Here is a 279,618-nt window from a genome sequence, read left to right as displayed (position 1 = left end):
TGGGGGTTTAACGTTGATCTTTCTGGTTTTTAAGAGAATCGCTGTCCTGGATTTATGATGCTGAATAAACTGTGATACTGTTTCATGAGCTTTCTTGAAGTACAACATCTTAAAAATGGCCTTAAAGAAATAGCAGACACATTTAGTATAAATAACTGTCACTAAGCCTTGAATTGCTGGAGTCATGAAGCTCCACAATGGAGTTCTTTCATATTTATAATTTTGTAAATCAAAACAGAATCTGGCTCTGTGTGAAAAGTTTAGACAGATGTCTAAATCCACCAAGATCGGTCATGTTTGAGTCTGAAGAATTAAATCAAAATAAATTGAGGGATTCAGCAGATCAGGCTTTTTTTTTTTTGTGAAGAGGTAAGTACATAGTCTTTCAAGTTGTATTTTATTGCTAAGTAGTAACTTCTTCATTTCTCTCTATAAATAATTAAATAATACGGAGTGGTAGAAGAGATATGTAAACAGTGCAGACTGGAAGAAAAATAGAATTCAAATGACATCATTTTGAATTCCATTTGTTATGTTTGACAAATATTTGATGGCATTCTGAAATTATTATTTTTAATTGGTCGATAGGTGTTGAAGGAAGTATATGTCCAATGCAGTTCAGGGAGGTGAAAAGCTCCTTCTGCTGCAACCCCTTTATGCTAGCTAAGTGCTGGAGCATCATAAAGGGGTCCTCATAGCTGTGGTTCCAGACAGGAGAGGAGTCCCTTGGCACTTCACTGCAACCTCCTTGCAAGCTGTGGTATAAGGGGCATGCTGAAGGTGGAGCTAGGGACAAGAGCAGGCAGGTGTGGGGTGGAGATTCCAGGCAGCACTGCAGCCCACAAGGCAGGCTAGAGAGGCTGCCATAACTTACACCGACCCTCAAGACTATGTTAATCATGCTGAGGACCACTTGAGCTGTCAGACCCACCCAAGGGCCGTGTTCTCCATTCTTCACCTCTAAGAATCTTGCACAGTAAGTTCATGTAATTCCAACCTTTTTTCTTAAAGAACCAGATTGTTCTGTAGCGTAGTCAATCATCTACTCTTTACAAGACAGTTCTTATGTGGTCAGCACAGTGGGCAGCACAAAGCTGTCTTGCTCAGTCTGTGAACTACAGAACCTGAGAGCGTACAGATCTGTAAATGTGTTGCATCCTAAATATAAAAAAAAAAATCTACTTTGTGTTTGTGATGTTAAATCCTTGGAAAGTCCTTGTCTTCAGAGAGAAATCAGCATGGAACACAGAGAGATGCAAACTCATGAAATGTCTTTATTGAACTACACTAAAACCAGCCAGAACTGGCTGAGCTATCCCCTAATAATCTAACCCTATTGCTATGGCAACAAGCTAACCTCTGTTGCTACAGCAACCTAGGCAATAAGACAAGACACAAGATCCACAACATATTCCTCCCCCGTAATGAAAACGTCCATTTAATCGAACAATTACTAAACTGGGGAATGAGGGTAGACTGCCTCATTTCCCGGCTAAATCCTGGCGATTATTCTGACCAATAACATGGGTTTGCCCTAGATAAAGATTCAGCTGTTGAGGAGGCCTTTTTTTTTTAGGTGGGTTACGGAGGACTTCTGGTGTTCTTGCACTGGAAGGTGTTATTGGTGCGTGTTTAACAATGGGCTCAGGACTTAGAGTTTGAACAGGTGAGAATGTTGTATCTGGTTGAACAGAGGAGGGGGCTATAACAGCTGCAGAGCTGGATGGAGAAAGGGAGTCAGGAATGGGTGACTCTTGACTCGATATCTCACCTGTAATGGTGAGGTCAGGCAGTTCACCTGGAGATGTGTCCTTGGGATATGTATGACCTGGCAACAACTGATCTCCATGCCACCGCCGGGTGAGATCATCTGCAGTCTGGACAGTGTAGGAAACAGGTCCTGTTTGTGTGATGGCTGTAGCAGAGACCCTTTTAGCTCCAGAAGCATAGTTCCGAACTAGGACAGGCTGTCTAGGACTAAAAATTTGGTCTATTGCTCTGTGTGCATGTCTGATTACTTGGTTTTGCTGTTGACGTTGCATAACTTGTCGTGCTTTGGTGGGTTTCCGTTGATTAATGCAAGTGCACAGCTGTTGTCCCATTATTAGAAAGGCCGGGGATGCTTTGGTTGTAGCATGAGGTGTGTTTCTGTAGGATAGTAAGGTGTTTAGATGCTTTTGAATGGATGAATGTCCCCTTGAAGATCTTAAAGCTTGTTTCATGGTCTGCACAAACCTTTCAGCTAATTCATTGGTGAATGGATGATATGGTGCTGAAGTGATGTGATGTATCCCATTTGCTTTCATAAAATTTTTAAACACCTAAGAGATGAACTGCGGTCTGTTGTCGCTTACAAGTTGTTCTGGCAGATCTAAACAACTAAAGATTTCACGCAATTTCTGGATAGACCCTGAAATACCCTGGCTTACATTCAGCAGTAACTGACTCCCTAGTTCCCTTGATTTTTCACAAAGTAAGATACAGCTCAACCTAAGACTGACAGAGTCCGACAAATGAGGTTTTGCCAGCATATCAGCATGAAGCATCCTATAAAGAATTCAATTAGAGGATTTCATGATACCAAATAAAATATACATTTTTGAAACTGGAAGTGACTAAAGACTTTAAAAACAATAGGAAGAAAGGGCCAAATGCTGCTATTAACTATATGGACATAAATCTGTAGTAGTTATAATGGATGAGGTGCAGGCCATTTATGAAGTTGTAGTTAAGAGAAGAATTTGGTCCAAAATCTTGGTGTAGGCATGTTGCAAGGTGCAGTCCCAGAGCATGACCCTTTTCGGCATGGCACTGCAGTCATCCTGCCTTATTTTCCCCTCGATTCTTTCAGGCGGTTTCAGTTGCTGAGGTGACTTAGCAGTTAAGACAAAGGTCCACTTCTTCCAGAGTAATCAAAGTCCAAAGGAAAAACATGAGTCTTCCTCCCCAGATGTGTGCCAGGTGCAGTCCTTCCTCTGAGGGTCTTTCCTGTTGCACAAAGTTTCAAGTCTTTCTTCCTGGGCTCGGATTCCAATTTTTCTTACCTCAAGTCAGTCTCTTCTTCCTTCCCCTTAACAATAGGGGTGGCTGCACTTTCTATCACGGTTGTAGTATAGAGAAAACCTACACCCACCTTCTGCTATGTGTTTTCCTAATCTTGGGAACCCAAACAATTGGGCTATCTGCCCAATAACTCAAATCAAACTCACCCCCTTTCTTTTCCAGAGCATCTTTCTATGTACTAGCCTGTCCTTTCTGGAGAGTCCTTTTCCTTAGGTCTTTCCTAGTCACAGACCTGGGCTCAAATGCCTTTTCCCTTAAGACAAGATAACCATAGACCTACTTCCTGGGGCTGGTCTTCATTTCTGACAGTCTTCTCCAGCCCTCTAGGGTTCTGTTCAACTCCAGAGACATCCCTGCCTACAGGTCTTTCCTGACTTTCTTATAGAGAACCAACTCCCAGAACTGCTCTTCTAGAATTTCCTCTCCACCCAGCTCTCTCCTTACTAAACCACAGGCTGCCCCCCTCCCATTCTACCCAGCTCCAAGTCACCTGCCCTAATTAATTTCCAGCTAGGGCAGTGGATTAGGTCTGGCACAGGGGAAACTGAAGCTCCAGCCATTTGAAAGTGCCAGCTCATTTAAAATTAAGGCACAAAATTAAGTTTAAAATATTGAGAAATGTCAAAGGAAACTAGCAAGTTGTCATTAGTATTAAAATATATTGAAATCAATGAAAAACTGTAACAAATTTATAAGCAATGAGGTGTTAGATATGGTGTAGAAGCTTGATCCTCCAAACCCTTGTTCCTGTGTGTAGTACTAACCCCACACAAGCTGTCCATTGACATCAGTCAGATGAGCTGTGTAAAGACAAGTCACAACCTAGAAATGCTGTAGTATGAGCTTCCTAAAAGCTAAAGATATTTTGGAACAAATATAGCATACTGCTGCTGCTATTAATGCTGAAAAAACACTGATGCCAAGGAAAAGCAAGAATTGCTTACCTCAGTGTCCTGTTTGTAACTCAGTAAATCTTGTTTTTCTCTCATCTCAGCCTCTAGCATAGAAATAGATCTGTGTTTCCCTTTATAAAAACTTTATAAAGAAGATGAACAGAAGCAATAATTTCCTGAAGAATGAAGTACCAAAATAGACTAGAAATAAAGGCTAACAACAATCAGAATGCAACACTAGAGAATGAAAATCTCTAGTGCTTTAACAGCACAGTATTTGAAGATCATTCCTTTCCTCAGGTTGCTCAAGAAACAATTTTATACAGCGGTTACCCTTAAAAACATGCCCATTTTGCCTTTACGTTATTTCTTATCTATTTAAATGTTATGTTGCAGTAGCACCCAGACACCCCATCAGGAATCAGGCTCAAGGCCCCCTTATGCTAGATGCTGTGCAAACAGGCAGGCCATGGCTCGAACAGCTGCAGATTAATAGATATGGACCAGTCAGTATCTGCAGTGCTACTTAAACTTTCCTTTATTTCCCATAGTTTGTAAAGTGTGCTCCACACTTGGCCTCTGAAGAGGCAGGCAGGGCAGTAATATGAACTATTGGCCTAACCCCAGTCATGTCAGCCTAAGCCAGGATGTCTGAAACCACATTGTAGTAGAGCTGCCACTAGGGGCTGTTGCGTCGTATATTACTTATAGTAATACTTAAGTAATAATTGCCTTCTCCACCCACATGCTGCTACTGTTACTGCCACTGTCATCATACGTAGCTGCTACCTCAAAGGACAATCTAACACCAAAGGAGTAATGGTGTCCAGCTGTTGAAGGTAAGCTCTATCAAGGGAGCTATGTGGCTAAATATTTGGGAGAAAACCATGGAGAGCACCACTATCAGTGAGCAAAGAGATACTTGAGAAAAAGCCAAGAAGAGGCGGCAGGAGCTGGAAAGCTGAAAGAAAGCCAGAATGGAGTCCCAGGATCCCAGACCCTAGGCTCCAGTAGCTCAAGCCTGAGTCTGAACATCTACACCACAATTTTAGAGCCCCTTACCCCGGGTCCCATGAGCCTGAGTTAGTTGACACATGCTAGCTGCAGGCTTTTAATTCCAGTGTAGATGTGCCTTCTAGGTGCTGTGATAAGTCTGCTCTGCAGACTTTTCAGCTCCTTGTGTACTGGATTACATAGTGCCATTGGAATGTGTCTCTGTAGTAAGAACAGAGGTTCCACAGTGGGTCTACTTCCAGTTCCAGCTTCCCTTCAAGGCACCTGTCATCTTTGAGAACATGCCATGTACTTTTAAAGTTGTCTTCATTGTCCACAGGTCTCCCTCTTTTGCTTCTTGCACTGTAACTATAACATCCTGAATGTCACTTTGATCAGATCTATGGCTTGCATAGCTGTTTTCCCCAGAAGGGGTCTGCGGTGCTTACTATCCATCACCATAAACTGCAACAGGTACCTATTTTTCAGGTCAGTTATTAAGGTCACATTTTCCTATGGACTGCATTATGCTCTCATTGTCCTTATTTTCTGTAAGGAATGTGTTTGATTCCGGTTCACCCCTAGGAATCACATTGCAGCTGAAAGTGTGACGGGGGGCACCCAGGTCAAACCTTAGCCGGCGGCCAGGTCACAGCACCCAGAGAGGGGAGCTGAGCTCAGCCAGCCCCATGCAACATGTGCCACCATTGCGGTGTGAGTGTGGGGTGGGCTCACTCTGCAACTCCCCTTCCCAGACCTCCCACCCCCCTGAGGGCAAGATCCCCCACTCCCAGTTATCCATCCCAAGGGGCAGAACCTGTCCCACCTTAGCTATTTGAAAATTGGAAGGTATGGAAATGTAAAAATAAAACACTATATTTACTTTCCCTCTTGGTAAACAAAGCCCAGTTATTGTTCTGCAGAGAAGGAGTTAAAATAGTGCTAACCACAGGTTAAGTGTGTGGCGCGAGGAGAATTCAACTTGTGTGCGTGTGTATGGGGGGGGGGGGGGGGAGAATTAATTTTGACTGCAGAGAGAAAATTTGTTTTGTTTTGTAAATTGATTTGTGAAAAACTGATTGTGGGGGGAATTAGTTGTGATTGTGGGAACGTAAGTAGAACTAAATTTTAGAGGCAGGGAATTACCTATGATGATATGTGCATAGCTCTGTGTTTTTATATCTATTAAAATAGGTTGTTTTTTTTTTACTGTGCGATGGGGGATAAAGTGAATTGATTTTGCCTGGGGAGGAAACTGATTGATTGTGTGTATGGCTGACAATTGATTTTGGGGGAGACGGTTCTGAGTGGATGGAGAAAGAGAAAGGAATAGCACGTAGTGAGAGTGGCGAGGGGAGGAGAATAGATGGGAGGGGGCAGAGTGCTGAAATGAGGAGCAAAAGGGACAGTGGTTTTTTTTTCCCCCCCCAAAAAGGACAAACAATATGATTAATAAATTAATTGTGCTACAATCAAGTGTAGCACTTGTCACAGGGCTCATGTGTGGGCACAAGTCTGGGCATTACTGGAAAGCCAAGCGGAGAGGTCGTCCATGGGATGGCTTCACTACTAAGAGGTGGTTCGAACTATGAAAAAGTCCCTACTGCATGGAATATCTAGAATATGACACATTTTTATCTAATTGCCTGAAGGTGACCAATATAAAATCAAGATATAAACAGCAGACCCAGCCACGTTTCATTATATCTCTGACATGATGATTAGTCCAATTGTTCTGTTGGAACCAATTCTTCTGTCCAGCAACATACATAAGGTTCTATCTTGAAGAAGCTACTCCAGCCTAATGGCTTCTCCAGCCCCCTATATACTGAACCTGATCCCATGGGTACAGGCATTTAACAGTGACTTTCCCTGCCCTACTCCCAACCCCATCCATACCTCACCACTCTCTTGTCCCTTCACTTTGCCATTCAGTAAACCCTTGCAAGGCTTATCTCTGTACTACAGAGGGGGATTGTGCCCCTTGTAAGGCTCCCAAAAATCCAGTCTCCCCTTTGTGCAGCCGGTGCCGCTGTCAAGGCGGTTCCCATACCCACAGAGGTCAGGGCAGGATCTGTCCCTTGTTGTGTTTTGCAAAAGAGCTTCTTTAGAGTAATGAAGAAAGCGTTTCCATTTCTTGCAATATTTCAGACTTTACTCAGTTTTAAATGTGTTCTTGTTTGCTCTTGAAAGTTGAGGGCACTGGAAGAAATGGGAAGTGAAGTCCCATTTTTATTCAAAGACGCAGTGGGCACACAAGTGCTATATAAACGTCTTTCCATTAACCTCAGCTCTGACCCACACGCTATTCTCTGTAGTCAGCAAAACTTAATTATGGCCTTCCCTAAGAAACCACAGAAAATTGTGCCAAAGTCTGCATGCTACTTTTACAAAATAGGCTCCTTAGGGGATTGCTGAAACTACATCATTTAAGTTTGGATGTGTGCTTGAATTTGAAGTGTAGTCATGTCAAGGTACAGGATATTGCTGGTAAATATGAAACCACTCATTTCTTTAACGTTTCCCAAGATTTCACAGTTAAATGAAACCTTTACTTCTCATCTAAGAGGAATACCAGAAGATAATTTTTACAAGCACAGGTATACTAATTGAACACTTTCTAGATAGCTAATTATTGTTTACAGCTCATTTGGGAGGAATATCACTTGGGGGAGCTGCTTGAGTGAAACTATTTATGCTAATTAGCTTCTATTCTCACTTTCACCTGGGATTTGACTGAATAATCTAGAACAATACTTTTTCACGGTAACTCAAGTAGTGTCTAACATGTTCAAGAACAAAAGAACGACAGCAATTCCCTGCCCTCAGCAAACACTAAGCACCAGATTCTGCCCTTATTGAAAACAAAAGATCATGTTTATTTCAGTGGAGTTGCACAAGTGTCATTGACTATGCAAACCTTGTAAAATTGTTCCTGCTAAGGAATAAAATCTATTTTCGCAGTTTTTATGCTATAGAAAAAAACCCTACATTTATTTTACTTGCCCAAAGTAGAATTTTGCCAGTCATGCTGTAAGCATATGCGTGAATAGAGTAGGTTCAAAAGATGATTGATAGGCTCAAAGTGTGAACACACAACTGAATTTTTCTAATGTTGAACAGTGTTTGAATCCATGGCTTGGGAATGACCTATTCAGAATGTCATTTCTGGAGGCTCCCAAAAGCTGTAGAGTTCAATTTGATATGTGTTCTCTCAAAAACATGTCCTTTATGCTTTCCTGATCAGCTCCAAATTAATTATACGCATAAATTGATCTGAAAATCTTGCTCAAATAGATTTTATTGAAGCAAGCTAACACTTTTGGTTTCAGTTCTGGACAATTACAAATTCAGCTACCATTATTTGTTTCCATTTCATTATTACTTCATTAATTTTATGGACGTTTCCAAAACTTTTTCAACTATATTTAATTCAGAAATTAGAATAAATTTAATTCCTTACTAAAATCACTGATCATGAAACCAACTAAGCACCTTAGGTCCCAATGTCCAAGAGGAAAGGCCTACATCTGTACAACTATGTACAGTATCATTAGAGCTGATCAAGAAAATTTTTGTCCTAAAGAAATTTTGATTTTTGAGTGAAAATTTGAAAACCCCAAACTTTCAGTTTAAAACACAATGTTTCAGTTTAGAAATACAACTGTGATGTCTCTTTGGAGTTGTAGGTTGTGTGCCTCATTCCCCCATTCTCCTCTATGAGATTCTCTAGCCAGACTAGCTCTCACATCTTCTCCACATGCTGGTGTCTCATGGGGCGCCCTGGCTGTAATGCAGCATTGGAAATGGAGTTAGGCTGGGGAAACTGAGCTATAACTCCCATGAGGCACCATGGTGGGCATTTCTGAATATATATTTTTTTCATTTTGCAGCCAAAAAAGTTTGATTTTTAACTGAAAACGGAAAGCTTTTCAGTTTTCAGGTATTGTCGGGGAGAGGAGGGTTGCCAAAAATCAAAATTTTCCACAGACAGTAGAGATCTTTCATAAAAAGCAACTTTGTGTAGTCAAAACCCAGTTTTTCTGTAGAAAACAGTTTGCTGACTAGCCTAATACTTCATATCCATTTAGCTACACAACTGTAGGAACACCCGTCTAGGGGCATTTTTGAAGGAGGACTCCAGCCTATTTTTTTTTTTTAAACACTGAGAACATGTAAACTTATCCAGTGCTGGCTAACATCAAAATAAAGATCCTTACTGGGCATTGAAGTAGGTCCTTAAAAGTTTTTTATTTAAAAAAAAAAAAAAAATAGCACATCCATCAGAAATAACCATTTAAGCCACTCTCACGCATTGGGCCTGCTCTTAGAAAATGTAGTCATAACTTGGGCAGGTTAACAGATGCTGCTATTTCCATTAGCATTTATAAATTATAGAAATACAAGTACAAAAAATCATATTAATATGACAAAGGAAGATATGGGGTGAAAATGATTTGGGAATAGAGCCTCTTCAGATATGAAGGGCCTTACAGTGATGTAAACCAATTATAACACCAATGAAGTCAAAATTGTTAAGTAGATGGAAAAATTATTTGATGTGGGGCTCTATCTCCACTCCTACATTTTGGTTTGATAATTAGTAATGCAATGCATTTCTTCTATGCCTTAGAGCCAGCCAATTAAACATTAGTGAAATAAAGGAAAGCTGACTATGTGCAGATTTTTTTTTTTTAATTACAGAACCTCAGACATACGTATCATATTCCTAAATTCCAAAGTAGAAGGAAAAAATAATGTTCTGGAAGCATGAGACTAGTGGGAAATGAATTAGATCAAGGGGAAATGCTGTTATAGGTCAGTATAGGAAAACTAAATGAAGTTTATAGAAAGTTAAATGAATTTCACTAATCTCATTTGGAAATAGCCACATGAGGAAAGATTCTGCACTAATTTGCATTGCTTTACATTTCCCATCATTCTTTCAATCTCCATTTATTTGTTCTGCTTGTGTTATCTGGGGACATTGCATGCTGGTGGTTACTTTAAGATAACTCCTCCAGAAAAGACTTTCATGATTATTCTGAACAGGCTTTATATGGGAGCATGTGTCCCTAACTTCTCAAACTTTTATAGCAAGCACACTGCTATTCAAGGCTTTGCTCCTTTGGTTTCAGAAACTACAAGAGAATTCTACCTTCTGCTGTTTTAGTTTGGAAATATTGGACCAGATCCTCAGATGGGGAAAATTCCATGGACTTCAATGGAGTTGAACAGACTCACACCATCTGATATGTGGGACCTTTGTTACTTTCTGCTGAAGTTTCAAACACAGGCAAGCCAAGATGCTGATGTCATGGGTATATTAGATAGCTGGGTGCACTAGCAAACCTTAATTGGAAATACATAGTAAGTTATTGTGTATACAAACTTTTATACAACATGGAAGGATGTTGGTCAATATTTTCAAAAGTGCCTAAAATAACTTAGGTGTCTTTTTCCATTTTCAAAAGTTACTTAGGGCTAGATTCAGAAGGGGGACATAGGCATCGCAATGTCTAACTTTTAGGCACCCTGTCACCTTATGGAAATCACAACCCCCAGGATACAGGGAGAATGCCTCAGCTCTCTGTACAATGCATGGGGAGACTCAGTCACCTAAGAAAGGGATTCCAAGTGATTTAAGTGATTCCAACAAGCTAAGTGGACAACGGCCTAAATTAGTCAATAGAAAATATTGAGGACGGGTGAGTGGTCTAAATCTCACCCCTCAGAGGAAGTTAGACACATTCCTCCATGTATGATACACAATTGTGAACCCTTTCCTGGAGTTAGGGCTGACAAAGCTCTAAGCACCTTCCTCGTGATAGCACCGACACAGACTCCAATAGCCCAGTCATTTGAATAGTCATCTGGGATATGGGAGACCCACGTTCAAATCCACATTGACCTCTTTTGGAACATCCTTCCAGGGCTTAGGCATGAGTTAGAGTACTGAGCACCTTAGGTCTTAAATGGTTTTGTGCCTCTAAAATGGCAGTTAGGCATCCAAGTCATCCCTTGTGAACCTAGCCCTAAAACCAGGATTTACAAATGTATTTATAAATCCCAGTAGGCATCCATCTGCATCTTTTAGGTGCCTAAGTACCTTAGGAATTCTGGATCTTGGTCCCAGTTTAGGTTCATAAATCACCTGGATGTCTTACCTAATACCTGTTTTTGTGCTCTCACACAGGTTTATTTTCTGATCTGCCTGCACATGCACTTTCCTGTACTATTACTATGGCTAAAAAAACCTTTGGCTAGGGAGCAAAAAGAAAGGTCCTTTATGCTTTAAATGTGTAAAAAATAAAATAATAATAATAATAATAATAAAACTATTTAAAAACAGAATAGTGTCTGATTATATGTAACATCTTTGAAAAATCAACATATATGAAAGTTTTGAGTTAAATTCTGATGATGCAGAGACTGAGGGACAATGACAGCCAGTGGAGACCAAATTATGCACTCAACAATGAGGTACACAAAGCCCAGGCATTAAAATCTGTTTCAGTGAGTGAAGGAATATTGATTAGAACAGTGTTTCTCAATCTTTTTGATACTAGGGACCGGCTTCCTATACTGTGTCAGGGAGATCTCATGGACTGGTGCCACTGAATTAGAATACTAGGATTTTCCCAAATTCTGAAAATCTGATGCTGCTTCTTTTCTTCTGTACTTTTGATTCCTCTGAAACAGTTTATTCTGAATATGAGCTATTTCAAAAAGCATATTTTATCCACTTTGCTCATGTGCTCAGACTTTTAAAATATATTGAGCCTGAGTTGTTACTGCATTGCACCTTTTTAAGTCATCGACTCCCACACCCCTCAGATGACAAGATGCAAGGCAATGGAGAATCAGGTCCATTACATATATGCAGTTCCATTTTCTCAATATTATTTCACACTGATAGCTGGCAGCTCACATAGAGTTGCGGATGCTATTGAAACTGAGGGGTCACCGCCGGTGATTTCTAGAAATCACAACTTTGCTAAATTTTCAAAAGTGATATTTAAAAACTAATACTGGTATTCTGAATTACCAGCATTTTTTTTCACTCTCTGGAATAGGTGGCAGAATAAAACAGAAAATGTAATCAAAAGCCAGGTTATTTAGAAGTTTTTGATGTTGATGATACTATAAAATAGAAAGTCTAATTCCTGCCAAGAATAGAGCTAATATCCAAATGGACTGTCTAACAAGGTTCTTTCCTACTGATTCTTTTTATGGGACATATAAACAAAGCAGACTGAAGTCACTCCCAATTATTCCAGGGCAGGATTTTTTGTTAAATCAATGAAAACTTTCAATTATTGTTATTTATAAATTGCTGGGGTTTGTTGGTTGGGTTTTAATAATGCAGTAACATCTACTGGCCCCATTCAGGAATCAGGGCCTCATTGAGTTAGACACCCTTCGCACACATCACAAAGATTGGGCTCTGCATGCAATCTAAGTAATACAAAATATGTTACATAGGCACATAGCCACAGACAGAAAGGAAACTTAAATATGAATCTGATGAAAAATTCATAAAGTACTTCAAGGTAATGTACCCAATCAGTGGAAATAAGTTAAGAGCCATTGTCTCCCTTTGAATTGCAGCTTTTGGATCTGACTTTGCGAGCTGTCTGTGCACAGAGGGCATGCAAGGTTGGGTGATTTTTTTGAGGTCGTCATATAAATCAATGCTACTTTTTGTTATTATGTGGTCTAATGTGTACTGTAAATACATATATAAAACTATATAAATAATGGTTTAAGTACCACAAAATCTTTGTACTATCTTCAGCTTCATCAGCTACTGCAAATTTCCATTCTGTTCTAGTAAACACTTCCCTCTCTCTATCAGTGTCTCTCGCTGTCTCTGTCTTTATCTCTCTCATACATACTCACTTATGTTTGGGTGAATTTTAGATTGTTTTCCAAGTGCCACTGGCATCAGTGAATTTGTCCGAGTGCAAATTGAGAGTAAAACTTTACCCACTGTGTCTACCAAGGGGAAAGAAGACTCATTCTCATTCCTTCCCAAGTTTCACCTATTCCTTAATTGAGGAAATTGTCTCATTTTTCATTCTTGTTCTCTTCCTTTAGGCATTTGTTACATATTAAGGTAGGTTTATATGAAATAATTAACAATCACTCTTATCTAGTATCCTGTTCAAAATTTGATGCAACGGTCATACTGAAGGACACATTGATCTGTTTTAGGTCCAAAAGGTATTAATTACATAAATGAGTTTGCAGCTCCTAGAAACTAGTTTTTCTTCCATCATTGAAAAAGAAGATCATCTAAGATCTGAGTATCTATTCAGTCAAAACTCCCATTGACGTCAGTAGAATCTTTATTTTCATAAAGACAGCAATACTATGTCTCGGGGAAAAATGAAATCTTCAAGATTTTTTTAGTAATATTCAAAATAAGCTCCTTAACAGCTCATATTTCAGTATTCCACTGATAAGCTGTGTGTCTTAAAACACAAATATGTAAATTGTAGTGTTTGTTAAATAATTCAATTTTGTTTTTGTTTAGTTTTTTAAAGAAAGTGGGCTAAAAGAATGCTATGTAATGTTTTGTTATGATGATTAGCCAAGTATTAATACATAAAATAGTAACAGAATATGAATTTTCTCCAGTTTAATATAAATAAGGATTCAATGGATTATTATTGTAATTATTATAAGATTATAGGGTTTTTTTACCCAGTCATTGCAAGTGAAGCTAACACACCCACCCATCCATTCCAGAGCTTTCCCTCAAATCCACATACAATCAAAGCAAGGCAGCTTACGTGTGTTGTGGGCTACGCCTATGCCAATCAAAAACATGCTGTTTATTTTCTATTTTAGGTACAAATAATTCACACACACACACAAAAATAGTTCTCTCTTAGTGGGAGTGGCTTGTTGTTATGCACTTTGTGTGGTCTTTTATACCATGCAAAGTGGTCTGGGCATTTTGGACCATCAGCAACTGGGCTCATAAATGTTTTGGTTTCAGTCATCAGGTGCACGAGATCAGTGCTCGGCACACACAAAGAGGATGGGAAAGGACATTGCGGTCCTCCACCTTTCTGCCCCACTAATTCCAGGGGTGGATTGGCTTGCTCTGAGTTACGTTGGCTCATTTTAACAGTCTGTTAGGAGCTGTTACACTGGCTAGGAATTTCCAGAGCTTAGTGTGCTCCCCCTATACCCCAGTATAGATGTCACTAGGAATTCTGTTGAGACATTGAAAGAATACCATGATGTTGGGAAAGTAAGGCTTGGTCTACACTTACCCCGGCAATTCGGCAGCAGTCGACTGGAGTTAAGCAAACTATGCAGAAAACTTGCATAACTCCTGTTGACTGTTGTGCTTCTCTTCTGTGCACCGTCTTCATTGCACTGTGCCAACAGGAACCGCATTCTTGTCAACGCAGCACTATGCTACTTGCTGGGGTGGATTAACAGCGTCAACTTCTGGATTGACTGAACAGGTCTTCACTGACCACTCAGTCGATCCAGATAAGTCAATTTGACAGTGGCGACTTTGCAGCCATCAATGTAGAGAGCCTATGGTGGAACTGAGAGATTTTTGCTGTATAGAAGAGCTGTTTCTCAATAATAGCTGAGGCTGAGCTTTAAGGTAAAATAAGAAATTCACGGTGAAAAGTATAAATACAGAATTGTTTCTCATGTGGCTTCTTTTACATTAATTTTGTCAAGGAACTGAGCCTTTTAAAGTTTTACAAACTGAGTTTCACTTGTATGTAACTTCCAGACAAAGTCTAACCTGTATAATGTCTACTTTCCCAACCATTTTAATTTTAAAACTTTATTTCTTGCTGCTTTATTCCTGAAGGACTGAAATATCTGCAACTCAGAGTTTTAGTTTTTAAAGGTCATAAAAAGACTTGACGAATAAGAGAGAAGAGGATGGGGAGAAGCAGAAAAAAAAATGTAAAGGGGGACACGTTCAGCTATGCCAGAAGGAGGACAGGAGACACTGGGTGTGATTTAATTAGGCCACAACATAACTGTCTGGGAATGCTTAGCAGATAAAAGTGTACAGTGCAGGTAATTTCATGATCGGTTCCATATATACCTGGGGGACTTCCACTAGCCCTGTACCTTACCCCAGCCAACCTGCTTCTGGGACCTCATCATTGAATGAGGGTTGGGGAGCTATAAAGAAAGGCGGGTTGGCTCCCTGTCATGCCAGCCATAGGATCCCGATCCCCGTTTTCACTCCTTATCAACTTTAAATCCTTTACTTATCCATTTTATCTGACCACTGTATTCCTTCCCTACAGAGTACCTGCACTGGACACATGCCCCACCTTTACATACTGAGTTGCAACATTATACCCTAACTCCTGTTCCACATTTGCCTCCATTAAGCCCCCCAAACATGCTGTGGGGAAGGCAAAAAAAAACCCTCCAGAACAAAACACTTCACCTTGGCCAATCTGGTGGTGAGGAAAACAATTCCTTCCCAGCCTGCCGAGAAAGGAGTAACTAATGCAATGCCCACAATGGGTCCTGATCAAACCTGGTATTTCACCTAGTCCATGGATGGGAGGGTGTGTGCTGCTATGCCTGATCCAGGAAAAGGAGGGTTTTTCCTGCCTGGCAGGGATCTATATAATCTCCCCTCTCTTCTGGTCACCTGGGAGGAGGGATGAGTTAGCATCCCCACCCTGTCCTACTCTGCAGCTCCTGTAACAGTCACTCCATGCCTCTAAAGAGGTACACATCTTCCTCTGACAACAGCCTTCCTCTGGCCTCCATTTAATGTGTAATGCAGTCAAACTAACAAGAGCAACTCTGTCCAGAGCACTGGGAATAAGTCTCTATTACAGCCAAATCATATTTTTCCACCACTGAGTCTGGATTAAAAGAAGGGAAATGAATCAGGATTTAGTGTAGGAATAAATTTTAGCAGGAATCACCTTTCCAGAAAGAAATTGGAAACCATTAATAACTATTAGAGGACTTGCCTAGTATGAAAAAATGGGGACAGAGGGATAACAGGCTTATCAAGATAAATATGAAATTAAATCCCTAGCAGAAAATTAAATTGGAGCAAGCAAAAAAACGCATCAGGAGAGCTCTAGCTAGACTTCAAAGGGCAGGATCTAAAGTAGGATAATAATGAGACAAAAGAATGGTGTCATTATTTCATTTAACAGATTATACAATGGCAAATATATATAAACTTTGCCTGACCCTTGGAAACTTAAATTAAGGAAGCCACGTCACTTAAGTGTTAAAAATTTAGGAACTAAAATAATTGATAATAAAGAATCTTTTTGCAATACAAATGCATTCAACTTTAACAGAATTTATCATGTAAAGCTACTTGATCATTTTTTTAAAAGCTTATTTTAGTATAAGCCAGCAGCTACTCATCAAGTTGATTTTTTCCCCCCACTGTTACTGGTTAGAATCAAAGTTATACCCATGCTAATTTTTTGTAAGGTGAGAAGTAATGCTCCCTATCATATTCCAAGCGCTTACATAGTTCATATACCGTACCATTTTTTTCTTTCTTCGTAGTGTTTTTTTCTTTTAAATGTTAAATATAGAAGTGAGTACAATAACAATACTGCATATTAAATGCATCTTAAGTCTAACAACAATGATATTTGCTACTATTACACATAGTAAGGCCCCAATCATTCAAGTAAACCTGCGTAGACAACCCCTGTTTTTGCATAGTGCTGCTTGTAGGACTGAGACCTAAGAGCTACCATTTTGGCAGTGGTCTTTATTATACTAAAAGAGCTTAATTAATTTCAGTTTTAGATCTAGTGAAGCTCACCTAGCATTTCTAAACATACAGATCTGTGATTTTTCCAGAGATACTACCAAAACTAGTTTTGTTCATGGGCAAGAACCTTTTTATGAAGTTAGGCTCAGAGCAAAATCTCCGTTGTAAATATGCTCATGTTTTGAGAAAATTCTGAAATTTGCAGCTAGATGCTATTTCTATAATAGGGTAATCAAATCCCCAATGCTAAATACCTGTGAAATCTGGGAAAGTTTAAATGTGGATTGAGTTCTGAACTTTGCAGCTTGGCCCCTTGATTAAATTTAGTGAACAAAACACTAAAACTTTTCTTTTACACAAAAGAACTTCTTTATGCTTTTTATAGTTTATATTCCAATTAATTGATTTTATAATTATATGGTAAACATGAGAAAGAAAGCAATTTTTCAGTAATAGTGGGTTGTGACACTTTTGTATTTTTTATGTCTGATTGTGTAAACTGGCACTTCCATGTTCAGTTAAAAATAATATTAATTAATATGTGGGGATATACATGGACTTGAGAGGAGATAACACTCAGATTTTGAGTTGTTTGCAGCCTATACAATCCATAGCCAAATAATGTGGCCAAATTTTGCTCTCAGATGTACGTGGAGTTGCTGATAGAGCCATTGGCCATTACCTTTGGAAACTCATGGAGATTTGGGGAGGTCCTAGATGATTGGAAAAAAGCAAATATAGTGCCCATCTTCAAAAAAGGGAAGGAGGAGGATCTGGGGAATTACAGACTGGTCAGCCTCAACTCAGTCCCCAGAAAAATCACGGAGTAGGACCTCAAGGACCTCATTTTGTGGCACTTGGAAGAGAGAAGGGTGATGAGGAACAATCAGTATGGATTCACCAAGGGCAAGTCATGTATGACCAACTTGCTTGCCTTCTATGATGAGATGACTGGCTCTGTGGATGTGGGGAGAGCGGTGCACGTGATTTACCTTGACTTTAGCAAAGCTTTTGATATGGTCTCCCACAGTATTCTTATCAGCAAGTTAAAGAAGTATGGGTTGGATGAATGGACTATAAAATGATCGAAAGCTGACTAGATCATCAGGGTCAATGGATAGTGATCAATGGCTCAATGTCTAGTTGGCAGCTGGTAAGATACAGAGTGCCCCAGGGTTTGATGCTAGGACAGGTTTTGTTTAACATCTTCATTAATGATCTGGAGGATGGGGTAGATTGCACCCTCAGCAAGTTTGCAGATGACACTAAGCTGGGGGGAGTGGTAGATATGGTGGAGGGCAGGGATGGGATACAAAGTGACAGACAAATTAGAGGATTGAATCAAAAGAAATCTGATGAAGTTTCAAGAAGGACAAGTGCAGAGTGCTGCACTTAGTATGGAAGAATCCCAAGCATTGCTACAGACTGGAAACCGACTGGCTAGGCAGCAGTTCAGCAGAAAAAGACCTGGGGGGTTACAGTGGACAAGAAGCTGGATATGAGTCAATAGTGTGCTCTTGAAGGCTAACGGCATATTGGGCTGCATTAGGCTGTGGCGGCAGTTCCTCAACTCAAGGATGACATCTGTCAGGTTTGGTGGGTCTTTAGATGACTGAGAAACCCAATTCTGGATGCATACATTCTTCATAGCCCTGGGTTGGTCTCCTTCTCCTTCCTCCGCCACCGCCATCCCTCCTCAGTGTCGAGTTATTGGGTCTCAAAGTGGCGCACACCTTGATGGACCAGGTGGTACCACACCGAGCGGTCAGCACCTTCCTTCTCCCAGACGTTGATGTTGATACCTCCGTGCTTGAGGGCGACCTTGAGCGTGTCCTTGTACCGTTTCCTTTGGCCGCCCTTTGAACATTGGCTAATGGAGAGCTAGGAGAAGAGAACTTGGGAAGGGAGGCAGTTCTTGATGCAGTGCCCATCCATGGGAATTTTTTTCTAAAGAGCAAGGCTTTGATGCTGGTGGACGCAGCTTCCTGGAGGACTCTCCTGCTGGTCTGGTGGTCGTTTCATTGGATCCCCGGGATTCGACACTTGTGGAAGCTCTCAAGGGTCTTAATGTGGCGTCGGTAAATGGTCCAGGTTTCGCTGCAGTAGAGGAGGGTGGTCAGCATGACAGCCTTATAAACCAGGACCTTAGTCGACTTCTGAAGATCTCTGTTTTCGAAGACACATCGCAGCTTGAAGGCAGCGGCATTGGCACAGTTATTCCAATGCTGGACTTCATCGATAGTAGTCCATTGGAAGAGGTGGCTGCTGAGATACGGGAAGTGCTCCACGTACTCCAGAGCCTCCCTGTTTACGGGCTGTATTAATAGGGGCATTGCCAGCAGATAGAGGGAAGTGATTATTCCCCTCTATTCAGCACTGGTGAGGCCTCATTTGGAGTATTGAGTCCAGTTTGAGCCCCCCACAACAGAAAGGTTGTGGACAAATTGGAAAGAGACCAACGTAGGGCAACAAAAATGATTAGGGGGATAGAGCACAGGACTTATGAGGACAGGCTTCAGGAACTAGGCTTGTTTAATGTGCAGAAGAGAAGAATTAAGGAGGGATTTGATAGCAGCCTTTATCTGAAAGGAGGTTCCAGGAAGGATGGAACTAGGCTGTTCTCAGTGGTAGTAGATGACAGAACTAGGAGCAATGGTTTCAAATTGCAGTAGGGCAAGGTCTAGGTTGGATATTAGGAAAAGCTTTTTCACTACGAGGGTGGTGAAGCACTGGAATGGGTTACCTATGGAGATGGTGGAATCTCCATTCTTAGAGGTTTTTAAGGTGCAGCTTGACAAAGTCCCGGCTGGTATGGTTAAGTTGGGGTTGGTCCTGCTTTGAGTATGGGGTTAGACTAGAAGACCTCCTTAGATCCCTTCCAACCCTAATCTTCTATGATTCTATGTGCAGAAGTCCCATTTAAGTTAGTGGTAATTGAGAGATGTATGAAGAAACTGAGTATGGCTCAACTTCTGGTTTGGGAGAAACCCCCTGAGGCCGGCCCTGAGCTGGAGGAGCTGCCTGGCATGGAGGACCCACTATCGTGGGCTGAACCTGGTGGACCAGAGGAACCCCTGGGGTCCAGTGACCTGGAGGAGCTACCTTCAACAGATGAGTTTCCAGACCTCTCCGGACGCCCGCTCATTGCCTCCCCCAGCGACCCAGAGGGAGCTACATGGCTGCAGGTACCCGGGGATTGGGTGGGAGGAAGTGTCCCAGGGACAGCCAATTAGCAGGTGGCTGAATCAGGGGCGAAACCCCTGGTCAGCATGTTGTGCCTGGAACCCCGCTTTGCCACTGATAGGGCCCTGGGTTGGGACGCAGTGGAGTTCGGTGGGCCTGCGTCCCCCTCTCCCCTTCCCTAACCACCCTGGGAGTGCTCGGCATCCTCTACACTGCTGGCCCGAGGACCCCAAGCTCTGCCTGCCCTGCCCCGCATGAGGGCCGGGGCTATGGACTCATAAACAAGGAGCTTATTCCCCTCAGCAAAGTCACCGTGGCCTTCCTCGGAGCCTGGGCCCAAGGAAGGGTTGCAACACCGTGGGCTGGACCATGCCACCAGCCTACAGGTACTTTAATGACTCCATATGCAGATTTCTCAAATAGCCCTAACTGTAGTCACTTAGAGATTTCTGTAGGTGACTGCATTGCATAATTGCTTTAGATTGCTACTAAAATAAAAGCTATAACTATAATAAATGTATTTCAAACCTTATAAAATATGCATTCTAGTTTTCATCCAAGATCAGAACATTTATGTAACTAATATTCACTTGATCCAAGTAGATTGATGCTGAATTAATTTATATATTGGATTATTTTGATATTTTATAAAACATGAAGAATTTGACTATACAAACTACAAAACATTGAAATGTATTAATATTAGACGATCATAGCACAGCATAATTGATATTAAACAATCACAGAAAGACCTCCCCAAGATTCTCACGTCTGTTTTGCTTTGTTTAGGAGTTGGTGTTGTAATTTTTTGTTCTGGTGATCAGCAAGCCCCCACTGGATCTTTTTATACTGGTTTCCTCTTTCTCTATGACATCTTCAGCGTGTGTTGGCGTATTCTCAAAACTCAAAAACTGCAGTATTGCCACTACCCAGACTAGAATGACTGAATCCCTTTTAAGTGCCATTGTAATCAGTGAGAGTTGGACCATGATCAAAGATCAATGTGAGTTTGTCAAAGATCAATGTGAGAAACTGAAGTTCATTTCTACTTTGACTGGGTGGAGAATATTATTTTTCCAGAGAATACTTTGGCTTCAGATAATGAATTAATAAACCTAAATTTTATACATCCTAAATTTAGGTTTTGAGTTAGTATAGGCTAAATCCTTTACCTAGGATTGTTGAAAATATGCGTACTATGAATAAGTAAATTAAAAAATTGAGTTTCCAGTTTTTCAAAGAAAGTTTGAAATTTTTCAACATATAGATAGACATGCAGTGATGTGGAGGAGCTGATAGCTGTGATTCATGTAAGTACCAGTGACATAGGGAAATGTCAGATAGAGGTCCTGGAGGTCAAATTTAGAGATTAAAGTCCAGCACTTCCATGGCAGTATTCTCTGCATGCTTCCAGTTCCAAGCTCATGGCCAGTTAAACAGGCAGAACTGCATGGCCTCAGTGTGTGGATGAGACAATGGAAATTGGACAACAGATTTAGGTTTATTAGGAGCAGAGGAATCTTTTGTGAAAGTAGGAGCATATAGAGGAAGGATGGGCTCCAACTAAACTAAACAGAACCAGATTGCTGGCATGTAAAATTAAAAAGATCATAGTCTAAAATCTCCTCTAAGGGCTAAAAAAAAAAAAACAAAGAAAAAACAAAAAAGCGAACAGTTGGAGAAGCAGAGTTCAGACAGACACGTTTCAGGGGGAGGATTTATTAAAAGGGATACTCTATATCTTAGTAAAGATAGGAAAGAAGAGGATAGAAATGTATAAAGCTCAGATAGGAACTGAAAAGAAACAATCAAATGATATACAATTAACATCACATGAAGGCAGACAAATAAGTATTGACCAATGTTATAAGTGCTTCTATACAAATTTTAGAAGTTTAAATACTAAGATGGGTAAACTTGCATGTGTTATTAAATGAAGGTATTGATTAATAGGCATAAAAATCTTGGTGGAATGATGATATGGATACAAATTCCATCTTTGAACACTAAGAGTATAGCAGTACGAATATATTACCGATCACCTGACCAGGATGGGGAAAATGATTGAAATGCTCAGGCAGATTAGAAAGGCTACAAAAACAGAATACCTAATAAAATAAGGGTGATTAAAACTATCCTTATATTGACTGGATATATTTCACCTCAGGACGGGATGCAGAGATAAAATTTCTAGACAGCATTATAGACTCCTTCTTGAGCAAGTTTTTCTGCAACCCACAAGAGGGGAGTCAATTCCTGATTGAGTTTTAAGTGGCACACATGATCTAGTCCATGAGGTGAGTATAGCTGAATCACTCATCTGAACCATTAGATACTCTAATGCAATTAAATTTAACATCTTGGGGGTGAGGGGAATATCTAAGAACCCACCACAGCAGCATTTATCTTTAAAAAGGGCAATTACCCCAAAATGTGGAAGCTAGTTAAATGGAAATAAAAAGGAACAGTCACGAGGGTGAAATGCCTGACAGCTGTATGGAAACTTTTTAAAAACACCAAAATAGATGCTCAAACTAAATATATAGTCCAAATTAAAAAAAAGCAAAATGACCAAAAATATTACACCATGGCTACACATGGGAGTAAAAGAGGTGGTCAGAGACAAAAAATACGTTTCTTAAAAAAAATTGGAAGTCAAATCCTACTGAGAAAAACAGAAAGGTGCACACACTCTGGCAGTTCAAGTGTAAAAGTATAAATTTTTAAATTATTATAAATTTTTAAAGACACACAAACTAACAGCAAATACATTTTTAATGACATCAGAATCAGGAAGCCTGCCAAACAGTCATTGGGGCTGCTGGACAATCAAGGTACTAAAGGAGCACCCAAGGAAGACGAGGCCATGGAGGAAAAGCTAAATGAATTCTTTGCATTAGTCTTCACTGCAGAGGATGTGAGGGAGATTCCCCCATTGGAGCCATTCTTTCAATGTGACAAATGTGAGGAACTGCCCACCTTGAAGTGTCAATAGCAGAGGTTTTGTAACAAATTGATAAACAATAGAGTCATCAAGACCAGATTATGTTAACCCAACAGTTCTGAAGGACATTAGCTATCCATACCACAGTTGGTAGTTTGGCAATTTCATCTCACTTAAATCAGCCTTTGTACCAGATGACTGGAGGATAGCTAATGTGGACAACAAATTTTTAAAAAGGCTCCAGAGGCAATCCTTGTAATTACAGGCTGGTAAGTCTAAATTCAGTACTAGGCACATTGATTGAACCTATAGTAAAGAAAAGAATTATCAGAAACCTAGATGAACACAATAGGTTGCGGAAGAGTTAACATATCTTTTGTAAAGGGAAACCATGTCTCTCCAAATCTATTTGAGGGCAGCAACAAACATATGGTTAAGAGTGATCCAATGGATATAGTGTACTGTGACTTTCAAAAAGCCTTTGAGAAGGTCCCTCGCCAAAGGTTCTTCAGTAGTAATGGGATAAGGAAGGACCTCTCATGGATCAGTGAATCAGTAACTGGTTAAAAGATAGGAAACAAAGGATAGGAATAAATGGTCTGTTTTCGCAGTGGAGAGATGTAAATGGCGGGTATCCCCAAATATCTGTGGTGGGACCACTGCTGTATAACATTCATAAATATCCTGGAAAAAGGGGTAAGCAGTGAGGTGGCAAAGTTTGCCAGTGTTAGAAAATAATTCAAGGTAGTTAAGTCTAAAGCTGATGGAGTTACAAAGGGATCTCACAAAACTGGGTGACTGGGTAACAAAATGGCAGATGATATTCAATATGATAAATGCAAAGTAATGCACATTGGAACACATAATTCCAGCTATACATACCTAATGATGGGGTCTAAATTAGCTGTTACTAATCAAGAAAGAGACCTTGGAGTCATCATGGCTCGTTCTCTAAAAACATCTGTTCAATGTGCAGCAGAAGTCAAAAAAATTAACTGGATATTAGGAACCATTAGGGAAGGGATGGAAAACAAAACAGAAAATATCATAATCCCACTATACAAATTCCTGGTACTCCCACACCTTGAATACTGCATGCAGTTCTGGTCACCTCCCCCTTTCAAAAATATATTAGAATTGGAAAAAGTACAGAGGACCACAACAAAAATGCTTAAGGGTATGGAACAGCTTCTATAGTAGAAGAGATTTAAAAGACTCAGACTGTTCAGATAAGGAAAAAAAGATGCCTCAGGATATGATAGAAGTCTATAAAATTATGTATGTTGTGGAGAAGAGAAAAAGGAAGTTTTATTTTCCCTTTCAGTAACATGTGAACCAGCGGGTCACACAATTAAATTTTTAACAAACATAAGGAAGTACTTCACACAAAACATAAACCCATGGAACTCATTGCCATGGATGTTGTGAAGGCCAAAAGTATAATTGGGTTAAAAAAAAGAATTAGGTAAGTTCATGGAGGATAGGTTCATCAATGACTATTATCCAAGATGGTCAGGGACGCTACCCTCTGCCTTTGGTGTCCCTAAACATCAGGCTACCAGAAGCTGGGACTGGATGATGGGATGGATCACTCAATACATTGCCCCATTCTGCTCATTCCTTCAGAAGACAGGATACCGGGCTAGATAGATGGTTGGTCTGCCCCAGTATGGCTATTCTTATGTTCAAGAACAAATGTAAACCAAAATGAAATGTTTTGTGTTCATCAAAATTTTTCACTTAAAACATTTTTAACCAGCCTGCTCTATTACCATTCTTTATTGTTCCTGCCAACAGGTGTTCTTTAGTTCAATCAGTCCAATTTTTATAAGTTTTTCATGTCCACCTAGTTAATCTGAAGTTTGGTAGTTCATGAAATCTCCCACAGGACTGCATTATATGGTAGCCACCAAAATGAGAACATATATTTTATTGTAGTAAGAAATCTCCATGACAAAGCCCTGGCTGGGCTATTTTAGTTGGGGTTGGTCTTGCTTTGAGCAGAGGATTGGACTAGATGACCTCCTGTGGTCCCTTCCATCCCTAATCTTTATGACTTTTTTGCATGAATAGAGAATTTTAAAATCCTATCCTGACAATAAATTTTTATTGCGGAAATTATTCTCTGTAATGTAAAATAGGAAAGATGGACAGCAATGAAGAACAGAGGCCCAGATCCTCAAAAATATTTAGGCTCCTAACTCCCACTCTGACCTTGTTTTAAGCATAGAATCAGAGAAATGTAGGACTGGACAGGACCTTGATAGGTCATTTAGTTCAGTTCCCTGCACTGAGACAGAATTGAGTATGATCTAGACCATCCCTGACAGGTGTTCGTCTGACCTGTTCTTAAGTACCTTCAGTGACAGAGATTCTACAACCTCCCTAGGTAATTTGTTCCAGTGCATAACTACCCTCACAATTAGGATGTTTTTCCCAATGTCTAACCTAAAATCTCCCTTGCTTCTTGTCCTCACTGAGTAAGGAGAACAATTTATCGCTATTCTCCTTATAACAATTTTTGCATACTTGAGTACTGTTATGTCCCCGCTCAGCCTTCGCCTGACTAAACAAACCTAATTTTTTCAATCTAAGTAATGTTTTCTTGACCTTTAATCATTTTTGTTGGTCTCCTCTGTACTTTCTCCAATTTGTCTACATTTTCCCCCAAGTGTGGTACCCAAAGCTAGAGACAGTACTCCAGCTGAGGTCTTATCAGTGCTGAGAAGAGTGGAAGAATTACTTCTTGTGTCTTGCTTACAAAACGCCAGCTAATACATGACAGAATAATATTTTCTTTTTTTTTTGGTAGCATTATTAATTGTTGATTTATATTTCGTTTGAGCCTCTAACCCCCAGATCCATTGCTGCAGTACTCCTGCCTAGGCAGTCATTGTGCATGTTATCGGGCTGCCCTCTCTGGCCCAGTTGCTGAGGTCCTCCCTTGGGCTCGGTCTCCGGGGGAGGCCACAGCGGTTTCCTACACAGGGGGAAATAGCTTGCTCTCTGCGAGCAAGCAGTCTATTGCTCAACCCTTAGGCAAGGTGAGCAGACGGTTTCGCGCTCTGGCCCTCAGGCAGGACGAGTGAGCAAGTAGTCAATTGCTCCAACCCTCAGGCAGGGTGAGCAAACAGTGGCACTCTGGGGAGTGGAAGGGATCAGGAGGCTCTCTTCAGGGTGGCTAAGAATACGGGGGAGGGGAGGGAAGAGGGACGCAGGCCCACCCATCTCCACTGCATCCCAGCCCAGGGTCCTAGCAGTGGCAAAGGCGTTTGCCACTGTCGGTGGGGCTCCGGCAACACGCCGACTAGGCCTTCGACTCGGCCACAGGCTCTGGCTGCCCCTGGGCTACTTCCTCCCAGTATCCCCTGGTACCTGCCTCCTCAGTGTCGCTGGCATACTCCATCCAGGGTAGGCCCGTCAGTCCCTCCTTATCCACGGGTGGCAATGCAGGCAGCTCCTCTTCGAGGGGCAGCTCCTCTAAGTCGTTTGGCACAGGGAGGGGTCCGACTTCCAGCAGGTCCTCTCCTAGCTCAGGGGGCCCGGCAGCCAGCAGCTCCTCCAGATCCTGTCCGACCTCAGGGGGTATCCTCCACCCAGGCTGCTCCGGAGCCTCTGTCCAATCCTGGGGCTCTGGTGACTTGGTCTAGTCCCAGGGTCCGGGTACCTTGGCCCAGTCTCTCTGCCCGGGTTGCCTGGTCCAGCTCTGGGAAGGGCCTACCCAGTCTCCAGGCCCGGTTGGTGCCGGGGTTGGTCAGCAGCTGTGCTCCAGCCTAGGCCTCTGCCAGCAGGGCAGCACATCCATCTCTGGCAGCAGTCTCTCCCAAACTGAGCTCTGGGGCCGGACTTTTATACCGCCCCTTCCTGTGGAGGCCACTGATTGGGCTGGCCAGGCGGTCCTATCGCGGCCTGGTTCCCTTGTTGCCGGGCAGATCTAGCTGCTGGGCCTGATTGAGTACATTCTGGCTGCTCGTGCCCTCCCTCGGGCTCTGGCTCCTGAGGAGGCCACAGTGCAATTGATTATTTCTTCCCAAGAGCAGTATTTTGCATTTGTCCTTACTGAATTGCATTCTACTTAATACAGACCATTTCTACAGTTTGCTAATATCATTTTGAATGCTAATCCTGTCCTCCAAAGTGCATACAATCCCTCCCATCTTGGTTTTATCCATAAATTTTATAGGTGTACTCTTTATGCCATTATCTAAATCATTTATGAAGATATTCAATAGAACTGGACCCAAGACACATCCCCTGCAGGACCTGACTTGCTAAGCTCTTCCAGCTTGACTGTGAACCACTGATAACTCCTCTCCAAGTATGGTTTTCCAACAAGTTGTTTACCTGTCTTATAGAAGGTTCATCTCTAAACTACATTTCCCAAGTTTGCTTAGGAGAAGTTTATGTGAGACAGTATCAAAAGACAGGGCTTGTCATCATGTACAGCTGCACAACTGTAGAGCATTAGTGAAGATGCTACTATGCCAACACAACCACTTCTCTCATTAGCATAGTTAATCCACTTCCCCTTGATGTGGTAGTTATGTCAACATAGTGCTGTCTACATGGAGGATACTGATATAGATCTGTAGTGTAGACCTGGCCTTGCCAAAGTTGAGCTATATCATACCTCATGCTGCCCACCCTCTGCAAGGCTTGTTACCCTGTCAAATAAGGCTATTAGCTTGGTTTGACATGATTTGTTCCTGAAAAATCCATACTAAATATTACTTATTACACTTGCTTATTATCTTCTTGGTGCCCATAAATTGATTGATTATTTGCTCCATTGTCTTTCCAGGTACCAAAGTTAAGCTGACTAGGTTGTCATCATTGCTCTTTTTATAAAGAGGCAATATACTATATTTGCCCATTTTCAGTCCTCTGGGATCTTTCCTGCCCTCCATGAGTTCTCAAAATAATTGCTAATGGCTCAGAGGTCTCTTCAGGCAGTTCCTTAAGTATTCTAGGATGTATTTTGTCTGGTCTTGCTGACTTAAAGATATCTAACTTGTCTAAGTAATTCTTAACTTGTTCTTTCCCTATTTTAGGCTCAGCTCCTACCCTTTTTACAGTGTTTTTCACCATGTTAGTCGTCCAATGACTGCTAAACTTTTTGGTGAAAATTGAAACAAAAAAGGCATTTAACATTTAATGTTGCACGCACTGCATAATCGATCCATGTATAGCCCAACACCTCCATGCCCTGTGTTGCAAGCAGGATGCATTGTGTAATCACTGTATCTGTAGTCCCTGTCTACTCCTCCAGCCTCTATGTCTCAGGCAGACTTTTATCCAGAAAAAAGGTCCTTTGTTAGTTCTGGGGTACTAGAACCCGATCAATTCAGTTCATGCATCTTCACAGGTGGTAGACTTCCAGCAGTGGATTCATTGTATTGTTTGAGAAGCTCCAGCAATTGAATTATGGTCATTGCCTGGTTCCTGGTTATGTGTGGAGAGCTCCAGCTGGAATTAATCCATAGATTTCCATAAGGCCAGTCACACTACAGTGCACCAACAAATAAAGATACACATAAGATTCATAAAAATAATACAAATGCCCGTCACAGAAATCCAATGGCTATTCACCACTTAACTCTCATTTAAGACTTGAGACTTTATAAGAATCTTCATAGGGCATAGACCCTCTGCTGACCTCGTGCTGTTGAACTCATTCCTGCTTGAGGGCCTGACCCAATGGAAGTCTTTCGATTAATTTTAAGAAGAGTAGATCAGGCCTAGAGCAAGAATGATGGGAATAGGCTATGAGTTGTGGAAAAATACAAATCAAGGATAGAAGAGCAAAAGATTCTGAAATTTAAATATTTTGAACTAACTCTTCTTCTTAAAACAAACAGAGTAAATTCACTGTTCTAGTTCATTGTCACTATAAATGGAGTTTCATTATAGTTACAATGGGCCTGAATCTGTAGGTGAATGAATGTCTTCACCTAAGGAACAAGTTCCCTGAAATGCCACTGATTTAAATGGCAGGCAAACAAAACTAATCCCCCAGCAGGAGGCACTCAAGGCCAGATTTTTAAAGGTCTTTAGGTACCTAAAGATGTAGATAGGCACCTAGAGGGCTTTTCAAAAGCCTAGGCACTTTCAGCATCTTTAGGTTGCATAAAGACCTTTAAAAATCTTGCTTTCAGCTCTCTGAAGGACCAGACCCTATAAGGAGGTTTGCACTGTAATATAAACAAAGAGGATGGTGGGGAGCCAGGGAAGGTAGCAGATTATTGTTTCTAAAGAAAGGGCTGCATGCACAGAAGGCTGAGAAAGGGGGAAAAAAAAGTTTAAAAAATGTAATACTGTGCAAAATGTATGTGTATGATATATAACTTGGTAAGTCAATTTGAAACACACCGACACTGCTGTCTTTGTAATTAATGCACTCCACTGGCTGGCTGCCACATTCTTTTTTTTCATGCTCCTTGAGTTAAAGCTTTGAAGAACATATAGTGCCATGATATTGCAATTCATTATCGTTTTATAAGTCCCCCGCTGGGGATCCTGGGTAGGACTAAATTCAATTATATATGTAAAGGGTTTCATGAGAAAAGGGTCATGTTTAGGGCCCTGCCTATTTCATTTCACGGAATAGATTCAAGTCATGCAGTTTTTTCCTTAGCACCTCCCTTGTCCTGACTCACATGACACCCTTTACCACGGCTGGTATCATACTGACGGGGTAGGGTTGTAACTCTTGGATCTAGCAGTCTCTCTGATTTCTGACAAATTGTTATATTCAAATATTGCATTGTCTACAGCTTTCCAATGTTAGAGGTGCCCTCAAATTCTTTGTGCCACCCTGATTCTGGAAGGCAACAGTAAATTCAATTTGGCCTAGCAGAGATGAATGGACCTATATCAATGAGTCTTACTGGAAATTCATCAAAGGAAGGGAGCTTTGAAAGGAATTGTGGTGTGGTATTAAGAATCTTGTTTTCAGTTTTTACTGAAAAATTCCTGGATTTTGCAAAAGCTATTATTTGGTTTTTAAAGACTTTCATCCAAATTATGGACCACACAAATACATGAAAATGCTGTGTAGACTGGTGGCATGGTCCAGCCAGGGCGTTGTCACCCTTCCTTTGGCCCAGGCTCCAAGGAAGGCCACAGCGCCTTTGTCTAAGGGAAAAAAGCTCTCGGCTTGTGAGTCTTTTAGCCCTAGCCCCAAGCGGGGTGGGCTTTTCATGCAGTTGGTAGCCCCCTGGCCCTCAGGTAGGGCAGGGCTCATATGGTGCCCCCGAACCCCGGCCTTCCAACAGGCAGGATGGGTGAGTAGTCTATTGCCCCCGGCCCTCAGGCAGGGCGGGGCAGGCAAAGTAGTCTTTAGCGCACAGCTCTCAAGCGGGGCTGGCAAGTACACGCAGTCTATGGTCCCTGGCCCTCAAACAGGGTGGGGCTGGAAAGCAGTCTGTTGACCTTGACCCTCAAGCGGGCAGGTGAGGTACACAGTTGACAGACCCTGGCCCTCAAGCCGGGCGGGTCTGATACACAGTCAGTTGCTCCCAGCCCTCAGACAGGGTGGGGCCAGCGAAGCAGTTTATAGCTCCCGGCCTTCCACTAGGTGGGGCAAGCAAAGTAGTCTCGAACCCCTGGCCCTCAAGCCAGGCAGGGCTGGTGAAGTAGTCAATTGCCCCCAGCCCTCAAGCAGGCGGGGCAGGCTAAATAACCTATTGCCCTCGGCCTTACCAGTAGGCAGGGCTGGTAAAGCTCAGGAACCTCTGGTGGCACTCAGAGGAAGCCAAGTGCTCCCGGGGTGGTTAGGGAAGGAGAGAGGGGGGATGCAGGCCCACCCGACTCCACTGCGTCCCAGCCCAGGGCCCTACCAGTGGCAAAGTGTTTGCCACTGCGTCAGCAGGGATCCAGCTGCAACACACTGACTGATCCAGTCCCACTCAGCCAGTCAGCTATTCCTGGGCTACTTCCTCCCACCCAATCCCCGGGTACCTGCATCCAAGTGTCTCCCTCCGGGTCACTGGGGTAAACGGCAAGTGGGCATCCTGGGAGTCCCTCACCATCGACTGGTGGCAGATCCAGAAACTCCTCCAGGTTGTCCACGGAGGCAGCTCCTCCAGGTCACAGAGTCCCAGGGCTTCCTCCGGTACCCAAGGTTCAGTCCACTCCAGGTCAGGGCCGGCCTTAGGGGGTTTCTCCCACGAAGCAGGTTCGGGTAGCTGCTCTCAGCTACTAGGGTCCGGTGGCCTTCTCCAGTCCCTCGGACTCAGTGGCTTTGGAGGCTCCGGTCGGTGTGGCAGTTGCTCTGCACAGCCACAGGTCCTGGGTCAGGCCTAGACCATAGCCTCGAGGAAGACACCTCTGCCTCTGGCAGCAGCTTCCCCCTGACTGAGCTGCTGGGCTAGCCTTTTATACCACCCTTCCCTCTCCTGGCTTTGCTCTTCGGCTTCTGGGTGGTTGGGCCTGCAGGGCCTCGTTCTGTCCAATAGGGGCGTCATGACCCTTCCTCGGACCCAGGCTCCTCAGACGGCCACGGTGCCTTGTTACATGCTGATTACGTTACGAAAAATCCAATACATTAGATAGATGCGTTTATGTCAATAAAAATTAGTCTGTATGTAAATGCAAGGCTATCTGTTAAAGTAAGTGAACATGGTGGAAGATTTTTACACACACACACACACACACACACACACACACACACACACACACACACACACCTGTGCATAGAAGTACATACTATTAATTTACAGTTTGTGAAATAACCAGAGCATTAAACATTTTTACTTTCAATACTCTTAACTATCAATACTATTTGTTATTTTTTCCAGACCTCTCGTCCCCCAATATTTACCCAGAACACTGTGAAGTTAATTTTTTTGCACTGATTTTTAATTTTTGCAATAAACACTGATAATTCATATGGAATTTTAAACAAAATAAAAACTAAAAATGAAAGTCAGTGTTCAGCACTTATCCAAACTTCTAAATTAAAAAGCAAGATTTGGAATCTATTGGAGGTTTAAAAACCTTTAAAAATCACACAGTAATTAACTGAAGCAAAGTTTGAAAAAACAGACAAATTAATATTAAATTTGGCATATAAAATAAACAAAAAAGCTGATTGGCTAAGTGAACATACTCGTTAGTGACAACGGTTTAGACATATGAGGCCTCAGGCAACAAAGCAGTCAGTAAGACACAAATATCCATACGGTAAATGTTGCCTACTGTTCAGTGATATTTTTTAGCGTCTATTATAAAATGATGGCAAGATTTTTAAGCTATAAATTTAAACTAGACTCAATTCCAAATTGTAGCCTGTTGAAATTGAAAATGGCATGATCTGAATATGAGACTAAATTAATTGATTTATTAATTCATCTAAAAAGTATAACTCTTGGAGCGGAAGTGCAGAAGTTGTCTAATAGATTTTAAAGCGGCGCCAGTATCATTTTAATAGGCTATAAAACACTTTCTTTGCTTTTCTAATATTTTCTGCAAAAAGGACCTTATAATTGTCATCCACAGTATTTTAATGGGTCCCTCTGACTAAATAAGCCCATATTTCAGCTAAATTATTAATAAGAAATAGTGAGCTGCTTAGCTGGTTATACAAAAGAATTCTTTATTACTTTAAACAATAGCTGCCTTGAGGCGCCACATTTTGTGTAGTGTTTAGCAATTTATGAAGTACACTGCTAGAAAAAAACAAAACAAAGCAGAATTTTTTTAAAGTAATCCTTAAATCTGATTTGCCATTAATGCTCATGCCATAACCAAAACTTGTACAATTTTAAATATTGTTTTTAATCGACCCAGCTCAAGTAGTTTTAAATGTAGCGTTTCACTTTCATAGTTTGCATTTTTCCCTTTGAAATTAGCTATTGCTTTCCTTTCTGTTTACCACATGGAAGTGAACAAACCATTTCTTGCGTCTTTAAGCTCAAAGAAACCCACTATGGCTGGCTTCTTCTGTTCATAATGTTCTTGTTTTCAAAAATATTATCAGTGTCAGAACACTTCCAGGAAAATGCCCACACCACTTCTTAATGGCGGGGAGGCAAGGGAGGGCGTTTGACGTGCTGGGGGAACAGGTATGCCACTTTAAGGGGCAGTGATGAGGGAGGCATGGACACTGTTGCAAAATCTGAGCAGGGCAATGTGTTGACACCGCCTCACCCCCTAGCGACTGGACAGGCAGGGCATTGATTAAAGACAAGCCTGTCAGGAGAAGTCCCAATTTCCTTTGACCAGGTGGAGCAGCAGGATCAAGGTGGCAACAGCTGGGTATTGGGGCTGGTGCAATTCAGGGTTGGCATTCAGCAACATACAGCATGAACGGGCACTCCCAGGTGGGGAGTCGGCATTAATTTGTTGCATTTTTGCGGTCCATGTGCAGGAAGACAGGCCACGCAGACGGTGGTATGGAGCTGCGGGACCAGTATTGTTTATTGGGCACATGGTGGGCATCCAGGTTGCCTTAGAGTTTACAGCTTGAACTCAGTGATGATGAAATCCTGAACTGGCACAAAAAAAGGGGTACATTATGAGACCAGCTGATGCCACTTCTGTACACTGTGAGGGGGGCACCAGCTACACGTGTGATGCACCTTGGGAGACATGATTTGGGAATGTGTAAAGGGGTGGACTTAATGCTCAGCACTAGGTAGGACTTGAGGCAGATACTGGAACTTTTTCCAGGAGTAAAAAGTGTGTGGTCAGACATGCTTCAACACAGAGTGATGGGGCGCTGTGACGCCCTCTCCCCATGCCAGGTTGACAAGAGTAGGAGATATGAGAATAGGGAGATGGCCAAATACATGGAGGGCATAGGCAGGTTGCCATAACATATGGCACCAGATTCATTCAGGGTGAATGGGATTCACCTGTCAGACATGGGCACAGACATGCTTTTGACAGACATTAAAGGGAGCATTGGGAGATGTCTGGGAACCTGACTGGATAGCGGGGCAGGGAGGCAGCCCAGATAATTGCTTGTGGTGGATATCCTGTGCAGGTTCTCTGTAGGGAGGAGATACAGTAAATGGCTTGGTAAAGGATTTAAATGCAGTGTTTGTGAAAGGAGCAGAATGGAGGGGCCAGGGCACCTATGACTCGCATTTTTATAGCCCGTCTTACCCCTCATTTGTGGGGGCTGGCATGGTAAGGGCCCAGCAAGAGGTTTGGTGTGGCCCAGGATGAAAAAGGGAGGGGGGTTTGATGTTGAAATGATCATGGAGTTACCTGCACGGTACACTTTTATCTGCCTGGTAGTTCCAGACATCTAATAATAAAGTTGGGCCTAATTAAACCAGATCCAGTGTCTCCTAGTCTTTCAATCTAGTCAGATAATAGTTTATGCATTAGCTGGAGCTCCATCTGTTGATTGGAATATCTGTGTCTGCAACAAATCACAAACATTGGAAAGTTAATGCCTATTCCCTGTGAATAATTCAACCAGTTTTAGTTGAGACTTCCCTTATAACCTCTCTTTCATATGTTTATATCACGCTGAAGAAATGCTTATTTACAGCTGAAATTTTCTATGCTTGTTTTCATCACAAAAGTGTGTTGATTTTTCTTTTTTTAAAAAAAACTCAATTGCCCCATGGAGTGAATTACCTGAGGCTTTTTCTTAATTTTTATGTGTGCGAATCTATGTATGTGTTCCAGCCATGTTAATATATTGTTCCATTGTGACTTGATGTGAGGGAAAGCAAGGTCAGAGGAGTGAAAATTGCATTTGGAAGAAGGTAGTGATGTTTATGGCTACTCTTAATCCTTTAAAAGTGAATTCCCAACTTGTACCCATTTCTAAGAATGCCCTGTGCATATACATTTCAAACTTGTGGTTTCAAACACAGTTCAAGTGTTCTTGAGGTTTAAATTCTGGAGGAAGAGCTATCCTTTTGGTATCCTGGTCCATAATGAATGAAGATATAAGGCTGAAGAGACCTTATTTTTCACTCCCTGTTCAGTAGGGAGCTGGTAAAATAAACAATGAACAAGAGAATGTCCTTCAGTACTTTGTATTGCTGTGAAGAGATCTGCTGCTGCATTCTGAACTGCTGCAGCTTTTTCAAGGCTTTAGTGCTTTCAAGCAATCATATATTGAATTGCAATAATCCAGTCTGGTTCAACCAGCAGAAGCTATAAAAAACACAATTTGACTGAGAGTGCAGAGTGAGTTTTCAGGGCTGACTGTTAGTGAGAGAAACAACTTTTAATTTGTAAATGTAGAAGAATTTGATCTGGAATCAATGCAACACAATGAACGTGGAACCTCACAATGTTATTTGTACCAAGTCACTTTTCAGAGTAGATGTGCACTTCAAAGAGGAATGCGCTGGTGAGGCAACTAGTCAAAAAAAGAAGAGAACTATGAGATGCATGTGAGGCACATCAGTTCCTAATGGAAAAGTCTTTACATTCACAAGTCTGACATAACATTCACCAATTAATCTCAGTTTGCAGATATAACCAGCCTTTTTGGGGGGGTCATTTTTCTGGATGTTTCACACAATTTTCAACAATGATGCCATACTGAATATGCTACATGTGGGCCCATGCTACATATATGTCTATTAGGAATGATTATTTCAGGTTGGGAACAAATCCTATGGGTTTATTGTTTTGGTTTGTTTTTTGAATTTTCCAGTTGTTTGGATTTTTCAAATCCTTCAGTTAACATCTGGGGAACAGCCCATCAGGTTCTGCAGTGCATGCTTAGCATTTACAATATCTGCTAGGAGAAGCCACATGAGATCCTTTTAAGAGTCAAGAGGAATTGTGATTCCAGACTTGATCTGTCTAATAAATTACAAACCATAATTTTAGACTCTCAAAACTCAGTTTTAATATAAGAAATAGCCTAAATTTTGTTTTTATAGTGAAATCTTATTTTTTATTGACTGAGTTGATCTCATTTCTTAGTAATGTATGTAATTGAATACAGAGGAGCTGTCACTATAGGCTAATGTACTAAAGAATGTAAATAATGTAAGTGGATGGGGGATTAACACAAAGCCACGTAAATCTGCAGAAAACAAGTATATTTAAATCTATGAAATAATTCATTTTGAAAAATATCAACAGTTATGATCAATCTTTAGCAGGGTGTGAAGCAATTTTAGCCTTTTCTTATCCAGCAAATACATACACATGTACTTAACTGTAATACCTTGATTAGTTCCATAGAAACCAAAGGAACCACCCATGGTACTAAAGTTAAGCACAGGCATTAGTGTTTGTAGTATCAGGGCCTCAGTTCCTGTAAAAATGAATGGAGATAATGGAATTAACTCTCCAGCTAACTCTAAAGAACTAAGAGATCTGTGTAGGCAGATTAAGATCTTGATGTAAATACTGAGTTCAATGGTCCCAATTCAAGACAGTATTTAAGCACATGCTTAAATATATTCCCACTCAGAAGAACATGCAAGCACATACTTACGTGCTTTCCTGAATTGGGGCCTGTGTGCTCAAGACAAGATTTTTTTCTCCATAATATACTGTTGCCTGGAGAGACATGGAATGGAGTTGGGTTTCCTTAGAAAGGATGATAAAATACAGGTAAAATAAATTGCAATATCAACCTGTAAACGGTTTGGTGCAATTGCTGCTTGTATCATGCTACTTTCCAAGTAGGTTCCCCTACTCAGACACCTCTTACCTCTGACATTCACAGGGGAGAATTTCACCCTTTGAGAGTTTATGACATGGCATAATGAATTTTGCTGAATTAAAATCTTTTCTCCACAAATTAATTTGCTAGCAGCAATACTTTGGTTTTACTCAAGCAGTTTCTTTTAAAAATTTTGATTCCAGATTACAACTAGGTTTAGCAGCTGGTGGTGCCTTTAGGAAGAGAGATGAGAGACTGTTTTTGGCTGGCTGAGACTAACTGTTCACAAGGAAAGAAACACCAATCACAAAATATGCTTATAATTTGTGAGGTAATTGTGGTAACCTACATACTCCAGACCACTGGGGGAAAAAAGAAAGAAATCATTCTCTCTTAGGCAACATAGGACTTTTAAAATCATGATTATTTAACACTTGTAAAATGGCTCCAGGCTGTCATTCAGTTGCCTAGGAGTGATCCTCAGCAAGTTTAATAGTATATTAAACAAAAGGTTCACTCAACTATTGAGGTCTTGTCTACATTACAGTGTTTTATTGACGCAAGTTATGCTGACGATCAAAAAGCACTATAATTACATCGCTTGTGTATGTCCACAAAACACTCCTCCTGTCTGCGGAACGCATCCATGGTTGGTGCTGTAGCATCAACAGTGAGAGCAGTGTACTATGTGAAGCTATCCCATTGTCCGCCTTCTGTAGCTAGGAGTTGTGGGAAGGCAAAGTGGATTGCAGTGCATCATGGGTGCGGGCTTAGTGTCTCTTGATGCAGTTTTTCCCGTCCCATCATTCCAAAGGTTTCTTACTGTATTTTGCAGCATTTTTAATGATCTCTCTTTACTGTGTGCCTGTCATCTCTGTCTGAAAAAGATGGATCCGGCACTGCTCTCCACTGTTGGGGTCCTTGTTATGAGCACATCACGGATGGTCATGCAGTATATCATATTCTGAACAGAAATCAGAGGTGCCTGACCTGCTATGTGCCAGGGAAAGCAACAACACCAGATTAGTTTTGGCATTCACAGAGCAGCTACGTATGGTGGACCATTGCTTTTGGGCTCTGGAAACAAGCTCTGAATGGTGGGATCACATCCTTACGCAGATGAAGAGCAGTGGCTGCAGAATTTTCGGATGCAGAAAGCCACCTTCCTGGAATTGTGTGCAGAGCTCACCTTGGCACAAGGACACCAAAATGAGAGCTGACCTCTTGGTGGAGAAGAGCATGGTGCTCGCCCTGTGGAAGCTGTCAATGCCAGACTGCTACCAGTCAGCTGCAAATCAATTTGGAGTCAGGAAGTCTACCATTCAGGCTGCATCAAAGTGTGCAGAACCATTAATCGCATTTTCCTACGAAGGACTGTGACTCTTAAAAATGTGCATGAAATAGCAGATGACTTTGTGGAAATGGGATTCCTTAACTGCAGGGGTGATGGACGGCAGACATATCCCAATTTTGGCCCCAGACTATCTTGAGACAGAGTACATCAATAGAAAGGGGTACCTCTCTATGGTATTGCAGACTCTTGTGGATCACTGTGGGCATTTCACTGACATCAACATGGAGTAGTCAGGGAAGGTTCATGACACATGCCTCTTCAGGAACATCTGTACAGAAAGCTGCAATCAGGGATTTTGATTTTGAGCAGCCAGATACAAGAGTTATTAAAGGGGCATAATGGAGGGGCTATTCAAATCAGCGAGGTCTTGAGGCACCATTTTGACAATAAGCACCAGTAATGTGTCTTTTTATACAGAAGTCTGCCATGTTTTGTTAACTGGCTGCCTTGCATAAAAATTTTGATGATTCCTGACTATGATTTATAGTCTGCAAATGATCCAGTTGCCACTGTGTATTAATTTCAGCAACAATCTCCCTGTGTAGAAGACAAATAAAGATTTATTATGTTTTAGAGAGTAGGTTTTTGTTAAATACCAATTAATAATGCACAAAAACGTTTGGTGGAAAGGGAGATAACAGTGAAGGGCAGCGTAGACTGTCATTGCTGTGTGTAAATCCAGTTATTTTGGAAGCTGACCGAAGGAGTGGAGTGAATGGGATACTGAGACAGCATTGGAGATTGGAATGAATGTGTCGGAAGTGTTTGGGGAATGCATGGCAAGCAGTTCTCTATTGGCTTCGGGGAGAAGGTAGAGCATAGGGAGGAGGGGGGTTTGGATACATGAATTCTGCCTGCAGCATGACTGGGGACTTCAGTGTCTCCGTTTGGTCCTCCATCACTTTTATCATCTGCTCCTGGCTCCCCTTTCTGTTGTGCCTGTCTAGTTTGTAATTTTCATCTGAAGTCTCTCTCAATACCTTGTGTTCTTGTTTTTCAGCCTCTGAGGATTGAAGCACCTCTTGAAACATGTCCTCCTTGGTCACTTCCTTATCTGGCAGAGGCGCTCACAAGTGTGTAGGGGATTTCCCTGGAGGCCACATCTGCAGAAGCATAAGAAACAATAAACACAAGCATGTCTGTTAGTGCAGTCACACCATCGATTCATTATAGTAAAATATCTCTTTTAAAATACAAATCAGTATCACTCTTCCTTGGCAAGCACACAGTTCAGCAAACTCCCTAAACCTGGTGAGCTCAATCAAGGAGGATGCTTGAGATAGGCAAAAAGCTTTAGATGTTTTTTGAAGGGGGTCACTGCAGGTGACTAGGGACAAAATTGTAAATTCTGCCACCATTTTCCACAGTTGGGGGTCATTGTAGCCAATGTCTCACTCCTGAAGGTAAGCAAAGATGCAAGGGTGCATCACCTGCATGCATGCAGCTTCAGACCAGGTTCCTAAGCTGCTTGTGTGCCGATTTGGTCCCTGCACAAGTGATTGCCGATTGGTGTGGGAAAGTTTCCTACTATGAAGGAAGGAACAAAGCAGCTCTGCCAATAAACTTTAAGCAGAGGATTGGCGAGTACCTCCAGGAAAGTTTCCTAGAGATATCTCTAGAGGATTCCCATGAAATCTTGGTGTGCATTAACACAGTTTTATGCTGCACTGCTTAGCTGCTCAGGGAAATGTGAAGCATACTCAAACATAACTAGTCTTTTACATTTCTATCCCTTCACCCACTTCTAGAATGTAATAAAGCAAAGGACGGCTCCTACCTCATATAACCGAGCAGCATCAGAAAGATCACTTACCAGAACTCCCATCTCCTGCATCATGTGCACCAGAGATGGAGCCCTGGGACTGGCTTGAATGCTTCAGGGTTGAGAAGAGATCCTGGCTCCCCATGGACAACCCTGGTGCCTGTCCCATCTCATCCTCCAACTTGATCTCCTCATCCACAACTTTGTTCTCAGGGTTGAGACTGCTGCTTCCAGCTCTGCCAAAGTTCCATGGGGCAATTGATGGTGGAGGTTGGGTTGCTGCCGAGGATGGTGTCCAGCTCCTTATAGAAGTGGCAGGTCTTTGGCGCAGCATCAGAGCAATGGTTTGACTCCCTTGCCTTCTGGTGCTCCTCCCTCATCAACTTTATCTGCGCACAGCATTGATGTGTGTCCCATTTGTAGCCCTTCTCCAACATTCCACAAGAAATCTGACCATAGATATTGAAGTTCTTACAGTTGGAGCAGAGCTGGGACTGTACAGCCTTCGTTCCCCATGTACTCAGCAGACCCAGCAGCTCCAGTGTGCTCCAAGTGGGAGAGCATTTGCTGCATGGAGCAGCCATAGTCAGCTGGGAAGTTGCAATGTAAGCTCTCCACGCCAAGCAAACAGGAAGTGAAATTTCAAAAATTCTCAGGCCTTTAAAGGGGAAGGGATGGATACCTGTGTACCTGGGTGCAGGGTAGTGGAGTTTGAACTGCTGACCAGAGAGGTCAGGATAGGCATTGTGGGACACCTCCTGGAGGCTATTTACAGTGACATAACTAAACACAGTGTCTACACTGACACTTTGTTGATATAACTTTGCCACAAAAACTCTACGCTCTCATTGAGGTGGTTTTACTTTGTCAGCAAAGCAGGAGGGTTTTGTCAGTGTGTAAACCTCCACTGTTAAGTCTGTATTGTAGAGAAGGCCTTAGTTTACTTTATCTGTCTGTGACCACACTCTTAACCCACCCCCACACACAAATAAAAGTATTTGTTTGTTAAATAAATTATATAAAGGGATAATGGTCTCTATTGCAAAGATGAAGCAGGGGACATTGATCCTGGGACAATGTTTTACAATGACTCTGTTTACTATACGAAATGACTGGTGCAGATTTAATCAACAAAGGTAAAGAAAGTTTTGGTGCAGGAGAGTGAAATTTCTCACTGAACCATTTCTATCCTAACTGGCTGTCATTATAAGGCTTAGTAGTTTACGCTAGGCAATTAAGGCATTATAACTACATCACTCAGGGATGTGAAAAATCCACACCCCTGAGCAACGCAGTTAAACCAACCTAACCCCCAGTGAAGACAGCACTAGGTTGACCGAAGAATTCTATGGTCAACCTAGCTGCTGCCTCTTGGGGCAGTTGATTACCTAGGTCAATGAGAGAACCCCTCCTGTTGTCACAGGTAGTGTCTTCACTGAAACACTACAGTCATGCAGCTGTAGCATTTCAAGTGGAGACAAGTCCTTAAAAACTTATATTCCCTGAGACCAACTTTTCTTTAAAAATAGTTTTGAAAAGTATAAGTAAATTAGAGCTGGTTGGGGGGCGAGGGGGGAAAGTAAGTATGTCTTGTGAAAAATGCAGGGAACATTTTATCATTTTGTTTTAATTTTTTTCACAATTTTAATTTTTGTTGGATATTTATTGGAAATATATTATTTCATTTCAGTGGGGGGGGAAATGAATTCTCAAACATGTTTACTTTTTCTCTTTCTCCAGTAAGGAACAAGATTTTTACTTAAAAAAAAAATGTGAGTTTGACTTTTTGTACTAAGAAAAAATTATTTTAATATCAAATTTTTCCTTTATTTTTTCTTTAATCAAAACATCGCAATGGATATTTTGTTGTGAAAATTTCTTCTATCAAAAGTCCATTTTTCATTGAAAATACCTTGAAAAATCAGTTTTAGCAATTTTACCTCTCTGGTCCGGTCTGCAAGAAATTCTCACGTAGAATATGACATGCAGCTTTTCCTCAACACATTTTGTGACCAAATGGTCTAACTAAAACAAAACCTTATGAAGAGAGAAAAATGAAATTAAAAGTAAAAGGATGAAATTCTGGTTACATTGAAGTCAATTGACTTTCCATTGACTTCAGTGAGGCAGGATTTTATGCAAGGCCTTCATAACGTGTCTATCCTAGCAACAGGGTCCATCTTTTTGTTGCATATGTGAACAGTGCTAAGGACAAGGAGGACCTAGTTCTTGACTGGTGCCTGTATATGATATATCACATTACAAATACTGTTACTAATGTTAATGGATAGATAAAATCTGTGGTGTTAGAGGAAATAAGATGTATCTTACATTACTCAAGAATGCATCCTCAGTTTTTCCATCTGAGTTTCTAGCTGACCAGACAGTTAGAGGAAAAAAAACCCTCTTGTCTCAAGACAGGTGTCATTTCTTTCTCCTCTTAAGTATCTCATGTCCTCCCAGTTGTTGTCCATAATCTATTTAATGCCAAAGGTTTTTTTCTTGTTCATTATAGTCTCTTAAGCCCTCATAAAGGTGTATATAGAGATGCCTTTCTGATGAAATATGACCATCTCATCTAGAATATATTGTATGTTACTCATGAATTCCAGTTTCTACTTGTGAAGCAGTTGGTGGTTTTTCTTTTTCCTGTACTCTTTATACGATTTTAACAATCTTTTTCACTGTATCCATATAATCCAACTTTGGCATCTTCTTTCCACATAAGCGTTCCCCATTTAAGGGCTATTTGGTTTTGTATAGTAATTATTCTGAATTGAGAGGTCAAATTTGCATCCATTTTAATCTGCTGTTAAAAAGAGCACATATTCTCTTTAAAATTAGTCGCTTTTACTTCTATTCCCAGTCCATTATAAAGTAACAGATTGGACTTGTTCTATCACAGGGACATTCATATCTTCAAAATTGAGGGGGGGGGAGGGGAAGGATCATTAAATTTGGGGGAATACAAAGCTGCAGGATCAGGCTTCTAGTCGTGTGACCCATAGCAGCGGAACAAATTACCCAGTTCATGGTGGCCTGATTAAGACAGTAATAACCTAACCACCTAACCACCATTACATCTCGGCATCTGTATAACTTTTAATTGTATATTCAAAATTCATCAGACAAGACATGGAGAAATATTTGCCGAGTTCTTTCTTTTTTTTTTAATTTTATTTTAGGATTAACAGTCTCATGCATCACAGATGACATAAGAGGGCACATTCCAATGCACTACAGGGTGTTAAAGGGTAGTTTGAATACTGGATGGTGATAAATGGTCAGATTATAATCTGAAATTCCTGTGGTAAACGTCCGTGAGGTAGGATGATGAGTGTCTTGGCCTAAAGTCCAAAAAATTCAGGGTAAGCAGAGTGAGCCCTAGATCAAATGGCATCCCAGCCAAGGCGCTTCTTCAGCACCCTCCTCCATTTATCAAACTTTGGAATACCTTATTTTTAATTGCATTTGTAGCCCATTTCATTACTTTGATGCACAATTTGCATGTATGATTTCGTCTCTGCCATATAAAACAATAAAATTGCATGCTTGGATCTGTAAAATTAAAAAAAAAAAAATCATTTCCTCTAAGCTTATAGAAACTTTATACTTTTAAGAGTAACTGAAATATACCAACATCAAGAAATTGAACTGTGCACCAACACTGGGTGGACTAGTGTTAAATAGGGTTACAGTAGATGACTACCTTAGAATGTTAACCCTATCCTTTAGTTCAAAAGGTCTCTCTCACTTCATTTCATTCTAATATCTCACTGACTGACTGGCGATACTCTCCACCTTATATACCTGTGAAGGCATGACTTGGATGTTCAAGGAAAGTCTGGAAGGTTCTACATGATTCTACAAAGGTCCAGAATTTGCTAGGAGTTTAGTGCAAAATGAATCTGCATACAAAATACCTTAAACATTTTACTTCAAACATTCTATTTTCTCTTTTGTCACTAACAACAAAAACCTGAGCCCAGCGCCCCCCAAACCCAGCACCCTGGGCAGTCACCTGCCCCTAAATCCGGCCCTGAATGTAGGAATTGGGAAGGGAGTAGGCTACTTGCAAGTAAAAATTTGCAGATGTACACAGGCAGTAGATACCCTCAAAGCTACATGTGAGGAGGATACATGAACAGTGCAGTTAAATAGGTATCCAGGTGGTTGTGCACTGGGAGTGCCTGTATGCCTTCAGTACTTAAAAGGATCGGGAACCACAATATTTAAGGGCCGTCAGATAACTGTGCTGGTTTATTTGAGTTAAGATTATTTCTACAGTTAAGTAGCTCAATAAAATTGTGACCAAATGACTTGAAATGAAAACTTAGCGCTGAAACTTTTCTCAGTGCATCAGTAATGTCGGCATGTAGTACACATGATTTCTTTCATGCACAAATGAGCCTTTACTGTAGAAACGTTTAGTGTGAAAGCCCATTATTTGTAGTGCATGCAAAAAAACGTGCCTAAAACATTAGTTTGTTAATACAAATGTAAATGAATAATGAGAAAAAATTGGTCTCAGTAGCATAAAGAGACACTTTTGGATGAAAAGACTACAGGCTGAAGCTAGAAAGCTCATTATAGCTCAGGAAAGTATAATTTTATTTCACTAGTAGTGTACACAGGTAAACTAGGTCCTGGGGGAACTTTATTATGAGCTCTCCTCCCACTCAGGAGTTCTCTATATTAGGTACCCATGGAACCATTGGAAAATGATTGTTGTATGGCCAAACTCAGGTGTTCAAACTAGACAACTTTTAACCTTCAGCAGATTTGGTGGAAGCATCTGAATTTGAGAACAGGCAGGCACTTTACTGTGTTAATGTCGGCCAAAATGAAATTAGATTTAGATTTTCTAAAGGACACCTCAACCAGCATGTAGAGCAAGACTAAAAGATCGTCCAGAATCATGAGAAAGATAAACAGTAATGAAAAAAATACAAATCTAATGAGAATACCAGTAACTCCCAGTTCAAGCATTATGTTGGAAGGCAAAGGTATAAAAGAGGAGAGTCAATTCACATATCTCGGCAATAACATAAGTTAATGAGGATGTCCAGAAAGAAATCATGTCATAAATTGGCAAGGTGGCATCTGCATTCATCAGCTAAAACAAGATTTGGTCATAGAAAATTTATAGTTTAAAGACCCAATTATGAATCTTCAACTCAAATCTTATTTCCACTTTAAGATACAGATGTTAAATCTGGAAATCCACCAAAGGTGCACACAGACCTCTAAATGCCTTTGAAAGCAAATGTCTTTCTTAGGAAAATACTACGTATCGAATTAAATTAATTTATAACCAATGCCTACATTTGTTAGAAAGTTCAACTCCTTAACTCCAAAGCTATGCAGAAAAGAAGATGGAAATAGTTGGGTTTTATGTTCAGAATAAAGCAAGAGCATCTGCCATGACAGGTGTGGCAATGGTGTGCAGCTGGAGGAACACGTATAAGTGGCCAACTGAAAGAATCCCTCTGAATGATATTTGGAGAGGGAAAACTGATAAGACTTAACATACAGGAGGTGGAAAAAAGCATAGGCAGGGATGGTGGAGCCTTGTTCATGCCTCAAGAGCACGGGAAGGCTTCACGTTCGGAAGATGAAATTAATCTTTAAATAATAATTAATTAATCTCATCTATGTTAAAATACGTGACACACATTAAGCTCCAAGGCCAAGATTAAAAAAAATAGGCATCTAAAATCAGGATCCCAATAAACACTTGATTTTCAAAAATGCCAAGCTTCTTATTTAGGTGTTTGAATATGGATTTAGGAACCTACAAATTTGGCCCTCATTTTTCTACTAACATATTACTTTTCAGTGAATGGAATTTCTTATGTAAGGAAATATTGCAGGACAATCAAAATTTGTCATCCAAGTTCTTTAATAGCAGGATCCAAATGATGCAGAACCTCTTGATTAGAGGTATAGTATGCTCATATCAAATCTACCCTTAAGAACAAATTGTGCATAAAACAGAAAAATGACTTTCATATAATCCAAAGATATGTCAACTGCATTAATTTATTCTGAATATATGGCTAGAAAATTTAAATACAAGTTCCTGAAACTTCTACCTGCTTAGGTATTTGACTACTTGAGCCTCTCGACCCAGAGTGCTCCATGAAAAAGTGTATTACAAAATGTAAGTGCTTCCTTGATATTCAATACTCTCAGCTATTAATTATGGTACTACACATGAAATCTCTAATATAAAGCAGCAACCATACCATTCTAAGAGTGGCAGAATACTGTTGTCAATTAAGCCTAACAGGTTAGCTCTCACTTGATGCCTTTTCTTAGCCTGTATTATAAATATTATAATTGAAGGCTGATTGCAATTATTATTTTTTACTTTCAGAAGGAATAAAAGTTATTTAATTTGATACATTAAGACTAATTATTCATAGCTGTTTGTATTTAAATCACCGTCTGCATAATTATCTCTGAGAAGAAAAAAATTGCAGAATGTTTTATAATAAATAAAGGTGCACAGTTTCAAGCTGCGGGTTAAAAGCAATCTATAGTAAATTATCATTTGCTGCTTTCCTATAACATTAAATAAAGTTACGGTATACTCCCATATGTATAAGAACCGCATTTAAATGATTAATGCACATAGAAAACACAGCAGGTCTCCTATGAACAATTTCACCACCACTAAAATAAAATCCCTGTTAAATGGTACATTTTTGTCTCAGAGTTTATAGAACAGTTCCTGATCTGTGTTTTGCTGGTGTAAATCCAGAGTTATTCCACTTTAAATAGTGAGTAACTTGATTTACACTGATGACAACTGGAATTAGACTCTGCCCATAAATTTACTGTTTATGACAAATCTTCAGTTTCAAAACCTGTAATAGCCAGGCTTTAGGACATGATGATAATTTAGACTCAAAGGCTATGTCTACACTGCAGTGCCAATTTGAATTAGCTTAATTCGACTTTCAGCAGCCGATTTATAGAAATCGCAGCAGACTGTCCACACTACGCTGTTAGAAAGCAGTGCAATTTGGGTAGCTATCCCACAGTGCAACTAGTTGGGATGAGTGTCTTCGCCCCAGGATGCAACGCTGCTTCCCCTTTCCTTTTTTCACACCATTTTTTTACTCCCCATGATCGCCATTGCTGCAGAGACATGGAGCCAGCTGAACTCTGCACTATAATTCTGATCGTGACAAATACAACGCAGCTTATCATGGAGTACTTTAGAAATAGAGCAAGAAGGTGAAGCAAGTACTACACTTATTCCACCGCGGCTGCCCTGCTACAGGCCATCGAGCAGAACAATTCCCGATTGCTGCAGGCTGCAACATTTCATCTGCAGTCCATGGACTGCAGGTTTTGGTGCAGGGAAACAAGCACAGACTGGTGGGACCACATCGTTATGCAGCTGTGGGATGCTGATCAGTGACTGCAAAACTTTGGTATGCGAAAGGAAACTTTCCTCGGACTGTGCTCGGAGCTGTCACCATCCCTGAAGTGCGTGAACACTCTCTTGAGACAAGCCATGACGGTGAAGAAGAGAGTTGCCATTGCTCTGTGGAAGTTGGCAACCCCCGACTGTTACCGCTTGGTTGGGAATCAATTTGGAGTCAGTAAATACACAGTGGAAGCTGCCGTGAGTCAAGTGTGCAGGGCCATCAATAGACTTCTGCTACGAAGGACAGTGAAATGTGCAGGACATAGTGGAGGGGTTTGCCACGATGGGGTTCCCAAATTACGAGGGGGGCATTGGTGGGACGCACATCCCCATCTTAGCGCCTGCACACCTGGCGACCGAGTACATAAACCACAAGGGGTACTTTTCCATGGTCCTGCAGGGGCTTGTGGATCACAGGGTCATTTCACAGACATCAGTGTGGGGTGGTCTGGGAACGTGCATGACACCCATATATTTCGTAACTTGGGGGTGTTCAGTAAGATGCAGGTGGGCACTTTCTTCCCTGACCACAAAATTGACATCAGGGATGTGGAAATGCCCATAGTGATCCTGGGGAATCCTGCTTACCCTTTGCTTCCTTGGCTCATGAAGTTGTACACTGGCCACCTTGACAGTGACAAGGAGTGTTTTAAGAAGAGGTTAAACAGTTGCAGAATGGTTGTAGAATGTGCCTTTGGGCATTTAAAGGGTAGATGGAGGAGTCTCCTCACTAGGCTGGACATGAGTGAGAAGTACCTCCCTTCTGTGATATCTGCTTGCTGTGTTCTTCATAATGTGTGTGAAATGAAGGGTGAGAGGTTCCCCCAGGGTTGGGCTGTGGAGGCAGAGAGACTGGCCGCCAGTTATGAGCAGCTAGATGCCAGCATTACGCTGAGTGTTAACTGCGGAGCCCTTTGCATTAGAGAAGCTTTGAAAACCAGGTTCTGCAATGGGATGCAGGAGTTATTTCTGTTCAAGTATGTTGTTTGCCTTTGATGATTCCTCCCCCTCCACAATATCCTCTTTGATATCTGTGCCTGACAAATCCCTCCTGAACAAGAGAGTATTTAATAAAGAAACCTTTTGGAATGATGCAAAACTTTTAACATTCAAGTCATGGGGGAAGCGGGGGTTGAGGGTTCATTCACTGTCTCCAGGGGTAGGGTGGTAGCTTGCTGGGGTGCAGGAGACCACGTACTGCATCCTGGCCAATCTCCTACAAGACCTCGTGGTGGCGGGGGAGGTGGAGGGCGGGATAGCCCTCGGTTCAGGATCATTATGGAGGGGCTGCAGTGGGACTCTGTCCTGCCTCCGCTCCTGAATGTCCACAAGATGCCAGAACATGTCTGACTGGTCCCGCAGGAGTCTCAGCATCTCCTGCGTGGTGCTGCGATCAGTCTCCTGCATTTGTCTGTGAGTGTCCGTTACCCTGTCCATGCTTTGGGACAAGGTCAGCCTCCACGCTCTTTGCTCTGTCTCTGTGGCTGATGAGACCGTCATGAACTTGGAAAACATGTCATCTCTGTTTTTTCTTTTTTCCTTTTTCTAATCTGAGACAGTCTGTCTGCAGTATTTCTTAAGGGTTGGTACACTGCCGAGGTGTCTACAGAATGAAAGAAAAATAACAAGGGAGCCACAGTTAGCATAGTGAAGAAAGTGATACAAATGTAACTATTTCAATAATTAGACCATGAAACAATGTAGCAAATGATTTCCTCTCTCTGCTTGTACTTGAAACCTTTACAGAGAGCAGCTGCAGATGGCGTGGTGGGGTGTGGAGGGAGACAATGCTTAAATGATGCGGGCTACCTTGATTGCAGAGAAGAATCCAGCTGTGGAGGGATGAAAAGGGCTGCCCTCCCCTGAAAAGTTTTTCCAGGTGAGGGAGGGATAGCAGATTACATACATTAAATGTCCCATAAGATATCAACTGATGATAAAACGTAGCGTTTCTCAACACATAAAACGACTGAGCCCTGGGTTACCACCCAGTACAGCCAATGAAATGCCTGAGATCCCCCTCGTGCTGGCCAGACCCAATGTACAAGGACAGAAATGCTAAGAAAGAAAGAAAACTCACCAGATGTGCCTTCCACGGGATCATTTTGTGCTGTCCTGTGTGCTGGTGGACTGCTCGGGGCGGGGTTAGGAATAACTCCTGACTTTGTGGGAAAACGGACACCCCGCTTTCCTGCACCCTGGTCTTCACAGCTTCCTCCTTGTCCACGGAGTCCTCTTCATTGATCATGGACTGTGACCTAGCGGAGGTATCGATGCTGTGGGGAGGCAACGTGGTGGGATCGCCATCTAGAATTGCATGCACCCCATCATAGAACCTGCATATTTTGGAGAGGAGCCAGAACGGCTGTTAGCTTTCCTGGGTGCAGCTCCTTGATCTTCACTCTGCACTGCTGAGCATCCCTCTGGTGTCCCTTCTCCAGCATGCCCTGGGATATCTTCCCATAAATGTCCAGATTCCTTTTGCTGGCTCAGAGCTGAGCCAGAACAGACTCCTCACCCCACAGCCCGATGAGGTCTAAGATCTCTGGTCGACTCCATGCTGGAGCGCGTTTGGGTTTTGCAGTAGCCATGCGGAGAACAGTGACAAAGCTCTCTCCACGCTGGCAGCAAGCACAGGAAATGAAGAATCAAATCTTCCCGGGGCTGCTTGAGGGGAGGGGAATTTACCTGCTAGTGTGACCACAGAGCAGCACAGTGCGAGTGTCCAGAGTGGTCGGAATGGGGCATTACAGGATAGATTCTGGAGGTCAATTAATTCGATTTAAGTCCCATTGCGTCTACACTGACACTAATTCAAATTAACAAATTCGAATTAGGTGATACACCACTTGCAGAGGTGGTCTTATTAATTTGATTTTACAGGCACCTTAATTCGAATTAACAGTGGTGCCAGTGAAGCTATGGGAGTAATTAATTCAAATTAAGGGACTTTAAATCAACCTAAGTCACCAGTGTAGACCAGGCCAAAGATTCATACATAGCCTTAACTTTACTCATTGGGGATCCAACTGAAATCAGTGCAGGAATGAAGCCATGCCAATGCAGAAGCATTTCCTATATTTTCTAATATATTGTCCAGTCTAGTCTTAAATATATTAAGTGATGGAGATATGCACTAATCACTTAGGAAACTGTCCCACGGCCTAATATAGGTCTCATAACATACAAGCTTTACCTGATAGTCCACCCATTTTCTTATTTTCATCCCATTTATTCCTAGTTAACATATACGTACTACCCTAAATAATTCATCTCCCTCCTTGGCATTTATAATTTACAAATATTTCAAACTATTCATCATTAGGTAGCCAGGCTATACATAGAATCATAGAATATTAGAGTTGGAAGGGACCTCAGGAGGTCATCTAGTCCAACCCCCTGCTCAAAGCAGGACTAACCTCAACTATATCATCCCAACCAGGGCTTTGTCAAGCCTCAGCTTAAAAACCTCTAAGGATGGAGATTCTACCACCTCCCTAGGTAACCCATTCCAGTGCTTCACCACCCTCCTAGTAAAAAACTTTTTCCTAATGTCCAACCTAGACCTCCCGCCCTGCAACTTGAGACCATTGCTCCTTGTTCTGTCATCTGCCACCACCGAGAACAGCCTAGCCCTATCCTCTGTGGAACCTCCTTTCAGGTAGTTAAAGGCTGCTATCAAATCCCCCCTCACTCTTCTCTTTTGCAGACTAAACAAGCCCAGTTCCCTCAGCTTCTCCTCATAAGTCTTGTGCTCCAGCCCCCTAATCATTTTGGTTGCCCTCCGCTGGACTCTCTCCAACTTGTCCACATCCTTTTTGTAGTGAGGGGCCCAAAACTGGACACAATATTCTAAATGCGGCCTCACCAACGCCGAATAGAGGGGAATAATCACTTCCCGTGACCTGCTGGCAATGCCCCTCCTAATGCAGCCCAATATGCTATTAGCCTTCTTGACAACCAGGGCACACTGCTGACTCATATCCAGCTTTTTATCCACTGTTACCTCCAGGTCCTTTTCTGCAGATTACATATCTAATCATAAATTAACCCTGAGCAGTTTTGGAGCAGTTCTCTGAGTTCCTGACTGTTTGTCCATATCCAATAACAATAAGGTCCCCAGAAGTGAGTGCAGTATTCCAGGTGCAGTTGCAATAGATCTGTAGAGAGAGGAAAAGTTACTGCTCTGGTCCATGACTGTGCAGTCTGAAATAGCATTAACTTTTTTGCTGACATATTGCGAACTCATGATAGAGTTGCCAAATGTTCAATGTTATCACAAATCTCAGTTTTAAAGGTTGGAGGTTTTTTATTTGATTTTTGTTGTTGTTTTCTCTTTAATTACTCAGAATATCAGGAGCGTCCTCATTATTTTGACCAAAATAAAGATCTTCCCAATGCAATAAACACAGGCTGCCCTCAGCAAACATTCCTGGGGAAGAGAGATGGAGCGGGTAGGGCAAGGAGATTATGAGAAGAGCAGGATGGGGGAATATACAGGAACAGAAAGAGAGAGAATGAGAAGAGTAAGGTGATGAAGGGGGTGGGAGAATGTACTAGGACACAGAGAGAGACAGGGCACACTAGTTGGTAAGATGGTGGCAGACTGAGGAGATATGCTTGCCTGATTATGGGGTAGAGGTTCAGATGATGTGGAGGGAGGCAGGAGGGTGACAGGGAAGAGAGATGAAATGGGATAGAATCTTTTGCTTCCTCGCCACAGAAGACAGGCAGAGGGTAAGTGGGGTAGGCCTGTAAGCTGCCTCAGAGAGAAGGGCTGCTTTGTGTGTGATTTTTAAACCTGAATTTTCAATCTGAAATGATTACACACAAATTAGGCACGCAGACTCTCTCTAAAGTTTAAAAGACAATCAGGGAAGAGGCTGAAAAATAGCACAGTTGTTTGCTTGGCATAAAATTCATGAAACTTAAGAATCTCGTGATTATTGGGTCAGATTGATGATTTTTGATCTCTTAAGGTTGGTAATAAGAGTGATTCACCATCACCCCTCTTGTATGGCAACACACATATATGTATGAGGAAATAGCAATCTCAAATACGTGCAGGACTGTAACTCTCTTTCATCATGGAAGTAATGCAGCTGTTAAAATAGATAGTAAGTTGGACTCGGGAAACTCATTTGGATAACTAAGAGGCTATCTGCATCTTTTACCAAATCCCTTTTAAATTTCCCTTCCAACTTTTTTTCCAGGAGCCGGGAGGAATAAGTAGGTGCTCCCAAAATGTTATTTTAATTTACTGATTTGAAAAACTACTTTTTTGGTTGTTTGTACCTTGCGCTTGCTGGGTCTGTCTGAAATATAGGATTTGAAGTATTGTAAGAAACCAGTATCATGTTCTATCCTCCCTTATCAGCAATAGGAAGCATAATAAACCTCATGAAAGTCCTGTAATTATGCTCATGAGACTTTCAGCATAATTTTGATGAATTGGGAAGGTCAGATTGCTCTGAGAAGTCTGGATGGATATGTGGATTTTGTGGTTAGCTATACTCAACCTCTGAATCTCTGGAGTTTGTCATCACTACGTTAAGCTGCTTATAAATATCTAGCCAGTTTGGTTATACACAACAAGGATTTTCGCCTCCATTTAAATAATAATACAGCAAAAAGCTCCACACACTTCAATTTTGAAGTCAAATGCCTCTAATCATCTTGTTCACTTTCTTCTGTTCGTATTTTTTCATCAAGAATGATAGTTTTGTATTTGTCTTTGTTGGTAATAAAGACAAAGCAATTGTCCCCTCTGATTTTTCTGGTTAGCATCATCAGTGGAGGAAAAACATAACTGAATAATTTAAGGAAATAGTATTGCAATTTCATAACATCCAATGAACCTCAAAATGAAACTTGTAAAACACTTTTTCATGTGAATTATAAATTAAAGAGAAGTGGATTCCCACCACACAGCTGGAAATGTAACAGTTCATTGCTTGACATTAAACATTTGATTTGCATAGGGAGAAGAAAGACGGTTAAAAAATACTCCCATTCTTTTTCATTGGAAATGCTCTTCTAGTGGCAATGAACTAGAACTCTGTCACTTCAGATAAAATAAGAACTGACCCAAAGCTTGACCCAGAATTAAAACCAAACACAAAACTACTTCAAAGCCAGGAAGTTTGGTTAAATTTGGTAATCTTTTCACACCTCTTCTTGTAATCTCTGTTAAACAGGAACTGCCAAAAGAAAATGAGGGAGTAATATTTTAATGTGGTTGAAACCAAGACATGCTAGAACTGTCATAAAACACTGTCTTCTGACATTTTCAGTGCAATTTCTCAACAAAGAGGTTCAGGGATAAGATCAGTCCTTTGCCACTGTAGCCCGTATGCACTAAGAGCCTTCAACATGTGAAGGGTGTTAGTGACTAGTTCACTCCACTCCTCTCTTTGGCTTATTCCCAGAATCCCTCCCCCATGGACTCCTCTTCTCAATTCTTGCTGAGTCAAATGGACTCTTCTATTAGCTGTACTCTTGTGCTATGTAAATAGGTATCAGATTGCTGACTTAAATGTGGACACAAGAGATTCCCATTTCAGATGAGAATTTTTATGTACACTATGCTCCCACTTAAATCAATAGGAGATTTAATATTCAACTTGATTTTTAAAATATTGGGACGATCAAGTTAGTTCTAACTAAATATAGAGTAATACTCTCCTACTCTGAGTGAAAGTTTGACAAGAACATGTTTCTCGATAAAACAATAAGCAGATTTTAGATTATGCATCCAAAATAGTAACAGTCAATAACATTAGTTGAAGAAATGACAACAATAAATGAGAACATTCACATGGAATCCTTGTATAGCTTTAACACTGAACCAACCAATAAATGCAAACTTTCTGGAATTCCAGCATAAATCCTCCACTTTGTTAACCATCCTTAGCTGTAAACATATCTTTAAAAAAAATAAAGGTCAATAAAAATATGTAATGCATGACTATGATCTGACTAGTAACCCATCTAAGAGCCACTATGATGTGTTGGTGCCTAGTGTATAAGATGTCTCCATGCCTAAAATATTTCTTAGGCATTCAAACTAGCATCTAAAGCACGATACAGTGGGAGTTACAGAAATTCCTCAAAAAACAGTTTACTGTACCTGTAGGAAGGCGCAGTGGCCTTCCTCTGAGCCTGGGCCCGCGGAAGGGCCGCAGGCGCCCAATCAGACTCTAGACTTGCCGGCAGCCCAGTCTGCCCGGCAACCAGACTACTAGGCCCCGATAGGTCCTGCCGGGCGGCCAACCCGACAGCAGGGGGGCGGAGCCTTAGGGAGGGCGGCAGCTATAAAAAGTAGGCCCTGCAGCTCAGAGTGGAGAAGGCTGCCGGCGGAGACAGATGCGCTGCCTCGCCGGCTGCGGAAAGGGGCTGAACCTCGCCAGACTACTGCCGCAGGTAACCCCCTCCCGGCCTTGCGGCCCCGGCGACCCGCCTCTAAGGCCTGGGTTGGGCCTCCGGGCCCTCTGGACTGGCCGAGATCTCCAGGCCCGAGGCGCCGGGCCCAGCCTCAGGCCCACAGCGGCTGGGACGAGCCACCTGAACCAGAGGGCTGGGAGTACCGCCCAGAAGCTGGTCCGGACCTGGAGGAGCTGCCTGACGCCCAACCCCAAGAGGCGGGATCCGACCTGGAGGAGTTGCCGGAGGCGGAACCGTACCCACAACCCTGCGATCTGGAGGAGCTGCCCCTTGCTGAGGAGCTTCCCAGTCTGCCCCCCGTGGATGCGGAAGGACTGACTGGACTACCCCGGGCAGTGTACCCCGACGACCCCGAGGAACAAACAGACATAGGTACCGGGGAACCAGGGGAGGAAGGAGCCCAGGGACAGCCAGAGGCGTGGCTGTATGAGGGGTAACACCCCGTCGGCGTGTTGCGGCGGGAGCCCCGCCGAGTGAGTGGCAACACCCGTGCCACTGCTAGGGCCCTGGGCTGGGACGCAGTGGAGTTGGGTGGGCCTGCGTCCCCCTCCCCTCCCCCTGATCCTTGCCATTCCCCAAAAGGGAAATAGCCTCTGCCGCCTGCTAAACTCGAGCCACTGCTCCTTGCTCGCCCGCCCTGCCTGAGGGCCGGGGCGAAAAGACTCGAGGGCCGGGGCGAAAAGACTCCTTGCTCGCCCGCCCTGCCTGAGGGCCGGGGCGAAAAGACGAGGGCCGGGGCGAAAAGACTCCTTGCTCGCCCGCCCTGCCTGAGGGCCGGGGCGAAAAGACTCCTTGCTCGCCCGCCCTGCCTGAGGGCCGGGGCGAAAGACTAAGGGCCGGGGCGAAAGACCCTAACGATCCCCTGTTGTGTAGGAAGGCGCAGTGGCCTTCCTCTGAGCCTGGGCCCGCGGAAGGGCCGCCAGGACTGGACCGGGCAAGAGCCCGTCCTACAGTACCATTAGATTTCTCTTTCTATGAACTCTTGTTGCAATGACAGCTTCCAGGCTTTTAAGTTGCTTCAATTTTATGTTGATTATTCTAGTTGGTTGCAAATCCTTGGGAACATATTTTTTGCAACATTAATTGTCCCTATTGCACTCCCTATTGGAGTTGCCGAAGAAGACCCCTAGTGCATTTCTTCATACAGAAGCGAAAAAACAAAAAGCACTGACGACAATGAAGTATGACACCTGCATGTGATATTCATATTTAGTGAATGGCAAAGAGGCTAATCTTTGATAACCTTCATAGGTTAAAAGCACTGAATAGTCTTGAGTCAAGTGCCCTAACACCATTAAAAATATTGCACACATGCACATTCATCCAATGTGGCAAATGCAATTTTCATCTTTTATCTTCCCTACAGTGTTGATCATATAATCAGAACTGGTTCAGGTCAGATAGTGTTCTTCATGTGAGATTAAAACACACTGGCAGAGGGGTTCTGCAGAAAGACTCCAGACTCCTATCTGAGTCTGCTGTTGCCTAGCCCTATGGGAGTGGGAAACACTGTGGGATTATACTGTTGGATGAGGGTGTAGATCCATCCCCAAAGACTGTTCTTTCCATGGTGGAGAGAAATCCTAAAGCCTTCAAGTGAATATGTTTGCTGACTGTCTTTAAGGGGAGGTACCATAGATTTCCCTCCACCCCCTCTCAAATATGGTGGTATTCAAAAATAGGGAAGTGCATCTTTTTAGAGACATAGATTGCACTGTTACACCAGTTGTCCTGGAACTAGTGCAACACATTCCCACAGCAACCCAGCTTTTGAAACAATCAATCAATCTGGCACATCCAACCATAACATCCCTCTCTGCTGTTTTTGCATTAGTGGATTCTGGGATCCCCTGAAGGTTCTACCAGTATCCCATTGTTTCCATCAGAGATCTTCAAAACAGTAACTTTGGGGAAATTTGCAAAGCATCTGGGGACTCAAATGGCATTCAGAAGAGTCTTGAGTACTTATCTCGGAATTTTCCAACTATTCCTCTCGCTGCCAGTGTGGAATCCCCCAAGGAGGAAATGTAGCAGCTTGACACTGGAGACAATTTTCTTCATAAGAAGTAATCTTGGGAGAGGGATTGTGGGTGCTGATTAGCAGATATATTGGCAGAGACAATCCTATCTGTATGAGGTAGAGAATGAAAAGCACAGGTCCATTAAAGACTATGTTGAAACCAATAACACATTTCATTTCTAACTTTAAAGACTGCTTCACAGAAGGAAAATGGTTTTTGTGTTTAAACATTCTGTGATACCAAGCCTACCGAATTCATACTTTTAACAAGGGACTAAAGCATATTCTTATCTTCCTTTTTGATATGGGCAGAGTATGACAAAATCTCCTAATGGCCTATATTGGGATAGCCATGTTTGAACGATACATTTCAGAAAGGACAAAGGTTGAAAGAAATATTTTTTTACTTCTGCCCATTATGATGTTTCTAATGTTGTCTTTCACCAACACTGTAATCCAAGTGGTAATCTTATGCTTCCTTCTGGTCTGGTAAATGCTGTCTTAATAGAAAGTCGAGTTAATCCTGTTAATAGATCTTGATTCTGCTGATAGTGGGTTTTTTCCCTTCTGAAGCTCAGCTAAAAGAGCATGGACATCAGCAAAGTAGCTTAACAGCTTGTTTAATTTAGTAGAATACTTTTTTTTTCAGTGAAACACTTTTGCATGGTAATACAACTGTTTTTAACCAAAGTTACTTGGCAAAGGGCTACAATGACTAGGTATTTAGGGATAACTTACCTGCCTTTTTAAGTTTCAGTTCAGTAATTGCATCCATGCAACCATAATATGAGAACAAGAGGGAAATACTGCATAATATTTAAGTTTTTTAAGTCTAGCGTCAATAATTGCTTGCCTGAAGTTAGAAATCTGAATGTCAGTTTTGACACATGAATAATTAGCCTGATTCTGAGAGGTACTGAGCATCTGCAGCTCCCAATGCATCAACAGCAGCTCAGAAAGTCAGGCATTTTACATAGATGATTAACTTTCGACAAATTTGGAATTGTAGACACAAGCCACTTTCTTAGATGAGCTTCATGAAGAACTGCAAACAATTCTTTAAACTTCCCAAAGTCAGAACTGCAGAGCAAGACCGATGTGTGTTTACTTTGATTACTGTAATCTAATAAAATTTTAGCAGCCCTCCTGGGTTAAAGAGACCTGCTGAAATATTTCCCATTATTTATTTTTTTTAAGATTGGACATAATAGAATTCTAGGTATTTAAGTAGCCTGTCCTCATGATATTCAGTGGCATGGGGGGAAAGAAGTGAGAAAATAAACTCCTATTGAATCCCTGAATAGCTGTTTGGGAAATTATCATGTGTATCTCTCTGGAAGGGAAACAGTTAATGGCATACTTTTTGTTTAGGGGTTTTTTTGTTTTGTTTTGTTTTTGGGCCACACTGGAATTAATATATGGAAAAGTTAAAAAGAAGTGAAAGTACAAATTATGTACATGGTTGCATGTTCAAATTCCTGGACAGAAACTGTAAGAAAGCAGAAGAATTAGTTGAGCTTTAGGAGTCATTCTAAGGGAGGACTTTATGAACTTCATATAAGTATATGAAAAGGTTAAGTGGTCATCATTACAAAGTTTTGATAATAGATATTCAGTGCATCGTTTTCAGGCTCAATGACCTTTCACAAGTTCCATTTTAAACCATTTACGTAGTTTTTGGTATGATCTCCAGAGATTTATTGCTTCTTTTAAAATGTCTTCTGCAGCCTAAAGCTGAGAGATTCTACAAGGCTAGTTGCATTCTCTTGCCTAATGTAATGGGCCTTGAAATTAAAACATACATATTTTACGGCATAATAAACAATCGTATCCAGATATTAATACTTGCAGTTTAAAATTTTCATGCAGAAAAAGCTTGTTGGAAAATATTTCGCTGTATTTAAAAGATTGTTCAGAAGCTCAATGTTTATAAAATTTTATGACCCTATTAAATATTTGGGGTTACATTTTAAGGAGCATTGTTTAAATTCTTTTTTTAACTAATAGGTATACATTTGTGATTGTACCACTACTTGAAAACTCATTCTTATAAGTCCTACCCCCAGCTTTATTCAATAATCCATATAATACCTGACGATACAAAATGCCATGCACTGTGGCAGTTTGCACAGGTGGAGTCATTCATTCCAGAAGTATTCTCTCTGTGAAGAAAATAGCAGTGCAGTTCTACCCCACAGGTAATCATTCAATATGACAAGGGACTTGGAAACACCCAAATATGTAAATAGTCGGGTGGGTCACAAAATACCTCCCCCGCTTGAGGGACGGATGAATTTCAAGTGACAGCTGCCACAGATTTTTAAAGGGATTTAGGTGTTGCTGTGGTTAGTGTTGTAGTGCCTAGGAGGGCTCACTTGCAAAAGGGATTTATGCTCTTAAATGCCTAAAACCCTTTTGAAAATGAGATTTTAGATAGTCAACAGCTACATCCCTTTAAAAATCTGGACCTTATGAGGGTTTTTTTTTGTTTGTTTTTGTTTTTTTTAATTTCTTCCATAGGCTATTTTATCATGGCATTTTGTATGAAGTCATAGGGAAGATTATGATGAAAAGTGCAAAAATCATGGAGGTGTACATTAGAAGCAGCTTATATCATGGGCACCATTTTGTGCCCAAATAATGCTACAAAAATAAAGCTGATTGTGTTCTGATAACAGTTAACAGAACACAGCACAGTAGTTGCCATGGCAGAGCCAACCTTTGTAAACTCATTCTAACAGTCTTCAAAATAAACGAATATGGGAGAAGACGCTGCTTCTCCTAGTGAGAGTGCTATGGCCTAGTTCTTTGAGTTTCCACAGTTATTTTTCTTTACTTATTTTCAGTTAATCTTTCACGGCTTCCATCTGGTACTCCAGCTTCTCAGTTAAAATGGTTCAAATGAGTATTAAATAATTATGATTTAAGGGTTTTTTTTGCCATTTTTAGACCAACTCATGCCATTTATCATATAATCCTTCCAGCCACTTCACCTGCATTCTGCCCCTTATCTCTCTGCTTCAACCCTTCCAAACTTTTGAAAGGAGAATGACTCACAATAGTTTATTCAACAAATTTTACTTTATGTGCAAGGAACTATAATCCTGCATGTAACAGGGCGAGAGTGAGCCTGCCCTGTTCCTTTCTCTCACAAAGACATTCAGAGACCCTCGATTCTATAACCACTGGTTACCATTTTTAAGTTGTGCTCCCATCACCTGGTCTCATATGAAGTTTGCCCTGTTAGCACCTAGACCCAGGAGGGAAACACTCTGCTTCCACTCCCCAGCTCCCGCTTTCCTGCGTCCTTTCTTTCAGCTCTTTATATAGCCCCAGCTAAGTGGGCTGGCAGCTGCCTCTAAGTGTCTAATTAGGTGCTGGATTTCTCCAGACAGCTCCAATTTACCTCCCTAAATGGGAGCTGGCATGACAGGGGGCTGACTCAGCAGTCCTTGCTCAGCACTCTCTCACACTGCAGTAAATTATATTAATAACTCTCTTAAAACATTTGGATGATGTTTCTGTGGAATTAACCAAATATATATGGGTGGACAAAAACATTTGGTCTACAAAATAGATGTATTTCCATACTGGACATGCTTAAAATATAACATGTAAAAAGCCTTGTGTCTGCAAAAGTAGCGTTTAGTTCCCAAATCTTGTCTGATGAGCAGTTCACTTAGATTAGCAGTCCAACCACTTTCTGCAGGGAATAATGCATAAGGGATAAAGGGATAATGCATCAGTTGTTGGCACAAATATAGTTTTTGTGAGGAAAGAGAAAGTGCTTTCTTTGTAGCAAGTTACTCTGTTTTGAATTTACCAGAACAAACATCTTGAGTAGATGAGAGTATTTGGCAGATTTTAAATTAAAAACAAGAACTGAAGAGACATCTGTGAATGTATCATATCCAGATTAAACTGCAGCACTATAAAAAGGTCTGCCTAGTTTAAAGGACTGGGCCAAATCCTAAAATCTTTATTTAGATTTTAGTAAATTTAGAATCCTTTGGAATATACATTTTGCTTCATAAGCCATATTTCTCCCTTCCCTTTCATATTCATACTTCATATGACTTCTGCCTCTTCCCCTGCACCTTCTTAATTATTGTGAAAAAATTCACTAAGGACAGGTTTACAATCTGAGTTATGCTGGTACAATTTCCATCAAAATCAATAGAATTATGAGGAGTAAATCTAGAGACCTGAGAGCAGAATCTGTCTCATTTTAAAAATTAAAATCAAAGTTTACATAGCTGGATGATGGAAGCACCCAAAAGCACAAGCGTAAATTGACTGATATAGTTTGGGGGGGGAAGGCAGCATGCATGCAGATGCCGAAGCCAGTTCCCCTTGCTCACTGGCTCTCTCCCCCCACCTATAGTGATACCTGGACTGGGTGTGGGGGGATGGGTATGCTTAACAGGGGAGCCCCTGCTGCTGCCTAGGGGACACTGCATGCTGGGCTCCAGCTTCCCCCCCATTCTTCTATTCTCTTCTCTTCCCCTCCCCACTACCACCTGCCCCATTCCCCTGCCCTCGCCCATCCCCCATCCTTCCCAACTGCCTCTTCCCCCCACCCCACCCCTTCCCCTATTTCCCCTGCCCCCCACCCCATTTCCCATGCCTGCCCCTCCCTGGGCATTCACCACTGTACAGAAAACAAGATGTGGCCATGCAGGGTGCCCAGCACAAACAGGGGGGAAAGTCGATCTGCACTAGTACCCACGAGGCAGCACCCATCTGCAGAATCAGTGAGCCAGAGTGGCCACCATCCCTCACCCGGGCAGCTCAGCATGTGCAGAAATGGGGGCAGGGGCAGTGGCAGATCACCTCTGTTTGGCGGGGGGGAGGCAATGCTTCCCCTGCCCTCTACAAACTACACTCATGCCCAAAAGAGAAGAGAGTGGACCATCTCCTCAGCCCTGACTATAGGTCAGATTTTTCCATTGTCCTCGTTGGACTTTGGATGAAGCCCCAAGGACTTGATCATGTACCATTGAAGTTAAACAGAGTTTTTCCATAGGGCTTGATCCTGCTCCCATTCAAGTACAAGTCCTCTGCAGCATTCCAATGGAGCAAAGGGCACTTGAAATTTCCTTACACAGGCAGCTCAGGCACTTCCCAATACAAGGGAAATTTCTGATGTAGTAAGGATGCCCTCATTTATATAAAGAGTAATGTTATTGTGACTAATACTTATATGACATGGGTAAAGGTATGTTTATATACAATACTTACTTCCCAGTTGTGCTGCCTGCTGGGGAAATATGGTCAATCCATGAGCTGCATGGGATAGGAGACACAGAGAAGAGCAGGACCTCAAAGTAACTGCTTGCTATGATTGTCCATAAGCCCATTCCTGCATATGGAATCTCTTGGCCTAGCCTCTCCCCCTTGAAATGCTAACGAACTGTTAACTTAGAACATTCACCTTGCTTTAGAATTGATTTTTTCCCCTTGCTCTTTAATTTGCTTTTGTTTGCACATAGCAATTACTGCAAAATGTTGATGCTAGAAGCTTTTCCCAGGTGACAGATAACTTCCCCTCTATTTGTGTCCCTCAATGTTTCCTGCTGTTTGTGGCATCCCAGCGTTCTGTAGATCTTGTTCAGTAGTACAAGCACCACGCTACTGCTTTCCTTATGACAGATGCTATGCAGAGTGTGTACACTGCTGCCAATGGCCTCTTGAGACTAACTATTGCCCACATTCTTAACTTCAAAATATGAATAAGACTGAAACATTGCATTTTCAGCTTTAGAAAAGTATTTTATAATGGATTAAATAAGTGTAAATTATTGTTTTATTCGAAAGCATTCTGAGCTAATTTATTAAGAAAGGTGCAAAACGGCTGTGGTTCTATGGAGATACAGCAGTGTTCAATACTTGATTAATGCCCCTCATCATTTATAAAGATGATCTCCTGATGGCTCTGTAAATGTCATAATAGGTTATATATAAGGTAATGTTACAAGTAAACATTAAGGAAAGAGTATTCATATAGATCTACAAACTCACCTGTAGACACAAATGAGACTTACGTAGGAAGTTAATCAGATGTTACTACTGGATGTTTAGATGATTAAATGAAAGGGCTGTGTTAAACTTTCCAAAGCATTTAATTTTTTTCCAAGAAAACATTTGCTTTAAAAAATAAATCCTTCAGACACAAGATTAATCACCGTTTCTGAAACAGATAAAACCTTAAATGGCTATATGGACTTATCAGCTAATCAAAGGTTTTCCATTTTCTAAATTAAATTCAGAGTCTATGTTGCTAGACAATCTGAGCACTACTATTCAGAAGGCAAGACAGCCTTTTGTGTCTCATCCGGCAAACCTGAACAGTTGTGAACAGTCCTTATGTAGGTGGGTTAGGTCCTCTGATACCAATGGAAGAACGTGTGTCCAGAAAGAGTTCCTAGGTGCACCCTCTGTAATTCAAAGTTTTGTTTTGTTTTTTAAAAAGACTGTTGTACTACAATTATCTTTTCTTCTGAAAGATAAAATCATTACCTATCTAAAAATACTTGACCATTACTAATTGATTGATTGCCATAACTAATTTTCACATACAGTCATGACACACCCTGTTTACACCAATCATTCTGGAGATCTCAGCAATCCTTTCATTATTCTGGATATGAATTACTGAAGCTTATAATATATACTACTAAGTATAGAAGCTTATTTTCATGGAATCCAACATTAACTTGTTTTATTGTTTTTTTCTGTATACATCATTGCAGGTCTTTTATTCAATCGATATATGCTTATGTGTGCAAGCTGATCCCATTGCATTTACAGATATAAGTGTATGTGATTCAGGTTCTATGGTCAATTGCTTGGCACCAGTGTCAAGTGAGTGGTCAGTGTAAGAAAACCAGTGGAACAAGTATAATTGGAGCTGCTCCTGCCCATACCCGTAATCATTCCAGTACACCATTGTGCTTCTGAAATAAAACAGGCACTTCATTAAAAATCGTGCAGTGGCTTTGACAAGAAAATATTTGCATAAAACCCTCTGAAGAGAAAACACCTTTCACACAGCTAGATTCATATTGGCAGTTTTATATTTGCCAACTAGCATTTACTTCTTTGTTAAAATGCATGATCCCCTGGATATGAGCAACCTTGCAATGTTTGCTTGGGTGACTTCTTTTGTTTGAACACCTTAACTGCCATAATTATTTTGTTCAAAGCTGAACCTAGAAGATTTGAATGTTGATACAATTCCTGCATTAAAAGGACAAAATCAGGAGCATGCAATGTAGTTGTACCCATGTTGGTCCCATCATATTAAAGACACAAGGTGGGTGAGCATGACATTCCCCTGGCAACAACCTGGACTGTGGGATCACTGTGTCCTCTGTTACTTTCTGCCTCATGGTACCCCTCACACTACTCTGGTAGTGACATGCAGCCCCTTCTGGCTTTGTTCTCACAGAGCCATTAGCATGTAAAGGCACATTCAGAGTTACTGCAAGCTCTCACAACCTCTCATAGACTTTAAGGTCAGAAGGGACCAATATGATCATCTAGTCTGACCTCCTGCACAATGCAGGCCACAGAACCTCACCCACCCACTCCTGTAATAACTCAATCATAGGTTAGAAGTGTATTAAAGTCCTCAACTCATGGTTTAAAGACTTCAAGGTACAGAGAATCCACCAGCAAGTGAGACATGCCCCATGCTACAGAGGAAGGCGAAAAACCGAAAGTGCCTTTGCCAATCTACCCTGGAGGAAAATTCCTTCCCGACCCAAATATGGCAATCAGTTAAACCCTGAGCATGTGGGCAAGACTCACCAGCTGGACACCTGAGAAAGAATTCTCTGTAATAACTCAGAACCTATCCCATATAACATCCCTTCACAGGCCATTGGCTTATCTACCACCAGGAGTCAAAGCTCAATAAATTGCCAAACTAGGCTGCCCCATCATACCAGTCCCTCCATAAATTTATCAAGCTCAGTTTTGAAGCCTGCTAGGTTTTTTGCCCCCACTGCTCCCCTTGGAAGGCTATTCCAGAACTTCACTCTTCTGATGGTTAGAAACCTGCTTCTAAACTTCTCTATGGCCAATTTATATCTATTAGTTCTTGTGTCCACCCTGGCGCTGAACTTAAATAATTCTTCTCCCTCCCTGGTATTTATCCCTCTGATATATTTATAGAGGGCAATCATATCTCCCCTCATCCTTCTTTTGGTTAGGCTAAATATGACCAGCTCTTTAAGGCTCATCTCATAAGGAATCTTTTCCATTCCGTGGATCATCCTAGTAGCCCTTCTCTGCACCTGTTCCAGTTTGAATTCATCTTTCTTAAACATGAGGGACCAGAACTGCACACAGTATTCCAGAAGCTGTCTCACCAGTGTCTTGTATAACAGTACTAATATCTCCCTTTCTCTACTGGAAATACCACATCTGACGCATCCAAGGACTGCATTAGCTTTTTCACGGCCACATCACATTGGCAGCTCATAGTCATCCTGTGATCAACCAATATGCCCAGGTCCTTCTCCTCCTCTGTCACTTCCAACTGATGCATCCCCAGCTTATAGCAGAAATTCTTGTTATTAGTCCCTAAAAGCATGCCTGGGCATTTTCCACTATTAAATTTCATCCTATTTCTAGTACTCCAGTTTACAAGGTCATCCACATCTTCCTATATGATATCCCTGTCCTTCTCTGTAGCGGCAATTCTTCTGACCTGTGTGTCATCCACAAACTTTATTAGCACATTCCCACTTTTTGTGCCAGGGTCAGTAATAAAAAGGTTAAATAAGATTGGTCTCAAGACCGATCTCCCAGGAACTCCATTAGTAACCTCCCTCTAGCTTGACAGTTCACCTTTCAGTATTTCCCATTGTAGTCTGCCCTTTAACCAATTCCTTATCCACCTTTCAATTTTCATATTAATCCCCATCTTTTCCAATTTAACTAATAACTCCCCATGTGGAATTGTAGCAAATGCCTTACTGAAATCTAGGTAAATTATATCCACTGCATTCCCTTTCTCTAAAAAAATCTGTTCACTTTCCAAAAAAGGAGATCGGGTTGGAGGGGCACGATCTACCTTTTATAAAGCTATGTTGTATCTTGCCCCAATTACTGTTAACCTCGATGTGCTTAACTACTTTTTCTTTTACATTTTTTTCCAAGACCTTGCATACTACTGAGGTCAAATAACAGGATGTAGTTACCCAGATCACTTTTTTCCCCCTTTCTTAAAAATAGGAACTATGTTAGCAATTCTCCAGTCATATGGTACAGCCCCTGAGTATACAGATTCATTACAAATCCTTGCTAATGGGCTTGCAATTTCATGTGCTAGTTCCATTAATATTCTTGGATGGAGATTATCCCCTCAATTTAGTCCCATTAAGCTGTTCAAGTTTGGCTTCTACCTCAGATGTGGTAATTTCTAGCTCCATATCCTCATTCCTATTAGCCACCCTACCACTATCCCCAAGCTCATCATTAGCCTCGTTGAAAACGGAGGCAAAGTATTTGTTTAGATATTCAGCCATGCCTACATCATCCTTAATCTCCATCCCATCCTCAGTGCTTCATGGTCCCACTTCTGTCTTTGTTTTCTTCCTATTTATATGGCTATAGAATCTTTTACTATTGATTTGAATTCCCTTTGCAAGGTCCAATTCTGCTAGACTTTTGGCCTTTCTCACTTTCTCTCTACATGTTCTGACCTCCAAGAGGTAGCTTTCCTTACTGTCAATAGTTGTAGGCTCTCTCAGTCCCCCGTCTGAGATGCTTATGCATCCAGCTTAGTCTACAACTCTTACCTATGAATATTTTCCCCTTCCTTGGGATGCAGGTTTCAAATAGTTCCTGCAACTTTGACTTGAGGTAATTCCAAGCCCTCTCTGCCTTCAAAGGCTAGTGGACATGCCACAGACTTTGTAATCTGAGCAGATTCCCCAACCACTTTAGATAAACTCACTGTAAAGATAAAACATTAAAAATCCTAAACTTTATCAGACTAAGCAAGAGTAGAATCAAACACGTTTCTCTCGCCCTACCGGGCCTTGTAAGCAGTTCACAGTTCTTAATACACAGGTTGAATTCCCTGCTCAGCATGGGACCAATCTCCCCACTTCAAAACCTCTTCCAAACATTCTTGTTGCTTTCAGAGAAGGTGGGGGAGGAGAGAGGAGTCAAGTAATGATGTCATTGCCCCTCATTTTATACTCTCTTCCATGTGCTGAAAAGATACTTGCTGAATTACAGGGGTCAGACAGACCCCATTGTGTACGTGGTCTCTCAGGAGTCTTTAGGAGGGGCCCACTGGAAGAGTAGATTCTCCTTAATGGGTCATCAATACATGGCTTGCTAGTCCTGATGTAAATCTGTCTTGGGTGTGTTAGTTGCTCCTTTGTTGACACTGAAAGGCTAGCTATGAGCATCTCCCAGATGCACAACATATTTCAGTATCAAACAGCCAAACTTCATATACAGTAGTAATACATATAATTCAACAGGATAGTAATGTTCAACAGATCATGATTTGTCAAATGATACCTCACAAGGCATGCTTAATACAAAACATATAATCATATAAATGTGGTGAATATTTGGGTACAGGGTGTTATTTTGAGGTACAGTGTGTCACGGTGAGGTTATATCTTTTATTGGACCAACTTCTGTTGGTGAGAAAGACAAGCTTTCAAGATGCACACATGTCTTCTTCAGGACAGAAGAGCTCTGTGTGGCTTGAAAGCTTGTGTTTCTCACCAACAAAAGCTGGTCCAATAAAAGATATTACCTCACCCATCTTGTCTCTCTAAAACCAGGAGTAGTATTTTAAAGAACATGAACTGAGGGATATGGCTTTGCCTTTGTTGAACTGCATTTTATTACCATGGCGATTGGAGAATTTTAACAGAGAAATTGTTGACTAAGGCCGAAGTTGTGAAACTTGACTAATAAGATAAAGTAGAACAGCAAGTCAATCTCAATTTTAAAACCCCTGAAAGGCAAACTGAACAAGGTGTTAACTCCGAGGAACCTAAAAATCAATTTATTTCTCACCATAGTAGGCAGAATCCTACAATACTTGTGACATCTTTATTGATAGTGAACAGTCACTTCCCTCTAGCTTTCAGAGCACTATGCAAAACCAGCAGGAAGAGAGACTTCCTTAAACTGTAGGCTAGTATTCAGGTTACTCATAAACTAAAATGTTTTAGGTCCCAAATCTATTATGTACAAGGACATGTATAAAAGGATGACAACTAAAAAATCCCATCCTATCATATAGAAATTAAAGCATTTTAATACCCTCCTATTTGATAGTACAAAAAGTAGATATATTTTTAAATCAACAAAATCTTTGGCAGTATAACTTGATCATTGAGATTTTGCCTTCAGTAGTTTGAGATCTATAATCCGTTTTATGAAAAACTCTGAGGAGTGAGAGGTTAGAAATTTTTGGCATAATTTAGTGATATGTGACAGTAATAAATAACTGATAATTAAATTTTAGCAATACTCAGGACACAAAAATTGTAAGCATTTTGTACCCAAAGAATTATAAAATACAGACTCAGATTACATGATGCACTGAGAATTCCTTAGAAGGGATGGCCTTGGAATTACATTTTATATTTTATCATTCCAATTCAATAAGGATATTTTGGAAGGTGGGAATGGAAGGATATTTTGTACAGAAGGGGTGGCATAAGAAAGATACAGAGTAAGGAATGGAAGGAGATCAATGGCATTGTTAGTGGAGCAGGTAGGTAGATGGGGAAATAAAGTCAGACACGGGATGCAGGTGAAGTTTTTCACTGTTTTGAAAGTGATTTGTAGCCAAGATTATTTTGGCAGCATGATATTTGCAGGAGTGATGGGTCTCAGGAAATCCAGAGAAGTTACAATAAGCCATAATGGAATGATTATTGGATTAAATCTTGGGGTAGACAAAGTGTCAGAATCTAAGACATCTATGACCTTATTACGTAAGCAGCATATCTAAGATTTGGATGCACAGGAATAAGATGCAAGCGACCAGGCAAAGCTGACCCTGAGGCTGCAAGCCTGGGTGGGAGAGAGTTTGAAGTGCAGTCAACAGCAATGGATTAAAATAAATGGCAGTGAAGCGAGTCTGGTATTTAAAATGAGATTAGATTTAGCTTTACTAAACCTGAATTGATAGCAGACAATCCCCAAGATATGAGGAGATTGGCAAGAGTCCCAAAATGCAAGAGTAGAGAAAGAAAAGTTAGATATGGAGAAGTAGATTTGCCAATTGTCAGCATAGAGATAAGTGAATCAATGTGCCAAGGAGGTGATAAGGCATAGAGAGAATAGGAGGGGCAAGGACAAAACCTTGTGGAATGCCCACAGAGGGAGAAAGTAGGGGGAAAATTATCAAAGGTATCAGTGAAAGAAGGCGGAAAGATAGAAGAAGCAAGAAAGAAAAGTGCCATTAAAGCCAGTGGGGTAACATGATATCAAGATATTCCTTGATAGCTGACACTGGAAAGTTTGAGGAGGATGAGGCTTCAAGTCTTAGCCAGAAAGAGATCACTAGAGGTTTTGCTGAGTGGAGAGGACATAGCCATGTTATACTGAAAGCAGGATAGATTTGGAGAGGAAGGCAAAATAGCAATTATAGATAGACTGATCAATGTATTTAAAGTTACAGCAGGGAGGGAGATAGGTAGAATCAAGAGGGAAAGTAGCTATAGGAAAGAAGCGGGTGTAACAGGCAAAGAGTGAAATCAAGACAGAGGAAAAAAGGTGGCAGGGAGATAATACTGATTCTTTTTCATTTTTACCAGAAGGTTTCTATCTACTTTTGCTTGCATCCTCTATAATAAGTGCTGCAATACATTACCTATAATTCTTTATTCTTTAAAGGAAACTAAGGTAATTTTTTTCTTTATATTCTTCAATATCCACAATGGTCAGAAGTTAAGGGAGACAGAAATTGAAGATAAGCTACCTATATTGAGGCTTTTTCTGTAAATTAGAGTTGTACCCAGGATCTTTCCAAGCTTTGGCTACATTCCAGTGTCAAGGAAGTAGAAGAGATTAACTCTTGACACGCTAAATTAAATTAAAAAATGCAAAAGACAAGGTACAGAATAAGTGCAGTAACACTGCCAATGGGTAAGCATCCGAGTTCAAACCATCTATATAATATATCTCTAGACCAACAAACCACTCTATTATGTATGCACAATAACTTCCACTTTAGGAATAAACAACCCATGAAAGATCAGTGCAAAAGAAGTGTGCAATGGATCTGAACATATTCAGTAGTGTATGGGAGGAAAAGCATGTATTGTGACTACACACTTAAAAAAAAGCATTATTGTGCATATGAATCTCACAACTACATACTCAAATTTCTGAACATCAATTTTAATTGAAAGTAGGAGAATGGGAATACAGAATCTCTTGACATAGCTAGGCCATAACCAAAAGACAACTAAATGGCACCAACACTTCTCCCACCAGCCCCAATGATTCTTGCTTTCACCATCCAGCCAGACGTGTGAATAAACTGATACAGCCAACGCCAGCAACAGTATTGTTTCATGAATCAGCTAATAGGATTTTGGGAGACTGACTCTCAACTTTATGTAAAAGACACAGTCTATCACTTCCCCATTATACCTAATTCCGATCAGTACAAGCAATAAGAACTTGCCCCCAAACCTGGATCTGTTTGTGTAATTACCAAGTCACAGGGGCAGACGTGCCGTTCGGGTCATTTTTGTATAGTATCACCTCTGTTCTTACCCTCAATTCTCTCTTTTCCCTTTTTTCTTCTTGTTTCCTTTATTTTCCACCTGTGAGCAGGGCCACATGCTGGAGAACAAGCTGCTATCTTTTTTTTCCCTTCCACTTCTCCTTCCTGTTCTGTTGGCCAAACTTTCCAAACTGGCCTTTCCATATTTGTTTCTCTCTTGACTTTATCCTCCTCTTTTATACTATCTCTTCCCCTACTTTCCACGAATACTCCTGAATTTCTTTAATTTTTGCTCTTTTGCCTCTTATTTTTTCAATTGTGTATATAAGTACTAGTTTTGCAAAACAAATCTCTATTGTCCTACCATTGCTTCCATAGAGCAAGTATACAGAGCTACTCAAAAATTTTTTCTGGAAGAAAATATAGTAAAAGATCTCTTTATTCCCAATGAACATCTTCTCTAAACACTAATGGTTAGGATAATGTGGATAGGAATTGTAGGGAAGACTAGTAATAGGGAGAAATGATGTAAGAAACATAAATAACAGTCCCTTAAACTTCATCAAACACACGAGGATCTTTCTGAAAGGCAAGACATTCCAAATCATGGACCTTTTGAGACTGGCAACCCTGAAATACTTTGATTTTTCTCTGTCCCACCTCTATCTGCAAAACTATCACTTAAGCCGCACCACCTGATCTATCCTTGGGTATGTAATCAATTCTATCAAGCTCCTAAAGTGGGCGGGGAAGGCTTGCCATAAAGAATAGATTTTTTTCCCCAAAGCTAGACACTTTGTGGAAACAACAGAGCATAAGCGACTGTACAGAGATCTAAGATAGTCGGAGGTAACTCAAAGTAAGACGACATCCTGAGTGGTATGTCAAAACAATAAGGTATAGGGTTACATGGGGAATAAACATAGTACCTTTTATTACCTCCTACTACTGTCTGTTACCCCACGCATAGCCAGCCACAAATGCTTCATGCTATGAATTTAAGTTCCCATGCTCACATTTTGAGGGTAGTGTGCAGATTTACTTTGAGAAAGAGTACTAAAAAAGTCAAACATGGAATGATAGCTTTGTGAAAAAGTATTTGTCCATGGGAGATAGTGTTTTTGTGTCTTATCAGAGAAGAATGGTTTTGGTTCAGAAACTAGCTGTGTCCATCAGTGTAACTCCATTGAGTTCAATGCCAATTTACACAAGACAAGGATCTATCAGACCCTCTAAGGGAAAATAATGTAGCGCTGAATTAAAAGGAGAAAATTCACTCAGATCCAGGTATTTATTAAAAAACAAATTGAGATGAATTTGAGTAAATATGCTTTTCCTCAAGAAAGTAGCTTTGTTTTCCAAGAGTAAGTATAGGCCCCTACACTATATTTAAATAGGAGAGACCCAGAATTCACTAACTTTTTTGGTTGGATACAAAAGCGACCTTTCCATTTTGTATCAAGTTTCCTCTTTCACTTTGTGTGTGTGTCATCATTAAAGCAGAATAAAACAAACGTTTTATCTACATCGCCGCTAAGGTACACTGAAGTGAGGTTCCCTCTGGTGCACCTAACGAAGTTCTCAGGTTGAACCTTTCCCTTGTGCATCTTAGGAGGCCTGCAGATGGAGAATACACAAAGTCCCAGATCCTCAAAGATATTCAGATGCCTAATGCCCATTGAAATCAACAAGAGCTAGACACCTATAGGCTTTTAAAAATCTGGCCCAGACTGCCTTTTCAGCAGCAATGTTTCTAAAATGCATCCACACCTGGAGAAGTCCACAAGTGACAGCACACCTCTCTTGCCCCTGCCTCGACTGCAGAACTCCTAAGTTGCATCTGTGCAAAACTAGTTCCTGCACATCTTACAGTGTCCATAGGGGGCCTGTACCTCAACTCCTTCTCAGTGCACACTTATTAATCTTAGTGGAAAAAAGTCTCATTTGTGGTCAAGTCGTAGTCTCAATCTTATGCCCTGTCACTGTAAGACTGTTTTCAAATCAGTGTCAGGATTTTTTTTATTTTTTTTTTTTGTAATGGAAAATATTTTCACTCTTCTTGAGCTCAGAAATGACTGAACTGTTTCTGATCAAACTTTTCACAGTCATCTTTGGGCAGAGACCAGGCATTGAAAACTTCCTCAAGTGAAACAGGGAGGTTAAGAATGGAAGCCATTATGGAACATTAATTAAAGTGCGTCATGATCTGTGCTCTATTATAATGCTTGCCTACCTCACAGGGGTTCCTGTGCTTATCATATTTTTATTAATTGTATTTTAAGAAATCATGGGGAAGCTGTTGTAATTTTGTAACAAACCTTACATGAAATAGAAACATTTAATCTAAAGAAAACAGTGTACTGATTTTAGATCATAGCTCCAAAAACCAACGACATACAGAGATGGTAAGTTCTGTCTCCTTATATGAAAGAAAAAAAGCAAGACAGTAAATTACAATCATAGTAAGCATTTTACAACTTTAAGACTTGTTTTTAAATGTAGAGAGAACCATAAAATCAGAAGCAGGACAGCATAGGAGCCACAGAATAGGAAATAGCCAACTCTCCTGAAAATTGTCCCTCCCCATCCCCGCCCCCAAATTTCAGTTTGCAATAATGTTATTACTGTAGTGTGTTCTGAATTATTGGAACAGGAAGCAGAACAGCTTGTGGCTGATGTTAAAAAAAAATTGAGCCCTCTTGCAGCCTTTGAACACTGGCCATTCTCCCAGTGCTACTGAACACATCTGGTGCAACTGAGTTATATTTAAATACGGAGAGCACTTTTTCATGAACTTTTGGTGAATGAGGGCTAGAGGATGAATCTTAAAATTAAAAATGTTGAAATTGTAATGATTTTCAAGGAACAAAAATTGGTTTTTAAAACAATATCTAACTTACAATTTTAACTAAGTCTGCAATAATGTTTTCATTCTCTTTCACAAGCTTAAATAATTTCTAAACTTTTTTGTATTTTTCATTTGTCTTGCATTTTTTAAAACTCTTTGTCGGGCTGAGGGATACTTGAAGCTCTGTAATAGTTAAATTAGTGTAATTGTAATGGTAGCCAGCCTTTTGCTTTATCATACCTGAATTCCAAATGCAGCAGCCTACCATCAAAAATATCTGTCACCACTCTCTTGGAAACAGGTGGCAAAAGTATTTTAACTGATCATGAGTGTCACAAGTCGCAGAAAAAGCGAGGCAGATTAGAAAACAGAACAAAACCAGATATTTTAAAGTAATTTTTCATGAAGTGATTTAATTAATGTTGGAGGAGGAGCTGGTAGCAATTCTTATATCTAGGTCACTTAACAATTGCCATTATAAAAGATATTTCTGTCTTAAACAACCTCTCAGACCTCAATTGTTTGCAGTAGATCATTGATGTATGGGAAACACCCTCAGGCTTGAGAAGTGTCTTTTTTTGTCCTGTACAATTGTATTCAGCTTTAGCCAAGATACAAGTTGTTAAAAATTTGCCATTTTCCCTTGTCTGGCTTGTGTTTTGGTACATTACAATAACTAAACCCACAGACATTCTAAAAACTGGGCCCACACCACCATCACACCAGCAACAGATATACTGGGAATGTATAGGAGCTGCTAGTCTGGGGTGAGGGAGAAGAGGGGGATGCACCTACAACTTTCAGATCAAACCTTCAATAACCTGTTCTTTGCCACTGTGAAATAACTAGTTTCTAAAAATTAGCTGATGACAGCTTATTATCTACAGTTAAACTAAAGGAATGAGTCAGATTTTCAACATTCCAGATATAACAAACTTGAGATGTATGAAAGCAGCCAAGTCAGAAGCCACTCGTTTCATAAAATTGTGAACAATATATGTGTAAAAGTTTGGTCAGCAGCTATGGTAAAGATACATTTTTTTCATGTTTGTAGAATACAAAAAACGGCAATGGATTTACTGTAACAAAAAACAAGTGTGCGGAATGTCAGCCCCACTTTGGGAAAGTTAGAAGAATCTGAAAGGTAAGGGTTAGAATGGAAGTTGAAATTAATCCTTATCAAGAGCGGATACTATCTGTATGTTCAATAATGTAATAATTACTTATCATTTCTTCATGGCAAAGCCCAAATTTCAAAAATTAAGCAGACTTAGACAATTTAACATTCTGTTTTCCAGCTTGAATGTATGATTGTACCAGTTTCAAACCACTAGTTTGAAACATGTGCACTGGCACAGGGGCTGCTCCAAAGGGGAAAGGCTTTAAAACATATAAAAAAATCTCAATAATAAGCATTATTTTATCATGAAAGAATGAGACTTATATAATTAAATATGAATAGAAAATGCATGCAAATGGCAGCAAAAGATTTGCCACCAGAATAGATTAAAAAAATAAAAAAAAAAAAAAATCCACAAGATAGAAATAAATTGCAAAAGAGGATAGACCAATTTAACTATTCATAACTTTCATTTTAGTGGCATATGCTATAAATGTACTATTATCTGTCCAATGTGTATTAATAATTATTTATATATTATATTATAAGTGAAATACTTTTTCTCTTTTCTTAGCTTCATGTTCTTCACAGTGCATTCACCAATGTGAAAGTAATTAATTTTTGCAGTAGTTCAACAACTAATTTAATAAAAATTAAAATAAAACAATCAATCATTTCCAAAATTAAAACAAAAATCACCAATGACTACATAGATAATAGGGAGGCAGAGGAGGAGTCTCTCCATTGAAGTTGCTGTGTGACACACTTTTGAAAATGAAAGTCAATTTCAAGTTCCATTTTTGTTAGGTCACTGGATAACTTAGTGAACTAGTAAAAGTTTGTACTAACAGTTGATCTGATATGGATTGTCAGCAAGATTTGGCTCTGGGATCTTACTGCTACACCACAGACTTCTGGTTTTTGAGCTAAAGGCATTAATTCCCTTATGTGATAACAGCAGTAGGATTCTGAGAGTAGAATTCTCTCATGGAACAGTCAACTAGAGGCACATGAAACACACACTTTGCCCGTATGTTGTATTTAAATTGCCTTAGTGAAAAAAGGCTTGGATTCTAATGCAGCCTAGTTTGACTGAGTGTGACCAAAAATTGTCATTGTTTCTGATTGTTCAGTGACCTCTATAAAGTGAGCTGATATCAGTGCATTTGTAGTGTTCATGTGTATGTATCAAAGAAGACACTACTGCAACTGTATTGACATTAATTGTCACTCTTGATGCTGCCTCAGCAGAGAGGCCAAGGACTGAATAGACAGGGAGAATGACTTACCATATCACCCAGAACGGCTTTGCATCCTTAGGACAATAGAAACACATTAATAGGGTTATGATTTACCTGTTCTGTGCATATGATTTACCTGTTCTGTAGATTAATAGACAAATTCAGTCTCCATAAAGGTAAAAAAGGCCAGTACTTTCACTATCATTTTAAAAACCTGATGCTGATAGGACAATAAAACATTTTCTAGCATAACTTTCATAATCAGTTTCTCATATATGAAAAATGGAAACAAACTATTCTCATTCCTTGCTTCAGTAATACACCCAACAAGTAATCAGTTAGTATGACAATAAAGAAGGAATGGAGTGGAATGTGATGACAGGGGATATGCATCTATTAAACTTCTTTAAGTTTTGAAGAGCTCCTATAAAAATTAAAATATATGTAACAGGCAAAGGAGTGGAAGATGAGACATGTAAGGTACAATGGCTCAAAGCCAGTTAAAGAATACCTCCTTGTGGACAAAAAGAAAACTCTCATTCACCACAGCCCAAGTATAACTTTCCTCTCAGTCATAAGCTAAGGCTGGAAATGCAGCAGCAAGTATGAAAGAAGCAGACAGAGGAGAAATGAGGATAGAAACAAACAACCTAAAATGTCGATTACCTCTACTTTTGGGGTCAGATTCAATGCATGGATTCTGGTCCTTGATGTTTCAAGCTGATGGCAACCATAGCTCATTCAGGAACTAGCTTGCACTGCCCACAAAGTGGGTGCAATCAGTCAAGAAAGAGGTGGGGCAATAGCAATGTACAATGTGGTCGTTGTCAGTAAGAATGTTATGGAAGCCTGGCCAGAGTTTAAATCTGGCTTTGCTAGTGGATGGCAGTGGCAATACTGCCAACAATCTCCAAACTGGCATACAGCACATCGTGCTCTCTACTTGTAGGGGGGAAAATCAAACATATGGTAACTTAAAAACCTTATTTTGATGTGTCTGCTTTCAATCCTGGAGTTTTATTCTTTAAAATCTGTTAATACAATACTTGAAGAAAGAGGAGGATAATTCAGGAAAAGCTACTAGGAACCCTTGAAGTTAAGGTAGCCCAACGTTTTCCATTATAAACCTATTTTCAGCTGTTTAATTCTTCCCAACTTTAACAATTCAGGGATGAAAAATTACAGTCAGATGTCTGCCTCAGGCTGAATGTGTGTGTGTATGTGTGGAAAGCGTCAGATAAAAGACTTCAGCTATTTCAAAAAATGAGGTTAAGGGAAAGTAGGTAGTTTTGTCAATGTTAAAAATGTCTAACTGGTTTACCAAAACCCAAAATTTTTATAATAAACCAAAAGCTGCCTGCGGGGAAAAAAATTAATTTCTGCTTTTGGTGGAGAAATAGAAAATGTATTATAAGCCTAAAAAAAGTGCCTTTTAAATAGTTTGTTAACAATAAAGTTTGTTAGAGGCTTGCTGGTAAAGTCTCCAAGCATCCATCTGCACTGATAACATGCCAGTCTCCCAGAGTTTTTTATATGCCAGCTGTATTGAGCGTATTTCCAAATGCTGCTAGGTATCCAGACTGAATGCAGCTGCCATCCCCCTTTGATCTAAAGAAAGACACACAAAACTGAAAGCCAGCATAAGACCATGAGTTTTAGTCTTAGTTATTTCATGACTCGTGTTAAGTCTCCGATGTTCAGAGCCCTCATTATTGATGAAGACGTCATAGAAGGAAGGAAAACATAATTTTACAAATAAGGTAACTGAGAAGTTGCAAAAGGTCACTTCTGACATATTTGTGGGATAGAACTCATATTTAATGTGGCATATCTTAGCCCAATGCCTTTCAGAATGAATGTAAAATGCATGTGTTGGCAAGGCTTTCTAAAACCACTAGCCCACACTCTCATCCAGACACTAGTGTCTCTTTCTGAGATGATTTCTTCAGTGAAATGCTATTGCCACTACAAGTTAAAGTTGCATTTACCTTAAATTAACAGTATTAATATATTAATATATTAAATTAATGTAATTAGAATATATGTGTGTATATGTATATAGGATGAACAGAAATAGCATTCTTTGTCCCCCACATTTAATAAGCACAGAATAGTTTTGAAAAAATCCATTAAGTCATCCAAGAATGAAAATAAAATCAATAAAATCCAGTACATGAAAAAAGGAATAGAATGACCTGAATCCAAAAAAGAATGTCTGTAATTACAAAGTACGGAATGATATATTGCTTTATTTCATTATGAAAATATTTGAAACACAAAACTATAAAACCACAGTTTGATGAGATATAAAACTTCTAAATCGCAAGGTGCTATTTTCAGTTTAAAGATACATCCCCTAGTCTTTTGCCAAAGTTCCCTCTTCGACTAAGTTGGTCTGCTGTACAGGTAATTTAAATGAAATAAAGAACTAGGCTCTCGCTTTCACCAGAGTTAACAATTGACATCAATGTACTTTCTGCTGTCTTATACCAGTGTGAAAGGCGATACCGATACTAGGTGTCATACGGTAATAAATAAACGTATGAGACTTTCACCATTGGAGACCTCACCTGGAATCAATGCAAAGTAAGACACTGAGACAAAAACAATCTGAAACACACATTATCGCTGGGAGGGAGAAGCAGTAGCACTGAAAGACAACTAAGAATGATAGTGAAAAGAAAATTAAATATGAGTAACAGCAAAAAAGGCCACGACAATTTTGAGTTGCCAAGGCAGAGGAGAGTCTAGGGACTAAAATTGTATTTGGCTTTAAGGTACATGGCAGGCTCCTTTGTAACTTTCTACTTTGCACACCTACAAAAGAGATGCTAACAAAGTGGCCCTATAAAGCTCTGGTGTGACAGCATCTAGAATGCATTAATTAAAAAGACTCGGGGGGGGGGGGGGGCAGATGTATAACGTGCTTGCAAAAAACCCATCAGATTTAAAGAGTGATCATTTTAAAAATTCTGAACCAATATTTTTCAATCGAAGTGTGCATTGTAAGTCTCATGTAGATCCAGAAAGCATGACATTTCTAAGCAATATGAATGCAAGAGTTTTGATCAGAACATATAGGAAAAGTATACTCCTCAAGCTTGGATAACTCAAAATGACAATGGATTTTGCAAAAACTTAAAAACAAACAAAAACCCCATTGAGCATCTCAGTATGAAAAAAATGTTGACAAACTGAGCAAATATAAATAATTATTTAAAATTATGAAATGGATAGTTAGACTGACTGTCAGTGGAAACTTCCTGACAATGAGCTTTACTGTGCAATTTGTTCCCCTGGCAACTGGTGGGACACAAACTAGATTGGACAAAGCACTAGAAAATGGACAGTTACAGGCCAGATGATAGGTCAACTAGTCTAACAGATTGTCTCCATCTCTTAGTGCTGAGTTTTAGGCACTTAACTTTTGATCAATTGAAATATTTTCCAAAACCAACTCTGTCACTGAAACATAACTCTGTTCCTTATTTTTACTTTCAACATGACAGTATTGCCTTTTTTAGATAATTTGAGTTATTCAATTTAAATTGTCTTTTTTCTGTTTCCATACTTTAATATCTTACTGTTTCACTGAGTGCTGAGTTCCCATTTCACTAACTCTGCAGTTTCCTACTAACCAAACTCTTTTGTCAGCAGACTTATTATATCTCCAATCCCGATTGAATATTATTAACAATGTTGTACTGTACATGTTTTAAGGAAATTACATTTTCTTTTCCTTTTAGTGCTTATGAAAGAAAGAGGCAAGACAGACAGCTCTGCTGAAGTACTCTATCCAGGGTACAGATGCAGAACAGTCAGTCTATGCATGTTCTTAATATCATCCCATTGAGGGAGCTAGCAAACAGGAGCAGCAAACAGGTGAGTTTTGTGAGGGAGTTCTCCCAGTGAGAAGCACCTATGTGACCCTTGGGGTGAGTAAGCCATCTCTGTCTGTCTGTGTGCCTGCTTGATTGAAGCTTATAGTGTGATCTGTTTGGGGGGCTGCATGCTGAGCCTAGTGAATTGCCAGTCAAGGCTGAGAGCTTCCTAACAAGACTCTAGCCCTGCCATCCTTTGATCCCGAATCCCTTCAAGATCTTTGGTGAGAGGGGGCAGGGCTAACTCAGGGAGAACTGGGATTCTAAAAGCCAGATCCTAAGCAACCAGAGGAGCTAGTGAATAGGAGTAGCAAACAGGGGAATTTTGTAAGGGATCTTAGAGAGGGAGCATGAGAGCCAGATCCACTTAAATGACATTCTCTAAACTTAAGCCAATAAGCTTCCCTCACACCCACAGGAAAAGAAACACACAAAGAACATACAAAAAACCCCAGCTGGAGTAAAAACAATGCAGGCAGAAGTCCAGCAGCAGAGTGCGACTATCCAGTTTATTGAACTGAATGTAGCATGTATGACAACCTCCCCTTGGGCAGGCGGCATGTGTGCGTGTTTGGTACAAGCCACTCATGGTCCTCAGAGACCGAGTAGGGCCTCTTGAGACCAGAATGGCTTAAATGGTGGAGCGAAGAGAGAAAAAGAGATGCATAGATGAGATTTTCTGGGACTCAGTAGAGTAGTCCCATTCCAAGTCTGACAGTCTCTATGCTGTTGATGATCATCTTCCCTGAGACTTTCATCTTCTCAGCAGGAGTGGAGGGAAACATTCCCATAGCTGGGACCCTCCTTCCAGATATTATGGTATCCTCTCACAAGGATGATACCCCTCTGGGGGAGGAAACCCCAGTTATTAGAAGAGACAGGTACTAGTTATTGGGGATTCGATTTATTAGAAATATAGATAGCTGGATTTGTGGTGACTGTGAGAATCACATGGTGAATTGCCTTCTGGGTTACAGACCTCTCAAGATACGTAGACAGCTTTATGTGCATGCTGGGGAAAAGTCAGTGGTCAGTGACATAGGGAAAGGTGAGAGGAGTCAAATTTAGGCTGCCAGGAAAGAAATTTTAGTTCAGGACCTTGATGGCAGCATTCTCTGAAATGCTTCCAGTTCCACGCGCAAGGCCAGTCAGACATGCAGAACTGCAGGTCTCAATGAGTTATGAGACAATGGTGTTAAGAGAAGGGTGTTAGGTTCCTAAGAAAGCGGGGAACCTTTTGGGGAAAAGAGGAGCCTATAAAAGGAAGGATGAAACCAAATTGCTGGCATGTAAAGTTAAAAAGGTCACAGAGGAGTTTTTAAACTAAGGGTTGGGGCAAAAGCCTACAGGTGTGGAGAAGCACATGATTTGAACAGGCACATTCCTTAGGGGAGGATTCATTAAAAGGGATACTCTATAGTATAGAGGAGAAAATAGAAATTGATCAAATACAGGCAGGAATGGAAGATTAACAGTCAAACAAAAGAGTCCCATTCAATTATATCACATGAAGGCAGACAACTAAATATTGACAAATTTTAAAAGTGCTTTTATATAAATGCTAGAAGTAAAAATACTAAGATGGGTGAACTTGAATGCCTGGTATTAAATGAATATACTGATATAACAGGCATCACAGAAACCTGGTGGAATGATGATAATCAATGGAACATGGCAATGCCAGGATACAAAACATACAGAAGTGACAGTGTGTCATGCTGGTGGGAGATTAGAACTAAATGTGAAAGAAAGCATAGAGTTAAATATAGTAAAAATCTTAAATGAATCAAACAGATAGGATCTCTATGGTAGAAATTCCATGCTTGACTAGTAAGCGTATAGCAGTAGGAATATACTACCAACCATCTGAAGAGAATGGTGACCAAATGAAATGTTCAGGGCAATTAGAGGGGCAACAAAAAACAGAAAATCCAATAATAATGGGGGATTTCAACTATCCTTATATTGATTGGGAACATGTAACCTCAGGACAGGATTCAGAGACAACTTTTCTAGATAGCGTTAATGCTGGCTTCTTGAAGCAGCCAGCCTTGGGACCCACTAGGGAAAAGGATATTTTTGATTTAGTCCTAAGTGGCACACAGGATTTGGTTCAAAACATGGACACTGCTCAAGAGTTCATTAAGAGGGACCATAATGTAATTACATTTAACATCCTTGTGAGGAGGAAAATACCAAAGAAACCCAGCACATCAGCATTTATCTTCAAAAAGGGGAACTATGCAAAAATGAAGCTAGCTGAACACAAATAAAATGGAACAGTCACAAGAGCAAAATGCCTGTAAATTGCATGGATACTTTTAAAACACACAATATAGGCTCACACTATATGTATTTCTCCCTCCCCTCCCCCCCCTCCAAAAAAAAACAAACAAAAAACCAACAGTAATAGGACCAAACAATGTCACCATAGCTAAACTACAGAGTGAATGAGGCAAGTAGAGACAAAATGGCATCTCTTAAAAACTGGAAATCAAATCCTACTGAGGAAAATAGAAAGGAACAAACTCTGGAAAGTCAAGTGTAAAAGTATAATTAGGTAGACCATCAAACAATTTGAAGGGCAACTAGCAAATGACACAAAAACTAACAGCGAAAAAATGAAGTACATCAATCGCAGGAAGAAAGCCAAACAGTTAGTGGGGCCACCGAATGATCGAGGTCCTAAAGGAGCATTCAAGGAAGAAAAAGCTATTGCAGATAAGCTAAATGAGTTCACTGCATTGGTCTTGACTGCAAAGGATGTGATGGAGACACACCCAGAAGAGCCATTCATTCTAGGTAACAAATCTAACACAACATATAAACTTACAAATTGGTTGAAACTATAGTAAAAAATAGAACTATCAGATACTTAGATGAATGTGAGATGTTGGGGAAGAGTCAACATGGCTTTTGTAAAGGGAAACCCTGCCTCACCAATTTATTAGAGTTCTTTGAAAGAGTCAACAAGTATCTGGACCAGGGTGATCCAGTGGACTTTCAGAAAACCTTACCTGGACTTTCAGAAAACCTTTGATGAGGTTCAGCATTCATTAATGATCTGGAAAATGGAGTAAATAGTGAGGAAGCAGAGATTGCAGCTGTTACAAAATGACTCAAGACAGTTAAGACCAAAGCTGCATATGAAGAGTCACAAAGTGATCTCACAAAACTGGATGACTGGGCAAAGTAAAGCACATTAGAAAACAAAATCCCAACTACACATACAAAATGATGGGGTCTAAGTTAGCTGTTACAACTCAAGAGAGAGATCCTGGAGTCACTGTGGATAGTTCTCTGAAAACATCCACTCAATGTGCAGCAGCAGTCAAAAAAGTTGACAAAAGTTAGGAACAATTAGGAAAGGGATGGAACAACAAGAGAGAAAATATCATAATGAGACTATATAAATCCAATATCTCAAATACTGTGTGCAGTTCTGCTTGCACCATCTCAAAAAAGATATATTAGCATTGGAAAAAGTACAAAGAATGGCAACTAAAATGATTATGGGTGTGAAACAGCTTCCATACGAGGAGAAATTAGAAAGACCGGGATTGTTCAACTTGGAAAAGAGATGACTGGGTATTTGTGAGGGGGATAGGATAGAAGTATATCAAATCATGGAATGGTGGAGAAAGTGAATTTTTAAAGTGTAATTTAACCCTTCACATAACACATGAACCAGAGTTGTGCAATGAAATTAATAGGCAGAAGATTTAAAACAAACATAACGGAGTACTTCACACAATCCACAATCAACCTGTGGAACATGTCGCTGGGGGCCAAAAGTATAACTGGGTTAAAAAAGAATTAGATAAATTCATGGAGAATAAATCCATGAATGGATATTAGCCAACATGGTCAGGGCTTCAGTCCCATGCTGGGGTTTCTCTAAACTTGACTGCTAGAAACTGGGACTGGATGAGAGGGGATGAAGCACTTGATAAATTGTTGTGCTCTGTTCACTCCCTCTGAAGCAACTGGCACCAGCCACTGTTGGATGACAGGATACTTTGCTAAATGGACCATTGGTCTTACCCAGTACGGCCATTCTTATGAGGTGCTTAACACTGAAGCTGAACAATTGACTATCTTTAGGAATTGAGGAAGTAGTTCCATCTCCAGACTGATTCAGATTTTGGCCTCTGTGCTGCAGAAAATGCAAAAAGAATCCCTACTGCAGTGATAGTTTTGTGACATGGACATCTGTCTGTGTGGAACTGGATCATCAAGACCATCAATTCATGGATGCCCTCATTTTAACTGGCTATAAAATAATTTTTATTTGAAGTCATCACTATAATTGTTACTCCATTCCACTGGTGTGTAACCTACTCTTGTATACAAGTGAAATACTTATTATCACCAAAAGACTGAAACTTTTCTTGTTATTGGATAAATTATATTGAAACTGTCCTTCCATTTGAGTGTTCATTATTTGTTTAATTTATTCCTGTCTCAAAGTAAGAACTTTCAATTCCAGTTGTTATGATGCATGTCAAGACAAATAGAAGGATGACACACTCAACACTTTCTTCTTCATCAGCTTATAATTATCTAGTTTTACTACACTGTCAGTGGGCAAGAAATACTAAATATAGTAAGATATGATAAGATTAATTTGAAATCATGAATAAAGTCTCAGAAATTAACAATAATATTTCTATAATTTTAAACATAATTTCTTTAAAATATATAGATATTTCATCTGGATTTTACCTGTCAAATTAATTAGAAGAATAAAATAATGACAAAGGACGATACTACAAGCATCATTTGGTGATATAGTCAGTGAGAGATCATTTATAACATTCAAACTTTTAGAGTCTTAAGAGTCTTAATTCAATCCTTTGTGGCATCATACATCAATGAAGTTCCAACAGGAGCCAGGAAATGTTCCCATATTTCTTAGTGAACGCTCTTTTGGGAGAAACAAGTAATATTTGCACTACAACTATGAGGATGCAGGTGGATTCCCAGATTTGGCCAGTGATAAGTGTATTCTGAGCCAGACAAACACATTTATCATTTTTATGTAATAAAGGTGAGTGCTGGAAGACTACTAGATGTTATTTCCTGAAAAAAGGTTAAACCACTCAGACACAACACCAGTTTTAAAAAATATCTTGCAAACACTTTTGCTCAGTCTTTAAAAAAAAGTAATTAGACAGCTATATGTACATATTTGCTTGTTCATTCATCCATGTGTTTGCACTAAACAGTCAACAACAGAAGAAGTGTACATGGGTAAAACATCACATACAGCCTGCTGCATATTTCTTTCTCCGTAGTTATATGGCCTTAATCACCATAGCATCTAAGATTTCAGAGTTTGAATTCTGCCCATGCTTGTGAGCTAGGAGAATACTACCATCACCAATAATAGCACAAAGATATTAGGTGACTTGACCCAGTTGTCCCAGGAATAATGTGGCAGCATCAGGAAAGGAACCCATAACTCCTAAATCCCAGTCAAGTCTCAATCAAAAAAGCATTTTTTCTACTGTTTGTACTTGCATCATTAACTGCAGCCCCAAATAGCACTTTAGATAACTCCCCCTATAAAGCAGTGATTCAGGTCCTTTAGTACAAAAAACCCCAAACCTCAAAAACCACATTTTAATGCATCATTTGGTGTTCTGCTTTCCAGGATCACCAAGAGATGGGTGTAGGACTCTTCCTTCAAACACTGTCTGACTTGAAATAGCTGGTCCTCTGTAAGAAGTGGAATCTACACTAACAGATAAAATAAATCCCAATGCAAAAAAATATCTTCAAAATGGAACATTTGATGGAAAAGAATATGATCAGCATCAAAGACTATGCTGATCCCTAAAAAGCTGGTGGTGGGAAAGTGCAGTAATTCCTTATCTGTGCAGTTCAGTATATCTCCTATATAACTCTCACTAAAGTGAGTGCTTTTATATACATTTCACTTCATATCTCAGGGACAATGGGGAGTTAAATGAAGCAACTGCATGTTCTGAGACCTGGAACGGACTACAAATGTTTAACAGGCTAATCATTCTGTATAGTGGCAGAATAATAGCTTTAAAAAAATAAATCATTAAAGTAAGGACTGCTATTCCTAAGCATCAAAAAGGCAAATTTGACATAGAATGATTCATGATAAGGTAATGACACTAAAGATTTGTTCAATAATAAAATTTGTGGAGCATGTTAATTTAATGGTTAGTACAAAGTTTAGTTATCAAGATTTATAGCGTCCTTCAGTGAAACCGGCAAACAAATACCACATGAGAAAACTTCATTAAATCATATTTTTGAATGATTCGTGACCTACTGTTTGAAATATATAAATTCCAAATCAAAAAGACATTAAAAGTAAATAAACTGATGATTTAAAACTGTAGTTTTCCCTAGATACAATGCATCTAGTTTGAAATGCTAATTCAGATGCTGTAATATTTTTTTTTATTCCTGAATTTTTCACTACATTCAAAATTGTCATTCTGAAGGTTAGCTAGCATCACTTTCAGACAGTCATGTTTCCCTGACAATACAAATCAACTACTGTGTTCCACTTCTAATAAAAAGAAGAAAAAGTGCTGGTTGAGAAACTAATAATCAATTTCTATCTTCAAAATGGGTTCTTAAGTTTTAATAAAATAAGATACACTAAGATGTTCAATTTAGTTTTTACATGCACAAATAACAAGATGAGAAAAACAGATCAGCGAACAGGGAGCTATCAGATAGCTGTTCACCTGGGAATAGCTAAGGATCTGTTCCCATATATGGGTCTGACCCTGAAATGTTTTTGTACTCAGATCTCTCCTTGAAGCCAACAAGAGTTTCTATGCAGAGTGATTGCAAGTTTAGGCCTATACTGTAGTCTCAAGAAATGAAATTATATTGTCAATGGAGATAAAGCCTTATATATAAATCATGATACAATTTGTACTGTGAAAAAAATCTTATTGTAGCATATCAATAAGGGAAAAACAAAATTCTAATAAAATTTAAACAATATCTTAAATACCTAAAGTATAATATTAATTGAATATATAAATATAAAATAATATATCATATGATAACTGTTTATGTTGTAATTTGACATGCAATGTAGCCAATTGATTCATTCTGCTAGTTAATGATATAATTGAATGGGGTATTATACACTTTCAGAGTTGGAAGGAATTGTTGAGCCACTGACCATTTTACTCCCTTTATAAAGGCTTCCAAAACAAAAACATAGCATGTGATTCTCTACTGCCTTGCACTTTGTGGAGTCATTTCCACCTTTGCAAAGTGGGTGGATAAGGCCTGCATGTAGTACTTAAATTCCACTCCAGCCTTTTCTGGGTTATACAATGGTGACAAAAATACACTTGTCTTGTTTTCAATAAATTACAAGACTCTTAAAATACACTGAATTTATCACCTGACATTTTCAAGTGGTTGTTTTTGCTTGTTCTGGATAGGTCCTTTCATTAGCTGAAAAAGAAAAATTATAAACATTTAAATGCTCAGTTTCATTCATGAGCAGTAAGTAATACCTTTGGTTGTTTTGGGAGCCTATGATGCTAGCTGCAGTTCTCATGGTAAAATTAACTCCTGTACATACGGCAAACTCAAAAGTTGTGCACTTCTTTTAGCCTACATAAACCAATAATTCCACCATGGAAAACTTCAGGTCAAAAAAGAATTTTTCAGAAAGTTTCAAGCATATAAAAACAGTAGATTATGGTGAAAGTGTTGATGTAACATTGACTATAGTTTTTGCTATTGGGAAAAGACTATAAATAAGGCATAATCCTGTATTCTTTGCATACTTAAAACTCCTAATGATTTCATTCCTATTGTTCATGCCCAGCATTTTTCAGTTCCACCGTTCCTCTGGATCACTTTAGCGACAGGTAATGGCGGTTTATGACTCATACATAATATCGTTTATTGGACATTTCACATTTGTTTGCTTTAGTGTGGTCAGAGTTTCTTTGCTTCACTTGAGAGAAAGAAGATATAGATCCAAGAGATGTCTAATTTAAGTCTTCATGGGGGAAGACAGGCCAAAGTGCTTTCTAGGTTTCACAGCACTGCCTTGTATTAATTTTTTGTGTTGTATGCATTTGGGATTTGTGTGCGGTTTCTGCATGTTGAATTGTATTGTTTGTACCATTGTCTTTAGTAGTCAATTTAATCTAGGTATGCTGCGCAGAGGAGAGGTGAAGGACTGGAGAATCTATTTTTCACCCCACTTGGATATAAGTACTTTTTTCATAACCATAACCAGACACTGAACCTGTAGAATATTCCAGAAGAATATCCTTACCTTCATTTTACAGAGAGGGAATCTGAGATACAGAGACTTATCCAAATTCACATGGTGAGCAAATTGCAGGGTTGATAGTAGAACCCAGGGTTTCTGCCTCTTAATCTGCCCTATTCTAATGACATACTTCTGTAACATACCACTTTTGAAATGTGTTACAGGACAGGCACAAAACAGGACAGTAGCAGAAGCCTAGGGCAAGAAGGGAATAAAAAAGGAAGGGGTGGAGGACACAGATACAGTCTTACTCCTAGGTTTTATAGTTGCTTAATGAAACTTTGAGATTCTGAGTACAAAAGGAACTACCCCTACTCCTTACTGCTCAGTGCCTCCCCAGGAAAGGGAGGATGTCAGTCTGGTCAGCACAGAATGAGAAATTTTCCTAGGATAGGAAAAGAGGCAGCAAGGACTAGAAGAGAATTCCCGGTGGAATTGTGTCCAGTCTGATCCTGAGATCCCTGGACAGACCAGTTGCTGCAGTGTCAGAAGAATAGAAGGCAGGATTCAGATAGGGATTAGTTTGTGATGTTGGTTAAACTCCAGAGGGAAGTTTTTCTATTGGATGTATTGTGTATTCAGGGCCTGATTTTTAAACTTTGCATACTGAACACCAAGGTCCTTTACAACTTCACTACAACACAGATTCTCTTACTCCAGAATCACAGTCTCCAGCCATTGGTGCTAAAGCAGAATTTCTGTGAGTAGTAAAGGTTCTTTCTACGTGACCATGTAGTGAATGACTATACCATAATACGTATGCATAAGGGGGCTGATTTAAGATTGCACAACTGGCATTTCCTAAATTTTGAGTGCTTGACTTTGGAACATGAATAATGTTCTTTTTTTAAATGTAAATATATCCCAAAGGAGGAAGGATCACACTGGTGTTCAGATACAAGCCTGGATTCTGTTCCCATCTCTTCTGGAGAGTTCCCATGTGACTTGGCACAAGACAATCATTCTGTGCTTCAGTCTCAACCTATAAAATGGGGATAACAGGATTTCACTACTTTACAGGACTCTGATGAGGATAAATCCATTAATGTTTGCAAGGTATTTTTCTATTATGTAAAACCATACTAGGGAAAAATGATAAAATCATTAAATTAAATTATAAACTTGGACAGATAACTTGATTTCTTTCTCTGTTACCCTATCTGTAGTGAGCGGGTCTCTGTCTGAATCCCCCTCTCCACTATCCCAACATTGACAGAAAAATATCAGAATGCCACTATATAAATCCATGGTATACCCACACTTTGAATACTGCATGCAGTTCTGTTTGCCCCACCTCAAAAAATATATTAAAATTGGAAAAGATACAGAAAAGGACAACAAAAATGACTGTGGTATGGAACAGCTTTCATATGAGGAGAGATTAAAAAGACTGGGAATTTTCAGCTTGGAAAAGAGATGACTAAGGGGGATAATATGATAGAGATCTATGAAATCATGAATGGTATGAAGAAAGTGAAAAAAGAAATGTTATGTACTCCTTCACAGATCACGGGAACCAAAGGCACCCAACGAAATTAATAGGCAACAGGTTTAAAACAAACAAGAGAGAATACTTGTTCACACAAAATACAGTCATCTTGTGAAACTCATTGCCAGTGGATGTTGTGAAGGCCAGAAGTATAACGGGGTTTAAAAAAGAATTGGACCTACCCTCCATGAATTTATTTATCAGTTGTGTGACAGGGTCAGACCGGACGGCTATGGAAGGGTGCTGGAAGACATGTATATTAGCCCCAGGCTCCATAAAGCCCTATTCCCTGGGTAATCCATTTGTGGCTATTTCAAGGCAATTTAGCCAATTAGGCCACCTGGGGCCTATCAAGGACACTGCCCCAGCAGTTAAAAGCCTCCATTTCAGGAAGGCCAGGGTAGCTGAAAGGGAGTTGCCAGCCGGAGTGGAGTGGCCCTACTGCAACTGCAGTGTTTGGGACAATCATCCGGTGCTGCCACCATACCAGAGACAGAGAGGTTCCAGCCGGGGAAGGCAGAACAACCCTTTGCACCGGTACCAGGGAGTGGGCCGCAAGCAGTGGGGCCACGGACAGGCAACCCAGGGAAGGTAGTCGGTCTCAGGGACTAAGCGGTAGGCACGATCTCACAGCAGGGTCCCTGGGTCAGGGCCCGGGGTAGAGGGCAAGGTCCGGGGTACAGGGTGGGACCGGGCCCTCCCTCTGCTCCCCTGCCAGCCGCACCACCGGCGTGGCTGGAAAAGCGCAGGACTCACAGGGCGAAACAGGCCCACCTCGCCACAATAGCTATTAACCAAAATGGTCACGGAGGCAACCTCATGCTCTGAGTGACCCTAACCTCTCTGACTGCCAGAAAGGGGATGGATTACTTGATTGCATGTTGTTCACGCCCTTGGAAGCACCTGGACTGGCCATTGTTGGAAGAGAGAATACTTGGCTAGATGGAACATTGGTCTGACCCAGTATAGCCGTTCTTATGTTCTAAATGAAAATAACAATCACTTACCAAATAAGTACCAGGACCAGCTAAACCTAGACCATCCCTGACAGGTATTTGTCCAACCTGTTCTTAAAAATCTCATGATGGAGATTCCACATCCTCCCTTTGAAGCCTATTCCAGAAATTAACTACTCATAGATGGAAAGTTTTTCCTAATATCTAACCTAATTTTCCCTGGCTGCAGATTAAGTCCATTACTTCTTTTCCTACCTTCAAGGGACATGGCAAACAATTGATCAGTCTTCTTTATAATTGCACAAAACATATTTGAAAACTGCTATCATGTCTCCATTCAGTCTTCTTTGATCAAGACTAAACATGCCCAGTTTTTTTAACCTTTCCTCATAGGTCAGGTTTTCTAATCCTTTTTTCATTTTTGCTGTTCTCCTCTGGACATTCTCCAATTTATCCAAATATTTCCTAAAGTGTGGTGCCCAGTATTGGACACAGTACTTCAGCTAAGACCTCTCCAGTCTGGAGGAGAGTACGACGATTACCTTTACATACGGCACCCCTGTTAATTCACTCCAGAATGATATTAGCCTTTTTTGTAACTGTATCACATTGTTCACTCATTCAATCTGTGATCTGTCACTATAACCCCCAGATCCTTTACTGCAGTACTACCAGTTAGCCAGCTATTCCCCATTTTGTAGCCGTGCATTTGGTTTTTCCTTCCTAAATGAAGTACATTGCACTTGTCTTTGAATTTTCTCTTGTTGATTTCTAAATCAATTCTCTAATTTTTCAAGGTCATTTTGAATTTTAATTCTGTCCTCCAAAGAGTTTGCAACCCTTCCGAGCTTGGTGTAATTTACAGATTTTATCACACTCTCCTCTCCACTATCCAAGTTGTTAAAAAAGTATTGAATAATACCAGACCCAAGTCTGACCCCTGTAGGACCCAACTAGATATGCCTACCCACTTTGACAGTGAACCATTGCTAACTACTGTTTAACTATGGTCTTCCAGCCAGTTTACCCACCTTATGGAAATTTCATCTAGACCACATTTCCCTAGTTTACTTATGAGAATGTTATATGATACTGTGTCAAAAGCTTTACTAAAATGAAGATACATCAGATCTACTGCTCTCCCCCGATCTATTAGGCCAGTACCCCTGTCAAAGAAGGAAATTAGGTTGGTTTGGCATGCTTTGTTCTTGACAAATCCATGGTAGCTAATCTTTATAACCCTATTATCCTCCAGGTCCTTACAAACTGATTGTTTAATAATTTGCTCCAATATCTTTCCAGGTATTGAAGTTACATGGATTGATCTATAGTTCTCCAGGTCCTTTTTGTTCCAGTTATCACAGAAGATGGATCATGATCTGAACTTCATTACTCAGCCAATGTCTGTTAACTTACAAACTGAAAGACAAGCATATGTGTATTTTCAGAAGTCTTTATTAAATAATAAGAAAGGGAAGTGACCCTTTGGTGTTTGTCATGGCAACATATTGCATTGCTAAAGAGATAAGCTGCAGTATCCTCTCACAGGTTCTTGTTATTTTTATAGTCAGAGGTTTTCATGGTCTGAACAATGTTCAGAACATTTGGATGTTTGTCCCCAATAAAACTTGAACTCGAAAGGTCTATTCTTGCTTGTGCTTTCTTACTGCTTTAATGTAAAGAGGCCTTAGAATTGGGATAGTGGATGTGAATGCAGTGTAAATGAGAATCTGGCCTTAAGATTTGAAGAGCTGTCTATTACTATTTAAAACCATTTATTATCCCCCATTTATAAGGTTAAAATTTCTGGGGCAGATCCTCAGCTGGTGTCAACTAGTTGAAGCTCTGCTGAAGTCAATAGAGATTCAGTGGAAAATGGAATTCAATCTTAATGAGATTCATATTCAAAGAATTTGACCAGTGCTGGTCTTTCATATTGAGAGGACATTCAAGAACTGCCAATAGGATGCTGCTTTCCTCAATCTTCTGATCCCTAATGGGAGGCCCTTAAGTTCCTTAGATAGAGTTATGAACTGTATGTGATCCCCGCCACTTTACCATCTGAGCATCACAGTCTTTAATGTATTTATTCCTTATAACACCCATTAGGTAGAGAAGTATTGTTATTCTTGTGTTACAGACGGGACATAGAGGGTCTATGTGACTAGCCTAAGATCACACAAGAAGCCAGTTCCAGGAGAGAAACTTGAACTGAGGTCTTCCAAATCCTCCTTCCTAATGACTGGACCATCCTTCCTCACTGTGAACATACTTTATGGCTATCACTACTGAGAAGAGATGGGCAAATAGCTAGAAAAAATATTCACAAGCTTTTCAGTATATTAGAAACCAAATTTTGACATGCCCTGTTGTCATCCATATCAAATGCATGCAGCTGAAGTCTGGTCACACACATTCATTGAATAATGAGAAGATTTGTTTTAAAAAAAAAAAAAAAAAAAAAAAGTCCCTTTGTGAAACAATCACAAAGGGCAAACTTCACCGAACAACTGTTCTCTACAGCTTTACCTAATTCTATTCTTTGCCATGGAACTTTGGTCACCACAATAGCACTGCAGACAAAATGGTGCCACAAGCTGCTCTTGTTGCACAGGCCTACCACCACCTCTTTTTCTGATCATTGCAGCAACAATAAATTAAAGAAAAGCAGTAACAGGAAAGGGGAAATAATGCAGTCTCCTTGATAGTTATTTCTCTTTTTTCCTGGCTGCCAGTGCATAATTCTACCTTTATGACAAACTACATTGTATCTCAGACTGACTAATTAGCGCATTCTGTAAATAAAGGTATTTAAAAATGACTAATATACATTACACTTAACTCATATTGAGAGAGACAAATTATGCAGTTCCCAGAATGAAAGAGACATACTAAATTGTCATAAGAAATTAATTTGATGACTATCAGATGCTTTTCTTCCATTTCCTCCACCGTGCAGAAAACCAAATAATCAAGTTTCCATATAGATTTTCAGCAGAATGGCATGATCTGAGCAATTTGTCAGCTCTCTGGTTTTTGTTTTTAAAGAATGAGGGAAATCAAAAATTGAACCTTGGCAAGTCATTATAGAAGGCTTTTATACTTGTGTAATTGGTGATTGTTTTTGTTAAAGAGGTGAATTGGGGATGCATACTTAATTTTGAACATGCTTTTATTATGAATTTCATAACATTTTAAGGCAACGATCAGAGAATAACAGTTCCTTATTACTACTAAAAAATTCACCCTGATTAAAATAAAAATAAATAGTATTGCCAACCTACTGGGTTCCAAATGCTTGAATTAAATCCTTCCTCCCCTACCCAAATCATGATATTGGTTGGGTAAAAAAAAAAAAAAAAAAAAAGATAACACATTGGCTTTTAATTTCTCTTCTTCAATTTTAAGGCTAGGATGTGCCTTTAGACACAGACTAGAGCAAAGTGTGGTGCGTAAGCTGCACCACCCAAGAGTAACCCTGGGAGGCATTGAGCCACAGAGAGATCTCTTTGACTCGCAACTTCTTCCCCAGCTTCCTCCTAGGAATAATGATTTACTGCTGATGTACAAATAGTAAATCATCATCCATCCCATTCATTGGCTCATCTGTAGAGCATGCGAGGGGGAGGAGGGGAACCAATACTCCACCCATTCCCCATCCCTTTCCACTCACCTGCTCCAGAGAAGGAATCTGTAGGTACATAGCCACATTTACTCTGCATTCTCAGAACTAAGGTCCTTTTGGAATTCTCACTCCCCCTTACATCCTGGATTGTCAGAAACCCAGGTCATAATCTAACTCTTAACCTTTAAGGGGCTAGTCGGAAACCCTGCCCTTCCCTTCCCATTTGGGCTTGTTCATTTCAGTGTGAAAATTCAACCTTAAAGAGACACCCAGATGTGTATCCCTCTTCCCTGGTGGCTTGTAAAGGATCCTATTTAGCATCAAAAGTTCTGGGATAGTTCAAGTCTCTCACTCCCTTTCTCTCTCTCCACCCATCCTTCACTCCTCAGTGTCCTGGTCCTGTACTGCACTCCCTCCCCATGCTGTATCATGCTCTGTTCCCTAGCTCCACAATTACACCTGCCCTCTTTATTTCCATACAGTCTTCCTTATTCCCCCCTCCAGACTTCTGCCCTCCACATTCCCCTCCATCCTACTTTACCACCCCTTACCGTATCTCCTACTATCACATGATCTCTTCCTGTCCACCCATACTCACTTCCACCTTCAAAGGCTATAAAGAATTGGCAGACATTTTAACAGAATGTAGCCTGGCTTCAGTTCCATTGAGAAGAATAGGACAGGGAGGCCATTTTGAGTAAAGATTAAAAAAAAATATCACTAAGATCAGCTGCTCCTTAGATCAAGCCTGCTGTAAATTACAGTGTCTGTCAAATTTAAGCTGAACTATTGTGGCAGATATGGCAATTCCCTGCCATATCCTTGAAATTATTGAATGAAGTTTAAGTATCTTTGGAGTCCATTGTAGTAAATGCAAAGGTTACGTATGACTGTGGGCCAGGGATTGTATGTAATAGCATTGGAAGGGTGACCACAGCTCCTCCAGGAACTAAGAGTTGGGGGAGGGAAAATAGGGAATAGGGGGATTAGGCTAATTCACCAAGATTGTAATACCACCAGAGAAGACCCACAACCTGGAGAGGCTCACATATCCTAGTTCAAACTGAATTCTCCAAAGACTTACAGACAAAAAGTTTAAATGTAGGCAATTTATCTAAAAATCCTGACTCAGGGCTTTCTTTCTGATCCAGCAAAGGAACAGGACCTTCTATCAAAAGAGGACCCTAATGCTTCCTGGGAAGGGTTGAAGGACTTTGGCCTACTAAGGCCCCATAAGACTGATGGATAACTTCTAGTAAGCGTTTAGCATGCATCTAGGAACTCCTATTGTTTTAAATATGTTTTCTATGTAATATTTTCAGCTGAAGAATAAATGTGCTTGCTTATAAATAGATTCTGTGGTAACTTGTGACTCTTGAAAATTACAGCTGTTCATACTCTTCAGGAGAGAAAGCAAAACATATACATTGGCCTGTTGGACATATCACAGCATAGGCCAGGAACTGTGCAGCCTGAGGGATGTAGGAAACAATCAGGAGGGAGAAATATGTAGGTCTCTGCCTGATAGAAGTGACAGCAGAGGAGATGGGTGCCCTCAAAGGCCCCATACAATGCAACTGCCCTGAACTGTGATAATTACCATGACATAATGAATCCTTGGCCTCATGATTCTCCTGCAGCCACAGCCCCTGACTCGGGCAGACAGAGGCAGAACATAGGAAATGCTATGCCAGATCAGTGCCACCAGAGGACTCCCAAACAGAGGTGAACATTCTGTGACCCCAATATGATTGCTTGGAGACTACCATGTGTCAATCATGCAGTACAGAGCAGCTGAATAGCAGGACCAATGAGAAGGCAAGCACTGCTTACAGAGAATAATTATCACTGAGACAGCTAGATATTCAGTATGTCAATTTTATGAAATCCTTTAAGCACAAAAGCACACTTGGTTTATAGGAGTGGAGAGCAGAAAGTTAGGGCAAAGCCAGTAATTTTCCCAAGCACATTAAGAGTCATCTCCAAGAATGCTCATATATCACTTAAATTATGCAAATCGTAAGTAGTTTATCTAATGGCATCAAATATGTATAACATCCTGACTAAGTGCTAGCACTACCTAGAGAATTATCTACAACTTAGAAATTAGTTAGAGATATGGCATAGTAGCTAATTTTACAGTATTTTTCCTTTTGAGGATCCAATTTACATGGTTTCTATAGACAAATACATGTGTTTGAGCCCAAATGAGCTATCAGGTTCCAGTTTGTTCATGTTCTGATACATTCAGTAAAGATACAGCAATCAAGTGAGACTAAAAAATTCCTCATGCAAGATAGGTCTTACTGCTAAATACAGTATATTTGCAGCCCCCTCACTGTCTAAATATATTGGAACTGATAAACCTACTGAACCTACTAAGAAGCACCACTTTTATTTACATCCTATTTATTTAAAGCTACAACTTATAATATGACGACAAAAGGAAACAACATAGTCTTCCAGGCATGGAGGATGTTCATACACACACATTCTCTGCAGATATGTGTTTTACTGAGAATATATTTTGATGCTTTAGCAGTTGTTTAGAAAGAAGACTTTTCTATCAAAACAATGGGGATGCCATCCTCATTGACTGTTATAAATAGCTGTATAATATTTTATGTTGAAAGGCTCTGCAGGCTGGAGCATTAGTGACACTACAGATCACCTCATCTTGCTCATGTCGTGGATCAAAACCGCAGAAAAAGAAAAAGGTTCTGACCTAGAAAACTAACATCTTTGATCAACCAGTGAGGAATTGGTTGTCCCAAAGGCATAGGATGAGAGAGCAGGGGAGGATGGGAGAGTGAGAGTAGTCACCCAGGCTCAAAGTCAACTATTATTTTCCTGTTTTTCAAATCACTGAATTAAATTTTGATTATTTCATAAAATTAATTCTGACGCATAAATGCTTTATTTCTAAGCTGAAGTGACACTTTTTTATTGTTGTTTTTCCTCCCTCAAGAGAAAGGCTATGCTATTGGTCAGATCAGTTATATAATCATGTGAAATTAGTCAAACTTGTCTAGATCAAGGCTTGCACATTTTCCTAAATTCACATCATTCCCCCGGATATTAATAGATATGCAAAGATTGAAAAGGACTGATTTAAGACGCACTGATTTCATTCTCTCTCCTCACACTACCACCCGAGTCACAAGAGACAAAAAAAAGAGGGTCGACATTATCAGAAGCTACATTTACTGGCATGCTTTAGAAGCTTGGGCTGTTCTGGTGACATGAACTTTGCTCAACCAGACTGTTAGAGTTTTCAGTTATTTTGTGTCACTGAAGCATGTGACACAATGGCTAGAATGTGCTGGTTAAATTTGGCCCATAGATGGGCATGTTACCACATTCAAAGAACAAATACGTACTTCCAGAGTACAATAATTGTAGTTTAAGAAAACAACAAGAAATAACAAAAGCAAAGTTTCCGAGAGAGGCACAGTGTCTCTCTTTACTTTGTAGCAGGTTGCAGCAAAGCAGAGCAAAATGACTTCTGAGTCTTCAAACAGATAGCGTCAACTGGCAGTTGGAATGGAGGTCATTTTGCAAATAGTAGTATTACTGCATTGATTATAATTAATTTAATTTCACCTCTAAAATAAAAGTGCATCATTTTCCCAAAAGCCATAAGGAAAAAATAGCCAAGGCCTAAAGAACTATGAGCTGCCAGCCTCACAGTCTTTTTTTTCTTGTTGCTGTAAGAAGTATAGAAACCTAGACTTTTCCTGTGATTATTGATTTACAGTGTATTAGGTTTTAAAGAACTGCTGGAACATTTCAATAAAACAAGCAAGCATAGGTTAAAATGTCTCTATCCATGCAGAAAGAAGATACAAAACCTCAGAGTTACCAATGCCAATCTTCTGTTCCATGGCAGGCAGTAAATTGAAGGCAGTACCAGAAGGTACACAGTACAAATTTCCATAAAACTTTGTCAACAAATTTTATTTGCGTAACTATTTTTTCATCTGACTCTTAAAGCAGCAGTTGTAAAAACTTTCCCTAGTATAGCTGTCAGTTGCTGCCAGGAATATGGAACATGTTTCCTTTTGGGAAATAGTTTTCATAGAATTTACCAACTGCATACATAGGCTGAGCAAGGAATGACTATTAATTTTGTTGTGCCTTAAAGTGATTTGCTCATCGCCACCTCCAAAACGTATGGAAATGAATAGCAGAATGAAATTGGGTATAGGGAAAACACAAAGGGAGAGTGCTATCACCATGACACACACTCTAGGTGCTCTAGGTCCCAGGTAGGGACAGTCGCATTGGGGAAGTAAATGCGTGGTTACGCAGGTGGTGTCGAAGGGAGGGCTTTGGATTCTTCGATCATGGAATGCTGTTCCAGGAAGAAGGATTACTAGGAAGGGACGGGATTCATCTAACGAAGACAGGGAAGAGTATCTTCGCAGACAGGCTGGCTAACCTAGTGAGGAGGGCTTTAAACTAGCTTCGACGGGGACGGGGACCTAAGCCCGAAGGTTAGTGGGGAAGAGGGACACCACAAGGAAGCAGAAGGAGGAGGGTGCAGGAGGGGAGGCCTCCCGATTCATACTGTGAAAGTAGGCCAATCGGCTACTTATCTCAAGTGCCTGTACACAAATGCAAGAAGTCTGGGAAACAAGCAGGAAGAACTGGAAGTCCTGGCACAGTCAAGAAACTACGACATGATCGGAATAACTGAGACTTGGTGGAATAACTCTCATGATTGGAGCGCGGTCATGGATGGGTATAAACTGTTCAGGAAGGACAGGCAGGGGCAAAAGGGGGGAGGAGTTGCACTGTATGTAAGAGAGCACTATGACTGCTCTGAGCTCCAGTATGAAGCTGGAGATAAGTCAGTTGAGTGTCTCTGGGTTAAGCTTAGAAGCAAGAACAATAAGAGTGATGTCCTGGTGGGTGTCTGTTACAGACCACCAGACCAGGAGGACGAGGTGGATGAGGCTTTCTTTACTCAACTAGGGAAAGTTTCCAGTTCACAAGGCCTGATTCTCATGGGAGACTTCAATCACCCTGACATCTGCTGGAAGAGCAATACAGCAGAGCACAAACAATCCAGGAAGTTTTTGGAGAGTGTTGCAGACAATTTCCTGGTGCAAGTGCTGGAGCAACCAACTAGGGGCCGTGCTTTTCTTGACCTGCTGCTCACAAACAGGGAAGATTTGGTAGGGGAAGTACAAGTGGGTGGCAACATAGGCAGCAGTGACCATGAGATGGTCGAGTTCAGGATCCTGACAAAAGGAAGAAAGGAGAACAGCAGGATACGGACCATGGACTTCAGAAAAGCGGACTTTGACTCCCTCAGGGAACTGATGGGCAGGATTCCCTGGGAGGATAATATGAGGGGGAAAGGAACCCAAGAGAGCTGGCTGTATTTTAAAGAGACCTTATTGAGGGCACAAGAGCAAACCATCCCGATGTGCAGAAAGAATAGCAAATATGGTAGGCGTCCAGGTTGGCTTAACAAAGATGTCCTTGGCGAACTTAAACGCAAAAAAGAAGCTTACAAGAAGTGGAAGCTTGGTCAGATGACCAGGGAGGATTATATAAACACTGCTCGAACGTGCAGGAATGAAATCAGGAAGGCCAAAGCACAATTGGAGTTGCAGCTAGCAAGGGACGTGAAGGGGAACAAGAAGGGTTTCTACAGGCATGTTGCCAACAAGAGGAAGATTAGAGAAAGTGTGGGCCCTTTAGAGAATGAGGGAGGCGACCTAGTGACGGAGGATGTGGAGAAAGCTGAGGTACTCAATGTCTTTTTTGCCTCTGTCTTCACAGACAAGATCAGCTCTCAGACTGCTGCACTGGGTGGCACAGAATGGGAAGGAGGCGAACATCCCACAGTGCTGAAGGAACGGGTCCAAGACTATTTAGAAGGATTGGACATTCACAAGTCCATGGGGCCGGATGCAATGCACCCGAGGGTGCTGAGGGAGTTGGCTGAGGTGATTTCAGAGCCGTTGGCTATTATCTTTGAAAGCTTGTGGGAACAAGGGGAGATCCCTGAGGACTGGAAAAAAGCAAATATAGTGCCCATCTTCAAAAAAGGGAGGAAAGAGGATCCAGGGAACTACAGACCGGTCAGCCTCACCTCAATCCCTGGAAAAATCATGGAGCAGGTCCTTAAGGAATCCATTTTAAGGCACTTGGAGGAGAGGAAGGTGATCAGGAACAGTCAACACGGATTCACTAAGGGAAAGTCATGCCTGACCAACCTGATTGCTTTCTATGATGAGGTGACTGGCTCTGTGGATGTAGGGAAGGCGGTGGATGTGATATACCTTGACTTTAGCAAAGCTTTTGATACTGTCTCACACAGTATTCTTATCAGCAAGTTAAAGAAGTATGGGTAGGATGAATGGACTATAAAATGGATAGAGAACTGGCTAGAGCATAGGGCTCAACGAGTAGTGATCAATGGCTCCATGTCTAGCTGGCAACCGGTCACAAGCGGAGTGCCCCAGGGGTCAGTCCTGGGGCCGATTTTGTTCAACATCTTTATTAATGATCTGGAGGATGGGGTAGATTGCACCCTCAGCAAGTTTGCGGACGACACTAAGCTGGGGGGAGTGGTAGATACCCTGGAGGGTAGGGATAGGATACAGAGTGACCTAAACAAACTGGAGGATTGGGCCAAAAGAAATCTAATGAGGTTCAACAAGGACAAGTGCAGAGTCCTCCACTTAGGAAGGAAGAATCCCATGCACAGCTATAGACTGGGGACCGACGAGCTGGGCAGCAGCTCTGCAGAAAAGGACCTGGGGGTAACAGTGGATAAAAAGCTGGATATGAGTCAGCAGTGTGCCCTGGTTGTCAAGAAGGCTAATGGCATATTGGGCTGCATTAGGAGGGGCATTGCCAGCAGGTCACGGGAAGTGATTATTCTCCTCTATTCGGCATTGGTGAGGCCGCATTTAGAATATTGTGTCCAGTTTTGGGCCCCCCACTACAAAAAGGATGTGGACAAGTTGGAGAGAGTCCAGCGGAGGGCAACCAAAATGATTAGGGGGCTGGAGCACAGGACTTAAGAGGAGAGGCTGAGGGAACTGGGCTTGTTTAGTCTGCAAAAGAGAAGAGTGAGGGGGGATTTGATAGCGGCCTTTAACTACCTGAAAGGGGGTTCCAGGGAGGATGGGGCTAGGCTGTTCTCGGTGGTGGCAGATGACCGAACAAGGAGCAACGTTCTCAAGTTGCAGGGCGGGAGGTCTAAGTTGGACATTAGGAAAAAGTTTTTTACTAGGAGGGTGGTGAAGCACTGGAATGGGTTACCTAGGGAGGTGGTGGAATCTCCATCCTTAGAGGTTTTTAAGCTGAGGCTTGACAAAGCCCTGGTTGGGATGATATAGCTGAGGTTAGTCCTGCTTTGAGCAGGGGGTTGGACTAGATGACCTCCTGAGGTCCCTTCCAACTCTAATATTCTATGATTCTATGATTCTTTATAGGGAATCGTGAGAGACTGGGATGCAAAGACATAAGGCCCCTTGCTGCCAACAGTGTCACTGGGATCTTGGCAAATTTAATAGTGACCTCTCAGCATAAATTTATTTTGGGTCCCTCCTCATGTACCAATATCATACATTGTTGAGAAGGTAGAAGTTTGGAGGGAAGCTCCTAATAGGCAGGCACTGACAACACAGCTCCTAGGTCCCCAAACCCTGCTACACTCCTGAAGTTAAGACCATCTCTCTCCGTCCAGACTGAGCTCTTGGCACTACAGCACTTGCAGGAGACAGAGTTGGCTTCTAGTATTCTCTGTTAATGTTACTTCCTAATTCCCAACCCTTCCCACGGACTTATTTTAATACTTACAGAAAAAGCAGCCTGACTGTAGCCATCTCATCAGCCTTACAGAACAGTTGTAATGAATACTCATATCACACTGCACTTGGATTGTGCTTGAAATTTTTGGTGGTTTTAGAGACAAATTTGAGGTGGAGCATTGTAACACTCATCTTTAGATGAACATATTCTTTTGAATATTCCCATCTCACTTCTACTTTCTCTGCATGGTCTTCTCGTAAAATTTGGGTGATTTTCCTGAAGTTCTGCTACTGTTGCTTTGCAGTATCCTGTTGGAACATGCTCTACAGGGTGTGGGATATTGGATCTCAAGCATCTGCCTCTGTAAAATGTATAGTTTGATATATTAGCAGCCATAGAATACATAGAATTGGCATGAAAGAAAAATATTTTACTATGATTTGTTTTTCCCTTGTTCCTGATTAGACCAATGTTTCAGGCATCCCAAAGGGGAAAATCACCACTATACTGATCTATTATTTGCATTGTGATCTAGTGGCTGTATCTATAGTTTCTGGCATTTCTGTGCCTAGACAGATCAGTTCTCTTAAAACAAAAAGAAAAGAAGTTTTGAAATAAGAAACATATTCTGATTATATGATTCTGTTATTGACACTGACCCTAACGCCTCAGAACATATTGGAGCAAAACCAAGAACGGTAAGACTCCAGTAACAAGAATATTTCTTTATTCAAACTTTAAGAAATGTATTAATAGTAACCAGTCATGGCTATTATGTGCTGATATACAGTGTCCATTATTTTGCATTGTTAGGTCTCAAAAGCTTGTTATTCATGCCTCATTTTTCTAGTTCTAATAACAGCCTATAAATGCCACTGTATTTTCATTAAAAATCTCATTGTTGGGACTCCATTTTATTGACATTTCCTATGCACTATACATCATAATGAACTGTATGTTTGTGGGTATAAACAGTACTGATAGCAGTTCAATTACAATGAGATGTTTAATAATTGTCTGCTAATTTCACTTTGAGCAAGAGTTCTTTGTTTTTCAAATCTGATCTGTTTCTAGATCATTAAAGCACCACTAGGCTGCTATTGAACTTTTTTGATGTGTCTAATTAAAGATACAGCTTGAATTATTCATACACTATGGTATCCCATGAATAATTTATGCAGAAGTTTCATTGACAAACTTAATTTTCAACTTCAGTAAAACCTTACACCGTCTTATGTTTCAAGGTCTTTTGCAATAATCTCCTTATGACTTTTTATAACTAGCCGTTACCAATTAATGCCACAAAAATGTAAGTAGAAAAAATATTAAAATAGGTTCAAGAAATTGGTTTGGTTTACTTGAAATACACAGCTCTTGAACAGCTTAGTTATAGTGTCTGTATATTTTTGAAAGCAGATCTAATAAAAAGGACATGCCATAGTCTGATTAGAACAATATGCTCTCACAATCCAACCAATCATGGGAGAATGAGCAGACAGAAGGGCTAGTAACAGCTAGCAGTGGAGCATAGTTAGACATATAGTATATTAATAGAACAGTAAAAAGTTGACTGACAGATTTCACAATGAAGGCTGAAATTTCATCCTCAATCCCCCTTTTTAAGGCCTTTGTATTGCATCAGGCTTCAGAGCTCTGTAAACCATAAGTTTACTGTACCTTTATCAAAGTTGAGAGGAAAATTATGTGGCAGTGATGAGCTGTGTGCAAGGGGAGAAGATGCCATGCTCCAGCAGCAAACCTGGAGACACTAAGACATTGGCAAGCATAATGTCTCCTGGCCATGAGAAGAAGAAAACTGTTATTCTACTGAAAATACATAGCAGTGTGCTTAATACCACTCTGCTAGAATGCAGGGACAGGACCATTACTCATTACTACCCAGAACTCATCTTATTGAGTCACTAGCATTGCCATCTGTACTACCCGAAGGTGCACTTCCACAGCAAATCTACGTACATGCAGATTTCCCTGCACTCCTTAGCTCCTATAGACAAATTATGGTTACCCTTCTGTACATATGTGGTAGAAGGAGCCCGGGTACCTTTTCCCTCTCCAACTTCAGTGCTCACAGAAAGATGGAATAATTGGTTCTAATGGTCAAGATGCTTTTCTGGCTGATTCTTAGAGGAAAAGTATACTCATTTTGCTCCGATGATCAATCTGGAGGTATAAATAGCTAAAATGCACTTTTCACCATGAATAATTTCTGAAGTATATTTAAAAAATTGAACTTCAGATTTCTGTGTCTAGAATTTATTTTGATCACAAAGCCTGTATAAAATGACTGACAAAGGATTCTGCATTTCATTCTGATTTCATGGTGATCTAATGGGTCTACAGAGGTTAGGTCAGATAAAAGAGAAATCAACATTTTCTCAGTAAAAGATTTAAAAACTAAGTTTCCTACTAAAACTATGAGGACAAATAAGGGAGTGTGATTTTGCACATACATTTGTATGAAGCTAACTGATACATGCACACACCAAATATGTGCATAGCATCAGATAGATATGCATGCACAAGGTCAGAAATGCATCTAAATGGCCATGTACACCCAAGTAATAATTCATTCAAGTACCGATATCCTGTGTTTGTGCAGATATTCTAGGCTCATGCAGATGTGTACAATTAAGAACATCTACAGTAATGCTAAAAAGCCTGGTCCCTGATTATTTACTAATATTGATCCCCAAATTCCAGTTACTTCTGCTTATCTTTCTGAGATTAATCAGCCTCTATCTAAGAGAAATACAAATAAAACATTAGAATTATTGATTTGTGAGCCTCTCCACAGAATCCAGGAAAAATAATTCAGAAAAACCATGAGATACAGCATTAAAATTCCTCCATGAGTATGACAGGGAGAAACCAGCATGTTGTGCAAGGGTAAACTATGTCTTTAACATGTTAAAAGTCTTTGAAATAGTTAACAATAGAGTGAATAAAGGAGGTGAACCAGTAGATGTAATTTACGTAGACTTCCCAACAGCGTGTGATAAAAGCCTCTCAGAAGAGGTCATTAATGGAACTTGGCAACAACCACAGTGTCAGAGGTGAAGTCCTGATATGAATTAAAAATGTTTAAGAGATAGGAAGCAAAGGGTGAAGAAATAGGCAATTCTCTCTGTGAAAAGAGGTTAATAGCAGGTTGCCCCAGAATCAGTCTGTGGTCTGGTGGGGTTCAATGAATAAAACAGAAAATATTATAATGGCATTAAGCTTGTACAATAACTTGGTACATCACCACCTTGAATATTGTTTTCAGTTTAGTCACATCAGAAAAAGTAGAGAAGAAACAGAGAAGTTCAGAGAAGGTCAATGCCCATGATTAGGAGTAGGTGAAAGGGATATAATCTAAAAAGAAATTTCAACAGCAGGGATTATTAAGTATGGAAAGGTGAAAGGTAAGATGAAATAGAACAGAGATGTCGAATAATAAAAGATCTATGAAAGGCTAATCAGATTTTCCAGAAAATATAAAAAAAATGTGATATTCAATTTATTAAACTAAATGGCTAACCAGTTTAAAACAATAAAAGAAAATTCTTTCTAATATAGTCTATATTTAGCTTGTTGAACTTCATCACAGAAGATATTACTTACCTAAATGGGTTGGTAAAATTAGAGAGAGATTCCACACAAATAAAAATAGGATATGCAGAAAAAAATCTGAACATTACAGGATCCACAGTACTCCCATTTCATAAGCAGATATGCAGCCTGGACCTTGAAGACATCTTCCCCCATAGTATGGTTTCTCAATTTACCAAAGTGCATTATCAAGTTTTTGAGGTTTTTTATTTGTCTTCCACTGAAGTACTGGCCATAGACAACCATCAGAAGCAGAATATTAGACTAGATAGACCATGGATTTATTCCAGAATAGTAATTTCTGTGTTACTATCACATCCTTCCTCCTAATCACTTTTTTCCCCACTTGTAATAAGCACCCATGACTTACTATAAATATTCTTGTCTGCAATGTAGAAGACTATCAGGTCAATGACAGCTTTTGCAAGCCTATTTTTCTCTCTTTTGTAAATGTACTAAAGAAAAATCTTTAAAAAACAGCCCACATCTTACAAAAAAAATGATGTACCACAAGACAAAACAAAACACCATGTATACTGTAGCAGATTTTCAATTAGCCCAGTATCATCAAAGCACCTTGGACCAAATTTATGAAGATGCAGCTGACTGCCTACTGGGATGTTCAAAAGCACTAGGCTCTTTAATTGAATCATAGGTGTTAGATGTGTAAACTAGCCCTTTTGCCCCAGTCTCTTAACCCTCAGATGAGGGAAGTGTGGTGGGGTCCCAGAAATGGACTGTGACCACTTATGGAGGTGTGGGGAAGAAGGGGGCTCATGACACCCCTCTGGCAGGTGGAAATGATTAAGGAAGGAATCATGACCTCACTATATGAATTACGTTAGTTCCCAGATGAGTTAAATAATAAAAAGTTTGTGGACTAAATAAACCACCTCCAACGCATCTTGTCTTTCTTTCCAAGTGCCTGGGACAATATCACTGGGCACCTAGCTGCACCGTTAGGAGCCTAAATACTTAGAGACTTAGAGAATTAGAGCCAACTGTTGGGATCTGTTAAACCTGTAGCCAGAGAGATCCAAATTCCTGAGTATCCACAATTTGACGATGGTCTGAAATTTAACAGGAGACTTGAGTCTACTGCTACCTGAATGAACTGACTGTCTAATTAAGGAAACAGCAGAGTGTCCTCCACTGCCATGCTATGGATCCAGATCTAGCCTTCTCCTTTCCCAGCCACACAGGTGGAGAAAGACATGAAGGACTATAATCCAGCTGTCTGGGACTCACTGACCACTGAATTTTGTCTGTTATAGGTCTGGTAAGAACAGAGCCTTCAGAATTATGTCACTGTATTTGTATTACTTCACCGATAGTTGTACAAGTACAAATAAAATAGGAAATGACCCTGTCAGTCATTCAAAGCTTAGCCAAATGTGACCTGAATATATTATGAGATTCAGAAATGTTTAGTTTACTTTATTTTTTTAAAAAAATCTCCAATATTCTTCAATTCATAAACTTGGTCAGTCTCAGAAGCAAAAGTTCAAAAATATCAGTTCTCAGTTTTATCTACAAACCAGATAGAAATAGGAAGTCCCCAGGTCCACTATGAAGTTACATTTCTGCTGCCAGATTTACCTTCCAATTTTGAGTAAACAAACATCAAAGCTGTTTTATACAAACCAAAGCTCCAAATCCTGAGAGGCCCACCCTTCTCTAGCTGTATCCTGATGTAAACCTTTTATACTTTAAGGACAGAAGCTGTATTAGTTTCTAATTTGTTTCACTGTATCACACTTATAAATGTGCCAAAAAAAAAAAAAAAAAAAAAGTAGAGAGAAGTAGTTGTAGTATTCAAGAGTCTTTCAAATTTATCTTGGATTTTGTTGAGATTACTTGGTGATTGCATATTGAGTGACACTTCAAAGCATATAAAAATTGATACATCAGTTCAAGAGCACTTGTTACATTTCATTTTATACTGCCTGCTGAATGCAACTGTGACTTTTTAGAAAAGTATATTGTTTTGTTTCTGTAATCTCTGAATAGCCCAGTTCAGAGAAGAAACATGTATTCACTATGTTACTGATAACATTATTGGTAATTATTAGATAATTGGTAAATATTGGTAAATATTAGATAATTATCTAATTTTTTTTTTGAGTTAGCTCGATTGACAGGCTGCAATGGATGTATGCAGGGCAACAGGTACCCTGTGTGAACCTCTGCACGCCTATACATAGGGAGCAGGAAGGAGGGGGGAAGCAAAAACAGAATACAGGGGGAGTTGGGGCAGGACCAGAGCAGCTGCTTTGGCTCAGCACTGTGCAGAGGTCATGTCCCATATTCTACACATTAGACACACAAAAGCTGCCACGTTCCCATCGGGCTTTGGCAGAATGTGAAAGAGCAGAGGTTACTTTTAAACTTGGACTTTGAAATAAACTTCTTGCAGAGGATATGACGAACCGTTTTCTTTATCTGGTGCCTGGGAAGTTCTTGCTGATATACAGTCTCTTTTCAGATGTATCTTACTGACTATGCAATCATTAATATTGAACTGTTGTATGTACTTTTTTCTACTTGAAGCAGAAATTTAGATTATTTGCTGAATTAGTCAACAATTTTTAAAGGCAATTTGGAACCATCAAGCTGTGCAGTGGCTACCTATGTAATATTATATTATTTATCTTTGTCTTCCGTCCCCCACATTCCTTCTTCCCTTTGTTTTTCCACATTCATTAGTCTGTCATTAAAAGTTTACAGTCTCTCTGTGTTTGCATGGCATGTAACACAATGGTCTTCTTTCTCTCCTTTCCCAACATATATTGATAGCGGCCGCTAGGCACTACAATAATACACAATGCTACCCCTACATAGGCAGAAGAGTACTTCTCTCCATGAGTAGCTCCATTTCTTTCAGTAGGGCTGCTTGCACACTAAGGTACTATTGTGAGTGGGGATGCTAGAAGCAAGCTCCATGTTGTTAGTGATAAGCCTGTACAGTTTCCGTTTATAGAAACAATCTAAGGAATATTAGCTATATAGAGTAAATTGGAGCAGCTTTAATAAAAATTCCTTTTGAGTTCATACCATGAAAGGCTGAGTTACAGGCACTGGGAAGGTCAATTCATCAAAATTAACCCGTTATTAATTTAAGCTTTTTTTCTTTGTTAAGTATGATTGCTTTTGTTAGATTTTAAAACTAATTTTTGTCTCTTTCACTGCATCATATTTTCAGTGGAAGTTCTGTCGGCATTGATAATTCAATCACTGGGCTTTTTTTTTTTTTTTTCCTTCCCCCAATTTTCATTACTTTTGGCAATTTATATTTTTCAAATGGCTGCATGGCATTCAGAAGCCACTTTGCCATAAAGAGTAAAATAATTTTTCATTTCCACACCCCCCTTTATCTATGGAAATTGCAACTGATATTTATGGTAGGACTTGTAGCCATTTTATTTGTTACTTGGAGAGTGGTTTCATGCCTATTGCTACTGAATGTTGGACTGTTCTAATGGACAGTCTGTATCCTCCTTTACATTTGAAATGGACATAATTTCATGGCATAATACAAGCTAGATAAAACTGTAGCTATTATATACACTTCCTATATATATTTTTTTCTTGCAGGAAAGTTTAATAGGATCTTTTTCTAATAAGCTCAGATATATATTCATGAGTTAAATGATATATTGGGCAACTAAAATTATGCTTTGTGTTCAGGGTGAAAAAGTTATGAATATATCTGACTAACTCCTCTAATGATTAAAGTATTTTTAATGTATTAGGTTTATTTAATGTAAAGGTTATTTACAAATGTAATGTATCTAATGTAAAGGTTATTTTATTATATGATTAATGATCTGGTAGTTTGGGATGGATTTTCCAAACATGGTGTGGATCAGGATGTATTTTGAAAAACAAAGTCAACATCTGTAGACTCATTATAAAAGTGTGTGTGCACGCATTCAGGGAGACACAGAGGAGATTGGTGGAGTGATTGTCTTCCCCTTCTTCCAGAGAAACAGGTTTGAACCCTAAAAACAGTTACCTACTAAACACTCCTGTAGTTATAGGAAATAATTCTCCAATAATATGGAAGAGGATAGTGGTTATTTTACATTTATATAATGTTTTTGCAAAACACCCCAAACTACAAAAAAAGATTTAAATCTTTATAAATAATGGGATTTATTGTTATATACAATAAACTTGTACTATATTTTAATGAAAAGCTTCCTTTCACTAAAGACATTTTGTGTTGATTTCCTTTTTTCTTTTTAAAGAAGATTATCTAAAGCATATCTAGCATACCAATCACCATATTATCTGTATGCTAAAACTATGTAAGCAGCTAATTACAAAAAAATTATAATCCATCAAATCCAGGCAACACCAACATTTTTTCCCCTGTACATTTTTAAATGTCTTTACCTTAAAGAAAACCAGCCAATGTTTTGGTAGGGCTTGTCTTATGGGACAATGATTAGAGGCATGAAAAGATTTTCATATGAAGAGCAATTAAAAAGACTAGAACTACATAGTTTGGAGAAGAGACGAAGGAGAGGTGGCCCGATAAGAGAGAGATTAAATAATGATCAATTCAGAGGGGCCCATTTGTCCTTTCTATCTCATACCAGAACAAGGAGATGCCCAATGAAATTAACAGGAAAGAAATGAAAAACTCATAAAAAATAGTTCCTTTATTCACACACAACACAACTAATCTGTGGAACCAACTGCCACAAGATATTATTAAAATCAAGAGTCCATCCAGATTAGACACAAATGAATTTCAAAGCCTTTAGTTATTTTAAATGTATAAAGGTGATACAAATCATCATGGGCAGAGCACAAGCCAACCAATAATTGCCTGTCTTTAGCAAGAAACCATTCCCATTAACTGGGTTTCCCATACTTGTCCATTACAGAGTTTTTTTGCATTTTCTTGTGCAGTATCTGGTATTGGCCCCTGTTGGTTGCAGGATACTGGATTAGATCAATCACTGACATGATCCAGCATGGAAATTCTTCTATTCCTAGGTCTTGAGCATTCAGTAAAATTCCAGATTTTATATACAGTTGCTACAATGCATTGTCTGTGGGTAAAATGGTCAAATCCACTAATTCAGTCATTATCACCTCTATCAATCATCCTCACCCCCCAATACTAAGTTAGTCTGTCCTGCAATTAAACTTATTAGATATTATTGTCAATGTCAAGAGATATTTGAAGGTAAAATGCATTAATATTTTGGTATTCAGAAATCGTGAATTCAGATGGAACAATACCTTGGCACAACATCACAGGTTAGAATTTGTAAAATAGGTTTTTATCATACTGGAACAAAACCGTTTTTGGGCTGAATGCTGCACACAACCCTTGGAGTCCTGTTTAATAATGTACTCAAGTTATGGCTATATTTCAGCATAGCCACATAGTGAATTGTGTCTTATTGCTAAACTATCACATTTTGTCATGTATTATTGCTTAATTTAATAATAATCACACTCATCCTTATTCCCCTTGTAATGGTTTCAGCTGTTTGGTGTTATGCAAGATGATTATACAGGAAGTGCATATTGTTCCATTTTAAGACTAAAATAAAAGGGTGTTTATAGTGAAAAAAGAATTGTTCAGTACTTTGTTACTGCATATACAAAATTGCTTTGGCTAACAAAAGTTCTTTCATGAACTAAGTTAGTTATACAACACACATTTGCTTGCACAAAATGCGTACACTCAAAAATCCTTGTTACAGAAAGCTATCCTTATGTGCAATTTTAATCCATAAAATTTGAGCAAAAGCTCTTATGTTGCATTTCTGCTGGAGTAAATTTTGTGTACTAGCCATACAGAAAAAAAATTAGGCTTGAGCCAAACACACTATTAAGACTTCATTAACTATGAAACTCCTCATAGCACAGTGAAGAATACATTTCTGAAAAACAAAGAGGCTTAAAAGGTTCTCTCAGCAACATTTTGGCTCCATTTATTCTACCTGTACTTAATGTTCCACATACATGTATTTTTGTCAGTTTGAATAAAACACCGGTGTTCCTATCTGTAGTAATTTTTTATTTTAAAGTTACACTGACAGTGAGCCTAATTTTTAAACATTGGTGCCTGGAAAGAATGTGAAATTCTGACATTTGGATCCTCAAATCTAGCTTTTGGTTCATAGATGCCTTTTCTGAAAACAAGTTTGAACATCCAAATGTGTTATCTAGATGCCCTAAGGATCTCATGTTTGGAAAACGGGCCAGATTCTGTAACTGCTGTTTGAGAGTTTGACACAAGTGATAGGAAACAAGCAAGTTAAGGATTATTGTTCAGGAATGAATTGTTCACTTTTAACTCCTCAGTCAGTCTCTGTTAGGGTGACCAGATAGCAAGTGTGAAAAATCAGGATGAGGATGAGGGGATTCTAGACATCTATATAAGACAAAGCCCCAAATATTGGGACTGTCCCTATAAAATCAGGACACCTGGTCATCCTGTCTCTGTGGCCACTGTTTCAAAGTTACAGGCCCATGTCTCTCTCTCTTTCAGGGTGGAATCCTACAATTCACCCCCAACCTAAGGCTGAGTTACCATCTTATAGAACTCCTGGGTCCCCACTGTATTACTTCGGCAGACCCCACAGGATTTGTCTCCAGAAATTTGTCGTTAAAACAAATATTTGTATATCAAACAAAGAGAAAGGGGTTAGAATAAAAGTTTAAATGCATATTTTTCCTACTTCAACTTAGCAGTTTATTTTTAGTTTAAGAAGGTTCCACTTGAATCAGACCCCTTGCAGTATTGGTGCTGGATGAGACAGGCTGCATCCATGCAACTTCTGCCTCTTGGACAGTTTGATCTTCAATCATAGAACATTAGGCTTGGAAGGTCAGGAGGTCATTTAGTCCAACCCGTGCTCAAAGCAGGACCAACCTCAACTAAATCATCCCAGCCAGGGCTTAAAAACCTCTAAGGATGGAGATTACACCATCTCCTTAGGTAACCCATTCCAATGCTTCACCACCCTCCTAGTGAAAAAGTTTTTCCTAATATCAAACCTAGACCTCCCCCACTGCGACTTGAGACCATTGTTCCTAATTCTGTCATCTACTATCACTAAGAACAGGGGAAATGGGATTGGATAAAATGTAATTTTCATATTCAGAATGAGATGATCTGACCAATATGAACAAACTTCTCCTCTTGATTCAAAATATTTGAGAAGCTCCCCTAAAAGTTCTATTTTTCAGGGCAACCTTAAAAGTTAACATTTCTTGAAATCTTTAAAAAAATGCTTAATTAAAGTGTAGGCTGCAAATTGACCCAAGGATTAACTTGTGCTAAAAAAAGAGGAAAACAAAATGTGCTATGACATCTTGACAATGAGGCTGTCTTCAGAAAGTTCACAATAAAAACTTATTTTCTCCTTTGCAAATTACTCCTGAAGCAGACTTCATAGTCAAACATGGTTATTAATTCTGGGTTTTCTTTTTTTCAGCACAAATTCTTGTGTCAGATCACCTCTGATATTTATAGGAGTCATAACAGATAAACTGTCCTTGATCAAATCCTCCAGTGTAAAAGCACAAACAGTCCTTCAAGGAATGTACATTTTCTTATGCTAGCCTTCCCTCTCTCCATCATAAAGCATTCTCTTTTGTTATTCAAATAATTTTAACTCCTCCATCCACCCATAACAACCCATGTCTTCTTTATAGTACAGCGATCACTGTTTTTTTTTTTTTTTTAATAATATAGCCAGGGTTTTCATTACATTCCTTCAGAATTCCCTATAGTAACTCTAAGGAATAATGTTAATAGTGTAATAACATTATCGAATGATCAAATGAAAAATATGAAAGATTTTAAAGGAAGATGATGTGGCTGTCATCTTTCTCACATAGAGTACAACTGGATCTGTGCGAACAACAAATTTTTTGTGTTTGTTTCAGTGGCTGAATGGAATCAGAATCCTTTCAGGTCAACCCCCAATGAAAATTTGTTGTGTTTTTCATCAAATGGAAAAGGTAAAAATAAATAAATAAAAGTTAAAATATGGGGGGGGGGTTAAGAAGGGGTCAAACGAAACATTTTGTTCTACTTGAAATGTTTCATTTTATCTGAGGGTCTTAGGAGCTATCTTTTTTAAAAAAAATAAAATTGAAGTAAAATTTGAAATGAACAACCACTTTGAACCGAGAAGTTTAAACGTTTCATGTTGAAAGTGTTGAAAAGAAACATTTCTAGTTTTTAATTCCTCCCCCCCCCACCTATAATTTGGTGAACTAAATGAAAATGAAATGCATGATTTGTTCGCCCCAAATTTGCACTTTTCAGCAAAAAGAAGTTGCATCTGAAAAATGTCACCCTGCTCTAGACATCATTATTATGTAAATCACAAATGCACACTTGGAGACATGACTAGATCCCTGGTCCTTCAGTTCTTCAAAGATAAGTCTCTAGTATTAGCACTAAAGGAAAACTTGTATAACGACTAGAAGCAGTAGTAGCACCTTATCTTCTGTGGATCCACCACCAGAATGCACTATTTTGTCACACACAAAGGTTCAGGTTGTGATTGGCCTGTCACAAGCATATTATGAGGTCAGTCAAATAGTATTAGCACCCACATAGGCTAGTCACAACAGTGGAAACTACAGGGCCTGATAAATCTTTGTTCCTATTTGGGAGCAAATCATGCAGAAAAGGACAGAGAGGAAGTAGGGCCATGGCCTTACCCCACCTGTGCCAGACTTTGCTGTTTGGTCACTGTACCACAGAAATATTCTGAAACATCTTTATGGATAAATTCTTGGTGTTGGGGAAAGTTGGGGTGCGGTCAGAATGTGCTGTGATCCAGCAAACTTGGGACAATGGAACGTCCCCTGGGTGCTGATATTGCCAGCCCAAGTTAGAATAGCCCAAAGCTGCTCTAAGGTAAACTACAAGTCTCTTTCCCTCCTCAGCTTGGGTCCTGTGCTGAACATAGCTCAGCTGGACCTGAGGGTGGAAAAGGCAAGGAAGTGGAAAAATCAAGCTATATAGGACAGAATAAACATAAACCTTAAGACATGTAAACCAATCCAGTGTTTTGTCAAAATATAACCTTAGGGTGTAATTGCGCCCTGGGGAGAGCTGACAGACAAAGCTAATGCTCCCTGACAGATTTTCCACCTAAGGAGCGCAGGTGTACATTTTGACTGGGGATCCATAGGAATCTTTACCAGTGAAGGCTACCTAGGAGATGTGCCCAGTCATCTCATCTCCTGGCTGACCTTGTGCTGCCCCCTCCTAGCAGTACAATCTGGCAATTGGCACCCTGATGGAGTTGAAAGTGGCTTGTGCTGCTGTGCTCTGACAGCTGGCAGACATTCGTTCACCAGGGTCCTTTCTTCCAGACTCTGCTCATGGAATCCTGATGGGGAATTTGTCCCACTTATAAAATTCAAATATATGTCAGTAATCATTAAGCACAAAACATTAAAAACAGCAATGTAGATTATATCCAAGCATGGGAAAGATGCCTTTGCCCCATCAGAAGCTGAATAGATTTTTCCACTCAAACACACAGCAGTCGATAGGAGGTTGATGTACTGAGTGCAAAAATAAAATGGATCTAGTCAATGATATTTGAAAGTACTTTAGTCATTGTTCCTTTTCTTGTCCATGTAGTTAATACATGTATTCTGCACCACGTTAATGAAGGAGAAATAATAAGTAATGAACTAATCTTATTTATCACTAAATATTGCACACGGTACAACCAAGTCTTTAAATACACAAAAGAAATATTTTTTCCCTTTTCTTTACTTAGATATATTTTTCTTGGGGTTTTTTTTATCTGTAGTTACATTGCTTTTGTAATAAAAACTCTGCTGTAATAATGCTGTAAATTACTATGATGATTTCTCTGTATTGACTCTGGAATTTGGGGTCGCCATAACTACTATGAGACTATCAACTTGAAGATGGCAGATTCCATGAACAGTCATAGGACTATCAATGGGCTAGTCTAAACGGAAAAGATTTTACAGATACAGCTCTACTGCAATAGTTAGACCAGCCCACTAGAGGACATGCATCTGATAGTTAAATCAGCTCCCCCCCCAAAAAAAATAAGCTATACCCATGACTATTTTACCAGTATAGCTGTATCTACATGGAGCAAGGGAGGTGGAGGGAGAAGGAGGTCCTTGAAGACATACCTATGTCAGCCAAGGGTGTGGATTTTTTCCCCACACCCCTGACTGCCATAGCTATGGCCAAAAAAACTCTAGTGTAAGCCTGGCCTGAATTCTTTTTGCTACAGAAGTAAATTTGAGTAGCAACTGTGACCCGTCCGTGCCTAGGGTAGCCACCTGAAAATGCCAAGGTCAGGGCAGGCTGCAAAAGGAGAGCAGATTCTCCCAGCACTGGTGGGTGACACTGAAGCCAGACTTCCCAACCAATCACAAACAGTGCTTCCGTTCCCCCCCCACTGATCATCAAGAAGCTAAAACAAAACATACACAACCCGCCGCTGCTTAAGTACCTGCTTAATGGTCCATTAACGGAATTCACAGGTACAATTGGTTCAGGGGATGAAAATGGAGCTACATTATAAATAGTTCCCCTAATCCAGCCAGCAACACAGCAACCTTGAAGGATATGACCTGCTGGGAGGACAGATCCTATAAGCATTAAGGCTGCAACCTTTGTAACTTTGAAATATATTGGTAAAAAATGATGTCAATCTATGGTTCAAGAACTAGACTCTTAACATCAGCAGTAAGTACATCCATACGTTAGCAGAGACCAAAGAACAGAACTAAATCTGGGTACAACTCATCATAACATGGCCAAGGCTATAATATAGGGAGCAATAAAATGTACCACCTTTATATGGCAGAATATGTAGAAGGACTTAAAAGCCTTCCAAGGGGAGCAGTGGAGGAAAAAACTGCCTTCAAGACTGAGCTTGATAAATTTATGGAGGGACTGGTCTAATGAGACTGCCTACACCGGCATGTAGCTGATCTGCATCAGCTAGTAACAAATATCTCCAACAACCGGTGCTGGGACACTAGATGGGGAGGGCTCTGAATTACTAGAAAGAATTCTTTCCCAGATGTCTGGATGCTGGGTCTTGCACACATGCTCAGGGTCTAACTGATTGCCCTATCTGGGGTCAGAAAGGCATTTTCCCCCAGGTCAGTTTGCCAGAGATTGAAGGTTGTTCACCTTCCTCTGCAGCATGGGACATGGGTCACTTGCAGGTTTCAACGAGTGTAAATGGTGGATTTGCTGTCATCTGAAATCTTTAAATCATTATTTGAGGACTTCAGTAACTCAGAGATTATGACCTATTGCAGGAGTGTGTGGATGAGGTTCTGTGGCCTGCAATGTGCAGGTCAGACTAGAGGATCATGGTGGTCCTTTCTGACCTACGAGTCTATGAGAATCATTTGGGTTTGGGATTCTAAAAAAACTGGAGGAACTTCAGAGGCTTGCTGTGGAACTGTGGAAAATTATCACTGTCTTAATTAGTCATCTGGAAGATTGTGGGTTTCTTTCCTCATTTAAGGAAAGGTTTGATGGATACTGCATTATATAAACAATAAGACTGGCATTTTTGAGACTTTTATCCTTCAGGTGAAACATATCCTTTTTCAGATCACAGTAGTACTGTATTTCAAGAGTGCATAGTTACATTAGGAAAGCCAGAGAAGCACAGCAGCAACCACAGCTTGAATACAATTACAGAGTGATATAGTATGGTATTGTACTTGGAGTCCCTATTTTTATGGACCTGCTTGAGTGATAGAATGAAAATCTTTTTTCCTCCCGTCCCCTCCCCTTCAGCAAAGCAAACAAAATTTCAAAATGCTCTTTCAGTGAAGCATTTCCTCCAATTCACAAAATAATTAAAAGAATGAGATCATGCAAAATTGGAGAAAAGGGTCTCGTGGATTTTTCATGAAAAAGCATTTAACTAATTTTGCCCACCTCTTCATACAACTCTGAGAAATTAGCTCACAAATCTGCCTGAGCAAATCTTTCATATCACTAATGGAGATGTTTACACAGGAATTTAAATGGGAGTTTTGCTTAAATAAGAATAGTAGGATTTGGTCCTAAAAGCCAAATATAAATGAATCAAAATCATTACGAATTGAATATGTACTGCTGTGGGCAGAATTTGGCCTCTATAGTTAAGATGCCTTTCTATCAGCATCTAGATATACAACTTACACCAAAATTAAGAAATGTGGAACAGAATGGGTCCTATACTACTTCCACTGCAGCAAGTGGCAAAACTCCCCTTATTTCAATGGGAATAAGTCCAATACTGACAACTGTATTTGATGGTCAGACTTTCATCTATTTACTCAGCACACCATCTAACATTCTTTAAATTAACCACCTGAGTACATAGTTGGCCACTTTTGCATCTAAGATTTGCATACACACAGAATCTGCATGTGGTTTTGTGAAGTATGGATGAAAATTTGCTCCCATGTCAGTGCAGTACATTTTTATGCTTTTACAGTGATGCATATTCGCATCTAACCTGTATATGTATGTATAGAAGTTATACCAATTATTGCCTCAGCCTAAAAAGGGAAAATCATCTTCCCAAAGATTTCTATTTCCAGCCTTCATCATTAATATTTTTCAGCATTCGTCTTGCAATAACTTGTAGAAGATAGTCAAATCTAGGGATTGGATTGATTCAAGCCAGAAATTTCAGACCTGGATGCAAACTTCTCTCAGGTTTGAGGGTATTTAGATTTGTTTTTCCAGTTTGGTGTATTATATAAGTCATGTTGCATGGATCCAAAGCTTCAGGGCTTCAAAGCCAATGTTTCTTTTAAGGCCCATCCAGATCTGGCTATATCATTATTTAATACGAGAATGTGAAATAAGAGACACTGTTCCAAAGCCTGTAAGCATTATGCTTCCTCTATAGAACCTATAGAGGTCAAGAAATTGTATTTTTTGAAAGTCTACAGGTTTCTATCTCTATGTAGTTACCGCTATAGAAACGTATTACTAGGAAAGGAAGTGGCCAGTCACTGCTCACACAGGGCAGCATCCTACTCAGTGATTAGTCTAACAGTAAAGTGAAATTTAAAATCAGTTGTAAATTGAAGTCAATGGATCTACTCACTGAGTAAGGTGTTGCAGAATGAGAGAAGAGGTTGCTCAGGCACTCAGGGTTTTTTTTGTAACATGTAGAATGTTTTTAATGTAGACTACCCGATACACAAAGATACTGTATTTTCACCTTGAATACCTTCTATTTTAGAGAAAGGGAACAAGAAACAACTAAAATAAAGTCTCTAGGAGACAGCTTATAATAGGTGTAGCTCATATAGTCTGAGCTGAACTGAATACAAAAATGTCGCCTATCTCTGTAGATGGCGGAATCCTTGGAGGGGGAGGAAGGAAAACAGTTATCAGTATACATAGGTAAATACACCTCCTCCTGTCATTGTTTTCCCCCTTTACTTACATTCAAGCTGTGTAGGAGCCAGAATTTCCATTCCATGGATAATTTTTTGAAAAATTCTGGCAAGCCAGTTGGGGAGCTGGACAGCCCCAAAAACTTCCTGCCTGCCAGAGTATATTCCCATGGAACTAGCCAGCTGGGGAACAGACTGGCCAGGAAGCTCAGTAGACCAGCCAGCTTTGGAGCCAGATAGCTAGGGAATACTGGAACCCAGGAGCCCTCCTGCACACCAGGAGAACAGCCTAGGCAGCCTGGGAGCCTAAGGAGCTGGATCTGCCAGGGGAACATGGGAGACCAGAGAACTGGGCTGCCTGCCTGTCAGCTAGCTGGTGGGCAGGTACACTGGCAGGAAACAAGGCAGGACGGCATTTCAGTGCTGTCAAATCAGCATTTTCTGATAGAAGACTATTCCAGCCAAATTGTTTTTTAGCTCTAGTAAAGACGTATAATATAATTTGTTTTTATTTTATTTTTTCCCATCTTCTGACCACAGCTCAACCCTGCTCATTTGCATTTTCTGAAAGCAGTTACTTTCAGAAGTTAGTGGAAAGCAAATTTTACCTGTATTTGTATATACAGTCAGGTGAACAGTAAACTAGCCTACCCTCATTTTACACAGGGATTGGCAAGTACCCCCCAAGCAGCTAAAAAAAGTCAGTTAACAATCCATTCTACTTAGTGACAAATGGCTATTTTTAAGTTAATATGGTACAAGGACTTCTTAGAAAGGATATATTTCAATCAAACGCTAATGTTTCCAACCCAATCACACTCCACTGTGTTTTGTCAGACTCATTAAACCCTACATTTATCAAGACTGCTGCACCACTACTATTTGTGCTTACCTGGCAACATCCTCAGAATGCCTGCAGTTATGAAGAGAGGAAAAAAAACGAACAAACAAACCAAAAAAAAACCCCCCAACATGCAATTTAAGCAAGAAGCTATAAAAATTATATGAATGTAATACTAATCAGTCTGAACATTAAAAATGGAACCAAGGCACACTATCCTAAAGGAAAAAGTCAGCTGGCTCCTTTTCTTGTTTGCATAAAACACGAGGAAGGCCACAGAGATGAGAGAACATGCTGACTTTCATTATACTAAGGACCCAATTGTGTGAGGTGTGAACACTGTCAACATATACTGATTTCAATGAGAATTGAGGGTTCTCATTACCTCCCATAAGACACTCAGCATCTTGCAGGAATGGGTCACAATTGAATCATTTCCCATGATTAGCAATGACATCAATAGAGTAAATAATTTGTAACAAATAATTGATGTAACCCATTTCCCTTTATCTTTGTTTGCAAGCAGATTGCGATTTTCTCAACTTTGTTATTTGACATTTTTTGCCCAATAATTCTGGTGAATAATTCTGTGTCTGAAGATCATTCACAGAGTTCATTGTGTACATTCAATATTTCCAATTTAAACTATACTTGGCTGGTCAAATAGATCACAAGGCAATGTTTCTTTATTTTCCCCAATTGGAGAAATTCATGTCTTCTATAAAGTTTCTGGTGCAAATGTGTGCATTTACAAATCCCAATTTATCTGTCCACATGGATTCATCAATATTTACTTACAATATTCTATTTCCACCAATATTCCCATTAGTAAACTCATTCTTTAGAATATTTCTAAAAATTGAACACAAAAAGGCATGTGGAAGTTTTAAATGCTGTTTGAACTGTTCCAGAGCTGAAAGCATGATCCTTTATAATGTGAGCTAAAGGATTAAGTTGTGTAGGTGCATGCTGTAACAGACTCAGCCTCGGAGAATCAGAGGAAGACAGACACACTGAATAGTGGATTACATAAACATAGCTGAAGCAGATCCATTTAAAAATATGAACAAATATTTGTGGCTAGCATATTGGAGTGTTCACTCCTCCCTCAAGATCAAGAATGGTCATGAAATGTTGAGTGATTAATGTATCAGAAGATGTCTACAAACTAGAGAGTTTGACCCATCCTTCTTGCAAAGTTTGGGGGATGATCTTGGGTTTGGGGGCTGGGAGCGTCATATCAACTGTGAGCTCTTGCAGGATGGGGAATTCTCAGCCTATTATATCTGACTGCTTCCTGGACTGGGGCAAAGGGTCTGGAATGTAACAAACTTTGACCTTTTGATTTTTACAATAGTGGAATGTAGTATTTTTCTTGACCAAAATCCCCAAAATCCCTTACATCCCTTAACTTAATCCACTATTTCCGTGGCAAGATGAATGCTGCTGATCTGTCAAATTTGACTTTTACACAATCTGCAATTCAGCATTAATCTTCACTATTGTGATGTAGAACTTTGAATTTCACAAATGCCAAACTTCACTGGGTGAAAAATGACTTTTGACCGAAAAATTGAACTACTCTCACACACTGTTTTCAACTAGGGTAACCGGAAGCCTGATTTTATAGGGACAGTCCCAATATTCGGGGTTTTGTCTTATGTTTTCTCTGTAATGCTTCTAGCTTAAGAATAAATGTGCCTCCCTATAGAGAGCTGTGATAGAACTAGTTACTGATGACAATGCACTGATCATAGTCCTAGGAAACAACAACAATACAGATGCTGACTATTAGGCAGACTGGAATGCTTGGGATGTCAGTGTAAGGCAGCCTTAAAATCCCCTGGGCAGGAGGGTGTGGGACAAAGTTCCCTGCCCAGAGACAGGTGATCACTGGATGCTGGAGACTTAACTGGACACTCCTGGAGTGGACCGTGGGTGGTGCTGGGGAAGATACAGATGCAGTTACCCTGAAACTATGACACCCTCTATCATCAAATTTCTGTTTCCCATAGAGGTACTTACAGACTATGATCATTCCTTAACAACAACAACAAAAAGGTCAAAAACAAACAGATTAAACTCCTTGAATCTTTCATTTTCAGACATATTTCCTAATCCTTTAATCATTCTCGTAGCTTTCCTTTGAACCATTCTTCAACATCCTCCTTGAACTGTGGACACTGGAACTGAACACAATATGCCAATAGTAGTTGCATCAGTGCCAAATACAGAGGTACTATAACCTCTTTACTTCTACTCTATATTTTTCTATTTATATATCCAAGGATTGCATTAGCCCATTTGGCCACAATGTCACATTGAGAGCTCATCTTCATCCAATTATTCAACATGATGTTCACAGCTTTTTCCGTGTCACTGCTTCCCAGGATAGAATTCCCCATCCCGTAAGTATGGCCTGTATTCTTTGTTCATCAATACAGCAAAATGTAGGTCATATATTGTAACGTTATTAGTTTATGTCCAGTTTACCAAGTGATCCCACTCTCTCTGTAAGAATAATCTGTCCTTTTCATTATTTACAACTTCCCCAAACTTTGTAGTCATCTGCAAACTTTAGGTAGTGATTGTGTTTTCTTCCAATTAAAAATGTTAAGTAGTGAAGGGCAAAGAACAACTCCCTGTTGGACCTCACTAGAAACACTTGCTCAGTAATGATTCCCCATTCAGGCCATTAGGTTCCACCCAGCCCATTGGGATATTAGATCAAAAGTCAATTTCTACCTGTAAAAAGGATTAGAGCTACCACAGTCTCCACCTTCACCTATCACCATTCCATGGCAATGACTGTCCCCATGTCCCAATAAACAAGTTTGGAAGTTGGAGATCCCCTCCATATAAACTCAGCCAAAACAGGATTGAATTTTCCCTCTTGTAAAACATGACATGGTGCCACTAGATACTACTGACAATTGCTGCACTGGCATCTCACCAGCCACTTGCAGCCTCAAGCCAGAATTGAATATCTGAACCTATATATAAGAGCGGTTCACTGAACCCCTAGGCACCCATAAGAATTTTGCCACATGCTCCTAGATGTCCTCCCTTTGGTTGATTTTGTTTGGTCACAAAAGTCACATGGTTTCCGTATTAGCCCAGACTATATATATATATATATATATATATATATATATATATATATATATATATATATATATATATATATATATATATATTTTTTTTAATAAAAAAAAAAAAGTGTTATACTTTGTGTTCTTCCCAAGCCAGATGGGAAAAAAGGCCTATCTGTCTATGATGGTACTGTCACGAACCAAGAGTACAGGAAGGGCATGATTTTAAGACAAATATTCAGTATGAAAGAATCTGAGCCAACAGCAGCAATGGTCTTTTATGTTACTATCATTAACCTTCAGTAGAAATGTTAATTGAGATAGAATAGTCCCACGTTGTTTTGATTGCATTGGGAAACAATTTTGAACTGAAAAATGTTTGTATGATCTTCATTTCATGACATATTTTAAGCTAAAACAGTTTTTAAACCACCATTTACAGCAAATGTCCGTAAGGTGATGTTCACAGAACAGTTTACTCTGCAATTGCACCTTTAATTGAAGAATGTATCCTGGTGTTCTGTGGAAATAAATAGACTCAGCAAAAAGCTCATTGTATGATGAAGTGTGAAATGAAGTTTTGACAGTCTGCATACCCCATGCTTAAGCAGCAATCAACTGCTGCAGAATTATATAATCTTCAGAATGCTGCTGCACAGGGTGAAATTAACTAGTCAAATACATAATGAAGTACAATATTAAGTACAAACTAGGCAGCAGAAAGCTTCTTGAATACATTATGGCTAGACCAAATTATGAGATATCAGTTCAGTCTCAGAAAGGAACAAAAGATTTGCATTTCTAAAAGGAAAACACTCATATTTACCACTAAACTAAACCAGACAAAGTTTTGAGTGTAACTCTTCTGTTTCATCTTTGTTGCCAGAAAAATGCAGATTTTGATCAACTGAAACAATTCACATATGTGGGTCAATTTCAGTGAATTGTTTCCACAGAGAAGAAAAATGTTAGAAATATCAAAACAGTTCATCCTGGTATTTCTGAAATGAGACAACTTTTTGTTTCAGAATTCACCTAAGTTTTAAAAAGTTTTTAAAAAATCTTTGAAATTAAAAAATGAAAGGTTTAGTTTTGGGTTGACAAACTGTTTCACACATACATAAAGGTAAGTGTTTTTGGAACTGCACTTGAAATTAATATTTGGTTTTTTTTCCAACAGCCGTACTTTTGACCCATACATGGTGGAAGCATTCAGGAATTAAGAAGGTATCCTATAACATTTCTGCACCACAAACTACTTCAACAGAATATTAAGTTGCTTGGTAAGTATTTCTGAGATATAGCCAAGTTGCATTCTTCGGCACATTCATGAAAACACGTAGTAGGGTTAGGCAAACTGATTTTGAAAATTAAATACCAATTTTTTTTTTTACTCAAACTTGAACTGAACCAAAATATTAGGGTTTTTTGTTTTGGAGGTTCAAAATATTTTAGGTAATGGATACATTTTTCAAGAGTACCCATTAGTTCCTTTAGTAGCTTAAGTCCCATTTTCATTGAGCTACTAAATCAAGTAGGAACTTTTGAAAAATTTAACCAATATCTTTTTTTTATTTTTTTTTTGGTATGCCTCTGCACCTTCTGATCTCAGCAGGGCAAAAATCAAATACTACAAGCCAGAAGAAGCTATTTTTGCCTTATTTTAGACTTGAGCAAATCAGAATACTGCAAATCATGAGAGCGCTTGGTTGGTGTGAAATTTCATAACCAGTTTCTGTACCCAAGAAATCCAAATAAATTTAAATGAGCAACTGAACTTTAGTATACTTATCCCAAATTAAAGAGCATTTAAAACAAGTTTCTTCTTGAACGTGACAGTCACATTTGTTACAGTAGTTAACTGAGCACATTATATCCTTCAGCACAAAAATGCCTAGCTTACTTTATAAGTAACATTCTGGCCTCCCATGCAATAGGAGACATTCTCTAGGTGACGTCTGAATCCTTGTTCCAGGACAGTGATCCTGAGCGTATCACTGATCCCACTTTCAGCCTTAGGAGCAGTGGGAGATCCTTGTGTTTTTTTTATTTTACATCCTCTTCCCATTTTGGGATATCTTTGTTGCTTTTGAGAGAATTCTTTGCAGTTCCACTACTGAATAAATGCAGAGTCATACAAAGCAGCTACAAGAGAAGAGTAATAGGGGTCTTAGGGTACGTCTACACTGCTGAGTGAGGTTGACTTACTTAACTCGACTTTCAGCAGCCGATTTTTAGAAGTCGCAGCAGTGTGTACACACCATGCTATTTGCACAGGTCTTGTGTGTCCACACTCACCATGCCTATTTCAACTTTCAAAGCAGTGCACTGTAGGTTGCTATCCCACAGTGCAACTAGCCACGGTGGCTGTTGGGACGAGTGTCATCGTCCCATGATGCAACACTACTTTCCCCCCCCACCCCCAAACAAACAGGAAAACTATTTTCACGCCTTTTTTTACTCTGCGCGCTCGCCATTGCTGCGGAGACAGAGCCAGCTCAACTCTGCACTATTATTAATACATCGCAGCTTATCATTGAATATTTTTGAAGCAGAGCAACAAGCCGAAGCACAGGCAACAGTGATGCCACGGAGGCTGCCCTGCTACAAGCCATCAAGCAGAACAATTCCCGATTGCTGCAGGCTGTAATGCATCATCTGCAGTCCGTGGAGCACAGGTTCTGGTCTAGGCAAACAAGCACAGACTGGTGGGACTGCATCATTATGCAGCTGTGGGATGATGACCAATGGCTGCAAAACTTTCGTATGTGAAAGGCAACTTTCCTTGAACTGTTCTCTGAGCTGGCCCATCCCTGAAGCGCATGAACACTTACTTCAGACAAGCTGCGACAGTGGAGAAGAGAGTCACCATTGCTCTGTGGAAACTGGCAACCCCAGAGTGTTACTGCTCGGTTCGGAATCAATTTGGAGTCCGTAAATCTACAGTGGGCACCGCTGTGATTCAAGTGTGCAGGGTCATCAATACACTTCTCCTATGAAGGATAGTGACTTTGGGAAGTGTACAGGACAGTGGATGGATTTGCCACGATGGGGTTCCCAAACTGTGGGAGGGCATTGATAGGACACACATCCCTATTTTAGCACCTGCCCACCTAGCAACCAAGAACATAAACCGCAAGGGGTACTTTTCCATGGTCCTACAGGACCTTGTGGATCACCGGGGTCGTTTCACTGACATCTATGTGGAGTGGTCTGAGAAGGTGCATGACAGGTGCAGATTTCATAATTCGGGGCTGTTCTCTAATATGCAGGCAGGCACTTTTTTCCCCCAACCAAAAAATTCACATCGGGGTGTGGAAATGCCCATAGTGATCCTGGGGGATCCTGCTTACCCCTTGCTCCCTTGGCTAATGTAGCTGTACACCAGTCACCTTGACAGCGACAAGGAGTGTTTTAAACAACAGATTAAGCAGTTGCAGAATGGTTGTAGAATGTGCCTTTGGGCGTTTAAAGGGCAGATGGAGGAATCTCCTCACTAGGCTGGACATGAGTGAAAAGAACCTCCCTTTGGTGATATCTGTGTGCTGTGTTCTTCATAATGTGTGTGAAGTGAAGGGTGAGAGGTTCCCCCGGGGTTGGGCTGTGGAGGCAGAAAGACTGGCCGCCAATTATGAGCAGCCAGATGCCAGCAGTACACTGAGAACTAATCGCGGAGCGCTTTGCATTAGGGAAGCTTTGAAAACCAGGTTCTGCAATGAGATGCAGGACTGATTTCTGTTCCTGTACATTGTTTGCCTTTGCTAAAAATCCCACCCCAAAATCAATATCTGTACCCTCCAAATCAAGATATGATGTAATAAAGAGACATGTTGAAATGATGCAAACTTTTATTTATGAACATTCAAGTCCTGGGGGAAGGGCGGGAGTGTTCATTCACAGTCTCAAGGGGTAGTATGGTTACTTGCTGGCCAGCTGTCAGTGGGGCTGCTGCTGCTTCAGTGGAGGCGAGCACATACTGCAGCCTGGCCATTCTCCTCCAAGGCCTCTTGGAGGCAGGAGAGGGCCAGTGCAGCGCAGCCCTAGGTGGAGGAGCATTATGGAGGGGCTGCAATGGGACTCTGTCCTGCCTCTGTTCCTCCTGAAGCTGCACAAGCCGCCATAGCAGGTCTGCCTGGTTGCACATGTTTCCCAGCATCTCCTGTGTGGTACTGAGACCTTGCTCCTGCATTTCTCTGCAAGTCTCCCTGTCCATGTCCATATTCTGGGACAAGGTCAGATGCCACGCTCTGAACTCTGTCTCTGCTGCCGCAGAAGCATTCATGAGCTCGCCAAAACATGTCATCTCTTGGGTTCCCCCCCGCCCCTCCTTCTAACCTGCGATAATCTTTCAGCAGCATTTCTTGAGGGTGGGGCCAAATCAGAGGTGTCTACAGAATGAAAAGAAACAAGATAGCCATTGTTAGCAGACTGAAGAATATGATAGAACTGCAACAATGTTGACAATACTCCCCATGCAATGCAAAGGGCAAACACACACCCTCATTCTATTCCTAACATCCCAGAAGGGTCTGCTCGCTGTTCCCTTACAGAGATGGGAAGCAAGGGGAATTGCGGACAGTGCACAGGGTTGGGGGGGGAGGGGTGAAGGGGAGTAATATAGTCTCTGCTTAAACCAAATAAAAAGTTTTTTGGTAGGACACTGCAACGGGGAATACAAAGGTACAGGGCATCTGCTGTATAGCTTGGGTATTTAAAAACATGCACCATCTTCCCTAGGTGACCATGCGTGATATCAGTCTCCTGAGTGTAACGCATGAGGAAAAAAAAAGGAAGATTTGCTGCACGCAGAGAGGTACCAGCCTGGACCGTATGACACTATGATGTGTTCCGCCATGATGCCTGCTCCCTTGATTGCAGCGTGGCGTGGCAAAGTATCCTAATGTGGAGGGAGGAACAATGCTGCCCACCACAGAAACCTTTTGTGAAGGATAACAGATTACCTACATGAAAGTTTCCATGAGATATCAACTGATGATTATCGGAGCATATCTCATCACAAATAATCTGCTCCATGGGTAACACCCCAGTAAAGTCTGATAAACACCTGAAATCCCCTTTCTGCCCGCCCCCCCCCCAGTGTAAAGGGACAGAACTGCTAAGAAGGGGGAAAAAACCACTCACCAGATGTGCCTTCCCCAGGCTCATTATTACTGTCCTGTGTGCTGCTGGACTGGTCTGGGGTCAGGAATAGGTCCTGACTTTCAGGGAGAATGGACACCCTGCTCTCCTCAGCCTCCTCCTTGTCATCAGAGTCCTCATCATTGTCCATTGACTGTGACCCAGTGGAGATATCGATGCTGCTGGGCGGTACCATGGTGGGGTCGCCACCGAGAATTGCATGCACCTCATCGTAGAAGCAGCATGTTTTGGGCGAAGAGCCAGAATGGCTGTTATCAGAAAGCAAGGGAAGCTATGACTGATGCAGCTTCTTGGTCTTCATGCAGCACTGCTAGCATCTCTCGTGTCCCTGCTCCAGCATGCCCTGGGATATCGTCCCATAAATGTCCAGAATCCTTTTGCTGGCTCTGACCTGAGCCAGAACGGACTCCTCACCCCACAGCCCGATGAGATTTAAGACCTCTGGTCGACTCCATGCTGGAGCGGGTTTGGGCTTTGCAGTAGTCATGAGGAGTCCAGCAACAAAGCTCTCTCCACGCTAGCAGCACAGGAAATGAAAATTCAAACGTTTCCGGGGCTTGATGGGAGGGGACATTTCCAGGTAGCGTGACCACAGTACAGCACAGCACAAATGTCCAGAGCGGTCACAAGGGGGAATTGTGAGATACCTCCCAGAGGCCAATAAAGTCGATTTAAGTGAAGTTGTGTCTACATTGACACTAAATCGAACCAATAAATTTGAATTAGGCACTAAGCCACTTGCAGAGGTGGTCTTATTAAGTCGATTTTTGCCGCAACTTAAGTCGACTGTAGCGTCAGTGTAGACGCAGTTGTTCAGAGATCGACGTAAGTGACTTTACGTCGAACTCCGTCGCCAGTGTAGATCAGGCCTTACAGTGTACAAAAGGGAGTGATAGAAGTGGCATGGTGAACAAGTGAAAAAACCACCGACTATCGAAATTGGCCATGAATCCAAAACTATTGTCTCAGGTAAGGAGCAGGCAAGAATCTCTTATCCCATGCACTGAAAAAAAGCTAACGAAGTGAGAGCAATCACATCTGGACCCCACTTATGGGTGGGGAGATGGGGGAAGAGATCAATGATTTGCCATAGCCATCTATTCTGATGAGATATAGCAGGAAGAACAATGAATGTATCAAGGGATTTCCTGGAGAACATGTCACTCCACACCTCCAAGCAGACACTTTCAGTTGATAAAGCTTTCATTTTATTCTAACTAACAAATATAATCACCATAATTATTTTTGCTGATGGCCTGGTACTATGATCTTAACTACTTGCTTTATCCATCTATTTATCACATATGCAAATACAGCTTATTTTGCATCTGACCAGCCATCAATTTCTATCATATCCTCATAATTGTATGCTATGTAATAGCTTTGACCTGATAATGAATGTTTTTATTTCAGAGTTTTGACTCATTCCTGCTGTAGAAGAAAGAGCTAGGCAATCATAATATGGAAACTATCTTTTCAGAGCTCCCTGGGTTCTTTTAAGTGATACATCAAGGCTAAAAGAGTATGGGGCTCCTAGAAAGTATAAAAAATTCTTTTCAATTTGAAGCTTATGACAACAAGAAAAACTGGTAGTTGTGTAGTTAGGCTGTTTCAAAACTAAAAGTCAAAATGCTAGTTGTGGCAATGGGAATGTAATTTAGATCTTTGACTACCCAAAGTACATAGCAAAATCTCCAAACAAACCAGACCTGATGGACACCTGTTCCATGGGTTAGTTTAGCACAGAGAAAATTCATTTTTAAACAGTCTCTACTGAGAAGAATTCTGTCCATTGAGCTATGTAGTTATATGGAGGATCTAGGTCCACATGTATTCTTGTGCCTCCTTTGAAGTTCACATTGAATGCAACTGTGTGCCCATTTAAACATGTCAATAGTTGAAGTGTACACACAACATAGGCACAAAAGTATATATGCATTTTAAGCCTCACTTAATAAAAATCTAGTACATGAAATAGACCCATCAAAGTAGAATGTGTGCCTCCTTCACTGTCACAGGGGGTTCATTATAACCAGAACCACACCAGAAACCATTCTAGGGAATGCTGAAGTGTGGCTGGGTTGTCGCTATATGCCGTTCACCAAGAGCCAGGGGAAGGTGACGAGGTAGGAGTTGCTACTATGGCTTTACTCCACCTCAGGATTCCTTTACCCGAGGATGTTAAGATCCATCCAGTTAAGATGGATTTAGGGTTTTGCAATGGCTGTAGACCACCACCACTTTTTGGCTTTGCTTATGAAACATATTTACAGTATATATTTAGGCTGTCATGGTCTCCAGCGTCAGTAACAAATCTGAGAATTGATGAGAGCTAAGACTTTTCTGGATAACTTTCACATAAGACCTTAACATAAGGAAAACTGCTAATTTGGGAGTAGATTCTAGTCAGCCTTTATGCAAGCATGCAACGGTGGTAAGCAGGAGTAAGGAGCCTTTCAGCCTGTTGCCACGCCTGCATAAAGAACAGCAAGAGTCACAGCCCCTGAACTCATGCTACATGTCAGACATAAGAAATGTATTAAAATCCTTTTCTCCTCCTACTATCTGCTATACTCCATTAAGTATCCAGTGCCTGAAATAATCGGAGATGCAATGATGGCATCAGTATTGTTTGTTTTTGGTGTCCTGGGTATAGGTCTTTTTGTTACAGCTTTACTTCGTATTTACTGAATGGCTAGATCTTTTTAATTTCTGAACCTAGAACTATTCAAGTACACGAGTCAGTAAGAATCCTATTTTGTTTCCCTTTATGCTCACTAATCACCTAGAAGAGTTCCAGAGGGGTAGCTGTGTTAGTCTTTATACAGCAAACACAACCAGAGTCCTGTGGCACTTTAAAGACTAACACATTTAATTTTAGCAGGCATAAGCTTTCGTGAGGCTCAGCTCACTTCCTGAGATGCAGAGGTAGAAATGAGAAATGAGAAACATAGGATCATCATATACATATACAAGTGCATAGAGAACAATGGGGGAGGTGGATGAAAGGCAGGTACTTGAGGTCTAATGACAGTCATTGAGTAGGAGGTGAGAATGGGTGAGCAAAGCAATTTACCTCTTGTAATGAGAGCGCCATTCCAAATCTCTGTTTAAACCCAGTTTGAATGTGTCAAGTTTGCAGATCATTTCTAACTCAGCAGTCTCTCTTTGAAGTCTGTTTTTGGAGGTTTTTTTGGAGAAGTACAGCAACTTTCAGGTCAGTGACAGTGTGCCCTGAGAGATTAAAGTGTTCTCCCACTGGTTTATTATTATTCTAATCACTTAGAACGTTCTCTTATATACAGTACATATGACAAGAAACTTAGGTAGAATTCGAGTAAACAAGGAGAGAGAAGTAAGTCAAACACCCAACAGAATAGCTCTTTTTTTAAAACTGTTTTGCATACTGTCTTCCATTACACAGAAGTTCTAGGCTTATTTTGCCCCCCATTCCAATTTTTCAGGAAATGAAAGCCTTATCTCATTTTGAGTAATTAATTAGCAGATACTTTTTAACAACATTGGGTATAAATGATTAGTGGGTACTAATTAGTGGTGTTTTTAAAAAAAAAAAAAAAACCACACACACACACCCCCACCCACCCTGAAGTTATTACCAAATCACTGCTGCAAAGCTACCCAACAAGGGTGCTTCTTAAGTGGCAGTAAGTAAACATTAAAAGCTTCATAGTCAAACATGGGTGCAACCAGTGCATGTAGGGAGTAGAAAAATATTCCAAACTGGCTGAAGTCAACTGAAATGAAATCTGAATATTGTGGGTTCCAGTTTGATGGACTCAGTATTGCAATGTGATATGGGCATGATGACTAGTAAGATTTTGTCCAAAACATTTTTTTCCACTGAAAAAAAATACAGATTTTGGTTAGCCAAACCATTTCACAAATTTGTGATGAATTTGCCAAATCATTTCAGCTGGGAAAAAAAAATCCAAGAAATCTAAACATTTTATTTTGGCACATTCAAAATGAAATGTTTTGCCTTTTGCATTTTGGTATTTACTTCATTTATTTTTCTAAATACCGTATTTGAAAAGGGTTACACTTTCAGTTTGGTACAGGTAGTGAACTGAACAATTAATTTGTGTAGCTCTAATTGTATCATCTCACCATTGAAACTTGGTTTCACGATGGCATTATGCTAGGATACCAGCTCTGAGGACATTCTGCTCTGAGAGCCCATACACAGAGTTTATGGAAAAACACAACACCCACTTCTCCCAATGTTTTTTCTTCTCCCACCAGAGGGGGTGATGCCTGGAAATATCCTCACATGGAGCCTCATGGAATTTCCTCCTCCCAGATTCCAATTCCAAAGGTGTTCTTTATTTTTTCCACAGAAGGAGGTGATCAGTCCTCCCATTTTCAGGATATTCTGTATTATGGTATTTCTGTCTGCAGGGATTTTATACTCCTCAGCTTCCCTTTCATAGGGAAATTCCAAGCAAATACAAAAGTTTCCATTCCGGTCCATTTGTGCTGATGCCAGATAATTTTTACTTCTAGTCTACCTGAGAATTCATTCACTATGCTGATAAGCCTATTTGGTGCTGAATTGAAACTGATAGAAGCTGAAAGATCTAGAGCCTTCAACACCGACACTCATGTAGGCTGCAGAACTCGGATCGGTGGAAACAAAAGCTCCCTGGCTTCCTCTATAAATAAAAAGGGAAAATTGAAGGGATTCCTATATGCTGCATGCTGCCAGATTTCATTTGCATATATTTTCTACAGCCAGAAGCAGCCAGTTAGATCATTTAGTCTGTCCTCCTATATTTCAATGTACTTAAGATTGTATTATTTTGAGTTCCATTATAGTATGAGGTGTTTAGCCTGCCTAGTCTCCCAGTCATTTCTAAGACCTGTATGAGTCACTTTCCTTTACAGCTTCTGTATCGTAGGTTCCAGCTCAGTCCCTTCTGTTTATTGTCAACGTCAATTTTTGGAGGTCCTGTGTCAAATCATATGGCCAGAACCATTTCAAGACATAACGGCTTAACTACTCGTTTCTCTTTTGCAAAATCTTAAAAATTTATATTGCAAAATAAATTCAAGCAGGGAGGTGGGAAGTTAAAATTATTAAATGTAACAGTAGAACTGAAATGGTCTATTAGACAGCCTACTGTACAAGTCATCATTCTTTTTTGGTAAAGGCAAACCTGACTTAGAAAATTGAGCTGGCTGATCATTCTTACTTTATAATCATTGACTTCATCTTCACAACAGGAATTGGATCGGTACCTGACTGAAACCAATATGAATGACTGCTCATTTATGTGCTTTATTAGAACAGAAAAACTACTGGGCCATACCAGATGGTAATTTTAAATGGTAAAATACAAAGATTCAAGGCCTTATTTTGCGATTATCATAGGATTCTTCTCCACAGAAGCATATAATCTCAAAATCTGTGATCATATAACAAATCACTAAGCAAATAGACACTAAGTAGGTAGTAGATGTCTTTTTTTAATCCAATTTTCATTGGTAATCTACTGCATCACTTTGTGTTTCCATCCAGCTAATGACAGGTGAGACCAAAAAACTTTAGAATATGTCACTTGTGCACGTACAACTTCAAAACCTCAAGATGGTCTCTCTTCTTGGAGAACTTTGAAACATATGCTATGAGGGCAGGGGCAGCAACTGGACAGACAGGAGGTCATAAGCCCTCAATGCAGAAGCAAGACTTAACTAATCAGGAACCAGGGTTTCGGGCATATCATATATGCTACACTTACTTATGTTAAAGCTCATTTCTCTAAGAGTTGCAGTATGAGGTCCCATCTCACAAAGCATAAGGGCCCATTGAAGATAAAATAAACCTACTTCAATCTGTGGGACTCTACAGAAATCTGCCTGTATTTTGTAATGGTCAGGATCAAAGCCCTTGATGTTATACACAGGTACTTTTTTGTATTTAATATAAGCATTTAAAATATATGTAAGTGTGAACCAGTGGTTGAAATACAGCAGATATGCAAAACAGAAGACTATATGACTGGGATGTAGCTATGTGTGGGCCCTGGCCCACCCACTCTGAAAGAGACCCACCCAAGCTCTGCTTAAACTACCTGCACAGCTGGAGTTTTTTCAGCCAGAGGTTCCCTGAATTTCCTACTTCTGGCCGCGTGACCAAAAGCAGGAAGTTCGGGAAGCAACCGGTCAAGAATCACTAAGCTGCCCGACGCTCCTTTCCTGAGCTTCCTACTTAGTTCGGGTTTTTCAGCCAGCATATCCCTGTCAGCCAGAGGTCATGCCAGAAGATCATGTCTGGCTACGCCCCTGCTACATGATCTTCGTCAATTATAAATTAACAAAAATAACTTAGTTTTGAGTATACAAACACTAAAAAACATTAGTTTCCTCACATAAATATTATGCTTAATTCTTCCCTATCTATTTGAAGCACTGAGTAACAGACAGACAGACATTTGACCAGATCTTCAGATGGCATAAATTGGCATTTGACATCCTCTGATGGATGTCATTTGAGTATCATGTTGTACAGGAAAATATAAATTGTGGACTATTCACTTTTATAAATTAATTGGGATGGTCATTTTAGAACTCAAATTACTCCGATGACTAAATCCACGTGCTCTTTCATGAGAAGTTTATTTAATAATGCTCACTGCAATGAACTAGAACAGTATATACAGTGGGTTCTTTCTGCTTCACTGCTATCATTGATAGACAGATTATTGCTACTTCTCAACCACACAGAGTTTCCTCTTTTTATTTTGTTTCTCATATATCCTTCATTAGTATTCTATCTTTAACATTATGAACCAGGATTAATTTTCTCCAGGTTGGTATTCATTTAGGCTTCTAATATTTTTCCCAAAACATATTCTCAGCTAATTTATTGTACTAATGTCAATATTTTGTAGCTTCCTTCTATCGCAAATGCAATGTATAATACAAGAAGTTTCACTGGCATTTTATCGGTCTTTCTGTCACACATACACTCTCCCTCCAAAATGGTTACATAAATTGGTATGAGACAGCATTTGAATCTTTTGCAGCAGAAGAGGATGAGACACACTTTTCATGCCATGTGGACTAAGCAATTGTGCAGATGGAGATTAAAATGAGTTACAAGCTTGGACCAACACTTCTGAGGTTTTAATTTCAAAATTGACTTCCCATTCACAGCTAAGTTTACTTAAGGGCCAAATTCAGTAACCATTTCACCACTTTAGAAATGGTGGCAAAGAGAACCATAACAGATATTCTTCACAGTTAGAACTTCTCTCTTGAGATTTCTTGCATAGGCAAGCATATTTCTGAAAAATGATCTGATACTGTAGATATAGATTGGCAACTTTTATACATTATGGGCAAAACTTTGTGTCAGAAAATGCCAATTCATCAAAATAAATAGGTTTCATAAACCTTGTCTATTTCAATGAAATTTTATCTAGATAAAAAAATCTGAATCATTCTAATAAGTGTGAAGCATTCAATTTTGACTTTTTCAGAATGGAACATTTTGATTTTTCCTTTTATTTTTTTAAAAAAGGAATAAAACATTTTGATTGACCTGAAACACAAATTTTATTTTGCAGGAAATCTTGACACTTTGGGTTTTTGTTCTGAAACAGAATGAAAATAATTCTGAAATCATAAAATTTCCCTAGAAATGGAAAATGTGGTTTCCATCCAGCTCTAGTTAGGAGTCAGGGATAGAAATCCATCCACATGACTAAGACAATATGCTAAACAAAGATGGTCATGTGAACACAGTTATGTTTTTGGTTGGTATGACGCATCAGATACTGGTAAAGTTTTCAAAAGTGATTTAGGCACTTACAAGCTTTAATCCTGCTGACTTTCAGTGAGAACTTAAACTTGTAATTTTCTTCGGTGCTTTTGAAAAGTTTTACCACTGTCTTTTGAGGACGCATACTTGATGGAAAAAGAAATGGGAGCAATATAGAATTATAGTAAATACAATGACCACACTGAAAAGTTTTGTTTCCAGAGGTACCAATTCGGAAAGCATTTAAAATATAGGTCATTGAAACTGGTCATCTTGCTAAAATTGGAACTGAAGTATTAAGTCTGCCCATTTCTGACCAAGGGATGGTGTGTATGCATCTGTAGTGGAATGCAGGTGGGGAAGGTTTTAGGCGGAAACTCTTCAGTGAAATAGAGAAATTACTGTTTTCCTTGGTCTAATCAAGTTACTTCATGGGTATCTAAGAGAAAATGACTCATTTTGGCATTTTTTACCATCAGCACATGACACTGATAAATGGCCTAGGGAATTATTCTAATTTCCACTCAGTCTCAGTAATTCCACTCAGGTCATTAGAGTCATATTGGCAAAAGTAATAAAAAAAAACTGAGTCCTAATGTTGGACATGTAAGCAGGAAAGCACACCACCCAGGGATTCTCACTACACAAGAGGAAAGCAAAATTGCTAATTAAGCCATCTTTCTGCTTTCTTTGTGTCATCAAGTATAGGGGAGGATCAAGTCCTCTGGGATGAGGGGTGAAGGTGAAGGATGATGGTAATTTGGCCTGGGATATCAAGTCCCACAGGAAAGAAACCCCGGTGCAGGCTAGGTACTACTTTATAGAGACTCTTATTATGTTCTCATAGAAGATTGATATACTAGTGAATAAAATTGGAAACATTGCTAATATTATGAGAAAAAAGTATTCCCAGTATTTGCAGTTCTGCAAATATTAATTTTCCCTAACCTTCAACAATGAGGCCTCTGTAGACCCATATTTTAATGCAAGCTAACACCTCAAACTCACTTTAGAGGGTTCAAAGACTGTAACAGGAAGGAGAGTCACTCAGAGGTTGACTGAAGTTGAGAAAGGCCTGACAATCTGGGTTATGGAATGTAGAGTCTAAAAAAGATGAGTAGTCACTTTTTCAGTCTTATTTTAGGCCATTACAAGTGTGAGCTGTACCTAGATTAGCTATTGCCAGTTTAGGCTAGATATGAATTTGTCATTTATTTTTAATTATTTCTTCCCTTTTTTTACTCTATTTTTAATTTAGTTTCTTCTATGGCACTTGAGTCAGACGTTTCAGGGTTAATTCATGCAGAGCCAACCTAAGGGAAAGAAAGTGAACCTTAGACCTCTGAGGAGAGGTAATGAATGAAAATCTAGACCTTTTCAGTTCTTATTCTAAGGCCTTAAATTTGCTGTTGATGCAATAGAGGATGAAAACCTACTGAAGAATGCAAATAAAATAGGGGTGGAAGAAGTGATCAGGGTAAAATAAGACTGGCTTAGAAGAAGCAGACCGCTCAAAAACTGCGCTGAACTTTTTTCTCTTTTGGATAGGGCAAGGAGTGAAGCGTATAAGGCTCTGGCATGGAACATCAACTGCACCAGGGAGAGCATTCAAATGACCATTTAGGAGAGATGAAAACTTTGGTTTACTTCTCCCACTATTGTTCACATTTGAGTTTCTTCAATCCACAGAACAAAGGATGCTGCCATGGCATCTCCATCGCCTCTAGAAGCAAGAGCTACTGGAAATCTCCTGAGAAAGCCTTGCCTCAAACTTTCCAGCCCAACATTGCAGATGTGTGAGGAAGATCATTCAAAACAAGATTCAAACAAACAATTGAACTATCAGATACCCTTTCAAATCAAAGAAAGGAATCAACTGAGATTCACTCACTCACTTTTGGTGAGGTTTTAGGTGAGGAATAATATACTGAGCCTGACCTATTCCTGGAAGATATCAGTACATCCAGACAAACAGCAATAAAATCAATACAATGACTTGGTTGTTAGCTAATTGAATTTACAGCTACTGACTAGCTTGTCACAGACTATTCAAACAGTCACTATTTTTAGCATTCAGTTAACTGAATATCCCTTTACGTCCAACATGCAAACTTCAAGCTATGAGGACAAAAAAAAAAAAAAAAAAGATTGCCAACTGGCCACTGTCAGGGTTTTGTTTTGGTTTTTTTTTTTTTTTTTTGGATTTGTATGGCTCACAGTCAACTAGCTGTCATTTCTTCAGTCACAGTGGAATGGAAAACATTTCTTGCTGTATGTACATTCCCCATGTCTAGTTGTAGTTCGCCCCAGGAATGAACTAATTGCTGCTGTAAAACACTATTCCCACTTTACCCAGAATCCATCTATAAAGCCTAGGAGAGTGAGAGGTAAAATAGTGCCAGCTGGCCTTTTGGTTTTGACTAGCCAATTAATAGTTTGTTGCCAATTAGCTGTTCACACTGGAATAATTGAATGAAAAAATTCAACCCACATATAAATTAGATTCAGTATCTGTTTATCCTGATCACTTACTGTTTCATAAAAATCAATCAGACTTTAAAAGTTGGAAAAGACTCATTAGGTATATCTCCCTACCAGTGCAGTATTATTCTTTTATGCACTTAGTGTATTGTTCAATCTAGTTATAAATGACTCAAGTGATGGGGCTGCCACAACTTCTCTTGGCAGATTAATTCATAGCTTCACAGAATTCAGTGTCAGGAAGATTCCCTCAGTCAGCCTAAATGTTCCCTTTCTTAATTTACTCCCTTGTTTCATAAAACTTCTAGACACTTTTTCCTTTATGCCCATCTCTTTCCTGTGCATCCTCAGGTCAAGCACATGAAGTAATTCCTGTATTTCCTCAAGTGCACTGACTTCAGTTTTTCCTTACCCTCATTTGAAGGATGCTGGGAAAAAGCCTTCCATCTCTCCTCCATGTTCATGGCACAAATTTGTCCATCGAAGTGCAGCACTGGCATACAAGTGCCTGCCCTAAAGTTACTTAGTGATGGTGGTTCTGATCCAGGTACTGAAGACCTTAATCTATTTTGACTTACGGCTTTTTATAGAAAAAAGAGCTTTGAACAAATGTCACAACTGAAAGTTCTCATTAACTATTGTTCATGCATAATAACGAAAGGGAATTCCCTCACAGATAAAAACACATGAGTGATCAGCTGTTTGATCCCACAGTGAGATGCAGAATCCACCAAATAAAGGAATTGCTCATATTATATATACTTAAAGGAATTCAACATCTTTGATGTTGGGCCTCCATCTGGTTTTTGGCAACTGGGTTTTCAGTGTATTGTGCCTTTTTCTGTTTTGTGCATCACTGAGCTCACCGTCAGGTGCACAGTAAATAAAATACATCTAATATACCTGATGTTGTTTACAGAACACTTGAGACTTGCCATCTTGTAGGTGGCAAATACAGAGATTAAATCAATTAAAAAAAAAACAAAAAAAACAAAAAAAACCACACATTGACCAACATTTAAAAAAAAAAATTAAAAGCATAAGCAAGCTTATTGCAATTATATGAATGCAGACCCAAGCGGAGTTCTAAAGAGTTTTATCTCAAAATTGTTCTAAAAGAACATTATGCTGCATAATATTTTCATAAGTATAGCTATTCAGGAAACTGTCTTCCCATCCCACAAATATTTCTGAGTTTGAATAATTTTACTGTTCCAAATCAGGATGAAAAGTTGAAATCTCAAAAATGTTTTACAACACACCAAAGAAAAAAAGTCAATTTGGATCAACTAATTTATTTCAACCTTCCTTTCTCCCCAACTATTTTTGTAGTCCAATTAGGCCAAATTTCAAACAAAATATTGATTTGAACTGAAAAAGTAGATCAATGATCAACAAAAGAAAACAAAATGAAAATTCTCAACATTTTTTTGAATCAAGAACCATTTCAATTTCTAAAAATTGGCATTTTTCAATGAAAAATTATTTTTTGAAAATTTTTTGACCTTTATTCTTAAACAGAAATAAAAGCTGCCACTCAGATAACTATTCAGCATAAGTTGTGTTCTTTGAGAGTTATTGCTTTGATCAGCCAGTGTATTTTGCATTTTTTTTAAAAAAAAAGCTTAGCAGTCTGCAGTCTGAACCTACTATGCCATCTGATTTGTTCCAAGCTAGCTTTAGCAGTAGAGTTCTCCAGTGTAGTTCCAAAATGCTCCCATAATCCTTTGCGACAGATCCTCCAGCACCTCTTTTGAAGCATGGAAATAGCTACCTTATGTAACCTGAAGCCCAGAGGTAGTACATGTAGATTTATATAGTTGTAGCTGGTCTCTCTATGCATAGCTTAACCATATAAGCAGATATCTAACTCTAATAGTTGTAAGACTAGGTACACTGGTATCACCTATCTTTCTGACCAATATGACATATTACGCAGTTTTGTTCCTCTCGTCTAGGTAAGCCAATATCATTCTGGAGAATTAGAATTAGAGGCAGCTAAACATACTGATTTGTTCAAATGATATCGTTTATCCCTCTGCCTAAAGAGGATGATGATATAGAAGGACCCACTGATTGCAAGGATGGATTATTTTAATTTGAAATGAAGCTTCTAAATTGTTTCCAGTTACTGAGATCTGGTAGTGTGTTTGGTGAAGTTAAAGTATGTGTCTGACTCTGGTATTGCTACAAACACCACCAGCTCTTCACCCTTACTCTTCCTCTGCTATGAGATGGAAAAGAATACTGGGATTATTATAACAAATTGTCTTTGGAAGGCGGTTTTAGTGGTCTATGCAACTAATTTCAAGCACATACATTTCCTTAAGTCACACATTTAAATAAATGGCAGGATTGACCCTACTCTTCATCATTCCAGTGTAGTTAAAATTAGTTTTATTCAGTGTGCTGGTATTGTGAGGGTGACCAGGGAGGGGGATAGCTTTCAAATGAGACCATAAAACAGACCTCATATCCATTCTGTATGGTCACTGAGGTTTCAGTCCTTCAAACGGTAAATGGTGAAATTCTGACCTTACTGAAGATTTTCATTGACTTGAGGATTTTATCCGATATATACAGTTTTACTCCTGTAAATAATTCCACTGAAGACACCACCACCACTTACATACGTATTCAATTATTTGCAAACACTGAGGTTAGGGGTTTGTCCCAACATACTTGTCAAAATTTCACACTTCTCCACCCCCTAACGTGCTATGTATCCCTAGTAGATGATCTCCCAATCCAGAAATGACTACGTTTCAGTGGTTTGTCTATATAGTTTAAAAAGCACTTTGGGAATGTTAAGATTAACTTCATATACATGTGAAAAATTAAATAGAACATGTTTGAAGGAGAATCCTATTCTTAGAATATTATCCTGTGGGGTTCTGAATTTGTGGGCATGGACTTCTCCGAGTAATGGGGAACAATGATTCATTTATATTCCTTTCACTGTTAGTGTTGGATAAAAAACACTAATACACAGAATCGAGGTTTTTTCCTCACTTTCTACTCAGGCAAACTCCATTGACTTCAAAGAAATTGTAATAATGCTTTCCACTTACACAATGGCTTTCCTCTGAGGGTCTGAAAAATCAGACCTCAGATTACAGAGTGGTGACATATCTTAACTCAGCTTCATTTTCACAGAAGCCATAGGAGAGCTGTTCTCAAACTGTGGTCCACAGAGAGCTGGATGGTCACACAGTGTTGGCTCTCTCCCAGCTAGAAATGAGGGAGGGACAGGAGAGGTGAACAGCAGAAGGCACTTTGATTAACTTGTCTCAAAATGGACAAAACATCTGAACCAAAGGCAGCTACAAGTACATATTTCTCCCAATATTATTTTTCAATGTGTAAGCAAATGCTGGAGATGTCATGGGGATGATATGTGATTGTGAGTAGGAGAGGAGGTAGCCTTTGCGACAGTGAATGAGGAGGGAGCTGATCCATGAGAAACTCTTATATAAAGATGAGAAAAAAAAGCACTTGGGAATCCCCGTCAGAGGAGTGAAAACTTCTGATTGCCACCGTCTCCCTTGGGGAAAAAAGGTGACTGTACACTGTACAAAACAACCAAACAGCTTTCTCACACTAGGATCCAGGTAGATAATTCTTATCTTCTCCATTCTGAACCTTTCCTGTCTTTGCCAGCCACCAACGAGAAGCAATTCACTAAATGCATAAGCAACCCTGTCAAAACAGGCCATTTCAGAGGAGGTACGTCTTGACATTTCAACTTGCCAGGGCAATTTGTTTTGGGGAGAAGCTGAAAGACAAAGTCTGACATTTGATTTCATCAAGTTTGAAGATAAAACTTAGTTTGAGATTCTAGTTTTTCTAAGCTGTAACTCACAGCATAGACCATCTACTCCCCAAAAGCGGAATACTTTGTTTAAATGAGCTAGTAGCTTAGGCTCTCATTAATCCTTGACTGACCCTAGATGAATCAGGTGATCCCTCCAAAAGTGGATCTGGTAGAATGATAGGGCCCAACATTTCTACAGCAGATCCCAACAGAGGAGTCGGACAAGTCTCTAGTGTTATACACCCTAAACATAGTATATGTATTGTAATTGTATTTTTCAAAGGTGATACATGCTTACAATAGCGAAAATTCCCTTGAGACATGTAATGCAAAGAATATTTCATAACACAAGTTGGGAAGCAGAAGAGACTGTGTACATTGTATTTTAAGGAGCAACAAAAAGTGATTTTATAATGAAAGAGCTCATTTATCTTCAGACAAACAGGATTTTAAAAAAAATGTTGAACTGATGATGTTTGCTATGCACTATGATAAGGAAAAGCACATAAAACTAAAGCAAGGTTCCCCCATAATGAAGAACATGGATCATAGCATCGTTCAGGAAAAATCACTCACATGGTTCAAGGCATCTTTACAACACAGCTATGTACGTGCACAGTATAATGAGCAGATCAAAATCATGTCAAGCACAGGCTACAATGGGAGGGTTTTTAAAGTTTACCTAACTCTCATCATTGGAAACCCAAGGCCTATTGTTGCTCTGCTTGATTTCCATATTTTACATTTTGCAATGTGTTGGCACCAAGCAATGCAATTCAGCATCTTAGGTCTTAATATAGAAATATGAAACACAGTAGTTGCTAATAGGAAGCCTTATCTCAGCCTTTACAGGTAAAGCATTTTGTGTTAAAATTTAGATAAGCTCTATTCATTCAAGCTGAGAATTGTACATTGTACATCTGCTATGAGGAATAATTTAGGAAGCAGCTAAGAACCAGAGGTAAAATAATGAAGTCCAATGAATCTCTTTGTTATTACTATTTGTTTGGTCTATTTATTTATTATACCAAAGGAATTATGTTAGGAAGCTTTACTTGAATAATATACACAGAGTTAAAACACACACAACAATCATCCACAGCAGGGAAAAGATGCAGACAAAGCTCTGGGACTTTCATTGATCACAATGGCGAGAAAAATTATTTCTTCTAATGTTGACCAAAAGAATTTTAGAGCAGTTTAAATTAATTTTCAGTCATCTTTTTTTCTTGTAATTCACTATGGTAGAATCACTGATAAAAGTTGCACATATAGGCATCTATGAGATAAACTGGCCATAGAGATTATATAATGTCTTTGAATACTGACTGACAAAGGCATTTTACAATGAGTAATGAGCAGTCTACACTAAAGGGCAGGTTTATGGGATCATAACCCTAAATATAGTGACTGGGCAAGGAAATTGGATTGCAGTAAAATATAGGAGTCATACAACTGTTCCTGAAGTTTACAAGTTTGTTCATGCTCCTGTGAAAGTTTGAGTAGAACATAGGAACAATTTATCGTCTCATGTCCAAGGCTAGGAGTATCATGGTAAATACTTTTTGGGAGTTTCTTAATAAAAAATGGGTAATGAATAAATTGATGCTCCCCCACTGTATTTTTCCAGGCTGTGACACTAAAGTCTGATTAAATCTTAAGCCCCCAAAAATTAAATGGGTCTTCCCAATCAATCAGCTTTGGGTCAAGCCTCTTCAGCAGAATTATGGGGAAAATTGAGATTTTTTTCATATTGAACATTGGCGTACAAAAATATTTTGCTTGCAATGGCATAATCTTTCTGTTTTTGAAATACACATCAAAAAGAAATTAGTTCCATTCTCATGAGCCCACAATATAATCTTTTAAAAAAAGGGTACAATGTTTGGGTGGGTGGGTTGGTTTTTTTTTTTTTTTTTTTTTTTTTTTTTTATTAAGTTTTGGCCAGCTGTAACCTGGAATGATCATATTTCAATTAATTAATGGAAAATTTTAAAATAAGGAAATACAATTAGAAAGCAAAATAAGACCATGCAATTTTTATATATTCCAAACAGATCCCCTTCATTGCACCTCAAGAAGGTGCAATAGGGCAAAGAACTAAGAAAAATTAGGCTGAATCTTCAGCTATTGTGAAGTCATTTGAACTATCCCAATTTACATGAGTTGAGGATCTCATCAATTATATATAATGAAAAGTAAGCCACACTAATCTTCAATTATTTTCCTGCTGGCAGACAATGGGGATAATGCCCCCATATTATGTGATTAGATCTGTGCTTAGGAATTGGAGACACTTTTTCCTCCCTGAAAATTAAATTAAAAAAGCCATTATGCTTAATGTAGTACATCACACTACGTCCACACACAGGTTTTTAAAAATCAATTTAATTATATTGGTAAAGGATGTGTGAAATTTTTTTTAAACTAATAGTTATATCTGACCAGACCTAGACTGGGCTCAGTTATTTACATAAAGTATAGCTTATAGCAGCATAGCTTATGCTCATTTTCATACAGGAAGGCGAAAAAACTATACTTGTATAGGGTGCCTTTATGCACATATAACTGTATCCAAGTTGTGTGTGTGTTTGTATCACTTTAGCTATATTACTATAGCTAAAGCAACACTTTTTTTCATGTAGACAAGCTCTAAGGACCAAATATGTAAAAGGTATTTAGGTAAGCACCTCGTTGTATTTGCAAAAGCATCTAAACTAGTTAGGCACAGCTGCCTAGCCTGTTAGGTGTTTTTTCTAACTAGTGCTAGGTGCCTACCTGCAGTTCTAGGAAGTTAAATACCTTTCAAATCTGACCTCAAGTCCCTACAACCAGCAAATACTTAAGTATATGCTTAACTTTAAGCACATACTTAAGTAGCCCAATTAACATCACTAGATTATTGCATGCATATGGACCATAGGATGTCTGGCACCCATTGAAAGTGTGGTTTCCTCCTATAGGTAACTTTTCATTTTGTTATTTGTCTCACTATCAGCTTAGCAGTGCCCAATGCAGAACCAGCTAGAAAGGGAAACTAACTATGATCTTATGATCCTGGTTAGCTTCCCTTAACAGCCAACACTTTATTTAAACAGTTGGCTACAGTGAATTCTCTCTCCCTTCTCAAGACAGAAGAAAATTTACTGCTTGATGTAAGAGCATTAAGAGACCTATCCGGTCTCTATCAAAAGCAGTGGGAGTTTTGGTATAGGTTTTAGTGGAACCAGGATTTGGTCCTAAGTGAAATACATGGCATTTTTTTTTGGGACACTTTCTCCCAAATTGCATTCATTTTGATTTGTATGCTAAAAGACATACAGATCTATAGTTTACTGCTTGCCTTGAAACTAATATTTCCTCTTCAAGGCTCTGATAATTAAGTTAGCATTACATAAATATACATTTTTCATAGTTTGTGGTGACTCCTGCTTTTTGATGAATTAAATTATACTCATTAAATACGAAAGTCCATGAAAGTGTAACTAGAAGATGTATGGAGAAAGTTTGATATCTAAAGTAAAAGGCTACAAAAGTTGATTTGTGTTTAGTATTTAGAAAGGGAAGACAAGAAACTGCTTAGTTACTAGTGCAATTTCATTCCAATAAGTAGAAAGCTTTTCAAAACCTGAAAACTGACTTTTCCCAAGAAAATAAAAGAAGGAGGGAAAGAATAATGTAGGGTCAAAGGTGGAAGTGGGTGAACTGAAAAAATCTGGACCTTAGATTTTGTTCAGATAAGTACACAACAGCCTGGATGCTTATCCAAATTTCTTGAGTCTCTAAAATGTCAAGACATCTAATGAACACAGGCTCTCCCACAAGAATAGTACTTCCTGTGTCCAAATAGAACTATTGCCTTAAGAAAGGATTGCAGACATACCACGGCATAGTAACTATTAATGTTGACTACTATACCATGTGAACAGCTTCTCTTGTGGTTTTCCACATTTTCTCTTCCAGTTCCATACAGAACCTGGAATGCATGAATGAACTAACTAAAGCTTCAGCTGACCTTTCCGAACCTGTTTATTATGTGTATTCATACAGAAAACATTTTCAGAAGAAGGAAAACACATGAAACAAACAAAAGTAAAGTCTCTATAAAAGAGTACAGTGCATGTCTGTTAAAATTTGTGTCAACTATATCTCCTTATTTTCCTTGTATTCTTTTGCCTCCCTTGTTGAAAATGTTCTGCAATTCCTAGGTTTTTTTAAATTATATTACTACCAACTTCCCCTTTCTTCCATTTTTTAAAGCCAATATGTTGTTCTTTCACCTATGTGTGATTTTGTTAGATGTCCCAAAAACAGTTTTCTTAAATAGCTTCAGTTGGAATCTCTCTCTCTCTCTCTCGCGCACACACACCCACCCCACACCCTAAGCCCATTTTCTAAGCAACTCTGTCATGTACAGAACTGAGCACATTCAACACAAAGATGATAAAAATAAGTACTCAAGTAACTTGCCCTCCCAACACCAAACAACAAAAGGCTCATTTGGCAGTCTCTGATTATTAAACACCCCTGCTGCTCTAGTTTTGGGAGTTTTTGATCAGCATTGAAATAAATTGCAGCAGATCAGCAAGTCACAGAGTTTAAAGACTAAGATACCACCAGATCATCTTGTCTGATCTCAAGTCAACACCAGCACCCACACACTAAACTCAACAAATTAAAATTAGACCTAAGTATTACAGCCCACAAAAGACCAGACTTTTATGTGCCACAGAGAGAGAGAGCTGCACCAGTGCCTAAGACCCCAGCAATGGCAGGGAAATGACTGAGTGATACACACATAGGTAATCCTGACAACTGACATGAACCCACATGCCACAGAGGAAGGTGAAAAAGCCCCAAGGTCACTGCCAACCTGTCCTGGGTGAAAAGGTGTGACCAAATGGAAGACGACGACTGACATGACTAGCACTATACCTGACTCCCACTAATTTCATTACACTCATGAACACATACTAAAATTTACCAAGCTTCACTACCTTCCCTCAACAGTATATATATACAAAATAATGGCCTTAGTTCTCCCGGTACAAACATGAAGCTCAGCTGGAAATGCAAGTAAACAGACAGCAGAGAAGACTCAGTTCACACAATTGTATGTAATTTATTGGAGCTGGAAATATAGGACAGTGGCATACAAATGCAACCTTTGACAGTTACAGAAATGAAGCACCCCCATGTTATATGTTGCCTTGAGCACACAGGAATAAGTAATAGGCTGTTGATTTCAGCATGTGCCCATGTGATAAGAATTGTTTTCCTAATGCAAGAAGGGTTTGGGTTCCCCCCCCCCCCCAAGGGTGGGGGAGAAGAGAAACAGAAGCTTAAATAAATGAAGATCTGAGCTGCCTTTGGTAATTTACAAAAAAGGAAGCTGTGCATACAAGTTGCCAGCCAGTAACAAGCATTAGGTAAAAGCATGCAATTTACGCTGTAGTTTCTAATATCAGAAAAACTCAAGGTGCTCACGTAAGACTGCATAGGTTCTGTGTCATCTCAGCACTTTGAAAGAAATTACCACATTTTATTGTTTAAAAAAATAAATCACAGGAACACAATATGAAAAAGCTCTAAAACTCTGTGAAAGGTTCAGCATTATGGCTAGATGCAAATACCCATGAAATTAAGTGCACTTTTGAACAACATGAATTGAGTATGAAAGGATCAGCATGAATTTCTACTCATTCCGGCACCCTACTCCAAGAGCCCAATGTTGCATTCATCTAAGCAGGCGAGAAACTTCATGCATGTAAGTAATCCTAATGCTTAAGTGAATTGCCTATTTGTAGGATTGGGGAGAATGCTGTCAATCATCTTTGTAGCTGGAGTACAGGTGCAGGCAGGAACACATCAACAGGATAATTGGGTCCTTTCCAATAGCTGACAGCACTGTGGTTTTAAGGGCCACTGGTTTTACTACATCTAAAGTTGTCTGTCTGTAATGGCCTGTACAGTCCACCAATTTGACAGAACATTAATAGGTTACTAGAGCTGGGCCATAGCCAGAACCTCTAAAGAATTTGGATCTGAGAGTGGTCAAAGCCATCAAGCCATCCTGTCTGTCTTGAATCACTTCCTAGATACTTCTAGTCATAAGTTTGGTCTTCTGATGCATGTTCATTTTAAGCAAAAAGACTCAGATAGCAACTCTCTCTATATTAAGTATTGAACAAGAATAGACAGACCAGTCAATCAGCTGCATATCATACTAAAAATGTGTACTGTTCCCTCAAGCCGTTACAATATTCCCAGCCACCTACATCTTAACTGAGGAAGGATGTGGCCTTACAATAAATGCCAATATTCACATTACATGATTTTCTTTTGTATTCTTCTCTGCATTTATATTCAGGGCTTGAATGTTTTATAATTCCATACTACATAAGTCTTGATGTATAATGCTCAGCAGGTAGAGAAAAGCACATACCATAAATGTTACTGAGCCATCAAATCAGAAAGCCTGCACACTTAGATAAAAAAATTCTTAACTATCAAAAGTAAAAAGTGATGAAAATGAACTGGGGTTTTCTTCTTGTCTCATTAGCTACTTTCCATGAACAAATAAGGAACATACAATAAGACATACAAAATCTGGATAAATACAGCTGGCAGATGTTTAACCTATCAATATTTTCTGCAAGATTTAAACATTATACTTAAATATGAACTGAAAGGTTTCTGCCAACATCAGCTTCTACCACTTACACGAAGCATGCAGGAAGTTATGGTAATGGTATGACAACCTTTTTGCAGCATACTTCCATTTTCTTCTTTTCCCTTTGTTGGTTAGAAGTAACAATCTCACTTGATTTAATTGTTATCTTTCCGATTATATATTAGTTATATTACCACCTCAGCATGTGGGTAGATAAGTGACGTGTAAAGGTCCATTGATTCACATTTTACGTCTATCAATTAAATAGTTTCAGAAAATCACAAAGGAAATGCAAGAAGAGAGATAGTGGAAGTGAAATATTTTAGTTGTTACAAAGTAAGGTTTCAATTGTGTAATTACACTAGGGAGAAGTAATCTGCTATCATCTACGCATGCTAAATTTGAAAGAATAGTTTAACTAAAGGAGTTATTTTTCGTTACAGGTTAGTCTCTCCCCCAAATTAACTGGTTTCCCCCAAGACAGACAAAATTGTACTATTTTGTCTATCTGTGTCATTACCAGTTTGTCTTGTTATTCAAGCACCTCTTGTTTGACAATAAAGGGGCCCAATTCCAACAAAGTGTATAGTTTAGAATTTCCCCACCCTTTGTGCAGCCTGCATAAGAGATAGACAGAATTCTAGGCCCTGCACCTGATGTCTGCTCCTTCCCTACTCACCTAGAGACTTGAAGCTTTCCAAAGGAAGCAGAGGGATAGAGAGAAGATAATATCATGGCTACTCCCATACCCTGTAATCGCCAGCCAGGAACGCTGGCCATTTGCACCTTGAGAAATAAGTTATGCCACATAAAGGGATGAAAAACCTGTTGGTAACCTCAGAGCTACAGGAAACGTTCTAGTTCCCAGGGCTTTCCTTGGGGCTATATTTACAAGGCACAGTCATTCCTCGGTCTGCTCCCAGGACAGTACAGCTATGCCCTGCCCTTTGTATAATTGCACTAGCTCCAATTATATTGTAAAAAAAGGTCTCTCAAAATATTGAAGCCAAATATTGTGGTATTTGGGCCCCCCCTCCCAAATCATTCTCTCTCACCCTTCTATCCCTCTTTTCAAGTGGGAATTTATTTTCTCCATCTATTTTGGGTAGAAAAAAAATGAAAGCTTTTTTCTAACATTTTTTTTTAAATCAAAACATGCCTTTCCCCATCAAAAACATTGTAACTAAAGATGGTCAGATTTTTTCCCAATCTAGTCCCAGATCATGTCCAATTAGACAACAGCTATAATAAAACCTTTTCCCTCTATCTTCTTTTCTGCAGGTGCATAAGGCCCAGAACCACTGTGGAGCCAGATATCAAAGACACTGAAGAGGGGATCAAGAGCCCTTGCACATGGGTCCTACATGGAGTCATGCCAGGGAAAGGTGGTCATGGGCAATTGGTCATGGGCAACAGATTGCCCATGGGGCTCAGTGTTCTCTCTCCTCAAGCTACCAGCATGGAAAATTCTGTCTTCTGCTATTTTGTTAGTGTGTGTTCATGTTTGGCTGCCTTTGCCAGCGCAGAGCATTCTCACAGCAAGAGACTGTTTAGAGACAGAGCAACTGTTTCTTCTGCATTTATGGAATTTCAATAACTCCTACAGCAGTGGTATGCAGCAGTGAAAATGAGACCACTCAGAAGATGATGATGCAGTGAATGAGAGTTTCCACATGCTTCAGGGATTCATTGTTCTCTGCATAGAGTTGAGGGGCATTTTCAGTCCTGTGAAACGAGCACCAAAATGGTGAAATTGGATCACAATGCAATCTTAGGACCACCAGCCGTGGCTGCAGAACTTTGAGATGCAGAAGGGTACATTCTTTGAGCAGTATGCCAGGCTCACCCCAGAACTCCAGCACAAACACACCAGAATGAGAGCTGCTTCGACAGTGGAAAAATGGGTGGTGATAAACACTTGGGAAGCTTACAACTCCAGATTGCTCTTTGTTGGTGGGCAGGTGTCATCTAAGACTGCAACTCTGGGCACAGGCAGTAAATGATATTGATCTAATGCAATGGGCTCCCCTAACTGCGGTGGGGCAATAGAGGGGATGCATCTTTTGAGTCTTCCTTCCCTGCCCCCTCTTGCTTCTGAGTACATAGACAAGGAACCTTGCCATGATTATGCAAACATTGGTGGATCCCTGGGGACATTTCACTGACAACAACAGTGGATAGTCAGAGAAGGTGCACAATATGTACAACCTTAGGAATAAAGGACATTTTGAGAAAATGCAAACAGGGACATTCTTTCCAATGCCAGTTGTGATTCTCCTGTTTCCCTATTGCATGAAGCCATACGCTGGGCAGCCAGACATTCACAAGGAAAGATTATCACTTGCGTAGGATGACTGTAGAGTATGCCTTTGGCAGATTAAAAGGCTGGTGGAGACATCTCATAATTAGGCTAGACCTTTACATAATATTTGCAAAGCCAAGAGGAAAATGGCATGGGGGGAGGGTGGGGGGAGATTGGAAAGATTGTTTGATTTTGAGTAGTCTGACACAGACACTTACCAGAGCACTTAGAGACCCTGGGTAGCTGAGGAAAGTCTTAAGATCATGTTTTGACAGTGTGCCATAGCCAGCCAGTGCGCTGCTCTGAGAACAACAGGGGATGGCCATATGGTGATTTGACATGAGCTTGTGAGGGGCTAGTAATTTGGAGTGTTTACATGTCTTCTGTGAGAAATAAAAATCATGTTTTTTCACAGCATAGAGTAGCACAGAAGTAACAAGACTAAAAATAAAAAAAAATCAAGATGGTGGCCCCTTTAGAATGAATCCCAAGTCTGTGCAGGTGAACTCATAGCAGATCTTATTTTCCACTGGGGTTGAGCAGAAGGGATACTGTCCCAAGGCATGCAGATGCCTTCACAACATATGGCAGAAGGAATCATCAGAAGACTGGAAATGTATGCCAAAGCAAGGAAACATTATGGTTGTTACTTGCATTGTTTTTTTTCTGGGAATCATCAGATATGTTGATAGCTGGCAAACCACATATGAAGAGAAAAGAGCAACATTTTAATTAATCCCTTTTAAGATTACAAGCCCGAAAAGCTTTTCAAAACAAAAACAGAACTAAAAGAGCTTGCTTTCCCGGCAGATGTTTGCCACAGACCTATCACAGCTGCAATAAGGAAATATTTATAACCATATGAACGTTCCTGCAGTTTTTACTAGTACTATATCAGAACTGTGCAAGAGAATACCTTCAGCCTTAAATTACATGTCAAAAATACTGCATTAGACCAGACATCTGACAATTCTGAAAGAAGACACGACAACACATCTCAGAGTCAATAATGTCAGCCTAATTCATCTAACACATGGACGGGGAGGGGAAAAGCTGCTTATTTTAGAAATCCACTTTCCTCCTGCATGGCACAATACACAATCTTCAAAGTCTAAATATGTTGTAAGGTTCAAGACTTGTTTTCACAAGACTTGGCTCTTGGTAACACCAAACTATACCATAGAGCAGATGGTATCAGGATTTAGGGAAGCCTCAAAACCAATCTAGATGTCTCCTTGCTTTGATTTCTACTCCTCCCGGGAGTGTGAACACCTCAGTTAATGGTCTCACTCCTCAGAGAGGGTTTGAATTAGATTCTTGTATTGCTTCCCCATACCACTAGTCCTTACGATAAAGCTATGTGGTTCTGCCTAAAATCTCTTCCATTTCATTTTAGATCTTCTCAGTCAACTAGCCTTGTTGCAGCAGCTTCTGTATCTGCTCTCTACATTTAGACTTGAGGGGGCTGGAGTTAGACAATAATAGTTTTGACTGCTCAAAACTTACAATTTTAGCCTATTTTAGCAAAATATTTTATTTTGAATCCATGGTTAACAAGTCGTATTTGACTCTTCCCAATAATCGTATTTTAATCCTGCAATCCGAGCTGCTTCAATGGCACTTTGTCCCAATATGGAGTCACTGAGGCTTCAGTGGGGCTCCATACATGCTAATCCATGTGCAGAACTTGCCAAACCGCCAGATTCTCCGTTGGCATAATCACCATAGACTTCCAAAGTGTGATGCTGATTCATGCCAGCTGAGGATCTGGCCTTTAATATTTTATTGCTATTAGATGTAATTGTGCTTGAAGTTCTCTTTTGGACTATTTGAGTATGTTCCAGTCAACCAGACAGAAGATTATATAACATGAGCAACAAACACTGGAGGGCATCAAGGTCCCTTTTTCTGTTCCCCAACTTCTTCCCCACATCTATAATCCTATTTTGCCCAACTAACCATGTGTCACACTGGCTGGATAAGGGGGGCCCTTCAGGTGTATCCAGGAGCTCTGATGACTCCCTTCTACACCAGTCTCATGTTGAGGGTGTCATGCTGGCTGGATTGAGGAGAGGGTAGGAAATGAGCATTTAGTATTTTGTTTGACATCAGTAAGTCAGAATCATAATAATTCATGTGAGATATGCCATGCCAGGTACTGTTAGAAAGGCTATAATATGCTAAGTAAGATGATAATACTTATGTTCATGTGTTGTGTGTGTAATGGAAGTTATGGATATATTTGATATAGCTGTATTTCAAATTGTGCTGTAGGAGATACACCCTAGACAGGGTGGCAGAAAAACAATAGCCTGCTTAATGGCCCATTAGGACATCCACAGATGCAAGGGGCCCAGGGGGAAAAGCCAGAGGTATACCTCATGAGTCACCAGGACTTGCTCATGTGACTCTGAACTCCATTTTGTTCATGTAAAATTCCACAAACAGCATGGGAAGGCCAGAAGGTATATAAGGCAAAGGCCTGGGAATCCATTTTGTCTTTCAGTCAGGATTCAGTTTCAGCTACCAACCTACCTCTGGATCAGTTCATCTACAACTGAACCGAAGCTGTGAAACAAAGGACTGAGACCCATCCAAGTACTGGATGTATACCAGAGGGACTATACAAGCCTGTAAACTCCACAATTCTTCTAGAAATCTGATGTATATGGATTTTCAAATCATTTGTATGTATCTGATTACTTTAATCCTTTAACATTTCTCTTATGGTTTATTCCTTTCTTTTTATAATAAAACTTTATAATAAAACTGGCTGGCAGCATGGTATTTTGGGTAAGATCTAAACTTATATTGATCTGGTACTGTGGCTGACCCTTTGGGGTCAGAGGGAACCTTTTTAGTAAAGAGCATAAAGTTTAAATAACTGGTCTCTTCACTGGACCTAGTGGCTGATTGGGATCCAGAGACTGAAATGAAGTAAAGGGGGCTGTGTGTATTTGTATACAGGCTTCTTGCTAACTAGTGTGGGGAAACGGAAGCACTGTTTGTGGCTGGTTGGGAAGTCTGGCTTCAGTGCCACCCGCCAGTGCTGAGAGAATCTGCTCTCCTTTTGCAGCCTGCCCTGCCCTTGGCATTTTCAGGTGACTACTCTAGGCATGGGATGGGTCACACCATTTTCAAGTTTAAGATTTTTACCTCCTTTTTTTGTCTCTTTTGCAAACAAGAGGACTGGAACTATGCACTGTACCATCCCAAGTACAGTTACTGTGGCCCTCATAAATATAGATTCATTTACTCTGAGTGGTTTCAGACCTCTCATATAGGAGTTTAACATAGCCATCCTATTTGTAACTCTAATTTATAAATCTAGCAGAAGGATTGTACAATAATGGAGTAGGGAAACTGGCCTTAATCATCTTCATAAAAGTCAACTTCTCAACTCAGGTCAATCCCAAACATTCACTCCAAGTACCTCCTCCTTTCCATAGCCAACAAATTCATCCACTCAAGTCATGACATTTTCCCTACTCTTTCATTAATGACTTTGTTGGCTGATCTCCAAAGAACATTCCTTTGGATAGTCCCACTTGTAACCCTACTAAATTTTAAGCTTTACATTCAGTAATTTACAACCATTATATTGTACTACCTGTCCAATATTCATGGGATTCTATTTTGAAACATAGATGTCACTAAGAGCATAAGAGATAAGAAACATGACATTTCAAAAGTTGCAAGCTTCTACTTTGCAAAATAATTCTCTCTCTCTTTGTAGATCAAAGTGGTAGAGTCACTCAGCTGATTGAATCTTGGGCAAGAATATCAGAAGCAACTCTTGTCTTCACGATGCAGCTAACAAGCACAGCAGAAAGTTTTGGTCACATATGAAATGTTAATGACTAAAGATGAAGGGAATAGCATAGGTTTTTAAACTTTAATTTCCGCCATGGAAAACAGTTGCTCTCAAAGCAGATGACTTTGCAGTGCAGAAAAGGAAACGGTTTTGAGTGGAGAAAGAGAGAATATTCTTCACATTTATTTGACTCTCTCATTAATGCTAATGACTGCATAGTATAATCCCCAAAGATTTTGAGTGATGTACATCTATTCTACTAAAGATTGAGAGGCACTTGTATTACTGAGATGTAGAAAGGCTATACAGACAAACAGACAGGCAGATTTATCCAGCCTTTTCAGTATACTTTTATGAAGGTCTTTCTAGAATTGTTTTCAGATTACAATTTGAAAAAAGGCTGCCACCAATTTTTAAAGGAATTGTATCAAAGGAGAGAGTTTTAAAGGACCTGTTTGTAAGTGCAATTGTAAAAGGTTCATAATTATAGGGTAAATTTGTAGGCCTGATTACGAAGTGTTAAAAAAAGATGGGCAGCACTGGAAAAATAAGATTAAATCAGCACAGTAGGTCTAATATAATTAAAGAATTGTTACAATCATACCTGATAAACAAGAGGGGGAGGGGGGAAATCAGAGACCCAGAACTGGTATGTCACTAATTTGGCCAAATTGAAGGAAAAAGTGAAGTAATGGACAAATCTGCCCATCTTTCCCTCCGCAAGTCTTTTTAAAAAAAAATAAAAAAAAATAAAAAGGACTGGGGAAGGGGGGAAAATTGGACATAGAAGATGGCTGCCTAAAAAAAAGGGGAAGAAGTGAGATTTATCATCATGGCTGCTATTCCCACCATTTACTGGGACCTTGGTCCTGATTGTGAATGATGCTCGGACCAGACCATGGCAGAAAGAGCCCCAGATGATACTGGCACCTCCACCAGCCAGGAATCCTGAATACCATGAGACTGGTTACAAACACACCCTTTGAGAGTCCTTTTACCTTTCCCACCTTAATTCTTTTTCCTCCTGTCTGATAAGAGTCTGGCTTAGCAAGCCAAAACTGCATATTTTGCAACACAGCTGTTAGCCATGTGACTATAGAGGCAACTGTGGTGTTTTGGGGGATCACACTAGACTCACAAGGAGTTTTGTCACTGCCTGCCCTGTAACAGCATGTTGTTCAATTCCTTGACCCCAGTAGCCTGCCCACAAATATAAGGTATCACCCTGGCTTCCACTAGCTTAGTTACTCTTTCCCGAGTAACACCAACAGCATTTACAGTACCAAGTCTTCCCAAATCCATCCTTCTTGAGTGCTCCAGCATAGCAATCTGGAGTTGGTTCCTTTAGTTGCCTGGAGCCATGCTAATGGCAAGTGATCTGTTAACACACAGAACTGCCAGTGTCTGCGTTGTTTGACAGCCCACACAATAGCATGCTGCACTTTTGCTATCAGAGTAATTCTGTTCTGGGGGAGACAGGTTGTGTGTGTGTGTGTTCTGATCAGGAATGCAATGAAATATTTGTCATCTTCTTCTGTGTATATGAATATGGCTCTGACACCTGTGCTGGATGCATCATTACACAACCCAAACATTTTCTTAAAATCAGGAGGGGCCATAATGGGTTTACTAAAACACTTAAACAGGCATCTGACCAAACCACTTTGACTAGTTGTTTTCTGGCACAGATGTGTCACTGAAACCTCCCGTATCTTTGATATAGTTAGCCAGACCTACAAGAGATTGGACTTTTTTTTTTTTTTTTTAAATTTGTGGAACAGGCCAATTCAAAACAGCTTCCACTTTTAGGGGATCTGGATGGATTTGGTACCCACCCATGATTTCAATAGGGGATCTTTGTTGTCCCTGCCATACACTTAGACAAGTTGACTGAGACCTGCCTCCCTATATGATCTGTTGTGTCATTAAATATAGCAATATCATATATTTAGGTGAAAGAAAAGTCCTGGAATTCACATAATCCTGATTAACCACTCTCTGGAACATAGTTCCCACATTACTTAATCCTGCATTCATTAATTTATCCCCATTTTCTTTGAGACTAGGACAACTAGCGAAGCTATGGGGCTCTCTCAGACTGTTATAATTCCCATGTTTAGCCTTCTTTGCACCTTCCCCTTGATCTATTCCCTCTTTGTCCCTGTAGTCCGGTAAACCATACTCATTAGTGGCTATGATTCATTAGGGGTAATGGATGCAATCTCAAGTGAGTTAGACCAGGTTTATTAGAAAAACAATTATTGGTTTTGTAATACAGCCATGACTTCTCTCATCTAGTGTGGTTAGCCCTTCACCTAAATTAATGCTTTCTAAAGCACCTTACTCTGGTGCTCTATACAGGTGCAGGGCTTTTGCCTGCATAGAGTTCATTGCAGGATCAGGCCCAACAAGAGTAATAGTTAAGGCCCTACTTAATTCGTGATATTGTGGATATTGCAATATTAGGCTTCTAGCACAATTTTGACAGTGGAAGCTCCCTCTCAGTCCCAGTCAGCCAACAAAAGAAAATCACGGGACGTAATAATGCATCTGATTACCAAATAAGGTCCATTATTACTTTTCCCTGGCTTGTCCATAACTCACTCACAATTTTCAGACAGTCTTCCCGTGATTCATGTAGGGCCTTAGTATGCAGACAATATTTTACAGTGGTACCAATATATGCACATTTATGTAATATACATGTGTAGTTACTTACACATGATTAAGTATTCAGTGACAATGTTATCTACTCCCTACTTTTACATAACCAAACACAATGGGGCCCATGCCTGACTGGCCTCTAGGTGCTAATGAAATACAAGTGTTTAATAATCAGTCATATTCCTCGTGACTAATAAGACCCTGTGTTAAGACATTTATGGCAACAGCTGAATTTCAAGCTATTACACTCTGCTTTTCCAGCAAAAGCTACATAAACTCAATGCACATTTATTTACAGACTGATAGTTATGTTGGCTCTTCACCTGCTTATCTGACTTCAGCTACCTTACAAAATAATGGCAGATGGGAAGAAGACTGAGGTAATAAAAGATTACACATTTTTCAAAGATTAGTGGTGGGGTTAAAAAATTTTAACATCTAGGGAAGATGTAGCTTTAACAAAATAGAAACGGACAATGTGAGAGAGAGGAGGTTACATTTATTTTTTAAAAAGACTGCTCTCAGACAAATTTAGCTGAAAAATGATTGAAATTATCCACAGTTTCAGCTAGAAGTCACGTGAGAATGCTTATTGTAATTCCAAAGCTGAGGTATACAGTAGAGCAATATCTACCCCCACCACATTTTTAAGTCTTCTGCCAAAAAGACCTTAGGAGTAAGTTGATCAATGTGGTTCCTACTACTCATGTCAGAAACTACTTTTTAATGTGACAAGAATTCACAATCTGTTCCAGAATCAATTCACAAAACAAAATGAAAGTGCCGCTCTTGTACATTTAACTTAACCACTGATTCATCATAAGTAAGTGACAGCACTATGTATTAACTTAGGTCCTGATCCAGTAAGCCACATGAACTAAGCAAAAAGTCCCATTGAAGCAGATATTCTAGCCAAGAGATTTGAGGTTCTGGAAGAATCAAAACAAGCTTCTTCTGAATCTCTTAGGATCAGAGAAGCTTTGAAGTTTATTGAAGACACTTGGCAAAGCTGAATAATCCATAAAACATAAAGCAAAGCCTAACCACCATTTGCACAGCCTTCGATAGAAATCTTAGCAGTAGCACCCAAAGCTTTCAGGTTACCTAAAGTCATAAGCAGGCCTGTAGGTATATAACTGTTTTATCCTTCATTCCCTGACCAATGTTGGAGTATTTTCCCCATCAAGTGATAACTCACAAGTATACTTCTCCACCTCAAGTTCTCTCCCTCAGTTCAGTCACATCTTTTAACTGTCTTACTACCTAGGATCAAGGACAAGGATGTCAGCATACCTGTTGCCTGCAAGGTAACAACTTCCCTTCATTTCTGCTTTCTTTTGCTTCTCATAGAAGGGAAAGAGTTAAGATGATATCTGTTTTAGTAATTTGTCAGACAACAGGACTGGGGTATAAGTAATTAAGGTGGCATTGAGAGTAAACAAGATGGGTTCTATTGTCTCTTTTACACACCTACCTACCTGTTATTTTCTCTCCTTTGGCTCACATGGTTGTGGGTTGATCCACCATTTGTCTTTGCCTTTTTCTTAAGACCTTGCCCCTCTCCCACTAGCAGGGAGTAGCTCATGGACAATGGAGATGCGCATGGTCCCAGCTCTTCTGTATCCCTACAGTGTACTCTTTGTATTGGTTTAGGTTTGGCCTGTCCTTTTCAAAAGTTTCTGAAGTTTTGAGAAACTCTTAATTAGACTTAAAAAAAAAAAAAAAAACCGCAAACCTGAGTTGTTCAAGTCCTGTTTTAAAGGGTCAGCCCGTGTTTTTGAACTTTTCACTCATTTTGTATAATAATTTTTTGTACCGAATGAAATGTCAACCATCTGAAGATAAGACTGTCAAGAATTCACCTGACACACTCTTTAACTTGACTTCTGTCACTTACAGTGCCAAGACTGAAAGCTAGTATTATTTTCAATCAAGAAAAATAATACTTGTTTTAGAGATATATTGAGCTGCACACTAGTGATGAAGATAGCAGCAAATATGAGACACCTGCTGACATACTGGCAGTGTTGATTTTCTTGTGCCACACTAGACTAATATTTCCAACATTAAAAGGTTACATCCTTCTGAGGCACCTGTACTGAGGCATTTAGCATTTCCAAAAGCAGAGGCAGTTATTGTATAATCATGGGCAAAGAAACCAAACAAGGAGGCCAAGACTTAACAAATATTGCAGAGCAACTTATGTTTGCTTTTCTTGGTTGCAATATGTTCACAAAGGTCTCTGAAATGAAACTCAGCTTTTCAAAAACTGAAACGTACGTTCACAATGATGCACACTTGGAGATGTTTAGTCATTCATTTGATTTACCACCTATTGCTCTGACCTTTATTCAGACTTTGATTGCTCAAAGCCAGCGTTCTGGCTGTCATGCCGTAACAAACAGGAATTATTAATTCCTCACCTAAGGATTGAGCCAAAGTTCACTGGAATCAGTGGCAGATTTGGATGAGGTAATTTTATTAACAGGGATGTCAACCATGATGATCTCATCCAAAGACCATTGAAGTCACTGGAAAGACTGCCACTGACAGCAGAGGGTTTGGATGAGTCCTTAAAGTGAGGGTGTCAGTCATTTTTGAAGATTCAGAGATTAGTCCCCGTTGAACAAGCTCTCTTTACACTAAGAGATTACTATTTCATGGGGAATGAGTTCTATTTTCTGTGGTCCCCAGCAAAGATATGATGATTTTCCAACCCATAATGGATAATATCCGAGTTAACAGCATCCCAGGTACAAACTTGACTAGGTAAGGATGAGGTCTGCAGTATAGCCTGGGCCTCTACCCAGAAGTGCTCCCAACCAACGCAAAGTTACTTTGCCAATGAAAGCATGCAGAGTAGGCACAGCACGGTAACTGATGTTCAAACATGCTGGTCCACTGACACATGGTTTGTGGAAAGTGACAACCAACATATCTGTATGCTACTGATGTAACAGATGACAATATCGCCCCCAAAGTCTCATTATGTTTATTTTTGTAAAGCTTTTTATTTAGAAATCTAGGTGTTTTCTACTGTACCCAGGAACAGAGGAGTCTGATTCTACAGACTATACCTCCTCCCACACCCCTTCATTTTTAGATTTTTCTAGACTGAATTTCAGTCACATACATCAGCGTTTTCAGTGATTAAAGTGTTAGTCACCTGAGAGATATGGAATTGGATTATTCAGTTTCAAATTACTATGCCCATTGTGGCAAATAGTCCGCTCCACTCTAGTGGGTCCCACGCTTGTACAGTTCGTAGTGGGTCAGGGCATGTCCAGTACCCGCCTTCCCCGAGGAGGGGGGTAGGGACCCGGGCCCACCCGCTCCTCCGGGTCCCAGCCCAGGGGCCTTATGAGCAGCAGCTATCTGCTACTGGCACTGTTTCCCCAGCTGCGCTGTCTTCCCCTGGGCCAGTCTTCCCCCTCCTTCTGGCTCCTTGAGCCAGGTACCTTTCTCTGTCCACAGGACTCTCCACTCTCATCTGTTCCCCCACGTAAGCCAGCACTCCGTATCGTATCCTATTCACTCCACTTCACCAGCACCCGCACTCCTCCAGATTGTGCCCTGACTGTTTGGGGCGGGGGAGCTTTTATGAAGCACCTGGCTGGTCCTTCATTGGCCCCAGCTGCCTCTAATTGCCCCCTGATGGTACTTAGTCCGCAGGGAACAGAGCCCTGAGCATTCTCGGGCTCACATACCTTCCTTCCACCACTCTCCTGCTGTACCCTGCTCTCGCTATCTCACAGCATTCATGACCATTTTAGAATGTAAGCACCTAAGTTGCTTCCTCAAGCCGTAATGGTGAAACATCATGCCCACATGTGCACTCACAAATTGAAAAACAGCATGTATACACTTCCATCTGAATTGGATGTATATACATATGGGACGGTGACAACTTAAATGTCTGCATTTGGACTTCAAAGAAACTGTATGTTACTGAACAGTGTAATCTGTTCTGGTCAGTAAATATTTAAGACAGAATTTTGGCATTTAGATATACTTTGTAATAATTACAGCATTAGTAAATGCTGTTCTACTTGGAGACTTGTCTTCTTTTATACTATTTTTTCTGTCAGGCCATGAAACATTTAATTAAAAGGATCACAATTGCATACTTATATAGTAATTCTTAGAAACCTGTAAAGAGATTTGAAGACTAATGACTGAATAAAGAATACCCATTTTAAAAAAGTAGAAATTGCATGTTAGTCTTCTATAACTCTGAATAAGCCATTACAGAATGATTTTGGAAAGGTCATTACCTCTTACACCAGCTTCCATTAAAATCTTATTTACAAAAACCCGACTCTAAAAATCTTCACAAATTGTAACGTCCAAATCAGTGTGTACGTGTAGTCTGAAGAAAATAGCTTTTGGGTTTAATTTGAGGTGAATCTGACTAGCCATTTCTGAGATATAGACCTTATTTTAAGACTTCTTTGATACATCCTAACTCAGAAATATTTGGGCCTAGAACATTCCAGTCCTTATATATAGTTTAAATGGATTTTTTCCCCTTCAGTTCTAAATATCTCCAACAACGAGGGAGTTCCTGAACTGGGCAATGAACCAGAAAATATCCTGTAGATATGAACATGTTTATCTAAAACAGGGTCACCCCCCGAAAAAATGTAATTCTTTCCAATAAACGCAAGGAAATTCAATGTTAAGACTGATATTCAGTCTTAACTCCTGCCATCATGGATAATCACTGAGTTCAGAGCACCACTTATGCCTTAATGTGCAATATCCTGGCCTTTCCAATTGGTGTCACAAAGCTAATGTTTTTTTTAAATGTGGTTGTGTGTGTATTAATGACACGCTGACCTTCAGATATTCCTACTGAAATGCACTCTCTTTTTATGTTCATTCATAGATCAATGTATTTACATAACTATTAGGCATAAAAAACATTTACCTCATGGGCATGCAGCTGTACATAAATGTGAACAAACACTGTGGTGAGGTATTATATATCATATAAACTGAAACCATGACAGCCGGAAGAGAAGCCAATCATAACAAGTGTCACTGGAAACCTGGACAGGCCACAATCTATCCAGTTCAAATTTGCTCATTCTACCACTAAAACAAGTTTCTTAAATGCCAGCCCCACAAACTCAGTCTAGGGTTTTGAGGAAAAAGCTTTGTTCTTTCTTGCTCAGATGTCACCCATAGTAGTGATTCTGCAATTGGAATTGTGTTTATTATTCTGCTCATTATGGGAGAAATTAAATCCACTTCACACTGTGCAAGGTGTTGATTCAAAGTCAATGGGAGTTTTTCCATTGACTTCAGCGGACTTCGGTTCAGCACCTCAGGCGTATCTGAATTACTGCACTAAGAAGAGCAGGAAATTATTGAGATCTGTATCAGAAAAAAGGGCAGAATAGCAAGGAAGTGAGTAAATACATAACAGGGCAGATCTGTTGAGTAAGGAGATGCCATTGTGTTTTTGTTTAGTTTTTTTAAATTGCTGCACTTTAATCTTTTGTTTTAAATTTCACTTCAATTATAACTGCTAATCATAATTATTTTGAAAGGGCTGGCATAACAATGCCTAAATTATGATACAATAGTTACAGTACTAAATTACAATAATTAAAGTACAATTCTCAGATACACAAGACTGCTGTGCACCACCAGAGGCTAAACTTGTAGCAGGCTTCCACTGTGGATAATTTCATGTTCCTTTTGTATTGCTGGGTTAATTCATTATACTTCCTGCAAATACATATTGACATTTGTCTACTAATACTGTTCAGCAGTAACAAGACAATTTTAAATTTTTGCTCTTATTTTTCTGACTTGGAGCCGTTATAGTTCACTTGTGCAAGCATGTAGTACTCCTGTCTCTCAAGACAGTCTATGGGGATTGCTTGGTAATTGGGTGTAATGACAATGACAACCTTTGTTAGATGCTGAAGTAGGGCAGTCTTTTCTAAAAATAACCCCGTACTTAAATGACTAAGAATTCCTAGTATAGACCTAAATATTTCTTTTTTGATCTGAAGTTATTATATGCAGCAGCATATATGCTACCATGTAAGGATATGGAGTCTTGTAGAATTCTGAATGAATAAGATTTCAGAAAAGGAAATAAAATAGTCTATATTTTATGTTCAGAGAGGAAGTTTCTTCTTAAGGATATTTAGAGACTGGGATTTGACACACGAAGCAATTTGAACCTACTTGTGATCAAAATCTGTTGTGCAACTTTTGCAGTAGAAGTTTGTGACAAAAGCAAGGATTTAGTTTCAGAATCAAATTTTCTGAAACTCATTGGAAAAGTGAAGATTCCTAAATCCCACAATGGTGAATAAGAAGTTTTACCATATATTTCTGAGTATTATTGTTCTAAGACAGCCCAAAGACTGTAAATAGAACTGGTTGAAAAACAGGTTTCCCCCCTGTGGAAAACTGACAAAACCAAAGTTTTTTCCTGATTTTCTTGAACTTTTCGGTGAAATATTTAGACCAAACCCCAAAATATTTCTAATCAAACTGGCAGTGCAGGGACTCATAAGAGTTTGGATGCCTCATGCTCTCATTCTCCTCTACAGACTTTATTTACTGGTTGGACTACATCTTCCATGATACACCATGTTTTTCCCCTATTGGTGAAGAAGAGGGCATGTCCTAAGAGTCCTTGGCTGTGATGCATTATGAGAAATGTAGTCTGACCAGAGAATGTGACTTGCGGGAGAACAGGAGCAATATCTGAACTCCAATTTCCACAAGGCACTACGGTACCATTTTAGCTGGTATTTTCCACAGAAACAGATCCTTTAAGAAAAATTCTAGTAAGACAGAAACCCAATGTTCTACTTAATGACAGAATAGAATATTTTTGGCCAACCCTACCTCTTAAGTAAATTAAATGGTCAAGTAGCTGTTCTATTATACAGACCCTACTATATTCATGTATAACATGAATGTCAAACATCCATACACTCTACTTATTTGGGATCTTAGACTATAATAATGTTTAACTTTATAACTGCTGCATCAGAGTGGCAATAGGGATTAAAATGTCAGATATAGGAAGACTTGAGACAGAAGTGTCTCCATTTATTAGTATATAAAACTGGCTTTTCCATTTTAATTGTTTCACACATATAAACAGATTATATACATTACGGTCATCCATTTGGACATTTTTTTTTTTATAAAAGCACATTTCCCCCTCCAACACACAAACCTTATATTGAGAGTGAGCTAGAAAGCTAGAATCCACAGAAGATTTCTACTTTTTGTTAAAAGCCAGAATATGACTTTTGGTGAAAACAATTGTGTTTTTTAGTTTTATAGTAAAAGCACTAGCTTGCCAGTAAAGCTCTCATTTACTCAGAAAGAAAACCAATTTTCCATTAAGAAAAATCAATAGAAATTTTCCCCTTCATTTTGGTTCTATCTTACTATATTAAGAGCCAGTCTTTCTCCTACTGAAGTCAATGGCAAGAGTCCTGGCATATGATCATGCCTTTGTTGCATAAGCATAACTTTTGCAGCACACCAGCAAATCTGCCTCTCTCCAGTGGAGGACTGGGGGCACATTCATGTTCTGATTGACTTTAATGGGTGCAGGAATAAGCCTCATAGGTGATTAAAGATATTTTCTAGTAATATGTAAATAAAATGTCTATTATAGCCACATTTGCTGACTGACTTTTGAATGATCCTTACACCATATTCAATCTAGTTTTTCTGTATACAGTATCAGCACACCTACAATATAAAGGCATAATCATGTACATAAAACAGCTAAGTAAAGTACCCTTGAGATAGCAAGGTATGGGATTTCTATCACAACACCCAACAGTAGGAAAAGAGTAGTTTTACAACTTGGATAGGTCCCCCTTAAACAAAAGGAAAACACCACAAGGGCTAGGTTTTAAAGTCTTTCCTCATACTTTCATACCACAAAACACAACAGACCCATAATGAAGGGGAAAAATGAGCTACTTACCAAATCCATCTTTCTTTGCTCTTAGAACTTATCGAAACACACAAAAGAAGAGACTCAGTCCTATGCTTCCATCTTAGAATTCCCCCTGCTGTGATTTTTTTTAAGTTTGTAATTGGTCTCAGTAGAGCCCAATAATATTCCCCACATTGTTGGGATGTTCAACAGGTGTTGCTGTAAGGGAAAACACCTGTTGTCGCTCTCCTCTTCAGGGAGAAAGATTTAACTCCGTCCCTGCTAGTCATCATATGTACTCTATATATGCTTCATCATGGAGCACAGCCCCAGTCTGCAGAGGTGTAACATATTCATCATGTGATTTCCCTAAGTAGTACAACATTTATTTTACATACATAAAAACTGCAAAGGATTGAACACCGTGATATGACCCCAATCCTGTAAACACTTACACAATCTGGAATTTTACTTATGCAAGTAGTTCAGTAGGCCTACTCCCACAAGTTAAATTACACACATGAGTAAGGCCCAGATCCACAAAGGGCCTTACTCACTTAAACTCCAGATTTAGGCTACACTGCAATTCACACTGCCCCTGCTTGGCTGCTGACTAACCCTGCAGGTGCCTAACCTTGCTTGGCACTAAAAGTTCCCTGTGCACCTAAGTTTCTGCTTTTGGATAGGTGCACTGCTGCTTAACTCTAGGCATCGAGGTGCCTATCTTCCACTAAAGCCCTAGCACAATCTAGCCTGAGGAGAAGGTACCACGCTCCTTCCATCTTTTAGTTCAATGGTTAGAGCAATCACCCAGGATGTGAGAAACCCAGGGTCATTTCCTCTCTCTACCTCGCCAGGGGGCAGGAGGATCTTGCGCTCTCCCTGTTGGAGCCCTGGGGCCAGAGGAGCTCTGTGCTCCCCACCAATTATTGGGAAGCCAGTGCCCCTGCTTGCCCTCCCTTGTTCACGCCTCTGCCCCCAAGCCAATTCACTTGTTTATTATTATAGATCAAAGTGATTGTTCAATGTATATGAATGCATTTGGTGTTTAAACTTCATGAAAGCTAATGGAATGTTACATGCATTATTTTCAGTTATCTGTATCTTATTAATATTCTGCATTCTATATGACCCCCAATATCTAAATAACCCTCCATACATGAAAGAAGCCTTGTGTAATGCAAATGAAGGACTCTTATCAGAAAGATTATGCATCATGGATACTTCAAAGTGAGTGGTCATTGTGTAGGGCATTCAGAATTCAAAGACCCTAAAAGCATCCCTCTCTTATGGCCATCACTGAAGAAATCATGTGATAGCTGTCTTGTCAGATTGTTCTAAGAGAACTAATATAAATATGGATACAAAGGAAAATCTTTCGTCTCTAGACTATTTGGATTCCAGCAGGACAGAATATCTGAAAGAGAAGACAGAGATCCCCAGAGTTATTCTGGGTAGCCCGGAGAAACTTTTGGGAAGGTGTCAGATTACTACATCTGTGTGTCCATTTGGAATTTAAGACTGTGATTTGCCTGTACGTATACATTTTACCTGCTTTAACTTCTCAATAACTCTCATTTATTTTCTTAGCTAATAAATATTTAGTTATTTTACTATAGAATAGGCTACCGGACTTGTCTTTGGTGTGAGACCTAAGATGCAACTTGACCTGGATGAGTGACTGGTCCCTTGGGACTGGGAATGACCAGGAATATTTGTGATTTTTGGTGTAAGTACCTGTTTATCACATAATCTAGCTTGCTTAGGTGGCAAAATAGATTAGAGTGTCTACAGGGACTGTCTGTGACTCCATTATAAGACTATCGTAGTACTGTAGGAGTTCACATTTGGTAATGGGTTGATGAAATCTAGTTACAGAACATACCACCAGTTTAGGGTGTCTGCCCTGTGGTAGGCATTCATGGTTGTGAGCCCTCCAGACAGCATGAAAGTATCAAAATGTGCTAATTGTAACAATATTTGCCCCCAGTGATTTCTCATTGTAAGGTACAGGAAGCTACAATACTAAACAATAACAAACACAAACAGAGTGTGGTAACGGACTTTCTAGCTGAAAGGCATCACAGAACACATTATGTTTTTTCAGAAAGGGAGAGAGGTACTTGGTAAACACAAAATGGGGTAGTACCAGCTCAGTCTGTGTATTGTGACTGAATGAAAATGTCTATTTATATAATGAAATATATTATTTCACTTTTGATCTCTAAGATGTTTGAATTTTGCCTCACTATTTATATTATCTCATTGTTTTCCCACAATATCAACACAGATCCTATGGAGCAAGTGATTTCCCATATCCAGACTGCCTTTGAGAGCTTGGAAATGATATTAGGTAGCATTCATTAAATATGTTCATTGACTCCTTTGGCATCTCGCCAGAGTGGAGGCTCAGTAAGCAATCATGTCACTCAGTTAAGAAGAACCACAGTTCAGGATAATTTACTTCTTCTATAAGGTAGTTAACTGTTCTATAGGAAAGTACCATTCCTCCCTCTCTTCTCCAATCAGAAGTGAAAGTGATTTTGAAATGATAACGTTAATGATTCTTAAGAATGGTAGGATGGAAAATAGCAGAATGAAGATAATGGATTTCAAGAAGGCAGGCTTTAACAAACTCAGGGAGTTGGTAAGTAAGATTTCATGAGAAGTAAGTCTAAGGGGAAAAACAGTTCAAGAGAGTTGGCTGTTTTTCAAAGAGACTTTAGTAAGAGCACAAGAACAAACTATCTCACTACATAGTAAAGATAAGAACTATGGCAAGAGACCACCCTGGCTTAACCAGGAGACCTTCCGTGATCTGAAACTCAAAAAAAGAGTCCTATAAAATGTGGAAACTAGGTCAAATTACAGAATATGAATATAAACAACACAAGCATGTATGGCCAACATTAGAAATGCCAAGGCACATGATGAGATTAAACTAACTAGGGATATAAAAGGTAACAAGAAAACATTGTACAATACATTAGAAGCAAGAAGAAGACCAAAGATGGGATAGTCCCATTACTCAATGAATGGGAAAGACAATAACAGAAAATGTGGAAATGGCAGAAGTGCTAAATGCCTTTTTTGTTTCAGTTTTCACCAAAAAGGTTAGTAGCAATCAGATGTCTAGCATAGTGAACGCCAGTGAAAATGAGGTAGAATCTGTGGCTAAAAAGGGAAAGAAGAAGTTAAAAATTGCTTAGATAAGTTAGATGTCTTCAAGTTGTCAGGGCCTGATAAAATACATCCTAGAATGCAAAAAGAGCTGACTGAGGAGATATCTAAGCCATTAACAATTATCTTTAAAAACTCATGAAAGATGAGAGAGACTCCAGAGTACTGGAAGAGGGCAAATATAGTGACAATCTATAAAAAGGAAAATAAAGACAACCTGGGGTATTACAGACCAGTCAGCTTAACTTCAGTCCATGGAAAGATAATGGAGCAAGTAATCAAACAATCAATTAAAAACCCCTAGAAGGTAGTAAGGCAATAAATAATGGTCAACATGGATTTGTCAAGAACAAATCATGTCAAATAAGCCTAATAGCTTTCTTTGACAGGGTAACAAGACTTGTGAATGGGTGGGGAGGAAGCAGTAGATGTGATATATCTTGACTTTAATGAGACTTTTTACACTGTCTCACATGACCAGATGGTAAACATAAAGATAAACAAATTAGGGAAATATAGCCTAGATGGAGCTACTATAAAATGGGTGCATAACTGGCTGGAAAACCATTACCAGAGAATAGTTATCAGTGTTTCACAGTCAAGCTGAAAAAGCATATCGAGTGGCATCCCGCAGGGACCAGTCCTGGGTCCGGTGGTGTTCAATATTTTCATAAATGATTTAGATAATGGCTTAGCAAGTACACTTATAAAGTTTGTGAATTATACCAATCTGGAAGGGGTTTCAAGTGCTTTGGAGGATAGGGTTAAAATTCAAAATGATCTGGACAAACTGGAGAAACAGTCTGAAGTAAACTGGGTGAAATTCTATAAGGACAAATGCAAAATAGTCCACTTAGAAAGGAACAGTCAATTGCACACATACAAAATGGGAAATGACTGTCTAGGAAGGAGTACTGGGGAAAGGAACCTGGGGTTGTAATGAATCACAAGCTAAATATGTGACAACAGTGTAACTCTGTTGCAAAAAAAAAAAAAAAAATGAACCACTATGTATCAGCAGGAGTGTTGTAAGCAAGACATAAGAAGTAATTCTTCTTTACTTCACATTGATAAGGCTTCAACTGTAGTATTGTGTCCAGTTCTGGGCACCACATTTCAGGAAAGATGAGGACAAATTGAAAAAAATCTAGAGAGCAACAAAAATTATTAAAAAGCTAGAAATCATGAACTATGAGGAAAGATTGAAAAAAACTGGGTTTTTATCTGGAGAAGAGAAGACTGAGAGGGAACATAACAGTTTCTGAATACATAAAAAGTTGTTATAAGAAGGAAGGTGAAAAATTGTTCTCCTTAACTGCTGAGGATAGGACAAAAAGCAATAAGCTTAAATTGCAACAAGGGAGATTTAGGTTGGGCTTCCTAGCTGTCAGGGGAGTTAAGCACTGGAACAAATTGCCTAGGGAGGTTGTGGAATCTCTGTCACTGGAGATTTTTAAAAACAGGTTAGACAAACACCTGTCAGGACTTCTCTAGTTACTACTTAGTCCTGCCTTGAGTGCAAGGGACTGGACTAGATGACCTATTGAGGGTCCCTTCCAGTCCTACACCTCTATGATTCTATCTGTGCTCTAACTATATTTCTATAACTATTTAGGACAGCCCTTTTAATGTTTAGTTAGCCTCGGTTTCTGTAACAAATGATATTTCAGAAGCAGGTGCTTTAACAATTTTGGCTCTTCTCCATTGACAGTGAGAATAAGATTTGTCTGTTGGTTGATAAAATCTTGAAAGCTGAAAAAATAAGTCAAAGCACCAAGAGAATCAGAGTAAGATATGCTTTTTAATTTAGAGGGAGAAAAATGTAAATAAAGTAACAATTAGGAGTGAGACTTCCAAACATTCCAGTCTATGAAAATATTTGAAACTATAATTCTATTTCCAATCTAGTTCCACTCATGCCAGAGCTTAGTGCTCAGTAATCATATGAACATTTTTAAAGGTTTCCCTGGCTTTCCATTTAGGCCCTGAGTTAGAGTTAATGGATAAATTTCCTTTGACTTATATGAACTTTGGATCAAGTCCTTTACCAGCCAATGTTTTACTATGTCAATTTCTGCACTGAAGATTGTATCTATTTATTACTGATCAGAGCCTTTAGATAGTCATGTCATTAGCTAAATAACGAAAAATTATCTGTTGAACCAAAGACTTTATCCACACATGTATCTTGGTAAGATCTAAGATTCATTCTCCAGCTGCATCTTTATCAGTATTGGATATCTATCATATCCAATGCCAACTGCTGAAGTAATAATTCCTGACTAGGTGGGAAAGGAAATTCATGAGGTTCCCATTTAATATAATGAGATTTTTATGAATTGTTGATCTGCAATTTCACTTGTCAAGGGTCACAAGTACAGCTACTGTAGTTGTCATTGCAATACACTGGAAATTATATTTCTACCCTTCCCCACCAGTTGTTGTGAATAAGCCAAAAGTAACTTCTGAAGGTGCAGCCACAGACTCTTCCCAATTTTTGGAAAGCATGTGCCTTCAGTTTGCCTACTGCATTAGCATTTCAATATTACCTCTTCTCCAGAGTGGACTCTGACATCAGCTGCCTGATTGCCATTTATTGTACCAGGACAACACCAGAATATTCCACTGAATGAGCATCCCCCGAAGATACTCATTTGAATGAGGATTCCTTCATTTACTTCCAATTCATTTCTGATGGCAAATCAAGTTTTTAGTCATCATTACCATCAACATCTATATCACAGGTCTCCTGTCCATCTATGACACCCTTCGCTTCCCCAGACAACATATATCCTGGGACAATGCAGCTAACAAAATCTAGGTCAAAGACCCTCAGAACTGAACATTTTTTCCCAAGGAGACCTATTTATGAAGAAGATTAGACTAAGACAAAGCAGGACTGCTTTTAAAACCTGCTGCACAGTCCATCTATTTGGTAAAACAAATCCCACAGTAAGAGAGGTTAAGAAAAGAGTAGGAAAAGAAAAGAATTAATAATAATAAAAGTACACCAGAGAGCTGCCTAGAACCTGGGAAGAGTAAGAAAATAATTCTCTATGAAATCCATTATGAACAATCATCATGCAGTTATATTTTGCCTCTTCATCATTTAGATACTATGGTGATAATTGGATACTAATGTGAAAGTTTGCCCGCATTTTTATCAGTTTCACAAATGGAAATAACGGATTTTGTCAGAAACCTAAGAAACCTATTCAGGGACCAGGACCCGATTGGGCTAGGCACTGTAAAACCACAGCACAAAAAGACATTCCTTGTACCAAACAGCTTGCAAGCTAAATATCAGAAAAGATGTATGTGGACAGATAGATGGAAGAATACAAGGAAACAATGAGACAATATTTGTCGGCATGATGGGCAGTGGTCTCAGTACACCAATCTATGTGGAGTACATAGAAGTAGCTAATACTCTCTGGAATATGCATAAATCAAGACATTACATGTTAAATTAATTAATTAATTATTTTTCTCCTGTCTAGTAGTCTGGTTGCCATATTTTTTGACAATCCATACTTCAGCAACCACACTATACATTAATTTTTAGCAAAATCATTTGAAAGTTATCTCCCAAATAGTGCTGGATGAATTCAGAGACAGAATTCTGAAAGTTGAGCTATGATTGATTTATCTCATTTTGGTTATCCTGGTCAGTTATATAATAATCATTTAAGACTCAATAGACTTCTGCAGAATTTGACATTCCACTTGTATTAAATAAAAAGACAACTTTGTAGATTTCTTTCAGTCTTGCTTATCAGACATTAATCGTCAGGAAGAGCTTTTAAGAAATTCTGCTCATTGCCAGGTCAACTGCAGGGAATTAATTTTGCCATAATTTGTTAACACTTCCCCCCATTAAGTATCAGGAGGCATTGCCAAAGGAAATGGTTATATTAAATGGGTCTCCCTATCTTTTATGAAAATTCTTGGGAGCACCTGAAGGAACTCCAAACAACCTTCCTTAGTTAAGAAAAGTTGCACACCTGATGATCATTTTGATGACTGCTATTCATATCTTCACACTATACATGGTCACTAGGTTGATGGAGATTACTTTAAGCACTCCCATGAATTCTTATATTTTTTCCAAAATGACTGATTGGAAGATGGGTCATTGAGTTTATCCCATCTCCCCTCTGGCTACAGAGGAGATTTTTACCCCTTTCCAGCACTGTAATAACTCATTTAATCTTAATTTATTTCATTGTTAAAGTGAACTGTAGGGCACTATGGTCCAAGAAAAGACACAAGCTCATTTATATAAAATTCTCCACATATTTGTGCAGGAATACCCAATCCTACAAACATTTACTCAAGCAAGTGATTGTATTGATTTCAATGGGACTACTTATATATGTTAAGGTTTGCATCGAAACAGAATTTACACTTTGTTGGCCGTCAATTAGCTGTTTCCAGAGTGGACCACGAGGAGGTCACCTGCTTAAACCCCCTAAGGAGTGGTGTTGGGAGCTTTAACTCCTGATTGCACAGCTGGAACCTTTGTGCTCCTGCAGCCTGTGAGTGTGGAGAAATACAAACAGTGGACCATCTTGTGGAGAAATGATCCATCCACCACCTCAAAGGAGGATGGGTCTCCCTCAGCCTCCTGACAGACAATCTACTGGAATGGCTGAGGTCTGCCACATACAATTGCTGAATGAATGCTTGAATGGAACCCTACACCACACACAAGAAGAAAAAGAAGATTTGTTTGACCTGGTCTCTCTCTTGCATTTTTCAGTAAGGAATTGGTGGTGTTTGTTTTCTTTGGTTTTTTGACTGCATCTATTCAGTAGGTTAACTTCCTGCAGAACCATAATCTGTAATTATTTTTATTATTTTACTTTAAGACTTACATGGCCCAAACATTCATGAATATTTCTTCTGGAAAACAGCCCAATTAAGACCTAATTGGATTTTCTTTAAAGGTTATTTTAATCTGATTTAAGGATAGCTTTTTTACAAGGATGAAAATAAAATACTTTTAAAAATTTTTATTCAGTCTTTTTGTTTTTTTAAAGAAACCATAGCTTTCCAAAGACCTGTTTGATTTTCTTTGGTAAATATGTATTTAAACATTTTTATAAAAGTACAGTTTTCTTTGTACATAACAAGATATAACCTACAATAAAGGCACAATTAGGCTTGATATTTTTAATACATGTATTCCTTACCCTTGAGACTAAACTGGAACAATAGTCTCTCAGGCAAAGATACACACTAATTAAGATTGCTTTTTTTTACTGTGTTATATTTATGTAATTAGGCAATATTTTTAATTATATCAGGTAATTATGTACAATGCATATGCAGTTTTTCAAACCTTTAAACGAAAAGTTCTGTTTAGGCTTTTGCACAAAGACATAATTATTTATCTTTCTCTGCTCCCTTTTCAGAATTTTTGGGTTTTGTTCACTGATTCTGTAGTTTGCTTTGTGTGGGTGGAACTCAGCACCTATGTAGAGCCCAGTTTACTTCAGTGGTGCTCTGTGTAGATGTAAACTCACCTGAACATGATGATACCACTCACATGCTTAAAATAAGCTTGTGCATAAGTGTTTGTAGTTTTAGCACATCCCAATGGGACTTTTTGGGAGGGTTACATTTAAACACTTTGTGATGATAAATGAGAAACGTTCTTACCATTTGCGACTTCATCACATTGCTGCAGTCTTTGTTTCCCCTTAAAACATCATAAATTCATACACAAGAACCAAAATCTCAGCAGAGACGCTTCTACATATACTTGTGTTGTTACAGACAACCAGATGGGATACCTATGCTTTAATCATCATTTTAGATGAAGATAGAAAGATGTAGATCATCAAGTGTACTCCCTTGCCAATTTGTCCCCTATAACACATTGTCTTTTTTTTTTCAAATCTAATTTTGATGGAAAACTAAACATTTAGCATTGATTTTTGTTTGAATACCCCCAATAATTAGCCTGTGGAGAACACATTTAATCTTTTTTAAAAAGTAGTGGTAGTTTCGCCCCCTCCCCCTGCCCTTGCGCAGAATTCCCTTGGTACTTCCACTTCACTGAAGATACCTCACAATGAAACAACACAAATAACAGAATTCATCACGTCCACTGTATTGTGATATCAATGTCAATTATGTGTTTGTTATCTTTAATGTAATAAGAATTACTAAGTAGATGTTATCAAGGAGGGAAATATATGTTTAAAATAATTGTTTAAAACTTATATCTATGTTGAATAGGTCCCAGAGCCAGGTTAATGAGGACATTCAACACAAATCCATCCTTAAGTCAATTTTCATTTTGCTTTACAGTTCATCTTAACACATTTCAAGCAATAGGGTGTCCACAACTGTCTTTGGGAGACAATTCCACTGCCTAGTAGATCTCACCAGAAAGAAGTTTTTCCCAGTATTCTTTTAAAAATGTCAGTTTCTTAACTTTATACCCTTTCTCCCATTCAGAATCTTTGTATCACCCTAAATAAATGTCTGTATTTCCTTGGGGCCTGATTCTCATTTAAAGTGTAGTCTCTTTGCCTCTTTCTAGCAGTGTAAAGCAGATTGAAAGTGAGCATATTTTACATACCTAGCTAAACTCTAAGCTTAGCTAAATGGAATATTAGTTAAGTTTTCTGAAGAAGCTAAATATTACTAAATCAGTCTCCATTCGCTAAAGCTTCAACGTTTTCTAGAAAAATCTTTGTCCTCCAAAAAACATCTTTAAATATCTTATGTTTATGCCCATTTCAGCCAGTAACTGTGCCTTAATGTAACAGAGTTCAGGCCTTGGTCTCTACAACCCTATTTTCAGACAGTTATGTTCCCCTTCCACTCATTAGTCATATTTTAAGCAGCATAGATATAAACAAAAATAAGCATACACCCATAAAAATGTCAGGGAAATGAGAAGCTTTTATACAACATATGAAGGAAAAGGATAGATAACCTCATTTCAGATGTTGTAACTTAGAACACCTCAGATAAGAAGCTCAGCACTTTGAGAGATCAGAGCTATTATGGTGACAATCATTGTGAGGCATCCCTCATAGAAGAACGCTGATGTCGGACCTTATGGGAAGTGAAATCAGGAGTGAGCTATTGAGCTTGAGCTTCAGATCAGTGGAAAGTTTTTGTAGCCCTCTGCCTCCAAAAGCCGAAGCTAGCTTAGCTCAGTGTGGACATGGGAAGTTGGACAGAATAGGGCAACTCTTGTTTATATTTATGAACATGTTAAATGAGGACATATCTACACTATGTGTTAGTGCACATCAGAGAGTTGTCAATTCTAAGGGGCACTAGCGTGTTATGTACCAACTGGCCCCTGTGGACTCCGCAGGTGTGCACTAAACATTCCCCAGTGCATGTTAACATCGTTCTGTTTGAAATGGGACTACATTAATACACATGAGAGAACCTTTAGTACAGGCCAGCAAGGTCCACATGGGCCAGTTAGTGCAGGACATGCAAATGTGCACTAGAATTTACAGCCCTCTAGTGCAGACTGACACACCATGTAGCAAGGCTTGAGACCAGCTGCAGTACTGTTCCCTGTAGTATCCCACTAGAAAACTTCCACCAACTTTGTACGTCGCTATTAAAAATTATTTTTATATCTTTTGAACAGTTTTCAATCCCCGCAGCAATGTTCATATCTAAGCCAAACTGAATTGATAGTGAGAGTTAGCTTTTGCAATACCCAGAATGAATGGATTTATTAAATCAATGTCACCATCTTCCCTTCCCTTCATTCTCTAATTCTTAATTTTATATTAAAAAAGCGATCAGATTTGTTTGGGAGGATTTATTATGTATGAACACATGCTGTGGTTTGTCCCTGCTTTCATTATCTAAATGTTTAGTAATATTTTTTTTTTAAATATTGCAATGGTGGAAGATTCTAATGGCAGCCATCACTTGAATCTTTGATCCAAAAACAATCACAGAGCTGATTAAAACCAATGAGTGTGCTACCTTCTTTCAGATTAAATGGAAAAAGCAATTAAGCTTTCTCATGCAGTGAGATAGATAGAAAGTATAGAGCCTACCTATCCAGGCACTGGACCACATGGCAAGCCCTGAGAATTGATGAGCTGTGTCGTATAAGGGGTTTCCTAGCTACAAACACAGGGTATAGGATATTGGTGACATCTGTGTATGTTAGAAGATAGAAAGCACTCATGAGCAAGGCCTTGAGAGGGAGCAGATCTCACTGGCAAAGCAGGCTTGTGGGATTTTTGAGCAAAAAAACTGCCTGCTGTTGTTAAGTTTCTATAGTGTTCAAAGGAAACAGGGTTTTGTGTGCATTCTTAGTAAGCCAACAGAACTGTGCCACAGAATATACCTGACAAGTATCAATTTCTCCTCCTAATAGGAACAAACTTTAAAGATGCCAATTATTGGCTAATTGCTAATTACATTAACTAATAGCTAATTGTAATGGACTGGGATGTGGGAAGTCTGACTTAGTAAGCAGGAGTCAGGTGCAGTGGGCAGAATTGGGGAACAAAGCCAAGGGTCAGCACCAGAGTCAACCATCAATTACCAGAGCCAGAGGTCAAGCCACAGTCAGAATCAGGAATTGAAGATGAGGGTCAGAGCCGAGGTCAGATACCAAATGTCAGAGCCAAGGACTAAGCCAGAGTCAGAGGCTGGATTCAGAGCCAAGAACTCGTAACTGGCTCTTTGAAGTTAGGTGTAAGGGCAGGAAATGGAAGAGAGGCAAGGATCCAGAACAAAGCAGGAGCATGGTGGGAACAGGAAAAAAGGCAGGTGCCAAGCAAGCACAAGCAGGGTCCACTACAACCACAACAAGAAACTACCTTATTGCTCAGACAAATTTCCTGTGCCTCCTTCTAGTTTAAATAATATGGTTGGACCAATCAGTGGAGCTGGGTGATCACCCAATCAGGGATCAAGTGGATGAAGGCTAGGCTGAGGCTATAGTTCTACTAATGCCTCAGCTCACCAAGTTTCAGCAGACTCTGGGTGGAGGCAAGGATACAGCAGTTGTCTGTTGACTCCCAGCCCTCAGGACCTGTAATGTCACTCTGCTCAGGCCAAATTGGCACCCATATAAATTGCTGTTTCATTATTTTACCAAGGACAGAAATTATTCTTACTGTGTGATAATTTTCACAAGCACTTTTTTATTCCCTTCAGGTTGGTATTTCATATGTTTTTCTACACTCTCAAGATTGAAGATCAAGGACAGCCAGTAACTCAATCCAAAGGTTAGAACAGAACTTGGGAACCAGTGGCTCACCAGCCTAAGATCTGTCAGCTACATGTCCAGGCACATACAACACTGTAACTTCATGTCAAAGTGTCACAAAACCATAGAAGGCAGATTTCATAGTGTAGCCTGTGCCATAGTGGTTACAAAGTTTAGGGTTTCTCAGATATTCTGCTTCCCCTTAGTACTAAGCACATCATATCAGGTTCTCCAATTCTGAGGCTGCTGGTGAACCTCATCTTGCAAGTGAATGCAATACCTGGCTGCCCAATACACAGAATTACTTCAACATGTCTGTAACAGGGGAAAATAAATGTTGGTAGAAAGTAACAGCCACCATTTTGATGCTGATGCATCTCTAGTAAGGAGCTATTGGGTGTCAGTTTGCTTGTCCGTTGATAGGGATCCATGCCACAAAAACATTCACAAAGGACATCATCAGAGGATATGTCTATAGCCCTCAGGAGTGAGCCTCCAAACCTGGGTCAACAGGCTTAGGCTCATGGGTCCACGCTATCGTGCTAAAAATAGCTGTGTAGACATTGCAACTTGTGCTGGAGCTCAGGCTCTGAAGCCTAGGACAGGGGCTGCCCTTCAGAGCTCCAGCCAAGCCACAACTTAAAAGCTCTGTTTTTAACTATTTTTAACATGGTAGCACAAGCACAGTGAGCCTGTGTCTGTCAATCCGGGATTGGAGGCTTGCTGCCACGAGTTACCGGTGGTGTGTAGGTGTACCCACAGATGCCAAGAAATGGCCTAGAAACAGTTTCAGTGTGTTAGATCTGTGACAATGCACCAAAATTTGCACTACTGCTTCTCATGCTGTGCACTTTTAAGGTAAAGAGAAATATTTATTCTCTAGGGCTGTCCAGCAACTTTCATGGAGCATAAAATTGACCTTTGAAACTCTTCTAAACATGAAACAATCAAGACTGTATTCATTCAATTTTTTTGTTGATTAAATTTTCATTGCGTTATAGGTTTTCAACAGACAAGATTAAAAACTTGCATCAATAATTGGGACAATTAAATATTTTAGATCACTGATAGGTACACCCTATTTTGGGCAAGACAAAGTTTAAAAGCCTCGTGCAATGGGTATAAACTTGCAAAGCAGATCTGAGCAACTGAAGTGTGTTATTAAACTCCTTTCAGATTTTATACCAAGATATTACAGGATGGTTGTTCCCCAGAGAATATCTACTACAGGCAAATCAGTTTTTTCTAGGCAAAACCACTTTAACAGTTGGAACAAACTCGTCTTGCCTTTTGTGCAAAATATTTTAGATTGCAAACCATTAGGCTACAAGTGTGTGAAATATTTCTAACAATGGAAAGCGATTATAGTTGCTTTAAACTAAGGAATAAGAAATGTTCATAAGCAATGTAAACTATGCAAAATGAAAATATGACAAGTCCTCCTAAAAAAAAACCTAAAAACCAATATTGCACATGCTTACACAAAGTAACACTTCTCCATACAGATTAATGGGGCTTGTACTGCTACAAATGCAACAAATATACCTTATAAGGAGGTTCAGTGTTTGTTTTGCAACACATTGTGGTTTTTTATTACCCTTTTTACCACAGAATAATCCATTTTGCCCAGGATCATTCCAGTTTCCACTTGCCAGTGACAATACACTTCAGGCATCCATATCCTACATAAGGGCTTCCCCCATCCCACGGTAATTTTGCAATATTTAATTAATATATATTGTATCTATTTGAATAGACAATACTGATAGAAGAGATCTTGAGTGTTAGTGACTGGGGAAGTATGAGCCATTCATACTGATGTACTATAGTTCAGCTATGCAAATGTGAGAAACAACTTAAAAGATTATGTAAGACTTGCAAGAAAATAGCAGTTAGCTTAGCACTGTACTGCATCCAGTCTATTAAATTCTTTAGTTTAGACATTCCATTATTTAGCTCTGTCATGACTTTACACTTAGCTGATTATCGGCTTACCTAAATTTGTACTTACCATGGCAGCACATCATAACCATAAGTAAGGGCTCTATTTTCTCCACATGGATACACAACATCCAATGAAAGCAGTGGGAGTTATGAGCATCTATTATGGAGAGTAAAAGAAATGGTTAGTTAACTGCTGTTTTTGTAAAACTGACCAGCTGGAGATTGAGAGTCTATCTTCAGTCCCTGTCTAACCAATTTTAATTCCTAGTAAGGTTAGAGAGAAAGAAAAGGGAAGCAAACATCAACTGCCAAAGGAAAGTTGACAGAATGCATATGTGACAAAATGGTGGCAGCGTTTGGAAGCTATTTGGCTGCATGTGAAGCTTTTTAAAAACACTACTGCAAGAGCTTACACTTTTGCTCTTTAAACTGAAAACCAGGAACAGATCTGTTAGGGTATGTCTACACAGCCCGTGTTAGCAAGCATCCCAGCCCAAGTCCACAGACTTGGGTGAGTGAGGCTCAGGCTGACAATTTAAAAATAGCTTGGGCTGGATCTTAGACTCTGAAACCTAGGGAAAGGGGAAGGGGGTTTCAGACCCTGAGCTGTAGCTCAAGTTGCAACTTCAAAGCACTGGCTACACAGATGTTTTTAGAGCACTACCAGGAGCCCCAATAGCCCGACTCTGTCAACCCGAGGGAAACCAAGGTCCTGATTTTATAGGGACAAGCCCAATATTGAGGGCTTTGTTTTATATAAATGCCTATTGTTCCCCCACCCCATCCCAATTTTTCACACTTGCTATCTGGTCACCCTAGTCGACGCAGGCTGGGAAACTTGCTGCCATGGGCTCTATAAGCAGTTTATCTTGGATTAAAAACTAGTTAGCAAACACAAATTACAAGCAGCTCTTGAAAGAGCAGCAAGGTCTGTCTGCTGCTGCTCAACAGAAATTGAAACCGGTGGCCATGCTGTGCTCTTATGCTGTGAGGTAGCATAGGATACCTGCTCCAAAGAGGGGGCCAGAAAAGGTCCCTTTTTCTCCTACAGACCGGATGGAGCCATAGATCATCCAAAAGAGGTAGCCATTGTAGCTAGAGGTTCAGAGCTGTGAAGGCTGGCTTGGAAAAGGCTGCTTGTGGAAGAGAGACAGATAGAGCCAGAGGCCAAGCATCAAGGCAGAGATGGAGTGAGAAGAGCTTTCTGACCAGGACAACTGGTGGCTTGAACAAGAGGGTCAAGTCATGCCCATGGGACTCTAAAGGAGGGACATAAGGGTGTGCCTGAGCAAGGGCTCGCAGGCAAACATATATGGAGATGATGCCTCCCACTGGCCTGCTAGTAGCCTAAGTCTATATGTACACCAGAGAAGATGGTGGAACTCTGCTTGTGGGAATTTAATTTTCTTGCTGGGTTATTTTCTGTAATGCTATAACAGCTTTCAACCCAGAGGGCTTAGGTGCAGACTCACCGTGGCCAGACTCAGTGGCCAAGAGAGTGAGCTTGCTGTCTTCCCTCCCTTGAGAAACTGAGCCAGGGTGAGTGTGTTTGTGGCCCCATAGCTGCTGGGAGCAATGAGGCGCAGATTTAGGCCCTTTAGGTCATAATTCCACTAGGGGAAGGGAAACTAGGCACAGCTAACAGATGATATGATTCAAAACTCCCCAGGGAAAGAGAAACTGAGGCACAGCCACGCAGTAATGTGTGTTAGAACTCCCCTGGAACAAGGGAGACTGTGTAGTAATGAGTGCTACTCAGCTGAGGGTGTGAAATGCTCCAAGAGGGGCATGAAGCAACCACTGGAGGGATTGTAGATGGGAAGGCGGTTGAAAGTTGCCCCTTAATCTATATTTCAGGGTGGTCAGTTGAAATATAATTAAACTTGAGGCAGGTAGGAGAAGGAAGCATAACCCAGCTCTCCCCCCTGGGGTGTGAACATGAGATAATGTTGTCATGAAACTGTATTTTGATATGATCATTAGCTCTGTCCATTGACTGAATAAATGTATGAAGTTCAAATTAGTAAGTAGTAAAGCAGATTCTCTATCTAGCAGTGTGATGCCAGACATCAATGGGGGCTTGTAGTATACCCATTTCCTGCTGTCTCCCTGCTGTGGGGGTGACAGAGGTTGCCCAGCAGTGGGGGGATTGGGAGGCATGACAGGCTCTGGTCCCAGTGGCTCCTTCTTGGCACCCAGTGCAGGGGCAGAGGGGCTGGGATCACACCTGAGGTGCCTGCAACAGGGGGTGGCTCAGAGGAGGAGGACCTGGCTGGCAACCCCCACAGGCCAGTGCCCATGGGTGTGGCACCCCCCTTGGTACACCACTGGGTTAGGGGAATCTTGCAGGGGAATTCAGGGACCTAATTAGCGTGAAACACGCCCCATGTGTCCTACTGGTGTCTGAGAATTCCACTGGGCAATGATCTGGGAGGGATCAGGGCCTGTGCATCCTTTTCACTCCTGGGACTCTTTGGAGAAGGGGGATAACTCATTAGTCAGGAACTGGGAAGAAAGGACAGATGGAAGGGAGGGACATAGGGCTTTTCTGCTCTCTCCTAACTCCCAGTGACAGATCAAAAAATCATCAGAATCTGGCAAGATGACTCTAAATGTCAGGGTTCTAAAAACACTGTTGGCCTAACTGCTTAGCCTCACTTTTTCTTCTTTCACAGAGTTGGACCGTCATAAAACAAAACACTGCTTAATGATGATAGTTTATAGGAAGGGCCCTCTCATAAAGAAAAGGACTAGGGATTCATTATAATTCATTGTTAAAGCTATATGCTAACAAAATACATTTTCAGAACTGATTAATCATGTTTCCTTGATCCTTGTGTCCAAAGCTCTTGAAGATTTGAAAAATAATTTAGGTATCATAGATTCACTAGCCTATTAATCTCACTTTTGTTTGATTATGGATTACCTTAGTCTACTTGTAAATTTATTTCATAGTCAAACGAAACGTCTTCTTTTCCCTCTGCTGTGAGGAAAGTAGAAAGTGTACTGGAGCTAGATTTTACTAACACTAATTTTTAACAGAAGTCACAGGAGAAGATAAGTGGCAATACATTCAAACAATAGATCCCCAGTGTACAGCTAGCAGGTGGGTGGGAATTTAAGACACGGGATTCATATATAATTTTTTGGTACTGAAGGAACTGACACTTCTATTATTTTATGACCTTCTTATTCGTCAGATCAGAATAATTTGAAAGGTTTATAACCAGAATCAGAATCATAGCATATACTTGATCTGCTATTGTAAATCTAAATGTTAGAATGTGAAGAAAAACAGGGTCTGCAAACTGATTTTTACAAAGAGTTTTGTTTGCTTTATGTCTCCAGGAGAGTGATGAGGTATGAGACACCAGGGGTCATGTGCTACCCTTGACCAAGAATGAAATGTTATTGATTTCAATGGGAGTTCTCTGCATGAACTGAGAACAGTATATGGCCCCACCATGTCACTATTTATGAAGTCATCAAAGTGAGGCAAAACGGGGGGGAAGAGAATCTCCATTCTGAAAATTGCTTTTTCTTCGTTACATGAGTAGAGTGCCAGTTTCTGTCCTCTGCAAATAAATCCTTCCTGAATCACACGTATAAAATCTGTTCAGCTTTTAACTGAATAGATTAATCCTACATAGCAATAATCATCATGATTTCATTAACAGTAATGTACTTAAATTGCAGCAGCTCCGATGTAGGGAAAAACAAGAAAATTGTTTAATAATTTAATTAAGCTTGGTAAAAAAGATGGTTATTCACATTCTATTAAGAAAGCTTTTAACATTCAGGGAAAGTTTGCCATTTTAGAAGTAACAGGGACTTCTTAGCTAGTTGAGTGATATTACAAAAATTGAGTGCTCACTTTATGAACTCAGCACCAAACAGTTTCACACTAAAGAAAATGTGAAACTTAGATTTATTTGACTTCCTTAGACTTTACTTGAGTAGTTTCAAAAGACATCGTTAACCTTTCTGTTCCAGTTTTATCATCATGTTTATTGCTGTGGCATGGAAACTCATTTCAAACTTCTTTTGAAGAGCTAATAGTACCGTTCGTCGTGTTGTCATCTTAATCTTTTTTCCTCCCCCTCCTTTGGCTATTGATCCTTGCAACTTTGTATTCTATTCCTAATTTAGACATTTATCTCCATCAGTTTAAGCAGTTATATCATCATTTAGAATTAGCTTGTGGTAACATCTACGATGTTCTAGGATCTCTTACAAACAAACAAACAAAAAACAGCCTGGTCTCTGCCCCAAACAGCTTATAACTTAAAGTATAGGAAATAATCCAAAACACATATTCAATGGGAGCAAGAGACAGAGGAAACAAAGCTGAAAGAGAGGTAGGGATGAGAGTGAATCTCAAATCAAACATGCTTGCAAAAACATTCAAAGTATTTTTAGAGTGTATATACAAAGGCAACACCCCACAGTACAGAAGGGAATAAACCCACTCTGTAGAATTATGTTCTAGTGAAACTGCACCTGGAATGGTGTTTTCACACAGAGATGTGCTATAGAATTCAGTAGAGAATGATAGCCTATCTATAGATTCTTAAACTAACCTTTCTTTGCATCACTCCACTAGCTGCCTCTTTTCTATCGTATCAAATATAAGCTGCTTGTTTTTACTTTCAAAGCCCATCATGACCTACCCCTGCTTCACCTATGCTCTCTCATTATCAAAACGTTGAGCCGCCTCCCTTTTACCATGATACCAGCTTCCTCAGCTACTTGTTATGCACCCTTATCTAATGCTGCCCCTCACATTTAGGAGATGTTCCCCATAAACATATACAAAACTAAATTATCCTACTTCAAATCCCTGCTCAAAACTCTCCTTTGACAGGATTCCTACCAAAAAAATTGACAGTGGTTTCTGGTACGCTCAGATTGTAGCCTGTCAGGTTGACCAGTATTGTCTCATTGTTCCCTTGTACTCCATCATCGGTCTGTCTGCATCCACCTGTTGCCTCATCTAGCCTTAGATTTAGGGCAGAGACCCTCTTTTTGTTCTGTGTTTGTACACTATGCAGTCCAACAGAGTCCTGGTCCATGACCAGGGGTTACTAGGTGTATGGTAATGCAAAGAATGAAGAAGAATTCTATGGCAGGAACATAATCTATGTAGTAAGATTCCAGGATTGTCACAAGCATCGCTGAGGGCTCTTTTTAATTAGAATATCACCAGGTTCAATCAACACTGGGATCTGCAGTCTGTTATTGTCCGTGAATTACACTCCTACAGCAACACATGCTTTCATGTAATTTATAAAATAGAACAACTCCCATAGATCCCCATTTATGTTCTAGAGTATCTTGTTGGTTTGATGCCTATTAAGTTTTACTTAAAGGGAGGCCAGGCAGTATTTGTACAATTGTTCTCCTCAGGGGAATGCAGCTGTTAACTATGGCCAGAGTTTCACAGAAGCACCATGGTGAAGGCTGCTCACTGTGGGTTTGCTCAGTCAGCCCATTCCCAGCTAACGTTGCCCAGTTTTGGTGTTCCTGTGGCTAACTTCAAGCCTCTAACAAGGGTTATCAATGCCTTGTATTTCTGTAAGCCATTCCTCTCCAGAAACATCCAGTGGACTAGTAATAGGACTGGGAGACAGGAATACTCAACTTCAAATCCAAGGTCTGCGAGGGCCTGACTCAAACCTAGTGAAGCCAACAGAAATATTCATCAACTTCAATGGACTTACTTATCTACAGAGTAAGTATGAGATTTAATGAGAAAATGCATGTATCGTTATAGCTAAATAGAGGCTAAGTGCTATTTATTTTAAATAAAAAGGTATCCAAGAATATACCAGTTTGCTTCATTTCTTGTAAAAAAGGGGCAAAGTCACCTCCTTTTGAAAATTAATAATATTTAAATATTAGTTAGGAAGCAATATTTTTCAGTGAACATTACCTTCCACGCTAAAAATGTAATTGAATAATTTCCAAGTAAAGTAGCCCTTAGCTTTATCACTACTGATGTTCTCTCTGCTGGAGGCAAGTAATATGCTCATTCTAGGGAGAATCTTCTGAGGGTGTCAACACTGATGGACATTAACAGATCTTCATATTAAAAAAAAGTGAAGTGACCTAATGATCAGTATGTACAATACCACACAACATCCACATATTTATTGTACGTTAAGAAATATATCCTCTGCTTTTTATTTAATTTTAGTAGTTTTATTTTCAGTTTATTTTACTTAATCAGTTTCTTTCCACAGAACACCTCCCCGCATCACATGCCCATGGGACAACTGCTCCCAGCAATAGTTTCACCCCACAAGTTCCACAGACACAGCTACTTACCATTTTTGCCTGCTTGGGGCAATCTGGTTGCCTGTCCAACACCTTCCTATTTCCTTCTCAGGCCACTGGTGTCTTCTGGAAATGCCCTTATGGGGCTCTATTCATACTATCAGGGAGCTGTAATCAGGAATGCTCAGAGTTGGATATATTCCTAGATAGGCAGATATACTGCCTACTCTGAAGATTGAGGATTTGGAGAGCAGTGGGCCAACCAGGGATACCCTCCACAAAAAAAATAGAGGGGCAGCTATCCAGCACTCGAAGGATACTCTGGCCTACTTAACCTCAAGAAGCATTGCAGTGGCAGGGATCACAACAGTGTCAGGATGCATTGAGTGGGCTTCTTGCAGACTGGGGGCAGAGCTATATGAACTACATCAACCCATATCCACTGGACTTCCAGAGACCTGGAGTCCCATAACAAGAGCCTCAGAGCCACCCTGCCACCAGCTCATCATAGCCTTGCACTCAGGAACACATTTTCAAAAGATCATATACAAGACTGCATGTCATTGATGCACATGTAAAGATGGCATCTTATGTGCAAGTTTCTATCCTTAAATTGTTATCATACACCTTAGCAGAAAGAGGTCTAATACCTTTGACAAAACCTGTGCTATATCTGGCATGAAACTACATGATGTTTTAATGATTGCAAGCTCTTTAGGGCAAGGACTGATTTCCTATGCTTGTGTAACACCTAGCACATTCTGGTAACTACTAGAGAAAATAAATACAAGAAGGGAAGGATAGTCTTGCAGTGAAGGTACAGGTCTAGGAATTAAAAGATATGGGTATTAGTCCCAGCTGTGTTACATACTTCCTGTGTACCCTTGGACAAATCATTCCGTTTCCTGGTCTGTACAATGGGAATAAAAGTTTTTACTTAGATCATAGGAATTTGTTCATTAATATTTGTACAATTCTCTCAGTTTCTTGGATGGAAGGTGCTTTTTATTTTATAATGATTAGGCTTAAACACATATGCTTATTTCTAGCCATATTATTATATGTACCAGATCAGGCTGAAACAACATTTATAATAGGTGGATTTTCCACGTAGAAAACTGGTGCTATTTAGTCAGAACACAGATTTTTTCTTCTTCCTTTTTCTTTATGTATAGGTTAGGCAATACAAGGCATATGTCTGTGCTGACACTATTTACAACACATATTGTTTTAATGGATACAAAGGCCCCTTGAGTTCCTGTAGAGGAAAATGAAGTACAAAGCAAAGTTAGTAAATCTTTCCCAAGATTAGAGAATATATATCTCGGGCTAAATTCTCAATCCTCAGTGCCTATGCTGGGCCAGAAAATATGCAGATAGGAAATTACCAACTTTGTGCATGCATTTAGTTATTAATAGGTGCATACAAATATTTTGCAGACACAATTTGGGTAGCAATGTGTCTATATTTAGCCTTTCCTGTTTGTGAAAGAGACTGGAGTCCCTTGGGCAACTCAGCTGAAAGATGTTTCTGCTCAATTTTGTTTAACCCATTGACTCCAAATGCATTAGCACCTAGTGCTAGGAACAGCAATTGCTAGAGAGCTTAAGGTCATCAATTGCTCTAAGATGGTTATTTCTAGTACTGCACTTTATGCACTGAAGTCATTGCAACACACTCCATTTGGTTTAATGTGTTTAGAACATAAAACTACAGTTTATATAAAAAATGCTGTTAAATAGTAAATTGTCTTTTCAAAAGAGATTGATTTTTATGAAGTATTGTATAGGTTTTTATATGCTGATGCTTACAATTCTCTTTCTATACGTGATGTGAAAAATTCATCTGACTTCAGAAATATGCATGAAAGGGTGTTTTACTGTACTAGCAATGAACTTTGTATTATCTAAACAAAATGTTAAAATCTTTTTAAAAGATGCACTGAACTGCAAATAAAGTTCAGAGTTTGTTACCAGACTTCTTCCATCTGAATCGTCTTGGTCTTCTACCATCTGGCAGTGTTATGATGTCACTGCATAGGACCAGACTCTCTACATAGTTATGACCTCTTTGCACCACTCAGATGGCATAAATGGGGCCATAGTGGGGATGAAAATGCCCAGTAGAAAACTCTCCTGCTACCAGCTGGTGTAAATATACTGTATCTGGGTCCTGTACCTATGCCTTTTCCCCTGGTATAAGGGAATTTAACTTAGCTTGGTGGTTGTTACTCCTTGTTAAAATGAAGTTCTTGAAACAAATTCAAAATTGGGAGAAAAAACCAAAACACCCAACCTCAACCTTTAATAAAAAGGTCTGCACAATATAATAGGGATGAAATCAATAGGTTTGCATAGAAATTAACCAGGATTGTATAGAAATTATTCACAAAAGCTATAGGCTGTCATAGGAAATGATCTCCCTTTCTCAACATTTTTAAAACTGCCTATAGGATTTAACAAATCCTAATAAATAATTTAATGAAAAATGACAAGGAGTATAGCATCCCATACCTTAATTTAAAAATTCTATAGGAAAGGTATCATTTGTGGTTAAATTTCTTAAGACTTTTCCCAAAAGGGAAAACAATTTTTAAACATTTATATGTAATTGTTCATTTTTCATTTTTCATAAAGAATACATTTGGGGTTTGGGTCTACAAATAGGTCTGCTCTTAACTATTAAATACACAGTGTTTTTCTTGATAATGATTACATACCAAATTCTCAGATGAATAAGAGGAATGTATTATGCAGCTCTGGGAAGGGAGAAGGAAAACCCATGTATAGTTGGCTCACTGAAATCAACTGCTTTTGTCTGAAATTCTATCATGTATCATTGAGGGAGAGGGTGACTTGATCAACTAGTATCTTTTTTTAAAAAGGTGCTGTATGTATCTGTGAGTAATCATGGAACTTATCAGAACAACTCATTTTGTCAAATTGTTGGCAATTCCACAATGAGGTTCACATCTTCAACTGAGCACCACTATAATTATATACTGCTAATGAAAATGTGAAGAAAATATAGACAAACCAAGAAACCAATGGTACTTAGCCCAATCCCGCAGCCACAGAAGATACTTAAAAATCAAATTACACACAAACACACAAGAACTGTAATCAGCACACTTCATATGCTGAAACCAAGAAATAGCTTCAGATATTCTACATGGCTGCCAATTTCTATTCATTCCTTGTTTCAAAAGCTGTTGGTAATCTCCCCTTTTTAGTTCAATATAATATCTTCTCCTCTTTGCTCACTTCATCTTCTCCTCCTGGCTTTTCCTTGAATAGCTGCAAAGAATTTATTTTCTTCTTTCAGTCTAAGATCACCCTAATTTGTAACAGTATCTCCTACATCCTTTCCTTCCAAAATGTTTGTTCTCCACTTCAGAAACATTTAATCATGCAATCCTTTAAAAACTGTGCTCTTGACACCCTTCACTATTGTTTGGGGGAACTGGGAAAGGAGGGGGAAGAATGAAGGAAAGTTTGGACCTTGTCCATTTAGCTTGCATTGGCATTGATGAATTTTGGGATGTTTGGATCATTTTTGGTATATCATCACTCTCGGTTTCTATCCAGTCAGAAACTCAACCTAACAGTTAAGAACCTTAAAAATGAAGATTAAAAAAATGAACTGTGTGTGTGTGTACACAGAGAGAGAGCAAGCGAGAGAGAAGGGTGATTCTCACTGTATTTAAAGTGGTTCATCCATCTCTAATGGTGACATTGTCTATACAGTTATTAGTAGATAATGTAATAGCAGTATCATCATCATTATGCCATGCATTAGTCCAAGGTCACTATTCCATGTAAATAACACTTGTCTAATATACTAAGAAGAATTGTAGATATTCAGGAGGAAGGATCACAACCACACAAGGAACTTGATATCTTCCTGAATTGTTCATGGTAGATCAAACTGAATAGAAATGCATAATTAAGCAATGCAGTGTTGTTAATCTGTATGCAATATTCTTAATTATTGAAATGAATGCAAACTCCTCCCTCCCCCCCGGCTCCACACAGCAGCTTTGAAAGTTGGCCAATCACACCATGTTTGAAAACAAGGGATCAAATTTTATTAATAAATTAACTAAATTAAGGGATTATGAACGTGCTAAGTGGATAATGAAAATAATAAAATATTTTCATTTTTTCACCAAGTATTCCAAACTTCTTTTATATCTTACAAGTGTGACATGTCATTCATTATGGGCCAGTTTTTGCTATGCTTATACACATCAAGTAGTATTTTACTCCTGGAGCAGTGCCATTAAAATCAATGGGACTGCTTAAGGGTTAATATTCAGTGTGAATAAGAGTATCAGAACCTGGCACACAGGCTTTAATCAGGCCCCATCAAAGCAATTGATGGATTTATATCTGGCCTAAGTTCCTAATTCTAAACAAACTGAAGTATGTAGTTAAAAATGTCGCCACATGAGTAAAGCTACCCATATGCTCAAGTGATTGAAGGAATCAGGCCTAACTTAATGTGATAGTAGTGTAGCAATAAACAGACAAAAACTTAGTCAAAGAGTATAGTACATTTTATATGTAGGAAATTTACAAGACACAATAAAAGGGAATATTCTAATGAATAAGAAGATTTACAGTAGTTCTTCAGTCAGGAGCTTGAATAATGGAACGCATTGGCTGAGTCAAGTTTAATGAGCTTCTTCAGAAACAAGAGGGGTAAAAAATAAATCTTTTGACCTTAGGGACATTGAACTGGATAGGTCTTCAATTCTTAGCCGTATTAGTAATGTGTTATAATAGCACCAATGGGCTAAATGGAATTTATTAAAATGAATATGCAAGGCTTGAATTTCAGCCAACTTTTCTATAAATTCCTTGTTTTGCATGTAACAGCAGGTTTCTCAGACATCATAATAATCCAAGCAGGTTGATGCAAAAAAGCATGTGGCTTTAGAAAAAAATAATTAACATCTCTATTGTGAAGTGTGATGTTTGTAACAATGAGCATGCATTAATAGAACCAATGGATGTGAAATACCACATGAGAATGCTTGTATGCTAATGTCATGATCTTTGCATATCCAGAACACCAACTACCTTGGCTTTACTAATAGAATTGATCATCTGTTTCTACTCAGGTTTGGTATGAACACCAGCATGCAAAGAAACAGTATGCATTGTCACGGGATAGGTATATCCCTTCACGGGGTGTCAGGTTGTGGGGGAATCAAAGTAGGGACTTGGTGACCCAAGTGGCCTAGTCTCCTGTGTCACAACAGTTGCCCTAGCTCCCAGGACAGTGTGATCCAGTGGCCAGAGTCAATGGAGCTGCCGTGCGGTGCTGGACAGTCTGGGTCAATAGCGAGGGTTCATAAGGCTGTCCTGTTGTTCAGGGCAGCATGCCCTAGTAGATCAAGTCTATGTAATGGCCCTGTAGCTCAGGGCAGTGTGACCCAATGGCCAGTGTCACTAGGGAAGTCTTTCTACTGCCCAGTTTGCCCCTTTGGGAGTCGGCTGCTGTGATGGCAGGACAGCAGGGATGGGGGACCCAGGCCCACCCTTATCCACCATGTCCCAACCCAGGGCCCTAGGGAACTGGTACTTCTATGATCAGTGTCTGTCACCCATTACCTCAGTCCCGATGCCTGGGCTGCTTCCTATCCTTCCTTCCATGGTTGATAGTGTCATGGCCTCTGCTGTCTCTCTTCTGTCAGCAATGGCGGTCAGCTGAGGTGGGGGTGTCTGTTGGAGCCTCAGCATGGGTGGCTTCTGTGCCCTGGAGCGCCACAATCTCCCTGTAGGAGCCTGTAACATGTTTGCTGTCATTGGTGGCCAGCACAGACTGAGCTGAGCTACTCCCTTTTATATCAGGTTCAAACTGGAGCATTCCCAGCAGGGTTGAGGGGCCATGGTTTCCTTGATCCACAGAGTGAGGTTAACCCCTGCTGAACGAGTGCGGGGGTAGATACACTCTGTCAAAGGCCCCTAAAACAAAATTTGTGGAGAGAGTCAACATCAGTTGTGTATGGCAGAGGCAACAAAGTTTCATTTGTGAGGGAAGACAGCGCACTTCTCAACTTTTTACCATGTTCCAGGGCCAATGTATAAAGCTTAAGAAGATGTCAAAGTAAGCCTGCTCCTATGTTATTTTTGAGGTTGTTGTTCAAGTCTTATATAAAACCATTACCATCACTCCACTAATATTCCCCTGTAACAGCAGCTTACCAGGGTTGAGCTGCAACTGTATCCTCAATTCTTCCTTGTTTGATTGGTAGTTGGGTTGTTTTAGTATCTTTTGGTGATTGGCCTTCCTGTCAAACCCAATAGGAGTCTCTCCCTTTCAGGATACATTAAAAGCAACTGCACTTACCCAAATCTCCCTCCATCCTGAGTAATGGCGGCTTCTTAACAAGCTTCTTTATATTCCATCATGCAGAGCAGCTACAATTCCCAAGCATTTCTTAGGGAAGGACATATCCCAGTATTCCCTTGTTCTATGCTGAACTAGGGAGTGGGACTTACTTGCCTATAGACTGCTGTAAATAGTTGGAACAGAGATGTATTTGTCTAAATAAAATGGGAGAAAAGGCCATAATAGCATACCTTTTAATCACCTAAATTTAGATATATAAAGGTGTCAAAATAATATGGATAGATACTATTTCTTATATTGATTAAAACCTTTATATAGTCAAAACCTGACTATAAACATCTGTACCATTGTGCATGATGCACCTGATGCATCCATGACAAAATTAATTTGGAAAAAGCAGCTTTCAAAAGTATCATGCCCTCAGAGTATGATGCTCCAAAGAGTGTTTGTCTGGATGATGAAAATGTTTTTCAGATAGGCCCTGACCCTGCATTATTTGTGTTTCAGTGGCAGTACAATTGGCCTTGGTGTGTCAATGGTTCAATATATCATCTCTTGATATCTATTGGAGAATTTAGTGGGTAGAGCTGTGTGGAAATATAGAAAAGTTAGTCTCTGCCCCAGTCACTGCAGTTAAACTCATTTGATTTAGATTTTTTTACCAACTCATCTCTGGACTTTCTAATTACTGTATTATTGCTCTAACACGGCACCCATAGTATATAATGTCACAATGTAAAATTCACATTTCCTTATTTTCCATCCTCAATTCCACTTACAATAGTATGTAGAAAGTTATAGATTTTCACAATCACAAGCTATTATCAATATGTTTACTAATTTCTATGGTCCAAAAATCCACAAACATTCAGTAATTAGTGTAATAATTTTCCATTATGTCGTTTTTGTATCCTCTCTAATTTAATTTGAATGGAAGAGGTGAAGAGGTTGAATTAACAATAAGGTAAGTACAAAATAATTTGGAAAGGAGACCTAGATGGCAACAACTAGATACTACAGTGATAAGTGTATTAATCATACAATAGACAGATAGATAGAAAGCAAGCAAGCATATGACAGCTAATATAGAAGTAATGACAGATTTTTTGTTGATGAAAGAGCAGAGACAAGTTAATCAAATATATATTTATGGTTTTTCTAGACATTGTTTCTATTTGTAAACTCAAAACCCCTCAAAGCTATATTTTACATAGAATTTACATATACGTAATATAAAATATGCTCATCCAGTGCCAAGTACTGTACCAAAAAAAGTCAGAAACAATACAGTTCAGTTGGTCAAAGGATGACAAATGGTATTATTGTATTCTCGCCTCTACTCCCATACAGACTTTTCACAGATTAGTTGAATAAAAAGGTTCTCTTTGATATCTGAACTCCCAATATTTCTAATCCCGCCATACTCCACCACCTCCCTCAGACTCCCATTTTTCCTCTATTAGTTTCCTCCAATCCTCAGAGAACACCCAGGAAAACAGATTCATCTTGGAGTGTGTCTCAAAGGTCACTAAGAAAGGAAGTGAGCTCCAAATCCAATGTTACCCTCAGTATGTACACCTTCCCAGTTGTTCCCTCCCATCAGCATATATTGATTCAGGCCTTACAAAACTGACTAAGGTGTTTGATTTACTGGGTACTGTTATTTTTTGGAAATCTTCTCATATCTTTGCAAGCTTGTGTAGTGCTTACAAGAGGATGTTAACTTTAGTTGTCAGTTGTCTTGAACACTGAACACTATTTTCCTTTGAGCAATCTGCAATAGGAGGATTTTCTTTCTTCAGAGAAGGAACTGAGGAAACTGAGTTCTATGATCTATTCTATGTAACATTCATGCTGAAAAGCAAGTGCAAAAGTTGTAATTAAGAATTAAAGTTAACATGGATGTTTAAACTGTAACACTAGTACTGCTGAGTCACTGGGAAGCTATGCAAACTACTGCTGAAAGTATTTCAGTATTTTCAGATTTATGCATAGATCAGTTTTGCTCTATTATATTGCTGTATATTTTCAAGATAGATGATTATGGTCTGAGTGGTACCAAAGAACAACATACTAAAACTATGCGGTCTGACTGACCTATCTGGCTGAAGTTCAATTGTTTACTCATTTACACCTAAATTAGGTCAAAATCTGTTTTACTACATCCTTTCCAACTCATTAGATAGCTGGAGAAATCATGTGGACAAAATGATTGTTAACATTTTGTTGCAATTTCTGTTTATGGAGTTCAGCGCATGTTTGTTACTTTTAACACAATCTACTGCCGATTATAGTTGTAAAAGCTGTTAAATACCTAAACTTACATTTGGAAAGTTACATTCACAAAGATTCCTACTGCGAGACCCATACTTTTAAATCCCTGGAATCCCTGGTCTCCAACAAAGTGACATAGTCATATCACTTACAAATTTATATTGAATCTGCACTCATCGACAAGAATAGAAATGCCTATATGAATGACAGAGGTGATAATAAATCATAAGGCTGTCTCTTTAATTTGTCCACATCATGATACTACTTCATGTTTTGAATAATTTCAGCAATAGAATACATTGCAATCTGTATGATTATGAGAGAAACTTAATATATCTGATTGATTCACTTTGACGGACCTTTCTATATACTTTATGTACCTTTTGAAGCAATTCCTAGAATTGTAGTTAACGATTTATCAAGCTGGAATATATTCCACTTTTTCTTTATATGTCAAATTAAATACAATTTAAAAATATCAGTCAAATTTTCCAGGTATCTTGGGGTCAGGAGTTTCTTTACTTTGTGTCTCATAAAACTGATGGCAAAAGGAGAGAGTCCCTGTCCCAGAGAGGTTAAGAACATAAGAACGGCCATACTGAGTCATCTATGGTCCATCTAGACCAGCATCCTGTCTTCTGACAATGACCAATGCCAGATGCTTCGGAGGGAATTAACAGAACAGGAAATCATTGAGTGACCCATCCCCTATCGTCCACTACCATCTTCTGGTTTACAATCTAAATAAGTAATATCTTCAACCAGGGATTCAGCCCATGCCTCAACCACTCTCATCCCCACATCGTGCAGGGGGTGAGGATGCCAACAAAGTATCGTGCTATTCCAAATCCTCATATTCTTTTAACATAATACCATTTCAATAATGTGAAGTGGTATGATGTTTAAAAAAAAAAAAACACACAAAAATTTGCAAATCAAAATTCCCCCCTAAATTTCTGTTTGGATCCTGTCACAGCTCAGGGTAACTCAAATTCATAAACTGAAAGGCCAGAAGGGACCACTGTGATCTAATCTGACCTATATAACACAAGCTATAGAACTTCCCCCAAAATAATTCCTAGTTCATATTTATAACCTGTATTTTCCCTCTATGATCCAACAAGGGCACCTGCACCCAGCTGTCACCTCATGATAAGGTTTTTCCTGGCTGCACAGTTCCCTGACTACACTGTGATATTCCCAGCAAGCTAGACAGCCTAGAAGGGTAGTATCTGCATTTTGCGTTCTCTTAGAAGGCTATGACCAGCTAGTTGCCCACTGCTATGAATTACCATACAGCTCTTTCTAAACAGTTTATCCTTAAGGTGAAAGCATTACAGAGAAAATGACAACAAGAAAAGAAAGTACATGTATGCTAATAAGCTTACCAGAGCTCCTCCTCTTCTCCCCCAGCAGAGGCTCTAGCTCTGGCAGGAATCTGTCCTTCAAACCCACCAAGGGTTTTTTCCTGTGGTTCCAAGTTCATAACAGCCTCAGCAGAACAAGCAAACCCAACATGCAGATCACACTGGTTCTTTATATAGCTTGTGACTTTTATCTTCAGATTCTGGGAACAGGTAATCAGTAGACAATGAACCCTTCCTCAGGGCATGGCTTCAAGAGACTGGGATTTTGCATAACCACAGGGAGAAGGAATTTACATTCACTTCCCCCTAGATATTCCCTAAGAATTCCACATCACAAGTATTGTCCCAAAAATCATTCTTGTCAGGAAGATTGTTCAATAGTCCTTTGACCAGACAGGTCCACAATAATATATAACCTTGGCATTTAGCATAGATATCCGAAGACACAAACTTAATTCAATAAGGTTTTTCAAGAGTATTGCAGGAAATTTCTATGTCTACCACAGGTCCATCAAAGCATTTCAATAATTCTGAAATTTGTTTTAATTTTGACCAATTATTTTTCAACTATATTTAGCTTAAATAAAAAAAAAGGCATATCAAATGGGAAAACCAGAATTAGAAAATGTCAAAGCAAGACAGAATTGTGATTTTTTTCTTTAATTTTTTTTAGTTGAAAAGTAAGCTGGAGCTGACGTTTTCCTGCTAAAAAGATAGTTCTTGACAAATCGCAGTTTGTCAAAAAAAATTAGTCAAAACATTTCTTACCAGCTCTAGTGTGTTACTAAAACCTGTATAATTAAGATGCTGTTCTCAGTGATAGATTTGACTTCAAAGTATATTATATGGTTAAAACTCTCATCATTTTGAAAATTAATCCTGTATTGTGATTATCAGCTAGTATAAAACCTATTTGCAATATAGCAAAAATAGGTGATTACATCAATGTCACTAATCTGGCGAGCTACAGTCTCCTGCAGCTATACAAAGCCCCATTAAAATCAATGCATCTCTGTGCAGATGAAGTGATTATCCTCCAGGAAGTAGCTGGAAGGAATGGGACTTCTGTTTTCAGTTACAAGACACTTGTTAAACATTGTATTGAAATTAAGATCCTAATTTTGGCTTGTACAATTTTTACGGCTATGGTTATCTTCCTGGATGAACATGAAGCTCAATGCATTTTATCTTCTTACTTGCATTTTCACCATTTCACGAAGAAAATCTCTCTCAAGAAAGTACCAATATGTTGGCGTAACTGGCCTATTGGTCACTTTGATTAATACTTTTTGCATTGCTGTTCCAGCAAGTACTGAGATTTTAATGAGTGCTGTGATCATTTCTGTGCTGGACTCTTGAAGCATTGTTTCAGTATTCTGTCATGTATGCAGATACAAGGCTTTGGTTAATTAAGAGAAATGTTAGACAAGACAACAAACTACTTCTCAGAAGATACCTATGAAATGATCAAATGTTATATATTTTAACAAATTTTGGATTTTTAAAACTACACACGCTTGCAGATTCAAAGCAAAAGTTCCCAAGGTAACCTTAATTTCCTTTTGCATATGCATTAGGAGGGAATCTTTTATTATCAACAGCTGATTTAAAAATCATTTTAATACATATTATGCTGTTATAATAGCACAAAGTGAAAAGCAACAGAAAAAGATTAATCCAGACAATCAACTGTGTCAGCTACAAATCCTTCTAACAGAATTAGGCATTACCTTGCATGAGATCTACTCTTCATGAGAATAAGGGTATGTCTACACTGCCATTGGCACTGCAGAATCGATTTTGCAGACTCGATTGAGTGGCAGTGAAGACTTGCTCAATCAAACCTGGAAGTCAACTCGGTTAATCCACCCCAGCAAGAAGCGTAGTGCTGAGTTGACGGGAGGGCATTTCCCGGAGGTGCAGCGCAGTAGAGGCACTGTGGTAAGTAGACATTAGGAAGTCGACAGGAGATACACAACTTACTATACATAGCTTGCGTATCTCCCATCAACTACCACCAAAATCTGTGACCCGTGTAGACCAGGGCTAAGCCATCACGAGGATCACTTTTCCTTCAACCTGAGGTATCTGCAACTTCTGCTTTTTCCACCATACTCAGCACAATCATGTGAGAGCCCTTTACAAGCGTGAACGATAGGAGACCAGATTCATGTGGAAAGACATTTAGCAGAAGAACTGCGTCACCCATACTATCTGAAGATGCTTTAATATTTGGTTGGATGACTAAAATGTATATCACCACATCTATGATATTAAAACCCCACGGTTTTCAGAGTGAACAGCTGCAGAACAGTAAAAAATGTGCTTTGAAGAGGAAGGCCTCTAGCAAGTGGTGTTATTTTTGATGGACTGAAGAACGCAGACATAGAATGAATTTGTCACTAGACCAAAATATACAGACAGTGCTGAAAGAGCCTGTTAGCTATTCCAGAGTCACAGATACAAAATGAGGCATCCAGCAGCCCTAGCAAGTTCAGAGTGAGCCAGACTGACTCTGTAGGAAGGAAGCCATTAAAAAAAAGAAAACAAAAAAGACCCCACCTTCCCTAAAAGTAACAGAGACGAGATGGGTGAGGTAATATCTTTCACTGGACAAGCTCCTGTTGGTGAGGAAGACAAGAGCTGAAGCTTTTCTTCAGGTCTGGGAAATGTAGAGTATCATAGATAAACAGCACATAACAGATAACTCCATATGCTAAACTAACACGTATTTCAAGGGACCATTCAAGGTGAAGTGAGCTGTTAACGCACCATTCACTGAAAGAGGCGGTGGGGCGTGGAGGGTTAAGTGGGTTATAGATTGTTTGTAATAAGCCATAAATCCAGTGTCTCTGTTCAGTCCGTACCTAGCAAAATTAGGAATTTAAGCTTCCAGGCACATCTTTTGAAGATGAAGAGGTTTTGCAGATTTCCTTTGAGGATGAGGACAGTGGTCAGATATAGAGAGATCACTTTGTGAAAATGTTTGCCCACAGGTGATAGGATGTTTTTTCATCTTTTTTAAAATCATTTTTCTGTGTGAATTCAGAAGAGTGTGTACTGATTGTCTGGTTTTCACCCACATAGTTATTGGGACAGTTAGCGCACTAGATAAGATATACCACACATTGCGATAAGCACGTGTAGGACCCACGGATCTTGAAAGGTGTGTTGTGTGGGTTGTTGATCATAGTAGCACTGGAAAGATATCTGCAGGTTTTGCATCTGTTGTTCTGGTGCCGCTTTAAGTTAGTGTGTCTTGATCTGTGCAGAGTTTGCTTCTGATGAGCTTAGAGGCGGAGTTCAGGTCCTGTATGGGTGGTAACTGTTTGATGATGATGCTGCATGTAGGTTCTAGTGTGGGGTGGTAAGTGACAGCTGCAGGTGTGTGGTCAGATGGGGTTTCTGCATTGAAGCAGCATGGGTGCACACTTTTCACAAAGTGATCTCTATATTTGACAACTCAATCCTCAACCTAAAAGGAAACATGAATACCTTCAAAAGATGTACCTGGGAGCTTAAATTCATAACTTTATTCAGTCCATGATTTTTAGTATCTAGCAGAGATACTGGATTGATAGTTTATTATCCCGAAAACCCCATCATCCAACTTTCCCACTCCATGCCTGCAAAGGTGTAAATGAGTCACTTCACCTTGAATGGTCCTTTGGAATATGCATCAACTACTTATGCTCAATCTTTTCCATACTGTATATATCTGTGACACTGAGTACATTTCCCTTATCTGAAGAGCTCTGTGTAAGCTCATCTCTCTCACCAACAGAAGATGGTCCAAAAGAGATATTACCTCACTCACCTCAGTTCTTTCAAGTGGTTAAAGGGGCAAACACTAATGGAGAAACAAAGCTGAGTAACCGAGTATAAGGTGTATGAAATAACAATACTGAATTCTATTCTGGTTCTTATACTGCACCTATCATCATCATATCTGAACCCCTTATCATTCAGACGGCTTCGCCACATTGTGCCATGCCAGACTTGTCTTAAATGGGCCTACACCAGCATACTTCAGGTGAGCATCTGGACTTCTGCCAGGAGATCTGTGTAGTGGTGATATGGTCCCAGTGAGTGTTGCATCTATTTTAAGAAACTATTGAGTGTATTTAAATTAAAGACAGCCAACACTGGTGGCACGTTGCAGGCCAGGATATGAAATACTAGCAGAAGGATAACAACAGCCAAACATTATTTGCATAGCCACCAGACAAGATCAAGTCAGGGCACCATATGGAGCAGGTAGGCAGCCAAAGAATGGGATCAGATCTCTCTGCCAATACTTGCTAAATAGAAGTTTGATTATAAAAAGGAAATAAAAGGGAATCTGTCTCACTCTGATCACCATAACTCACAAGATACCTTCTCAGATAATAACTAGACTGTGAAGTTATCTGGACTGATTTAATGTTGCGAGGGAAAACAACAAGCCTGAATATACTAGATTATCCATAGTAATTAAAAGCATGACAGAGTGGTGGTACTTTAAATCTTCCCAATTTTCCCAGCTAACTTAAGATTTGCAGCTAGCTAGTCCTGTATTTGCAGTTTCAAAAGAATTTCTAATAGGAATTATATAACAAAACAAGAAAGTATTGCAACTATTGAGGGACCCTTTATCTATCTTGGGTAAAACTGACATGTTTCAATGCTATCTACCACTGTATCTGCTCTATTAGGGACTTTGTCTTTCTCCCACTGAAGTCAATGGCAAACCTTCTATTGACTTCAATGGTGCAAGATCAAGCTAATAGTGACTATGCATCTCTGCTCTACTCCACACGTTTTTTTCAAACAGTTGTTAACAATTGACAGGTTGGTATGACTGTACCACATTATGGCTATTTTTGCTTTTAAAAAGTTTAGTGGAGCTGTAAGTCAATTCATAGGGAACATTAGAATCTATGTAATATACTTGTGAATATGAACCATTATTATAGATTTAGGATCTTTCGGAAATGTTTAGCCCTTATGAGACAGGCATGGTAATTTACACAGAGCACTGAGTAAGGTGTTGTACTGAGCAAGTGTCCCAGAGGGAACTCAAAAAGGGACTATGCTTCAAGAAGAACAAGTAAAATGTGCAAGCTCCACCATCCTATAATATATTTCAGCTTGCTCCTGCTTCCACAGACAGCTAACTCTTCTAGCTGGTGTGGAGCAGACATGGAATAGTCTAAACAAGGGCCACTCATTAGGATTTGCCCTCCCTGTATACCCACAAGTTAGTCCTAAAGTTTATAATAAAAAATAGATACAAGGCTCTTAAGCAAGTTTATTTTTCATTGATGGTTAATGAAAAACACTTTCTTCAATATGCCTTTCAGTAAAAAATAACATTTCAAGCTACTCTTGCAAACACCTCATTTTGCTGTAATTGAAATGAAATGATTTACCGATTTAATTTGTTCAAATAGCCCACCAAATAATTATTTTGGAATAATGTTCAGCAGTGTTCAGCTTTACTGAATCAGTCATCAAAACATTTCACAGGTCAGGGTACTCTACAATTGCAGGTTCATTTCATGCAACAAGAAGTTGAGTTGGTCTTTCATGTAGTTGAAAGGTCATTCATATCGTGCTCCAAGTGCATAGAAAAATAGAACCCGCACAGCTAGTGGCAAAGACACTTTGTTTTTCATATGTTAGATTGGGGAAGCATGAAAAGTTTTTGCTTTATGAACAAAAGTGACAAAAGGATTTATCCCTCTGAAACAACAGCCTGATTATATGCTTCTTACCTTGGCTGGTGCTGACTGTTTAAATTCCCCAGAGTTTTAATAGATTGGGTCTTGATTTTATCCAGCTTACCTTGCTGAAGAAGCAAAAGGGTATATGCTATTGGACTCTGTTACCACTATTAGGGCCAGATTATTTATTCATTTAGTGTATGCAATCTAGTCAAGCCAAGCCACAGGGTTCTTATAAACAATATTCAAGGCACGAAGACTTACAGGAAGTTGAGTCATTTGCAGTCCTCAACAATGCGTGTCAGTTTGTGGCTGCCCTCATTAACATACTGGACTGTCTCTAAAACACCACCAAAATTCTACTGCAGCACAAATTCCATGTCCATCATGAACCCAGTTCAGAAGACTTCATTGTCTCTTTGGTAAATCAAATGCTGGCTGACATTGAGTGAGGTCCGAGACAAGATAATTATTTGTCACTTACTCTGCAGACCATGAAGTCGCCACTCACCCTCTACCATAAATCCCTTACCCGGTAAACTTATCCACAATAGGCGACATGAGGGCAGAGGACTATATGGTGGATTAAACAAGTATTTATTTAATGGAAGATGTGGAATATCACACAGTTTCGTCACAAGCTTTGCTATGCTTTCCTCTCTGCAAACACTGGGTGGAGCAGTAGTGCAGAGAACCAGTAACTGTGGGAAAAGGAGTAGATTTGAAATAATGCTCACAGTGGAATTTAATTGTACATTGATCATCTTTCTGTGGGACAAGAGAGCCCATACTAGAGCGCACTACTCTGCCACTGAACAACAGAGTGCCGAGGATGAAGTGCATAACATTTGAGCATTGGCGCCCCATGTCGTTCAGGCTACTTTTCCCAAGCACGTTTTGACCTTTAGTCACTGTCTTTGTAAGATGGTCATGATATGTGAGAGTTCTATTCAACAGGATGCCTACACAGACCGGGTGCGAATCATGCTTTTTTCATTGACCATGGAGAACTATGGTCAGCTCTCTGCCAGCTTGTGCATGATGTAAGTGGAAGACAGTTGACAGTCTAACTCCCACTTGGTATCAGTCACCACTGATGACAATAATCAGCCATAGCCACCGTATCTGAATTTAGAACACTCAAGTATGTCAACGGAGTGTGACTGAGTGCTGAGGCATGTATCTGCATAAACAAACTTGCAAGACCTGCTATATGATAGGTCAAATTGAATAACATGCAAGGCTGTTCTTCTGGTTATTCCAAGCACTTGTTCTATCACCAATATACACATGGAAATTGTGATTTCTCAAAAAGAGCCTTTGCACATGCTAACCAACTTGGCATAGTTCTAGACAATTTCATCAAAAGGCCCATGTGCCAAATCATATTGTATGCTGCGGTCAGTTCAAGGAAAATTGAACTAGTCTTCAGCTTATGTTGAAATCCATTTTTGATGAAAGTTGTAAATGCCAGCACTTGATCACAAGTACTATGACTGCAGTGAAAACCAGCTTGCACTGGTGCCAGCATGCCTTCCATAGAGGGTGAACTTCTTTGCGAAATCAGATGTTCAAGCACCTTCAAGCAGACACTTAGAAGTGAAATTGGTCTGTAGCTCAAAGGCAAGTGTGGATCTTTCCCAGGTTTCAGCAAGGCAATGACCTTGGCTTGGCACAGATTCTAGGCAATCTGGATTCCTGCAGAACTCTGTTGAAAACTGAATAATGCAAGGACCCTGATGTTTCATGAATTCATGTGCAATTCTACCATATCCTGGAGCTGTACCCATTTTTAAATTATTCAGCACTTTATCCAATGCCAGTATCTAATATGCTGAATGGAAAGTGCCATGCTGCCTATTGCAATTTGAAACCACCAACTTCAATTCCATCGCAAAAGTGAAGAGAAGATTTAATATGGACAGCATCCAATATATCACTATGGATGTACGTGTCTCAACCATCTTTCGTATGAAGATCATGACTTAACAGATCAAAGCCAATTATCTTAAACCGACGTGCTTCATTCAGCACAATGTGAGTTTCTTGTAGACAAATGACATTAGAACTTCCTTTCCCAGGACACCAATAAGTTCCCACTTGGTGGCAGACAACACTTCAACATTCAGCTGTGGGACTTTAAGTGCTGAACCTATGACTAGAAAATCATTGTCCAAAACCTGGTTGACCAGTTGATCGAGATTTGTGGTTATTCTCAAATTTGATCTGCCAGTTGGATCGTCTGTTTCTCCAGACCACAGACAAACTCCAGCTGCGTACTTGCAGGGGATGTGTCATGAATGCTCATCCCTTGTCCCCCAGGGCCAAACTAGGAACCTTTTTCTTTTTAAATAAGTATATTAAAAAAAATCACAAGTTGAATCACCTCTGTGAGTCATATTGTGAACCTTTTACTGAGGTCACTGAACACTCACATTAACTCCATTGAGACTACTTGTGAGAGTAATTGCTCACAAATATGATTAAGGGCCAGACTAGGAACCTTGTAATCAAATTTTAGATTTCTGATTTCCAGTCATGCTCATTATCTGTACTCCTCATTTACTTAGCGGTGCAGATCTCAATTAAAAAATTAGGCCTCAGATCTCACAAGTTGGGCACTCAAGTTCTGAGGCACTCAAAGTCTGTGGCCACATTAGAAAGTTTGTCCACAGATATGCAGATCAGACCGACGACCATGGAATCCAATAACCCGCCTAGACCAGACTCTAATATGGAATGCTTCAGAGGAAGGAAATCCACAAGCAACATAAATGGAGGAAGAATTAAATCAGTCTTAAATTGAAATTATAAAGAAGTGAAACCAAACTGGCCTTTTGTCTTCAAGAGAAAGATTAATGGAACATGTCACTTTGCTGACAGCTGGACTTGTGCAGTCTGATGTTTTCAATTACTTTGGCTCATTACACAAAGTAGTGGTAAAAGTACAGTATCAGAACAACCTTGGCTGGTCCAATCCTTGTGATTAAAGCAGCAAACAATAGATACAAAGTGACATATTGTTTCCTTACTTTGCTGAATTGAAATGCTTGAATCACATTTTAATTCCCTTTTTAATGTATTACTAAATTAGTGATTTGTCCACTATCTACATAAGTCAAGGACTCTTCCTCCAAAATTTGGATAGCTTCACCTAGAAAACAAATAAACTATGGTCATGTAATGTTTATACCGGCTTCAAGGATTCAGGGCTCTATCAAAAGAGGAGGCACTTTAAAAAAAATTGAAGTTGAAGAATTTGCTCTTAGTTCTCATAGGCAAAGTCATGATTTGGGAAATAGAGCAGCCCCTGTGATTTGAAGGCTAATGTGGTGGGCAGAAAAGAGAAAATGTGAAATCACAAGATACCTATTATAACCTTTCAAAGTGGCAATGTGTGTAGTAACTGTTGGGGGGAGAGGGGAAAACACAACAACAACAAAGAATCCGCCTGAACTGTGAGAAAAAATATGTAACACTAGAAGTAAATCTCTCCAAAACTGTTTTAGATACATATTTTATATTTAAACAGTCACTGGTCCTGCTGGATTATGCCAATATTATCTCCATTAGCCAAGCTCCATAGTGTAGGAAATAGTAATTTGTTCCAGTTGAGAAAATAGTATATAATTTGCATGTATTTTCCCCATTGGTTTGTAAGGAACTAGCATGTGTTTGTATATCACTGCTCTGTACTGTAGCCAATCAGTGCTGAAATCCTGGCCCCATTGAAATCAATGACAAAATTCCTATTTACTTCAAAAAGGCCAAGATTTTACCCCAGAACCTCATGGTCCTCTCCCATTCCACCAACCTTTTTAAACCTCCAGTTGGTAAGTGTCTTACCAACCTGAAAATGAATTCCTTATGCCAGGAGGGATCAGCATGAACCAAAACCCAGATCTAAACAACCTCAGACTTTGAGAAGGTGCAGAATCCAAGCTTCTTATTTTGCCTCTAGCTACATGAGAGACACCCACAAATCTAGTAGAATGGCAATAGTATAGATACATCTGATACCCTGAGCTGCTGCAGGGTTAATTATTTATGAGGGCTACTAGAGCAGCAGGATTTCCTTGAGTAAAACATGACAGCACTCCTCCTTTCCCTAAAACAGCCTATGAACTGAAGTAAATAGAGAATGTGAACCCAGGAAAAAGAGAAACAAAAAACAAAACAAAAAACAAAAAACAAAAACAAAAAAATGGGAGAGGCGATACTTATGGTATAATCTAAACAGAGACTTTATTTTTGACCTTTAAGTTCAGACTCTGGCTAAGGTCATTTATTTATTTATTTATAACTTTGGTAATATGCATTAAGGAGAAGGACAATTTGTTTGGTATATATTCTTAGTTTATCTGTGTGTCCACACAGCTCCAGTGCATGAGCCCCAGCATAGCCATGCAAGGCCTCTCAAGGCTCCATGTAGCCTTTCACTGGTAGGAGGTAGTATAGTCCAGTGGATCAATGATCAGGCTGAGAGTCAGAACTTCTGAGTTCTGTACTTGATTTTGCTACTCACTTGCTGTGTGACCTTGGGCACATCACCTCTTTATGCTGTTTCCTCTCCCAAATCTAGTCTGTTTAGCTTGTAAGCAATTTTAGCACAGGGACTGTTTTTCATTGTGTCTGTACAGGGCCTAGCACAATGGGGCCTTATCTCAGTTGGGTCAGCAAAGCACTATCATAATACAAATAAAAATAAAATAACCCTGCTGTAACATGCTGCTGGGGATATCCAGAGCTGTGAGCCATTGTGTTACCTCTCTGCCTCAACAACAATGAGTTGTGCTGGTAATTAGACTGTCTATAGCCCCCTGCTATCCTGTTTTCCTCACCAGCAAACTCCTCCAGGCTCTCCCAGGCCAAACTTTGCCTAGCCGTAACAATCAATGATCCACAGCCCTCATGCTTCTCAGAGATCTTTCTCTGTAATGCACAGCCCCGATCACCATGCATCCACAGAAGATATTAAATTTGCTGTTCTGTTGAAGAGTCACTATATCACAGCTTATAATTTTAACTGGGTTAAATACATCCTTCCCTTCAAAACACCGCACCAAACTGGTTTCTAGTGAATGGACATTTTACAAGAGAGAGTTTAAGCAATTAAGGATTAAACAATACCCAGTAAAAAGATGAAGGAAGAGACAGTTGCAAGCAAATAAGTGAAAACATGCATGTAAGTCTAGAACTTAATTTAGCAAGACTGTCTGTTCAAGATTGTTTCTCTCACCCCAAGTCTCCTTTCCAACATTTTTTACTGGGTGGCCTGGGCAGGTCCTATCAGAGATCAAATTGCTTGGTTTTGTTTCCTAAGGTGAAGAATAAAGATATAAGCAACAGAAAGATGCTCTATTCCCAAAGGGATTCAAGAAGGTCTCCTGGGAATTTGATCTCCTTTCTCGCTCTCTCTGGGATGAAGGAGCCATCTTAATTTTCTGTCTCTCAAGTTCAAGAACAGGATAACCCTTGCTGATTTAGTTCAATAGCTTTTACTGCTAATATGCAAGTTGAGGTAAACCCACATTCCTTTGTCAATGACAAACCTGTGTGTCACCTTTACATAGACTAGTCTGTCTAGGTCTTTAACATGTTCTAGTAACATCATACAAAGAAAATTTAGAACTTCACATATAAGATTAGCACATGCATTTGGCAATGATATTATTAACCATCATCATATTAGCTGTCATATTATATTTCACAAGGCATATTTTGTACAAATATCATTGCAGTAGTGTGTATAGTGTGAATATAGGGGTGCCTAAGATCACACCTACACTTTTAATAATAAAAGCTGATAAGTAAGGAGACATGAGGTAATTAATTCCAGGAGCCACACATTAATCAATCTGTTTCAGCATTGATTAATGCATGAGGAAAGTTGCAGATTTTTTTTTCTTTTACATCTGAGAGAATCCCGATAAGAAAGGACAATAAGATTTTCCAAAGTACATTCAGTCTTGCCTCAAATTGGCACAAAGTCTTCCTGCAAATAAGTGTAAGGAATATGCAGAAACAATGAGAGACATAAAAAGAATTACTTAAGTTTTAGGCTTATTTAACTCAGATAATGATGAGATCTAGCTTTTTAAAAATTACTAATATAGGAAACTGAAGCAGGAAACCCTTGATGCTAAGAATTTATTAGGATATTAATTTCCATAAACAGAATAGCTGTGATAAGCAATACCACAATTTAGCTCAACTGAAGATCTGGCCCAATGAATCTGGCTATGCAAATAGCACTGAATTGAACTTACAGCTTTTATTTACAAAAAAATATTTACACATCACTGCAGTTAGCAATTTTCACTGCTCTTGTTCTAAAGATTTGTTACATTTTAGCCAAAGGAAGTAAAAGGGTATATAAGGTACTCAACATTTGACTTGGTTAACTGTGAAATGAGTGTTTTCTCTTTTGATACAGTAGTTTTGCGTAACAGAAAAGTCACTACCTACACTTTTCCAGAGGCAATAAGCTTATAAAAAATTGAAGGAAAGGCCAAACCCATAGATCTTCCTCTGCAATATCATTTAATATCGAGCCATGACAAGGGATTTGTACTGACTTCGTCAGTGACAGTTTTAGATTTAGCCAAGGGTTTGTCAGGATAATTTCAAGAGAATCAGATCCTCTTTTCCAGCTTAGCCACTCTGATACCCCAGCATTCCCTTTGTCTTTAACAATATCCCTCCCTATGACCTTATGATAAGCATAGAGATAGACAAAATCCTCCTCAGCAATAGTACTGACAGAATTTCTCCAAATATAGTAGAAGTTTGATAAGACAAGATTAGTATTTAGTTAAATATAAGAAACCACAAAAATCATAATAGTCTGGACCTCTAAACACAACATTTATGTTTATAAAGAAGATTTGTGAGCAGACCCATAATTAGAGCAGAGAAGGGGGGAGCAGAAGAATAAATTTACCTCAGCAGTAAAAATGTGCATTTGGCAAACAAAAATGCTGAAAAATAGGTCATTTACACAGACATGCATAAACAGAGAGAGACGTACATAATATTCACATGCACACACTTTGTAAAAGAAGGAGCAGAGACAGTGTGGAACAACTTTTTTCTCAGCATGTGTTTGGGATGGCTGTATTACTCAGGTAGGGCTTTGCCTACCTGAGGAAGTTTTGTGGGTCAGCCCAAATGAGTGCTATTAAAATTTTTGCATCAGCCTGCACTGTGCATGCTCCCTATTTAACATAACTAATTTAAGAATGATTTAGGTATTTAAAAAATTGGGTTTACTTGCATATTTTTCTATTTAGAAAGCCAAGTTCCTATTTAACACAAGTTCACCTGTACAGATCTCTGGGGGGGAGGGGAGGGCCAGGAAAATAACAACACACTGATTAAACTTCTAAAAGTGACCATATAACAGGGTTCACGGACTGAAAGAACACCTCTTCTTGGCCAAGCTTGCTACAGCAGCTTGCGTCCCCTTTGGTGCCCCTGCAGATGGTCACTGTCTTACTGTGGTGATCTCTCCTCCCATCAGTTAGACTGCTTAGTCTTCCCCAGAGGTTTTCTGCTCCCAGAGAATAACTAAAGACTCTCCCCCTCCACCCTCCCACTGCTACACACCTCTTCTTTTTGTAAAACTAGCCCATCTCTTCCCCCAGCTGGTCTTCATTTGCAATTAATGTTTGTAAATCCCTGGGCCTTCTTTCACGTGCAACTATGAAGGTTAACTGGCTCCTTATAAGCCACCTTAACCCCTTCAGGACTGATGTCGGGTGAACACTCCATCACAGACCTAAAACAGCTTTTTAGTGCAGGAAAATGTCTTGAGTAAGTCCAGTAACTCAAGACTTTCCAGGTATAGAAATAAGTGCTGTGTGCCACATTTAAAAGCTGAGAATATCTCCTTTGTGATAGTATGAAGCTTCCCTTTTAGACCTGAATCATGTCACCAGTCCAGAATTGAATATTGCCCAGCATGACAGGCCAATGCAAATTTAGTAAGAAGATTCCATGTGTTGGGGGCAAAAAGATTACTCTGTGGTTAAATTATTTGGAGACTGATTGTTTTTTATTTTACTTTTTTAATGGTAACTGTTTGAAGCTGAAGTTTAGAATGTTAGAAAAATTTCAGTTTGCACATGCTCAGATATTAGCATTTGGCAGCTAAATTCTCCAATAATTTCATCTGTGTTGAGCATGCTCCCATGGAGAACTGCAGGGTTGAGCAAGACTTTCACTGCAATTGCTTTCCCTGTCTGCCAAGGGGGCTGCTATAGCACCAGACTGAGAGAAGAAACCATATCTCCTGTTCTCTCATTGCTCCAAATGCTGGCACCCAGGCAGCATGGAAAGAAGAAGCAGAGGGATGAGGAATTGAATCAAGTGGGGGGGAGGAAATGGGGGTTGCAGGACCCAGAGCAAGTGGGTGGGGGTAGAAAGGCATGGGTAGAAGGAATTAAGGAGGGGTAGGAGAGGACGGGGAAGGGGACGGGGACAGGAACTTTGGGTCTCAAGGTTTAAACCCTGCTGGAGGATCCATTGTCAGTATGATTCCACATGAAGAAATTTCAGTTTGTTTTTAAAAATATTTAGGAAATTATATTAAAACCCCTATATTAAAAGAACATTAAGGTGGAAAAATCAAGCACTCAAAAGTTAGGAAATGCCAAAATTAAGGTTGCCCATGGAACCCAGTCCCTTTGTGCGTATGCATTATGTTGTTCTTTAATTACATACTATTTTTTGCACAGGAGAGGTCTGCTTTGAGACTGAATCAGAGTTGTGGAACAAAGGACATAGTTATCCTTAGGACCCCTGCTTCCTTTGTTGCTGAATTTGGAAGCTGATTGGGGCTACACTTTCAACATATTCAGTACTATTAAAAAAAATGTATTCTGAAAAAATCAGACCGTAGGTGATTCAAGCTGGGCATCCAAAATTATTGGGCAATTTTGGCACCAGATGGTGTGCACTAAATAAGACCTGTGTCCACACACACAATGAGGAGGTTGAAAAAAAATAGTGAATAACTACCCGTTCGCTGAATGAAGCAGAAGTCCTGTAGAAAAAATAATAAGTGATTAAAGACTGCATCATAATGACACAAGGGCAACCTTAATTCTGGCATTTCCTAAATTCTGAGTGCTTGACCTTGCAACATGAATGCTATTTTAACATAGTGTGTTTTTGTTCTTGTTGTCATATGCAATATATTCCAGATATGTTGAGGAGATGTTAATGTAATAAGCATATGAGTAATCTCATCCTACCTCACATGATCAAGTGCTTTTCTGAATAAGTCCTTGACTTCAGCGACTTAATTTAAGCACATGCTTAAGAAGTTTGATAAAATTCAGCCAAATTGCAGAACGCAGGTACCCATATGATAACCTGCCAGAGAAATACAGCTAAGACTCCACACTCTCTGTCAGTTTATTCAGTCCATTAGATATTTCTAAGATCTTCAAGGACAAATGTGGAAGCTGGAAACAAATACCAAAGGTACTTGTACCAATGAGCTTCTAAGATTGATGTTGGACCCCTCAATTTTTAAGCCTCACATGAATTAGAGCAGATAGAAGTGGAAGCCTGAACTCAGCGAACATGAGGCCTTGCATTCAATAGTTTTATGTGCTGCATTTCTATATTTCCTAGAGTTCACAAAAACCTTACAGCTCCTGGAGAAGCGTAATTGATGTTCTAAATGTATGTTATAATTCTATTAAAAAAAAAACGAAAACAAAACAAACAAACAAAACCCCCAAACCACCATGGAAATTCCCAGACCAAAAGTATTATTAATTGAAGTTAAGGTTTCTACACTAACATCAATGATAGAATGAATAGAAACCAAAAATGGTTCAGTTAAGGAAATATTAACCATCAACAAATATAGAAATGCTACTACCCTGACCCTGAAATCAGTGGGGATACTTACAGTGGTGAAGTTAAGTGATTACAGGATCAGGGCCTAAGCTAAGATATAATGTATATCAAGATTTGAATACTCATACAGTTCCTGCATTCTCTAACATCAATGCCTGATGTGGTCGCTCTAGGCAGAGGTCAGGCACTTTAGACAGGTATGAGGTAGTTAGCAATCCCACTCTTCAGGGTGTTTCTGTTTTGTCAATAAATGGGCCTCATAGGATAGAGCTGTCAATATGGATGGCATCATGCAGGTTGGCTTTAAAAAAAAAAATCAATGATGTTTTTGGGAAAAAACTTAAAAAAAAATCAGATTTTTTTTTTTAAATTGTGATTTAAATTATAATAAAGGGTTTTTTTTTAAAAAAATAAATAAACCTGTTTAAAATGAATTCTGAATTTAATACATAATACCTTAAGGCCTAAACTTCTTATAACAACTCAGAACATTTAAATTAAAAATTAAAAATAAGCTGAATCCATAAACCTCTAAGTTTTTGATAATGGCTGCTTTTCTTTATAAAGAAAGAATCAGGGGAAAAACATCTATTTTTGAGATCAAGATATATAAATATGGCACAAAAGCCTGAATAACTTAGAAGATTGTCTCATTTTCAAGAGTCTTAGGAGAGTAGGAAACATCCCAAAGTTTACTGGTTTTGATTATAACCCAAAAGAAAAATTAAACTAGGGAGAGATGTTTTATTTTGAAATACATTTAATGGTTTTCTTCCCTCACCATTATGAATCACATTTGTCTTTAGTCATAGACTTCTAATATAAGGGATTTTGGAAAATGTATTTCATTGCTCATATATTTTTCAACAAACTGAAATGCATCTCACTTACACTTTGCTATTACAATGCAAAATGTAGTGTTCTGTTACAATATTGCAAAGCTTCCTTAAGGGATGCATGACCCTGGATATACAGTTAAAGGAGCCAATTTGTAGGGGTTATTTTCCTGAATCCAAAGAATTGCTTTATTTAATTTTAAGGGTGAAATTTTCTAGTTCAAAAATAGAGTGGGTCCTTAGGAACATTGTGACATTTAACTTCAGTGTCCTGCTGCCTAGTTGAATTCACAAACCTGAGTCAGACTCCACACACAATGCATGGGGAAAGTTAGGTGCCTAAGAATAACAAGAGTCCTGTAGCACTTTAAAGACTAACAAATTTAATTTCTGCAGGCATAAGCTTTTGTGGGCTGTAACCCACTTCGTCAGATGTAAGGAATAGAAATCAGATAGCAGGTATATATACACATATCCAAGGCTAAGGAACAACAATGGGGAAGTAGTTGAAGCCTATTCATAACCATTGATTAGGAGGTGAGAATGTGTGAACAATGACAATTACTTCTTGTAATGAGATAACCATTCCAAGTCCCTATTTAGACCCAATTTGATTGTGTCAATTTTGCAGATCAGTTCAAGCTCAGCAGTTTCTCTTTGAAGTCTGTTTTTGAAGATTTTTTTGTAGGAGTATGGCAACTTTCAAGTCATTTACAGAGTGTCCTGGGAGATTGAAGTGCTCTCCAACTGGTTTATGGATGTTTCTATTTTTTATGTCTGATTTGTGTCCATTTATTCTTTTGCATAGTGACAGTCCGGTTTGGCCAATGTACATGGCAGAGGGGCATTGCTGGCACATGATGGCATATATTACATTAGTAGATGTGCAGGTGAATGAGCTCTTTATGGTGTGGCTGATGTGGTTAGGACCTGTGATAGTGTCACTAGAGTCAATGTGTGGGCAGAGCTGGCAACGGGGTTTGTTGCAGGGGTATGTTCCTGGGTTAGTGTTCTTCTTGTGTGGTGTATGGTTGCTGGTGAGTATTTGCTTCAGATTGGGGGGCTGTCTGTAAGCAAGGATAGGTCTGCCTCCCACAGCTTGAGCGAGTGAGGGATCATCTGCTAGGATAGCTTGTAGATCCTTGATGATGTGCTGGAGAGATTTTAGTTGGGGGCTGTAGGTAATGGCCAGTGGTGTTCTGTTGTTTTCTTTGTTGGGTCTGTCCTGTAGTAGGTGACTTCTGGGTACCCGTCTGGCTCTGTCAATTTGCTTCTTCACCTCTCCAGGTGGGTATTGTAGTTTTAAGAATGTTTTATGGAGATCCTGGAGGTGTTTGTCTCTGTCTGAGGGATCGGAGCAAATCCGGTTGTATCTTAAGGCTTGGCTGTACACAATGGATCGTGTAATTTGTCCAGAGTGGAAGCTGGAGTCATGAAGATATATATTGCGTTCAGCTGGTTTTCGGTATAGGGTGGTATTAATGTGACCATCCTTTATTTGTATTGTAGTGTCCAGGAAGTGGATTTCTTTTGTGGACTGGTCCAGGCTGAGGTTGATGATGGGGTGGAAATTATTGAAATCTTGGTGGAATTCTTTGAGGGACTCTTTCCCATGGGTCCAGATGATGAAAATGTCATCAAGGTAGCACAGGTAAAGGAGATGATGAGTGTTGAGGAAGGGTTGTTCTAGATCATCCATAAAAATGTTGGCATACTGTGGGGCCATGCAGGTGCCCATAGCTGTGCCACTGACTTGAAGGTATAGATTGGCTCCAAATCTGAAGTAGTTGTGGGTCAGGACAAAGTCACAAAGTTCAGCTACCAGGTGTGACATATCATCATCAGGGAAAATGTTCCTGATGGCTTGTAGTCCATCTTTGTGTGGAATGTTGGTGTAGAGAGCTTCAACATCCATAGTGGCTAGGATGGTGTTTTCTGGGAGATCACCGATGGATTGTAGTTTTCTCAGGAAATCAGTGGTATCACGGAGATAGCTAGGAGTGCTGGTGGCATGGGGCCTGAGGAGAGAGTCCATATAGCCAGATAGTCCTGTTGTGAGAGTGCCAATGCCTGAGATGATTGGGCGTCCTGGATTCCCAGGTTTGTGGATCTTGGGTAGCAGATAGAATAACCCTGGTCAGGGCTCAGGAGGTGTATCGGTGTAGATTAGTTCTTGTGTTTCTTTATGGAGTTTCTTAAGTAGATGTTGTAGTTTCTTTTGGTATTCCTCAGTGGGATCGGACAGTAGTGGCTTGTAGAATGTGGTGTTGGAGAGTTGTCTGGTAGCCTCCTGTTCGTAATCAGATCTATTCATGATGACAATGGCACCTCCTTTGTCTGACTCTTTGATTATGATGTCAGCGTTGTTATTGAGGCTGTGGATGGCATTGCGTTCTGCATGGCTGAGGTTATGAGGCAAGCAGTGTTGCTTGTTGACAATCTCAGTTTGTGCACGTCGGTGGAAACACTCTATGTAAAAGTCTAGTCTGTTGTTTTGACCATCAGGAGGAGTCCATGCAGAATTCTTCTTGTAACCTTCTTACCAACGCATCTGTGGGTTAGTGTGTTGTTCAATGGTGTGGGGGAAATATTCCTTGATTCGGAGATGGGGAAAGTAGGATTCCAGGTCATTGCAGAATTGTATCATGTGTGTGGGGGTTGTAGGGCAGAAAGAGAGTCCCCGAGATAAGACGGACTCTTCTGCTGCGTTAAGTGTATAGCTGGATAGATTTACAATTTTGTTGGATGAGTCAAGGGTATCACAGTTGTGGTCTCTTGTGGCATATAGGAGTTTAGATGGTATAGAGTCCTTTTTCCTCTGTAGAGAAGGAAAGTGAGTGCTGTAAATGGCCTGTCTTGTTTTTGTAAAGATCAACCATGTGGAATTTTCTGTGGAAGTTTGTCTTTTCATGAGATTATCCAGCATTGAAAGTTCTTTCTTAATCTTCTCTTGTTTGCTGTATAGAATGCTGATCAGGTGGTTCCGTAGTTTTTTTGAGAGTGTGTGACACAAATGGGATTTAGAAAAGCCAGCAAGCTGAGTGAACAGCTGCCCTACCCAATAGAAAATGTTGAGAAGAGAGGTGTAGCCTAAGCCCCACACCACAAAGGGAATTAGACACTTATCTCCGCTTGGGCTACACTGTCATCAGTCTTCTGGAGTTAGTCACCTAAGCCAGATCAACAACTTAAAAACCACCAAAGGAAAAAGTGGTGTCACTGCTTTCCCCCCTTCCTTATACTGTTTATCTCAGTGTTTAGAGCTTTCTTCCAGAGTAAGGAAGAACCAGAGACCCCTCTGCCTGGTGTGGAGCAGGGATTTGAACTTGGGTCTCCCACCATGATAATTGCTTTAACCACTAAGCTAAAAGTTTAAGATGGGCACCTTCCTCCTCTTTTAGCAGATGTGTTTTGTGTGGGGCCTTATCTATTAGACAGCCACTGAGAACACTTACGGAATCAGGCCCCATATGCCAGGTAAGTGGCAGAACATCTAGTTTGCAAATCCGACTGAGAGTTAAGTGTTGAGCTGCTGGATAGTTTTAAGACTAAGGAGGATATTCACCTGCCCAGCTACCAAAATTTAGGCACCTTGGAGACTTTGCTGGTGAGAATTTCAACACTGATAGGATTAGGTGACAGATGAGTGGGGTTCTGTGAATACCTGTGGTGTCTAAATATTGTACTTTAGGTGCCTAAAATGCCTTGTACATCTAGAACTTTGTGTCACCACAGTATTGAATCTGCTGATTTAACAAACAGTATGATTAAAAAACCAAACCAGATGGTTGGGATCCTAGTTCAAATTTTTACACCATGTCATGAGTTCATTCATCAAGAGAGAATTTAACAGGGGATTCAAAATGCTCTTAGAGCTCTTTTCTCTCTCTCTCTCTCTCTGGGGGCATGACAACAGATGACATTACTTCTATTAGATAGATGATATGGATATTAAAAGCAGAGCCATGGCAATTGAAACAAAATTTTCAGCAGATATGCTCCACAAAAATGCACATTATCTTTATCCCACCTGAAGTTTCTTTTACTGCAATGTGCTGTAATCTCTGTATAGAACGTACACGGCAATGAGTTTTGGGACTCCACCTCTATGGGAGCATTACTGAGATCTTCCTAGAACTGGTTAAGACTCCATGCCCACAGAGTACTAGTGTCATGTTTTGTCCTCAAAATATTAATGCCTAATACAGTTCCTACAGCCATGAAATCTTTAGCAACATTTCCATTTCTGGGTTTATTTTTGCGTGCTTTGCCAGTGTTTTGACATTTCCTTTAATACAGTGATGCTGCTTAAGAAGAGGCAACATCTTCTCAAGAACTTCAAATTTCTATTGCTTATCAAAATTCAACTGCTTATCTGTTTCAAATTGACATTAATGGTCCAAAAGGTAACTTTTAATTTAATAATATATGTCACATAATAAACAAACAGTTTGTTGTTTATATGATTTAGCAAATGTAGTTTTGGTACTCAGTTCATGAACGTCACTCTAAAGACAGTTGTTACATTTTTTGAAGCTGCAGTTCCCGTCCATAGTTATATGAACTGGCCCACACAAAGTGCAATCTAAGCTGTTATTATACTACATATTTATGCCAATATCTTTTTTAAAATGCATACAACCGGGAATTACATCTTTATATTTTGTGTGTAGTGTCTCTAGTTTGTATTATAATAGTTAAGTTAGAAAGCTAGGGGGGAAAATCAGTTGTTTTAATGGAGATAGACAATGTAGTAGACTTACATTTATATGGTTCAGTGATTAACAGAGTAATAGAACATGAATTTAAATGAAGTAATTTAAAACATTGCTGACTTGAATAATGTGAGCTAAAATGAGATGCTATACCTGCAAAACCTTGAATAAGTCTCTTTTCTTTTTCTTTAGTAATTTATTTGTATCTCATTGCACATAAATTTGTATAATTTTTACCCTTCATTGACTCTTAGGATTTTGATATATAGAAATTATTTAAATATTAAAAATACAATCTGATTTAGGGTTTTAAAATGAAAGACTTTTAATTATTATTTTTACAAATTAATATCCACTATGGCATAGCAATGACTGTCATCCTGGACTCACTTTCTCTCTTAAATCTGAGGAAATGAAAGCAATGAATTTATACAAGAAGTGTGCCAAAACCGAATATGTTTTCTGACTTTAGCTAATTTCTACTTGTGTCCAGAACATTTCTCAGTTAAAAGGCAACCATTTAGGTAAATGATGTGCCTCTCAGTTTGAAACACATTTAGAGAAGCTCTTATTTGCATATAATGAAAGTTTTCCAAGTTTTTTCATGAATTTATAATATGAAATAAGATTGAAAATGTTTCAATCTGGCTACTAGTCCTTAGATTGTGATTTTCTTTTATGCACTATTTCTGACATTCTTTAGTGTATTATTCAAATGAAGATTAAGTGGCTGTACAGTATTGCATAACTGTGTGCCAAGTATTAAAAATATTAATACATATATTTATTTTATTTAGGGATTAATCCAGCAAGAAGATACCCATAATCTTCCTGGGCAATAAATCCAAAATCATGGTTCTTAGCTGAATTGGTGATAATTCACTGAGCAGAAAGTGCATTCCACTTTTAGCATTGAAAGTTACAGAGTTGACAAGATGTGGCTCATTCATAGTCCAGAACTACTGAATTGCTGGAAAGAAGTGACTTTCAACTGGTTTGCATAAGTACCTAAAAATCAAGAGTCAAACACTGATGAAAATACTCAACTCTACATTCATTTCTGGTTTAGCTAGTTTAGAGAGGGATCAAACAATCCTCCAGATCCAAATTCTTTTCATAGTGACAGAGGTGTAAATCCGGAGAAAGTGTATTGATGGCAGTGGTGTTATTCTCGATTTACACAGAAGTGACTGATAATTAACTGTATCCTGTTCAAATGATAAAGTTAACTTTTTTTAAAAAAAATTCAAAATGTTCACGGGGTTCAACTCTGAGGACTGGCCAAACATTTGGATAGATTCTGGATTAAGAAGAATTGGTTTTCCCTCCTCTACAGGGTTTTTCAACACTCGCCAATCCTGCAGACCAATACAACAAAGGGGAGTTACTCAAAACTCTGAGTGGCTGAGACTTGGGTAATTGATGGATTTGGCAGTCTGACATCATGGATTTCTAGGATTTTTGAAGAGTGTGAAGAACTTGTTCTAAGGAAGTGGTGTCATCTTCATGTTCCTTCTTCAGGCTGTGTATAGCTACTTTGTTTGCTGCTGCTTTGTAACAATTGTGATTTGTGAGGTTAAGCAGAAGAATATCAGATCCTGCTACGTACATTAGATGAAGAAAAGTGGTATATAACTGGAATATACTGTATGGCTTTCATTGGATTACTTCAAGGATGGACTTTGGTCCACTACAAGCTAGTAGGGCACAGTACAATTATGGTATTACCCCTTGAAAGTCCTCCCAACACACATCTGACCAAAATATAATGGACCAGATCCACTTGTGATTATATAAGGAGAGGGCAGTGATATTACCCCTTGCCACAGGGTGTGCCTGCTCTGTATCTCCTCCAGCTGAGTTAGTGTGGTACTTGCTGCCTCAGTTTTCTTTCTTCTGGAGCTAATAATTTTACATCGGCACTCTTGACACTTCACTCAATAATACCATCCCTTTAGGGCTTGTTTATTATAAAAAAGCTCATACCAAAGGGGATGTAACAAAAAAGTCCCAAACAAACAAAAGGGTTCTGGATTTCAGTGTTCCTCTAAAGCCTGCCCTCTAAGCTTTGCTTCCAGTCCTGTCAGAGTTCTTTCTATGTCTTTGTCTCTCCTTATGGAAGGAGTCTAAGACTTCCTTCTGGAGTTGGGTAACTAGCAGGCTTACCAGGCAGTAACTTACGTAGCGTTCCCAGCTCTCTTCCTGCAGCTAGGTTGCAATTTATCTCCCTCAGTTGACAGCAATTAGTTGTCAGGCTCAGCCGGTTCATCAGCACTCTCCTACTGGCTTCTGTTCCCTGCTAAACTCAGGGCCCTGGAGGAGCCTTCTTACTCCTTTCAGTGTCTGCAGGCATCAACCCCACTATGCTGGAGGATGCAGCATTTATGCTGGCCCCTTCTCCTAGCTCATCCCTTATTAGCTAGGTGAGAGGGGAGGCCTTTTCCCTTCTTCTCTGCAAAGCTCCAGGTCTCAGGCCTTTAAAGATACAGTAACAGGATTCCTTCTAAATGCTACTTCTTCTCTCATCCTATCTACTCAGGCTTTGTGTATCAGACCACCCCAATTTCTTAAAGGGGTAATATCATGCCATATGACAGGAGGGACTGTCTAATAGACAGTACTGACCTTACCGGGCAGACTATCACATTATACACACCCCCTCCCCTGGGATAGTAGTTGCTTTAACTTTTTCTGTTATAGGCTGCTGAGAGAATAAACGGAATCAGCCCACCACCAGATAACCTGGCCACACTCCCCTTAGCCACTCCCCCTCAATTTTTGGGTTGCCTTTGTTCCATACAAATCCCCTGGAACAGGTTTGGGCCATTTTTTTTATTGGGGTGATTTCTCCAACAGCAGACTTTCTGTGGCCATTTTAGAGAATCCAGAGTAAGTCCTAGCTCAATTTGATCAATTAGTTTCACCCAATTCTCATATCTTAATCATAATAGTTACAAAAATGTATTACATATAGCTCAGTTGTATACTATACCTGATCAATATGTGGCATGACACCTTGCATTAGGAGTTGTAGTTCTGCAGCTTGTTGTGGCAGCTGGAATACTTCACTGAAAAGTGAAAGGCTTCTCACATGCTGTGTCTCTGGCATTTGAAAAGAAACTTCAGTTATTTTTTCATGCTGTGAACTCACATTTTAGAGGAAGTTTAAAGCTCTCAGCACAGAGAAACAAGCACATACAATATTTAGAGCGAGTGCACAACTAATCCTACTTCATAGTCAATAGAAGTGGATGTGCAAAAAAGTGCTCTATGCTCTTCCAGACTGTTGTTTTCCAGAGCTGCTATATTTCTACTCAAATTATAGCATGGATATTCTGGCCCTCTTACCTGATTGACAGAGGACAGCAACAAAAGTCTTCTTTATTCAGAACTCTCAGTGTTTCATACAGATGGATAAGCATTTTAATTCAACAAACGGTTCTCATTACACTCACCCACAAGTCACAACCATAGGTGCTACATAGCTTTTATTTATAGTGAGGCAAAAATAGTTTAATGAGTTCTGCTGAAAGCAAATGTTATGAATTTTACAGAGTGGATGACTATTGTATACCTGACATTGTTGTTCCCTGTGCTGGTATCACATCAGGTTTCAGTAAAAGGGCCTGTGGCTAAGTGCTAAAAAGTAAAAGTTCAGGAAAGCTTCATTGCTTAATGGACAACATAACACAATGTGCTTCGGAGATATCACCCTGCCAAATAATTAGTTTGGATTGTTTGAAATTTTTTTAGCAATGCTTTCAAATGGAATAAAAACTTAAGCTCTTAAAAAATGCCAGTGTCAGAGCATTAAAATCTGCTATGGTATTTACAGGACAGTAGCCATTTAACCAGACCTACATTATATTGCCAATGTGTGTCTGGCTTCCTCCGGAGGGAGCATCTGTACAGTGGAGAAGAAAATTCAGTCTCTGGGGCCTCTGCCAAAACTTCCAACAAGGAGGTCAATCAATGTCAAAAGTGAGGGTATTTTCCAGTATGTGGACTCCTATTCAATAGGAATGACAGTATGACACTGAGACTACCATTCATTATTGCTGAATTATTGAATGATAACAATTTCTGATAATTTTTACATTTTACTTACCTGTTCTGGATTTAAAGTCTCTGGAAATGAAGAGAGACATGGGAAATGTTTATTGCAAAATATTCAAAAATGTGTTCTCTTGTTTTGTTATGAACTCAAAAATGAACCCATTCTGATAGAAATGTTGCTAAATTACATGGATTTTTTAATGTGAAAATGGACCCACTTTCAAGGAAAGTTAGCAGAATCCAAAATATGCAGAAATTAAGAGCAAAACAAAATAAAAAAGTTAAGACAAAATCAAATTTGGGGAATAATAAAAAAAAAAAAATCACAAAATTGGGAAAAATGAAGGAAATACCACAAAACAAACATGAGTTTTACTCAATTCTGGATGCAAGGATTCTCCATATTATTCTCCATATTTTCTTTGGGGTCCTGCCCCACTACCCCCCTCCCAGCCATCAGTGTTCCCAAACGTAATTTGTATTGAGGGTGAGAACAATGGTGTGGGGATGTGGGCTTGTTCAGAAGCAGGAGGAAGCCACTGGTGCTAGAAAGACTAGTGTGGAATTAGGAAGAGAAGAAAGAAGGAATGATGTTGGAGAAAAGTGAGTAGGAATGTAACAGCGATCGTATGAAAAGGAAATGGGGAAAGAGAAATGAAGGGCAAAGAACAGGGAAGGAGTGGAGTAACCTCCAAGTGTTTGGATAAGTACCTGGACTTTTCAGAAACTTCCAACCTTTTGAGATTCATTCTTTGCTGGCTAAACAGTATAAATGACAAGAAAACAGAAGTTCTTAAGTTCTTGAAAACTTTCAGAACATTAGTTAAAATAATTGAACTCAAGCCTGCACAGGAATCGATGTCTTGCTAACACTAAACACTGTTTAACAATAAACATTGATTTCATGTCACTTTTTTATACAATCAGCCCCCATAGAAGCATCCTTGTGTGGCACTGATTTCCTTATCTACAGCTTAATAGAGTTTACCATTCTGCTTCATGTTTTAAAAACCCTCTAGTATTTGAAGCTCCTAATTGTTACAGATATTCTGTCCTGTAACATGATACCGGATATCTGCTTTTACATTTTGTGTATGTAGTACAAAGTTACAGGCAGGTAATTATTATATTTATACATGGGATATCAAAAGGGTTATATTGTCCTTAACATTCCCCTATTTAGCTTTTACAAACCATTCTCATCCATGTCATGAGCATCTCATATCTTGATTACCATAACTCTTCATCTCTGGTTTCCCTGACATGTCCCCTTCCAATCCATCCAAAGCTGGTGTGCTAAAATTATCTTTCTAGTCCACCAATCTGATCTCTCAGCATTCCTTTCAGCCCACCTGATTGGATCAGATATAGAGCCAAATCCTCAGCTGGTGTAAATCAGCTTAGCTCTGTTGAAGTCAATAGAGCTATGCCAATTTAGAACATCTGTGGTCTAGCCTTTAAACTTCTAGTCCTTGCTGTAACTCCATCACTTCTTACTTGGCTGGCCTCATCTTTTTCTGCCCTGCATCACATCGCCCCTGTGCCAGTGGTGCCAACCTCAATGACCCATTCATTTATTTCTCCCACTGGTGTCTCCTTGCCTTTTTTTCTTGCTGCCCTTGTGCAAGGGACACACTTCCTGTTCTGGTTTGCCAACCCACTACTTTCTCCTCATTTAAATTCCTCAGTTCTTCTGCAATGCCTACAATAAATGAGTCAATAATATAATTTGTTTTATATAGGCACATAACCAGCATATGTTTTAATTAAGATTCTTAGTTGTATGTCTCTTTCTAAAATAAAAAATGAACAAAATTTTGGCTGTAGGGACATGCTGGGAGAAGGGCAGCAGAAAGAGGCTCTGGGAGAGGTAGAAAAGGACACAATTGAATAGAATGTGGGAGAAGGGAAAAGATATCACAAAGACAAGCCAAGGAGGGAAAAAGGTCACAGACAAGCAGAAGCAGGCAGTATTAGATGGCAGAGCAGCTTCAGAAGCTGAGGAAGTCACTGCATGAAGACAACCTGCGCTGCTGGGAGAGATGTGGAACAAGAAGCCCAGGAAGGCAGTGGGAGGGATGAGGAAGATGAAATTCTGATCAGGACCAGTTCTGTGAAGGGAGGGCAGGCCTGGAGAAAGCTCCATAGAGGACTTAGATGAAGCTCCAATCAGAAGCAGGATAGCAACTCTGTAGAGGGATGAGACAGGAAATCTTGCTTGTGGGAAGGAGACATCCTTGCAGGAGATGACGTCCTGTATGCAGTCCTAATTGAGGACAGGAGATGCTGCAAGGGTTCAGAGAAGTAGCCTGATTAAGGGGCAGCCACAGAAGCATCGGGTAAGTAAACTGGCAGATGGGAGCCAGGGATGAATGGACTCTTCCCTCAAATATTCCCTATCTACTCTATGTATCTAACGTCCTCTATTCAAGAGTCTTATATGGCCCCCATTAATGCAGTATCTCAGCACCTCCACATTCTTTAATATATTTATTCTTGCCACACTCCTGTGATGTAGAGAAGTGCTATTATCCCCATTTTACAGATGGGGAACTGAGCCACAGAGAAATTAAATGATTTACTCAAGGTCACACAGCATTCTGTGGTGGAGCAGGGATTTCAACCCAGGCCTCCCTAATTGTGTATATGTAAGTAATAGCACTGGGCAGCTGCAAGATCTTGACCAGGATTAGAAAGCTTTGGAACCTCAAGGTAAAATGACAGGCTCAAGGTATTTTGTTCACACTCATTCCTTTTCTGAAATATGGAGAGAGAGGAAAGAGTAGGCACATGATCCTCTCTCACTCTGTGATTTTCTCTGGGTGGAGGAGAAGTCCGCCCATCCTTTGTGGTCCCTGAGACTGTACGGTCTCCAGCCTCTCAGAACCGGCCTGAATGACGTACATTAAAAAAATTCTATGTGCGATTTGCTGAAGAAGACCAGCATGGAGTCAGACTTAAAACAAAATGGCCATATACTTTTTGAATCCTAAATCTGATGAGTTCTTATCCTTGGCCAGTAACTAAAGATCAGGGGAGAGAATTTGGAGCACCACAAGAAAAAAGCAACCTCAAAAGAACAGGAAGGGAAGCAAAATCAGCTTTGTTTACCTTCCAGTAGCTTCATGAGAAAGAATGAATTACTGTAGAATAAAATTAAAAGGAATAAGAACAATAGGCCTGATTATCAGAGGTGCAGGACACAAACAGCTTTCTTGGACTTCAATAGAATTTGTGAGTATACCTGAAAATCAGGTTTCAGAAGCACAGTCATAGTTTAAGAACTACAGGAGAGTTTGCTGGGGAAACATAGAATAACTGATTGGTTTGGTTTTTTGTTTGAAAGATTTCACTCCTGAATGGGAAATATATATATAAAGAGCATCCCAAGTGCCTGAAACAGTACCAAATGGGACTTCTTGTTCCATAATCAAACTGAAGACTAAATCAGCTCAACGTCATTTGGGAGATTCACACTGGGTACAATATGTGATTGGTACCATGTAAGAACTTATCCTTAATCTAACCTCTACAGAAGTGAAGCCTTTAGATAAATAGATTGTCTATTTCCAAAACCCAAGGGATAGCTGTACTGTATCTTGATATACAATAATTGGATGAACTATATCCTTTCTAAAGGAAGAAAATGTAAGCAAATAAAAATGATTCCCTTCCCCTCTTCCAACTCATCTGAGATGAGGCAAACCAAAGTTGCACCATAAGTAGAGCTTTGTAGAGCATGTCTCCTATTCCTCATCTTCTGCAGGCAAGTCGCACTGGGCTCTGTCCTTTCTCCCACTGCACCTTGTTCACACTGCACTGTGACCTTATCTACTCACATAGTCCAACTATCACCTCTGTGTTTAAAAATCACTAATCTTCTTCTTTGCTCCCATCCTGTGTCCTACTGTCCAGCCCTCTTATCCATCTCTGATATACTAGCCTGCCACTACCTTAATATGACTAAAACCGAACTCCTTATTTGTCTTCTAATTTTTTCTTCATTTATTCTTTTTTCTCCTAATACTGACATCTCTATCATCCAACCTAGCACTCAGATGTACAACTCAGAGTCAACAACTGCTATTCTGGACGTACACTATTTCTTGGCGAACAGCTTCATTTTAACCCTTAACAGAGGTTAACAGGGGGACCAGAATTTGGCCCATGGAGAAGAATTCTCTTTGCCTCTGCAGAGTATATAAATAAGTATAATATGTAAAATAAATTTAATATTTTCAAGCTTTTATAATTTTCAGACAGTATGTAACCTTTGATTGTAAGAGTCCATGAGTATACCAGATGGGGATTGCCAGAGATGGAGGAAAGCAGCACTCCATCCACCACCCCTTCTCCTCATCACGCCACTTCCCCTCAGCCCCTTTCTTTCATCAGAGGGGGGAAAAGGGGCCAATACTGGGCCAGTAATCTCTGTTTCTATTGCCTGAAGCAGCACATTCTGCATTCATTTACCATTAAGAGATTTCCCATTAGGAAATGGGAAATTTTTCTTTAAGTGATTTGGCTCACTGCCTCTTCAAAAGTAATAGAACTTCTCTTACTACATAATGAAAATATTTTTCTGTATCATTTGTGTTTAAAGTTTGTTACTTGGCATTTACACATACAAAAAAAGCATATATGTTCAAGTCATTCTCTGATAAGATTTTTCTATTTATCTTCTTCTTTTGATACATTTTTTTAGCTAATACACTGTAATGCCAGATGTCAGTGTTATTGTGCAAATATCTCCACAATGTGCAAGGCAGCAGAAGGGAATCAGATCAACTGAGTTAAATTCTGTATAGTTTCACTGATTTCAGCTCCATTGCTTTATACCACATGAGGATTTTGTTCTTTGTCTTTATTCCATTTGTAAAATGTCACTTTAATATTTTTATTTACAACAAAAATAGTTATAATTATAAAACTAAAATTGATTATCCATAGTAAATAAACTTTCTTAGTTACTTTATTTCCTCTTGAAAGAAGAATAAAAAATTCAAATCTGCTTAAACATTTTAGAATGGTTTATCCCCAAATCAGTATAAGTAACTTTAATTATTCTTTATGCATTTAAATTAAACTAGTCTGTCCTCAGATTGTGAGCTCCTTGGAACAGGAACCTTCCTTCTTCAGTGTTTAGAAAGTGCTAGCAAATAGTGATTGATACCATAAATAGATAATACACATTGGGAGAACCACATTCTGTATACAATGTTGACTTTTATGCCCTAGAATATGCATTTCATTTGAGTCTCATTTTTTCCTAGCTCTCTCTACAGAGAAAAAATTACCCGTGGAAGATTCTTACACCACTTCAGACTCATCTGGGTGACCAATATACTACATGATGCATCCAAAGAACTGGGTTTATACCCAAATAAATTTGTTAGTCTTTAAAGGTGTCACAGACCTCTCGCTGTTTTGTTAAAAAGAGACTAACACGGCTAACCCTCTGGAACTCATCAATATACTACTGTAGATGGGTCTGAACTATTTTATCTGTATCTGTAGTACTGTAGATTTTAGGACTCCAAATCACTTAAATATGTGGTTAAATTTAAGCATGTGAGTCACCCTATGAGGCTACTCTGAGCATCTGGATAGACCATTTCCTGGATCATGGCCTAATTTCCTGAGGGCTAGGCTTATGACACTTTGTGTGTTTGCGTGATGCTAAGCACACCGTTGTTACTCAATAAATAATTCGGAAAAAAATCCTGATTATATTCAAAAACATAAAAATGACATATCTTTCTTTCTGCTGTCATGCCACAGTTTCATCTATCCTTTCTATAACAATCAAACCAACACTCCACACAAAAACCCTGCAGTTCAAAATAATGCCACCTTTAAAATTAGGCAGCAATCTGAGAGAAGAGAAAATGCCACAGGAAAAAAAAAACACAAAAAAAACCTTCCATTACAAACTCAGCTTCACAGGGGAAAACCACTCAACAAAAATAAGATATAAAAATATCTACCCACAAAGAATATAAATCTACTCTTGTAGTGAACTACATTTTTTTCCCCTTCATTAGCCACAGGGTCCCTGACCTGTGGCTCTGTTTCATTCTGAAACTAATAAGGAATGCAACGGTCATCTTAACTCATGAAAATACATTTAAACCCCAAGGTGGAATGTAGTTTTGTTTTCCCCCTATATGAAGTCTTTCAGCTTTCTTTCTTTCTAAGCTGTTGTAGACAAAGGACATATAATGTAAAAGCATTAGAGGAAAAACAAGAGTGTGTTATGCTTGCCATTGTATTGTTTGTTCTGAATGATCAGATCACTCTAAATTTCAGGAAAGTGTTAAGCATACGTGAGGCCTTCTTTTTCCTTTTATCACCCCATTTATCAGAGCTCATCCTTAGGAGTTTTTTTTATATAATGTAAACATGAAAGAAAAATAACTTAGCTTCATTGTTTAAATTTCATAGTAAATGTCATACTTTGTAATGGTTACATGGTCTAGCTGATGTGCATAGCTCATGTTTAGTATTAGTGGAGAGATACACATCTGGTGAAGTTTTCAGGTTAGATGAGGAACAAATAAACATGTCCTAAGCAAAGGAGACCATGTTAAAAAGGATTTTAAGAGTAGGAAAAACAATGTAATATTCTCCCCTTTAACAATTACTATATTAGTTCAAACTGGGCATCTTTTAATGTCTGACTTCCCTGCCCAGAGATATTTGTTTACTTAGCTGAAATGGTTGGGTCATACCCTCAGCAGCAAATGAGTGATGTTCAGTGCCACAAAGGCTATGCCTATATTGATGCACGTACTCAGTTACTTGACCCTGTATATGATCCCACATACTCCCTATACCCGTGCCTACTGTCTACTTATGCTGTGCTGAAATACTGGTATAACGCGCTGTACATGGCGCACCTGTATCCAAACTGCTGCTTTTGTTACACAATGTTAGCGCTACTATTTCATGGGCAGTAACCCAGGATTCTGTGCATCAGGAAAACTTCTAGGAACTGCTTTGCTGTGTGTTGTTGGTACTGTCCCCTGCCTTCACTCATTTGCCAATGCCAGTTCCCGATCATGTCTCCCCCCCGCCAAACTGGGCAGAAGACATAGAGCAATGGGATGATGATGTGTTTCTGCTCCTGCTCCTTATTGTAGGACAAACGGTTATGCAGTGGAGTGGAAATCAGTAAGATGCTGGATGGAATTTGGGCAGAACTTTCTGACTGAAAGATGGCTACCCTGGCAAGGTAAATGACAATTTGTTCAGCTCACCATGTTACAAACATGGTGAATGCCAATATTGCCACTGTTTGCCTACAGGTGGACCATTGCTTTTGGTGCAGGAAAACCAGCACGGTGTGGTTGCATTATTACATCATTTTGGAAACCTAAGATGACCAGCAGTGGTTTCAGAACATCCAAATGAGGAAACCTTCATGACACTGAGTGAGCAGCTTGCACCAAACCTCCAGTGCCAGAAGACTCGATTCAAGGAAGCCATACCAGCACAGAATTAGATGGCTATTGCCCTGTGTAAGCTTGCAACATCTGACAGCTATAGATCTTGTTGCCAACTGTTGTTGGGATTGTGATGTGCAGTTTTGCAAGGTGATTAACACTGTCCTACTCTTGAGTGGTTGCCATAAGAAAAATGCCAGCTATAATAGCTGGATTTGAGAGGGTGTGCATGAGCCATCAATGGCTCCCATATTCCACCAAAAGGGCTGAGTATGTGAACTAAAAACTTAGCTCATTCTGCAGGACTTGGTGGACCACAGAGGCAGATTCATAAATACAAATGTGAGGAAACACTCAAAAGGTTCATCTATGGTACGTTTGCACCAACTTGTTATTTTGGGGGACCCTACCTACCCACTCCTAAAATGGGTCATGAAACCATACCCTGACATCAATGACTCTGGAAAAAGGGAATTCAGTTACAAACACAGTAGCTGCAGAATGGTCATGGTGCATATTTGGTAGGTAGATCTCATTGTCATCAACATGGATGCATAGGCCACACCAATGTGGCAAATGCCATTTGTGCAATCATTACCTGCTCTGTACTCCATATAGTTTGTTCTGCCTTCCTGACTGATCTCAGAACAATCTGGTTTACAAACACTGTACAGCCAGGTCCCACCCACATACACAGTGGTTCTAGTTCCTGCGGGCAAGGAAAATTGGGGTGTGCACAATTCTTGGCATAGGAAAGAGACAGAGGATGACATCTACCTGCACTGAGGGATACCTTCACCCCTGGGCAGCTGCTGGAAAACATCATGAAGGAACTCTGCCGCATATTTATGGGACTTTGTGCGGGTTTTGCTTCCCGATAGCCAAAGGTCATTAGCCATTAATTCCTGAGACAATTATAAGACAATTATACAAATATAATTCCTGAGACAATACAGACAATTATAACAGGGTACCTTCACTGGGTAAACATTTAACCTGCCGCCCACCCCATTCCACGTGGCTCTTGTTTGTAAGGGGATAGTCGTCTTCTTCTTCTTTAGTATGGCATTTGAAAAGCAATAGGCTGAGATTATAATTGAATCTTGAGATTCAAAAGCCATTCTAATGCTTCTGGGGTAGCTAGGTGGATCCCCCTTGTGTCACCACAGTAAGCATGAATGGGGCAATTGTCCATGATGTGTCATATAGTTTGTAACTGACCACACTCACAATTTGGGGATTCTTTAATTTCCATGGGCAGAGAGGGGGAAAAGCATTCAATCTGTGTAATCTTCCAAGAGACAAAAGACAGTTGTTACTAACTTTAGACAAACAACTACACATTTTCTACAACTATCCCACCCCAGGTGGGACCCTTCTAAACCCATCCCTTTCCTTTCCCCAGTCCACATAGCCCTGGGATCATCGCTGCCTGTGTTCTGGCCAAGAAATGCACAGACACAGAGGCACAATGATTTTTCATTCATAATCTGTTTTTCAGACATAGCTTCTGCCAAATGTATAATAGTGATTCCTCAGAAATCAATACAATCATTGATTTATAGCCATGTAATACTCAAAGGTCATTTTGAGGTGGAGGAGAGCAGGAGCTAGGAATAAAGGATCGCTCAATTTAGCACCACAACAGGAGGGAATATTTGTGGGAAAGGTGGGGGTCCATTGTATCTTACCAGCCTCGGGTTCTAGTTTCTGCCACACAGCTTGGGGTCCTTCTCGAGTTTGTCAGAGGGCACGTCCTCAGCTGGTTCCTCTGAGCAGAGGTGCAAAAATCACATGCTCCTCATCCTCAGATCTTTTGGGGCTTCCTCTATGGTGACTGCTGCCTCCATGGCCTAATCTTCATCAGCCTCCCATTGGACAATCAGGGTTGAAGAAGGGGTCATGTGTCACTTCAAGGTCTGGAATGACAGTCCAGCTCATCATAGAAGGCGTGTGTAGGACGAGCCCTTCCGGACTGACTGTTAGAATATTATGCCCTCCTGTATAGGAGCCTCAAGTATTCAACTTGTTCCTGGCACTGGGCCAAAGTCCACCCAATGCACACTTATTCCATCCTCCATGATATTTTCCTGTAAAGGTGTGCTCCTGCCATTCCAGGAAAAGTCATGGAGGATGGTGTACTCTGACCACACATTGATTAGCACCCGGGAGTGGTCAGCAGGCCAGGAGTCTGCTCTCAGAGCAGGATTCATATTCAACTGTATTGATCAAAATAGTGCAGCTGAAAGCTGCTCTGATGTGGTCTATACAGATAGCTACTACAGGTGAAACTGGTGGGGGGAAGGGGGCAGGTACCTTTATAGATTGGGTAAGGGTCAGGAAGGTAAGGGTTCAGTGCATTGTGAGAATGGGGGTGGAGGACTATTGAAACTCAGAACCTGGATGCCCCTTACCCCCATCCACTCTGCATATTGGCATGGGTATAGGGCCTTCCCACAGTCACAGCCTAAGCTATGTATTTACTCATATCTCTCAGGTGTGCTAGCTTACTCACCCTGTACTCCTCTTCAGACACATGCTTCTGCAGACCATTGGGGGTTATGGCACAACCATGCTTCGAGAAGGGGATTGGACTAGATGACCTCCTGAGGTCCTTTCCAACCCTAATATTCAATGATTCATGCACATGGGCACATGCACAGTTGCAGTGTAGACATACCTGAAGGTGACCTTCATGCTCTCTCGATCTTGAGGCTGATCTGGGCCAGTCCAGTTTCCCAGAGCAAGTTGGAGCAGCCTGAAGACACCAGCGCAAATGGCCTAAAGAGCATTTACAGCAGCTAGAGCTCCCCAGGATACAGGGGAAACATGCTTCCTTTTCTCTGGCTGTCTCCCTTGCACAGCAGATGGGGAGGAGAATTTTTGGAACCAATATAAGCAGTTCTGCACACCCAAAGTAAACACAGAGCTGAGAAAAACCTTCTCACCTCCACCCTGTTGATGGGCACATAGCATAGCAGGAGTGGCATAATGTGGCTGGAGTGTGACCTAGGAAAGATGGCCTTAGTCTCTCAAAAAAGAGAATAGTTCATCAAAAAATTCTTAAAAGAAGGTGCAGGAGGTAAACTATTGTACCCACAAAACACAATCCTATTATTCTGCCCTTATCTGGGCATGTACATGCTCATTTTCAGTAATTGCATGTGCCAGTACCTGTTGATTTATGCAGTCAGTTAATGTGGGAATATAAATTAACATCTTTGAGGGGAAATGTGGGCTTTGCAGTTGCCATAGGAATGTGTACATTTCTGCTCGTGGATTTCTTGCTTCTAACATTAAAAAATTGGTCCATGGGGTGTAACATTCTCTTATGATTATAACAAACTATTAGACTATGTAAACAAACATGTTAGTTATCTTTTAATTGTCACAATTTTTTTTAAAGTGTTGACATTTTATACAGTAAATTATAGGCTGAAAGAACATAGATTTGTATACTTTAGATGTTAGGATGCTTTGGCCTACAGTATATGATTCACATAAAAAAAAAATCAGAAAGCGATGAAAAAAGGGAAAGCTGGGGGAGGGGTAGTGGTTCAAAATAAGACAGAAGGAGAACAAACTCAGGGGGCCTTACCTACCTTCATTTATTTTAACATACTCTAATCTATTTCTCCAGGTTTCTGTGTGATGCAACCGGTTAAAGAGATGAGATGGGTGGGTGACAGTTTATTGTCTTGCAGGTTGTTTTGTATTTTGTGGGAGAAGGTCTGCCTGGATGAATTATTCCTTACATTTTGATTAGTGTGCATATTTAAAATGAATGTGTAAGCAGTCAGAGCTCCAAGAGAGGCATTTTTAACAAATCTGAAGAAATACATGAATAGATATTTGTGACCAGTCTTTGGCAATTTTAGTGGGTTCAAAATTCTGTCTCTAGACTTTTCCAACACTTTACAAAGGACCCCAAATTTCCTCATCCTGATGTGCTTATATAGGTTGCTACAGTAGCAAACAGCCATATGGGCTGTTTGAGGTTATAAATATAAAATCTTAAAATGGACACATTATTGTGTATTTTACTGTTTGAAATGGTAACAATTAAAAAGTCTTTTGGATTTTAATCCCTCTTTCTTTAAAAATGTCTTTTTTGCCCTTTTCTCTTTTTCTATAGTTTCTTTCTCCACTTGCCTACATGCACCTGCTTTCCCAGCGACCATAGTTTAGGTCCTGAGCCTAGAACCTCACTCACATGGTTCTCATTTTACAATTTATTTGGCACCCCTCTATCGAGGAGGTAATAAATGTAAACAGTCAAGTATCTCAGAGCTAATAATACTATAGCACATACTTTGTTTCCTGATACTGTTTCACATTCCTTAGCTGTGGCCTTCTAACAAGGCTCAGGAGCTGTGACCAGAGGGAGCTATTTTACCTCTCAGATTTGACAAATTTCTTACTCAGATTAATCCTGTTGTGGATGCTGACTTCAGAGTTAAAATCTGAATCTAGCCTTTTTTGCACAATCACCTCCATGTCTTCCTCCATGCAGCCTCCTATGCATGGTACAACCTCCTTGCACTCATCTGCAAGACTGTCTGCATTTAATTCTCCCTTAAAGCTCCATTACTGCTGTGCTGATTACAGTGAATTTAATTGACTTGTATTCATACTGGATCATAGTATTGGCATGATAGGCTCATGCCTATTCCAGGCCAACTCCTGGAATCATTTTATGAGGGCAGAGTTTTCATCACACACATATTTTCTCTCTCCCTCTCCCTGCCTCCCTCCCCCCCTACTCCAGGTGCTTCAAGTTCAAGAAAAACTTGAAAATGTGATTGGAGGTATGTCTTCATTGACAGCAGCAAATTCGCCACCGTCAGATTGATCTATCTGGATCAATTGAGCAGTCAGTGAAGACCACTCCCTCAAGTGGAGTAGCGCTGTGTCGATGGGAACACATTTCCCATCAGCGCAGCACTGTGAAGATGCTGCGTACAAAAGGAGTTACGAGAGAGTTATGTGAGCATAACTCCCGTCAACTGCCGCCAAATTTCAAGGTAAGTATAGAGCAGGCCTAAAAGTATAACTGGTTCAAGCATGGCTGTCTGAGTCTGCAGACAGCCTGCAAGAAAAGTACTTCCCATGCATTTCAATGGGGTGTTAACTCCAAGCCCTATGACTCAACGGATACCTGCCAACATCACTCCAAGAAATGACTTTCTGTGTGGCAGAAGAGTAGCCCACACCACCACTCACCAAGCAGATGCACACTGACACTGGGTAAATTCTGGGTCAACTATTGCTGCTGCTGCTGTTTCTGTTGACTCCCCACCCCCACTTAAGGAGAGGTTTTCAATAAATAAATAATAAAGAAAGTATAGGGAATACTACATGTACTGAGGTAACCATATCTATTTTTCCAAAGGAAAAATGGCAAGGGCTAAAGGACAATCTCTGTATATAAATCTTTCTTCCAATGATTTTTATTTTCTGTTTAGACAGGAGACTGAATGTTACAAGACTGATACTACATGACTGCTTTTCCTACTGTCAGTTAGCTGGGAATTTTACTGTCAGGACAAGAAAGAGGATGTCTCTTACAAGAGTAGAATTCTATATCTAGAAATAAGCCTACAGGTGCAGCAAAGTTACCGTCATGAATTTAAAACAGATATGAGCCTTGGAGTTTGCAGTAAATTGATCAAAATGTGGAAATGAAAGATTCACTATTTAAGAGCTACAATAAATCAGCATGTACCACTTTCTGACATTAATGATAAGTTTTGTTCTGATCTGTCAAATTCATTGCCTCTGGATTATATTTTAAAAGCAGTGTCTTTCAGCTCAACACAAACTAGTGTATCTTAGGTCCAATTAAGTGTTTCAGTTGCTGGGATTTAAATATTGACTTTTTGCTTCCAAACATGTGTGAAGCTAATCTATGTTTAATCAAAGCGACAACACCTATGACAAAACAAAGAGGAAAGGGCTTGATGCTTAAAATGAAGAAATTCATCTGGAGCATTACAATGTCATTCTTATAATAAAATATTATAGACAAGATGGGAAAGAGTCTTTAACTTCTACTGTACTTGAGGACTTGCTACAGTGTGCAGTGCAATATGAAATGTCTTTATTGTGTAACGTTCTGTTATACACCATATCCAGGTAGTTTCTCAGCATGATCTAACAGTAAATAATGAAGAGGACGTGTCACTAACACAGAGCGATCTAGATTGCTTGGTAAACTGAGCACAAGCAAACAATATGCATTTAAATATAGCTAAATGTAAATGTATATATGTAGGAACAAAGAATGTAGTCCAAACTTATGGGATGGGGTATTCTATCCTGGGAAGCAGTGATTCTGGAAAAATCACTGAGGTGGATAATCAGCTGTACATGAAGTCCCAGTTTGATGCTGTGGCAGAAAAGACTGATGCAATCCCTGGATGCATAAACAGTAGAAACTCAAGTAGCAGTAGAGAGGTTATTTTACCTCTGTATTTGGCACTGTTGCAACCCACTGCTGGAATACTGTGTCCAGTTCCAGTGACCACAATTCAAGTAGGATGTTGTAACAGTGAGAGTAAATAACCATTGGAACAATTTACCAAGGCTTGTGGTATATTCTCCATCACTGGCAATTTAAAAATCAAGATTGGATGCTTTTTCTTCCTAAAAGATATGTTCTAGGAATTATTTTGGGGAAGTTATATGGCTTGTGTTATACAGGAGCTCAGACTGGGTGATCATAATGGTACCTTCTGACCTTGGAATCTATTGATCAATGAACCATTTAATTTTGTTGTAATCTCAGTTTCCACAGAAGCAAGGTGTTCATCCTTCAAAATTATGAAATCCATTGGTTAAAAAAAAAAAACAACCGAAATGTCATGCAATAGAGTTTAAGAAGATAAAATATAGAAATAGATTTGTAGATTAGCCAGATATATTTGATAACAAATAAATAAATAAATTACACTTTCTACCGTGCTAATGGTCAAAATGTGAGGATTTTATACACAATTATTTTCATTACATCTGACTCAGGAACCAAAGAGATGTTTTAAATGTATAAATATTTATATCTTCCAGAACTACTGGGATCCAATAATATAAACAAATATTTAATTTCATTTACCATTACCAATTTATTTTCAGGTGGCCATTCTTTGCTTTTTTTTTTTTTTTTTTTTTTGATTATGGTAAAATATTCCTTTGACATTTTTAGCTTTGAAAACCATCTAATAATAAATAGCTTATATGAATGAGAAAATGATAGCCTATGCAATTACTTTATTTACTTAAATGTCATATCTACTCTCAATTTATCATATTCTAGTATACAGAATCTATTTTATCTTGTATATGAGAGTAAGCTCACATCTTTCACAAGAATGAAGTTTAAAAAGGAGAGAAAAATCAACAGGTTAATATTGCATGTGACTATCTCAATGTCAGGCTGTGTTGAAGACAAAGTGAAAATCAAAATATAAAATGAAATATATTGAGTAATAGCTCTGTTGTACTGTGATATTGATATTTGAGATGAAATAGTTTTTTGCAAATTTTAATGGTGCAGAATAAGCAACTCCTGATGCCTCCCAAAATAAACAGGAATTTCCAGACAAGTGGAATCTTATTCTGAAATCTGAAATTTATGAGAAAGAACCACTGAATAAATTAAGTAATAAAACAGTCAGAAAAACAATGTAAAACGTCAAAATATAACATATGACTTTCCCCTGCAACTACGTACTGGAATGACGTCACCGCACTTTAAGTGGTGGGAGCGGTTGTCTGGCTAGTAGGGAAAACGTGTGTGGCCCCTTTAAGGGCTAGAGAGCCAGAGTGACTTGTAGCAGCTTCAGAGGAGATCAGCAGTGGGATGTTGATTCATTCCCCAGTCCAGGTGATCAGAAGAGTGGGATGGGGAGACTATTTAGGTCCATAACGGAACAGGGAAAAGACTTTTTTTACCTCTCATCTCCCTCTCATAGGTGTAGTTAAATACCAGGATTTGTCATGATCTGCTGTGGGCATTATGCTAGTCATTCCTTTCTCAGCAGGCTGGGAAGGACTTTTTCCCCTGCTGCCAGATTGGTCAAGGTGAGATTGGGGGACTAGGGGGGTGACAATGTTGGAACTTCCAGAACTGTCACAGTAGGGAGCTAACCCATCCCTTCATTCTCATTCGAGGCCAGAGGGTGGCAGGGTCCCAGAAACAAGTTGGCTGGAGATCAGGATGGGTAAAGGGGGATGGCTTATAGCTGCAACAATGTTTTACCGCAACAATGAAAGTGTCACGCTATAGGCAAGACATGATCATGGAAGATAGAATTTTCACAGGAGCTGGATCCAAACCATGGAATTCACTACCAAATGAAATGAGAATGACCATTAAACTGGCTGCATTTCAAGCTAACTGTAAGATCTACTTCTTAAGCTGTTTCCACAATACTACCATATTGCCACCAACATTCTCACACCTGTGTGGTAAGTAATATTAGAAATAAAAAGACAACCCACTCCAAACAACCTAACCCTGCCTCTTGCCAGCTATCAAGGAAGAGAAATATGTCATTGTCATCGTTTTTATTTGTGGAAGGTGCTCAGATACTACTCTGACATACAGGAGGCCAATATGAGGCTCTGGATAGAAAAAATGTAAGCAGCATCTAGACATCTATTTATATAATAGGAGTTGTGCTTTATTATTCTTCCCCGGTTTCTTATTATATTTGCATGAAAAGGACATTTGTGTTATTTGAGAGTTCATGTGCACCCTGCTGCTTTTTCCTCACTTGTGGTCATAATGTGCTGTTTGTTACATTATAATTGGTTGCTGTGAGGGATCAGAAATATTGTTTCTAAATGGCAAATTTTCAGGAACTACGATGAGGTATTAGCTGTACTTCAAAGATGGCCCAGTTTGAATCCTGGGCACAGTTGGACAATTTATGTAACAAATAAATTGTTTGACTGCTTTAAGGATTATATTTAATGGGACACATATACTGTAACAAAAATGGGCTATTTAAATTATATTCAACATAGACAGTACATTTATGAACGTCAAAGCTTTGATGCAGGCCTCATAATTAGCTCTAGTTTTGCTGTACTCCTATTAGTGAGTACTTTAAATATTCTTATTTATATTAAAGAGCTCCATTGCTGTTTTGTTTTTAACCCTTCTGCCAAGTGGAGTTGGGAGCAATCAAGGCTGGGTTCAATACATAGGGGTTTCATTTCAACAATACAACAGAACTGGTTTGAGCCCACACCCAGTCACCTGGGAAATTACACGCCACCCCCTGGGCACCTCCAAAAGGCAATACTTCCCCTCTCGCAAGCACAGAGTCTGAGTGCAGAAAGAAGACCTTGGAAGGAAGTAACTCAGCATTAGTTTGGGAAAACAACGCAAGCAGGATTTACAAAAATAAAAACCATGAGCAAAACCCAGTGTCCTTTGCCTCTCCCTTCTTGCTTCCCCACACTGCACACACAGTTGTTGTCCTTGGTCAGTGATGACCTAGAGCTCAGAGGTGCATCTGAGAGAGTTCACCTACCACCATGCTGGGGCGAGGAAGGCACCTTGTTTGACCTGCCAGCCGTTACTACTGCACCATTCACCTTTCCACCGTCTGCCCTGCAGGCTGCTCCACCTGCCACTCTGTCAGCCACCCTGCTGGCTGTTTGTGCTCTGCCAGCTGCTCTGCTGGCTACTCTGCCAGCCACTCAGCTGCACATCGTCACCTTCTGCTACCATCTGCTTCTACTACGACCTCTGCAGGTTGGTCTCTTGAAGTTCCACCCAGCTCAGATTCTCAGCTCTCATTGATTTCAGCTCTTAGTGGGAAAACCTCAGTGCTGAACCAGGCAGAGGCGCTGTCCTACAGTAGATGATATTAGCATCAAGCAAGCACTTAACAAAACAAGACTCCTAATAGAATCTTAATTAGCTCTATCTTTGAACAGTAGGAGAGGGAGGTTAAATCCCAGAGCCCACACCTCCAAGCAGAAATACTTGTCCCCACCCACTATCAACCTTCACAGGACTCTGACATCCAAGCCCCTTGCTTAGCCAGTTCTGTTCAGTTGAGGGTGATCCCTTCAGTCAGAACAGGCTAAGCACAGTTCTGCTGCCCTTCATTCATACAATAAGGGAGACAATATTTCATTACCCCTGCAATTAACACTAAAGTGATTTGTAACCCAACACCGGCCAAAATGATCATTTGTGCAAAGCAGTCCCCTCATGCTGAGCCCCTAGGCAGGGCAGCTGTGCTCATGCAAATACAGTCTGGTCTTGAAGCCTTTGGTCCCTCCTTTGCAGCCAGCTCTGCAGTGGAGAACTCATTCAGACCCTGTTTACATGTTTATTACAGCAACAGGTCCCTGGCAGTGTTTGGCCATTAAAGAGGGATTCCACTGCCTGGAACAGGGTCAAGGTAAAGGCAATATATTTTCAGTGGAGTTTCCAAAGTGCAGCAGCAGTCAAAAAGGCTCACAGAAAGTTAGGAACCATTAGAAAAGTGATAGATAATTTTAAAAAATCATAAGGCCACTATATATGCCCACATCTTGAATACTGTATGCCATTCTGGTTATCCCATCTCAAAAAGGATATATTATAATTGGAAAAGGTACAGAGAAAGGCCACCAAAAAAAAAAAAAAGTGGTATGATATAGTTTCCTCATGAAGAGAGATTAAAAGGACTGGAACTGTTCAGCTTAGAAAGAGACAGCTAAGGGGGGATATGATAGAGGTCTATAAAATCACGAATGGTGTGGAGAAAGTAAGTGTTAGTTACCCCTACACATGACATAAGATCCAAGGGTCACTCAACTTGTTGTTGTGAAGGCCAAAAGTACAACTGGGTTCCAAAAATAATTAGATAGATTTATGGAGGATAGGTCCATCAATGGCTATTAGCCAAAATGGTCAGGGATGCAACCCCATGCTCTGGATGTCCCTAAACCTCTGACTGCCAGAATTAGACTGGTCAATAGGGGATGGATCACCTGAAATTGCCCTGTTCTTTTCATTCCCTCAGAAGCATCTGGCACTGGCCACTGTAGAAGACAGGATACTGAGCTAGATTGAACATTGTGATGACCCTCTATGTCTGTCCCTTATGCTTTGGAATTGGTGAAGAAAACAATGTGCATTTTCTTGGCTCCGCCCTCACTCTTTTCGCATGTAAGAAACCCTGGATTTATGGTGGAGGATGGTTGACTGAGTCTAGGGTGAGGGCAATGTACTAAAGGGATCAACAGCATTTAAATAGAGGCTTACAGAAATGACTTCAAAAATCTATAGAATTCAATTGAGAATTATATTATTTCTGCAGAATTATTAACATATCCATCAGAATTCTATAGCAGTGATATTGTTCTCTATTATATTCTATAGGACTTTTCCCAGAAGAGTAGACTGGTTAAATGAAGTTACCTTTGCTGCAGGGGTTGTGGCATAGCATAGTCACTTAGCCAATGCACTGTAATAGAAAGTTCAATCCCCTCTACTATAACAAATGTTGCATAGCAACCCAGTTCAGCAGGATTAGTGATACATTTTATGATTACAAAAGGTTTCAAGACTGATTTTTAGCCCATATGTGTACTGAAGGAACATCATAACAATCACATTCATCTGCAAAACAATCAAGTTTTCAAATTAAGTTCCTTCTTCTTAAGGAAAACAGAAATCACTTAACTTTGGCTCAGAACACTAGAATTTTCATAGACTGTAACAATTCATCACGAGAAGGAGCTCTTTGCACTTTTGAGTCTTGAGAACGTATTGTTTATTCTAGCCTAAAAAGAGGTATGTGACTGGTAAATTTCTGTGATTTTTCAAGTTGTCTGGTTAGTAAGTAATGCACTTTTAAAACTGAAATGAAGATGAAAGATCTTCATATGTAGTATTTTACATTAAAAATTATTATGAAAGATAAAAACCATACCTCTAAAAAATGTGGTTAATGTGGAAGATCATTTCAGTACTGTTGGGTGTATGGGGCATCATTAGATGACAGGCCAAACTTCTGGCTCTCTCTCTCTCTCCTATGCTGAAGTCCTGCACAATTGTATCAACTTTTAATAATGCAGAAGACTTGAGTCTCAGAATAATCCAAATCTTCTGTCCCCCAAGTTTATACGTATTATGAAAGAATTTGGGCTTGGAGGGGGAAAAGAGGCTGTAGCTTGCTTACCATTGACCTTCCTGCAGCTCAGTTTATGCAGAAGGAAATGAAAGCTCAGAGCTGTCAGAAAAAAGGAAAAGCACTTAACATTGCTTTTCTTTGCCTTAATTGATTTTATTTGTTTGTGAAAGGTGACAGATTGACAATCCTGGACCTGAGGCTCTCTCTCCACAGGTACAACATGAACTCCTCCGGAGCACTGCAACCCTGTTCTGGGACCAACTGTAATTAGGTCTTCATGCCAAATCACTCCTGAACTTCTGCTGGACCACCAACAACTAGACCAATAAGTGCCATTTTTGGTGGTGGATTGTAAGCTATTTGGCGTGGGGATAATTCTTTTGTTATCCATTTGTATAGTACCTAGTGCAACAGTGGGACATTGATGTGAGCAGTTCAACTGAGAATCTTTTCACATAGGCCATCAAAATGCTGTTAGATGGTGATGATGTTCAGTTACTTTCAGTGCCCAGTTGACTTCCAGGGGTGTAAAGGAGCCCTTGGGATGTATTTAAATTGTTGTTCACTGTGAGTTGAACGACCCCATTTTCCATTACAAACTTATAGAGAGGACAGAAGTACCAGTCTAATCAAAGATATTTTTTCCCCTAAAATGAAAGGCATAAGCTCATCCAGTCTATCGGGAGAAAAAACCCACTCATTCTCTTAGAAGTTTGACAAAGTTACAAGCAGTGAAAATGACTGCAACAAGAAATGCTGTGTGTGTATTTTTATTTGTCATTGTATCTATAATTTAGGGAGGTCATATGAATTTGACATTCATAAATGTTACTGGATGTTATCAACATGTTACTCACTTTGAAAGCTGAGTTTATGACAAATATAAATTTACAATAATAAATTCACATAAATAAGTACAAATGTACACAATACAGAGGTCTAGTTTAACTAATTGTTACTAAAAGGCAATCATGTACATGCTTACTGCAAAATGCACTGCTATATGACTGCATTGGGACAAGGCAGCGGAATAAGTATCTACAACACCTGGCCCTTGGACTATGATGCAAGCACGAGGGACTGGAATGGTTTCATCAGAAAAGAAGAAAACAGTCACAATGCCCATTCTCCATCAGCAACTACTTCACTACAACTTTCAAAGCAGACAGCCCAGAGTGAATGGCTACTGCCATGATTTTTAGTTTAAAAAGGCATCACAAACACAAATAAACCATAGAACTGTCAACTTTGAGAAAAGAAACACTCGTTTCACTTGTATTAGTGAGTTATTTATAGCTCTCAACAGCATTGTATGTCTTCTGAGGGCACCAGGCACAAGTGCTCTTTTCCATTTTAATGAAGTGCATCATCTCCCCTTATTTGTATTGTACAAAGATCCATTATTTTGTATCTTTGCCCCTAGTGAACCCCTAAACCTAATACAACTGCATTTCCTCTGAAACACTCTTTCTCAGAAAATCCCTGAAGGAAACATAAGGTGCCCCTTGAAATCTTACAGGAATTTATAAAACCATCATTATAACTCAGCTGGAAAAAGATGTGCAGGTACCCAAGGAATAATAGGTATTTTTTGTTTCCTAGTGTATATGTGAAAGGGCTCTTCTTAGCATCTTTGCACTTTGGAGTAATTCTCCTCTCTCATTCTCATCACTCAAGAGGTTTATACTAGAAATTTCTATTAGTTTTAATGGAAACTTCCCCTAAAAGTTGTTTGAGGATTAGCATGGGATTATAATCCTTTAAAAATGTAATGCAGGGTTTGACCCTGCATGCTGCTGAGGAATACAGAAAGGAATGTGGACAGCCAAAGTGCGAGGATTGAACAGAGCTGGTTAGAAAATGGTATATTTGATTATATATTTTAACTATTTTAAAGGAACAGGTTCAGGGCTATTTAGAAAGACTGGATGTACACAAGTCCATGGGGCCAAATGCAATGTATCCAAGGGTGCTGAGGCAGTTGGCTGATGTGATTTCAGAGCCATTAGCTATTATCTTTGAAAGCTCATGGCAATTGGGAGAGGTCCCTGGTGATTGGAAAAAGGCAAATATAGTGCTTATCTTCAAGAAAGGGAAGAAAGAGGATCCAGGGAACTACAGACCGGTCAGTCTCACCTCAATCCCTGGAAAAATCAGGGAGCAGGTCCTCAAGGAATCCATTTGAAGGCACTTGGAAGAGAGGAAGGTGATCAGGAACAGTCAATATGGATTCACCAAGGGCAAGTCATGCCTGACCAACCTGATTGCCTTCTGTGAAGAGGAGACTGGCTCTGTGGATGTGGGGAAAGCAGTGGACGTGATATTCCTTGACTTTAGCAAAGCTTTTGATATGGTTTCTCACAGTATTCTTATCAGCAAGTTAAAGAAGTATGTGTTGGATGAATGGACTATAAAATGGATAGAGAGCTGGATAGATCATTGGACTCGATGGATAGTGATCAGTGGCTCCATGTCTAGCTGGCAGCCGGTAACAAGCGGCGTGCCCCAGGGGTTGGTCCTGGGGCCGATTTTGTTCAACATCTTCATTAATGATCTGGAGGATGGAGCAGATTGCACTCTCAGCAAGTTTGCAGATGACACTAAATTAGGGGGAGTGGGACATACCCTGGAAGGAGGGATAGGATACAGAGTGACCTAGACAAATTGGAGGATTGGGCCAAAAGAAAGCTGAGGAGGTTCAACAAGGACAAGCGCAGAGTCCTCCACTTAGGACGAAAGAATCCCATGCACGGCTACAGACTGGGGACCGACAGGCTAGGCAGCAGTTCTGCAGAAAAGGACCTGGGGGTTACAGAGGATAAGAAGCTGGATATGAGTCATCAGTGTGCCCTGGTTGTCAAGAAGGCTAACAACATATTGAGCTGCATTAGTAGAAGCATTGCCAGCAGATCGAGGGAAGTGATTATTCCCCTCTATTCGGCATTGGTGAGGCCACATTTGGAGTATTGTGTCCAATTTTGGGCCCCCACTACAAAAAGGATGTGGACAAATTGGAGAGAGTCCAGTGGAGGGCAACAAAAATGGTTAGGGGGCTGGAGCACAAGACTTATGAGGAGAGACTGAGGGAACTAGGCTTGTTCAGTCTGCAGAAGACAAAAATGAGGGGGGATTTGATAGCAGCCTTTAACTACCTGAAAGGGGGTTTCAGGGAGGATGGAGCTAAGTTCTTCTCAATGGTAGTGAACAAGGAGCAAAGGTCTCAAGTTGCAGGGGGGGAGGTCTAGGTTGGATAAAGTTTTTCACTAGGAGGGTGGTGAAGCACTGGAATGGGTTACCTAGGGAAGTGGTGGAATCTCCATCTTTAGAGGTTTTTAAGCTGCGGCTTGACAAAGCCCTGGTCAGGATGATTTAGTCCTGCTTTGAGCAGGGGGTTGGACTAGATGACCTCCTGAGGTCCCTTCCAACCCTAATCTTCCATGATTCTAAGTACTGTGGAGGAGGCAGCAAGGTGGGCATGACAGGAGAAGGACACAGATTGTGGAATCTAATTAGTGTAAATTCTGTATAGTGTCTCATTTTAAAATTTTCACTTATTCTGACTGCCACCCAAGAGCAGTGGTTTATTTGAGTGTATTTAATAGCTGCACTTAGACGTACGTGTAGAGAAAAATTGTGAGGGCCTGTCACTGACAGAAACCCTTCCAAAGACTTCCATGAAACTAAACACTATCTCCCATGAGCAGCTGTTCCAGGCCTAACTACAAACAGTGGGCACAGAGTCCTTGCCAATCCAGGGCCTGCCGTGCTCACTCCTTTCACTTCACTTCATCTGATTGTGAGTAAAGAAGCACCACGCTCAGTGTGCGAGGTGGTGCTGCGCTTTCAAGCTCCTCAGCTGTACCCTTGCAAGATCAGCTCTTTTATTCTCAGAACTCAATTCCTGCCGGGAAGTGAAGCTGCTCAGCGAATTACAGGATGCGATTTTCCTCCCTTACACTTGAACCTAGCAGAGTTACGCTGGTGGAAAACTGGTATAAGGATGACATTATCTAAGCAGGAAACTAGCTGAATTTTTTTCCACTCTTTGTAACCTCAGTCAATATCAAGAGCCCTACTGTAGATTAGCCCCTGAAACCATTTTGAGTACAATATTTATTAGACCTGGTCAAAGCAAGTCTAACTGGCTCCATGCTGAAAATGATGTGGGTACTTACGGGGCTGTCTTCATTAGGTTCAACCCACCTGGTATGAGTTCTGATGATTTATTTTTCAAAACTTTCAAAGCTTGAGAGAAACATGCCCATTCCCCATACAAGAGGTTGGCAATATCCCATACACTTTCAGGAATATCTGCAATTAACAGTTTACCAATTGGACTATGTATCTTTCTAACTGAATGCTTAAGGGAGATTGATTTTTATATACGTATTTTGTAAGTTTCATTACTTTTAATTCTTGATTGTAGTTTTCTCCTTTTGCATATAGTTTCAGCTCCATTACCTTCATTTTTTTAAATGTTCCTTAATTCATTGAAAAATAATACAATGCCAAATGAATCACTTAAAAGCAATAATAGAATATGATCATTAAGAAAAATCTTAATGAAGATTAAGTTAAACCATTAACATTAAAGTCAAACATTTACATATAAAAGGTGTCAAATTGATTTTTCAGAAAGCAGATTTAAATAAAAACACAAAGAAGAAAAGAGGGACAGGAGAAAGAGATAAGATAAATATTTTGAAGTAGAATAAAGAAACAAAATAAGAGGAAATAAAGAAAGATCTGGAAGTAAGTAGGGAAGAGAAACTCTAAAAAGGAGAGAAAGTAAGTAGTTGAAAATAAGAGATCCAGAAGAAAAACGCTTTTTAGAATAGGAAGGAAAAGTATAACTACCTAGAAATCCTAAAGGGTTGTTGTTATATTTTCATTTTCATTCTTTTCCATTATATTACATATTTCCATTACCATATAATGGTGATTGACTTATCATATGTTGAAGGAGGTGAAAGAGGTCAAGATAGGATTTTATACTACATATTAAAACAATTGTCTTTTATCCTGATGCCAATTTTCACTGCAGACGTAGCATGAAGAAAAAAAAATACTCAGACTCAATAGGAGTAAACAATACATTGAATTTCTTTTCTGGGGTATGTGCGTTGTGGTGGGGGAGCAGGGGAAGGAGATGTAACTGTTTTATACATACTCTCACACTGAATAATCTGTTCATTTATTCTCCTGGGGTCACTTCTAAACACTGATAAACGAATTAGTGCTGTGGAAGGAATATCCTTATGCACACAAATACTATCATTACCATGACAATGTCTTGGGCCCTGATCCTGCAAACACTTCCTTAACTTTATGCATGATAAGCAGTCATCATTGACTTCACTGAGTCTAATTAAGATATAAAATTAAGGATAAGGGCTTTGGTTTTCAACTTCAGGTAGTGTTCAGCACTAAAATAGTAACAACTTTTTAGCAGCTGCTGTCTCAGAAACAAATAATCATATAAATAAATGACTTAACCCTTATATTGGACCAAAAATCACCCAACTATTTCCATACTGAGGTCTTGCAGACCCCTAATATATCAAAATATGGAGAGCATGGAAAAAACAAACGGGATGCCTTTAAAAGTAACTTTATTGTAACCAGATTTATTGTAACCAATGAACCATAAAATTAGAAAGAAGTTAAAACTTTCCTAAATTCAGAAGCACACTATACAGCACTCGTGCTGGGGTCTAACTCACCCCCTAATCAAACACACTAGACGGGTGTCAGGGACTAAGTGACCCCACGTTTGAACAATGAAATATAGATAGCAACAACAACAATATAAAAGTCACGAACATGTCAAAATGGCAGTAAATGACCTACTACTTTGAAGAAATGGAACAACTAGTTAGGTGACATGTTCTGAACATACACAAACTTTACAATTCACATGTTTTTAACGTGTTATTTGTCTCATTCTCTGGAACAAGTGTAACATCTTCCCCATTTCTTAGGTTCTAGATCAGTACCCAGCACACTAGATGCTGCTTCCTTAGCACCCAGAGGCAAGACTGCAACGTTCATTTCCTGCGCCAGTGATATCATCATTTCTGTACCCAGGTCTCTGAGAAACACCCGTCACTTATGCAAAGATTTATTCTGACATATGCAATTCAATAAAATCCAAATAATATATGCAGTCAGACATGCAATGTTCATGTGCAATGCAACAGTCAGTCTTTGCCCCAGCAACAGTGAATCTTTTTTTCCCCAGCAATTCTTTCCCCAGAAGCAGTGAGTCTTTGCTACAACAACTAAACCTGTCAAGTGTGGATTGCCAGAAAACGAACCTGACAATTGTGACTTGCCCAGAAACTCTTCTTAGCAAGCGTAGGCATCTTAGAAACTCAATTTGGCAGTGTTATCGTCAAAGAAACTCAATTTGCTGGACAATTGTGATTGATACATGAGGCAAATGTTATCTGGGGATCTCAGACCCCCAAGATCCTCTCGATGCATTGTTTTGAAAAACAAAAACCGCTGAAAGTATGATGCTACAAACAATGCTGAAAGATTCATATAATCATACCATAACTGCTGCCTCAAAATAAAAACAATCTGATGCTGGAATACCTGCATAATTAATTTTGGGGTCTAGCTGACACTTATCTTTAGAGTAACTTTTTTCACTACACTAAAACCACAACAGCTATGCATACAAAAACCAATGCTAGCAGGGTGTCCTCATTTATAGTTTGAGAATACTTACAGAAGAGAGAGTGGTTTGCCCAACAGGTTTTGTTTAATTCTTTTTGTACATGTTTGGGTCCAAAAGACTCCCCAAAGACCTTGGAAGTTTAGTAGTTTCATTATAAGTTTGTCAATGGGGAAAGTATTAATAGCCTTAGGCTGACTTACAACACCTGGTAAACTTCCTCCATGGGACAAATTAGGGAGGTAATTGGTTAAGGACTGAAAGTTTAACTAATTAAAAGGTTAACTAATTAACAACTGAGCTCATCAGTTGAGAACAGCTAAAAGACAGATAAGGAGAGGGGTAGGCCAGAAGTAAGAATCACCTAGGATCTCAGGGAGATGAGGTCTCTCCCCTCTCTTACCCTGCACCTAGGGAGCCTATAAGAGCTTGTGATGTGGGGAATTTATACTATTATTGCACATTGTAAATAAAGCACATGATGTTGAACTTGTCACATCTTCTATGTGTGATGGGGTTTGGAGTCGGGGTGCAATCCAGCCCAGTGAGGGGTGGCCTTATAATGTTTTGCTGCTGTAGCTTCAGGCCTGTGGTGCTTACAGCCAGCCTAAATGCAGGCCGGTCACATGCTGAAGTGTCTGTGGGATAGACAGCCCTGGTTCAACAGCTCTGACCTCAGCACACAGTCTACATCCCCACAGCAGCTTCCACCAGCCTTGGTTACAGCCAGCTAGGTGACCCAGTCCTGATCCCCCCCGCTCCAAAATAGTGTGCGCTGTAATGTCTAGCCCTTTCCTGCACAGTTCAGAGAAAAATAAGGTTGGTTTGTTCCTTTAAAGACACAAAACCCACCTGCTTGTTAACTTCGCTGGGGGTAAGTACACCTTTCCCTTTCAACTCAGCACTGGGTCGGCTTATAGTAAAAATAAAATTAATTTATGAACAATGGGACATAAATGAAATAAAAGAAATAAAACAGGACATGATGCTAAGTAAAAGGAATACATGTAGAAAGGGTTACAAGAAAATTAAAGTCAAAACACAGATCTAAAATTCTAAGACTTAATCTACAAAATACAGGCTTAGTTCAAGATGGTTGTTTTCGCTGGTCTTCCTTCTTCCCAGACTTTCTCTCAGTCAGGATGTACCACAAAAGCACCAGCAGCTGGTTTTCCCTTGTCTTCCCAGGTGAAAGATCTTTGCCTAAGCAGGTCTCTCTCCTATATTCAATTTCTGGACACTTCAACCTCCTCTTGGTTAAAAAACCCATCTTTCTCAGCTTGCAAGAGCTCTGTTCTTTTGTGTCTGTCTAGCAATGGATGCCCAAGATGGCTTCTCTCCTTACTTTTATCTTTCAAAGGTCACTTAACTTGTTTCAAGAGGTAGGAAGAGCTCATGCTCTTCTTCCCTTCCTGTGGGCTTCCCATTCCCCTGTATGATTTCTCAGTCAGTGGGGCTTCCATGGTTTCTGATTCCACCATGTTTAATTTACATAAGAGACAAATAGATAGCTGTGACATTCCCTCCTATCTGAGCAGACTGTACAGCCTAATATTCATGAGTATCCGTAATTCCTTATAAAGTGTTAATAGATACAATTCACAATCATATCACCAGTGTGTCATACATGGGCTTTCAGAAAAAAACTCACTCAATACACTTTTATACTGCAGTAATGTTATGTACAATCAGTTACTTCAATTGCTTATCATCTGAGGTTCAGCCCTGCTCCCGCCCCTCATCTTTATCAGACCAGTAAAACTTTGCAATGCAGTAAAACCCAGATCAAGCTTCTCTTTCCTGTTGGATGTAGATACCATGCTGTCTTCTCCCTGACATGTTAGTGAGAGGTTTGCCTCCACGCCTTGTTAACTTGATGGCTCCATTTACAGGTGTGAATACAAGGATGCTTAGTGTTGCACATCCCTCCTTCCAAAGCTGCAGGAGGATTAACCACTGGCTGACCCAGAGGCAGCAAATTAGAACCCACTGTTCTCCAATACCTCAGTATGTTTAGTTACACCTAAAATAAACCCATAGATTAAGGAGCACCTTCCCCTGTCAACATCCATGCTCCCCCAGCACTTGCTTTCCACTCATCTGGGTTGTGCAGGCCAGTAAAGAGTTCTGTCACCCCTGAAGATATTTACTCAGCTCGCTTACCACTCTGAGTCTGTCCTGCTCTCAGTGGAATTTTGACCCTCAGCTATTTACCTAGCTGTGGCAGATTCTAGTCTAGTCTAGACAGCAATGTCTAGTTGTGCCTCAATTTCCCTCACCCAGAACACTAAGGTGTAAAACCAGAGCTCTTACTACTCTGTGCCAGTGTCCACAGACAGCAGTTTCTGGGCCACAGAACCTTCCAGCACCTTCCAGCTGTACCTCAGTTTCCCTGCTCTCAGTGGTGTTTCCCAGCTGTGCCAGAGACACACGACTTCTAGCAGAGCCTGGGCCACAGCACCTTTTTGGCTGTGTCACAGACATACCTAACACTGACTCAGTTTCCCTGCGGTGGGTTTACCCCCTTAGCCACTGAGTTTGACTGTGGTGGGCTTGTACCTGAGTCCTTGGGCTCAACCCTGTTACATCATTACAGAAAACACCATGAAAAAACACTGCCCACATTTCCACAATCAGAATTCCAGAATAACCTTTATTATCCATAATGCCTCAGGATTCAGAGCAGCAAAATGGGGTCCATCATACCCATTGCTGGTTGTTTGCTAGCTTCTGATCAGGCACACCCTTAAGTCCGTCCTCCTGGGTCCCATGTGTGTAACTTGCCCCTCCTCTTCTGTCAAGCTGCTTGTATTTGTCCTAGTCAGAAAGTTTCTATTGCTCCAACTCAGCTCCCTAACTCAGACACTTGGCCTCCAGTTCCATCCATCTCTCCTCCACTAGCAGCCTCCATAACTCAGGACTTCTCGCCATTGCTGCTGCCTCTGCTGGCTCAGCTGGGGGACCCTGCTTGGTCTCCTACATGCCCTGTAGGAAAAAAAGTGACCTCCCTCTAGCCCCTGGTTTGGAGCAGGTGTCCCATTCTGCTTTCTGGCATATGAGTTCTCCAAGACTGCTTCTGAGCAGCTGCTGACAGATCTCACTGTGCACACAACTCTTCTAACTGCTTCTTGGTGAGCTCAGCATCTGCTTCTTTGCTCCTCCTGCCTTTTCTGCTGTGTACTTATCTTTATATTTCCCTTTACACAAAAACAGAAAAGGTTTGCCACAGACATTCTTATTTACATTATGTGTGCGGAAGTCAGACCCGGGAACATTAGGAGGCTTAAAATACCTGAAAAAATGGATTCTCAAATTTCAAATGACAAAAGGCATTAATCTGCAATTGTATTGGTAAGTGAGATAACCGCTTCAATGATATCTGAACTGATTTTTTTTTAAAAATGGTCATAATAATGACTTGATTGTGTGATCTGCAATCTCATGATCCACCAGGACAGAAATACTTTGGCAAAGGTGTAATAATATTTACAGAACCAACTTTGATCTAGCATCAATGATCAGAAATAAAAACATTTCATTTCTCATTCAAATTATTTGTTTCTAGGTATGATATTAATTTTATAATTAAGATAAGGATTAAGAAAAATTGTAATGAAAAGTGGCCTGATTCCTATTTATCCTAACACCAGTTTCCTCTGCTCTGGCAACATAAAAATGTCAGAGAGCGAGTAAGTTACATTTATAACCAGTTTTAAGACCTCGTTATGCTGGGACATGAAAAGACCTTGGGAGCAATGTCTCCTATCATTGTGAGTTTAGAAGGGGCGCCTTCATTTTCTCTTTTCCCTACCAAGAAGCCCATTGTTTTGTAGTTCAGGATTATACTTGCATTATCAGAACTGGTTTCTCAAGTAGCAAGTTGAAAAGGACATTGGATTTTAAATTTAAAAAATGGGTGATATTTCAGTCAAATGAGGAAAAGAAAACCTATTTTTTTCTAACAGTGTCCTTGCGAGTGTAATACCTATTAAATGGGTGCATCAAAGTGACCGAAAAGGATCAGAATTCAGCTTAAACAATGCACTTCCTAAAAATTATGAGAAGTACATGAAATAAGACATAATCAATCTGCAGGAAATATGGCAGAAACAGCCACAAAATTAATATAAGTTAAAGTCCTCAATAGTAATGCCACATTATTTCTATGTTAGGGTGAATATACCTTAAAAGAACAGCATGCTATAATAATCACTGAACAACTAACACAAATAACAGGTTGATTTAGGAGATATATGGGTGGAATTATTATACTAAAGATGTCATCCCAATGTAATAGACTTTCCTGTTAAACATTTAAAATAGACACAATTCCTTCCCACCTTCTCTCTCAACAGCCAATCCATGCGTGTTCACTTCATTCAGGGACTGATTAAAAAAAAAAAAAAAAGGGTATGTGACTATGACCTAGTTTACTAAAATTAGAAATTAAATGCACAGATTGGGTAACTGGATGTGCAACTGGCCATTTATGAGGCCAAAGCCTAGTTGCAGTAGCATTTCTGACAAATTTCATGCTTAATTTTTTGAGAAAAACAAGACTTTGTTGCTTGAACTCATTTGAAAACAAAACGTTTGACAGGCTCAGTGAGTCTCCAGAAGAACCTACTACTTTTAAAGGGCTAATCACTTCAGCAACCCTTAAAAGGGCACACATTCAAATAAAAATCTGTTAGAAACAATCCAAAACCTTCTATCTAAATGTTACCTGCTAGCTGCAATTCTCCTTCTGCAAAGATCCTTTTTCAAATGGAGCATGTTAACACAAACAGATGGATTTTTGTTCTTTAGGGAGCCTGTTGTAATAGTTTGCAGCCCTGACACATAAAAGGTCAATTTGTCTTTATTTCAAAGGACAGAGCTCAGCATTTAGAATGTGCCTTCTCCAATAAGAGATCCCACAAAACCCATTCATTTCTTCCTCTTTCAGGTGATAGATTCAGTGATCTCCACTGTTCCACTCCTTCAAAGATTTTATTCTCTCAAATTGCTCACTAATATTTTAAAAATTCACTTTAGTGGAAGGTGCTGGGTGTGCAGCTGTTTTGAAAAAAAATGTTTGCTTAGGATCCTAAATATGGATTTAAAGGCCTAACTTTGGTTATTCATTATTGCAAATCTTGGCTAGTAGTCTGAGGGATTTAATCCTTTTCATTTCAGATAGTAATTAATTCATCTTTTCAAGTCTAAGATTGAAAGGTTCCACAGATTATCCCTAAAGGTCATTAGTTATTCATAGTCTCCCTTAAAAACACACAAGCTGGTCCTTTTCAACCTGTGAAACTGACAGCCACAGGGCCCTTTTATCCCTCTGTGACTGTGTTGAGAAGGGCAACCCTGTCTCCTGCTGGTAACACCACAAACTCACTCTTGTTTGGTTGCCCGAAGCAAAGATGGATTCTTTGATGACCAGCCATGTAGTCTGTGGTGCCAAGAAGATAATTCAATAGCATAAGAAGCAGTCCAGCCTAACTCATTAAGACCCGGATCAGCAAAGGGACTTGGTGTCACTACAATCCACAATCTACACCTCCCCCTGCCCTCAGTTGCCATTAAACTCACTCAACCCCTACATTTTTTCTGTAAAAGTCCCCCAGGTACCAAAGTTTCTTCTGCTGGGCATACATATCTCATGGGTAAGCCCCAATGCGATTCTCAAAGGTATTCTCTTGTCTCTCTCACCTGCAGGGCCTGATCCACTAAGCGTGCTCTGTACATGCCACACAATGGCCAGAGCTGGAAGGGAGGCGGCTGCCTACCTTTTAACTGTTAGACCAGTGATTAGTATACTCACCCATGAGATGGGAGACTTCATTCAATCCCCTGTCTGCCTGATGAGCAGAAGGGATTTAATCAGGAGCTTTCGACATGAATGTCTTAACCAGTAGGTTTGGAATATTCTGAAGCTGGTCTCTCTCAAATCACTATTGAAGTTTTGTGTATTAAATAATTATGCATTGGGCTGGAGATAAAGTGAGTGACTCTATAGTCCATGCTCTTTCTTTTTATTCAACAAGTTTTTTCTCTAAGAAAAAATTTTGAAGCTTCAACCATGGTTGTGGAAATTCCTTTTATGATTTATACTGCTGTCACCACCTTCCTTTCTAGCTAACAGTACAATAATAAATAGAGCAACAATGGCTGAATTTCAATAGCTGATTATTTGATTCATTCAAATCAAAATTCAGAGTTGGAATGGGCATAGTATCCACAGTCCTTCTGTGCTGCTATCTCTACATGTTCTGAATCATATTCACTGTGTTGAGGAAAACATCCAGAATCAGTTATGAAAAGCATGAGGCACATACAGAGAGTACACAAATTTGAGCTCAGTTCTGCTCCTATTCAAGTCAGTTACAAAACTATCACTCACTTGAATGGGAGAAGGATCAAGCCCTACGTTGCTATCACTTTTCCACTTCATAAGTCCCACATAGTACTGCATCTTCTGTAGAAGGTTAAAGTGTGTTCTTTGGCAAACCCTTTAGTGCACAATATGCAACGCACATTTCCTGGTCATGTCTGATTTTGGAACTGGATGAGGCAGATTAGAACATTATCCCATGCACTGCAACTAATAGGCAATCTACAGTTTGACCTCTGATGATACCACCCCACTGTTGTGCAGCTTTATAAAGCTGTATAAGAACAAAATAAAGGAGGTCAGCTGCATCCATGAATGGTTTACTGGAAATCTCTTTAAATGACAACATCAATTCAAAGAGGAGAATCGTAATTTTCTGATTCCTAGCCTCTGTGGCTAAGTGATTTGTTTTGTCACTTGTGTATGAAGCTGGGTAAAAATTGATCATATTTGCTTTTGGAAAAATTCATAAAAGCCAAATATATTCACAAAAATATTCCCCAGTCTCACTGCCAGGAATAATGTGCCTCCAACTGTATATAATAAGACTGTAATTCCATCATATAAATTCTGGACTGATGACACACCAGGGTAGTGAAGCTCTGGTGGCATTTTCATGTTATGAGAAATGGAAAAGGGAATTATAGCTTTTATTTAAGCATGGAAGAAGGATATGCTACGCTAGTATAGTATTCCCGAAGAACTAACTTTGCTAAAAGCATTAGAGTTAAAAGCGTTTTTCAGAAGAGTGAAGCTAACACCAAAAACCAATAATACACTTTGTATATAAAAATGATACATTGATTTTAAAATGTCCACAAGTCTGGAAATTAACAAATAAGGAGTCCACCTGCTCCCCCACTTCTTCCTTCCTCATTCAATAGTACCCCCACTTAACTGAGTGGCTTTCTGAAATATATGCTTTAATGAAACACAAGTGATAGGGCTCACTATATATGTAATACTGGTGAAATTTTATTGTCTGAGTTATACAGGAGGTGAAATTACATGCTCTGATAGTCTTTTCTGACCTTAAAAACTATGAAAACTTACACTGCCCCCTGATTGGATTCTGGTTTGTGGTTCTATAGGCAATTTTAGAGGTGTGCCTGAACGGCAAATGATGGCTATAAATTTGGATCTGCAATTAAGATACCATAAAGTTAAGGGAGATCAGATTTGGTATTCTGATTCAGGCTGATCTCTAAGGATCATAATCATGAAGATGGAAACCATAGATTAATCAAAGGGGAGATTTCCAAAGGCAAAAGAAGTAAGTCAATGAGAGTTCCCAATGGAAGTCAATGGGAGTTCATCACCTAACTTCTATTTGTGCCTTTGGAAATCTCCAACTTAATTGTTTATAAATCACCTCGAGCCTTAGCTGAACCTGTACATTCATGGATGTTCTTCACAGGAATGCATCCAAAAAGTCAAATGATATTTAACCCTTCACCATTACTCAACGGTGTTGGAGACCCAGTAAAATTTGAGTTCCTTGACCACTGTCCTACAGGCCTAGCATAGCTTCAGTTGCTTGCTTGGCTTTCTGACCCCTGTGGCATGACATCTGCCAGTTGGCAGAGACTGAATAACCTTGTTGATGTCTCAGTTTTTGCATAGCACAGCACATAAGACGACAAAATACAGATACTGTATGCTTGCAGGTGCACATAGATATTGGTGATGGGAACAACAAGGTATCCTTGAACGTCTGGGGTACAGTATTTTATTGCCAAGGGGCATATTTTACTCCGCCCCTCCTATCACCAGACGTTGTTTTGATGACCCCAATTATCATGGTAAGAATGAAATGTAGTTAAGGGTGGAAACCCAATGTAGGTAATTAGCATATATGATAATGAAAGAGAGATAATTAGGTGAAGGTTGTTTATGGAAGGGTATAAGTAGTCACCACTTAGACAAAGGGGGGTGCTCCATCAACACCTGACTCCGCTGGAGATACTGCCGGTTGGACCAGAAGACCCACTGACTTCCTGGAGGGGCCCCTGAAGAAAGCCGTTCCTGTATACAGCCTTCTGAGTAACTGCTTAGCTCTCCAGGCTTAGTGAGTTTGATATATTGTAGTTAATTTTAGGCTTTGTATCTAACTAGTATATTTATAGAAAACCTTGCACATTAAACCTTATTGATCTGCAAATCGGGCGTACTGTGTCTCACTGGTATCCACATGATCACTAAGTGTCCAGAATCAACAAACAGGTCCATTTGAGCCAAATTTGAGCACAGATCTCCTTTCCCACTGATTGCATTGATACTTGTCTGGTTGCTGTTTCTTCCTGATTAGATGAAAGTGCAGAAAGTTCAATGGCTTCCTTATTTACATTCAGTGTACCACTTTCTACAATAGGAGGCTTCCTTGTTCTCTCTGCCCAGAACGTACTGCACCCCTGAGAAAAAGTCTTAGTACACAAGTGATTTCCAATTTAGAGAGTTTTTGGCAGGAACGTAGTGCGAGACTGTAATTAATAATGATATTCAGAGTACATAAAATAATGCACTGACAGCCAATACAGTGAGTCATTGGGCTACCAATTAAAGGTAGGGTGAAATAATAGAGGGAGGTATATAAGAGATTGGAATAGAGATTCAGAAGGGATTAGTGGGTAAAGTGAAAAATGTGTGGGTGGAGAAGGATTAGGAGCTGGGAGCAGCAATGTCAATTGGGAGGGAAGGCAGTATGATCTAGAGAATTGTGTATTAGCCTCAAAGTTAGGAGATGGGGGTTTTCATACAAACTCCTTCCATTTTTTGATTATCTTGTTTAGTTAGATTGTAAACTCTTCAGTATTAGGGATGATCTCTCTGCATGTGTGTGTATAGGGCCTAGCTCAATGGGGCCGCTTGGCACTACCGTAATAGAAATAAGGTGCTGGGTGATCTTGGGCTAATCACTTCACCTATGAAATGGGCATAATGATACTTAACTACTTTGTGAAGCACTTTGAGATATATGAATAGAAAATGCTATATAAGCAATATTATTATAACAATCAGATCATGTAAACAATTAAATACAATGAAGGTCCTATTCATGCAAATAAGTTTGAAGTAAAAATATCATTGTGGAGCCACTTACAGGATCAGAGTCTAAATCAGCAATACATAGATTATAACAAAACCTTGTTTGTAAATGTATGTGAAATTCTTCCCCAAAGCATTGAATAGATAATTGAAAACAGCTTGTGTTTTTTCAAACGGAGAAATATTCTACTTATCTGCCAACTTGTCAGAATTATTAATAGTAAACATTTTTACTGCACCAGAACTTTCCATAGTGCAGAGATTAAACAAGATATGTTTCTTCACTTTGAGCTGAAAAGAGGAAGCTCCACCCTTCATTTCTTCTGTCACTGTAATGTAAGTGAATTGTAAGCTTTCTACAGATAAAACGTTACTACATGCTTGAAATTAAATGAAGCAAGGCATCAAATGACATCCATCAGTCTTTCTTAAATATTTACCATATGTTCCATTGATCAGGAGACATCATTTGCAACCCAAACAAAGAAACTGAAGCATCACAACTGGATGATGAATATTAGCCATATGGTACAATAATTTTAAAATATACTAGCGAATGGAGCAAAACAAAGGCTTTGTTTCTGGTTTAGTACCTGACTTCATTTCAGTTGAAAACTCATGATAGACATGAATAATTATTAGCATTCAAATCTAGTCAAAATACACTGATTAACTGTAGCTGAATATGAAACATATGTCATGCTCTCTCAAAAACAAGTCTTTAATGGATTTCACCTTTTATGCTAGGCTTTGAAAGATAAATTATTGATTAGCACTGAAGCATAAAAATATACTGCTTAACTTTAAAATATCTTATACTTATCCTACAATGTGCTATGGGGAATTTCTTAGACTACAGCAATTTATAATCTTGTAAACAAATTGCACTGTGTATTATAAAAACGTATACCCATGTGAAACTGGATTGAAATAAAAAAGGTTAAAATTTTGCACTTTATTGGCATATGGATGATCACGGTAACTAGGACTACAAAACAGTGTCTCAAACTCTTGGTATACAAGATAAATAGAATAGGCTGTCTAAGTTATCTCAATTTCTTCTGTGATATGAACTTGGACATTCAAACTTTGACTTTTCCAGTGACCTGAACCAATTTACTTCATTCATAAATCTTTTTCTGAGGGAACTTTAGAACATTTTTTTAAATAAAAAACTTTTGAAAGTATTGTATATATACTGCAGCGCTCAGGTGCAAAAGATAATTTGTCCCATTTATTTATTATTTTAAGTTCAGATGCAAAATAAAGATAGTAGTGGTATTTCTATATCCAAACAAATGTGTTTGCTTCAACTATATATATATATAGTTGTTGTTGTTGTTGTAATTTGGACTAATTCTATCTGTTGGGCCTCATCCTACTCCCATTTAACACTTGAGAGTTTTGCCATTAAATTCAGTGGGTGTAAGACAGGTACTACTTGACAGGATTCAGTTTTCTTTTATCTAGTAAATGTGCACAGCAATGTTCTTTTACCCAATTTTTTTTTTATGAAAAAAAATCAAGTCCATATTTAGTAGCTACAGATGGAAGGTAGACCTGGCACTAACATGCTAGCAACCTCTGTCTGTCTTACTCAAATACAAGAAAAAAGTTTGTTTTTCTCATATTATGAAACATTTAAAGAGCAAAAGTATAAATTTCTTAGACCCACCACCTTATAATGCAATAGAACAGCAGGTCTCACTATTCTTTTGCATTAAAGCCAGTGTAAGATTTTCCAGTGTAAGTTCAGTCGGACTCAGAATTGGTACTAAGGATGCAATCCACTAAAGTCAATGGAAGTCATTAGGCACTAAATGAACAAACAGATAATAGTAAACCAGTGAGTCAAACTGATAAACCAAAGTGATAAATGATTCCAGGTTACTGTTTTCAATGTGTTACACTTTGTCAATTCAAATATGGAGAGTTTGGCAAATAAGCAGAGTGCACCTTTCAGATCTCATCACTGTTTCTCGTCTTTATGCTGAACCCCAATGATTTTAACAGACTAATACCCAAATTGCTGTAAAGGTATAATTACTGGCGATACATGGACCTCAAAAGACTTAGTTTGAATGTTTATCCAAACCTCTTTAGTTATGCTATAAATATTAGAAGTCACAGGCTTTTAAAAGAGATTGGCAGAACTTTCTGCTGTCAGCTAGGCCAGAGATGTCACATTTTGTTTCTGATCTATTAGAAATTCATAGTGAGACTTTTAAAAAGTTAACTAAATTCCCTTCACCCTCAAAATTTATGTTTGGTTTGTGTTCTGGCTGCAGGTTTTGGTCATACGATATTTTATCTGAGCTGTTTTTCATGATCTCTAGTAATTGCAAATGTAGCAAGTCCTAACAAGCAGAAGAGAGGTGGGAAGGAAGACTCATTTGAAGCTTCTGCAAAATACAAAAATGTAAGAATGATAGACACAGTTGGGATTGTGCTGGCATCATTAGCCATGGAAAAATGCCATTATCGTAACAGTAGAGAGGCAAAGACAGTTTAATTGGCATAATTAGCCATTAAAAATGCCATCGGAATGATTCCACTACTTGAAAAGGAAAGCGATATTAACGACTAGCAGCAGCCATTAAAATTTGGCACTGCTGTACCCTAAGACAATCAAAGTTCAATTGGCTTGTCAGCCATTAAAGTGCCATTACCATAATGAGAAAGAGAGATAGAAAATGTTAAAGTTCAAGTGACTGCCTTGTAGAACCAAAATATATAAATCTCAGTTGTAGCACTTCTCTTTTTGGGTATTTCGAAATATTGTTCCAGAGGAAGCCAATTACAATTGCCAACGTATAGGCTGCAAACACTACCTTTACACATTTTCTTCATAATACGGAACCACTTGTAATTCTGCCTAATCATCAGAAACCACAATAACATAATACACATGCAGGAGCACCATGATATCTGTAGAATAAGCTACTTTAGCCCACTTGTTTTTCAAAATCCTACAGACCTATCTGGATTTGATATCTGAGAAATATGGTTGGGCTGTCTATTATTTCTAGAGCTAATATTTACCTCCCACAGAAACGTCCAAGATTTTGAAATTTGGTTTTGCCCAAGTTGGGGACAAAAAGTTGAAATCTTGGAATTTTTCATGAAATTATTCCAAAACATTTCATTTCAATTTTATAGCTTTGATTTTTATCCTATTAAAATAAAGCTATTATAAATATAAATTATAATCACAGAAGTCAAAACAATGAAATCAAAATAAAAGAGCTCGATCTTGTCAAAACATTTCAATAATTTCCCATGAAAATTTAGACAAAATTGATAGCACCTGTGAAACACTTTGATTTAGTCAATTCAGCATTTTCCAAAAGTAAACTGTTCCACTGGAAATTGTGTGACCGGTGCTAATCATTTAATCAGTGAACTGAATTCCTCTCTATAGGATTTCCTTCTTGAAATGGGTAAACTGATCCTTTTGGCGACTTGTTTGACGGAACATTTGGAGCCATTGATCTTTTGAACTACCAACATGCCTATATAAGGTCACAAATCAAAATACTATATATGCCTCTGAGATTGCACAGCACAAACATTGGGCCAGATTGTGGGTGGCTTCTACAAGGCTGTGCAAAGGTGAGGGAGTGCATCGGAAACTTCACACATCTTACGCATTTCCTCCCTCCCAACCTACTGTCAAAATCTCTGCTGTCCTGAGCCCAGAGACCACTTCTCACCAGCATACTATGAAGCCCAAACCAGCTCAAAGGGTGTGGTGAGAAGGTGAGCAATGGCACAGCTTTCCCCCCACACCAGCCTCTGGAGCTGGCCAGATATGCTGGAGAATGTACAGCACACCTCCTGAAAAAGTGTAACTGTAGGCTAGCAGTGCTCCTACTTCAGTGGTGTAGCTCTACACTACCCCATCCCAGGATTCCAACCAGAAGCCAAAAGTGAACCCACTGTCAGTGGGTTCTGGTACAGAAAGTGACTACCACATTTCTCACATTTGTGAGTAACTAAGTGGCAATGCAGTGTGTCCTCGACACTGTGTGGTTTCCCTATTTTGGAATAAATATATAAATAATATTAAAACTATGATTTTTGTTAAAATACTTTTTTCAATTCAGGGTCCCAGTGGACTCTCGCGGACTTAAATTACATATAAAAATGTCTGGGTAAGATTTAACGTGATAAGAAATCACATTGATTGCACTTATTTGACGAAGTGTGAACTATTGCCCTCATATAAAGTCAGCCTATACATTTTTAGTCCCTACAAATAATATATACACTGTGGAAGGGGGAAGTTTCTAATACATCTATAGGTACCAGAGAAAGAAACTTTTAATAGACAGAAAAGGCTCGACTTAGGAGAGAAAGAAATTATTGTACTGTTTCACTTATTGTTTTTAAGACATATGTAACTGAAAATAAACTTGGAAACATTCTGGGTGCCACAGGTTATATGCCTACACAGCTCATTTTCAAAGTGAAAATTTCTGATCTGGGATTTGATCCTTAATGGCTCTGTTCCCCAAGAGTGCACATGTGAATCTCATTAACATTAGGAGAATATAACATCCCTACATTACCAGTGAACATCTTTTAAAAATGCTTGTCTCAGTTCTGTGTCACTCTTCAATGTGCATCAGGTTACACATTACTAAAAAAGATGTAGCAAAGCAGGAAATGAGAAATATTTAATTAGCAAAAACGAATTGATTTCCTGTTATATATAACAGCATTTAAAATTGAGGAACGATCTTTTCACATCAGGATAGTACTATATGGAACTTAATACCTATTTCCTCATGGTTAAATTAGCCAGGCTCATGAGAATGGATGTCTGGGTGTGAGCGTGTCCACTCTATCCCTGAATATTTGAATATGGCCTCATTCTTACCAGGCACAGTGGTAATATTTTAAGGAGATCTCACGATCTAAAGACAACATCTCCTTAGCTAGACTTCCTAACTAAAGGAAGACTTGGTCACATCAAAGCAAAGATTCCCCACCAAACAATTTGCAATAGTATGTGAGGGTGGGGAGAAAGAGAGCTATCCACTCCAAGGATCATAAGATCCCTCAAAAGCAATGGGGCAATGGAGCTAGAACACATCACTGCTGCATACATACAAATACCACTGTTCGGCTGGAGATCACATTTGATATCTTCAGTACCAAAAGCACAACCCTCTGCCACGTGAGCTAAAGAAAATAGTTTTAATTGTGTGAAAGTAGCAGGCTGTTATGGTTGTTGTGCCCTGCCACTACAGGAAGACAATTACAACATTAAATTAAGGGTTCCCAAGTATTTCCAAAGGGTAAACTACATCATAATGAAGAGATGTTTTCATGGACCACTTCTCCCATTCACAATCACCTAACTTTCCTGTGGCAACTATAGTAATTGCCATCATGGAAAAAAGAATTTAGGACAGTACTTAAACTACTTTTAATTCTTGTAATACAGTATAGCAGCTGGAAACTGGCACCATATGACCAGCCAGCTGTCCATGGAAAACCAGTAAGTCGTCCACTAGTAACCAGTGGTCCATGAAATATAGGTTGGGAACACCTGAACTAAGGCTATTTGTTACAGAAAGGACCCAAATCCCTCTGAAAAAGAAACAAAGTTTCTCCTTTCTCCTTTTGGAATAGGAACACGCCAACTCCTGTGAATTGTGAACAAGCAAAGTAGAATCCCTCAAATAAAGTCAGACTGACATGCTGTTGTAGCAAAACAGAGGAACAGCTTTTGTTCCAGTTAGATGCACACAGAGAAAGTTTAATCTTTCATCTCCACACAGTAGGGCTGGGAAATTTATAGCCTCATAGCTCTCCCTGCACACACTACTATCCCTTAAATAATGATGTAGTGTGAATTGTTTGCCAAAGTCTATCTTGTAACAAGCTACTGTCTACTTGTATACAGTGACTCAAGCAGTCCAAAACCATAATAGGCCTGTTTTGCTTCCATATTATATTATAATATAATCTGATTCTTTAGTAAAGGTATGTAAAATTATATACAGTTTCACCACATTAATGCTACAGGAGGGATCATGGCATAGGATCGCTTATTGGCAGAATAACTAGTCCACTTATTCCCAGATAACTCACAGTAGATAAAGGGGCTACCAATATAAAACTGTATTTAGAGATCTATAGGAAAGAGAACACAATGCAGTACAAAAAAGTGAGAAGAACACAAATGACACTGGTCTTCTATAATGTCTCTGGGGTAAAGCCCACCTCAGAGGCTCCCCTAATGCTTCATAGATTCATGGACAAGAGTGGCTTCAAGCCCACCCTTACATTCTTCTGGTCTTTAGGAATGTACATATTTAGATGACATGCTTCAAACAGACTTGAGTCAAAAGAAATATTTATACAAGCTAACTAGCTCTCCCCAAAAGCTCACACTGTGAGATTAATTTAACAGTTCCCAGGGTAACACTTCCATTAGGCTAAGATTTTCAAGATTAAAATTTAGGGTTTTTCCCTTAAGAAATCCATCATATTCTTTTATCAGTAAATCAATAGATATTTACAACCTTAACTCTCTCCATCTTAATCATCTTTGTTTTCTGGCCAGGCATTTCCCTGAGATTTTTAAGATTATTTAAGAATTGCTCAGTGACAAGAATCCCTATGGAGTTTGTAATTCCCTCAGGGCACTGGCACAGCTGACCTTGTGTTCAGTGACCAGGATGTTTTTTGTCCAAGTCTGTGAGTTCCTTCATCAATTTGGAGAGATTTTCCAGAAATAATTGAGAATGGCTCGGTAAGTGCTTTAGTTTTTTTTAGTAAGATTGTCAGTCATTGGTTCAATCCTGCCCTCTTTAGCTAACTTCAATGGAAGCAAGAGTGGACTCCAGTTACACCAGAGGATTCACATAATTCAGACTTTCTGATATCTAGAACTCTTTTTATATAAGTCTTTGATTACTTTGTAAGGGGACAGATTCTGCCATCCTTCCTTGTGTCTGCTCTTAATTGTGCTGGGATTAAATGCACTGATTTACCACAGGAAAGGGTGACATCAAGCAAACTTTGCCATTCTCTCTTCTCAAAAGTACCAAATGCAACTCACTCCATTTTTTAAAATGAGTTTTTGAAGGAAATTGTTGCTTTAAAAAAAAAATCTATACATTTAAGAATAAGAAGGTTTTTCCCAGCCTAATTACATAAAATCAAAGCAGACAAGGCCTAAAAAACTTGATATCCCTTTAGCTAAAACCTGATCAGTAGTAGCTATAATAATTTTATCATGTTTTATCTTAATTAACCCTGATTCATTTGATTTAATCTATGCACATAAAGCGTCTTGTTAACATCTTTTCATTAATTGTTTTTTTGAGGTTGATTACCAATTAATGCAGATCACACTTTTTTATTTAAAATATTTAATCTGGCATTTTAGTGGATTGCCTAATTTTGAATTTGATTTTTAATTTAACATCCCAATTGTGTTTGTTATGGATTTATTATTTTCTATCAAATAATTGTGGAATATATTAATTATATTTTGCAGACTGAGTGACAAAATATGATGAGGTGTGTATTAATAATAAATTCTGCACTACAACTTGCTTTTTAGGCATGTAGCCAAAATCCAAGTGTCTGCTCCAATCATTACAATAGGTTTTGCTTTGATTGTGTAAAGTTATTACCCAATTATATTGTGTAAAAATATTTGATTGTGTAAAGTTACACAATCAAACTGAATACCTAGTGTAACTGGAAATATGTATGCAATGATATATTTGCTTGATTTAGTATGAAAATAAATGTTAACCGTAAAGGTGGGACAGAATCAAAACCACAGAAGTGAACAACCCCCAAACTTTAAAGAAGTTTGGATCTGGATCTAAACATTGCAGTTCAGGTCCCCTAATTAAGAACAGATTGCCTGTGGGTCAAGTCCTACTGAAAGCAGCATTCCTCTTAGGAATTTGGGAATAGCCATACTGGATCAAACAAATCAAGAAGATTAGCAAGGCCAATATCCAAAAGCAATGGACAATACTAGCTGAATTAGAGAAAGGTGCAAAATATCCTGTTGTATGCAGTTATGAGATAATTTGCTTCCATTGAAAGTTTCCTCCTACCTCAATTAGTTAGAGCCTAATTCATGCCTTGAAACATGGTTGATATTCTTTCCACAACTTGTGTTTTTTCCTTTATTAATATTTACTATTACAACTCTGAATATTCTTATTCTCCATATAAAATGTCTGATCTTTTGTGGGTCCAGCTAAGTACCTGGCCTCAGTGTTAACTCATGAAGTTGTTTGCTTAGTAAAAATTGAACCTGAGGGTAAAAAATACTGCACACTTCTATATTGCTGTGTGGTTTAGACTTTACAGATCTCCAGAAGTTGCGGGGAACATCTATTCTAGTGAAGCGAAAATCAGTCCAATTCACTGTATTATACCTAAGTGTATTTCAAAAAGTGTTGAACAAAATAAAGATTACGACACAGCTTCAGTCATACTTGCAGATTGGCATTTCACATGTATAAAGATGTCTAGGTTATCAATTTGATAGCTGTCTATTGAAAACGGCTCAGAAATGTAGTTAGGATGAACGTCCTGAGCTGAAATACTGACCTGGCTCCTAGAAGTATGCTGTGTGTTGAGCTAGGAAAGCTCAAATGGCATTAACTTTAAGAAGGTAAAATCCTTAGCTTGTGTTATCATGAAATTTGTACCTAAGAGTGAAAGTGGAAATTAGTTCTTTATATACATAAATTCAGCAGACAGGTACGCCTGCCCACTACATTTATGTTGCTAGTTCCAAACACGTTGTGTATGTCAGAAGTATGGCAGTGTTGCAGAAAGAAAGCAATGAAATTTCTCCACAAAATATTCATCACTTATATACTTGTCAAAAAGCTTAAGTTGTTACGTCCAAAATAATATATGTGAAGGAATGCAAAACACCATTGTATGTAATCAAGTATCAATTTTTTTGTTTTGTTTTGTTTTGTTTTGCTGTAAATGACTTAAAATTGTGTAATTGTTTTTATTACCATTACCAATGCTATCACAAATCTGATTTATTCTTGATTACCTTGCCACATGGCATACAGCACATAAGGAAGAATAAAGTCTAACAAGGAAAAGATGTTAAAATTCAGCATCAGTTCTGTTCTGGCTGCAAATATCCAATTGTTTTGAGTATGGATTCTGTACATGCACTATGTCACAAGTGAATGTCTTATTCCAATGTCTAACTGACTAAGGTCCCAGTTCAGCAAGGTACTTAAGCATATATCTAACTTAACTGGGGCTTAAAACCGTTGTTCTCCAAAGCTTATTCCTTTTTTTGATGAATCAATAATTTAAATAAATTATTACAACCAGAGATGGTTGAGCCACCTTCACAAAAATGCTAAAACTTTAAAATGTTTGCAAACGTTTCTAAATTCTAAGTTCTGAAAAACTTGGCAAAAATTGCTTGAAGTTTGAGAAAAATCAACTAAATCCATGAATAATTCCCTAAATCCCTGTTTAGACTAAGAAAAGAAAAAAGAAAAAAAAAAAAAGAAAGAAACTTTTACAGAATGCCTAAAGCTCCTTGAGCACTTCACCTTGAAAACACAAGTAAAGGAAATGAAAGTTGGGAAACAGCAGCTGAATTGTAAATGCAAACTATGTTACAAATCCTTCTAATGCGGTGTGCAGCATGAATATCCTACACATGCTGCTAAAGCTAATACTAATGACAAGGTAACAGTGGACATTGATTTGAAGCAGAAAATCAGTATGAAGTACTAGTTACAGAGCCAGTCCCCAAACTCTGCTTTGAGTTTGGAAGGAAGGGCATATGACAGCTGTTCAACAGTTCAAATACACGAGGGAGACAATGGTTACAACAGACAACTAACTATTGCTATATTCTTATTACAATACATAGTTCTTATATGAATTTAGAGTTAGGGAATGGGCTACAGAGAGATAGAGCTAATTTTTCATTACTGAGTATTTTACAATATGTGCAGTTGCCAAATTGTGTATGCAGTGACAATAGTTATTCATTCAAATGACTATTCCGGTGCTCAGCTGGTTATTTGCATGCAAAATTGTCATAGCTGCATATGCAATTGGGGTAATTTCATTAGCATTTTATATATTCATTCAATTAAGAAAGGGTGGCCAATAAACTCAACATCGCTTTCTTTCACATCTGAGAATAGGCATTCTAGTGAGGTTTCTGGAAACTTTTTTTTTTTTTCTTGCTAATCTGGAAATTTTGCAAAAATAGCTCATTTGGGCACATTTTTGGAACTTTCAGTTCTGATCAGGACAAGAAAATGCCATGACCTGTAGTTTGGAACTGAGCCAAACTGTTGCAGAGTTTTTATTCCAGCTTTATACTGGCTGGGGAAGTCCTCTGTGGAAAGATATTCACAGGAAGCAGTTTCTGCCCACTTTAAAAGCCCCTCTAATGGGCCTTAGGGTAACTAAGGATCTGTCCTTCAGATCTTAAAGTAATTCTCATACAAATGGAGGTTAATGGATACATTTTACAGGGCAGTCTGTTCTATAATTAACCAGTTTCAGCATTCCCTTTATTGAATGGGGAAGGAGCAGGCACATTAAATGAATAATTTTGACTATGGGCAAGTCTGCAACAAAACACAAACAAACAAAAACCAGTTAATTGTCTTAGGAATTTTTCAGCAAAACACTAAAATATGGTGTTTTTCAGGAAAAAGCAGTTCTGACAAAGTTGTGTATGGGAATGTAAGCAGTTAAACTAGAATATTCTTTCAGCATGAATCATAATAAAGCATCAAACTCTTATGCGATGGTGAAGTCCATTGTAAACTACTCCCAATTCTATGCCAATTTGAAGAGCTTTTCATCATTGGCTTCAATATGAACAGTAGAGTCTTACACACAGGTAGTTACTACTCCTAAGCACCTCATAGCATCCCAAAGGAAAGTGCTCACTTCTGCAGCCCTGAGATGAAATTCCCTTTGAAGAACATGTGGTATTTGCTTGTGCTAGTACTGCAGAATTTGGTCCATAACCCTGTTATCTTTTAGTTATTTAACTATCTTTATGGCTTGTTTTAGGTATGTAGAGGGTGAAAATATCTTTATTTTCTGCCCAATATTAGTAATATGTCCAGATTTGAACTGAAGGAACAGTCCAACTGGTCATTAAGAATTGTGTTTTCTTACTACAGAGTGAAAAACTAGTGATGGGAACACCTCCAAGGTTTTTTGGAAGTACATGGCAGTAAGTGCAGACACTAATCCAACTGTTTAGCTCTTCATTAATATCACCCACCTTCATAACAATGTGTCCATTATAATGTGAAATAAAAAACAAACAAAAATACAGTAGAAGGAAAGGACCACTTTATATTTCATCGGAATTGAGCCAACCTTTACAATTGCCACAGAATTTATTTCACCTAGAATGCCTTCCAAGTGCTATCAGCAATTATCTTCATTGTATTGAATAATAATCACAGAAATATAGGATTGAAAGGGACCTGCACTGAGGCAGGACTAGGTTATATACAGACCATCCCTGACAGATGTTTGTCTAACTGGTTCTTAAAACCCTCGAATGATGGAGATTCCACAACGTCCTTAGGTAATTTGTTCCTACCCTCACGATTAGCAAATTGTTCCTAACATCTAATACATCTCACTTGCTGCAATTTAAATCCATTACTTCTTGTCCTCAGTTATTAAGGAGAACATTTACCACCCTCCTCTTTATAAGAAACTTTACATACTTATGAAGACTTATGTCACCCCCTCAGTCATCTCTTCTCCAGACTAAAACCCAATTTTGTCAATCTTTCCTCGTAGGTCATGTTTCTAGACCTTTAACCATTTTTGTTGCTCTCTTCTGGACTTTCTCCAATTTGTCCACATCTTTTCTGAAGTGTGGTGCCCAGAACTGGACACAGTACTCCAACTGAGGCCTTATCAGTGCTGAGTGAAGTGGAAAAATTACTTATGTCTTACTTACAGCACTGCTGCTAATATATCATAGAATGATGTTTGCTTTTTCTTTGCAACAGTATTACAGTGTTGACTCATATTTAGTTTGTGATCCCCTATAATCACCAGTTCCTTTTCTGCATTACTCCTTCCTACGCAGTCATTTCCCATTGTGTATTTGTGCAATTGATTATTCCTTCATATTTCAGTAACCCTGCTCTATTGCGGAAGTAAGTTTCCACTTTGTCCTCTTATAGATCATTAGTGGTTTGGCTCTCACTCCGTGACATGTACCCTAGTCATTTGGACTTAGCACTTGGTCCTCAACATAAAATATATTGTGCTTTGCTTTTACAGCTATTTATTAATTTTTTCTAACTTCAAAATTCATTTTGGAAAGAGACATTGCTATCTCAAGTAAAGCTGTCAAAAACAACAAACATGAAGTTAGGCCTCTTTCCTGCTATTCTGTCAATTGTTGACAGTCAGACAGTTTTATGATCAAGGAAGTCTAGTCGTTTTCGTTTGTTTTTAGTTGCAACATGTAGAGGAAAGTACATATCATTAGTTAACTTCATATGCTTGAAAAATAAAATGTGTAGGATCTGAAGACAAAGTGATGGAAAAATATACATATGTATATGCATGATCATGCAATGTGTTTTCAGTAATCAGGCATGGATGACTATGAAATGGAAAATGATGCAGCCTAGGCTTTGTTAGTGATGTATGGTAAATTGTAATAATATGAATAAAACAGTTTTTGCCAAAAAAAGATTTAATGAACGTAATTGCAGTTGCAATTATTGCAGTACTGCAAAGATGTATTCACCGAAATGATTTTGAAGAGATTAGAACACTAACTAGAAGGAGTTTAGAGTTTCATCTAATCAGAGGAACTTTTGTGTTTTACCACACGATATTTCAAGTGAATTTTGTCTTAAATTTAACCTTAATTTTTTGATCATGGTAAAATGGCCGTAGCTGAGTACGTGATCTCGCCCATTTGGATTGGAACTGCAAAGTGATTAATCTTATGTGAACATAAGATTGTAGAGGGTTGCTGCAGATGCAGGACTTCAGGAACTGAAAGACTGAGTACACAAGCAGCAAAAGGACTGAGATCTTCCAAGAACTGAGTTTCTGTTTAGTGTGAGGTTGTGAAGCCTATACTCCAACTTGTGGCAGGAAGGCACACAGATCCACTCACAATTTATCCTCCTGGCAAGGCTTAGGGATTCAGCTAAGAGTTTGGAGCCAGGTAAGGTTCTTTCTCCTCTTGATCTTGGAACTCTGACCTGGCATTTGGCCTGAAGTCCTCACAAGTAGCATATAGAGTCCTAAGTATCTTGTGTCATGAGTGGACACAACAAAGGATAAGCTGAGAATTCTGCATGACCTCTTCATTATCTTCAGAGTTCCCTGACTGACTATCATTCTCAATCTTTTCCTCCTTGCTTTTAACTCATTCAGAAGGTCCCAAGTGATCTTTTCCAGCCTCCACTGGCTATTTTCCAAACAGAAGGACTAAACTAGTAACAAGATCCTTAAAAGGTACTTTATAAATCCCATCACACAACCTAACACCTAAGATAACAGGTGTTACTCAGGAGAGCTTATGTCCATAGGGCTATTTTAAATTCAGTAGCCAACTCTTCATAGACAGGACTGCATAAGGCACTAGGACTGCATAAAATTCAGTAGCCAATTCTTCATAGACAGGACCATTGCTAGATATAAATTAAACAGTCTTAAGTAAATTATGCAAACCATTTCTGAGCTTAACTTAGATCAAGTTCATGCCATTGAAGCCTCAACATTAGGGTTCAATTCTGATCAAGTTTTTAGACTGCAGATCACTCCTGAAAGAATCATATTCATAATCATTTCTTCACTTGCACTTGTAGCAGCATTTGTATGTATGTATTATTAGTATGGGTGGCCTACACTTACACTTATAAGACTCTGTTTTCAGTTGCTTATAAACTTGCCAAACTTCAACCATTCAGGCTGGAATTTTCCATGCCAGGTGTCTGTCTCAGGCTGATTTATGTTTGTTTGTTTTTAGTTTCAGCAAAAATAGTTCAGCAATTTTACAAAACTAAGATTAAAGGGAAATGTCCATGTTAAAAGACAGTGATACAAGTTTTTCACTGAGAAGCTCCAGCACCTCCATGCTTTGGAGCAAAGGCGAATGTGGAGGATCCTGTGATATGTGATCATGTAATTAAAGACTATATAATAATGTATTTGCAAATGGGACACCTCAATGCTGTCATTTTCTAAATCCTGAGTGCTTGACTTTGCAGCCTTCTTGTTTTAATGGCGGGGTTTTGTATGTAATTATTTATGCTGCAGTAGTATTCTAAGACACCATTTAGAATGAGGGCCCCACTCTGCTAGGCACAGTACGAACATATAGGAAGACATACCCTGCCCTAAAGAGTTACAGTCTAAGGCCCTGATCCAGCATATGCTTAACTTTAAAGAGTAGTTTCATTGTTTACCATGAGACTACTCACTTTGTGTGCAATATTATTCAGAGTGGATAAAATTACGTATATTCCTAAATCTTAGTCCCTGATCATGGAAAGTTTGCATATTTAGTAATTAATCCCATCTTTTTTACAAATAAAATGAATTTGTCTGCCAAAGATCACAAATCTAGAGACTCAGTCTGCATTTCCTACTCATCAGAACCAACATGGGTGAAGACACTTTTCAGATTATTTTCTGGAGATTATAAAATGGATTTCAAGGAACGATCCTGTATCTTTGAACTGTTTAGACATTTACAGGGAAGCACTTCAGATGCCAGGCAGAGACCCCCAGAGTTATTCTTTGTGGCCCTGCAGGTCTTTTGGAAAGCTAGCAGATTACTACAGCTCTAATATATGAATCAAAGTTTGAAGATAGCAATGTATTTTACCTGCTTTAACCACTCAATAACTCTCATTTCTTTTTCATAGCTAATACATTTTTAATTAGTTTACTGGAGAATTGACTACCAGCATTATTTTTATGTGAAATCCAAAGTACCAATTGATTTGGGGGTAACAGACTGATCCTTTGGGATTGGGAGAAACCTAATGTGATGTGATTTTTAGTTTATATAACCTTTCATCACAAAGTCCAGTTTGTCTGGGTGGCAAGATAGGCTGGAGAGCCTGAGGGGCCTGTCAGTGACTCCATGGTAATACTGGTATAGTAGTCCAGGAGTTCACATTTGTTACTGGCTTGGGGAAAATCTAATTATAGCCACTAGTTTGGAGTGTTTGCCCTTGTTTTCTGACAGTCTGCCCTGAGACAGGCACTTAAAGCGCTAAGCTGCTCCAGCCAATGTGACAGAAACATCAAGATTAATTTGGTATATCCTCTATTTCCTTTCTCACCCATGAAAATCTGACCTATTCCAAATGTTTTTAGAACTTGAAGATGTTTTGATGCAGTTGTAAACTTCTTTATGGCTGTCCATTTACAATAAATTCAGCTACTGTATGATGCAGAAAGGATTAATTTTACAACACATCTATATGTCATCAGACAGTAAAGTTTAGCAGATGTTTTTGTGTGATTATAAATTCTGTGTGGGGGTCTATTATGATATATATATTATATATATATACATATATAACCATATATTATGAAGTACAAGAGGTTGATTTTATAACATCTGCAGATTATTAATGATTGCCACTTCATCAGCACTTTTTAAATAAATCTTGATCCTCAGCACTTTGTTACTCCATTGTCTTGTGTCATTTCATAAAATGTAAAATATAATTTAGAATAATTTGCAAAGTGCATTTATAAAATGCAGTCATCTAATATGAATAATTCAGTTCCCTTTCAATGACAGTGAACATTTGTCTCAGGTGCCAGCAAATGCTGCTTTTTTGGTGATCGTGTTATGCAAACTGCATAGAAGTGCATTAACCAAACCTTGAATAGCACAGATCCAGCAAAGGACTATTCTTGCCTTCATATGCTGGAATATGCATAAACCATATTAATACTAATTGAAATAATCTTCATAAACCTTCCCTCTCTGTCATATATATATGGCTCAATCCTGCAAAATGCTGAGCAGTTTAGCCTTGTTCAAGCAAAGCACTTAGGCACATTCTCACCTTTTAGTGTGGGAATAATCCTATTGACTTCAGTTGCATTACTCACACGCTTAAATTTAAACATATAATTAAGTACTTTGCTGGATCAGGGCCAGACATTTTAGCACTTTGCATGATTGATCCCAGAAAGAATAATATCCTCAATGTGTTTACTGTCATTGTGGAGCAACCAAATTCAGGGCTACGTAGTCATCCAAAAATTAGCCCTTCCCTAACGATTATACAAGCAGCACTCTTGCTGTTTATCGCACAATATGTTATCATGTTTATAAAATTTTTCCCTCACCGTTTTAATGACAATTTCACCATGCTGTAAACTGTTCTTTATGTCTGCAATTGTCTCACCTGTCCACAAAAATATAACTTGATTAAGTCAGACATCATAGAAGATTAAGGTTGGAAGGGACCTCAGAAGCTCATCTAGTCCAATCCCCTGTTCAAAGCAGGACCAACCCCAACTCAAAGATAATTCTAACACAGACAATAAAACATGACGTTGAAGATACTTAGCTACTTTCTCCTTCCAATAATAAGAAAGGAGAATGAAAAGCTTATTAAAACATGGCTCACTAACTAGCTGTGCACTCTTTCTGCCTCCCAACAGAGTACTGAATCATTGCAAGATGATCAGAAGGAAACATTTTTCCTCTATAGACCTGTAATGCTCTGTAGCTGGGCAACATGAGAGTAGAAGTGAAATGAAGATCACTTTTTGTAGCAGGAGTGAACTGTCCTGAACAAATTAATTGTTACTGCCATTGTTTTGCTTTTGTAAATTTTCTACATCATTCGTAATCAAATGATACTTGTGTTTAATTTGACCTATCTAGCCTTGTTAAAGCACTTTACAATAGTTCACATTGTGATGGGAAGAGGGTCTAGATGGCTCTAGGAACTAAGTCACCATAACAACATTTTTGAAAGATGGAGATCCAAGGTCAGCATGCAGAAAATGCACACCCAAGTGTGCAATGACATGTGTTCCCATAATTGTTGCAGGAAATGTCCACTCCAGATGTATATATATATAAAGTTGGCTACCTAGGTTTGCCACAGCCAATTCCCCACTTTGTTTGCACTATCACAAGCTCCATAAGCAAAAGTGCTGTTATGAAAGTTCAGCCCCAAAAGTTAGTCTCATTTTCCCCAGGAAAGCAGCAGCAGTAGTAGTAGTTACTATGAACATGTACTCTTTTCCCCAAATACAACTCCCTTAGTGATACCACACTTTGTATATTAGTTGATTTATCAAGTAAATGGAGGATAATGTTCTTCTCCCCCCCCCCCACCTTTTTTTATTTTGGTAACTTGGTTCACATGCCTTTCATTTTGGTCTACCTGCCTTTTGGATCCTTATTCTTCCTGTATTATTTGTCAGGCTTTGCAAACATTTTTTAAATCACTTGCTTCATTTATTTTGTTTCCTTTCCTATTTATAGAGATTTGCTTTCTTGTCTAATTACACAATGCTCGTCATTGCTGTTTAAATACTTTGTCTCTTCTCTTCCCCTTTCTTGGGAAGGGCTCAGCTTGTTGATACACTCGTAATTGCCAGGAAGTCAGAATTGTAGGAGATCTTAGTTTATTAGGGTATTGTTTTTCATTATATCTTTCAGCACTGAGGTGCCTGCCAGCCCAGTGAGCTCTTGCTCTCTGTTTCCAATTTCACTGCTAACTAAAAATCCATTAGATTACTGAGACATAGTAGTAAGCCAATATATTTGCAATACTTCATGTAAATAAGTCATAGACAAAGAAAGGGAGAATAGTGTTTTAGGAGTATAAATCATGCTTACAACATGCCATTGCTATTTGGAAGGCAGGCCCAGAAGATCAATTGTAGTCATTAATACCATAATACAGTTTCAGCCAACCACTCTAAGGTGAGTAGCAAACCTATTAATGTTCATAAATAGTTCAGTCATAGTTTTGATTAACGTGCATTAGAATTTCAAGTTAAGCCTGTGATTTTCACTTTACCAGATGTTTTGCCTTGTCAGTTCATGCCCATTTATGTCAAATTTGATACATTTTAAATTCTTTTAACTATTCTTTGGTCCATTTGTGATTTAATTTTTTTAAAAACAAAACACGTGTAAACTTTTCTGGTTTCACCAGTAAGAAAACAAAATCCTATTTTATTTATAACAAAAATGCATGAAACATTTAAAAAAAGAAAATCTCTTCTTTTTGCAAGACAAATACAAAGTGATAATTTGCTTCTTTTCCTTTATGTATGAAACCTATCCAATGCAATAGCTAAGTGCTCACATAATAACTCTACACAGGCAGCCTCCCTCACAGCCTCTAGTGAAGGGCATGACTGAAGCACTGCTGTTCCCTGGATACCTTTAGTTAGAACAATCCCTTGAGATCATCAGCAGTCAAAAGTAAGTTTACAACAAATCTGGGACTGCTCTGATTTACAGTGGAGTTGGATAGGCTTCCAGGGGGCCTCAGAGAAGGAGGAACACAGAACTGCTGGAACATTATCTTTGCTCTCCTCCTGTGAAGTCCCTGCACTGAGTAGAGTTCAAACAGAACTGATCATCACACCTAGAATTCAGCAGTCTAGACTTCCAATGTGGCATAGCAATTTGTTTTTCTAAGCCCTGGTAGTTCACAGGATATCAGATTTTAACTATTATCTTGCCTTCCTTAACACTCACTTCCATGACCGTTGTGACAGATATGGCAATTTCCTGCAATATCTTTGGAATATCTTCCTGTATTAAGTGTATGTATCATTGTGAGCCAGGGATGATATGTAATTCCATGGGGGAGGGTGACCACAGCTCCTCAGGAACTAAGAATAGGATGGAGTGATTAGGCAAATTCACTCAGGTTGTAACACCTTCAGAGAGGTACCACCACCTGGGGAGGCTTGTCTATACAAGTTCAAACTGGATAATCCAGAGGCTAACTAACAAAGAAAGGATTTTTGGATAAATAGTCTGAGTTTAAAATGATTCAGGGCCTTCTTTATGATCCAGCAAATGAACAAGACTGCTGTCCTAGGGAAGGGTCCCAATCCTTAGGGAAGGGTTGGAAGGACTGACACCAACTAGAGCCCTTATGGAAAGGAGGGGGAAGGGGAGAGATGGGGGATCTCTGGTAATTTTATTCGGTTGTTTTCTCTGTAATGCTTTACCTTAAGAATAAATAGGTTTCTTTAGAAAAAGCTGTGTGGTAACTGGTAACTTAAAACCATGGGCAATTATGCCGTTCATAGAGAGAAAACAGATGCTGGCCTATTTAGGTACTCTGTTTTGCTAATACAATTTAGGCTGTGAACTGTGCAACCTGGAAATACCCTGGTCAGGACGGAGACAGTCACAAGTCTCCACTCAAGAGAGGTGACAGCTGGGCAGCCAGAAGCCTGAGAGTGGGTGGCTGTTCTGGACCACGAAGGGGGAAATACAGGTCGCAACCACTATTTTGAGAACTGTATGAGGTAGAACTAATACTCTATGCAATGAGAGAGCTTGCAATCCCAGTTTCTGTGTGGTATAAATACTTAATCGCTGACTTTCGCATTTTGTAAAACTAATGCTAGAATTGAAGTAGGAGAAAAAACCAAAATGGTAATTCCAATAACCTCATTTTTAAGAATGGATATCCTCTAATGTACCAAATTATTTCCCTAAGTATTTTTGTTGACTGTTATTTTTGCAAAGTGTAAGTAATTTCACAAAACTTAACAGATAGGATCATTGTTGAGGGGCTAATAACTGTCAACAAGATAAAAGAAGTTTTACAAGTAGATATGTCACAAACTGCTGCTGATGGTGATGGTGACACAAGCAGCTTCCGTTTCCACATTTTTAAAGTGCTGATTGGCTTGGGGGATTGGTAAGGTATCTATATTTTATCACTTCTATTTGATCAGTTAGAATCTGTCCAGTTTAGGGTTTTATATTGCTACCCCTCACCATAGTATCTGAGCACCTTCCACGTAAAGTCAATAGCAATAACACACTCCCTTGTGATTTCACAGAATCTCTGGTGCTTTTCCTTTTTGTAAGAATCTGACTCAGATAAGAAGTGGCTGAAAGTCATTACTATCTATGACAAATTGTTTGGTGGCTCAAGTGAAATGAGCAGAAGGTTTTAGTGATGTGTCCATTATAACTGGGTTTGTCATCAATCTCACAGGTTACATGGACATGGAGACTAAAATAATTACCTCCCACTAATGTTTTTTTCCTGGATATACTGGATACACATTTTCTGAGATGTCAAAGAGTCTTGTATTGCCCATATGGTACTTATCCTATGGATAAACAGGGGATTGTGTCATAGAATCAGAAACATAGGGCTTGAAGGTACCTCAAGATATCATCTATTCCATCCCCCTATGCTGAGGAAGGATTAAGTATATCTAAACTATCCCTGGGAGGTGTTTGTCTAACCTGATCTTAAAAACCTCCAATGATGGGGATTCCACAACCTCTCTCGGTAACCTGTTGCAATGTTTAGCTATCCCTTTCAGTTAGAAAGTTTTTCCTAGTATCTAACTTAAATCTCACTTGCTGCAAATGACTTGGAGCCTGGATGACTTCATTCTTTCTATATGATAAGCATATGAAATTATGTAATGAAGATCCCAAAGCAGAACCTCTCTATGATTACAGAGACAGACATCTTTGATTAGAGTCTGAAGAAATGGTAGATATCACTGCATTTTCTACTTCCCATTTATTGCTTTGAATAATGGTAGAGACAGCATAATTTTTTTTCTGTGACTCTGAGTAATATCCTGTGCCATCCCATCATTTAATGTGCATGTAACAAATGTTGCTGTTTTGTATGAGATTTTATATGATTTGCTGTTTTGTAATTATGCAGAGTAATGTAGTCAGTATGAAAAACTAAATTGACTGCATCCACTTGAAGGAAACAGTTCCAGTGACTGAGTATGTTTGTCATAGCATCAAGAGAAATGATTCCTCTTATCTGCCAAGCTATTTCACTCTGAACTGCATGACCTATGGTTTGAAGTCATTACCACCATATAGATATGCACTAAGTGGAATCAAGAATGATTGGGTTTTGGTTTTCTTAAGAGCTTCAGATAACTGGAAAGGCTTTTCCCTTGAGCTTAAGTCACAAAACAGCATAATGCCCTTCCAGATGGTCTCTATGTTTATTTAAGAGAACAGTTTTTGTAAGCAGCATGCCTACTATAGCCATATTCCCTTTTTTCATATGATTTTGTAGTGCTGTTATTTAAAAAACATTATAATAATTTGTTATATGTAGTTACAGCATCGTTTTGTAATGCATCTCAGAAATTATAACTAGTCAAGTGTAAGTAGAGGCTACACAATCTATGTTGCTCATGGGGATAACTCAGTTGGAAAAAACTGTGAAAGAAAAAAAGGCTCTTATAGGCAATACTTCTTAAAAATAAATAATGTGCTCTTACTGTATGGCTATCTAAATTGGTTCAATGGTAATTTAAGATCATTAAAAGCAAGAGTGTTTTGGAGTCTAATAGTTTGGACATTTGAAACAGCAGTTAGATGCACTTTTGGACTGCAATATTATAATTGGTAGCTACAGAAAATAAAATTAGTGGTGTGTAACCTTTTGCTGCAGGAGGCAAATGTGGCCTTTAACATTCTATAGAGACATATCATACGAAAAAGTTAGAAGAGAGCTATCGATGGCATAAGAGGTACTTTCAGACACTAAAATACATTTTGAAGGTGCTGTTCACAACACCATAGTTAAGGTTCAATTCTATTTCACAGTTAAAATAGGAATTCAATCTCTTATGTATGAAAAAAAAAAAAATACAGCATTTCCTCCCCAAACTGATAACACTTGCTGTTTGAGTACAGAATGAATTTTCTGAGAATTTACAAGCAAATCTGTAATTAATTTAAAACATTAAAAACTGGGTTCTTTATTAAGTTCAGCATCTATGCCCGTTTTCTTCTTATACGTGAGTTTTCTTGATAATGAAATAACAGACGCTTCAAAATCTCCATATAGTTAAAATTAAGTGACAAATTAGTGACATTATGGGGGTGGGAGGAATAATAAAAATCCTAATGTGTCTTTAAAAAACAGTTTAATTTAACCCAAGGCCACAGACACTAAGATGCGTAATCATGATCACATCGTTATTGCATGGCATCACTTCAGGGCAAATTTCAAATTCTCTTAACAATGCATTTACAAACATTAAAATGTTTGCATTTCTTTTAAGTGTAATTTTAACTCTGAATTTCCTGGATTTGCACTGCTTGATTTTGGGATACTTATAATATTCCTGTAATGATTTTTTCCTTACATTACTGATATATACTCATAAACTTGACTCAGTTTTAATGTAGGTTTTGTTTTGGATTTTAGTTTAGAAGAAAGAATGAGTATAAGAAATAGTAGTGTTGCCTTGTTAGACTGGTTATGCACCGAGGTAACAAGAGATATGATCCCTCCCTGCAGGAAAGTACAGTTTAAGATCAGGAGGTGGTTAGAAAACTGATAGGTCTTAGTTAAAGGCTCTTTTAAATAAAACTTGTCAGCTAGCTTGAAAAATGCATTTGCAGATTGGTTACAGACAGGCACTTTGAGCCTTATGGGAAACAGGCTTGTGATGAGTGTAGAAAGCCAAAGATAGTCAGATCAAAGGTGTTGAAGACAAATTTCAGAAAGGCTGGTGAATAAAGATGTCTACAGGTGTAAGAGATTACCCTACATCTAAAGCAGGAAGAATACAGAGAAATATTAATGAATTGTCTAATTAAGCTGGTTTTAAATGTTGTTTCTCAAAACGCAGTAAGTCAAATATGCTTTTTAATTAACTAAAATTGACTTTAACTGGATCAAAAGAGCAAGAAAAATAAAACAGTTAAAAATATTTGAGATGGTACACTAAGTAGGTCTATATCTACAAGTTACGTACAGCTTTCTCCATACATCAGGTCTCCAACCAAACGGAGCTGTAATTGGTTTCAAGAAACAAGTCTTCTAAACTCTATCCCACAGGACTTCCAAAGATTCAGAGGCAATAGTCACATCTCTGAGATC

At 39.4% G+C, this 279,618-nt stretch overlaps 2 long non-coding RNA genes across 2 annotated transcripts; one reads left to right on the top strand and one right to left on the bottom strand.

Moving 5' to 3' along the window:
- Window positions 1-42,605: 42,605 nt before the first annotated feature.
- Window positions 42,606-165,075, bottom strand: LOC137166799 (uncharacterized). Its single transcript, XR_010923823.1, has 4 exons — window positions 165,043-165,075; window positions 50,995-51,148; window positions 43,002-43,105; window positions 42,606-42,894 (listed from the first exon to the last, which is right to left on the bottom strand). It is a non-coding gene; the product is annotated as an uncharacterized lncRNA (long non-coding RNA).
- Window positions 87,108-91,704, top strand: LOC137166800 (uncharacterized). Its single transcript, XR_010923824.1, has 3 exons — window positions 87,108-87,153; window positions 88,437-88,622; window positions 91,314-91,704. It is a non-coding gene; the product is annotated as an uncharacterized lncRNA (long non-coding RNA).
- Window positions 165,076-279,618: the final 114,543 nt, after the last annotated feature.

This window comes from Emydura macquarii, unplaced genomic scaffold (assembly GCF_026122565.2).
Source record: "Emydura macquarii macquarii isolate MOO-44397 ecotype Brisbane River unplaced genomic scaffold, CSIRO-AGI_Emac_v2 contig_2897, whole genome shotgun sequence".
Lineage (NCBI taxonomy): Eukaryota > Metazoa > Chordata > Testudines > Chelidae > Emydura > Emydura macquarii.
The sequence above is the reverse complement of the archived record's forward strand: the minus strand, read 5'-3'. Positions and strand labels throughout refer to the sequence as shown.